This window comes from Aquarana catesbeiana, linkage group LG06, assembly GCF_042186555.1.
Source record: "Aquarana catesbeiana isolate 2022-GZ linkage group LG06, ASM4218655v1, whole genome shotgun sequence".
Lineage (NCBI taxonomy): Eukaryota > Metazoa > Chordata > Amphibia > Anura > Ranidae > Aquarana > Aquarana catesbeiana.
In genome coordinates this window covers 293,334,805-293,572,836 of record NC_133329.1, presented here as the reverse complement: position 1 = coordinate 293,572,836, position 238,032 = coordinate 293,334,805, and the positions used below count along the sequence as shown (strand labels likewise).

General features: G+C 42.8%; 1 protein-coding gene across 7 annotated transcripts; it reads right to left on the bottom strand.

The window, feature by feature from the left end:
• Nucleotides 1-2,613: 2,613 nt before the first annotated feature.
• ARMC8 (armadillo repeat containing 8) lies at nt 2,614-231,787 on the bottom strand. Of its 7 annotated transcripts, none has more exons than XM_073633458.1 (24): nt 231,645-231,773; nt 227,594-227,675; nt 199,345-199,421; nt 188,994-189,065; nt 185,404-185,549; nt 185,212-185,309; nt 184,093-184,185; nt 169,998-170,078; nt 168,254-168,329; nt 162,435-162,525; nt 142,156-142,216; nt 133,873-134,073; nt 129,375-129,524; nt 118,245-118,340; nt 92,013-92,095; nt 90,373-90,454; nt 87,953-88,039; nt 31,088-31,180; nt 30,865-31,014; nt 27,787-27,882; nt 22,516-22,611; nt 16,756-16,828; nt 6,709-6,802; nt 2,614-3,340 (listed from the first exon to the last, which is right to left on the bottom strand). In XM_073633458.1, the coding sequence occupies exons 4-24, from the start codon at nt 189,059-189,061 to the stop codon at nt 3,307-3,309; spliced, it is 2,049 nt and encodes a 682-aa protein (XP_073489559.1). In that variant the 5' UTR covers nt 189,062-189,065; nt 199,345-199,421; nt 227,594-227,675; nt 231,645-231,773; the 3' UTR covers nt 2,614-3,306. The 7 variants fall into 7 exon arrangements, with proteins under 7 accessions (XP_073489559.1, XP_073489557.1, XP_073489556.1 ...); XM_073633456.1 differs by lacking the exon at nt 227,594-227,675 and adding an exon at nt 207,208-207,268 and having other exon boundaries at nt 231,645-231,725; XM_073633455.1 differs by lacking the exon at nt 227,594-227,675 and having other exon boundaries at nt 231,645-231,787.
• Nucleotides 231,788-238,032: the final 6,245 nt, after the last annotated feature.

Here is a 238,032-nt window from a genome sequence, read left to right as displayed (position 1 = left end):
TGATAGAAACAGCATGAACAAATGCCTTGTGTATCCCTGATGCAGATGAATCTTAAAGCGCAACTCCACTTTTGGTGAGAGAAAAAAACAATTCCCCCTCGGCGATCTATGTACATTGCATGGATTTTAACAAACATTGTTGTAGATTCCCATCTTTTGTTATTCTGAAGAAATCCCTGTGTTTGCGCCTGTCCATGTAGGAAAGTGAGTCTAACGGGAGTGGTTTCATAATTATCAATCAGCTGTGCACCTGCAGGGCTCTAATGAGGAAAGCTGCTGGGCCTGCATCCCTTTAGCTGCGATTTCCTATTTGGAGTAGCTATCCAAAAATGACATTTGTTGCAGGGGATGCCTGAAATCTGACTTGTATCTTTGTGCAGACTTCTGGGAAAATCAGTGAGCCAATCACACAAGCAGGAAATTATGTTGGTGGGGGGAGTTCTGTACACATTCTGTGTACAAAACACCTCCAGGTAGCCATATTGCATTGCATTTTCAGAAAATTACAGAGCTGCAGATTGAAAAGGAAAGGTATTTTTAACCACTTCAATACCAGGCACTTTTCGCCCCTTCCTGCCCAGGACAATTTTGAGCTTTCAGTGCTGTCGCACTTTGAATGACAATTGCGCGGTCATAAAACACTGTACCCAAACTAAATTTTTTTATTTTCTTCCCACAAATAGAGCTTTCTTTTGGTGGTATTTGATCATCTCTGCGGTTTTATTTTTTGCTAAACAAACTAAAAAAGACCGACATTTAAAAAAAAAAAAAGTTTTTCTTCGTTTGTTATAAAATTTTGTTTTCTCCTTCACTGACGGGCACTGATGAGGTGGCACCGATGGGCACTGATGAGTTGGCACTGATAAGGTGGCACTGATGAGGAGGCACTGATATGTAGAACTGATGGGCTCTGATAGGCGGCACCGATATGCAGCACTGATGGGCACCGATAGGTGGCACTGATATGCAGCACTGATGGGCACTGACAGGCAGCACTGATGGGCACTGACAGGCGGCAATGATGGGCACTGACAGGCGACACTGACAGGTGGCATTGATGGACACTAATAGATGGTACTGATGGGCAGCACTGATTGGGCAGGTACTGACAGGTGTTAATGCTGGGCACTGATTGGCACTGTGATGGACACCGATTGGCATTGATTTGCACTGTTGTGGGCACTGATTGGCACTTTATTGGGCACTGGCAGGGGGTTATGATGGGGCACTGACTGGGCACGATTGGCAGCTTATGGGTACATTTGAAGGGGGCTGTGCTGATAATCAGTGTGCTGATTATCAGCACAGACCCCCCCCTCTGACAGGGAGAGTTGCCGTTCGGCTCTCCCTGTCAACGTGAATTGAGGAATGCCGTTTAGCAGCACTTCCTGGTTCTCGCGATGATCAATTGTGATTGGTCACAGCTGATCACATGGTAGGAAGCCTCTGTCAGAGGCTTATCACGATCGGAGATGCGGCGTGTTAGACTGACACGCCGCACTCGCGTTCGGCGCGCTGTGTGCCCTCGCGGGCGCTCTCTGGCATGTTATCCTGCTGGACGTCATATGACGCCCAATCAGGATAACAGAACCACTTCCCGGACATCAATCTGTTATAGGCGGGAAGTGGTAAAGAACATTCAATTACAATATGACTTGTGTCGCAATTGTATACACTATATTATTTTTTCTTTATTTGCGATTTTTTTCCCCTCACGAAAGTGGAGTTACTCTTTAAGGCTTGTTCATGCCGTTTCTATGATTTAAACAAAATGATGAACCTCTCATATATGGAGATCCGGGTTTTGTTCCTAGGACTGTATAAGCTGGTGAATGGAGGGGGGAGAAACCTGGAAAAACCTTGTCTTCCAGAAATTCAAAACTCTTACAGGAATTTTCAGTGGTGAGATGAGGGCAGCAGGAGGATTGCCTGCTAGGTATCAAATCTGTTACTTCACCTAGTACTTAAAGTGGAACTTCAGAAATGATAGCCCATTTAAAAATATGCTGGTTTAAAACAGATCAGGTACAACAAGGTGTATGCCACCTCTCTCGTTTACCATTTCCATTTTTGCAAAGTGTTGGAAGTACTGCTGTCGCCATACTCCTGACGCTCTGACAGAGCCACACTGCCTCTCTCTATCCTCCACTGTCCATTCACAGAATACTTTCTATTTTGTGAAAGGGTTAATGTAATACAAAGCCTTCTTTGATTGAGCAAGAGGAAAGGAGGGGCAGAGCTTCTGCACATGATTCTGCAGCTGCAGTTTTGGGGACAGAAAGGTCCGGCATCAAAACGGCAGAAGTATAATAATAGCTATACCCCTGATGCTTAATAAAAATGTACAGTAAATAAAAGATAAGTCAATGAGGTGGATACAACTTGGCGTTAACCCCTAATAAGCCAGCACATTTTTAAAAGTGCTTCATTTTCTGGACATCTTCTTTATTACTAAATGCATATTCAGATGCTTGCAAAAACTGGTACTGTTTTAGCAATGCAACCAAAGCTCATTACAAAAAACCAAAATGCCTTAAAGAGCAGAAGTCAAGATTTTTTTTTGCTGGCATTTCATAGCCACCTTCCCATAAGTAATGTAAATAAAATCTCAAAAAGCGTTACAAAATTTAATGCATTCAGCTTTGATTGCACAGGCAGTCAATCATTATCTGTAGAAAACCAAAAATATATACAAAGACTCACTTCAGAAATTCATATATTTTACTTACAAATATCTGTACGCTCAAAAATTTAACATAAACTTTAGGGGCACTTATTGTCCTGCACTTGTGTGCATGTATATATATTTATATATATTTATATTTATACACTTTTATTAAATAACATTTTACAAACTGTATAGAACTTTTTTTTTTGTACAGCAAATCCTTTGCCCTGGGAAACTGTTGGTGGGGGAGAAAAATGGAAAAAAGTTTTCTTGCATGTTAAGTCTTAGGAGTTGTGCAAGCAGTGGAAAGAAAAACTCAGGAGGTTGAGGTATTTAGCCACGCACACAAAATAGATTGCAGCAACAGCGGTAAAAATCCAAATAGCTCAGAAAATCCCCGAAAATGTCAAAACAAAAGAAATGAATACTAATAATCCATTGGGGGCTGGAAGGTTATATAGAAAGTAGTCCATTCTGCAGCGGCAGCTCAGTTTTGTGTCACAAACTACTTGAAGACGTCCAAGGTGACTGTGTGCACTAAGGAGCAAGACTAGTTTGTTCATCCATAGGTGATGTGAAAAAGAGGTGGTGTAAGAAAAATAAGTGGTGTATGGAAGGCCAACATTTTTTCCCCAAGATCATGCAAGGTATTGCTGTAGTGCGGTTTTTGCCCTAGAGAAAGCACAAAAAGTAAATTTTCTAAGAAATCATTTTTGCACAACATATAAATACAATGGGAACATTTTGTTTTTCTCTCTCCAATTTTTATCTACTTTGTGAATAGGCTTTTTCAAAAGGAGCAAGGAGTTGGGGTAAACAACATGTTTACATGGCAGCCATGTGTGATCTGCAAACCCATTAATAGTTTAAAGCATCACATTGCCTTTGCTGAGTTATAAACCATACCTACTTCATGTGGTCAGAATATAAAGCACTATCGGAGAAACTTGACTGGAGTATTAAGCACAAGTAGGAGTAGTTGAGTAATGTTCCCTAGGAAATGTGATAACCCCCTTTTAACTGGATAAAAGAGTTCTGGGCAAATGTCATTTTACAAGCATGTAAGCATGTCAGAGCGTGCCATGTTACAAGTCTGCCATATAAAAATGGTATTTACCTCTAATGCCCTGTATACACGATAGGATTTTCCGACAACAAAATCCATGTTTTTTTTTTCCGACGGATGTTGGCTCAAACTTGTCTTGCATACACACGGTCACACTAAGTTGGTCGGAAATTCCGAACGTCAAGAACGTGGTGACATACAACGCTTACGACGAGCCGAGAAAAATGAAGTTCAATAGCCAGTGCTGCTCTTCTGCTTGATTCCGAGCATGCATGGAACTTTGTGCGTCGGAATTGTGTACACACGATCGGAATTTCCGACAACGGATTTTGTTGTTGGAAAATTTGAGAACCAGCTCTCAAATTTTGTGTGCTGGAAATTCTGATGGAGCCTACACATGGTCGGAATTTCCAACAACAAGCTCCTATTAAACATTTTCCGTCGGAAAATCCTATCGTGTGTACAGGGCATAAGGCTTTTCTCTTTTGAATGGACCTATTTATACACATCTCAGTAGAAGCATTGCTTTGAGTCGCCCTAACTCTACTTAGCATTTCAATACAGTTTAGACTGAACTAAAATTCAATCCATACCGTTTTTTTTAAATATTATTACTAGGTATTTTTCAGAATTTTTCTTGATTGCCCTTGTTCCATATAGCACACCCAATACTACTAACATACTGATTTTTAGAAGCGTCTAAAGGAAGTAGCAATCAGATTCTTCCGCTCATCCCTCATATGGCACTAAAATATGGCAAAAAAGATCTGAATAACTATTTGCATTAAAAGTACAACTCTTCCCTTCAAACAATTAGACAAAAGTCCCAATGTGGAGAGGTCTACGGACTCAACGCCTATCAATCTATCCAAAGTGAACGTTTCCTTTCCTGAACAGCATGTAGTAACGCATAGATGGCGGTACAGATTTGTGCCCAGTGTCTTCACGACTCTGAGAGCTACTAAATTTGTCTAGAAATTCAAGGGCTGACCTGCCTCTTCACTTCCCACAAATCCCTTCAGCTTGTTTAGTGTTTAATGGGCTTTGTGGGAGGTAGAAGGCCAGCCATATACACTAAACTCTTGCACTAAAGGTACAGTGGATATAAAAAGTCTACACATCCCTGTTAAAATGTCAGGTTTCTGTGATGTAAAAACAATTAGACAAAGATAAATAATTTCAGAACTTTTTCCACCTTTAATCTGACCTATAAACTATACAACTTAGTTGAACAACAAACTGAAATCTTAGTTGGAGGGAAGTAAAAATAACTAAAATAATATGGTTGCATAAGTGTGCACACCCTTAAACTAACAGTTTATTGAAGCATCTTTTGGAGGGAAGTAAAAATAAGAACTAAAATAATATGGTTGCATAAGTGTGCACACCCTTAAACTAATACTTTATTGAAGCATCTTTTGATTTTATTACAGCACTCAGTCGTTTGGGTATGAGTCTATCAGCATGGCACATCATGACTTGGCAATATTTGCCCACTCTTCTTTGCAAAAACACTCCAAATCTGTCAGATTGTGAGAGCATCTCTTGTGCACAGCCCTCTTCATCATCCCACAGATTTTCAATCGGATTCAGGTCTGGGCTCTGGCTGGGCCATTCCAAAACTTTAATCTTCTTCTGGTGAAGTCATTCCTTTGTTGATTTGGATGTATGCTTTGGGTCGTTGTCATGCTGAAAGATGAAGTTCCTCTTTGTGCTCAGCTTTCTAGTAGAAGCCTGAAGGTTGTGTGCCAATATTCACTGATATTTGGAACTGTACATAATTCCCTCTACCTTGACTAAGGCCCCTGTTTCAGCTGAAAAAACAGCCCCAAAGCATGATGCTGCCACCACAATGCTTCACTGTGGGTATGGTGTTCTTTTGGCGATGTGCAGTGTTGTTTTTGTGCCAAACATATCTTTTGGAATTATGGCCAAAAAGTTCAACCTCGGTTTCATCAGACCATAACACATTTTTGCTTTTAGGAGACTTCAGACATATTTTTGCAAAATTTAGCCAAGCTTGGATGTTTTTCCTTCATAAGAAAAGGCTTCTGTCTTGCCACTCAATCCCTTAACCCAGACATATGAAGAATACGGGGGATTGTTGTCACATGTACCACACAGCCAGTACTTGCCAGATATTCCTGCAGCTCCTTTAATGTTGCTGTAGGCCTCTTGGCAGCCTCTATTTTTTTCTCGTCTTTTCATCAATTTTGGAGGGACGTCCAGTTCTTGGTAATGTCACTGTTGTGCCACATTTTCTCCACTTGATGATGACTGTTTTCACTGTGTTCCATGGTATATCTAATGCCTTGGAAATTCTTTTGTACCCTTCTCCTGATTGATACCTTTTAACAATGAGATCCTCTGATGTTTTGGCAGCTCTCTGCGGACCATGGCTTTTGCTGTAGAATGCGACTAAGAAAATGTCAGGAAAGACCTACTAGAACAGCTGAACTTTATTTGGGGTTAATCAGAGGCACTTTAAATGATGGCAGGTGTGTACTGACTCCTATTTAACATGAGTTTGAATGTGATTGCTTAATTTTAAACACAGCTACATCCCCAGTTATAAGAGGGTGTGCACACTTATGCAACCACATTATTTTATTTTTACTTCTCCCTAAAAAGATTTCAGTTTGTTTTTTAATTGAGTTGTACAGTTTATATCACATTAAAGGTGGAAAAATTTCTGAAATTATTATCTGTCTCATTTTTTTTACATCACAGAAAGCTGACATTTTAACATGGGTGTGTAGACTTTTTATATCCACTTACTTGGCAAAGATACTTCCAGGCAGCTATATATATAAAATTTAGGCTGCCGTTTCATATAATTTTAGGAAAGAATTGGTTTCCTTCAACTCCAGTTTCTGTTTCTACAATGCAGTGAATACTGTGTGTTGGGACTGCCATGGATTTTCCAGGGGCTTCAAGAAAATATGCATTCACTGCGTGCTTCAAGCATACTTACTTGTCACAGAGGTTTGGATCTGTCGATTGACTCAGTTTGTGCAGAATGTCAACAATCCCAATTTCTCGCAGCTTATCCTGACGCTCTTGTGAGCCTGTGGAGCGAAGATACTACATTGGCAAACTTGGAGGGATGTGTATAAGTGGTTACAGAATCATGAGCTCTAATCTTCTCACTTCCCCTGTAGGTGCACTTCAGGGTTAGGCCCTAGACCAGTGTTTCTCAACTCCAGTCCTCAAGGCGCCCCAACAGGTCATGTTTTCAGGATTCCCCTCAGATGAAACGGCTGTAGTAATTACTAAGGCAGTGAAAGTGATCAAATCACCGGTGCAAAATAATGTAGAGCATGAAAAAAAAGGCCTGTTGGGGCGCCTTGGGGACTGGAGTTGAGAAACACTGTTCTAGACTGCATATTAGCAGTTTGTCATTTGCAAGGAAAAAGGGTAAAAGTATTGTGAAGCTATAATTAGTCATTTAAATAGCTCCTGGTTTTAAACACAATATTTAGATTTTTAATTTAGCAGGATTCCTGCTTTATTCATCATTATACTTATTAAAATATCGTAAATGCTCAATTTTTTTTCTGTTAATAAACATTGTATACTTACCTACTCTGTACAATGGTTTTGCACAGAGCAGCCCCGATCCTGCTATTCCTTCCGGGGACCTCCGCCACTACTCCTCGGTGTACCAGCATAGGAAGCCATTTCTTATTGCAGGCTCATTAACGAGCACTTTGTGTAAACACATGGTGTGGCTCAGCCCCCCCCCCCCCCCCGCTCACAGGATTTGACTGACAGCAGCTGGAGCCAATGGCTCAGGTAAATAGAGCTTGGGGGAGGGAAATAGTTAGTAGGGAGTTTTTTTACCTTCATGCAAGAAACGCATTAAAGTAAACAACACCAAAGCTTTTGAACCACTTTAATCTAAAAGTTTAATTTATAAATCACTAAACAATCCACATCGTAGTGGTGCGTGGTATAATGTTACCACTTGGATCTGAGAAACTCCTTGGTCTTCATAGTGTATGTGTACTGCATAGTGTAATCGGTTTTAAAACATCTAGTTATGGACATACAGCTATGAATTTAAATTGTGCATGATACATCTGGCTTACAGTGACTACTGCATAAAGGACTTTTTGACCTCTGTACTCTGGTACACTCCCAGAAAACAGTCAGGAGTGTGCAACATACAGCACAGAACACAAAGTTCAGAGGTCAGCAATGACTCCTGACCGCCATACTTTGTATTCTGCGCTGTATGGTACATACCCTTATTGTCGTAGGTTACTTATAATTACTGCACTGTAAGGTGGCTGTACAATACATACAACTGACCCCTCCATTATATACAATATGTTATATACAGATACTATTATATACAAATATTCCCATTTGAAAATTTACCCTCAGTCCCTGTTCTGGTGATATCTGTAAAATTGTGGGTTTGTCATAATTTTCTGTCTTTTTGACAATGGCCACCAGAACACAGAGATGGTGAATCAACCAATGGAAAAAAATTAGGATTTTTTTCTACAGCTTGCCTGTAAAATCCTTTTCTTGGAGTACATCACGGGACACAGAACAGCCATAATAACTAACTGGGTTATACACCACCTACTGGTGAATGGACACTGGTAAATCAATCAAACAAGAAGTCCTCCCCTATACAACCTCTCCTACACAGGAAGTACCTCAGTTTTGTAGCAAGCATCTGTGCCCCGTTATGTACTCCAAGAAAAGGATTTTACAGGTAAGCTGTAGAAAAAAATCATAATTTCTTTATCGTACATCACAGGACACAGAGTAGCCATAATAACTAACTGAGATGTCCCCAAGCAATGCTTTTGAGGGGAGGGAACCCATTATGACCAAAGAAAAACCATTAGAACAACAGGATCTATATTGCTGCCTACAGTACACTGCGTCTAAATGCAACATCCTCCTGAGTCCTAACATTCACTTGATAAAACCTAGTGAATGTATGCACTGAAGACCAAGTAGCAGCCTTGCAAATCTGAGCCATCGATGCTTGATGATGAACTGCCCATGATGCACTTACTCTTCTGGTAGAGTGTGCCCTTACTGGAAAAGGCAGGGTTTTTCCCCCCTTAATACATATGCTTTAACAATCATTTGGCGGATGCATTGAGAAATAGTCGACTTAGATGCTGCCTGTCCCTTCTTGGGACCTTCTGGCAATACAAACAGAACATCAGTCTTCCGCATCTGAGCCGACATCTTCGGACTGCCCCATTACTGTTTGTAATACGCTGAGACCAAAGGCAGTCTCCTGCATGTTCTTGATATCCACCTGGTAAAAACCCTGTGGATGTATAAAACTTAAAGAGGAGTTCCCATTTAAAAAAAAATAAAAAAATTAAAAGTCAGCAGCTACAAATACTGCAGCTGCTGACTTTTAATTGGACACTTACCTGTCCCAGGGTCCAGCGATGCGGGGGATCGTAGTCCAGCGATGCGGGGGATCGAAGCCCCGCTCCTCTCCCCCTCCATTCGGCGGCGCTGGCATTGCAACTGTGGGCGCCGGGCTGTGACTTCACAGCCGGGCACCCACTGCGCATGCGCGAGCGGCGCCGCGCGCCGTGATTGGCCACTCAGTTATCTGGGACCTGTAATCCCAGATGATTGACAAGAGGGAGGGAGCAGAGCGGAGCCCTTCCTGTGCGGAGGGGAAGTGATGTCACCAGCCCAGGCACTGAAAGAGGCAGACTACGAGGGACCCCCTAGCAACAGGCATTTAGAGGTAAGTTAAAAAAAAAAAAAAATTCCAAATTTTTTTAAATTCTTTTTTAGGCACATTCATTCATTTTTTTTTTTTAGGGTGGAACACCACTTTAAAGACCAAATAGCGGTCTTGCACACCTGGACCACTGACAGCGGATGGCCCAAGATACTCCCACACACCTGGTAGAGAATCTAGAAAAAAATTGGATTTTTCTTATTAAAATCATAGGTATCATTGATAAACTGGCAGATCCACTGCTAAACATTCGACCTGGATGCTGTCTGCCGTTCCTGGGCTCTTCTGGCTGCACAAATCAGTCAATCAATCCTTCCTGACCTGTGCCGACAACTCAAGTAGACCCTGAGTCTGAACTACCTCTAGAGTATGTAGCGATCTTTCTCCTGCCAACTGTGGATTAGGAGAAAAAAATAAAAGGAAGGCACTGTCCTGATTCAAGTGAAAACCAAAAACCACTCTAGGCAATAGAGATGTGCAACCAAGAACGGCTCCTTGCATGAAAGGGCCGCCAGCTCTGACACGCCACTTAGTGAAGTGATAGCAACCAAAGAAGCCATCCTCCGAGATAAGGGACTAACAGTCTCCCAACCGGTTCAATAAACGGCCTCTGCAAAGACAGCCAAGAGCGAATCCCAGTCCCAAGGACACAAGAGTGGCCTGACATGTCGGACTATCTATGTTACACGCTGTATGAAGTATGAATCCAGGAGTGAGAAACAATGGCCTCTGGAAAAAATGGATAGGGATGAACTCGAACCCTTAATGGTACTTAAGGCCAATCTCCTTTACCCTACTGATTGGAGAAAGAAAAAAAAATATTTCCAAGTCCTGTAATCGAGGTTCCCTGAAGCCAGCTTCCAGGGCTCAACAGTGTGGAGATACAGGACTCAAGACCATTAGGTCCCGCTGGACCGGGAGTGTTCAAGGAGTGACCTCCGCAAGACTCGCTATGTCAGTGTACCAAGCCCTCCTGGGCTAATTCGGCTAACACTATTATCAGTGTTACCACCTCCTGGATTCTTTCCAAAAGATGTGGGAGAAGTCGAAACAGAGGGAAAGCATCAAATAATGGAGAACTGGTCCCTAAGGTGTTACCAGTGCATCTGCCCCTGTTGTCGGTGGGACTTTTGTCCCAGACACAACCTGTTCCCACTTGTTGTAGAACTTGGAATCTAGTAGATTCACCTGCAGAGTTCCCCCTGCCATTATACTATACCTGCAGTATGTGCTAGTGATAGAGACAGCGCTTGTTGTACTGTCTCAGACAGAATGTTGTTCACCTTCCTGAGCCGAATGACTCCTGGTGGTTGATATATATGCCTGCAGAGGCATTAGCAGATTACACCTACGACTGGTTTGTCCCAACATCCAGAGCAAGGCGTACTGGCCAACAGTCCAAGATATCGATGGGCAATACTTTCTCCTGTGGAGACCAAGTCCACTGAATTATAGCCGCCTAAACCAACTGGAGAAGCTGGCATCAGTGGTTATCCTGCCCATCCCTTCTCCAGATCTCGAACCATCAAGCAACAATCTTAGCTCTGTAATACCCCAGGAACAGAGCCCTCTGGCAATCCAATGCCCGAAACTTCATGTTCCAGACTGAGAGAATGATCCTCTACCAAAGACCTGGAGTAGGACTGTACGTAGGCAATGTGCCTTGACCTAGATACAACTTCCTACTGCAGAGATGTATCAAAGGAAAATCTGGAACAGACTGCTTCTTGAACAAAGATTGAGGTAAACTGAGATTGGCACACCTGTGTTTTCAGCAAGTCCAGTACTGGGCTGGGAGCTTTGTGAACCCTTGGGCTGTGGCCAACCCGAAGAGCAGAGTCACAAAAATAAAAAAAAGATGACTTTGCACTGCTGGTTTTGGGACCACTTACGGTTGAGGTTTTTTTTAAAAAAAAAAATAATGAGCCCATACCTTCTGTTTCAAGAGCCAAATGCAAGGCAAAAAACTGACCACTCTGTGGCAGACCCCAAAGGCCAAAAGAGACATACCTATCCTAGCAAGCTTTTTCTGGCTAAAGATGGAGCAAAACACATATGTATACCGTTTAAACTAAGCATATATGTATGCAGTATAAATGAAAACCTGCCAGCGCGCGTTAAGCAATATGTATTTATGGAGGCATGCGTTTATGGAAGCATGTAGGTATGTGTTTAAGCAAATATGCATTTAGGCAAAACAGGAAAGTGCGTGTCCATGCAAACATGCACTTACCCAATACGTGCCCATGGAGACATGCATTTATGGAATTAGCAAGCATGCGTTTATGAAATTTGTTTATGCAACATACATTATGCCACACACATCTATGCACTTATAAAAACCTGCGTTTTTGCAACATGCGTCCATGCAGACACGCCGTCACGGCCAACCTTTGGGGGCTGCATTCTTGGCGCCACCTGCTTGTTGGGCACGGGGGCCATGGGGCGGGGCCCTTTGCGAACATGTGCCTATGCAAGCTTGTGTTCTATGCAAGTATGCAAGCATGTATACTATGCTGCACATGCTCAACCGCACCTGGGCCCATACTAGTTATAGTCAGGTGTACAAGTACACTATGCTGCTTCAACAGTCTAAGGCCTCTTCCATACCTGTGCGACCCGTCCTGCGACCTGGGACTGCAAGGTTGCCTGACAAGTCACACCCCATGATTTCCAATGCATATCCTTCTCACCCATGCGTCTTCAAGTCCCAGCAACCTCAAAGCAGCCCCTGCACCACTCCAGTCCGACCTTGGCATGACTTGAGGTCCATAGACCTCAAGATTACACAGGCACTGCTTCACATCACTGAAAAATCACATTAAAGTTGCGGCCAAAATGCGCAACTTTCAAATCGCACAAGTGTGAAAAGGAAGCCAAAAACTAGACTAAGCTACTGAAGACCAATGCATGCTATTCTGGAGACACAACTCCTTCAAGTGCCCCGATGCCCATGTTCTTCCAAACATGTGTTTATGTCACATGTATGTATGTATGTATGCAAAACATGTGTTTATTCAAGCATGCGTTTAGGCAACAAGCTTGCAAGCATGTATACTATGCTGCACTTGGCCCCATACTATTTTTTACTAGTTTAGCACCTGTTCAACTGCACCAGGCCCCATACTATCTCTGTGCCAAATGCACAGTATTCTGGAGACCCCACACTTTAACCGCTTGCCGACAAGCCGCTGCAGTTTTACTGCGGCAGAATGGCATGGCTGGGCGAAACAACGTTACTTTACATTGCTTCGACTTTTGGCCACTAGGGGCACCCGCAGCGTATGCACGGACCTGATGCGAGTGCCTGGCAAGCGCAATGACTTCCGGGCTCCCGCGATCGCTCGTGACAGAGCAAGAACCGGGATCTGTGTGTGTAAACACACAGATCCTGGTTCTCTCAGGGGAGTAGAGACAGATCGTGTGTTCATACTATGAACACCAATCTCTCTCTCCTCCTAGACAGTCCCATCCCCCCTTCAGTTAGACTACACCCGGGGAACACAGTTAACCCCTTGATTGCCCCCTAGTGTTAACCCCTTCCCTGCCAGTGACATTTATACAGTAATCAGCGCATTTTTATAGCACTGATCACTGAATAATTGTCAATGGTCCCAAAATGTGTCAAAAGTGTCCGATGTGTCAGCCACAACATTGCAGTCCCGATAAAAATCGCAGATTGCCGCCATTACTAGTAAGAAAAAAAAAATAAGAAAAATGCCATAAATCTATCCCCTATATTGTAGACGCTATAACTTTTGCGCAAATCAATCAATATATGCTTATTGCAATTTTTTTACCAAAAATATGTAGAAGAATACATATCGGCCTAAACTGAGGAAAAAAATAGTGTTTTTGATAAAAAATGTGGGATATTTATTATAGCAATAAGTAAAAGATAGTGTTTTTTTCAAAATTGTCGCTCTTCTTTTGTTTATAGCGCAAAAAATAAAAACCCGCAGAGCCGATCAGATACCACCAAAAGAAAGCTCTATTTGTGGGGAAAAAAAGGACGTCAATTTTGTATGGGTACAGCGTCGCATGACCGCATAATTGTCAGTTAAAGAGACGCAGTGCCGTATCGCAAAAAATGGCCTGGTCATGGAGCAGCCAAATCCTCCGGGGCTGAAGTGGTTAAAGTGCACTCCTAGGGGTGTATCGATTTTCAGTTGTACAGCCCTCCTGGATTAAGCAGTAAGTAAACAGTATATGATCATAATTTGTCTGGCCACACATTTCCCCATAGCAACTACTCACACTTCACTAGTATACATAGACTGGTGTTATGTCTCCAGAGGCCCCACCTGGTATTCCCGGGACCACATGGCTTTTTGAACATGGCCGCCCTTCCACTTCCTGCTTATATAAAAATAGGCCATACTGAGTGACCTGCGCCCTCTAGTGGCTGGAGGAGAAACAGCAGCCCACACGACTAAGAAGCAAACAGCATGATTAAACAGCACACTGCCCCCAGTGGCCACTGGGAGAACAGACAGTCAGAATTTTTTTTTTTTTTTTTTTTTTAAGAGAAACTGCAAAAATGCAGACTTGCCATTCCTGTTGCAGGACTCCGAACATAACAGGATTCCAATCTTCACCCATCACCACGAGCTGTCATAAAAGACCTTCAGAGACTGGGTCCCCCTTAATCTGGGGTCCACTCCCCTGGACCTGTATAGCACCCTGCAGGAAAGCACCTTGGTCAGAAGAAACACTGCACAGGGTTCCATTACGCTAGGTTCAGCACCATAAGGCTGCATTACAGGCAAAACCTCGAGGAATATTCTTTCCAATGAGGCTTGGGTACCATCCATTTAGGCTGATAACTTTTTTTCGAATGGATCCGATTGAAGTCGTTGATTCTTAATAGAACCATCCAGACCTCCAAGTATGCTCCAAGAGCACATGTATCACATCAATGACCACCACCTTACAGACACTGGCGAAAAAATGGAGGTACTTCCGGTGTAGGAGGGGTAGGTGGCGTATAATCCAGTTATTTATTAAGGCTGCTCTGTGTCCAGTGATGTACAATAAAGAAAATACAGCAATAAAAGTATAATAGGGATTTTAACCCTTCCATGTTCTATCTAAAAAATAGGATTTTTTAAAACAGCTTACCTGTAAAATCCTTTTCTTTCGAAGGACATCATGGGACACAGAGCCACAGTAATTACTGATGGGTTATATAGGGTATCACTGGTGATTGGACACTGGCACACCCTATCAGGAAGTTCAACCCCCTATATAATCCCTCCCCTTGCAGGGATACCTCAGTTTTGTAGCCAAGCAATATAGTGTATTAAAAGAGGGGCGGGACCTCTGTGTCCCGTGATGTCCTTCGAAAGAAAAGGATTTTACAGGTAAGCTGTTTTAAAAAATCCTATTTTCTTTCTCGAACATCACGGGACACAGAGCCACAGTAATTACTGATGGGATGTCCCAGAATAATGCTACCTGAGGGGGGGGAAACCACGACCAAGTAGGGTGAAATCAGACCTGAGGACCCTGTACCGCTGTTTGCAGCACACTACGCCCAAAGGCGATATCCTCATGCCTTCTCATATCCACCTGATAGAATCTGGTGAATGTATGGACTGAAGACCAGGTTGCGGCCTTGCAGATTTGAGCCATAGAGGCCCGGTGATGCACTGCCCAAGAAGCACCAATAGCCCTTGTGGAATGTGCCCTGATCTGAAACGGAGGAATCTTCTATTTCAAACCGTAAGCTTGAATGATCAATTGTCGAATCCATTTAGAAATGGTAGCTTTTGATGCTGCCTGTCCTCTACTGGGACCCTCTGGCAGCACAAACAAAACATCCGTCTTGCGGATCTGAGCAGTTGCCCCGAGATAGGCCTTAACTGCTCTTACTACATCCAATGAATGTAGAGATCTCTCTTCCGGAGAACAGGGATCTGGAAAAAAGGAAGGCAGAACAATGTCTTGGTTTAAATGAAAATCAGAAACCACCTTCGGTAAAAACTAGGATGAGGGCGCAGTACCACTCTATCCTTACAGGAAAGGGCTGCTAATTCTGAAACTCTTCTAGCAGAAGAGATGGCCACCAGAAAAATTAACTTCCTTGTTAACAAGACCAAAGGAATCTGACTTATTGGTTCAAAAGACACTGGCGTAAAAACTGAGGTATCCCTGCAAGGGGAGGGATTATATAGGGGGTTGAACTTCCTGATAGGGTGTGCCAGTGTCCAATCACCAGTGATACCCTATATAACCCATCAGTAATTACTGTGGCTATGTGTCCCGTGATGTTCGAGAAAGAAAAATGTTTTTTTACCCTTTTGGATATACATTAAATTTAAACACTTTTTATGGATATAAGGACTGCATCATATGTGTGCTGTGCATATCGCAAGTAGGCTCAGGTTCTATTTAACCATGCATCTTTAAGCCACTTCCACTACCAACGTAGTGTGGCAACAACTATCATTCGCCGTAAATAGTTGCTGCATCATTTCTCTTCTTACAGTGCCCAGGTCTTCCACAATCCTAGCAATGATTTAAACGCACTAAAGATAAAGCAAAACTAAAAATATATAATGGTATAGTAATAATCATTGCTTGTGCTTTTTTAAACGGCTAACATTTCTGCAAATTAGTTTACAAAAATATATCTCTATATATGTGAAAATGCAAGCTGCAATGAAAACAAGGAAGGAAAAAAGGCTTAGCTGCAATAGCTCATAAAGCTTTGAGGCCGATTTACTAAAGGAGCTGAGAATATTCACACAATTTGTTTAAATATTGGATTATCCAACCATTTGAAAAGCAAATTTCAGTTTACTTAAGTCATCTGCACATTATTTAATGATCAAAGTAAATTCTCACACAATTAATTGTGTGAAGATGCACAACTTTCTTAGTAAATAAGCCTGATTGTGTCTGCAATGCCAGCATGAACACTGTCTTGTCATGCAGGCACATACAAATCTGGTTCTTACAATAATAAAGGTAGCTCTACCTAAAACAGTTATTTCCTTTATTAGGTCAAGAGATTCCCATCACTCATTTGAGATATAAAGGTAGGATAGAGTAATTTTCCCCATCAGGGTCACCAAGAGTGGCTTTAAAGGGCTCATCTACTAGACTTCAGCATTAAAAGCATGGACCAACCACTAATGATGTGTGCATAAACATGCAGACTTCCAACAATCCTAAATGACTGGCAATCAAAATGACTCAGGTGGGGGTGCTTGCACAGATATGAAATTTGCCTGACCAGTACTCCTCTAAGACAGCAGTGATGCAAATATACTTTCTTACCTTCCTCTTCATTCCACGTGAGATTTGCTATGCAGAACATTGCGGCCAGCTGGAGTTTCAGATTGGAATGGCCCTGTGATAGGGAAGACAGAATACAAAGGCATAATTTGTTTATTCAAAAGTAATTTATTGTCCAAAGCTTCGAGAGCTTTGAGAACACGACAATGACAAATGAACAGGTGCCTAAAATATAAAGAAAATGGTGATAAACCAAACAATAAACACACATAACAAAAGACTGCGCCTGTTATATATATATATAAAAATAGGAACAAACACATTTTCCTTATAAATATATAAAGACTGCACAAAGTGGGAAACGAACCCCGACTTGGGCCAAAGTTAAAGTTGTTGTAAACCTAAGGCATCAAATATGAACAAAGCATATCCCTTTATAGTTTGCTATTTGTCTTTTGGCTTTGTTCCTCTGCTATCAGCATTAATCACTTCTGACAAGTTTTCCTGACACCAAGAGAAAAATGGTGACAGGAGAGGGACCTCCAGCTGATTGACAGCCTCAGCTCTGTTCCTGTGAGCTGTGTGGAGGGAGGGGTGTGTCCATCTATTCCATCCAATTAGCTGTCAGAGCTCTTCTCACTGAGCTCTGTAGAGTGCAACTTCCGCTCTCCACCAACCTTTTTTCTAAACGCTCAAACTTTAAAATTCAGCACTTTGAATGGATGTAGAGACGAGAAGAGTGCAGATAGACAGATACAACCTATGTAGGAGGATTTGTTTCATCTCTGTGCGTCATATGAGGCCAGTCACTGGGCATACATAAGGGTTTACAACCACTTTGAAGGGTTTCACTATTGTTGTACTTCAAAGGAAGCCTGTCATAAGAGACATATGAGAACTTCTATTGCTGTCCTGAAAATGCAAAGATTGTTGCTTTTGGGTTGACAATTTGGCATAACTGCTAAGATACTGACCTGCAGCAAGTATACAAATCAGAAGTTTTGAATTCACTTGCTGCATATTGTTTTAAGTCAGTGAGCCAAAGTAATGAACTTGGAGACAGGCATCTAGCAGTTTTATAAGAAAGCCAGCACTTGCAGTCTGTAGTTAAAGGGGATAGCTTTTCAAATTATTATTTAAAATATATACTATGAGAAAGGGTGTTGGAAAAGGCCAACAAATGCTACATGTTTCATGGACTTGAGAAGTACAAAAAGTCAGGAACTGAAGGAGAGACTTTGCGTCCTTCAGCTCTCTGGTCTAGCTCTGCATGCACAGTGTTATGTCCATGTTCCTGCCATTAAAACCAGACAGTCAACCTCTGGCAATTACTACACATGTTTATCAAAGCAATAGCAGAGGTTACCTTGAATGAAAACCAGCATTTGAGCCTGCTGGGGATATATACAGTGGGGACGGAAAGTATTCAGACCCCCTAAATTTTTCACTCTTTGTTATATTGCAGCCATTTGCTAAAATCATTTAAGTTCATTTTTTTCCTCATTAATATACACACAGCACCCCATATTGACAGAAAAACACAGAATTATTGACATTTTTGCAGATTCATTAAAAAAGAAAAAAAACTGAAATATCACATGGTCCTAAGTATTCAGACCCTTTGCTCAGTATTTAGTAGAAGCACCCTTTTGATCTAATACAGCCATGAGTCTTTTTGGGAAAGATGCAACAAGTTTTTCACACCTGGATTTGGGGATCCTCTGCCATTCCTCCTTGCAGATCCTCTCCAGTTCTGTCAGGTTGGATGGTAAACGTTGGTGGACAGCCATTTTTAGGTCTCTCTAGAGATGATCAATTGGGTTTAAGTCAGAGTTGTGGGCTCTGCCAGTGACATTTTTACAGTAATCAATGCATTTTTATAGCACTGATCGCTGTATAAATGCCTGATAAAAATCGCAGATCGTCGCCATTACTTCGCTTATTGCAATTTTTTTTACCAAAAATATGTAGAAGAATACATACAAACTGAGGAAAAAAAAATTATATATTTTGGGGGGATATTTTTTATAGCAAAAAGTAAAAAATATTGCGTTTTTTTCAAAATCGTTGCTCTTTTTTGTTTATAGCGCAAAAAATAAAAACCGCAGAGGTGATCAAATACCACCAAAAGAAAGCTCTATTTGTGGGGAAAAAAGCACAACAATTTTGTTTGGGTGCAACGTCGCACGACCGTGCAATTGTCAGTTAAATCGACGCAGTGCCGAATTGCAAAAAGTGCTCTGGTCAGGAGGGGGTAAAATCTTCCAGGGCTGAAGCGATTAAAATGCAAATTAATTTATACATTTTTTGAAATGCATTTTTCTGAATGTTTTTGTTGGTATTCTGTATCTCACTGTTAAAATAAACCTACCATTAAAATTATAGACTGATCATTTCTTTGTCAGTGGGCAAACATACAAAATCAGCATGGAATCAAATACTTTCTCCCTCATTGTATGTACTTATGTGGCAGAACACAAGATATGCATATGATTGTTTCAGGTCAGTGAAGAATTGCCATAAAAAAAGTAATAAATAATGTCAAAAAAAAAAAGTCAACAGTGACAGCTCTTATATCTCTTTGTTGATGCTCCCTCCTAATAGAGATGTTGAGGGGGTGGTAGGAGGTCACAGCCAAGCAATACTTATACAGGAAAAGCGAGATTTTTTTCACTTCAGCTGCCGAGATCTCTGAAACGGCTGATCTTCATGACAGGAGCTTCACCCCAAAGATAAAAAGTCTGCTTTTAAAACTTTTTCATCACATATTTAGTCCAAGTTGTCAGGTTTAGTGGTAAAGATTAATTTAAAATGTATCTAAACCCAAACATGTTCTATACTGCAGCTTACCAATCCTTAGCTGGTTGGTGACTGCATTAGTTTTATTTTTTGGCTTCTTTTGCTGATTTTCACCTGGTGATCCTGCCAGTAACACTTTGTGTCCAAGGGTGACAATGCTCGCTCACCATACTGTATCGATGGGAGAGCAATGTTGTCACCCTAGGACTTCCACTCTCCTCGCCTCCATAACATAGGGTGGAGGTGTTCTGTAACACAGTCAGAACTAAAACTGATAAGTGCAGCACAAGCAGAGTTTACGGGAAGTTATCAGCTCACAAGATTTCTGGCAGGATCAACGGGTATTTTTTGCAGTAATCGAACAGATATAACAAAACACTCACTTTCAATGGTATATATTTAACAGACCAGATGTAACAGATAAAATACGATTAGTTCATTGAAGGTTTACATATACTCTAAGGGTATGTTCACATTACAATGCAGTGCAGTTGCACTGATATCAGCACATCGCACTGTTCACTTTTTTTTAAAACAGAATTAATTGAAATGTCACACAGATATCGCAAAGTTAAATTGGTCGCCACATGGTGCAAGGCAGTGGATTGGCTTGCATCGTGCTGTGCTAAGAATAAGTACTTCACAAGAATAAGAATAAGTATATATAATATAGTAATATAAGTACTTTTATTCAGCACACACCGCCTGCACACTACCGCAACACAGAGGTGTGAACTGAGCAGATAAGGAGGCAAAGCATTTTGCCTTGTCATGTGGTGGGACTGTGCTGGAATAGCTGCCCAACGCAGCCCCACCCCATCTGGTGTAAATGTACCCCAAGTTAGGGGTTGGGTTCAGTCATGACTTCCTACTCATGTTTGTTGTTTTCATGGACGCCATATTAAGTTGATGTTTTAGATGGAAGGGTATTGGTTATTGGTGATAGCTTTACTATTAGCAGATATCATCCTTCTGCACCATCCAGATTTTTATTGCTGTTAGGTTGCAAGAATGCAGATGAGCACCTTGAAATATAAAGTCATAGTATTACCTTCCAAAGAACCAAGTACTTTCTTCAACTGCATTAGCAAAATCTCATTTTTGCAAAGGAGTTTTAGCTCCTTAGGATCCAGGTCATAAGTGATGTAAAGTGGCTGCTGTTTAGTGGGCTCTAAAAGTGCAGCAACACCTGCACCCAACACTGATTACATGTGAGAACCCCAGCAGGGATTCCCAGCGGTTAGCTGCGGGAGCAACCCTGTTTAAAGCAATGGGAGGCTGCTGTCTCCTGCAGCTAATCGTGGTAACTTGCATGTAAATCGCTGGGAAATGCCTCTGGTGTTCTCCATGTAATCTCTGTTGGGTACATTTGCAGATGTGAATACACCCTAAACTGGTCTGTGGCAGTAAGCAGGAGTGAATTTATTTATTTTTTTTAGTTTCCGGATCATTCTAAATTATTACACATACCCGTGATCTTAAACTGTAGATACTGCACACAAGAACAAGGTTGTGGGTGCAAGCAGTAAAAATTAGGTTTTTCTGATGGACTTGCTGTTAATCACATGATGAGGAATACAACATTGCCACAGCAACTCAGCATAAAACAACTTGTCTTTTACACCGAGAGGTACAGGTTAAAGTTGTTAGGAAATGTTATATGAACGAACTCTTAAGCATAGTACACACTAGTAGTTTTTCTTAGTTCAATCCAGCAGGACTGTACTAACTAAGTGATGTTAGTAAAGCGATCCCCCCTGTGGTTCTATTGTGTTTTGACAGAGGGGCGACCCCTCTGCCAGAACACTCCGGCCAGCACTCTCAGCCATTGGTCAATTGGCAGACCTTTTTCCGTCATGCCCCTTTGACAGAAGCCAACCGAAATGCCAACATTCGGCCCGTGTGTGCTAGCCTTTACAGGCAGGGTACTTCAACAGGGAAGAGGACCTGGGCCACACCATGAACACACAAGCAAGATTAAAACTTCTGCCTGGTCTTGGAACACCCTGGAATCTGAAGTTCAGAGTAAGTCAATGCAAAAACTAGATACGCCGAACTGATCAGCCTTATTCCTCTGCAACCCCTATGGGATTAAAAAGATACTATCATGAAAGATGGAGACTGCAATTACTGAATTCATCTTTGAGAATGCTAGCTTTCTGGCTTTCATTCTAATACTTTTGCTTCACTTATTGCCATTAAAAGGGGTGTATTTCATATAGGGAAATTCAGACTCCTGCTGTTACCCAGAATTCATTAAAGCATGTGCAGCTATACTTGGATTATCAGCACCATTATATAGCTCATGCTATACATATGTGTAGCTGTTAGGAAATTGAACAATGATTTTATCTTGCAAATTAAATACCTATAACTCACACAGTGCTTGCCTTGGAAGTGGACAGAAAAGAAATTGTGAGCATGCAATGGTAGAACTGTAACAAAGACACAACAAATATGGCTTAAAGCGTATCTAAATCCGTGAAAAATATTTTTATATATTGCAGCTTGCCAGTGGTGGTTGCAATTGTTATCTTTTTCACCTGGTGGTCCTGCCAGGAACTCTTTCTGTCCTAGAGTGAAAACCCACTCCAACCATACTGTATTTACAGAGAAGGACCATCTTTACTCTAGAACAGGACTACAGAACATCTGTCCCTCAACTCTCCTCCATAACATAGGGTGAAGGTGTTCTACAATCCACAGAGGGAGCAGGGAACAATAACAACTGATAAAAGATAGCAGAAGCAGAAAGCATAGTAAGTTATCAGTTCACATGATTTCTGGCAGGGGCAACAGGTTTTTTGCACTAATCAAATATACAGTAAATATAACAAAATTAGTTCAATGGTACAATTAACAAGGCAAAAGGGAGCAAATAAAAGTTTAGTGTTGGGGTTTACATACACTTTAAATATTTGTTTACCCCGTTCTTAAATCAACTTTAAAGAAATGACAGATAACATTGCCAAAATGGTGCCAAGAAACAGGTTTGTGACTTACCACATAATACTTGATCTTCTGTAAAATATCATCATTCGTCATGATAAGGTCTTTTGCTGAAGTACCATCTGCTATGTTAGCGAGTATACAAAGTGTCTAGAAGACATATAAAACTTAACCTATTACACATCTGTCACCAAATTGTTGCCTTTTGGCATTTAAAGATTTGAGATAGTAGATATACAACCTAGCAGAGAGACGGTAGCTTAACCACCTATATTATGGGCTCCTACACAGGCAAAGCAGTGCTGACAGCTGGTAGGCCACATTCTGATACAGAATGGTCCATTTTAAAGTAAGTAGTTGTAAAGAAAAAAATTAACAAGAAAGCTAGGAGAGCATATGGAGGGTGATCTTAATTATAACTTTGATTCTAAGTTTGCAAAACCAAAAGCACAGACACCTAGAACTAAACACAGACTTTAGGAAGTAACGTCTCCTAACCTCAACTCACCAATGGTTTATTACCTTGATGGGTGGCCTTACTGAACAATAAAATGTAGGAAATGGGAGAGGTGGACCCAAACTCAACATCTATGTTTCTGTATTTAACTGCAAATTTTGATTTGATATTTTAAGGCCTCCACAGATTTGCTTATAATAACAATCATAATTATAGGTATATATTCGGCTGATTACATTCATATACATTTGTGCTCATAAGTTTACATACCCTGGTAGAATTTACGATTCCTTGGCCATTTTTCAGAGAATATGAATGATAAAACAAAAACTTTTCTTTCAATCATGGTTAGTGTTTGGCTGAAGACATTTATTATCAATCAACTGTGTTTACACTTTTAAAATCATAATCACAACAGAAACTACCCAAATGACTCTGATCCAAAGTTTACATACCCCAGTTCTTAATACCATGTATTGCCCCCTTTTAACATCAATGACAGCTTGAAGTCTTTTTTGGTATTTGTGGATGAGGCTCTTTATCTTCTCAGATGGTAAAGCTGCCAATTCCTCTTGGCAAAAAGCCTCCAGTTTCTGTAAATTCTTGGGCTGTCTTGCATGAACTGCATGTTTGAGATCTCCCCAGAGTGGCTCAATGATAGTGAGGTCAGGAGACTGAGATGGCCACTTCAGAACCTTCACTTTATTCTGCCGTAGCCAATGACAGGTCGACTTGGCCTTGTGTTTTGGATCATTGTCATGTTGGAATGTCCAAGTACGTCCCATGCGCCGCTTCCTGGCTGATGAATGGAAATGTTCCTCCAGTATTTTTTCATAACATACTGCATTCATCCTGCCATCAATTTTGACCACATTTCCTGTGCCTTTGTAGCTCACCCATGCCCAAAACATCAGCAATCCACCTTCGTGTTTCACAGTAGGAATGGTGTAACTTTCATCATAGGCTTTGTTGACTCCTCTCCAAATGTAGTGTTTATGGTTGTGGCCAACAAGCTAAATTTTGGTCTCATCACTCCAAATAACTTTGTGCCAGAAAGTTTGAGGCTTGTCTCTGTGCTGTTTGGTGTATTGTAAGCGGGATACTTTGTTGCATTTGCGTAGTAATTGCTTTCTTCTGGCGACTCAACCATGTAGCCCAAATTTCTTCAAGTGCTTCCTTATTGTGCATCTTGAAACAGCCACACCACATGTTTTCAGAGAGTCCTGTATTTCACCTGAAGTTATTTGTGGGTTTTTCTTTGCATCCCAAACCTTTAGTTGGTCTACCTGACCGTGGTTTGGTTTCAACAGAACCCCTCATTTTCCACTTCTTGATTAGAGTTTGAACACTGCTTATTGGTATCCTCAATTCCTTGGATATTTTTTAATATCCCTTTCCTGTTTTATACAGTTCAACTACCTTTTCCCGCAGATCCTTTGACAATTATTTTACTTTCCCCATGACTCAGTATCCAGAAACATCAGTGCAGCACTAGATGAAAGATACAAGGGATCTGTCAGAAATCCAGAAACTCATTGACCTTTTATGCACACCCACTAATTCCACGCAAACAGATCACAGGTGAGGATGGTTACCTTTAATAGCCATTCAAACCCCTTTGTGTAAACTCGTGTGCATGTTATCAGGCCAAAATCATCAGGGTATGTAAACTTTTGATCAGGGTCATTTGGGTAGTTTCTGTTGTGATTATGATTTAAAAAGAGTAAACACAGTTGACTGATAATAAATGGCTTCAGCCAAACACTTACCATGAGTGAAAAAAATGTTTTTGTGTTATCATTCATATTTTCTGAAAAATGCCCAAGAAGTCATAAATTCTGCAAGGGTATGTAAACTTATGAGCACAACTGTATTCTATTTGAACAGAGATATTTGCTCCATACACAGCTCTTGAGTTGTAACCCAGGCTCTATGATATACCTGCTAGATTTTCAGGCTGTAAACTTGTATGGGCAGGAGTCTGCTCTTTTAACTAAAGTATATGTGTTATGTGTATATGTGTTCGATATTAGACTGCACTGTATTTGTCAAAAGGAAACATTTTGTGTGTTACTCTCTCATGTGTATCAGAAGCATGAAATGATGGCATTATATAACTCAGTGATTCCCAAATCTGCCCTGAAGTCCCACCAATCGTTCTCATTTTAAGGATATCCACAGAGGTAGCGTGAACTATGTAATGGCTGCTTTCACACTGGGTATATCAATGCATGCCCCATATGAGAGCCGTGTTTACCTGCACAGGGATGCATGGGTGTTCCAAGCATCCCCATGTAGGCAGTACCTTTGAGGTCAATTGGGATGCAGCAGCTGCACAGTTGTGGTTTCCAATCTGACATCAATCCAGGTGCATGGCTTCAAACGCAACTACATGAATGTCAGATTGGAAGCAGCGTCTGTATCCATGCAGCTTCTGAAAACCAATTGACATGACCGGGACTGCCTGCATGGGGATATATGGAACACCTATGCATCTCCATGCGAGTAAACACGGCCCTCACATGGGGCCTACATTGATACACCCTGTGTGAATGAGGCCTATGGATCATATCACAATAGCAACGTTGCAGCAGCCACAAAAATCTCTGCTTACTTTCTCATGCGATTTGTATCTAGCTATAGGGTTGCTGTTGTAAAAGGCTATAGTGCTTCTCTATGCAGCTACAAATTGCTGGTGTGCCCTGATCATTACCAACAGCATTGGATAACACGAGTAGTTACTGAAACGGGTGATTCTGTCACTAGCTCCAAACGTTATAGAAAGTCAATTGCTCAGCAGCTTCACATTGCTTGGAATTTCAGCAATACAGACCTTTAGCAAGTCACATGGTTGATGATTAAAACAGGCACATCTAAGTATGCAGGCACCTGGGGTAAAGCTGTCTACATAAACCGCCCCCCACACTACTATCAACGTCATCCCTTCCACGCTGCGCGCCTTGCTTTCAAAACGCTCTACTGCAGGGTAGTCTTCCTGGTCAAGATTGCAGACTGACAGCGGTAAGAGCCGGTGGTGCGGAGGACGGTCCATACAGCTTTTCCACGGATGCCTGCATACTTAGATGTGCCTCTTTTAATCAACAACCGTTTGAGTTGCTAAATGTTGTACCCTCATTAAATGTAACCATACTGCTACACTTAGAGGCGCCTCTCTTCTCTTTTATACACTGTAGCTCCTGCTGGATTTTGCTTCTAATCCCCTTATGGAGGCTGCCATTTGTGGATGGACATTTTATGGTTACACAACCTATCCTATTGCTTTTTATATGGACAAAAAACTGAAGGACTTATGAATAAATGGTTGTGGAATGAATTGTCTGAGTTTACATTATTTCTTATGGGGAAATTTGCATTGATATATAAGTGCTTTGGATTACAAGCATGTTTCCGGAACTAATTATGCTCGCCATCCAAGGTTTTACTGCATCTTGTTTTAACGGGTGTTAAGCAGCCAAGCTAAGGAATTGTGGAAAGTAAATCGACCTTGTCTACAGTGGCTAATCTACTATGGCAAATAAGATTAAGTTTTCTTGTTGCCAAGATAAAAAAAATAAACCAGCATCACCCTGTAAAAGAAGCATCTTAATACTTGCCTTACTGGCAGACCCTCTTGAAGAGATCTGGTGGCAAATAATATCCAACACTTTTAGGTGCACGCTGACACAACAAGAAGCATTGAAAAAGTAGTGGTGTCTAGAGCCCCTTAAGAAAGTAAATATTAATAGACAACACATCAGAAAGGTAAATATTAAACTGCTTCTTTTACACAGTGATGCTGATTTTTTTTTTTTAACTCACTAAACACAAACTAAACTTAAACCTTAAACTTTAAACTAGGGATCTCCAAACTACAGCCCTCCAGCTGTTGCGGAACTACGCATCCCATGAGACATTGCAAAACGCCTGACATTCACAGACATGACTAGGCATGATGGGAAGTTCCTGAACAACTGGAGGGCCATAGTTTGGAGACCCCTGCTTTAAGCCTTCCATTGTTAATAAACAGAAAAAAGGAAAAGAGGAAAATGTGTGGAAAGATGGTGCAGATAGCAAATTCCAACATTGGTGGGCGTATTCCTGCATTTAGTGATGAGCTCAGACACGTTCAGAGTCTGAACTCGCCTGAGCTATCCTGTAGGGAGGTTTGTCAAATCTGTCAGCCAATCAAAGGTGGTGGAGGCATTCCTCGAGCTGCAGCCTAATGTATACATGCCCCTTTGATATGTGTAGTTGCAGGGCAGAAATTGCCTCCACCATCGATGGTTGGCTGTTGGCTTTGACAGCTTCCCGGCAGAATAGCTCAGATGGGTTCTGACTTGTATCTGAACACCCCTGAGCTCATCACTAATTACTACAAACTACCTGTGAACTTATAATACTAGTTGTGCACTTTTAGACAATATCAATTTTGCATGTTAGAGGTTCAATTATTATGTAACCAGTAATAGTACAAAGTAATCAGCTGACAAACCAGCACATGAAGCCATTACTGGAAATAAAAAGCCTGTATCCCAATGAGAGTTTTAGGCTAATATACATGAACATGTGCTAGGAAAGTGCATTTACAATACAGCATACTGGAGCCAAAGAATAGCTGATGTAATACATTTATTGTAAAGGACTGGGCTCTACAGAAAATCGATAAGAATAAAATGTGTTATGCATATCTTGCTTGTGCTAGTAAAATATTCATTCCCTACAGTACTGCTAAGCTGTTAACCCATGTCAGGGAGATTAAGCAGAAAATCACTCATTACAGTGTACCATGTTTCACGCTTCTAAAAAAACCCCAAAAAACGGTTGAGTGCAGCACAGGTATTGCTGGCGCTGAACCAGTAATATCATACCTGTTCCTTGACCTCTATGTTATGTTCCCCTTCAAGGATGAAGGTCACTGCTTGCATGATCTGCTTCCCATGTGTGCTCATTATCTGGTCTATGTGCTAACGTGCACATAGAGGACAAAGAAGAGAGGAATAATGTTACCAACAGCCTGTAGGCAGGAAACACGGGTTGCGCTAGGTGAAATAAAGAATAAATTCTAGGATAATTAGAACACACATATTGTAAAAAAACCACTTGGCAATACAGCAATTCTTGATCAAACGCTGACATTTAATTATGTAGTCAGGTAACTATACATACAATAGATGTTATACAAACTAGCAGTTAATATTTAAAACATGTTGATTATATCAATTATATCAATGAGTTGAGAGACCTCTAGGCTCTAGAATTTGATCATTAGGATGCTATGAAAACAGAAGTGGTAATGTAATATCACAAAGAAAAAATTAGACCTTTAGTTATTGTTTGAATGAGTAACACTGTAGCTAGAACAGTTCCCTCAATATGATTGGGAACTGCCTACTAATATCGGCTCTAAATTAGCTCAATATCTACAGATTAAGGCTACATTCACAAAGGCCATTTAGGCCAGTGGGAATTGTAGCGACAGGATTCCTGCTGTGGCTCTGAGCAGCCGCAGCTATTCGTGGATTTCTGCACAGCCAGCAAATAACTACAGTGATCGCTGGCTATGAGGACAGCAGCGAATAGCTGCAGTTGCTGGCAACCTGTCATTATAGTGAAATGGGCCAACGGACGCACCTAGCCTCTCAAAATTGCAGCAGGAATCTCATTCCTGCTGCTACAATTTGCACTGGCCTAAATTTGCCGGTGTGGATGTCACCTTAATAATGCTAATTTCCGTGGAAAGTAGACTCACTAATCATGAACACCATTAACAGCTGAGGACACCTGCCACATTTGTTCTCATATATCAAAATAATTTCAAATGACAAGATGACTGACTGTCTAGTACAATTCAGACACTACTGATAATGGAAGGACTTTGGTGGGAAAGCATCTGTGTAGTGGACTGTGGGCTTGTGCTAGCTTTAAGACAGCCATAGATGGTTCGAATCTAGCAGGGACCGGCCAAAATTTGCACTACCAATGGGAAGGCTGATTGTTCCCAAGTCGATCCACCGATCGGCTTGGGTACAACCAGCATATTGGATTTTTAAATGTAATATCACTGTGTTCTCATGGGAGGGACAGCTCCCCACAACCCACCCACTGGGACATCACAATAGCTCCATGGGAGGGATTCCCCCATCAACACTCACTGTTGATGGGGAATAGAGCAATTTTCTTTCCTGAAACCAAAATCGCATCATCTATTGCCTGCCTTAGAAAATTGTCTCAAATCACCATATCTGTTGTAATGTGCAAATAAATTTTAATATTTTCTACTAGAGTTAATTTTCCAGTTGTCATGAGTGACTGCATCTACTCCATGGGAGTCTGTCTGTAGCACTGCCAGATAAGGCAGAGTTGGCTGACGAAAAGCTCAGCAAAGTATCAGCAATGAAGCAATTCACACAGGTATGCATGTTCCTTAGCCCTTCTTTATTTTAAACAAATAGTAAAAAAATTCTGTTTTGATAAAAAAAAGAAAACATACTTATCTTGCTAAACCATTATACACTTGTGGCACTGTTTTTCACATCAATAATTTGATAGGAATATAAATAAAACCAAAACTTTTGGATAGTGTTAACAAGGGCTTTTTTTTCGGGAACACAACCACGAGCCACTCCCCCCCCCCCCACACACACCTTCCAAACTGCATCAAATAGTGGGTGTGGTCAAATTTCACTAACAGTGGGAGGGTCTTAAAAGAGGATTAAATACCAGGAGTGCATTTATGTGCAGAGTTGGGGGGGTTGTAACAGAGCGCAGAGTTCAAGGTTGTGCTGCATACAGAATGTAGAGTACAGGGGTGCGGCGCACACACACACACACACACACACACACACACACACTGCAGGACTCATCCTTCTTCCACAGCTGCTAACTTCTGCATTCCCCATCCACATCTCACTTTCACCCCTCTTCAGCTCTGACCTCTGCATGCAACCTCCTCTACTGCCTCCATATTCTCCCCCTTCCTTAAAAGCTCCACCATCTTCCACCTTACTTTTGTTGCTGTGTTAAGTTGAAGCACTCAGCCGGCTCTAGTACCTCCCCACACACTGTAGGTGGCTCCACTTCTCTCGCTTGCAGGGAGATCATCTATTGGGGGTGTCTGCATCCTCATTGCACCCCGGGCACCTACATCTCCCTTGTCCCCATCCTGTACTCAGTGAGAGCCATTCAGAAGATCAGATCTATGGGAGCCATTGAGAATCAAGCTGTCACTTGTAAACACAGAAGCTGGACTTCTGTGTTTACAAGTGGTAGTGGTGAGCAGGCAGCAGAGGGCCTGAGCCAGAGATGGTGGAAATGAGTTCCACCAAGTTCCAGCTGATAAAAAGCCCTCTTGTTAACACCCCTGTCACAATTGTATTGCTTGGGAAGTAGAAGAAAAGCATGGGGCACTGGATTCTATAAAGCAGTACTCAGGCAGCTCTCCCAGGTATGGCGGTTAATGTTCTTTACTCAAGCAGAGACTGAGTGTGCAAGGAGCAAAGCGCCAGAAGCTGAAGATATACATTCCAAAAGCAGAAGGATTGGATTCCATGTCAAAAGCAGAATATATAAATTAGTATGACTGCATCTGGTACAGATACGTATACATACATACATATGATGTATGCATCTGGAGTGATCATACAAATGAACTTTTACAATCCCTCCAATTATTTCATCCAGTACACCCTTTGTGCAGTACCAAGCCCTGATAAAGGGAGATTCTTTGACCCCCCCCCCCCTTAGCTTTTTTGTCTAAATAAAATATGTTCTTCTTTTGGTGCTTTCCTCCTTGTACACCTAGTCACATTTTATTGCTATCTGTCTCCCTGCTGGAAAAATTTGTCCCAGTGACTTTTGTCACCTGGAAATATTAAATTGCATATGGGAAGGTTTTGATCATGTTTTTTTTTTTGTTGGGGATCAGCAATTGTTCATACATTACTTACTGGCCTTGTAGACAACAAGTTTCTGAGAAGTCCCAGTGTTTTCATCAATACATTCACATCAGAATCAGACAATAGTCGAAACAACTGCTCTGTGCTTAGACCTCTTAAAATGTCGGATTTTATCTTCTGGTCAGCTTGAAATGCCATGTTCTGTAAAATGGAAAAAAGTGTTATGAAGATGTTATCAATTAATAGATTATCATATTAGCAGAAAAATACTTACCATTAAAGCCCAGATGCCATTGACACGCAGGGCAGGATTCTCACTTAAAGTCAAACTACACAGTAGCTCTACAGCTCCAGATTCTAGAATAGGCTGAAAAAAATATTACTGGTGAGAAATCATTATAGAAAGCAATATGTGAATTATATCTATTTCAACAAACAAAACATATGAGTATTTTTAAAACACAAATTCCAAAGACAGCCCTATTGTATAAGCCAGAAAGTTGTTCCACAAACAGATCTGGTATACTAAAGACATATAGAAATATGAGGTTTCTACCTTTTTTGTGTTAAGATTTCATATTACTGAAACATTATACAGTTTTTTTTCAGAGTATTGCAGGTAACAATACCACTAGGGGTGCATGACATGTTCAGAAACTCTGCTTTGGAAAGAATTTTAAAATAACCATCTATTAGTGTAATAAAAAGATATAAACATAAAACCATAGACAACAACTTGATTCCTCTGTGTATTGATTTCAAGAGGAAAAAGCAGATTGTTCTAAGACAGGGGTACACCACTGAAGGCAAAAGGTTTGTGTAGACTGAACAGGTTTTTTTGGGCCAGCCACAATACGTATTCACGGTGATCTAGTGAGGGTGCTAAGCTCAAGACTTTGCTCAGATAAAACGTGTTTATATAGTCATATTATTCTGATCATCATATAAAATAAGCCTTTCATGAACTGGGGCGCTGATAATGCTGTACTTAAAAGGGATTGTATATTAAAAAAAAAACAACATAGTACACTTACCTGCTCTGTGCAATGGATTTGAATAGAGCAGCCCAGATCCTGGTCTTCTCTGGTCCCCTGCAGGCACTCCTGGCTTCTCCCCCCAGCCGAGTGCCCTTACAGCAAGTCACTTGTGTGTGCTCGCTCCCGAGCTGGATCTGTGTGTCCATAAAGACACAGAGAGTGTGGCTCGGTCCTGCCCCCAGCTCCCTCCTCACTGGCTGTGATTGCCAAAGGCTCCCACTGCTCTGTCTGAGCCAATGAAAATAGAGAGAGAGAGCCTCCAATTATGTGCACATTGCTGGATCGAGATTGGGCTTAGGTGAGTCTTTAGGGGGTGCTGGAGGGGGAAGCTGCTTGCAGAAGGTTTTTTACCTTAATGCATAGAATGTATTACGGTAAAAAACTCTTTCTGCCTTGAGAACCACTTTATTGATCATGTGCCTACTGTATTTGTCTGATGCTGTACTTAAAGTATTACTAAAGTCTCCTTTTTGTCTTTCTCTTTAAAGATAATAAATATTTCATACTTACCTGCTCTGTGCAGTGGTTTTGCACAGAGCAGCCACAATCCTCCTCTTCTCGGGTCCCTCAAAGCCCATCCCTCCTGTCGAGTGCCCCCACACCAAGCAGCTTGCTATGGGGGCACCTGAGCAGAGCAGCAGCTATGTGTGTCCATTCAGATACGGAGCTGTGGTTCGACCCCGCCCCTCTCTCTCCTGATTGGCTGACAGCAGTGGGAGCCAATGGTGCCACTGCTGTGTCATAGCCAATCAGGAGGGAGAGTCCCGGACGGTCGAGGCACTCATGCACATCGCTGGATAAAGATGGCGCTCTGGTATTAGGGGGGCTGGTACACACAGAAGGTTTTTTTTACACCTTCTGACTTTACAACCACTTTTAATGTTCTGGAGTGCATTGATGATATACTTCTATGTCTATTACTGCTTTATGTGCATTTTTTTAGTCCTTTATTTTAACAGCACATACTGAAGATACAACAAGCTTTACAGTGATGAAAACATACAATTTAATAACCCAACTGCAATTCAGATTTACAGAAACATCTACAAGGAAACATACAAGAAAAAGACTAAATGTAGGTTCTTTGCAAAAATGCAAATTTAATAAAGAAATATAGCATGATCCTGTGGGTATTGACTCTTTTCATAAGTCATGTTGTACAATTGTACAATTGTACAGCACAAAGTGAGGCAATAATTTTTATTGTTAAACATTTGGAGGAAGAACTAGGAAAGGTAGATGTCAGGGCAGAAGGAGGGGGGCGAGGGAGAGAAGATAAAGAGTTGAAGGAAAGAAAGATTAAGGAATTAATAAGGAGGGGAGAGAAGAAAAGAAAAAAATATATAATAATGGGAGTGGAGGTGTGTGGAAGAATAAGAATAAAGGAATCTAGTCAGTAGAGCCTCACCCAAACCACATTCTGATATAAAATATCTGTAGTCAGGAGTGAATTAGAACCCAATGTTAGTAACACCAGGTTTTCCTGGACCTTTCCTACTGATATTTTAAGGAGGATGTGAGGTTTGCTACTCTCATCATCGTGTTATTGGGAGATAAGCCATTGGCTGACAGAAGGAGGGTAACAGTTTTCTATCAACCAGGAGGCATACACAGAAGTGTTGCAATGTGGACCAAAGTTCCTCTATCACAATTCAATTATACCTCCAGCCTTTCGAAGATATATATATCTAATACATACATTTATTCTAGGTCATTTTTACAATGAACGTTCCACAGTCCTGTCTATCAGTGGGTTCTTATAATTATATATATATATATATATATATATATATATATATATATATATATTTTTTTTTTTTTTTCTCATTCATTTAGGACCATTTCTACCAAACATTTAAATTTTATTTTTTAGCCTTAGTTTTTCATCTTTATTGTATTGTGTGTGTGTGTGTGTGTATATATATATATATATATATATATATATATATATATATATATATATATACACATTTTTTTTAACACATATGTTTGCAATATGTCCTGATACATAAAACCTGTGATATCTAATTCACTGTTCATGATTTTTTTTTCTTTTTTCAATTTATTCTTTAATCCGTTTTCTTTTTTATTATTCTTTGGACTCGGTTTTTGATTGATTCTTAAACTAAAGCCTCCTTTCTAACATTACATATTGTGTCTAACCAAATCGCTAGTTCCCCCTACACATCTGGGTACATTGAGGTTAAATTGCGGTTCTCATTTAAACCCGGAGAATAGCTTAAACAAGCAGGATGATGGAGGCGTGGCCCTGCCTCCAAAGAACATTTCAACTGGCCAGCTCACCTCCAGACCAGACAGTGTTCTGACAGCTCCTGTCACCGAGAGGTTCTCTTGGTATCTTCGCGAATCTTTGCATCTCCACCCACGGAGGATACTGCTTCACGTCGGCCGCAGCACAGACCTGGATAACTTGAGCTGACACTAAGCACATCTTACATGGCTGTCTTTCTGGACACTCTGTGAGTGCGTTACTTATGTTTTTATTATTGTTCATACTAGAGCTGCACTGTGAAGGAGTCACTTTGGGAGGGGGCCCGTGGAGCCCAGAATCCCTTGGGATGGTTGGGAAAACCTTGTTTCAGCTCCCCATGCACCTCCTATGTCTAAGTCACCCTGTGTCTCTAATAGGGGCACAGGGTGACTGAGAAATCCAGTCTGATCTGTACTAATCAGACTCACTGTACAGCCACACTGGAATGCTGTGTGTGATATATAAATATTTGTATGTTATCTCATTTTGTTGTGTACTCTTTGCTGGGTCGTTTGGGGTGTGGTTGTATTCCAATGTTCTATTGTGTCCGTCTGCCTTGGATATTATGGGATGCGTATGTAGATTAGCTGTGAGATTGGTGGCAAGCAGTTGGATGCTTCCTGCAGTCTCAGACATCCAAACCTGCACCTGGATCCAAGGTCCGGCTAGCAGGAGAGGAGGAGAGGCACAGATACCAGCCACCATGGAAGAGGAATTCAGAAGGAGGTTGCGAGAGATACAGCACAGAGGACCAGTGTCAGAGCAGGTCCGGCTGGGATGGTATGATTCTATCCACTGTGAACTCTGGAAGGAAACACTAGTCCGTGAGTAGCACCACCAGGGAAAAGTTCTCCCCTCCATCCAGGAAAGGTACTGGTTGCAGTATAGATTGCAGGTACTGTTTTTGGGAGAAAAACTGCACAAGAAGCAGACAGCAGAATTAAGCAGGCTGGTCTGGCCAGAGATGCGGCTGGATGAGAGCTACAGAGCCCTCCGGTGGCATGTATACCAAGCATGCCCTTGGATAGCAGATGACAGCCCAACAGAAGGCTTTGGCTATGGCGGCCTGGGACTGTTATATGTGAAGCTGACCGGGGACCCTAACTTTGGGAGTGATTTGGAGTGGTGGTTGGACAAAATCATGGATTTCAGAGAAGAGCTACTGAACGTCTCAGAAGTGCACTGGGTACTGGATTTGGAGTTTCTGGCCGTTCAGGAATGGGAGCTGTAGATTGCCTACAGACGGCTGCTAGACTCTGCTTAGCGCCAGGGCTGGGCTCCCTTTGACTGGGACTATCAGGAAATACCAGCAGACAGCTCTTAAATCCTGGCTGAAGATTCGGCAAGGTGGCATAGTAACAGTGTGCTTTGACCACCGGCCCCCGCAGCTATGGACACGGAGGTCTTATGGCGAATGCAGCAAGACCTGACTAACCTTGATGAACCTGTTTCTGCACAAGACGAGGTTGGATGGAGGAGTGTGCCAGTCCAGCAGCATGCCAGAGAATCGGCAGTGGAAAATCTGGAGATTGCCATCCCCAAAGCTGAAGTGCTGACAACAGGGCAGAGCTCTGCTAACCTCTGCCCAGCACCGATAGCATCTTCTGAGTTCCACGTACAGGAGATGGCGAACCTCCATCCCCAGACACCAGTTATAGAGATTGGTAATTTGATAGACTTTTCTGCTGAGGAAGAACAACCTGGTAAGCCTCTAGCAGAAGAGCTGGTATCAGGGCCAAACTCCACTGAGCTTTGCCCAGCACCAACAGCAGTATCTGTGGAGTTACAAGAGACTCCTCCAGCTGAAGTGCTGGCCACCGGACAGAAGGTCCAAGACCTCTACCCCACACCTACGGCAGTTCTAGGGACCCATGGTGAGAAGGTGGCGGTCACTCCCCAACAGTTAGCTGGAGTGGATGATGTCCTCAGCTGAAATGTTAACAGGGCAGAATGCTACTGGCCTCTGCACACTACTGCAGCTTGAGCTGATATCGGTGGTCTCCACTGACACCCATGCAGCAGAAGAGCTGGCAACAGAGCAGAGTGCTGCTGGCCTCTGTCCTCAACTAACAGAAGAGGGAGTTCCTGTGGTAGTGGATGGGACTTCAGTCTCCACTGAAGAAAATGGTGCGGCACTGAAACAGGAGGATGTCAGCCATGCTTTGCAAGCACTGGGGGATTTTCACCTACCAAAAGTGGATGAGACTTCAGTCTCCACTTGTATACCCCAGGGATGCTGGGCAGTCGGCCCAGATCCCCAACAGCATGACGGAGTGAGCCCAGCCACCCTGTCTTCTCTCCAGTGGCTGAAAGTACTCCAGGGAGAAGGGCCAGTCCAGGCCTCTCCCCACCGGCAAATATGTTCTTTGAGAGAGGCAGAGGTTGGCTGCGTGAGTAATGCTATATTTGGGACAATTTATTTGGGGTACTGTGTGGGTACAGGCATAGGGGCATAGGGGACATAGGCATAGGGGACTGGAACTACTGACTAACTTCGGAGTCAACCCGTCTGGGGTCTCCTCCTGTGTTAGTCTGCTGCCGAAAGGGGAGAGATTTACTTACTAGAGCCGCACTGTGACAGAGTCACTTTGGGAGGGGGCCCGTGGAACCCAGAATCCCTTGGGATGGTTGGGAAAACCTTGTTTCAGCTCCCCATGCACCTCCTATGTCTAAGTCACCCTGTGTCTCTAATAGGGGCACAGGGTGACTGAGAAATCCAGTCTGATCTGTACTAATCGGACTCACTGTACAGCCACACTGGAATGTTGTGTGCAACATATATATATTTGTATATTATCTCATTTTGTTGTGTACTATTTGCTGGGTCGTTTGGGGTGTGGCTGTGTTCCAATGTTCTATTGTATCTGTCTGCCTTGGATATTATGGGATGTGTATGTAGATTAGCTGTGCGCAGACAGAGGGGCCGGTGTCATGTCGTGAGACGTCAGACGGGAAGGGAGGAGCTGGAGGTGTGTTGGCTAGCGGGCGTCCTGGCGGTCTCTCTCGTACGGCAAAGCTAGTGGATGGGGCGGTTCGGGAGAGGAAGAGAGGAAAGCCGTGCTGCGCGACAATCGCTGTGGTTAAACACCCCGGAGCCCGATGAGAACCGGGCTTAGCACGGGGGTCTCAGCAAGACAAACGGTGTAATGGCCTCGGCCCCCCCTCCGGTGTCCCCTGCGCCTCCCCTCCCTCTGGGCTCAGGCAGCGGGACAGTGAAGACCTGATCGGGAACGCCTCGTCCCCCAGAGCCATACAACGGAGCCTGCAATACACGAGGATTGGAGGCCGCCCGAAGCGGAGACCTGACAGATATATCAGATGGCAAAAGGTGCTACAGTGGAGGGTCAGTGGTAAGAGTCGCTCTCTGCTTTAAGTTGTAAAGGTAAGAGAGAAACAGGGACCCTCTTGCAAAAGGGAATACTGTCGGTGGAAGGTATGAGTGATATTGTGGAAACTGTGGGATGAGACGCTGGGCATTAATGTTATATGGCTACCACACTATTGTAAATTGCTGTTACCACTGTTTTTGCCTTGCTATTGCTACACCTGGAATATTTGCACCATCTGTTGTAACACCACTTTACTGGCAACAAATTATGGTGGGAATTGTGGAGCACTAAACTTTTATAAAAAGGTAAGGTGGTGAAGCTGGGAGTGACAACGAGAGCCTTTCCTCTATACAACAGAGTATGGAAATTGGACATATATCTTGCCCCCTACCAGAAATATAGGTCAGAATCAGTACACGGTGGTAAGATATGAAAGCTGGTTGGAATAAGGGGGAATAGATTAGGTGCAATAGATTCTGGAATTAAGACACCCGTAAAGCAGTAGGGGAAAAAGGTACCTTAAAGTGGATAGCCCTGAGAACATTAAATAGATTAAACATACGAACCTTTAAAAAAACCTACAGACCCCCCTAAGCCTCAGCGATAAAGATCTACCATTCCCAGGACATGGAAAACACTATGAGTAGAACTGCGTCCAAAACCGGGAAAGGGGGGGCACCCAAGACACCTAAGGATAACACTTTTGGAAGCACCGCTGGGAGTACAATTAAGCAATACCTGGCCCGGGGAGCACCTATCCGGAGGCCCAAACGTCAACCATGGCAGATAAAAAGAAGAAGGGACCGAATGGGAAGGGAGACCAGACCACGACCACTCAAGAGTTGATCTATCATCTGAGAATGTTCTCGAAACAACTAGATTGGAAGAACATAGGCAGGAGATACAACTCCCCTCGAAAAATGAAATCGCAGAATTGTTCAAATCACTTGAAACCTCAATTAAATCGGAGATTAGCATGTTGAGGACAGACCTAGGCAATTTATTGGCTAGAGTTGAGAGAACAGAAGACATAATGGAGAAACGGAGCGGGAACTCTCTGAATTAAAAGAAAAATTAAAATTACCCAACAAAACCAGATAAAAATATGTTATAGGTTAGAAGACCAAGAAAATAGAAACCGCAGACAAAATCTGAGAATCCGAGGGGTCCCGGAAACGAGGGGAGAAGATTTGAGGAAGATCATAGCGGCAATCTTCAGCCCCCTCTTGGAACTGGGAGGTGAAGATTTCCCAAAAATCGAGCGGGTACACCGGATAGGAAGATTTGACACTAGACGAACAGAAAGAAGTCGAGACATAATAGTGAGGTTTAGATTTTATGAGGATAAGGAAAACATATGGGTAAAATTAAGAAGGAAAACCCCGCTTCATTATGAGGAAGCAAGGATCCAAGTATTTGCTGACTTAGCCAAAGACACATTGGTGAGAAAACGTCACCTTAAGCCCCTCTTGGAACAAATGATAAAACAAAATGTAAAATATACAGGGGGATTCCCAGCCTGCCTGTTAGGAAGCAAAGATGGTATAACGGCCAGGCTGAGATTCCCGGGAGAGTTGGAGGAATTCTGTGGGAAACTAGGCTTGCAGGTTCCTTCGCTGCTGGCCTGGTCCAATGAACAATGGGTAGAACTAGGAGTGGGGGTGGTGTAAAATGACATGGGGGCGAGGAGGGTCCCGGGTTGGGGGAGGGGGGTTGGGGGAGGGGGGTTGGGGGAGGGGGGGTGGGGGGGGGAGAGACAATATTACGAGAAGAAAACCGTAGGGATGGAAGTTCTATCAGGAGACGGCTAGCCCACCTGGTTACCGGGACAGCGGTGACTGGGGGGAAGACACATCAAGAGCTCCACCTTTGGAGATGGAGACCAATAGAGGGCCACCATGTACGAGACCCTCATAGGTCTAAGGGTCCACACGAATCTAGACTAAGATTGTTTTCAAATGAATATCCGATTTGGTACCAAGGAGATACCATTTCAAATAGAGCCCGGGGTGTAGCCATTGGTTTTGCAAAGAGAACAAGGTTTGTGCTGGAGGATAGATTGGTAGACCCCGAAGGTAGATACCTATTTCTTAGAGGCAGACTGAATGAAGGGGAATATACACTGGCTAATATCTACGCACCTAACAAAAATCCGATGAAATATTTTGTGAATATCTTGGGGAAATTAATAGAGTTTAGGAAAGGACATTTGATATTGATGGGAGATCTTAACTTCTGTATGGACCCGGGATTAGACAGTACGGCCCGAGCCCAGGGGAAGAACAACGCACAACTGAAGGAGGTAAAGCAAAAACTATCCACCTGTCAGTTGGTTGATATATGGAGAGTTCAACACCCAGGGAAAAGGGACTACACGTTTTATTCCCCTGTGCACGGGTCATACTCCCAGATTGATTACGGTTTGTGGAACACAGGGAGATTGATGAGGTCTTAGACTCTAAGATAGGAGATTTTACCTTTTCAGACCATGCACTCTTGACTATGGAAATGATAATAGGTGGAGGACCGGGCTACTTAGGACAGTGGCATTTAAATGAGGAACTGATTCGGGAGGATGAGGGGTACAAGAGAATCAGAAAGGAACTGGAGAATTACTTCTCAGTAAACGATACTGGGGATGTGTCGGGGTCCACCTTGTGGGAAGCTCATAAAACCTACATAAGAGGGGTCCTAATAGAGATGGGGGCGAGGAAGAAAAGAGATAGACGTGAGAAAATTCAAAAACTAACGGTAGATTTAGCTAGGCTAGAACAAAAGCATAAAAAACAACTGGGCCACCCTTCTCGGGAGATATATCAACAGGTGGTAATTAAAGGGCAGAGTTGAAAACGGCAATGGAGCAGGAATCAAGAGTAACATTCAGTAAGATAGTAAGGGAACGATATCGATGGGGTAACAAATCAAGTAAACACCTGGCGAGAATGGTACAAAAGAAGAAAGCTAGGAATTTTATAGAGAAAATCCAGACTAAGGACGGCCACATGGAATACTCATCCAGAAAGGTAGTGGATATCTTTAAGAACTACTACCAGGAGTTATATTCAGTTTCCAAACAAGACACCCAGTTAAACAACAGGAGGGAGAGAAATAATAACTATCTAAAGAAGGCGATGCTTCCTAAGATTACAGATGCGGTCAGGGAACTCTTGGAAATGCCAATTTCTGAAGAGGAAATAAGAAAAGCACTAGCAGGAGCAGCCCCTGGGAAGAGTCCTGGCCCGGATTGCTTCACACTGTTTTATTATAAAAAATTTAAAGAGATATTAGTCCCTAGGTTGTGTCACTACATGAATGGGCTGGCAGATAGTTATGGGATGAGCAGAGAAGCTTTGAAGGCCTCCATTACAATCATATTGAAGGAGGGCAAGGAGAAAACGCTATGTTCAAGTTACCGCCCTATCTCTCTGCTCAACACCGATACAAAATTATATGCAAAGGTCTTGGCAGAGAGGTTAAACGAGTTAATGAACTCCCTGGTTAACCCAGACCAGGTGGGGTTCGTCCCTAAAAGAGAAGGGAGAGACAACGGGGTCAGGACGCTACTCCTGTTGCAAAAGATAAAGGAGAGTGGACCCCCAGGGCTACTTCTGTCAATCGATGCCGAAAAGGCTTTTGACAGAGTAGACTGGGGGTTCATGATACAGACTCTGGAGACTATGGGACTAGGACCTAAAATGATCCAACGGATTAAAACCCTGTATCACCATCCTACCGCCGTAATAAGAGTGAACGGTTTAACGTCCCAACCATTTGAGATGAAAAACGGCACAAGACAGGGGTGCCCCTTGTCCCCGTTGCTCTTTGTCCTGACTATGGAACCTCTCTTGGCAACAATACGCAGAGACCCCGACATAAGAGGTATTATGGTGGGAGAGGATGAACATAAAATCGCAGCATTCGCAGATGATGTGCTGTTCTATATAAACGGACCCAGCGACATCTATGCCCAAGCTAGTAAAAGCCCTAAGGAAATATGGAGAGGTATCTAATTTTCAAATAGATTTGGTAAAATCGTAAATATTAAATATTAACTTAAGCATGGCAGAAGTAAAGAACTTGAAAAAAGAGTTTAGCTTTGGGTGGACCAAGGAATTAAGGTACTTGGGAATCAAACTAGCTAACTCAATTAAGAAGATATATACCATAAATTATCTACCTCTACTTGACGTAGTTAGACTTGATTGTAAAAGATTCGCCAGTAAGCCCCTCTCATGGATAGGCCACATTAATGTCATCAAAATGGTCCTACTCCCTAAAATTATGTATCAATTCCAGATGACTCCAATACCACTCCCCCTATATTACTTAAGAAAGCTAAAAAAGATAATAATGAATTTTATATGGAAAAATAGAAGACCGAGAGTCTCCTTCCAGATTCTAAAACAAAGAAAAACAAATGGCGGCCTGGCTGTGCCAGATGTCCAGAACTACTATAAAGCCGTAGTTTTGTCAAGATTGGTTGAATGGGCAAAGAGAGAAAATTTAAAAAGATGGGTAAAAATAGAGAAATTTTTTAGTAAAGCACAATTGGGAAGCATTATTTGGAATCCTCCGCTTTTTAGAATTCTAGACAACAGCACACACGTAATTACACAAAATGTTTTTAAAATTTGGGATGGGGTCTATAAGAAAGTAAACGGGAAATACAATTCACCTTTACTTGCACTAAAAGAAAATAACTTTTTCGCACCGGGAACGGAAACTGTAGGAGGAAAGGAAGCATTCTGGGGGATTACACAATTAAGAGAAATTATTAAAGATGGTAAAATGATGACACTTCAACAACTTAGACACGAGAGGGTGGCACGGCTGATGGATGAGTGGCGGTATCTACAATTGAACCACTTCGTGAGCAAATTACCACATCCTATTAGGTCTGGGGAAGAATTGACAGACATAGAAAGGTTGTGTGACATGGAAGTCCCGAGAAATATAGTTTCCAAATTATATAAAATTTTGATGATGACAGAAAAAGTGGAGATACCGCCATTCATGGGTAAATGGGAGAGGGAATTTGGCACAAAGAAAGATATAAACACATTTAGAAAAATTTTGAAAATGATTTTTAACTCAGCGATAGACGTACGAACGGCAGAAATGAACTATAAATGCATAAGTAGAAGTTATATAACACCAGAGATAATAAGCAAATATCAGAAGAATGGTTCGGCACTCTGCTGGCAGGGCTGCCAAGAAGTAGGAACAATGGGCCACCTTTGGTGGAACTGCCCTAAAAAAAAAAGTTTCTGGAAGAAGATTCTTGCTCTAATTAAGAAAATTACGGAAATAGAGGTGATAAAAGACCCTTGGGTGGTCTTGTTTCATGGGGGAGAAGGAGATATAAATAAATATAAGCGGTCACTGGTCCCACACCTCTTAACCACTTGCCGACCGCCTAACGTAGATATACGTCGGCAGAGTGGCACGGGCAGGCAGAATCACGTATATATACGTGATCTGCCTCCCGCGGGCGGGGGGTCCGATCGGACCCCCCCCCGGTGCCAGCGGCGGTCGGCATCTGACTGGGAGCGTCGGGAGGCGAGGGGGAGACCATCCGATCGTGGCCCCCCCCTCGCGATCGCTCCCAGCCAATGGGAATCCTCCTCTGCCTGTGTGTAGTTTCACACAGGCAGAGGATGTGATGTCATCTCTCCTCGGTCTGGCAGTTTCCGTCCAGCGCCGAGGAGAGAAGACATGTAAGTGCACACAACACAAACACACACAGTAGAACATGCCAGGCATACCTTACACCCCCGATCCCCCCCCGATCCCCCCCAATCACCCCCCCCCCCTGTCACAAACTGACATTAGCAGTATTTTTTTTTTTTTTTTCTGATTACTGCATAGTGTCAGTTTGTGACAGTTACAGTGTTAGGGCAGTGAGTGTTAGGCCCCCTTTAGGTCTAGGATACCCCCCTAACCCCCCCTAATAAAGTTTTAACCCCTTGATCACCCCCTGTCACCAGTGTCACTAAGCGATCATTTTTCTGATCGCTGTATTAGTGTCGCTGGTGACGCTAGTTAGTGAGGTAAATATTTAGGTTTGCCGTCAGCGTTTTATAGCGACAGGGACCCCCATATACTACCTAATAAATGTTTTAACCCCTTGATTGCCCCCTAGTTAACCCTTTCACCACTGATCACCGTATAACTGTTACGGGTGACGCTGGTTAGTTCGTTTATTTTTTATAGTGTCAGGGCACCCGCCGTTTATTACCGAATAAAAGTTTAGCCCCCTGATCGCCCGGCGGTGATATGCGTCGCCCCAGGCAGCGTCAGATTAGCGCCAGTACCGCTAACACCCACGCACGCAGCATACGCCTTCCTTAGTGGTATAGTATCTGTACGGATCAATATCTGATCCGATCAGATCTATACTAGCGTCCCCAGCAGTTTAGGGTTCCCAAAAACGCAGTGTTAGCGGGATCAGCCCAGATACCCGCTAGCACCTGCGTTTTTCCCCTCTGCCCGGCCCACCCAAGTGCAGTATCGATCGATCACTGTCACTTACAAAACACTAAATGCATAACTGCAGCGTTCGCAGAGTCAGGCCTGATCCCTGCGATCGCTAACAGTTTTTTTGGTAGCGTTTTGGTGAACTGGCAAGCACCAGCCCCAAGCAGTGTCAGGTTAGCGCCAGTACCGCTAACACCCACGCACGCAGCATACGCCTCCCTTAGTGGTATAGTATCTGATTGGATCAATATCTGATCCGATCAGATCTATACTAGCGTCCCCAGCAGTTTAGGGTTCCCACAAACGCAGTGTTAGCGGGATCAGCCCAGATACCTGCTAGCACCTGCGTTTTGCCCCTCCGCCCGGCCCAGCCCAGCCCACCCAAGTGCAGTATCGATCGATCACTGACACTTACAAAACACTAAATGCATAACTGCAGCGTTCGCAGAGTCAGGCCTGATCCTTGCGATCGCTAACAGTTTTTTTGGTAGCGTTTTGGTGAACTGGCAAGCACCAGCGGCCTAGTACACCCCGGTCGTAGTCAAACCAGCACTGCAGTAACACTTGGTGACGTGGCGAGTCCCATAAGTGCAGTTCAAGCTGGTGAGGTGGCAAGCACAAGTAGTGTCCCGCTGCCACCAAGAAGACAAACACAGGCCCGTCGTGCCCATAGTGCCCTTCCTGCTGCATTCGCCAATCCTAATTGGGAACCCACCGCTTCTGCAGCGCCCGTACTTCCCCCATTCACATCCCCAACCAAATGCAGTCGGCTGCATGAGAGGCATTTTCTTTATGTCCTCCCGAGTACCCCTACCCAACGAACCCCCAAAAAAGATGTCGTGTCTGCAGCAAGCGCGGATATAGGCGTGACACCCACTATTATTGTCCCTCCTGTCCTGACAATCCTGGTCTTTGCATTGGTGAATGTTTTGAACGCTACCATTCACTAGTTGAGTATTAGCGTAGGGTACAGCATTGCACAGACTAGGCACACTTTCACAGGGTCTCCCAAGATGCCATCGCATTTTGAGAGACCCGAACCTGGAACCGGTTACAGTTATAAAAGTTAGTTACAAAAAAAAGTGTAAAAAAAAAAAAAAAAAAAAAAAAACACATACAAAAATATAAAATAAAAAAAAATAGTTGTCGTTTTATTGTTCTCTCTCTCTCTATTCTCTCTCTATTGTTCTGCTCTTTTTTACTGTATTCTATTCTGCAATGTTTTATTGTTATTATGTTTTATCATGTTTGCTTTTCAGGTATGCAATTTTTTATACCTTACCGTTTACTGTGCTTTATTGTTAACCATTTTTTTGTCTTCAGGTACGCCATTCACGACTTTGAGTGGTTATACCAGAATGATGCCTGCAGGTTTAGGTATCATCTTGGTATCATTCTTTTCAGCCAGCGGTCGGCTTTCATGTAAAAGCAATCCTAGCGGCTAATTAGCCTCTAGACTGCTTTTACAAGCAGTGGGAGGGAATGCCCCTCCCCCCCAACGTCTTCCGTGTTTTTCTCTGGCTCTCCTGTCTCAACAGGGAACCTGAAAATGCAGCCGGTGATTCAGCCAGCTGACCATAGAGCTGATCAGAGACCAGAGTGGCTCCAAACATCTCTATGGCCTAAGAAACCGGAAGCTACGAGCATTTTATGACTTAGATTTCGCCGGATGTAAACAGCGCCATTGGGAAATTGGGAAAGCATTTTATCACACCGAGCTTTGAGGGCAGAGGAGAAATCTAGGGTCTAATAGACCCCAATTTTTGCAAAAAAGAGTACCTGTCACTACCTATTGCTATGATAGGGGATATTTACATTCCCTGAGATAACAATAAAAATGATTAAAAAAAAAAAAATGAAAGGAACAGTTTAAAAATAAGATAAAAAAATAATAATAATAAAGAGAAAAAAAAAAAAAAAAAAAAAAAAAAAGCACCCCTGTCCCCCCTGCTCTCGCGCTAAGGCGAACGCAAGCGTCGGTCTGGCGTCAAATGTAAACAGCAATTGCACCATGCATGTGAGGTATCGCCGCGAAGGTCAGATCGAGGGCAGTAAGTTTAGCAGTAGACCTCCTCTGTAAATCTAAAGTGGTAACCTGTAAAGGCTTTTAAAGGCTTTTAAAAATGTATTTAGTTTGTCGCCACTGCACGTTTGTGCGCAATTTTAAAGCATGTCATGTTTGGTATCCATGTACTCGGCCTAAGATCATCTTTTTTATTTCATCAAACATTTGGGCAATATAGTGTGTTTTAGTGCATTAAAATGTAAAAAAGTGTGTTTTTTCCCCAAAAAATGCGTTTGAAAAATCGCTGCGCAAATACTGTGTGAAAAAAAAAAATGAAACACCCACCATTTTAATCTGTAGGGCATTTGCTTTAAAAAAAATATATAATGTTTGGGGGTTCAAAGTAATTTTCTTGCAAATAAAAATAATTTTTTTATGTAAACAATAAGTGTCAGAAAGGGCTTTGTCTTCAAGTGGTTAGAAGTGTGGGTGATGTGTGACATAAGCTTCTAGATGTTGTGCATAAAATGCCAGGACAGTTCAAAACCCCCCCAAATGACCCCATTTTGGAAAGTAGACACCCCAAGCTATTTGCTGAGAGTCATGTTGAGTCCATGGAATAATTTATATTGTGACACAAGTTGCGGGAAAGAGACAATTTTTTATTTTTTTTATTTTTTTTTGCGCAAAGTTGTCACTAAATGATATATTGCTCAAACATGCCATGGGAATATGTGAAATTACACCCCAAAATACATTCTGCTGCTTCTCCTGAGTATGGGGATACCACATGTGTGAGACTTTTTGGGAGCCTAGCCGCGTACGGGACCCCGAAAACCAAGCACCGCCTTCAGGCTTTCTAAGGCCGTAAATTTTTGATTTCACTCTTCACTGCCTATCACAGTTTCGGAGGCCATGGAATGCCCAGGTGGCAAAAAAACCCCCCAAATGACCCCATTTTGGAAAGTAGACACCCCAAGCTATTTGATGAGAGGTATAGTGAGTATTTTGCAGACCTCACTTTTTGTCACAAAGTTTTGAAAATTGAAAAAAGAAAAAAAAAAATTTTTTTTCTCGTCTTTCTTTATTTTCAAAAACAAATGAGAGCTGCAAAATACTCACCATGCCTCTCAGCAAATAGCTTGGGGTGTCTACTTTCCAAAATGGGGTCATTTGGGGGGGGGTTTGTGCCACCTGGGCATTCCATGGCCTCCGAAACTGTGATAGGCAGTGAGGAGTAAAATCAAAAATGTACGCCCTTAGAAATCCTGAAGGCAGTGCTTGGTTTTCGGGGCCCCGTACGCGGCTAGGCTCCCAAAAAGTCCCACACATGTGGTATCCCCATACTCAGGAGAAGCAGCTAAATGTATTTTGGGGTGCAATTCCACATATGCCCATGGCCTGTGTGAGCAATATATCATTTAGTGACAACTTTGTGCAAAAAAAAAAAAAAAAAAAAAAAAAATTTGTCACTTTCCCGCAACTTGTGTCAAAATATAAAACATTCCATGGACTCAACATGCCTCAAAGCAAATAGCTTGGGGTGTCTACTTTCCAAAATGGGGTCATTTGGGGGGGTTTTATGTCATCTGGGCATTTTATGGCCTTCAAAACTGTGATAGGTAGTGAGGAGTAAAATCAAAAATGTACGCCCTTAGAAATCCTGAAGGCAGTGATTGGTTTTCGGGGCCCCGTACGCGGCTAGGCTCCCAAAAAGTCCCACACATGTGGTATCCCCATACTCAGGAGAAGCAGCTAAATGTATTTTGGGGTGCAATTCCACATATGCCCATGGCCTGTGTGAGCAATATATCATTTAGTGACAACTTTTTGTAATTTTTTTTTTTTTTTTTGTCATTGTTCAATCACTTGGGACAAAAAAAATGAATATTCAATGGGCTCAACATGCCTCTCAGCAAATTCCTTGGGATGTCTACTTTCCAAAATGGGGTCATTTGTGGGGGTTTTGTACTGCCCTGCCATTTTAGCACCTCAAGAAACGACATAGGCAGTCATAAATTAAAGGCTGTGTAAATTCCAGAAAATGTACCCTAGTTTGTAGACGCTATAACTTTTGCGCAAACCAATAAATATACACTTATTGACATTTTTTTTACCAAAGACATGTGGCCGAATACATTTTGGCCTAAATGTATGACTAAAATTGAGTTTATTGGATTTTTTTTAGAACAAAAAGTAGAAAATATCATTTTTTTTCAAAATTTTCGGTCTTTTTCCGTGTATAGCGCAAAAAATAAAAACGGCAGAGGTGATCAAATACTATCAAAAGAAAGCTCTATTTGTGGGAAGAAAAGGACGCAAATTTCGTTTGGGTACAGCATTGCATGACCGCGCAATTAGCAGTTAAAGCGACGCAGTGCCGAATTGTAAAAAGTGCTCTGGTCAGGAAGGGGGTAAAACCTTCCGGGGCTGAAGTGGTTAAACGCAGCAAAGAGATTGATACCGAAGAGTTGGCAGAGGAGGGGGAGCCCAGAGACTTGGGAGTGGATCGATGCTGTAGAGGAAACATATAACATGGAGACCCTGGCGAACACCGTAGACGAAACAAGTAGTGGGAACTTAGATGTGTGGGAGTGTTGGAAAAAATTAAAAAAAAACCTGGAGTTATGCTAAAGAACTGAAAGCCTTAGATTAGAGAAGGAGAGTAGAAGAGGGAAGGACCTTGGAGAGGAGGGGAAAGGGATGGGAAGGGATGGGAAGGGGTTGGGAGGGGTGGGGAGGGTGGGTGAGGGCAGGAAGAGAAAACAAGATGAGGAGTTTCGATATGTTATCAGGCCTGTGTAATACTCTTGGGGAGGTGTTATGTAATAAATAAATTATTCTTTTTGATATGGCAATATGCTACGATGATGTGACACCGAGAGGGAGATTAAGATTAAAGAACAATGAACTGCAAAGTTGATTTAAGCCCCTCGAAAAGGTCGACTGAAGTGGCAAAAAAAAAAGATTAGCTGTGCGGTTGGTGGGGGCGAATACCTCCAACAACTCTCACTGCTGATTGGACAGTCTACCCCGCCCGGAATGCAAAGGTGGGGGGATTGTCCAGAGTATTACCTGTGCACATGTGTTTTCAATAAACAGTCCATGTTCAGCAACCAAACGAGTATTGCCTTGTTTTGTTGGTTGTTAGCAGTGGTTGGAATATCCAATATCTATATTCAGACTGGGAGGAAGCGGTATATGACGAAAGCACTCAAGCGGAGTGTGGGACATTTCGTCCCATGCACGATTAATCGTAAAAAATTTGGAATCGCGATTCGACCCCCTCACGATCTTAATACAGCATTTCCAAGATTCATGTTAAATTCATGTTAGAGACAGTCTCTGCTCAGAACTGTCAAAAAAAAAATACTCAGCCGGCAAAAGTTTATCAACAGCGATAAAGAGAAACAATGGGGTTATTTACTAAAGGCAAATCCACTTTGCACTGAAAGTGCACTTGGAAATGCAGTCGCTGTAGATCTGAGGGGGACATGCAAGGAAAATAATTTAAAATTTTAGCTTGCACAAGATTAGATGATACAATCAGCAGAGCTTCCCCTCATTTCAGATCTTCCCCTCAGATCTACAGCGAATGCACTTCCAAGTGTACTTGTAGTGCAAAGTGGATTTACCTTTAGTAAATAACCCCAATGTATCTCTCGTTTCTTTTAGATCAAAGGAATGGACTTCCTTCTGTAAATTAGGTCAGTTTAACCACTAAAATCTATATTTTTTGCTAAAAAATTACTTAGAGAAATAAATTATTAGTCAATGAATTACATCAATAAAAATAAATTATTTTTAGCAGAGACCCTAGAGAATAAAATATTTTATGTCACACTGTATTTGCGCAACGGTCTTTCAAAAGCAATTTTTTTAGGAAAAAAATATACCTCAATGAATAAAAAAAAAGAAATAAACAGTAAAGTTAGCCCAATTTTTTTTTATAATGTGAAAGATGTTACATCTAGAATCATGAGGGAATTGTTATCTTTATTCTAAGCAAAAAAAAAAAATGATTCTCATTTTATCCAGAATTGTGCAGCTCTAGTTCTTACTCAAACGTTACTGTACTATTGGCGGTTTTGGTGCCTCTCTGTCCACTTTCCCTTCTGGACAAGAAATGGATGAGTCTGTGTCATAAAAAACCCCAACCAAAACATTTTTGAAGGATGGGAAAGGAAGGGAAAGAAGAAATATGATGTTGGCAATTCATGTCCGAGACAGCTAAATTAAAAAAAAAAAAATCTCAAAACTGCATGAGGTCCCCCTACTTTCAAGTCTCAGAAAAGTCCAAGCTTTTTGTTAGCTATTTTTTCTTTAACCAACATTTTTTTTCAGTAAAAATGTCTTTACAAGCAGCACTAGCTTTTAAAGCTGTACATAGACCCTTTGGGGCTGGACGATTGCACTGTGCACCCCTGAAAGGGCCTGACATGAACAGCCTGGAATTTTGCCTCCTGCTTGAGTCTTTGACATACTCAGAGTCTTCGTTAGCTTTACCAGGCATAGCCCCCCACCTTGGATCTATCCAGGGAGGATTTCTTCACAGTCACGTGACTTTGATCATAAAGGCCACAAACGTTCTTTCATGCCTTCCCCAGAGGAATCCTTAGATGTCTGGGACATTAGCAACCTACTTTTAGCAGGCAAGACTCTTAGATGCTGGGTCTCTTAATAGAAAATGCATATTCAAGAAGTCGCAGGCTGCTGCCAGTACTCCCACACTGTTGCAAATCTTTGAAATGACAAATTAACAAAGCATCTCATTAAAAGCGTACTTGCCTCAACCAATAGTGCCTAGTGTGGATCCTGGCTGCTCTGTCTTTCCTCTGCAATCTGCATATATCACTTCTGAAAATTTTACCCAACACGAGGGACCCCCTCCAGCCCACACTCCACCAATAGCAGACATCAGGATATTGACATGCTTAGATGTGCATGTTTTCTAGTGAGGTTGTGTAGGGATGTGCCCATTCCCTCCACTCAGGTCTCAGATTACAATCAGCTCTGTGCTGTGGAGTGTATGACATCAGGTCCCACTGCCTCCTGTTAACTGAGAAATACCATCTGATCTGTGTATTTTGCAAGGCTGTGGAGGAAAGAGGTCTGGAGGTAAATAGGTACAGCTTATATAGATTTGCTTCAGCATTGTGCATCAGCGGAGGCATGTCATTTCAGTGAACTTATGTGATGGGCTGGACTGGTTCTTAAGGTCTGAACCACTTCACATTTCTAGGATCAGCCTGCTGCTTCTACCAGTGCTGTCCCCAGCCGGTCTTTTTTTTAATTAAGACTTTTTTAAATGTTCCTAAGACCACCAAGGCCTGATGCAACCATGGTTTCTCATGGTCTTTCACCCACAGTGGATCCAGCAGTATCCAGTTAAAAAAAACAATTATTGGAGGAAGTGCCCCCCCCCCCCCCAATTCTTCCAATTTTTCAAAGAAAATACAGAATCAGGACAACATCTCTAAGCACACAGCCAAGATAACAAAGGAGTGGCTATGGGACAACTCTGCGAATGTCCTTGAGTGGCCCAGACTTGAACCTAGGAGAACATCTCTGGAGAGATCTGAAAATGGCTGTGCACAGACGCTCTCCATCCAACCTGATAGAGCTTGAGAGGTCCTGCAAAGAAGAATGGGAGAAACTGCCCAAAAATAGGTGTGCCAAGCTTATAGTATCATACTCAAATACTCTAGGCTGTAATTGGTGCCAAATGTGTTTGAACAAAGTATTGAGCAAAGGCTGTGAATACTTATTTACATGTGTTTTTTTTATTTTAATAAATTTGCAAAGATTTCAAACAAACTTCTTTCACACTGTCATTATGGGGTATTGTTTGTAGAATTTTGAGGAAAATAATGATTTTAATCCATTATATATATATATATGTATGTGTATATATTACACTCTTTTTAAATCATAATGAAAACAGAAACTACCCAAATGACCCTGATAAAAGTTTACATACCCTGCTGATTTTGGCCTAAAAACATGCACACAAATGGGTTTGAATGGCTATTAAAAAGGTAACCATCCTCACCTGTGATCTGCTTGCTTGTAATGTGTGTGTGTGTGTGTGTGTGTGTGTGTGTGTGTGTGTGTGTGTGTGTGTGTGTGTGTGTGTGTGTGTGTGTGTGTGTGTGTGTGTGTGTGTGTGTGTGTGTGTGTGTGTGTGTGTGTGTGTGTGTGTGTGTGTATAAAAGGTCAATGAGTTTCTGGACTCCTGACAGACCCTTGCATCATCAATCCAGTGCTGCATTGACGTTTCCGGATTCTGAGTCATGAGGAAAGTAAAAGAATTGTCAAAGGATCTGTGGGAAAAGGTAGTTGAACTGCATAAAACAGGAAAGGGGAGAGCGCATGCGCAGAGCTCCGTGGATAGCTGCCTGAGCCGAGAGCTCCTTTCCAGCCTAATGTAGCGGCGCCTGTAGCAGACACACCGACAGTCACACAGCCTGAAAATTCTACAGGCTGACTAACTACTTAAAGGGGAACACCCTCCTATATTCTTATTTTCTTTAGGAGGGACTCCGGACCCTAATTTGAGTCTTTAAATTGTGAGGGGAAAAATCCAAAATGGCCACCGATATGCAGAATACAGAACACAGCGCATTCTGCCTCACAGAAAAAAACGCCAGTTTTCACCCCTGAGACACTGAAATCTACCTCAGGGCTTCAGACAGGCACTCCTCAGGTATTTATACCTCAATTGTCATACTCTGAACCCCTTGCTGGCCACTCAATACCTGACCATTCCATAGTCTCCTCTGGACTAAATTTTTCCTCTCAGATTACCTCAGTCCCCTCAGAGGCTCTTTCAGGGGAGCAGGCATTCATTTTGACGGACCCATTTCAAAGGTTTTCAGAACTCCTTGATAGAGGACTAGCAAACACAGCGGCTAAAATTACTGGAGACCTGAAAGCCGACTTTCAAAATATTGGAACAAGAATTGACACTATAGAGCACAAATTGGAGGAAACAGTGGCTGCATCAAACCAAAATTCGAAACAGTTATACACTGTCCAAGAACAATTAGATTTTGCCATTTCCAGAATCGATGAACTTGAAAACAGATCTCGCAGGTATAATATTAGGATCAGAGGGCTGCCTGAATCTGTTTCGGACATACCATCAGCAGTCCAGGAAATGATCAGAACCATACTTCCTAATATCCCCCAACACTGTCTAGAGCTGGATAGAGCCCACAGAGCCCTAGGACCTCCTAGAAAGGATGGAAAACCCAGAGACATTATCGCCAAGCCCCATTTTTATGTTGTAAAAGAAGTGGTCATGAAACAAGCCAGATCTGCCCCGCAAACACTCTGCCATGGCCACCCAATTCAGCTTTTTGCAGATCTATCCCCCTCCACGCTGCAAAGAAGGAGGGCATTGAAGCCACTTTTACTGGTTCTCACTCAGAAAGAGATAAAATACAGATGGGCCTTTCCACTAGCAGTCAAGTTTATTGACAAAGGGAGATCCTACTCCTTTTCCAGCTTCCAGGAAGGGGAGAGATTGCTATTACAACTCAAACTCATCTCGCAAGAAACAAAAATGGATACCGCCATTGCCTGTCCCAGCCCGACCAAAAGACCCAACCCGACGAGCTCACAAGGCCCACTTTGGAACAAGGGAAGGGCTAAGAAAAGCAAGGACGACGGACCCTCCTGAATAATGACTCCTACACCATTCTTGTTACTTGTCTCTTAAACGGATATAGAGACTGCTCACAGACCTTTCTGTGACACTTCTTAGGGGCTTTTACCCTCATTTGCTATTCTAGTCCCCTTGCCAGTTTTATAGTTATCCACAATGCTACAGACTTTTTTTTCCTTTTAGCCTATAGGTTCCATCTATACGCTTATAGGCTTTAACAGTATATATCAGTCATTGATGTCTAGCTCTTCATGAAAAATCTTAATTTTTAGAGGACTGTGACAATGCATAATTGTATAAGTCAATCTTATAGTGCTACTTTTATTAATAATTTTTTCCTGCTGCGGGCGCCCTGTATGGGGCTGGTCCACATGTGCTTTCACCTATTCCTTAGAAACCAGTAGGTCTCTGGGGACTAGGTTGTCTGTACCCTTTGGGTTAGACCGCTATTGTTTTCTCTTCCAGGCTTCGGGGGGTGTCTCCTCCCCCGAACCCTGATTCTGTATGACAGGAGACTTTTCTTTCTCTTTTTTTCCTTTTTCTTCTTTTCTCTCCCTATTCTCTTCCCCCTTTAATTGATACGTGTCTAACCTGTCTTTACGTTACAGAAATCCACATTCTCAGATTAACAACGCATATAATCCTCCAATCTTATCCAGTAAATGAGGTCATTATCATGCTTTTGGTCAGCAGACTTCCTAGGGTGAGTGAGGATTTAATTCAAGAGTACATTCTAATTGACTTTCATGGCTGACAACAAACAGACCTTCCTTAAAATAGCTACTCGCAATATTCTCGGGCTTAACTCCCCAATTAAAAGAAGAAAAATTCTGGATTACCATAAATCCCTTAACATAGATATTCTCCTACTTCAAGAGACGCATTTTCCTATACAGTACAGTCCCAAATTTATACACCCACACTTCCCCCAATTTCACCTATCTAGCGCTGAAAATAAAACTAAAGGGGTAGCTATCATTTTTTCAAAATCGTGTAAGTTTGAAAAGAATATAGAGTATACTGATCCTGAAGGGAGAATCCTTTTGGTACAGGGTACAATAGAAGGACACCTATACACTATAATATCTTATTATGCTCCCAATAGAGGACAGGCTGTCTTTTTTAAGACTATGATGGACACATTAAACCCTATGCTTGTGGGCACAGTCATTTTTGGGGGAGGTTCGAATGTAGCATTCGACCAGACTTTGGATAAATCTAAACTCTTAAAGGATCAACAATCTCGCCCAACCAAAGAAAGTCATAAAATTGCAAGAATATTTTCTACTCATGGATTAGCTGATGCCTGGAGGGAACTAAACCCCACTAAATGTGATTTTACACATTATTCACACCCTCACAATGTTTATGCTAGAATAGACCATATTTTGACCCTCACATACCTAATACCATCAATTCGCAGCGCCCACATTAAAGACACGGCCCTATCTGACCATTCAGTGGTTGTCATAACTTTATGTTCTAGTATACTAAGTAGAAAGCGAGGTCATTGGAAATTAAATGAGTCATATCTATCTAACCCACATAATGTAGAGATAATTGATAAAGCATTATTTTTCTTTTAATGACACGGGGGACATTTCATCTGAAACTCTTTGGGCTGCCCATAAGGCCTTCAAAATTATTCAAATCTCTACCCAAACCAAAAGAGAACAAAGAGCTGAAATAGAGCGTCTAGAAACTGAATTTACTACCCTCAGAGCTAGCCACAAACAAGATCCATCCTTGGTCTCTATTTCCCTATTAGATAAAGCTAGACTGGATCTCAACCTAGCCCCCACTACGCAAGCAGAAAAAGCGATAAGATGGAGTAGTAATACATTTTATTTACATACAAACAAGATAAGGTTAATACTAGCGACAAAACTCTCCCCCCGAATCAAAATTCATACAACACCCAAGAACAGCAGGTCAACCCCCCCACAGCTAATCCAGTCAAAATCTTGGACGCATTCCAAAATTTCTACTCCAACCTTTACAGCTCATCTCCCCATTCAGACAAAGATTCAATTTTTAAATATCTAGATGAACTCCCTATCCCAAATCTAACTCCCTCACATAAAAATTTACTAGAAGCTCCCTTCAAGGTAGATGAAGTTCAGGAGGTTATTAAAGACCTCAAAAGAGGGTCAGCCCCAGGACCTGACGGTTTATCCATTCCCTATTACAAAGCCTTCTCAAGAACTTTAGCTCCACATCTGACCAACTTCTTTAATTCTAAAACACAGGGTGTTTTTAGATACTCACCTCAACTCTGCATACATCACAATCATCCCCAAACCTGATAAAAACCCTGAAGAAGTCAACAATTAATCGCCCAATCTCTCTCATTAAGAATGATATCAAGATAATGACAAAAATATTGGCCAACCGTTTATCATCCTTTATTAATTCCTATATACATAAAGATCAAGTGGGCTTTATTCTGGGCAGACAAGGCCCAGACCAAACAAGACGAGCAATTAATTTGATCTCCATTCTACAATCTGGCTGGGGGGAGGAGTGAGACAAGAGGGGCTCCTTTTATCTCCTGACCTGCAAAAGGCCTTTGATACAATTTCTTGGCCATACATTTTCTCCCTTTTAGAGCGTTTGGGTAGGCACTTCATAGGCCTAAAAAATATAAATCAAAAGTGCTGCGCTGGTCCAGTAAAATGTAACTATGTGATAGTGTGCGGTAAGACAAAATATGAAGAAAAAATGTAAAGAAAAAATTGGAGGGGTGTACGGGTAGTATGTCTGTCTGCACAGTATCCTGTGAAAAAAATCAAGCGATGTAAAAGGGTGAATATCTATCCTGTATCGGTGCAGTGTGTGCAGGGAACCAATAGGTATAATCCTCTTGCACACCTAGTGCTAATAAAGCTTGTGCAGATGAACCTTAAAGTGCTATAGTGTCACTGTGCAACCCGTATCACTAAAATGTAATCGTAAAACATGTGCAACAAATAATAAATATCACAGAAATAACATATGCAAAAAATAAAAATAAAATATATGGATAAAAAGAGTGCAAATTCTGCAAGGTGAATATAAATGGACACAAAGTGAAAAACTATACAGAATAAATATTGTGCAAAAAACTGTGCAAAAAACGCATCAGTGCAACATAGGTGTGTGGCATCACTCTATATGACCCAAGTAGAAAATGCCACTAGAAATAAAGCTGCGTGAAGTCCAGACCAAATTATTTTGCAAGTACAATGAAGCATATGTGCCAGTGCAGACTCAAAGGAGATATTCAGTGATCCTTTTAAAATCCAAATGTGCAACAAATAATCGGTGGGGTGCCGAAAGAGAGAGGGTGTTTATCCTCTTCGTGCTCAAACACACGCAGATAGGTAGTGGCCCCTTACCAATGGGACAACCGCATAGAGTGTAAATGGAGGAGATGGTCTCTCTTTGGGGTCCCCGGGGCCAGAGCCGATGGTCCCTGCGCTTTAATCCCTCAGTACCAGCATCAACAATAGCAGAGTCAGCATACTGAGGAACAAAAAAAGGGGGTGCCAGATAGTGTAGTATTTTGAGCAAGATGATACTTTTATTCAAGTCAACAGCATGTACTCACATGGAGCAGATGTACATCACATGTATATCCTACGAGCGGCGAGCTCGTCAAACCCGATCTGTGTCAGTGCCTATCCCGTCCCTACGCATGGCTACAGAGTATCAGCAGTGTGTCACTGGTGTCTATGGTACGAAAAATTTACTAGAAGCTCCCTTCAAGGTAGATGAAGTTCAGGAGGTTATTAAAGACCTCAAAAGAGGGTCAGCACCAGGACCTGACGGTTTATCCATTCCCTATTACAAAGCCTTCTCAAGAACTTTAGCTCCACATCTGACCAACTTCTTTAATTCTAAAACACAGGGTGTTTTTAGATACTCACCTCAACTCTGCATACATCACAATCATCCCCAAACCTGATAAAAACCCTGAAGACGTCAACAATTAATCGCCCAATCTCTCTCATTAAGAATGATATCAAGATAATGACAAAAATATTGGCCAACCGTTTATCATCCTTTATTAATTCCTATATACATAAAGATCAAGTGGGCTTTATTCTGGGCAGACAAGGCCCAGACCAAACAAGACGAGCAATTAATTTGATCTCCATTCTACAATCTGGCTGGGGGGAGGAGTGAGACAAGAGGGGCTCCTTTTATCTCCTGACCTGCAAAAGGCCTTTGATACAATTTCTTGGCCATACATTTTCTCCCTTTTAGAGCGTTTGGGTTTTGGTAGGCACTTCATAGGCCTGCTTCAATCCCTATATTCGCGCTAATTCGTCTACAAAGACATTATTCGAAACCAATAACGATAGCCAGGGGAACGAGACAGGGATGTCCGCTTCCCCCTATATTATTTGCTATTGTTATAGAGACTTTGGCAATAGATATTCGCCACAATCCAAACATTAAGGGGGTTTCATGCGGAGATCAAACCCACAAATGTGGGCTCTTCGCGGATGATCTTCTCTTATTCGTGACCTCTCCATTGACCTCTCTTCCAAACATATGTCAGACCCTTAATAAATTTTCTAAAATAACAGGCCTGAAGGTAAACTATACAAAATCCCAAGCCCTTAATGTTTCGCTCCCCCCACCAACTGTATCTCAGTTAAAACAGTCATTCAAATTCGATTGGAATGACAGCTCCATCAAATACCTGGGTATTACACTTACTGCCCGCTTCGAAAATCTCTACACATACAACTATCCCCCTTTATATAAGAAATTAGAAAATTACCTTAAAACCTGGTCCAAACATGAACTCTCCTGGTTAGGTAGGATCAATTCGATTAAAATGACCTTACTCCCAAGAATTTTATATTTTTTCAGATCTCTTCCCATTCCAGTTAATAAATCTCATCTAAAAAAACTCCAGAGCAAGATTCTCAAATTCACATGGCGTGCCTGTGGCTATCGAATACCCCAACACACCTTATTTCACCATAAAAGTAAGGGAGGAATAGGTCTTCCTGATCTTCACAAATATTATATAGCCGCTAGACTGGCTCAACTATCCATAATTTACTCAAAACCTGAAAAACCAGACTGGATCACTATAGAGCAACAGGCAGTACCCCACTTATCCCTAGATTATTTATTATGGTGTCCACCTAAAAAAAGACCTCCCATAATGGCCCCAACTATGTCCCAATCTTGCGCTCTTTGGAACAGCCTCAGAACTCACCCGTCTGTCATTTCCATGGGACGTCCCCTATCACACTTATTCAATAATCCGGACTTCCCTCCAGGCTTAGATAGAAAAACATTCCAATGGTGGGTGGACAAGGGACTGTATCGTATAGGACATTTCTTTAGATCTGGAAGGCCCATAACCGTTTCCTATTGCGTCAATACGCTGAAACTCCCAGATTCTGAAAGACTCCGTTTCGATCTCATTTCTAAATTCTTACACCAAATTTGGAAGGATAAACCCCTTCCACTCCAATTCACAAAATTTGAGATCTGGTGTGAACAAGCTATGGAACAAAAAGGAGGAATTTCTGTGATTTACTCGTGCTTCACTCACCCTACAGCTAAATCCTCCTATATGGAGGCCTGGGAAAATGATCTTCAATTCAGTTGGAACTTAGAAACCTGGCATTCCGCCTACTCAAAATCTTTCAGGGGAATTCTTAATGTTTCCCTGATGGAAGCTAACATTAAGGTTATAACCAGGTGGTAATTAACCCCCACCAAGCTTGCAACCATATATCCAACCGCAGACCCAACTTGTTTCAGAGGTTGTCAACTATTGGGAATGATGGTTCATACTTGGTGGGGATGTCCTAGGATCCGACCTTTTTGGAACAAGGTTTTTAATATGATATTTAAGGTGACTGGTCATCAGATTCCTAGGTCCATTCTTGTAGCCATTCTTAATGCCCACATACCTCTCATTCCCAAGCACACACAAAACCTAATTCACTTCATACTCACAGGAACCAAACTTATAGCGAAAGCTTGGAAGAAACCTAAGCCCTTCTTGTCAGAGGTCAGAAGAAAAGTTTCCTGGATAATGACCCAAGCCGACAAGATCCCACAGTTTAAAAAAATCTGTGATCCTTGGATTAAATATATAGGGACTTATATTTAGCATGGTGTTATATCGGCTCTCTCTACTCCCAAACATTAGGATAGACCCGTATCCCCTCTCTTTCTCCTTTTCCTTTTCTTCTTTGTCTTTTTATTTATATGTTTTGAGGACTCCTGGAAATGACATTTGAGGATTCTCACCTCCAATTTTAAATTATTATATCAACATTCATAGATAAGTTTATTTCATTTTTCTTTTTGTTGGACTGGATATTCCTGTCAAATCTTTTCTTGACCGGGGGGTGGAGGGTTCGCTCCTTCGGCACAGTATGATCCCGTTAGGGATGCCGGGGGTTGGGAATACCTCTATTTCCTTAATGCTCTCCACCAGACCAGGTTTCCTAATAAGTTGACCCCACAGGATTAGAATATCCATTTTTATTTATTTATATCCAATTTTATTTTATCCCCATTTATCAAAAGCATACGTTTGTGAAATCGTCATTTTACAGGATTTAATGTTATGCAATGTTAATGAACATTTAAAACAATTAAATTAATTGTATTGTATTCTATGTTATTTTAAAAATACAATATTTTGAAAGTAAAAAAAAAACAGGAAAGGGATATAAAAAGATATCCAAGGAAAGGAATTGAGAATGCCAATCAGCAGTGTTCAAACTCTAATCAAGAAGGGGAAAAATAGGATTTTTATAACAGCTTACCTGTAAAATCCTTTTCTTTGGAGCCGATCACGGGACACAGGGCCATAGTAGTTACTATGTGGGTTATAGGCCACCTTCAGGTAATGGACACTGGCATGCCCTAAATTAAAAAGTGCACACCCTATATAACCCCTCCCACTGGTGGGAGTACCTCAGTTTTGTAGCAAAGCAATACACGTGTATACCAAGAAGGGAGGGACCTCTGTGTCCCATGATGTACTTCAAAGAAAAGGATTTTACAGGTAAGCTGTTATAAAAATCCTATTTTCTTATCGTACATCACGAGACACAGAGCCATAGTAGTTACTATGTGGGATGTCCCATAGCAATGCCAACTGAAGGGAGGGAGACACAACAAAGTAGGGCACCAAGAGACTAGAGGACTCCCGTGACTCCCGTGATGTACGATAAGAAAATAGGATTTTTATAACAGCTTACCTGTAAAATCCTTTTCTTTGGAGCACATCACGGGACACAGAGCCATAGTAGTTACTATGTGGGTTATAGGCCACCTTCAGGTGATGGACACTGGCACGCCCTAAATTAAAAAGTGCACACCCTATATAACCCCTCCCACTGGTGGAAGTACCTCAGTTTTGTAGCAAAGCAATACACGTGTATACCAAGAAGGGAGGGACCTCTGTGTCCCATGATGTACTTCAAAGAAAAGGATTTTACAGGTAAGCTGTTATAAAGATACTATTTTCTTATCGTACATCACGGGACACAGAGCCATAGTAGTTACTATGTGGGATGTCCCATAGCAATGCCAACTGAAGGGAGGGAGACACAACAAAGTAGGGCACCAAGAGACTAGAGGACTCATACTGCAGCCCACTGCACCCAAAGGCAATATCCTCATGCCTTTTACATCTACTTGATAGAATCTGGTCAATGTATGGACTGAAGACCAAGTTGCGGCCTTGCAGATCTGAGTCATGGAGGCTTGGTGATGCACTGCCCAAGAAGCACTAACAGCCCTAGTGGAGTGTGCTTTAATATGAAAAGGAGGAATTTTCCTCTTTAAACCATAAGCTTGAACAATCACTTGACGAATCCATTTAGAAATAGCAGATTTCGAAGCTGCCTGTCCTGTTTTAGGACCGTCTGGCAACACAAACAAAACATCTGTTTTACGAATCTGAGCGGTCACTTTCAATAGACCTTGACCACTCTCACCACATCAAGAGAATGTAATGACCTTTCTTCCACAGAAAACAAGGTTCTGGAAAAAAAATGAAGACAGAACAATATCCTGGTTTAAATGAAAACCTGATACTACCTTCGGTAGGAATTCAGGATGAGGCCGCAATACAACCTCATCCTTATGAACAACCAATATGGCTCTTTACAAGAAAGAACAGCCAACTCTGATACTCGTCTTGCAGAAGATATGGCAACCAAGAAAATTATTTTTCCTCAAGAGGACCAAGGGAATATCTCATATTGGCTCAAAAGGCTGCTTCTGTAAGCCGACAGGACTAAAATTAAGTCCCCAGGGTTATGGGTGACCAAACTGGAGGTTTTAATCTGCGTTACCCCCTGAATAAGGTTACGAACCAGAGAGTGAGAAGCAAGCGGTCGTTAAAAAGAAAGACCAATAAGGCTGACATCTGGCCTTTGATATTACTCAAGGCCAGCTTAATTTCTAATCCTACCTGTAGGAATTCAAGGATCCTACCAATGACATATTTCCTGGGGTGCCAACCCCTGGATTCACACCAGGAGACATATGCCTTCCAGATACTATAGTATATGACTCTGGAGGCCGGCCTCCTAGCATTAACCAAAGTAGAAACTACTGAAGCTAACAGCCCACAATCTTTCAGAATTTGGGTCTCAATAGCCAAACCGCTAAATTTAGCGTTTGTAAGGTAGGATGGAATACCGAACCTTGCGAGAGAAGGTCTGGCCATAGTGGTAGGGTCCAAGGGTCCCCTACCGCCATCTTTACGATCTCGGCAAACCAAAATCTCCTGGGCTACACTGGGGCCACAAGAATCACCTCCTTCCCTTCTTGCTTGATCCTGCGAGAGGACGTGGAAGCAGCAGAACAGGAGAGAATTCATAGATCAGTGAAAAACTGATCCCACGGAAAAAACCAAGGCATCTGTTCCGTATGCCATCGGATCCCTTGTCCTTGACACAAAGTTGTTGATCTTGTTGTTGAAACTGGACGCAAACAGATCCACATCCATAACTCCCCATCTTTGGCGTATTGACAGAAAGATGTCGGGGTGAAGGGACCATTCTCCCGGGAACAATTGTTGGCGACTCAAGTAGTCCGCCTGGCAATTCTCTATCCCTGGAATGAAAATTGCTGATAGGCAAGAAATGTTTTCTGCCCAAGATAGAATATGATTCACCTCTTTCTGGGCCACACGACTTCTCGTGCCCCCTTGGTGAATGATATAGGCCACAGCTGTGGCACTGTTGGATTGGATCCTGATAGGACAATTCCAAAGTTTGAGCGTCCAGGCCTCAAGGTGTACTGACCGAATTCTCTAGAATATTGATGGGCATAGTCATCTCTGATTTGGACCATTTCCTTTGGACAGATGCTTCTCACAGGACTGCTCCTCAGCCCAGAAGGCTGGCATCTGTTGTTACCACCTTCCAGGTAACTGGTAGAAAGGATTTTCCTTTTTGAAGATTCTTGGATATCAACCACTAATTGAGGCTCTGACGCACTTTGGGGGATAAACGCATTGGGAAGTCCAGAGCTTGGACCTTCTTGTTCCAAGTTGACAGGATACTTTTTTGCAGCAGTCTTGAATGAAACTGCGCATAAGGAACGGCCTTGAAGAAGCCACCATCTTTCCCAAGCAAAGTCGAATAGAAGGATTCTTGTTTGTTTTAATCAACTGAATCAGTTCCCTCGTGGAACTGATCCTTTGCTGGGGAAAAAAAACACCCTCTTCGGAGCTGTATCTATGATCAGACCCAAGTACTGCAATCTCCTTGATAGTTTTAAGGAGGATTTCTCTAGGTTGAGAATCAAACCTAGGTATTCCAGGTAGCTGACTGCGGTGACCAAAGTTTGGATTAAGCGGGTTACTGATTGATCTATCAAGAGAAGATCATTTAAGTAGGTTAGTATTGTTATACCTTGAGCCCTTAACCTGGCTAAAGGAAGAGCCAGGACCTTTGTAAACACTCAAGGTGCAGTAGCTAGACCTAAAGGCAGTGTTACAAACTGGAAATTAAGATTTTTGATCTCGAATCGTAGAAATTTCTGGTGAGCAGGGAAAATCAGCATCCTTGATGTCGATTGACGCCAGAAGTTCTCCCCCTTGTAGGATGGAGATTACTGATCGGATTGACTCCATGTGAAAAGAACGGATATCCAAAAACTGGTTTAGATGTTTGAGATCTAAAATGGGTCTGTCATCCCTGTTTGGTTTTGGAACCGTGAATAGGTTTGAATAAAACCCTAAACCTTGTTTTTCCAAGGGGACCACCGATATCACTCTTTCAGACAAGAGATGTCCAAAGCTAGACAGAGAGACTTCTTTTTCACTGGATATCTGGAAACGTTTCATCTGAGAAAACGAGAAGACGGGAACTCTCGGAACTCTAGTTTATAACCTAGAGAAATTGAGGAAGCCAATAATCTGTCTTGACATTGTTCCTGCCAGACCCTTGAAACTGTAGAAGCCTTCCCCCCACTCAAGCGAGCAGGGGCACCCCTTCATAAGGAGGCTTTAGTGTTTTGTTTTCTGGGTTTCCTCCCCCAGGTCCTCTTTGACCCTGGGACTGACCCTGAGGTTTACCTCTTGAACCTGACGGTGCAGGCTGTCGTGACTTCCTGGAGGCTGATGCCCCTGGCATTGGAGAAGAAGCACGTTTAAAAGAAAAATGCTTAAACTTCTTCTTAACCGGTAAAAGGGAACTTTCCCCATTAGAAATTCTTTGGATATACTTATCCAGATCGTCTCCAAATAACCGTTCATCATGAAAAGGGAAACTGGTCAAGAGCTTTTTGCATGGCGCTTCGGCTGACCAATTTTTCAACCATAGGATTGTACGCACATGTACCAGCCCTAGCATGAGCCGTGAGGCCTGGAGAACAAAATCTTTCATAGCGTCTACTGTAGAACACGCTTCTGATATCCCGGCCAAATCCTGGGCCTGCTGATCAGGTATAATATACATATATATATATATATATATATATATATATATATATATATATATATATATATATATTATATATATATACACACACACCTCTATAAACAGGTCCTACAAGGACTGAGATACTCCGATCGCTGCCAGCGCCGGTTGAAGGACTGAACCCGCGAGCGAAAAAAAAAAAGGAACTCCAACTTTTTATCTGTTGGATCCTTAGCAAATGAGCATTGTCTGCTGGACAAGTCAGGTTTTTGATTACAGAGGATATATCGGCGTTAATTGCTGGAATTCCCCATTTCTTATAAAACTTTTCCTCCATAGGATAAAGTATTGAAAACTTTTTTCGGAGGAAAAAAACTGTTTATCTGGGTGCTCCCACTCAGAATAAGCTTTTTTAGCCATGAATGGATAGGAAAAGCATGAACAGATCGGGGAGGCTTTTTGGTGACCCCAAACCAGAAGTGGGCTCATCGACTGACTGCATTACTGGCAGAAAAAATGTGGTGCGGACCAATTCAGTGAGAGACTGTACCAACAATCTTTTCTGCAAACCAGACATTTCCGTATCAGGTTGTTTGGAAGAGGAGACGTCAGCCTCTGCCTGGTCCTTTGAGAAATTCGTCATCTCTCGCCCCTTGTTCCTCAGCATGAGGGTCCTGAGCAATGGACGGGAACCTGCTACACTTAGTCCCACTCTGGGATACAATTAAAGCATCAATTTTTGCTTCAAGCTAAAATGGTTGAAGAAAAAAACCCTCCTTAGTAATAGAGACAGGGGCTGCAGTGTTAAGAGCAGCTGCAACATTTGCCCCTTCTGATGGCTCACTCATATTACTCTCAGGGGAGGATGCCATCTTTACTGAGATGGTTCTAGGCTTCCATGTGACTGTAAATTCTTTCTAGAGCCCTTTTTGAGGTGTTTTCCACCCCCCTTCTGCCATAGCACAAGGCAGAGCTACTATCAGAAGGAATGCATCCACTGCTTGAGCAATAGTCCAGCCGTGTCACTGCTATTAAAGCTCAGCCTGACGCAGTAGTAAATGTGTCAAAGGAATGCCTGTGTCACCAAACTCTTATATGCAAACAAAACATCTGCTTTACCTTTGCTCGTGTCCCTCTGCAGCTTGCAACAGCGCAATGGTACCTTTTAAAAAACATATCTTCCCTCGCTGGGCGTTGGAGGATGCCAACACTGCGCTAAGCCTCTCCCCCCCAGTCGTCTACGGCCCTTCCCCTCTTTTTTTAAAAAAGAGCTTTTTCACGCACGGGCGCGGGCTCCTGATCCTATGTATGGGATCCAAGGGAGGGAAGCAGAAATGGCGAGGGGGGGGGGTCTGGAAGCCGCTGAGCGTCGTGCCATTCACGTCTTTTTTTTAAAAACTTGCAGCGCTTTTTCCCCCCAAGAAGAGGGGAAGAAAACCAGCACAGGGGGGTGTCTGGTGGGGAGAGGAAACCCCCCAGACTTGCCGGAGGAAGAAAAATCTGCAGCTTCCAAGACACAGCGCGGGCTCTCTGAGAAGCATGAGACGGTAAGTGCTCAATACAGCCCCCAGTGGTGACACATAGGCATGACAACATTTACTAACTTAAAGGAGACATTCATAAGAAAATTTTAAAAATTTCTTAGAAAACTCCACTTACCTTTCCCGCCGCAGGGTTTTCTGTGGTAAACCAACAGACCCAATCTTGACCCTTCACGGTGGGTTCCGTTAAACCTTTAGGAGCTGGGGATCCTCGAGGAAACCCACAATCCTGGACCTGTAATAGCACCATCGCCAGTAAAAACTTTATGGTCTTAATACCAAAAAGTACTGGCTCCCGGGTCCAGCTCTCTAAAGAGAAGCGTTACAGGCAAGACCTCGTTTCTTTGGATACGAGGCCTGGGTACCATTCAATTCGGCCAAAAAGACACTTTGAATGGATCCGGCTGCATGGCTAGCCCCAGCAAGGATTGCTCCAGTGGAGCTCAGCACAGCACATCTTTACTCGTGACCAACACCTTAAACATTGGCAAAAAAACTGAGGTACTCCCACCAGTGGGAGGGGTTATATAGGGAGTGCACTTTTTAATTTAGGGTGTGCCAGTGTCCATCACCTGAAGGTGGCCTATAACCCACATAGTAACTACTATGGCTCTGTGTCCTGTCATGTATGATAAGAAATGAGGGGTTCTGTTGAAACCAAACAAGCGTCAGGTAGACCAACTAAAATTTCAACCACAACTGCCAGGAAAATTGTTCGGGATGCAAAGAAAATCCCACAAATAACTTCAGGTGAAATACAGGACTTTCTGAAAAAATGTGGTGTGGCTGTTTCAAGATGCACAATAAGGGGGCACTTGAAGAAAGGTGGGCTGCATGGTTGAGTCGCCAGAAGAAAGCCATAACTACGCAAATGCCACAAAGTATCCCGCTTACAATACGCCAAACAGCACAGAGACAAGCCTCAAACCTTCTGGCACAAAGTCATTTGGATAAGACTGAGCTTTTTGGCCACAACCATAAACACTATATTTGGAGGAGTCAACAAGGCCTATGATGAAAGGTACACCATTCCTACTGTGAAACACAGAGCTTTTGGGGATGTGTGAGCTACAAAGGCACAGGAAATTTGGTCAAAACTGATGGCAAGATGAATGCAGTATGTTATCAAAAAATACTGGAGGAACATATGCATTCATCAGCCAGGAAGCTGCGCATGGGACATACTTGGACATTCCAACATAACAATGATCCAAAACACAAGGCCAGGTCGACCTGTCATTGGCTACAGCAGAATAAAGTGAAGGTTCTGGAGTGGCCATCTCAGTCTCCTGACCTCAATATCATTGAGCCACTCTGGGGAGATCTCAAACGCGCAGTTCATGCAAAACAGCCCAAGAATTTACAAGAACTGGAGGCTTTTTGCCAAGAGGAATGGGCAGCTTTACCATCTGAGAAGATAAAGAGCCTCATCCACAAATACCACAAAAGACTTAAAGCGGTCATTGATGTTAAAGGGGGCAATATACGGTATTAAGACCTAGGGTATGTAAACTTTTGATCTGGGTCATTTGGGTAGTTTCTGTTATCATTACGATTTAAAAAGAGTAAACACAGTTGACTGATAATAAATGGCTCAGCCAAACACTAACCATGAGTGAAATAAATATTTTGGGTTATCATTCATATTCTCTGAAAAATGGCCAAAAAATCTAATTCTGCCAGGGTATGTAAACTTATGAGAACAACTGTATATAAAATTTATTTTTTACATATTGCCACCAGAGCAGAAAGTGTATTGTCACTACGATTACATTGTACTGCTGCAGTGGTCATCACGTACAATAGCTGGCTGCTGTGATATCACAGTATGTAATTGCCACCAGCCATTATCTCTGATGACCGCCAATGCAGTACAATGTCACCAGACCAGTGCCAGTGTCCATGATCACCGCCACAAATGTGCCAGTATCCATGATCACCGCCACACCTGTGCCAGTGTCCATGATCACCACCACACCAGTATTATTGTCCATAATCACCGCTACACCAGTTAGTGTTCCTGATCACCGCCAAACAAGTCATATTGTCCCTGATCACCCCCACACCAGATACAGTGTCCCTTGATCACCTCCACACCAGTTGCAGTGTCAATACATCAGTGTAAGCCAGCAACGGTGTCCCTAACTATCACCACACCAATCCCAGTATCAGTAGTCCAATGTAAGTCAGCAGCAGTATTTCTGATTGCTGACACACTAGTCCCCAGTGCCACTAGACCAGTGCAGCCAGCAACAATGATCCTGACCACCGCCACACCAGTGCAGTGCTGCCTCCTGCCTGTATTGGCCCTGCCTGTTTATTGACCACGTTTCTGCCTGTTGTCTAGACCGATCCTTTGCCTGTTTGCTGACCATGTCTCTGCCTGCAGCCCAAATTGGCTCATTGACTATGTTACTACGAGACACCAGTCTCAGCCATCCCCTGTGGACAACTGCACTCCAGGAACCACATGAACTCTTTTGTTCTTCTTTCTTCAGCCTCCTGTACTTCCTGGCTAGTGAATATGGCATTCCTGGAGGTAGCCATGTACCATAGGTCTAGGCTTGCTTGGCTTATAGCAATGAGGAGTGCTATAGGTGAAGCTACACTAAGCTATATTTCCTGATTACTTATATAGAATTGACCATTACAGTACATTCGTTTATTTTTGTGATATGCAAGATACAATGTCTGGTACATAACCAGTATAAAACAGAGAAATAGTCTCACACATGTGGTACACTCAGGAAGAGTAGCAGAATGTGTTTTGGGATGCAATTCTAAGTATGCCCAGTAGGTGTGTTCAATTTGGTGTTAACGCTCTCACTCTCCCATACTGGTCACTGGCAGTTCAACATGACGCCTCATAGCAAAGAACTTTGAGGATCTGAAAAAAAGAATTGTTGCTCTACATCAGTAGTTCTCAGCTCCTGTCCTCAGGAACTCTAACAGGCCAGGCTTGCAAGATAACTGAAATACATCACAGGTAATCTCATTTGCTGCTCAGCGATTGCAGTATTCTAGTCTGCATCTCCCCAAGGTACTACTTAAAATCTAGCCTGTTAGTGGGTCCTGAGGACAGGACTTGAGAACCACTGCTCTACATAAAGATGGCCTAGGCTATAAGAAGATTGCCAAGACCCTGAAACTGAGCTGCAGTACAGTGGCCAAAACAGCACTTTAACAGGACAGGTTCTACTCAGAGGAGGCCTCGCCATGGTTGACCAAAGAAGTTGCATGCACGTGCTCAGCGTCATATCCAGAGCTGGTCTTTGAGAAATAGACGTATGAGTGCTGCCAGCATTGCTGCAGAGGTTGAAGGGGTACATAGGTCAGCCTGTCAGTGCGCAGACCATATGCCGCACTCCATCAAATTGGCCTGCATGGCTGTCATCCCCTTTTAAAGATGATGCACAAGAAAGCCCGCAAACAATTTGCTGAAGACAAGCTGACTAAGGACATGGATTAACCATGTCCTGTGGTCTGATGAGACCAATATAAACTTATTTGGTTCAGATGGTGTCAAGCGATGTGTGGCGGCAACCAGGTGAGGAGTACAAAGACAAGTGTGTCTTGCCTACAGTCAAGCATGGTGGTGGGAGTGTCATGGTCTGGGGCTGCATAAGTGCTGCCGGCGCTGGGAAGCTACAGTTCATTGAGGTAACCATGAATGCCAACATGTACTGTGACATACTGAAGCAGAGCATGGTCCCCTCCCTTTGGAGACTGGGCGGCAGGGCAGTATTCCAACATAATGACCCCAAACACACCTCCAAGATACCACCAAATGAAAGCTCTATCTAAAAAAAAAAAAAAAAAAACATTTCTTTTGGGTACAGTGTTACATGACTGAGTAATTGTCATCCAAAGGGTTAGTGAAAATTGGCCTGGGCTGGAAGGGGGTGAAAGTGGTTAAAAAGAGAGCAAGATGCAAAGATAAACAAATTTGGGATATAAAGAAACATTGCAGGCATTATTAAAAAGCAGAACTTAATTTTTTTAATCAACACTGACTATTTTTAATCCTTATGCTACCATGAATGCTTTTTTGGCTTGTTTGGAGTTCAACTTTAACATAAAAAGACGAGATATAAAAAAAGGACATTCCAGTTGGGGAAGGCTGTTTTTTATGTTGTACATTATTTTTATAGATTGTGTTTTATTTCACATCAGCTACAAAAGACTAAACGGTTATGGATGGCTAGTGTACTATAGAGAAAAGGGGGTTAAAAAAAGTTGAAATGGTTGTTCAAGCATTGTTTCTTCCATTAACTTCTATAATGCTCCCACTCTCTTACATAATTAGATTTCAGATAAAAATACAGGATGTTTTAGGATTAATACTACAAATAACAACAGAACACAAGATGGGTGAAGCTCCTTGGGGAGTCATTAGATGGCTTTACAGACGTCATTTCTGTTGTGCATTCTTAAAAGTAAAGGGACTTGTGGTTCTGCATTTGTCATAAATCATTTATAAATGACATCCATTTCCTTTCTGGTGCATTTACAAAATTGAAAATGAACTTTCCTTTTAAACCATTTAGAAAATACACTAGTTTGTCTTGGTCTGCAAATGGGATACACCATTCAAAATATTCACTTCAAGTGGAGAAATATATTAAAGATCTGCATTTAAATGAAATGTATAGTCTAATTATTGTATATAATAACCCTAACACAGATCACTATTCTCCCCCTGACAATGCCTTTTTATGCTTTTCTTTCTACAGGGGCAGTGATACATTTGTTCATGCATTCTCTAGAGCAGGGAGCAGTAACCCAAGGCAAGTGTGGCAGAATGGGTATGCAAAGCCATTTCCACTGACATCTGAAAGATCGGTATTCACATGGCTACAAAATGATTTGGTATTTCTCATTAGACCATAACTGTAGCAAAGTTTGTTAAATATTATCTAGTCTAAACCTAACTAGTCCTAAAAATGTCTTCTGCTCACTCCTAACTCTATGCTGATTAACCTGTGTTAAAAAGATGTATACGCTTACCTATTTTCAGCCCGCTCCAGTCCAGTTACGTGATCTCCTGTCACAGCTAGCGACGGCTGCAGGGGAAAGGAGGAAGCATTTAACAGCTGGGAAATTCGGGAATGGTGATGTTACCCATACTGTAGGCTTCCATGTCGCAGCTGTTGTCTGCGCTCCTTCTGTATCCCTACGGCTGCTGCTGGCTGACACAGGGGAGCCTGATCACGTGACTATACAAGTTAGTCAGCATAATTGTTAGGAGGGGTGAGGGAACATTTTTAGTACTAGTCAGGTTTAGGCTGAACTTCTACTTCAAGTCTATGTTGAAGCTGATTATTGAACACATAATAATTCAGAACTTAACCCTTAGGTGGTACAGTGGAAACACAGTTGACTACAGTAGTGATCTCCAAACTGCGGTCCACGCACTGGATGCGGCCCTGTGCTTGCCTTTATCTGGCACCTGGGGCACTATTCCTTCTACTGACATCAAAGAAGAAGCATTGTTTTTAACACTAACACCAACATGGGACACTATTCCTCCCACTGATAACAATGAAAGGACACTATTCCTTTAAAGATCCACCAAGCCTGAGACTACCACTGATGCTGGGGCATTTTTACTCCCACTGACCACATTCCAGCCCCCTTGAAGTCTGAAGGACAGTAAACTGGCCCTTTGTTTAGAAAGTTTAGAGAACCCTGGACTAAAGGATAGCATCAGATCATGGATGTAAATAGGGTTCATTTGGAAAAGAGACCAGTTATTGGTAGTGCACCACAAGGCTCTATACTGGGTCCTGTTCTATTTAATCTATTTTTGGTGATATAACTAAAGGCTTGATGGGTAATGTAGGTCTTCTTGCTAATGACATAAAAGGTGTGCTTTAGGGTCGATATTGCTGAAGATGCTAACCATAGGACAGGATTGGCATTGCTGGAAGATTGGTCAAAGCACATGATGCTGCAGTAGAACGTTTCCAAATGTAATAATATTGCACTTAGAAAAAGAATACCTTCATAATATTCAATATTGGGGGGTACAAAGTTGGCCAGATCTACGGAGGATTTTTTTGTACTTGTTTCAGATTATTATAAAATGAGCAAACAGTGTGGCCAGGCCTTGGAAAAGAGGTGTCTGATCAATAAGAGGGGATACGGAAATAATGGGATTTTTGACTTACCGTAAAATCCACTTCTCTGAGTTCATTGACAGATACAGCGCTCTATTATTCAGAACCATAGGGTTATATTGCCCCCTACAGGAGCAAGGCACTAGGTAGAAAAAAGACTTGGCTAAGCCTATGGGCAGTCCTAGGTGATATACACCCCCCTCTCTGCAATAGGCCTTCAGTTAGTAACAAGCAGTGTCAGAAGCATCAAAACTCCTTAGAGGGGTGGGTGCTGTGTCTGTCAATTTATTCAAAGAAATGAATTTTACGGTAAGTCAAAAATCCCATTTCCTCTTTTGTTCATTGACAGACACAGCGCTCCATTATTCAGAACCATAGGGACGTCCCAAAGCAGTGCCAAACATGAGGGGTGGGACAACAAAAAATCACAAGGCTAACACAAGAGCAAACCAGGTAACAGGAGCACAGCACAGAACAACCTGAACAATACACCCACAAGAGAGATTAGACCCCCTAAACAGCAGCCCACAACACCTTGCGGCCAAAAGAAGCATCCTCGGATGCCAGCACATCCACGTTATAGAATTTTGCTTAAGTGTACACCGAGGACCAAGTGGCCACCTTGCAAACCAGCGCAGCTGACGCCTGATGATGGAAGGCTCAAGAAGCAGTAAGCAGCCAAGTAGAATGCGCCGTAACAGGGAAAGGAGGAACCCAAACCCTGATTGAATAGGCCAGAGTCATCATCTGTCTGATCCATCTAGAAAGGTTGCAGAAGAAGCAGACAGCCCCTTTTTTGGCCTGTCTGTGATCACAGCGAGTCTGATCTCCGAAAAGACCCAGTGACTGCCAAATACACCCAAATCGCCTAAACGCATCCAGGGCATGTAAGGTAAATCCCTTAGAACATTTTGACCTGGGACACAAGAAAGGAAATACAAAGTCCTTAATCAAAAGGAATCAGAGGAGGGAACTACGGACAAGGGTGAAGAACCACTTCATCTTTGAGGATCACCAGGTAAGAAGTATGACATGGTAACGCCTACAGTTCTGACACTGCGAGCAGAGGTGGTAGCAGCCAAAAAAGCCACCTTCTGGGACAGAGCAAGCAGAGGAACCTCCTGAATATTTTCAAAGGGAGGCTCCTGTAGAACCAAATGCACCAAGAGTAGATCGCACGGTGGTAGAAGAGACCGCACCGGTGGAGGCAGATGTCAAACCCCTTGATTAAGAGTATTCACCAGGGACTGGGAGACCAAGGGACGCTGAAGAAAACTGCCAAGGCCGACACCTGGCCCTTGATGGAACTTAAGGCCAAGTTCTGCTCAACCCCCCCAGTGAAGGTGGAAATCCGAGCCACCGAGAAAGAACGGGGGTAAATGCCAAGCATCTCACACCAGGATATGTATGTTATCCACGTCCGGTGGTAAATCTTCCTAGAGAAAGGCTTCCTAGCCTTCAGCAGAGTCGTAACTTCAGCACCTGGCTCATAACCACCAGGCCTTCAAAACCAGCGACTGAAGCTGGATAGAAGATTGGCCCTTGGGACAGTAGAACCTCCCTGAGAGGCAGTCACCAAGGGACGTCAGCGACCAAGCGCACCAGGTCGGTGTACCAAGACTGACAAGGCCATCCATGCCCACTAGAATGACTGGAATCCCTTCGGGCTCAAACCTGCGCAAAAGTCGCGGCAGAAGCTTAAGAGGAGAGGCGTAGATCCGACTAAATCGGCCCCGTGAGGCCACCAGAGCGTCTGAAGTGTCCAGAGGATCCTGTGACTTTGCCAGAAACCTCAGTGCCGTTCTATTAAGACGGGACCCCAACAGATCTACTTTGGGAGTGCCCCATCGGAGACATATCCAATGAAACACGTCCTGGTGAAGGGACCACCCCGTGGACCAACACTAGCCGACTGAGGCAACCGGCCTGCCAGTTTTCCACTCCTAGAATGCATATGGCGGAGAGGGATGGAAAAAGCTGTTCTGCCCAATGGAGGATGCTGGCTACTGTCAGGGCTGCCAACACACTCTTCGTTCCGCCCTGGTGATTGACATCTGACTGGATCTATACCAGGAGCCCCCAAAGTCGTCCTCCATTATCCATAGTCTGAGCACTCAAAGCCCCAGGATATCGATCGGCAGTCGGGATACCTCCAGCGTTCAACGACCCTGAGCAGAACCTAGTCTCAGGACACCTCCCCACCCGGACACACTGGCATTGGTGGTGACCACTGTCCAATACAAGGGGTGAAAGGATGTGCTCTGCTGAAATCCCGGAGAGAGCGAAGCCACCAGACCAGGAACCCCCGGTTTTCTGTCTCAGCCGAATCTGATAGCCCAGAGACCTTGGGCACTTTACGCCAGGATCTCACTTGAAGGGAGCTTGTATGGAACTGCGCAAATGGAACTGCAAATGGAACTGCCTAGAAGGTAGATACCATCAGGCCCAACAACCACATGCAGGACCGCAGGGAGGCCCACCTGCGAGACAACAGTAGTTGAAGTGCAGCATGCAACTTCTGGAGTTTGTCCAGAGGAAAAAACACTCCGGCCAGAGATGAAACCAAAGTCAGGTCCAGATAATCCAATTTTCTGGAAGGAGCCGGAGCAGACTTCATGTATATAGAAGCCAACTAAAAACTGTAGAGCGAGCCATGTCACCCCTCAGGGTAGCCCAGGACTCTGCTCGCAGAAGAAGGTCGTCCAGGCAGCCCAGGTCCACAATCGCCCGCTGACGTAACCACGGCAGAACTGGGGCCAACACCTTTGTGAATACGCGAGGAGTGGAGGCGAAACCAAAGGACAACACCACAAGCTGATAATGCTCTTCTACCACAGTAAAATGGAGAATGTGTTAGTGTTGGGCACATATTGGAGTGCGTAAATATACATCCGTGATGTTGACAGAAGCCAAAAAATCCCCATGATGAAGGGACACCACCACCATGCAGATGGACTCTATTCTGACCTTCTGTACCCACTGGAACCAGGACAAGCACACCCTGAAGCAACAATGCTTGCGCAGCCCCAAGGAGAACTACCAACAGTTCAGGACAGACGCCTATTAGAAGGAAAAACCCTTTTCGGGGTTCAAGACCGGAACAATAGGACATCGGGGAGGGCGCGCCGTCATGCTGAAGGGGCCTTGTCCGTGGGTCTAGGGAGCCCCCCTCTCAGCTCGCCAGATCAGGTCCATTGCACGCCGAGAAGGACCGCATCCGCTACACGGCCCTTTTCCCCATTTTAGACTGTGGAAGAGATGTACACTTCCCTCCTGTGAGACTCGTAATGATATCATCCAGGGTAGCCCCAAACAGACAATTGCCTTGAAATGGTAACCCAGTCAGAGCTTTTTTAGAAGCCCAGTCTGCAGACCAACACTTAAGCCACAATACATGTCTAAGCACCACTGCAGAAACAGAGCTTAGCAACCAGGGGAACTGCGTCCAAGAGGCATTGCATACAAACGGCAGCCCCCAGACCAACTGGTCCGCCAATTCAGCGAAGAGGGAATCTGCTCCCCCTACAGGTATGTCAGCCGGATCCTTAAAAGCCGGAGACTCCTCTACCAGAATCATGGTTGCCTTGTGCAACCTAGAGACAGGGGGATCCACTACTGGTGGAACAGTCCACTCTAAGGAAGGGAACCCATAAAGAGGTACCTAACAGCGAAGTGTCTTTGGAACCACAAAGGGGCACTTTGGACACTCCAAGCCTTCACAAACAAATATTCCAAAATAGGAGGGAGAAGGGAACGCGTTTGCCGTGCGAGACAGTTTATGGGTGCCAAGGGGACCGGCACCTCTGCCGCAGCCACAGCTGCATCCTTCATCTTTTTTCCTGCAGAGATGTAATAAGGGTGACAACCAGCACCTTTTTGTGCACCACTGCAGTTGTGGAGGAACAACCTCACTAACTGACAGAACAGGGAGTGTGGCCACCAACCCCGTAAGGTGGGCCTCATCCACGATGGCAGAGCCAGGCATAGGATCAATCTAGACCGATGAGGCAACGGAGGATGGGGCGCCATTTATTAGCCCATATGCCTAAGCGCCACCTGTGAAAGCACAAAGAACTCAGAGGGGTTGCTGACTGAGACCTCCGCTGCCTTAGGCCCCACACAGGGGCGTCACCGAGGTCCCACACAGGGGACGTCGACCGAGGCTCGCATGGGGTGCTGACCAGGGCTCCTCACAAGGGGCATCAGCCGAGACCCCGCACCAGGGTTGCCTACTGATATCCCACACAGGAGGCACCACTGGACCCCTAACAGGGGCACTGGCTGAGACCCCGCACAGGGGGCGCATACGGACACCACGCACAGGGGGCGCCACTGGAACCCTAACAGGGAACACTGGCCAAGACCCCGCACAAGGGGAGCCTACGGAACCCTGCACAGGGGGCACAACTGAACCCCTCACAGGGGGCACCTACGGCTATCCCGCACAGGGGGCACCACTGAACCCTTCACAGGGGGCACTGGCCGAGGCCCCTCACAGGGGGACTCTACTAAGTCGCCCTCAGAGCCCCCACAGCACTATCCCTCTGGAAGAAGGCGTCCGGCGTGGCCACGTGGACTAGCAGGGGGGAGACCAGACCAAGCAGAGCCGAGGAAGGAGGGCAGATGCCCGCAACGGAAAGCGAGGACCAGATATCCCAGCAGGGAACTAGGTCCTTACTCCTAACTAGGCAGAAAAAAAAAAATGAAGGCCTATGGCAGAGAGGGGGGGGGGGGGTGGATTGTCCCATAGGCGTAGCCAAGTCTTTTTTCTGCCTCGTGTCCTACTCCTGTAGGGGGTGATATAAACCTATGGTTCGGAATAATGGAGGGCTGTAGCTGTCAATGAACGAAAGAGAAAATGCTTTTTAGTCTGGCTGTTACACATTCACAACAATATCTCAGCCTAAGCCAGGTCATTGGAGCTAGTGGACTACATTTTAATAGGAGCTCTTATACACACTCATAAGTTACACAACATAGGTATACAAAGAGTAAAATACAGTTCTAGTTGTGCTCAGGATCAACAACTGCAGAGTATTTTTGCTCACAGCAATGAATTATGAAAATGCACGTAACCTGCACACATACGGGTGTAATTTTCAAAATTTAAAATTGTAGGTTTTGAAAAATACACCCATAAGCCTGCATGAATAAACACCAGCACTGGCGGTTATGGGCATGTAGGTGTGCGCAGCGTTTTCTGCATTGCATTCCTATATGCAAAAAATTATCTGCAGCTGTGGCTCCAGGGTTCCACAACTACAGCCGTATTTTACTCTGTGCACCCAGAATTAAATTACAGCTATATATATTACACGCACATACATATATACACACACACACACACACACACACACACTGTATATATGTACAGTTACTTAACCACTTCCGGACCGCCCGCCGTTGTTATATGTCAGCTATTTGAAGGGGGATATCGTTGTTATGGCAGCCGGCAGCAGCGTCAGAGGCGATCACGTCTTTCTCCCTGTTAGGTATGAAGATGAGTGAGGGGAAAGATGGCCTCCACCCGTCTCCATATTATTGCAGGGCGGAAGTGACATCAAAATGTCACTTCCGCCCATAGCTCTTTTTTTTTTTCTTCAAATGACATTTAATTTTTTTTTTTATTGCATTTAGTGTAAAATATGAGATCTGAGGTCTTTCTGACCCCAGATCTCATATTTAAGAGGTCCTGTCATGCTTTTTTTCTATTACAAGGGATGTTTACATTCCTTGTAATAGGAATAAAAGTGACAATTTTTTTTTTTTTAAAGAACAGGCGCAGTGTAAAAAAAAAAAAAAAATTTAAACACGCCCCATCCCACCGAGCTCGCGTGGAGAAGTGAACGCATACGTGAGTAGCGCCCGCATATGGAAACGGTGTTCAAATCACACATGTGAGAGGTATCGCCGCGATTAAACATTGTATATGGAGATTTTTAAAAAATTTAAAAAATTAGGGCTAACTTTACTACTGTCTTTTTTTTAAAATTCAAAATAGTGAACTTTTTTCCAAAAAAGTGCGCTTGTAAGACCGCTGCGCAAATATGGTGTGACAAAAAGTATTGCAACGACTGCCATTTTATTCTCTAGGGTGTTAGAAAAAAAAAAAAAAAATATATATATATATATATATATATATATATATATATATATATATATATATATATATATATATATATATATATATATATATATATATATAAATGTTTGGGTTTTCCAAGTAATTTGCTAGCAAAAAAACCTAATTTTAACTTGTAAACAAGTTTGAAAAATAGGCCCGGTCCTTAAGAATATACCAAAGATTTTCTTAAAATTATATACATTTTATTTTTTTCACCCAATTACAAAATAATGCATATGGATATTTCATATTCATATACTGTATTAAAACAGCAGGTGGCGCTCCTGACTCCTTTTCATATGTTTAGTAGGCTAATTTCAGCTACTTTGGTTGCAAATGTAACTTTGTCAAAACCACTTTGTATGACCACTTCTCACAATGTAACAATCTGACAATTTCAAATACCTTACAACCAACTCTGGCTGTTCAAGAAGATTTTACAACTATTTCTTGCTAAGTGAAGCTGCAATATCTGAGACACAATCAGAAGTTTAGCTAAATAATATGGCAGTGATGACTAGAGGGCTCTGAAAAAAAGATGGTCATTACTACATGGGTAGGGTGGCCCCTGCCATCGGCCAGAGAGCTAGGTCTTAGACAGCGTGAAATGAGACAAACTGGTCTCCCTTATTGCTACTTGTATCACAAAGCTGAACTCCAGTATAAGCAAATACAGGATCTCACAAAAGTGAGTACACCCCTCACATTTTTGTAAATATTTGATTATATCTTTTCATGTGACAACACTGAAGAAATTACACTTTGCTACAATATAAAGTAGTGAGTGTACAGCTTGTATAACAGTGTAACTTTGCTGTCCCGTCAAAATAACTCAACACACAGCCATTAACCACTTCCCGACCGGCGCCGATGTACGTTGGCAGAATGGCATGGCTGGGCAAATGGGCGTACAGGTACGTCCCTTTGAATTTGCCGTCGTGCCATCGCGTGCACGCCGCCGCGCGCACCGGGAGCTCCGTGAGTCGGGTCATGGGTCCCGCGGACTCGATCGCCACGGGGACACCCACGATCGCCTCACGGAGAGATGCTGATGTAAACAGCATCTTCCCGTTCTGCCTAGTGACAGTGTCACTGATCTCTGCTCCCTGTCATCAGGGGAGAAGAGATCAGTGACGTGTCAAAGCTAGCCCATCCCCCTACAGTTAGAAACACTTCCTAGTACTGACTTAACCCCTCTCCGCCCCCTAGTGGTTAACCCCTTCACCCAGTGTCATTTACACAGGAATCAGTGCATTTTTATAGATATAAATGACAATGGTCCCAAAAATGTGTCAAAAATGTCCGATGTGTCCACCATAATGTCGCAGTCACAATAAAAATTGCTGATCGCCGCCATTACTAGTAAAAAAAAAAAAAATTAATAAAAATGCCATAAAACTATCCCCTGTTTTGTGAACGCTATAACTTTTGCGCAAACCAATCAAACGCTTGTTGCGATTTTTTTTTACCAAAAATATGTAGAAGAATACGGATCAGCCTAAAAACAAAAAAGTTATGCATTTTTTCCAAAATTGTCGCTTTTTGTTTATTTATAAAAAAAAAAAAAAAAAATCGCAGAGGTGATCAAATACCACCAAAAGAATACTCTATTTGTGGGGAAAAAAGGACGTCAATTTTGTTTGGGAGCAACGTCGCATGACCGCGCAATTGTCAGTTAAAGGGACGCAGTGCCGAATCGCAAAAAGCGCTCTGGTCAGGAAGGGAGTAAAATCTTCCGGGGCTTAAGCGGTTAATGTCTAAACCGCTGGCAACAAAAGTGAGTACACTCCTAAGTGAAAATGTCCAAATTGGGCCCAAAGTGTCAATACTTTTTGTGGCCACCATTATTTTCCAGCACTGCCTTAACCCTCGTGGGCATGGAGTTCACACGAGATTCACAGGTTGCCACTGGAGTCCTCTTCCACTCCTCCATGATGACATCACTGAGCTGGTGGATGTTAGAGACCTTGCGCACCTCTACCTTCCGTTTGAGGATGCCCCACAGGTGCTCAATAGGATTTAGGTATGGAGAAATGCTTGGCCAGTCTATCACCTTTTATCCTCAGCTTCTTTAGTAAAGCAGTGGTAGTCTTGGAGGTGTGTTTGGGGTTATGTTGGAATACTGTCCTGTGGCCCAGTCTCCAAAGGGAGGGGATCATGCTCTGCTTCAGTATGTCACAGTACATGTTGGCATTCATGGTTCTCTCCATGAACTGTAGCTCCCCAGTGCCAGTAGCACTCATGCAGCCCCAGACCATGACACTCCATGCTTGACTGTAGGCAAGACACACTTGTCTTTGTACTCCTCACTTGATTGCCGCCACACACGCTTGACACCATCTGAACCAAATAAGTTAATCTTGGTCTCATCAGACCACAGGACATGTCCTTAGCCTGCTTATCTTCAGCAAACTGTGTGCGGGCTCTCTTGTGCATTATCTTTAGAAGAGGCTTCCTTCTGGGAAGACAGCCATGCAGACCAATTTGATGCAGTGTGCCGCGTATGGTCTGAGCACTGACAGGCTGACCCCCACCCCTTCAACCTCTGCAGCAATGCTGGCAGCACTTATATGTCTATTTCCCAAAGACAACCTCTGGATATGATTCTAAGCACGTGCACTCAACTTCTTAGGTCGACCATAGCGAGGCCTGTTCTGAGTGGAATCTGTCCTGTTAAACCGCTGTATGGTCTTGACAGCGTGCTGCAACTCAGTTTGAGGGTCCTGGCAATCTTCTTATAGCCTAGGCCAGTGATGGCACCCCACATGTTTTGGAACTACATTTCCCATGATTCTCATGCACTCAAAATATCTGAGGAGCCAAGGTTCACCATCACTGGCCTAGGCCATCTCTATGTAGAGCAATAATTCTTTTTTTCAGATCCTAAAAGAGTTCTTTGCCATGAGGTTCCATGTTGAACTTCCAGTGACTAGTATGAGCGAGTGAGCGCGATAACACCAAATTTAAACATACCTGCTCCCCATTCACACCTGAGACCATGTTAAACTAACGAGTCACATGACACTGGGGAGGGAAAATGGCTAATTGTGCCTAATTTGGACATTTTCATTTAGGGGTGTACTCACTTTTACTGCCAGTGGTTTAGAAATTAATTGCTGTGTGTTGAGTTATTTTGAGGGGACAGCAAATTTACACTGTTATACAAGCTGTACAATCACTAATTTACATTGTAGTAAAATGTCATTTCTTCAGAGTTGTCACATGAAAAGATATAATAAAATATTTACAAAAATGTGAGGGGTGTACTCCTTTTTGTGAGATATTGTATTTACTAAAATTAATCAAAGTATTTTTTTCAGAAAAGTTGTGTAAATATCATGTGATATAAAAAATTGCAAGAACCACCTTTTCTTTTCCCAGGGCCTTTGCTTTCAGAAAATTGTGTGGCCTAATATGAAGGCTTGGAAGTTGTGCTGACCAGTGTTCTTGACTAAGCTGCACTGCTGCTTTTGATGACTTAGACCTGGCTATACTCTTCCTAACTGGAGGGCCTTGATCTTAAAACTAGCTGCACAAGATTTCAAATCGTTGGGCAGTTAACGACAGATGTCAAATAGTGCAACTTTGTATTTAGCTGCTTGCCTTAAGTTCCGCTTTAAAGTGTTACTAAACCCACAACAGTAAAATCAGTCTATATATGCAGTAAAGCATGCTTGTTATACTCACTGTGGAACCTAAAGGGTTAATCCTCAGCATTGTGTAAAAAGGATGTTTGATCCTGGCTTCTCTGATCCTCCCCTCCTTCCACTGACTCCTAATAATTACCTGATAACACAGAGTAAATGGAGTCAGGCTGCACATGCTCAGTTTGGTGTGTATTGCTAGAGTTTATTTTTTTCTTGGGAGAATGCATGTGATCAGCACAGGGTCAATCAGCACTGTCCAGACAGAGGGTCAGGGGTCTTGCAGTCTCATAGGTCAGTCAAAAACTCCAACTACAAGCTTTAACCAGTGCTTGGCTGGACACTGATAGATTTCACAAGACTGCTATATACTGCTGATGAGAAAATGTATTTAACAGTTTATTTTTGCTAAAATAATTGCAATATCCATGTTCTGTGTACTGTGGAAGACCAGATATAGTGAATGCAGGGTCCTAGGTTTAGTAACACTTTAACAAATCTTAAAACTCATTATTTAACCCCGTATTATATACAGTCACAAGACAGCATAATTATGTTTCTTAAAGAGGAGCTCAAGCCGCTCCCAAAAAAATTAAAAGTCAGCAGCTACAACTATTGTAGTGAGGGTTTTTTTCCAGGTGCAAAGGTTAATCCCTTAAAAGACAAATTGCTGCAATAGAAATAAAAGTCCAAAATGGTCTATCACTAGGGAAAGCTGATCCGGAAGTAGAAGCAGACTCTAAGGCACATAGGAGATAAGAACAAAGGAAAAGCACCTCCAAGTGTAGTAAGTGTATTTAATTAATAACCCAAATATGGGCCACTTCCATAGTTAAAAGCAAGCACATCATGGAGGTCAGGGAAGACACCAATGTTCCGCTGATCGTGCACCGTAGAAGGGAGCCGGTGGTCCGTGCCTACCTGGTGGCCCATGGAATGCAGCACAGGGTAGGAGGAGTGATGTCACCGTGGACCAAGATGCAATGTGACGTGTTTCGGAGCATGCGCAGTGTCGTGATGGGGCATGCACGCTCCTTTCGCAAACATTTTGAGAAAACATCTTACTACATTTAGAGGCACTTTTCCTCTGTTTTTATTACAAATACTGTAGCTTCTGACTTTTAATATAAGGAAACTTACTTGTCCAGGGATCCAAGCGATGTCCACACTGGAGCCAATTATTCAATCAGCTTCGGGTCTAGGCATCTGCATCTTAAAATGGTTGTAAAGTCAGGATGATAAAACACTACCGTCCCCTCTGTTATCAAGATCTACAGTACTAGGTGTTCATTTTAAAAAAATCTAATAGTAAATACCTCATCTCACAACAATGATTTGCAGTCATGTGACATTCCTCAGCTCTCTTCCCCGATGTAAGGAATGTGGAGGGAGGGGCTGATAAAACCCTCTGACATCAGCCGGCCAGCAGAGGAATGTCACATGATTGCTGTGAGAGAAGATATTTACATTTAGGGTTAAAAAAAAAAATGGACACCTAGTAAGATCTTGATAAAACAGAGGGGATGCAAGTTACTTTTAAAGGGTATTTTAAGTGACATGGAAGAGCAGTAGGAGGGGAGGGGCGGGTAGGAGATCGCTCTCAATCACACACAGGCATCGGAACTGACAGGGAAGGAGGGAGGGAGGGGAGAGAGAGACACAGAGAGCAGACAGCGTGAGGACAGAGGAACGTCAACAGACCATGGTATCATGGATCAGCAGCCATGACAAACGTGGTCAGTTTACAGAGGAGAGGGGCAGCGGCAGACACGATCAGCCAGGTATTTTAGATGATAGAGGGACAAATTACACAGCACAAGCACGATTTTAACATCATTTCAAAATTTCAAATGGAGAATTTCAGTGCCAAACTTCACAGCTACAAAATGGCACACAAAACTTTTTTGGAAAGACAGCTCCCAAGTCATCTCTCAGGTTTATAGATTTTTTTTTTTTATTCCAAAATGTATAATTTAAAGTGGAAATAAGATTTAAATACAAATTATAATCAACATTAGGTAGATCTCATCTGTAAAGGAATAAACACCATCTGAACAAAATTTTAAAAACACATTTAATCATGTTATTTTTGTCATATGTTATATTCATATTGGAATAAGATCAACATTTTTTGTTAGCAATCAAAATCCTGAAGTTCCAGACAAACAGGTTCCTCAAAATATTGTATTAATAAGTTTTAACTGCCTTATTTGGAGAGGGAGGAATTGTTATCTTTAACACTTTCATGCCCAGGAGTCAGTAACCACTAATTTACCACCATTTGTTCATGATAGGCAGAGAGGGACGCTTATTTTTGCAATGTCGTTTATAAACGACACTGCAAAAATCACTCTTGTGTGGCCAGTGCGCCTGTTAATGGCTGTAAACAGAGCCAAGAATTAGATGGCTTAGTTCACAGATCGGATCTGTACCTTGCAATTGCAGTGATAACCAACCAAATGAATCATTTGTTCAATAATTTTAGATCAGCAACAGCAGATATTCAAGTTTGTAACTCTTTCATCCCCACCTTTCTTTTAGATCTCAGATCCATCCCATATCTGCAGTGACCTGTATAACAATCACTTCATCTCCCTTAACCCGCACATCTGTACAATAACCCCCTAATTCCCATCCTCCCACTGTATGTGACCTGTACATTAGCTGCTTCACCCAGTAATGGATGTAGACATTGGGGGTCCAGGGCACATAAAGTCCTTGGCCCCTCATCATAGAAACAAAATTATATGACAAATAAAAAAGAGTGAACGATAAATCGCATTTTGTTCTTTAAAAAAAAAAAACACAAAAAAACAAAAAAAGAGTATTATATTATATGATAATATATATATATATATATATATATATATATATATATATATATATATATATATATAGGTCCTGAAAAACATACTGATTTTTTTTTTTCTAAATGTAATTGACTAACACGAGTAATTGGAACAGGCAAGTCATATATCGCAGTTATGCATCAAACACATTACTACAATATTTACAAAAAAGTCTCTGCCTGCTCTGAGCATCTGCAAAATCTTTAATTAACTCATCAAACTGTATCATCAAGAGGACAATGCTCTCGACAGCTAGCAGACACAGAGCACTTAGTCTTTCATGGGTCATCATGGTTCTCAGATAATTCTTTATGAGTGCCAATATGCTAAACGACCTTTCTCCTGAACAACTAGTCACCATCATGCTCAAATATATTCTAAGAGCTACATTAACACCTGAAACTGTATCAGCAAGCCCTTCATTATGTAATAAAACTGCCTATTGAGATGGAGTGAGACATGCCCAAAGCTTGGCAAAGGCTGCAAACCAGACAATTTCCTCAACTAGCACACAACTGAAATCTTGACGGAATATAATTATATAAGCCCTCTCTCGCTCTCTCTATATCCATTTTTTTTTCACTATATCATGGTGGTTTTCTTTTGATATAAAACTATATGGACTCATATTATTGTTTCAGAATGTGTATATGTCACATTAATGTCTAAGTTTTAGGTTGCGCACTTATTTTTTACAAATGTTATGAGCTGAGTATTTGGGCCATGGTAAGTAGCAGCACCTTCACACATATATCTATTTTAGGGTAAGCGCAAACTATATATTTTTTATACAAAACAATTTGACTGCATTTGATTATTTTAACTGCTTGCCGACCAGCGCACGCCGATGTACTTCGGCAGAATGGCACTGGCAGGCAAAAGGGTGTACAGGTACTTCCCCTTTAAGAAGCGGTGATGCGAGCATGCCGACCGCAGTCTCCGTGACCACGGGTCCCGCGGACTCGATGTCCACTGGGTGCCTGTCACGGAGAGGAAGAACGGGGAGATGCTTTTTTAAACAAAGCATTTCCCCGTTCTGCCTAGTAACAGGACAGTGATCACAGCTCTCTGTCATCGAGAGCAGTGATCACTGTCCTGTGTGTTGAAGTTCAGCCCCCTCAGAGTTAGAATCACTCCCTAGGACACACTTAACCCCTTCACTGCCCCCTAAATGCCAGTGTCATTTACACAGTAATCAATGCATTTTTATAGCACTGACTGCTGTATAAATGACAATGGTCCCAAAATAGTGTAAAAAATGTCCGATGTGTCCACCATAATGTCGCAGTCCCAATAAAAATCGCAGATCGCCGCCATTACTAATAAAAAACAAAATTAATAATAAAAATTGCATAAAACTATCCCCTATTTTGTAGACGCTATAAATTTTGCGCAAACCAATCAATATACTTATTGCGATTTTTTTAACCAAAAATATGTAGAAGAATACATATCGACCTAAACTGAGGAAAAAAATTGCTTTTTTTATATATTTTTGGGGGATATTTATTATAGCAAAAAGTAAAAAATATTGCTTTTTTTTTTTTCCAAAATTGTCGCTTTTTTTGTGGGAAAAAAAGGACATCAATTTTGTTTGGGTACAACGTCGCACGACCGCGCAATTGTCAGTTAAAGCGACGCAGTGCCGAATCGCAAAAAGTGCTCTGGTCAGGAAGGGGGTAAATTCTTCCGGGGCTGAAGTGGTTAAAGGCACTCATATGCTGACCTATTGGTAAATCTTCTGTATTATGCAGCAATAATAAGTGCAAACAAACTTAAAGTCAGAGATGAAACAAATCTCCCTACATAAATTTTACTTGTATATCTTCTGTCTTCATCTGTATATATCCTTTAGAAAGTACTCTTCCTGCTAAAGTTTTTGTCTTCCTGGTTACCACTGGGAGTAGACCATTGGAATACAGCCAAGACAGCTGATTGGAGGAAAGACACACACCCCCTCTCCTCATGGGCAAAGGAAGAAAGCAATGTGCAGAGCTCTGATCTTAGACGGCAGGCTGTGTGCTAATCTATTTATAGCAACCGCCCCCGACACACACTTCTATCTCCCTTCTTGTAGAACGTGTGTATGGATCAAGAGACAGCTACGGGACTCAGTTCTTTTTTTAGAGAGCTAAGAAAACACTGCAGATAGATGTGCCCAGTTCAAATTTCATGAATCGGGTTTACATTGAGTCTTAGAGCAAAATAAAGTTTTGTATCTGCATGCTACGTAGAGCTGTCTGATGCATGAAAATTTTAGACATAGAAGAGAGTATTTTAAGCACATGCATCTCATTTTGACAAATATGTACCTATATCGATGTGACTAACACCAGCAGATGAGATATGGTATTTTCCAAGCATGTGCAATATATTTCAGGGGTAGGCAATCTTGCAGAGAAGGAGAACTACCTGACCAACATGGAAGAGATCAAAGAGTGCAGGTCTTTTTTTCTCTTTTTGAAGGTAGTAAACTCCGCTTTTGAACTTGCACCTATGTGTAAAGCCTATAATAAGGCTTACCTTTAAGTGCAGTGAATATCTCCTTAACTTGTGGTGTTTAGCCGCTATTCACACTGGAATAGGTGACGTCACTGGAACATGCGCTCTGAAGGGATGGCATTCTCATGCCGTCCCTTCAGAGCTCTGTGCCATAAACCGTGACACCCGTGCGCATATCAGTCACAGGACCAGAGCCAGCGAACCCGGAAGGAAGAACGGGAAAAGATGGAAGCCCTGTCAGCGGTGCTGGTGCACCACTGGAGGGCTTCATTCTAAGGCGGGGTTTGCATTCTGCCCAAGTTGTGGCCCGGCTGCCCACCTGGGCGGACCGAGTTGTGGCACGGCTTCCCATCTAGGAAGACTGAGTTGCGGTCCGGTGCTTCCCATCTTACAGTGGGAGAGGGAAGCAGTGGCAAGATATAGCTACCTGTTCTTGCGTACTGCTCCCGGCTGCTTGAGATGGACGCGAGAGGAGGATCTAGGGAAACAACACAGTCAAACAGGTAGCAATTCTTGCCACAGCTTCCCTGTACTACTCTGCACATAAGGGGAAGCACTTCTGATGAAGTGTCAGCAAAACGGGGACACAATCTACCCTTTGCATAGCAGCAATTGATGGGTTGCCGACCCCTGCTATATTGTACTGGGCCTTAGTTACACTTACCTCTTTACTAGGCGAAAACTCGAGGAGAAGATTGCATAAGGTTGATGAAGCTACCACCAAGATGTCATCTGGGGCATTCTGTAAAACCTGTAAGGAAAAAAAATAAAAATAAAAACAAGTTTATGGTTCATGTATGAAACAGGCCCTAAAGACATTAAAATGCAACTACATACAGTTGTGCTCATAAGTTTACATACCCTGGCAGAATTTATGATTTCTTGGCCATTTTTCAGACAATATGAATGATAACACAAAAAGATTTTTCACTCATGGTTAGTGTTTGGCTGAAACCATTTTTTATCAATCAACTGTGTTTACTCTTTTTAAATCATAACGGCAACAGAAACTACCCAAATGACCCTGATCAAAAATGTACATACCCTGGTGATTTTAGCCTGATAACATGCACACAAGTTGACACAAAGGGGTTTGAATGGCTATTAAAAAGGTAACCATCCTCACCTGTGATCAATTTGCTTGTAATTAGCGCATGTGTGTATAAAAGGTCAATGAGTTTCTGGACTCCTGACAGACCCTTGCATCTTTCATCCATTGCTACACTGACGTTTCTGGATTCTGAGTCATGGTGAAAGCAAAAGAATTGTCAAAGGATATGTGGGAAAGGTAGCTGAATTGTATAAAACAGAAAAAGGATATAAAAAGATATCCAAGGAATTGAGAATGGCAATCAGCAGTGTTCAAACTCTAATCAAGAAGTGGAAAATGGGGGGGTTCTGGTGAAACCAAACCACGGTCAGGTAGACCAACTAAAATTTCAGCCACAACTGCTGGAAAAATTGTTCAGGATGCAAAGAAAAACCCACAAATAAGGTGAAATACAGGACTCTCTGTAAACATGTGGTGTGGCTGTTTCAAGGTGCACAATAAGGAGGCACTTGAAGAAAGATGGACTGCATGGTCAAGTTGCCAGAAGAAAGCCATTACTACTCAAATGCCACAAAATATCCTGCTTACAATTACGCCAAACAGCACAGAGTCAAGCCCCAAACCTTCTGGTACAAAGTCATTTGGAGTGATGAGACCAAAATTGAGCTTTTTGTTTTGGGGATGTGTGAGCTACAAATTCACAGGAAATTTGGTCAAAATTGTTGGCAAGATGAATGCAGTATGTTATCAAAAAATACTGGAGGAACATTTGCATTCATCAGCCAGGAAGGTGCGCATGTGACGTACTTGGACATTCCAAAATGACAATGATCCAAAACACAAGGCCAAGTCGACCTGTCATTGGCTACAGCAGAATAAAGTGAAGGTTCTAGAGTGGCCATCTCAGTCTCCTGACCTCAATATCATTAAGCCACTCTGGGGAGATCTCAAACGTGCAGTTCATGGAAGACAGCCCAAGAATTTACAGGAACTGGAGGCTTTTTGCCAAGAGGAATGGGCGAGCTTTACCATCTGAGAAGATAAAGAGCCTCATCCACAAATACCACAAAAGACTTCAAGCTGTCATTGATGTTAAAAGGGGGCAATAAACGGTATTAAGAACTGGGGTATGTAAACTTTTGATCAGGGTCATTTGGGTAGTTTCTGATGCCATTATGATTTAAAAAGAGTAAACACAGTTGATTGATAATAAATGGCTTCAGCCAAACACTAACCATGAGCGCAATTAAAGTTTTTGTTTTATTCATATTCTCTAATCAAATGGCCAAGAAATCGTAAATTCTGCCGGGGTATGTAAACTTATGAGCACAACTGTATTTCAACCTATGATTTTCAAAGACTATATTTTTAAAAGATGTAAATGTCTCTTATAACCATGGTAATAATGAGGGTTGCATCAGGTATTTCCAGGTAGAACACCCACAGAAATTACAGGAAATAGAGGGTAAAATGAATGAATGAATTTGTAAACCTAAAAGATTCCTCATAGAATTTGTGTTTTCAGGAAGGGAAAGTCCAGCCTGCTTGGTGCAACTCCTCAGCATAAATCTGTAAATATTTCATTAATTTGGGTCAAAGTGTCACTAGCAGTAATCCGTTACATTCAATTAGACTTGTTTGGTAAAGTTTATATTGTTTCACCAATCCCCGCTCATTTGAATGCCTTCACCACTTTGATGATTTGCTATATGTCTTTGGCAAGAACAGGCAACTCCAAGCCACTCAAGTGACTGGTGAAATGTCTAACATTAGTGAAAGGTCCAGCTAAACCACTACAATCTTTCAGAGATTACAGTGCAGAAATAGCTACACATATGACTTACCACAGGACATACAACACATAAAAAAACTAAAAGTTAATTTTCACGTTTGCTTTTTACATGAAAAATATGCATGCACAGAACATGCCAGTACTAACGTCTAACAAGAAAACTAAATTGTTCATAGTCCCTGTAGGTTTTAGATTTTGAAGAAGCGGTTTTCTATGAAAGATAAGTACAGAAATTAATTACTTTCATTAAGGGTTTCCACACGGCATGGTCCTGAAAACTGGTCCTGAGTTGTTGGACTGATCTGGACAAACTGTGTAAACATCTAAGGAGAAAAAGGTAATTAGATACCAGCAATGTGCAAATCAGTAGAGTGAATGTCAAATTTCTTTATAACAGAGATCCCACATTTTATAAAATGAACATTATGATTCCCTTGCACCCAGATGGGTGAAGTAGCCATTAAATCAAAATGTTTGGTGCCAATTTGCACACATACCATGAAATATTTGTATGTCTTTTACATATTAGGAGAGAAGGCTCTACTCAATCCCTACATGATCAATGATACAATCCTGATAGGTAAAAGGCCACTTACGAATCAATGGTTATACAACATTTCTTTCATCAGTCATCATCAGTACAGGGAAATAAGCAACGTAGCTCACAAAACAACAAAGGGTAAAGAAAAGTTCTAAAACCTAAGCTTTTTACCACCTCTCATCCTCCACCTAATCCTAATAAATTACACCATGTATTTAAAATAGTTGGTTGAAGAAAAACCCAAAAAAAAAAAAAGAAGAAGATTCCTTCACAAAGGGCTTCTTTGAGACAAGGAAAATCATAATTCGCACACTAAATGCACCTACTAAGCAACAATAACAGAACAATTAGAACAATGCTTTAGGTTGACTACATAGTGCTTGCAACTTAGACCCATATATCTCCTAATCAGTATGTTGCCACTGAATTGATGCTCTTCCAATAAGTGCAAAATTGGGATTGGCATGCCACTGTCGTGTCCACTATGCTCTGTTCAGACACAGGGCACTACTGGATTTATTGTGAGTAATTTTAATGTTATACTTCTTTTTTCATTGTTTGTGACTAAATGCTTCATTATCTAGTTGTCAGGGTTTTTTCTTATATACATCTACCAATCTACCGTACATATTCTGCAATTGTTCAATGTGTCCAAATTACCAATGTGGTATCTCCATGGGTCCTTTCACACACATGCGGACCATTTAGGTCCGCCTGTCAGTTTTTCAGGCGGATTGATCGGACGCTCAATGAACCTCTATGGAGCGACGGATATAAGCCGTGACCTGTCCGCTGACATCCGATCCGCTCAATCCAGATGAATAGAAACACTTTTTTCCATCCATCTGGCAGATCGGATAAAAACGGACAGGCGGATCCATTTTCATCTGATCCCCCATAGAGGAGGGCGGAGCTCCGACAGGTCCATCTCTGCACAGTGAGCAGAGACGGACTTGTCATCCGCCTACTTAGCGGGGATCAACGTAGCGATCCCTGCTGAGCAAGCGGAGTCCGTGAAAACAGACAAGCATGTGTGAAAGAGCCCTTTTTCTTTAAATTACAATTACTGGGTACTAAGTAAAAGATGTTAAAAAATACATTTATCTGGCAATCACAGAATTTGCCTATTATACTAAAAAGGCAACAGCATCAATACACAGTGAAAATTCTGATTTGTGTCCATCTCCCCAACCTTTTTGTATACGGATTAGATGAATCATCAAATAATGGAATATATTGGTTTACTGGAAAACCTCTGCAGAGAAGGACAGGTGTGCTTTAAACTGGATGCAGAAAGGTAGGCAGTATAAAAAGGAAATCAATGGACTAGAATGTCGTACCTGACAGCAGCTAACCGCACCTTGACACTAGTCTCAGATAAGCCATTCACAATCCGGTCCATCATATGTTCAGCCTCTATGATCTGGAGAGAGATGTTAATGCAGCATAAATAACATCAAGGACACCATGCCTGCCTCCCTTATTCTTATTAACAATACTAAACATGAGAGCACATTCACACTGGTACTTTTTATTTGTATTTTCAAACATTTTAACAAGTCCAAGAGAAACATCTATGCAAAATAATGGAGTATATTTATTTGGCTTCTGCTGCCGTCTATAGCAGTAGACTTTACCAGTGCACATCTACATCTTTATTCCGTAATCATGTTTTTCCATTCAAACATTTAGCCTGGGCAGATAAACAATTAAGAACATAAATATAACCAAAAAAATAAAAAAATAAAAAATGAAGCCCAGAAGTTGTATTTTTAAATTATGTAGGATGGAAAGACACATTTCCAAGAAATGTTAGCATTGTCTTAGTAGATACACTGCTATGCTGGACACTGCTCTAGCCAGAATTATTAAGTATTTCTACATATCACTATGGATGGTTCAGGGTTAGCGGTTAATTTAAAACAGAATTCCACGTAAAGTACAAAAATATATAATGTTGTTACAGAAGTGAGGGTTGTAGTCTCAGATGTCTTGCCATTTACATTAAAGCTAAGCCATTTTAAACATGTAAATGTCTTGCCTAAGAGGAGGCACCATAGGGTACCTCTATAATACTGGTTTCATTGTGTTACTAGGCACTTGCCTTTCCTGGCTATATCCTGTGCACTTACCATATCCCTGTCTTTAGGAGCACCAACAGTGGCCAGTAAGGGCGCCCTTATAGGACATCAGTATATAAGGTGGGTGATATTGGGCACTGAAATCATAGAAGGGGGGCTAGCTGGATAATAAAAAGGTAATAACATAGGTTCTTGCTATTAGATAAAAATAGCTGACAGGTTCACTTTAACTGAAACTAATGAATGGCAAGAATCACAATGGGAAGACGAGTATATAGTACCAAAGTATATCACATTTAAGGCAGAGAGTTCCATATTCATACAGTGGTAAACCCTGGAATGACAAACATCATGACATTTACTTAAGGAAAAGCACTGGAGTCACCTTATTGTGAATGAGCACTGGAATCACTTTACACATTTATAATTGTCACACTGCGAAGTGTCATCTTTAGAGGACTTTCGATTTGTTTTTTTCACTCTGTGGACTTCCTTGATATATTTTTTTCGCTTTGTGGATTTTTGGATCATTATGACATCATATATGATCACGATATTGCTATGTGCACAATATGTAATAATAGATGTTTATTTTTCCTTTATATGTCTATATTTGTCATATGATTGCTACATATTGTAGCGCTGTGCTTTTTTTGTGTTCTATTGTTGTTCACTAGGCTGGTCACCTTTTGTGCTAGCTGCTCCATCTTCTAAGCGCTCACTGATCCTGTACTATTATATTTACTGAAAATATAAAATATCCAAGGTAACTTGAATGGAGAAAAGACAAGGGATACACCATAGTCCTGCAAGCAGCATATTTAGGGCGTTGAATATACCGCTCCCAAACCTCCCTTGCCATTGAAATCAATGGACAGCGATGTCGAAGCACCTGTAAAGAGCTTTGGCAGTGGTACTTTTTGGACGTTTTTAACCCTTTCTTTGGGGTTAAAAGCGCCCCTCTTGTGCCTGCACTTTACCGCTAACGCAGGGCTATCTTTAGTGTGAAAGGTTTCTAACTAAACTGACATTTGTAGTAGACCAGCAAAGGCAGTTTATGCATTTCTCTCAATTCAAGGGTCTTCAGAAATCTGCATAAGTAGGAAATGTTTTTAATACTGCATCTCAATCAGCTTTAGAATGTTGTCCTGAAATGCTGAACACCAGATTATAGGTTATAGCAATTAAGCAAAATGCTAACCTTTGAAAAAAATTAAAATAAATATGGTGTTCAAAACTAGCATACGTAACATGAAATTTTAAACCCTTGAATTGAATAGGAGTATATATGCTTGAGGTGATTGTAGCCGTAATAATAGTAGATCGTAAAACATCAAGACACTGCCAACTGCCAAACAAAGCTATCCAAATTTTTTAGGGCAAGTCTTTGTCATGTGGGTGTCACTTCAAATTCCTATTTTGAAATCTGAAGTTGCAAAACAAACTATAGAACTAAGAGCCCATTTATAATAGAAACATGATATCGCTATCCACTATACACTGCACGGTTAGTTCACACTGCAGCATGTCATTTTTGTCCCCATGCATTATGTGCAGGCCGCAATGTGGAGCCTACGGTGGGTCAATGAGTTTTCTCTGAGTAATCCAGCAAGGAGCGGCCAACTTTGACAGGTTAAGTGACCAGATTTTCCTGCTGGCTTCTAACTTTATCCATTTTAATACTGCTCTTAAGTCAGACGAGTGGCATGCACATTTGTAAAAGCACATCCCTGTCCTTTATAAATGTGCGATTTTTTTTTTGTTTGTTTAAAACAGTGGTATTACCATTTTAGAGGTCATACTACTACTTTATACATTGACCCTTAAGATAATTTAATAATGATGTATAAAGCAATAACGCGACAACAACAAGGTTTCTCTAAAGCTGGGTTCACATATATGCAGGAACGTTTCTGTGCAGAGTCCGGTGTGGTTCCCATTCAGCGGTTCAGTTGCGAATTTGACACTTAAATCACACCTGAACTGGACTGAAAAACACAAAGTACACCTTTTTAATTACCACCGCAACCAGCCCACATACAGTGGGGCAAAAAAGTATTTAGTCAGCCACCAATTGTGCAAGTTCTCCCACTTAAAAAGATGAGAGAGGCCTGTAATTGTCATCATAGGTATACCCCAACTATGAGAGACAAAATGTGGAAACAAATTCAGGCAATCACATTGTCTGATTTTTGAAAGAATTTATTTGCAAATTATGGTGGAAAATAAGTATTTTGTCAATATCAAAAGTTCATCTCAATACTTTGTTATATATCCTTTGTTGGCAATGACAGAGGTCAAACGTTTTCTGTAAGTCTTCACGAGGTTGTCACACACTGTTGCTGGTATGTTGGCCCATTTCTCCATGCAGATCTTCTCTAGAGCAGTGATGTTTTGGGGCTGTCGCTGGGCAACACGGACTTTCAACTCCCTCCAAAGGTTTTCTATGGGGTTGAGATCTGGAGACTGGCTAGGCCACTCCAAGACCTTGAAATGCTTCTTACGAAGCCACTCCTTCATTGCCCGGGTGGTATGTTTGTGATCATTGTCATGCTGAAAGACCCAGCCATGTTTCATTTTCAATGCCCTTGCTGAAGGGAGGAGGTTTGCACTCAAAATCTCACGATACATGGCCCCATTCATTCTTTCATGTACACGGATCAGTTGTCCTGTTCCCTTTGCAGAGAAACAGACCCAAAGCATGATGTTGCCACCCCAATGCTTCACAGTAGGTATAGTGTTCTTTGGTTGCAACTCAGTATTCTCTCATCTCCAAACACGACTAGTTGTGTTCCTACCAAACATGTTCGACTTTGGTTTCATCTGACCATATGACATTCTCCCAATCCTCTTCTGGATCATCCAAATGCTCTCTAAAAAACCTCAGACGGGCCCAGACATGTACTGGCACTGCAGGATCTGAGTCCCTGGCAGCGTAGTGTGTTACTGATGGTAGCCTTTGTTACGTTGGTCCCAGCTCTCTACAGGTCATTCACTAGGTCCCCCCCATGTGGTTCTGGGATTTTTGCTCACCGTTCTTGTGATCATTTTGACCCCATGGGGTGAGATCTTGCGTGGAGCCCCAGATTGAGGGAGATTATCAGTGGTCTTGTATGTCTTCCATTTTCTAATTATTGCTCCCACAGTTGATTTTTTCACACCAAGCTGCTTGCCTATCGCAGATTCAGTCTTCCCAGCCTGGTGCAGGTCTATAATTTTGTTTTTTTTGTCCTTTGACAGCTCTTTGGTCTTCCCCATAGTGGAGTTTGGAGTGTGACTATTTGAGGTTCTGAACAGGTGTCTTTTATACTGAAAACAAGTTCAAACAGGTGCCATTAATACAGGTAATGAGTGGAGGACAGAGGAGCCTCTTAAAGAAGAAGATACAGGTCTGTGAGAGCCAGAAATCTTGCTTGTTTGTAGGTGACCGAATACTTATTTTCTACCATAATTTGCAAATTCTTTCAAAAATCAGACAATGTGATTGTTTGGATTTGTTTCCACATTTTGTCTCTCTTAGTTGAGGTATACCTATGATGACAATTACAGGCCTCTCATCTTTTTAAGTGGGAGAACTTGCACAATTGGTGGATGACTAAATACTTTTTTGCCCCACTGTATATGTGAACCAGCTCCATTGAAAGCCGGTCTGGTTAACGTTATGCAAATTGAATGCGGTTCAAAAGGTTTCAGGTTCGCATATATAGGCAGCCTTTTATCAACCTTTCTAAAAACAGGAATCCTTGAAAAGACTTTCAAGTCTCAAATCGTTAATAGGAGGAATGCTTCTTACATTTTTGGTCATTGGGAAGAGTCCCCAGATAGCTAAAAAAAAATTATTAGTGTCACTAGTTACTCATTTGAGAGGCAGAAGTTGCTCATTGCTTAAGAAACCTCTAGAGGAACTCTGGTTAAAAAAGGCTGGCCTAAGGGAACCGGCAATAAATGTTGACCCATTCATTTCTTTTGACAACATACACCACATGGACCATAGTTTGCCTTGCTGGTAATATATTGCAAACCCTGAACAGCAGCAATCTGGTGTGCTAATCCTATTATGAATTGCTGAAGCTTGGTGATACATTGCCAAATGTAGTAAAGAAAAGTGGATGTGTTGGCTACAACAATTTTCTTTTGCTATGGGCATTATCTTGCTATACAACTCAACACTTTTCCTTATCCGTTTTATTAGGAGACTGTTATTTCCAGGGTTGGATTTTTTTGATAAATAAGAAGCATGTTTAGCCTGATGTCTTTGTGACACTGCAGTAGAAAAAGGGTTGTAAATAACAAACCAAACAAACAATTTATCTACGCTTACACTAGAAATGATCTCAGATCTTTAAAAAAAAAAAAAAAAAAATTCAATGGAATCACCTATTTTATTTACTCTGCATTGTTCATTATGTACTTTATTCAAAAAGAAAAAGTTTTAGAACGTTTATTTTACATCAGTACAAGCGTGTTAGTATTAGAAAAGCACCGAGTTTTAGGCTTAGCATGAAGTTTAGTCAATTCCAAATTTGGTAGCACTAACAGATACATCATGAAAATTTAAATCTAAGGTTCCAGGTACCTTTGTTCCTTCTAATATTAAAAATAAGGTGACATCATTGTTCTCATGTCCAAATACAATTGTCAAAATCTGGTTAAGATTTCACAAAACCTTCAGTTAAAAAAAAAAAAAATATGCATTGTAACTTAAAAAATGTTTTTTTTATCCTGTGAACATATGCTGAGAAATAAAAAACAGGTGACAATACCATACTATCTCTTATTTATATATATTTTAATAACTGCCCTGTTTAAATTTCGAGAAACAACATAGAAAAACACAAAAGCATTCAATATTATTTTTTAAGGTGCGATTGGTCTTTATTAAAAACTTCCTTGGACATACAGCAGACAGATTTATCCAACAAAGTTCTCTTTACAGGTTTCGAAAAATAAATCTTTAAAAGCAGTTGCAATTTACACAATAAAATTATGCAGGTAAACTCTTACCATACCTTATTATATGGAGAACCTGGTAACATACAAAGCTCTCAGTACAATCATCATTTAATTTTGAAAATATGTCAACCATCAAAACTTGAAATCAGTATAGGTCAAGATACTTTGACAGAAATTTTATTGGCTTACCAAGTTTGTAAACAATAGCATAATAACAGAAGCACAGGCATATTTATATGTTAAAACAGGCAATTCAATAACTATTTTCAAGCACAAAATGATTAAAAAAAAAAAAAAAAAAAAAGTATGTTGTTTCTCCCAACAGGTTGGTTTAACACCAGCAAGCCAACAAAGGAAATCTAAGAAAACAAAAGCAGTTTCCACAGTGTTTTCCACTGGTATATACAAGAAGGCATCTCGAAGAGGCATCCAAAGGAAACCTGGGAATGCATTATGGGGGCGTCCACTGTCTTTATACATAAGGAGATGACTATCAGAAAGTAGTATTAAAATGCTACTACTAAAATTGTATTCGATTTGATTGTAGCCGTATTAGTGCAATTGTGACAGAGAAAATTGAGTACTGTCCGTGATACTTTTTTTATTTGCACTAACTAAATTGTAAGTTAGTGCAAATAAAAAAAGTATCACGGACAGTACTCAAAATTGTATTCAAAATTAAAGGACCTCTGAGCATCCCGTATAGCTCTTCAATGAGAGCACCAAAAGGGAAATGTGAACATATGTATTTGAAAACAAAATTATAATCTCAAAGTGTATGTCTGGGCAAACAAAACAAAAAAATTGTAAATTTCCTCAACAAATGTGCACTTTCCTATGTTTTGTCTCCTTAAAAAAAGTTTGCAATTAGACAAAAAATACAATAGGGGACCTGCTGATCCTGCTAGAAATCAAGAATGCTCTTAACCCCATCTGTGGACATTGCTGCACTGAAATTACAAGCAATGTTATTCAAAATCCCAAGTTACCCTGTTCTACTACAGAACAACCGCCTAATGTTATGGGGATGAAACCATGGAGGTATTCTGTAATCCAGCATAAGAAAACTGGGCAGGGTTGGAAATACTACTTGGGATTTTAGTGCAGCAGAACCAATGTGTTCCCAGGACAAAACAAGAAATTAGGAGCACAGTGGATTTCTGACAGATCAGATGTTTTCTGTACAGACTTTAAAGCCGCTTCAATACCGGGCCTATTCTGGCACTTCTCTCCTTCATGTAAAAATCATAATTTTTTTGCTAGAAAATTACTCAGAACCCCCAAACATTATATATATGTTTTTTTTTTTTTTAGCTGACACCCTAGGGAATAAAATGGCGGTCATTGCAACTTTTTATCTTACACGGTATTTGCGCAATAATTTTCCAACGCTTTTTTTTTGGAAAAAAAAACAGTTTCATGAATTAAAAAAAAACAAAACAGTAAAGTTAGTCCAATTTTTTTGTATAATGTGAAAGATGATGTTACACCGAGTAAATAGATACCTAACATGTCACACTTTAAAATTGCACACAATTATGGAATGGCGCCAAACTTCATTACATAAAAATCTCCATAGGTGACGCTTTAAAATTTTTTACAGGTTACCAGTTTAGAGTTACAGAGGAGGTCTAGTGCTAGAATTGTTGCACACGCTCTAACGCACGCAGCGATACCTCACGTGTGGTTTGAGCGGCGTTTACATATGTGTGCATTCACTTCTGCGTGCGAGCTACCGGGGACAGGGGCGTTTAAATTTTTTTTTTTTTTTTACCTAATTTTTTTTATTTTTACACTTTTTTTAACATTTTTTTTTTTTTTATTACTTTTATTCCTATTACAAGGAATGTAAACATCACTTGTAATAGAAATATATGTGACAGGTCCTCTTTATGGAGAGATGTGGGGTCAATAAGACCCCACATCTCCCCTCCGGGCTGGAAAGCATGAGATCGGGAAAAAAAAAAAAATCACTGATCTCATGCTGACAGCCGCGATCGCAGCTTCATTTTTTTCCGGGTACCCGGGCGTGACGTCATAACGTCGCGCCCGGGCCTCCGACATAGAGATGACTGGTGACCATCTGGTTTCTATCGTCAACATCCGGCGCTAGCCGATTCTTTCTCCGGGCACCCGATGGCAGGGGAGAGCCCGGAGAAGCACCGGATGGCGGGCGGGAGGGGGGGACTTCCCATCCCGTCGCCTATAAGAACGATCAAGCGGTAGAACTGCCGCTATGATCGTTCTTATCGTGCACAGAATCGCCGGCTGCAAAGAATGATATCAGAATGATGCATCTAGCTGCAGGCAATATTCAGATATCACCCCACAAAGTAGAGGACGTCATTTGACTATAGCCGGGTATTGAAGTGGTTAAAAAAAAAAAGATAAATGTGCACGCATTGCTGAGATATACTAAATATTTTTATTTTTTATTTTGCCTTGACATGCACTGAAAGTAACACTAAACAAAATCCTTATTCTCCAAAATGATCCATACACATCCACTTTTTAATGGCCCTCTATTTTTTTGACAGTTTCCTCCATTTGTTTGGAATGAGCAGTGTGCATTAGTTGTGGACATGTGCACTGCTCTCTGCACACAACAAATCCCATAGTCCATCTCAGGAGTTAGCAGGATAGGATGGCTATGCTCTACATACAGTGGGACCATGGAGAAAGAACAAAGTATCTACCCACTAAAAGAATGTTGGACAACAGCAAAGAAAAAAAAATTGTAGGAGGCGGCTGAGAGCAATAGAAGGTAAGAATACATTTTGTAGATTTAGGATCTTCCCCGTAAGTCCCCCAGTTGAAAAGGGAGTTACTTGACACGTTTTAGAAGCAGCTGAGATAAATCACTTATAGGGACTAGTAAACTAGAGGTTGTTATTTGGGGCCAGTAAGGAAAACCCATGGTCTGCTACTAAATTAGTACCGTAGCATCTCCATCAAACATTAGCAACGTCCTCCAATATGTGCAAAATAAATAAGTACACAATATAGCATTCATTCAATACCTTAAGACAGAATGGATTTATTTATTTACGTATGATTTTCGTTTCATCTCACATGAGTTCGAGCCATTGAACTTGGAGCACTATATGAGAAGAAGCCACTTGTCTATCAACCATCTAGCACCAACATATTTATCAAACTACATATTTTGGGACTTCCTTTAGGATAAATTGGAAAAAATTCAATTTAACATTTAACACTAACATTCGGAAAAGTTACGGTTATGCAAAAAATATTGGAGATAAGGAGATTTTTTATAAATAGTCAATTTTTCCATTTATGAAAAAATATACCAAACCATCAAAATTTGGCCAATTTGTAAATTAGATCTAAGGAAGACAGACTTGGGACCTTGTTTCACATCTAAAAACAGGACAGAGAGCAATACTGGATAAGGCGAACCATTTTCTACTGCTGGCCAAAATGGAACCAAGGTTTAGAAATAGGTTTTTCATGATGCAGTCCAATAGTATCAATTTTAGAGTTCACTTATAGCTCCATTCTACTGTACACAGGTGTGTAAAAGTGGCGCCCACACCCCACTGAAAAAAAAAAAAAAAAAAGCTTAAAGCTGAGTTCCACCCAAAAGTGGAACTTCCACTCATTGTACTCCTTCCCCCCTCCGGTGCCACATTTGGCACCTTTCGGGGGGGAGGTAGGATACCTGTCTTTCACAGGTATGCTGTCCCCACTTAAGGGAGCCTCAGCCACGGGTATTGACATCACCATGGGGCTCCCTCCTCCTACCCCAGCCACCGGGCCAGCAGGAGAGAGGAGCGGCGCCTCGCACATGCGCAGCAAGGTCCCTGGCATGAAGCCACAAGGCTACACTGCCAGATTCCCTTACTCGCAATGGAGGCAGCAGCACCTGACAGCCGATGGAAACATCAGCTGCGGTGCCGACATCGCTGGACTCCAGGACAGGCAAGTGTCCGATTATTAAAAGTCAGCAGCTGCAGTATGTGTAGCTGCTGGCTTAGAATTTTTGCAGCGGTAGGCGGACCTCTGCTTTAACCACTTGCCCACTGGGCACTTAAACCCCCTTCCTAACCAGACAGATTTTCAGCTTTTGGTGCTCTCACACTTTGAATGACAATTACTCAGTCATGCAACACTGTACCCATATGACATTTTTGTCCCTTTTTCACACAAATGGAGCTTTCTTTTGGTGGTATTTAATCGCTGCTGGGTTTTTAATTTTTTGCGATATAAAAGAAAAACGACCGAAAATTCTGTAAAAAAAATGAATTTTTCTTCATTATAAAATTTTGCAAATTAGTAATTTTTCTTCATAACTTTTGGCCATAATTTATACTGCTACATATCTTTGGTAAAAATAACCCAAATCGCTGTATATTATTCGGGGTGTGTGAAAGTTAGAGTCCACAAGCTATGGTGCCAATCTTTGAAAACTGATCACACCTGAAAAGCTGACTGCCTATCTCATTTCTTGAGACCATAACAAGCCAGGAAAGTACAAATACCCCTCAAATTACCCCCTTTTGGAAAGTAGACATGCCAAGGTATTTAGTAAGAGGCATGGTGAGTTTTTTGAATTTTTTTCCCACAATTCTTTGCAAAATCAAGATTTTTTTTTCACAAAACTGTCATATTAGCAGGTTATTTCTCACACACAGCATATGCAAACCACAAATTACACCCCAAAACATTCTACTACTTCTCCTGAGTATGGCGATACCACATGTGAGACTTTTACACAGCCTGGCCACATACAGAGGCCCAACATGCAGGGAGCACCTCTAGGCGTTTTAGGAGCATAAATTACACATATAATTTCTTGACTACCTCTTATACTTTTGAAGGCCCTGGAGCACCAGGACAATAGAAACGTCCCAAAAAATTACCCCATTTTGGAAAGAAAGTACCCCAATGTATAATCTATGAGGCATAATGAGTCTTTTGAACGTTTTTGCTATAAGTTTTTGGAAAATGAGAAAACGCGTATTTTTTTTTTTTTTTTTTTTACACAAAGTTGTCCATTTATACAATAATTCTAACACATAGCATGTACATACCAAAAATTACACACCAAAATAGATTCTCTTACTCCTCCTGAGTACGGCGATACCACATGTGGGAGACTTTTCCACAACATGGCCACATACAGAGGCCCAACATACAGGGAGCACCATTAGGTGTTCTAGGGGCATAAATGTCAAATCTAATTTGACTACCTATTACACTTTTGTGAGACACTGATGGGCACTGTAGTGGCATGGATGAGCATGAATGGGGATGGCTAGGTATGGTTGGGTATGGCCGAGTGTGTGAGTGTGGCTGAGTTTTGCTACGCATGACTGAGCATGGCTGGACATGGCTGAGCATAGCTGGGTATGGCTGAGTATGGAAGAGGGTGGATGGGATGGCTGAGTATAGATGGCATGGCTGAGCATGGATGGCTGTAAAAGTAAAAGAACCAAGTGCCAATGGATATGAAATGTAATAAGCACAATACCAGTCCAGCTGCAGTAAAAAAAAAAAAATTGTCAAAATGGCAATAGTAAATATAGAAAACAGTTCACTGCGTTAGGTCCAGTAAAAATGATATACACAAATATAGAACAGTCCCAGTAATATAGTGATATAAAATGCTCATGCTCAAAGTTGATATATCTGTGCTTCAATGTGCTCAGACTTGGGTGCCCCACAAAGGCGTAAACTAAACCCCTGGCGTTGACCAACTATCGCTAGCATGGTCCTTTACGCATGTGGGGAGACCCCTGTAGAGATCCACTGCTGGCATATCATGTAGTGCAGTTCCTCATATAGATAAACAAACCAAAAGAATCCTCATTGCGCAAAATATTGTTCCAAAACGTTTATTAAAAGCATTTAAAAGTAAAACGCATCACTCATATGGTAGCCTCTCTGGCGGTTTTCCCGAGTGTGGCTCGGGGTTAAATTTCAGCACCATTAGCGGTAACCCCGAGCTACACTCGGGATTACATCTCAGGATCCTGGTGCGGTATACTTACCTTGTCCCCAGGATCCTGCAATGTCCCCCCGCTGTGTCCGCAGGCTCTGTCCTCCGCCCCGATGTCCTGTGTGCAAGGCTCAGTTCCCTGTGAGCGTCATGACACATACAGTACACTGTAATCTTACAGATTACAGTACTGTATGAAATCACTTCACATGCCTTTTGTCCCTAGTGCTTTGTCCAATGCCCTGCATGCAGTTTTATATGATATGTATTGTTCTTTCTGCCTGGAAACTGGAGATGTCCATAGCAACCAAAAAGTGTCCCTTTACGTCAAAAGTGGTTTTAGACCAGCTAGAAAACAGCGATAGTAAACTAGAACACTTGCAGAATTGAGCGATAGTGAATCGTGGTGAAATTTATCTTATTATTATTATTATATTATTATTTTTTATAATTATTTATATTTATTTATTATATTATAATTTATGATTTTGTGTTTCAAACTTCATCATACCCGGGATATCTACTAGACTCTTGGTGGAAAGATTTAGGTGTGTTATTGCTAAGAATTACAGGCCTACAATATAAAACGCCAAATTTCTACGCAAAATACTTGTACCGCTTTAAGATGCAAAAATCTGAAATAATCATACCGCCAGGGAGGTTAAAGTGCCTGAATATCCTGGCACCCGGCGTGTGTAACAGGTGATTTTTTTTTTTTGGGAAAATCGGCCTGCAACGGTGGTAGTTACCACTAACGTGGGGCTGCTGGATTCCCTGTGTTTTTGTGTCGTGGTGACGCGGTAATACCTCGATGCGTTTCAGCCAATCAGCAGGTCATCATCAGGAAGCTCATGGGTGGATGGCTGAGCATGGATGGATGAATGAGTATGGATGGATGGCTGAGTATGAGAGGGGTGGCTGAGCATGGATGGATGGATGAATGAATGAGGCTGCAATGGGCACAGAGCAGCGCTGTGGGCATACTGATCGGTACAGAGGGGAGAGAGGAACCGGACATGACGCCGGTTTGTTTACAAGTGATCGCTCCGTCATTTGACGGTGCGATCATGTGGTAAACGGACGATGTCAGTGGCCCTTTATCATGATCCTTCGGGTCCGCTCACAGATAATCCCGTGTGCGCGCCCCAGGGGGCACACAGGAGCGTGATTCTGGGAGGACGTCGTAATACGCCCTCCCAGAGTTATCGAGCCGCGCTGTAGCCGTCATTTGACTATAGCGCGGTTAAGTGGTTAAAGCATGTCTATGGTGAAAAATGTAAAATCATATATTAATTTCTACATTGTATTTTAAATAATTATAGCCTATTCCTATTAAGCTGAATGCTCATGAAGTCTGTAAACAAACTGTGTAGATCCCCACACATTTACTTCTTTGCATTCTGTGACATGTATTCATTATGCCCTGTGAGTAGACAATGTGTCAGAGTCTACAAAGCCAGCCTTCTGAACTACGGAGGTACAGAAATGAGGGGTTTAAAGAGGCGGAGTCAGTACAGGAATCACTGCTTGCAGGCAGTAAGGTACCATGGGATGTTTAGTCCTTAGAAATGGAGCGGTAAACAGCAGAGGAGGAGCTAAAAAGCATGCAGGGAATCCAGGAAGATGTGGAAAGAGATGGCCAGTAGACATGAAGCACTCAACATGAAAGGAGATTTTTCTACCAAGCTTATATTGGATTGTCAAAAATAAACTAGTTTGTATCAGTATTACAATATTGATGTTATAAAATGAAAGTGTATGCTGTTAACAGAACTACCTAAAGAGAAAAAAAAATAGCTCAATTTGGCAATACAGTGAATATTAACCTTTCTGAAGCGAATGCAAGTTTGGTTACCCAATTATTAAATTTAACACATACATAACTTTTTTACAGGAGATGCTCTAGGTTAGGAATATGAGAGCTGCCATTAGTGGCATGTATTTGAAGGTGCATCTCTGAGAAGGTCATCCTCATCCCTTCTTCCCCAACATCTTGTATGCAAATGCTTGTCCCAGGTTAGAGACTCAACTAGTTAAAAAAAAAAAAAAAAAAAAAAAGGATGGTAGCCCCAGAATATGCATATTTTAACACTAGCAGCAATGATAGTTTACAAAGTTTCCCGATAGGTTCCTTTTGAAGTGACTGTCATATGGGATGCATGGGGGTTGCCATTTCTGGCCTCCTGAAGAAAATCCTAGATCCCTTACTGTATCTGGCAGCAATACATTTAAGTCACAGACCTAGACAAATCATTCTGTAAATTAGCACAAAAAGATGTCAGAATTCCTTATCTCTAGATTTGTTTTGGGTCAGCGACACCAAAGCCAAAGCATTAGCGTGAAAGCCAGAAAACCAGCATTCTCAAAAAGGTGGGATTCACAATGGTGTTCTCCATTACCATCTGATGTCAGATTCCATGTAATGATTTCAACACATCTATGCATGTTGCTTTTGAGCTTTTCTGCAGTGTTTTTTGTGGTGCTTGCCGCGTTTTTGCATTTTTTTTTTTTAGTTTTTTTTTTAATACTGTATACAGTGTAAAAAAAAAAAAAACGCAAAAAAACGCAAAACGCGTCAAAAACGCTGTACTTGCGTTTTTGATGCTGGTCCACTGAATTCTATTACATGCAAAACGCTGCATTTTGCATGAAACAAAGTCCCTGACCCTTTCCAAAGACGCAGAGGCACAAAAATGCATTGATGTGAACATGTTCCATAGGAACCCAGGTTAAAAAATTCCCATGCATTTCTGCAAAATGCGAAATGCATTAAAAAATGCATTAGTGTGAATGGAGCCTAAGGGCTGCAAATATAACCAACCACTATGCCCCCAGTCACCAGATCTGTTTTACTAAATATTTTGCACCAACGTTTAACTCTAGTCTTCTCTGCTTGTGCTATGTGTTACATGGAGGTCTTTGAGAACAATTCAATTCAAAAAGGCACAGGGTTAAAAAAAAAATTACATTTAGAACATGGGAGGACAAAAAGGTTCTTATTTGTTCTACTGCATCTGTTCATTAGCTCATCCCAAAATGCTTGGGTGGAGTTTTCTACAATAAGCAACAGAACTGGGGAATCTGTGCCAAAAAAGGTAAGCAGAGGCCAAAGGATTAGCCACCAGTATTGCTGGTGATCTTCCTGCAGTTTACCTTTTCCCTTTTACTGGCTTACCATGCCTTGTTTCTGCACAGTTTCTATGTGTGGAGACAGCCATCATGGTAAAGACTTTGGTTCTGTATGTCAGAGCCTACAGTAAGGAAAACAGTGCTCAATAGAGCACTGACACCAATCTCACTCCAAATTTGCCTAAAGTGGGGTACACACTACAACTACGGTCAGAGCTGCTGTACTAAAAAATGCAAGGCTAGTTCAGCGATCTCCCCCCCCGCTGAGCTGTTGTGTTCTGACAGCCGTGGGAGGGAGACAGGGAGAGGCAGCTGTCAGAAAAGCTATACAGGGGGATCGGTGCTTGTAACTGCCCCCCACACTGATCACCTGTGAGGCTGCCGGGCCCCCCTGCTACACTGAGGATGCCTGGCCCGATACAACAGGAATGGGATTAAGCATCGGAGCATTTGCCATTAGTACCGATTCTGATGCAAATGCTTGGGATTGGCACCAATACTTGTATCTGCACAACCCCAGTTACACTATGTTTCAGGAGGACTTCCAGACCAAAAAAAAAAATTACATTTTTCTGGGTACCTCTTAGGCACAAATAACACTTCCAGATGTTCCCCATAACATAATAAAATTTTCACTTTTGGAATTTAGTTCCACTTTAAAAAACAAAAAAAACATAAAAAAAATAAAATAAAAAAGCTATATTTCTGTAGACCGTCTTACACTTAAGCACTGCACTGTCAGTCAAATCCCAATTTTGTGTCTGGGTACATGTACAACAGAATTTTTTGGTCACTTGCAGGACCAACAGCTGTCAGTGAGCCCTTAAATGAACCATCTTCCTTCTTGATAGGATTTAATGAGATTCACTGCAAATGTTTTACCAAGGGCTCATAGGATTTGTTATGACAAATGTGAGGGAGCAGAACAGATTTGCGGGACATTTTCTGAAATAAAGCAGTCAAATTGTTAGATCTTATTGGAGCCATGTTTCTGAATATCTCTGACATCACTCTTCCTTTCCATATCATCTTATTTATTTCAGATTTCAATATTAATCCTCTTTGGTGTATGATTAGTACTTGCTTTATTATTTTGCCCATCTGTTGTGTATAAACACATGTATTATCAAAAATGCTTATCAAAAGCAGCGCAGTTAACCTCAAAATGACTGCTCCAAGAATTTGAAGGAGAGATCAGTCTATATCAAAACCCCCCATAAGGCCCAATTCACACCTATGCATTTTTAGTGTTTTTTTTGCAGATTTGCACTACAGTCCATTGAACAGTTTCCTATGGAACACGTTTGGCACTGCAAATCTGCAAAATGCAAAAGCACTAAAAATGCATAGGTGTGAATCAGGCCTAAAGGTTTGAATCCTAGGAATGATTATTTTGAAATGGTGCCTATACATTTTGTTAAGAGCTGCGCAAACTGTTGGCGCTATATAAATCCTGTATAACAATAATAATAATAATAATAAATAATAAAAATAACCTAAATCAGAGAGGAGATGCTTCCAAAAATATACCATACACAAACACCACAAAGGAAACTGCACCTACAAATTCAAAGAATAATTATACGTTTAGTGGACATTTATATATCAAACAATATATACAGTATCTCACAAAAGTGAGTACACCCCTTACATTTTTGTATATATTTTATTATATCTTTTCATGCGACAACAGTAAAGAAACTACGCTTTGCTACAATGTAAAGTAATGAGTGTACAGCTTATACAACAGTGTAAATTTGCTGTCCCCTCAAAATAACTCAACACACAGCCATTAATGTTTAAACCGCTGGCAACAAAAGCGAGTACACCCCTACGTGAAAATATCTAAATTGGGCCCAAAGTGTCAAAATTGTGTAGCCACCATTAATTTTCCAGCACTGCCTTAACCCTCTTGGGCATGGAGTTCACCAGAGTTTCATAGGTTGCCACTGGAGTCCTCTTTCCACTCCTCCATGACTACATCATGGAGCTGGTGGATGTTCGAGACCTTGCGCTCCTCCACCTTCCATTCAAGAATGCCCTATACATGCTCAATACAGTTTGGTCTGGGGACATGCTTTACCCTCAGCTTCTTTAGCAAGGGAGTGGTCATCTTGGAGGTGTGTTTGGGGTCGTTATCGTGCTGGAATACTACCCTGCAGCCCAGTCTCCAAAGGGAGGGGACCATGCTCTGCTTCAGTATGTCACAGTACATGTTGGAATTCATGGTTCCCTCAAAGAACTGTAGCTCCCCAGTGCCAGCAGCACTCATGCAGCAGACCATGACACTCCCACCACCATGCTTGACTGTAGGAAAGACACTTGTCTTTGTACTCCTCACCTGGTTGCTGCCACACACGCTTGACACCATCTGAACAAAATAAGCCTAATCTTGGTCTCATCAGACCACAGCACATGGTTCCAGTAATCCTAATAATGTCCTTAGGCTGCTTGTCTTCAGCAAACTGTTTGTGGGCTTTCTTGTGCATCATCTTTAGAAGAGGCTTCCTTCTGGGACAACAGCCATGCAGACCAATTTGATGCAGTGTGTGGCGTATGGTCTGAGCACTGACAGGCTGACCCCCCACCCCTTCAACCTCTGCAGCACTCATACCTCTATTTCCCAAAGACAAGCTCTGGATATGATGCTGAGCACGTGCACTCAATTTCTTTGGTCGACCATGGCGAGGCCTGTTCTTAGTGGAACCTGTCCTGTTAAACCACTGTATGGTCTTGGCCACCGCGCTGCAGCTCAGTTTCAGGGTCTTGGCAATCTTCTTATAGCTTAGGCCATCTTTATGTAGAGCAACAGTTCTTTTTTCAAATTCTCAGAGAGTTCTTTGCCATGAGGTGCCATGTTAAACTTCCAGTGACCAGTATGAGAGAGAGCGTGAGAACACCAAATTTAACACATAGTTGCTCCCCATTCACACCTGAAAACTTGTAATACGAGTCACATGACACTGGGGAGGGAAAATGGCTCATTGGGTACAATTTGACATTTTCACTTAGGGGCGTACTCCCTTTTGTTGCCAGCGGTTTAGACATTAATGGCTGCGTGTTGAGTTATCTTGAGGGGACAGCAAAAGTACACTGTTATACAAGCTGTACACTCACTACTTTACATTGTAGCAAAGTGTAATTTCTTCAGTGTTGTCAAATGAAAAGATATAATAAAATATTTACAAAAATGTGAGGGGTGTACTCACTTCTGTGAGATACTGTATGTGGCAAAGGCAAAAAAAAAAAAAACGCCACCCACCCAGGGGAAGTATCCCCACCACCGTCCAGGCCATCCCAGGGCCCCCCTTCCTCCCCCCCAATAGTACCCTCCTACCTCCATCCCAGCTAAAAACCTAGCTCCCCTCCCGATGGAAATATGGTCCATACACACACACACATACACACACACACACACACACACACACACACAGTTGTGCTCATAAATTTACATACCCTGGCAAAATTTATGATTTCTTGCCCATTTTTCAGACAATATGAATGATAACACAAAAACTTTTTTCACTCATGGTTAGTGTTTGGGTGAAGCCATTTATTATCAATCAACTGTGTTTACACTTTTTAAAAATCATAATGGCAACAGAAACTACCCAAATGACCCCGATCAAAAGTTTACATACCTTGGCCTGATAACATGCACACAAGTTGACACAAAGGGGTTTGAATGGCTATTAAAAAGGTAACCATCCTCACCTGTGATCTGTTTGCTTATAATGTGTGTGTGTGTGTGTGTATAAAAGTTCAATGAGTTTCTAGACTCCTGACAGACTCTTGCATCTTTCATCCAGTGCTACATGGACGCTTCTGGATTCTGAGTCATGGGGAAAGCAAAAGAATAGTCAAAGATCCTGGCGAAAAGGTAGTTGAACTGTATAAAACAGGAAAGGGATAGAAAAAGATATCCAAGGAATTGAGAATACCAATCAGCAGTATTTAAACTCTAATCAAGAAGTGGAAAATGGGGGGTTCTGTTGAAACCAAACCACAGTCAGGTAGAAGAACTAAAATTTCAGCCACAACTGCCAGGAAAATTGTTCGGGATTCAAAGAAAAACCCACAAATAACTTCAGGTGAAATACATGACTCTCTGAAAACATATGGTGTAGCTGTTTCAAGATGCACAATAAGGAGGCACTTGAATAAAGATGGGCTGCATGGTCGAGTCGCCAGAAGAAAGCCATTACTACGCAAATCCCACAAAGTATCCCACGTACAATACACCAAACAGCACAGAGACAAGCCTCAAACCTTCTGGCACAAAGTCATTGGGAGTGAGAAGACCAAAATTTAACTTTTTGGCCACAACCATAAATGCTACATTTGGAGAGGAGTCAACAAGGCCTATGATGAAAGGTATGGAGGTGGATCGCTAATGTTTTGGGGATGTGTGAGCTACAAAGGCACAGGAAATTTGGTCAAAATTGTTGGCAAGATGAATGCAGTATGTTATCAAAAAATACTGGAGGAACATTTGCCAACATCAGCCAGGAAGGTGCGCATGGGACGTACTTGGACATTCCAACATGGCAATGATCCAGAACACAAGGCCAAGTCGACCTGTTATTGGCTACTGCAGAATAAACTGAAGGTTCTGGAGTGGCCATCTCAGTCTCCTGACCTCAATATCATTGAGTCACTCTGGGGAGATCTCAAACATGCAGTTCATGCAAGACAGCCCAAGAATTTACAGGCACTGGAGGCTTTTTGCCAAGAGGAATGGGCGAGCTTTACCATCTGAGAAGATAAAGAGCCTCATCCACAAAAGACTATAAGCGGTCATTGATGTTAAAGGGGGCGATACACAGTATACAGTATTAAGAACTGGGGTATGTAAACTTTTGATCTGGGTCATTTGGGTAGTTTCTGTTGCCATCATGATTAAAAAATGGTAAACACAGTTGATTGATATTAAATGGCTTCAGCCAAACACTAACCATGAGTAAAAGAAACGTTTTTGTTTTAACATTCATATTCTCTGAAAAATGGCCAAGAAATCATAAATTCTGCCAGGCTGGGTAAACTTAGGCACAAGTGTGTGTGTGTGTGTATATTATAATATATGTGTGGCCTATGCTCAAAATGCCATTGTGGACCGGTGCCCTGTACCGAGAGTGTGGCTGCTCGATCATCTGATAAAAAACACCTGCTAAGCCTCTGTGTCCAGCCCACCAACCCAGTGTACTACACATAGATATAGAGAGCAGCTATTGGACTACAACAACAAGCAGTGACGTTTTCCAGAGTGATCCATGCAGTGTTTATGACTATATATGTGTGGTGAGTGTCTTCACTTGTATCTCGGAGTGAGCATGCTTAGCGGTTCATTATGCACACAAATGAGGGAATATCCCCAGAGTATGTCCTCTCACGACAGTGGACCTAACATACCATACCATACCAGCCAATGGGACTTAGAACTTTATATCTCTTACTCAGCTCCTACTCAACCCTATTGGGTCCAGCCTGCCATGCAGCTGTAGCTTGTACCAATATAGCACTTAGCAGATGATTGACCTCAAATAGGTGGTGGTGCTTGGAAGAGATCTGGAGTCGGCCAGCTATCTGTATGTGTATGTCCTCCCTGGGGTTGTCTATCGCTGTGTTGTGCTGCATGTACTGCTCCTGGTTGCAATATATCCTGAGTGGAAAGTGCTGCTATGCTAACCAAGTCCAGGCCTTTTGTCATAGAGGGTGAAAGTGATACGTCATTTTCCTCTCTCTTCCACATAGGGGAGGCCGACAGCAGGAATTAGAACAGTCTCCACTTCGTACTCAGCAGTACAATTCTCCACATGTATATTGCGCTGGCCCCAAAGTGAAGGTTCGCTCTTATCAGGTAATAGCAATAATGATATGCATTATAAAGTTGTCGTCAGCAATCCGCTCACCACTCCCGTTGGTACGTAATAGCTTCTGGTAGGTAGTCAATTATTGTTAAATCATCCGTTCCAAAAAGCTATGAGCTGTAGGCCGAGCTGATGATCCTCCAAAGCGTCTGCTATGCTATGTGCTGCAGGTTGTAAATCCTGGAGTCCTCTAGGTCTCAGGCATGGATAAGCACCCTCATAGGGCTCCCGATACTGGCAGCACCGGACCACAAGGGGGGGCGTGTACCTCTCTGTCTACACATCCCCCCCCCCCCTCCCCACGGACTGGGGCTTCGTTCGGGGGGTGCTGGGTTGGGATCATATCCACGTGGATAGCCTCATCCCCTGCAATCTTCTCACTGTAGTGTAAGCAGGAAAAGCCTACATAAGTGCTGTACTGTTCCAAAATTCAGAACAGTGTTCACAGTTCTGTCATCCCATCACAAGAAAGGATCAAGAGCTATCTGGGAGACATTGCAGATGAAGAGAGAATTTCAAGGGCTTGTTTGCACATGCAGCCAGGGGGCAGTAAAAGCAGGTGGTTGAGCTGCCAACGTAAACAAAGACATGTAGCTGCTTAGAGCTGTACACTCTGCTGCAAAAATGAAAGCCCTGTCACAGTTGGCGGGCAGTACCCGACCTGAACACGACTCATTAAAGTTAATGGGGGCAGGGTGCAACCACCTGGCAACCATGTCCAATGCATGTGGTTGCTATGTGGTGATCCAGCTTTTTTTAGGATTAAAACAGGCTGTGAGGAGGCAACATATCAACCGATTTATATAGGTGTGGCAAGGGCTGCCGCACATAAGAATGAGCCCTAAATGCAAGTGCAATTACAAGTGCAGCACATGTGCAGCTGCTGGTGAAAAGAATCCAGTTACTTACTAAATATTCTATTTCTGTACATAAGGGTTATAGTGGAACAGAACCACTTGCAGATGGCCAGCTCAGTAGGCCTTATGGCAACTACATTCTCTTCAGCTACAAGCTCATGGTTGCTTCACCTTATAACAAAAAGGGTCCCCTTGATTCACCAAAAAATAGCTGTGATCAGTGGGCAAAAAAAAATTGATTGCAGCCATTCAGAACAATGTAAACGCCTAAGCCGCTGCTCCACAATGTGCCCTGCCAGTCACTGATCCTTCCCATTGGCTGTCTGCAATTAGCTCCCCTCCACAACCCGCTGTTTCCCGTTTCCCCCCCACAATCTTTGCTGCTCTCTCCACCTGCACAAGCAGGGGCAGTCAAGTGGAGAAGGCTAGATTCTTTAATGATGGCGTTGATCAGTGAACATGCATCTCATATTTACTGATCCCTTCACTTTCCTGTGCTCAATACTAAGCACTCTGGGGTTCATTCATAACAGAAAGGATAGTATACCTCAATGAAGACTTTACCATCTCTTTTCCGTTTGTAAATAAATAGTCAGTGTTCACTAGTTATTGCCAGGCGGAAGCGGAAAAGAAGACTGAAAGACTGAAAACGGTGTCCTCAATCTTTTTCTTCATCTTAAAAGTAAAACATCGGGTGTCTCTTTAGCCCCGTGTTATTTTACTAAAGTGACAGTATTGTTAAAAATATATATAATAAAGAAATAAAAAAAAAAAAAAAAAGAAAAAAAAGAAAACACAGAAACACACTGGGAAGCAGATGTCCTAGTGCACATAATGTGCACACTGGTGTGCATTCCTGCATGTGCGTTGTGTTAAAAATGCATCACGGTGCTAATTTTTTTTTTTATATAGTTTTTAAAATTACATCCATTCAACTCTATGTGCTGCATTGCAATAAAATGCATGTCTGCAATTTCTCACAATGTGAATAAACATAGTGCACACAGCTATCACGGGGTATACAAAATCAAAAGCACCCTCTTTCTAATTATGTGCTTTTAGATGTATGTAATGTAAGGTTTGGGGGGGGGGGGGGGGGATCCTACAAACTTCCATAGCTGTAAGTAAAAACACAATAAAAAATTAAAGATAGCAGAAATGGTCCAGCCACTTAAAGTTGAAGGTGTAGAAGAGGGCCCTGCAGCGAACTGATAGACAGCTTTAAGCAGCTGTTACTGGAAACATTAAGGGTCTTTTCACACTGGGGCGGTTTGCAGGCGCTATTGCGCTAATAGCGCCTGCAAACTGACCCGAAAGTGCCGCTGCTTTCATTCCAGTGTGAAAGCCCCGAGGGGCTGTCCCGATCTGTCTGCCGCAATGTCGCAGTCCTGATAAAAAGTATAGAGTATTTTGTTTTAGGAAATCTGTGTGCAAAGGTGACTTCAAACCCAAATCATTCTGAACAAAAGTCTAGACCTAAAAGCTCCAAGTCTCAGAGAAGGAGATGGGACTAGGTGCTATCTACAGAGCGTGTCCAGGTGTGGGAGCTCCATGAACATGGTAAAAAATTTTACCCACTCTTGGTACCCATTCCTTTTTTTTCCCCATCTGATCTTATTGGGTGTTAGGTTAGGATAAATGAGGAATAAAGGAATAAAGTCTAATTCAGTAGCCCACGCCAGAAGGGTAGGTGGCTGAGATGGATGCCAGTGTGTGGGATCACAGAGCAGAGTGAGGAAATGTCACAAGGATACCTCATTTAGCATGTTAGAAAGTAGAACAATGTGGGGAAGACTGTTTACCAAGAAGAGTTGATGCATTAAAAATAAAGGCTTTTTCTGAATTCTTTGAGGACAGAGAAACACCTAGTTCATTCGACCACTGATTGGTGTAACAGGGGACAGCGGAATGAGTGCAAAAGAGGAGAATGACAAAGCTGGAAATCTGCAAGCTCTCAAATGAGGTTGATAGAGAGGAAATGTTCTGTTTATCTGAGAGCGAGGATAGAAAAGTATTAAGCTGTTGTTAAACTAGCCACTGTAGAGTTGATGGGATAGTGTGTGGCAGGAGAGTCTCTATAGAGACGGAAGGGATCACCACTGTGTGATTTGGCAGAGGTGATGGAGGGATTAGAAAATGTGATTGAGTTAAAACAGAGGGGAATGCTGGATTCCCAAAGAAAACAAGCAATCTTAGGTCCTATGATCTAAAAAACATAGTTTAGGGATCACTTGGTCCCAAAGAGTGAGGAAGTGACATGTGAGAATAGGAAGGGAGGATAGTCTATTCCTATGGTTTCTGGCCAATCCAGAAAAAGGGCTTGGAGATTGCTGGGAGGGAGAACTTGTTCTACTTGGATACACTGTTTGAAGTTTGCTTTTAAAACCAGTCGTGTAAAAACAGCTGCAGTGTGATGTAAGGAGGCTCTACATTTGTTTCTAAGTGCCATGCTAGTTTCACGTTAAAGGCATTGCATTAGGAATCATGACTCTAATGGAAGCATTTATCACCTGTCAGTTACTAGTTCTGCATCAGGCATGCTAAACCTACACTCTTTAGGTTACTTCACCGAAAGTAAATGGCATGCAGAATTTAGGTAATGGCTGCTTTCATCTGACCCCAATACCAAAGACATCTCCCTGTTAAAATCTACTATATTGAGTGTGATCAGTCAATCCACATAAAACAAATATAGAAAAATAGGTTTGCAGCAGGACTCTGATCTGTCTCAGTTTGCAAGAATGGGGAAGTGTCCAACACAGTCCAGTACTCGGTCTGTTTCAAAGAAGCACAACATTTACGAAGGCAATCACACTGCAATAACCATCAAAAATAATTGGTCTGTGCAAGGCATTTGCTTAAAGTGATAAGGTATCAATACAATAGACAGACAAAAAAGACTTGTAGGAATCTCTTACCAACAACTTTTTTTTAAAGTATATCAAGTCAGTACTGATACACAGCGCATTTGTGAAAATCATGCTAGGAAAATCTAAAATTCGATTAATATTTTGTTTATATCTATACATATGAAACTCCAACCTAGTTTGCATAAATTGACAACATACTTTGGCTTTTATCTAATACAGCAACAAAAACATACCCCGTTGCATGCTCCATTAGCACCCTAATGTGAACGGGCTGTGTATATGCTAAAAGATAATGGAAGCTGATGAAATTTGGGAGCAATCTATGACTGAGAATAGGAGGCAAAGGAAAACTAGAGATTAGGTTTAACCTTATAAAGGAATATTAGAGGATCAATGGCAAGAAATGAAGATGTATGCCTTCATGCTATATAGAGATAAAAGGTCCATTAGATGTAAATGCAAAATCTTGCACCACCTTTCTTTTTACGGATAAACATGCAGACTAGTTTTACAGTCTCAATGGATTATCTTAATAAAAGGAGAAATAACTATAGTCTAGGCACTACTACAGGGTAAACACCACTACCCTGGAGATTTAAACTGTTTTTGCATACCTCTGCAAAATTTGCAATGGCCCAAGAGGTTTCACATAATGATATGATTTCAAAATGTGCACCCCTAAAATGCACGGGCAAAACAAAAATTTCACTTCAATTCAGACCTCCACAGGTGCATATACTTACCTTCCTTACATGAGCAACAAGACACCAGAGTTGTAGCTGATACAGGGTTATGGACTCCCCTGTGACAACACTGATTGGCTCAGAGCTGTTACATGCTCTTCCATACCCGGAAGTATCAGGTATTTCCTTCGGCTTTTTCCTTGGAAGGGAGTAGTCAGAGGGTGAGCAAAAGTGTAAGCATATGCTGCTGAGGGTGGGGTGAAAGCTTTGCCCTAAATATCAGCGTGTGATACTGTACTTTTTCCATGCTCTACAGCATTGGGTAACACTGCAAAACGAACCCCAACAAGGTCTTATTCTCACTTGATCACCACAAGCTGTTCAAATTGTTTACAAAGATTAGAATATGCACTGCCACCATAAGTGGCTAGGTGTCTTGTAATTACCCTTAAAGATCAAAACTATAAAAAAAATGAAATTATGTGACCACTTGTTTACATGGAGTAAAAGGTTAGACTCACCCATGCTTTGAACATAATCCAGGAAAATATATCCTAAAATATTGCAACATTCGGGGTTCCTCCTTGACCAGAGGGAGAAAGAATCTTAACCATTTTTTTTTTAATTCTGTTGCTGTATGCAAAATACATTTTGTCAAATAACTTGTACCTACTGCACACAATCTACCTCTCAAAGTTGAACGAAAAGTAGATGACAAAAAAAAAAAAAAAAAAAGAAGATAATGCAACACACAGGTCTGCAGGCCCAGCTGCTAATGAAAAGGTGTTTTATTTGCAAAAGCAGCTTTGGACATTTATGACACTGTTGGTAGTTCTTGAAGAACACTAGACACCTGACCATCTACAGACTAAATTTGAACTCATGCATACGTAATGCGCAAGGTTAAAAGCTGAAGACTGTAATGGAATGCAATGTGTTGGTCATCCTCGGACAGTCACGCTAGGCTACGTTTCTAAAGGCAAAAAAAATAAAGCCAAAAAGGCACAGCCTCATTCATTCATTGCTCCATTAACCCTCACAGTCTCTGCTTCTGGCGTTTAAACAAGACAGTCATTGTTAAAGTCTCTTCCTTGTGACTCTTTTTCAGGTGGGCATCACACCCTGTCTGCTGGCGGACAGGACCGCTGGTCGCCCCTCTCCCAGACTCACCTTCTTCCGGATGTCTTCGTCATTGGCTCCCAGTGAGGCGTAGAGCTTGAAGGCTGCCTGTCGCAACTCATGGGCGTGTTTCAAATCATGATCAAGCTAAAGTAAAAAAGAAGGAAGTTACATCAAGCAAACCACGTGGTCATATCAATCTATATGACACTTCAAGAAACAAAGCTCCCACAAACAACTGTAACAGCTAAAAAACATCACTGACATAAAACCAGCAAGGCTGACATTCTGTTTAGAAAATAGAGCTGCCTGCTGGTGGGGACTGTGTGTTATTGAAATGTGCTTTATATATATGTTGCAAGAATGAATTGTAATAGATGACACTTTTAAGCTCACATTTATCAAAGCTAAATATTCTCTAAAAATAATAAAATTGCTGTGCCTAACTTAGTAAGACAAAACCTTTGATTAGAGCTGAAGACATGCAAAGCCACCTCTCAAGCAATGTTATCACAAGTGAGCAAATTAACTGGAGAAGCCACTGTAGCACACCTAAGATTGTATGTAAACTCTTTGCTCAATTTTAAATAAATATATTTTAAAAATTGTGCTAATCTTGTAAAAGAATAAATCATCTGCCCTGCATCCTTTTTTACAGGTCCTATGTTCAGAGATTTAGCCCTCCCAGTTCTTACCTTAGGACTACAAGTCAATTAGTGCCTATGGATTTGGGGATTCAGTAGTTTAGCAAAAAACACACACACCAACACACACCAACACACACACACACACACCAAAAAACTTGGCAGGGTCGACGCCACTCCACAAAAATGCTGTGTGTTGTCTGCCCACAATAGGATATTAAGAAATTAGTGCATTCCTGACATAATAGGTAACAATAAAAAAAAAAAAACACATAGGGACATGTGTATGCATTGCAAATATGTACTGCGTATGTTTTGTTTTTTTTTTGAAGAAGAAGTTTGAAGAATGAGGGTCTATGTAACTAGCTACATTGAGTGGCTTAAAAGCCTCTGTCATGGGAAAAAAAAGCTACAGGTATGAGATGCTTGCAAACAAAGAATTGGCACTTCTTGACAAAGCTTGCCTACCCTTTCATGCCTCCTGACCAGTACAAATACCCATCACAGAGATGGACAAATATAAATGTTTGGGGTTGGAGCTGTGCAGCAAGAGCCAACACTACCAAGACATATCACAGCTTTGCTTGTCAGAACAACCCAGAATTTGGCCATCACAAATATTTGTGAGATTGTTGCAGATGTGTGTAGACACTCCTCACTTTGCCCATGACGGAGCTTCTTTAAACACCTGCTGCCCTTAGGACGTACCAGTACCCCCTCATTGGGTTTAAGTTGTTATACGGGGTCATGGCTGCAGCTGCATTTTTTTTTAAAGCAGTCGATGCTCTTTAATGTAAAACTAATACGAGCAGCTATACAGCAGCTGGATCAATTTTAAATGTGACAGAATGTGCCCACCCCCGGTGCCTTCCTGGGTTCTCTCATTCCATCAGGAAGCCCGTGACTGAAACAAGCGGTTCGGCTGACTGACCATAGAGAGGGAGGAACAGAAGTTCCCCAATCACCTCTATAATCATCTCTATGGTCTATGAAACTAGAAGCAACGAGGATTTAGTCACTTCTGATTTCTGTTTGTTGTAAACAAGTCATTACCAGCTTGTGAAAGCATCTGATCAAACCTATTTCAGTTTAAACAAATGCTTTAGAGGCCACACGAGGGATCCGGATCTGAACAGACCCCAGGCCTCTCCATAAGGAGGATCTGTCATGGCCCATTCTATCACAAGAGATGTTGTTCATCCCTTCTAGCACCAGACCTGGGGGTGGGGGGTTGCTGATTTTGGTTGTGCCCCCCAGGTCAGTCTTTTCATGGATGCTGTGCCTAGCCGCTAAGTGCCTTCTCCCCCATCCCCGCACTTACGGCTGGAACAAGGGGAGAGCACCCTGGAGCAGTGAAGCCCGCAGAGCAGAAATGACAGAGGAGAGAGCCGGGAGCATGGGCTGTGCTCTCCCCCTCCTGTCAGCAGAGCGATCCTCCATAAAGAATATGACACTCTTACTCTCAATCAGCATATTCAGTGTTTGATTCATTCCCTGCTGCTGGGAGATGAGTGGTCATTGGAGGAGATAGGGGGCGGGATAATCAAACTGTGTACAGCCCGACCCTGTGTCATCTACTGTATGGAAGAATGCTCCACTGGACAGCAGTAATAGAGCACAGCTTGCACCTCTACCTGGTTTTCCACCTAAGGGTTGGGGTGAGCGGAGCTTACAGGCCAGGGGAACTATACACAATGAAAGTGGGGTAACAATAATTGGTGCTGAGATGAGAGGTTTTTGCAGGAGGGGTGACGGGGGCTCCTAGATTATAGGAGGGAGGTGGTGTGTGTGTGTGTGTGGGGGGGGGGGATTAGCTAGGAGCAAAGGCAAGGCAACATAGTGTCACCCCTGCACAACGTTTCACTGCACCAGGTCACACCAAGCCTAGTGACGCCACTGTTTTCAGAAGGAGGAGGAAATTGTTGAAGCAAGCCAACAGATACAGTTTTGCTCATAAGTTTACATACCCTGGCAGAATGTATGGTTTCTTGGCCATTTTCCAGAGAATATGAATAATAACACAAAAACTTATTTCACTCATGGTTAGTGTTTGGCTGAAGCCATTTATTATCAATCAACTGTGTTCACTCTTTTTAAATCATAATCACAACAGAAACTTCCCAAGTGACCCTGATCAAAAGTTTACATACCCCAGTTCTTAATACCGTGTATTGCCTCCTTTAACATCAATGACAGCTTGAAGTCTTTTGTGGTATTTGTGGATGAGGCTCTTTATCTGCTCAGATGGTAAAGCTGCCCATTCCTCTTGGCAAAAAGCCTCCAGTTCCTGTAAATTCTTGGGCTGTCTTGCAGGTTTGAGATCTCCCCAGAGTGGCACAATGATATTGAGGTCAGGAGACTGAGGTGGCCACTCCAGAACCTTGACTTTATTCTGCTGTAGCCAATGACAGGTCGACTCTGCCTTGTGTTTTGGTTTATTGTCATGTTGAAATGTCCAAGAACGTCCCATGCGCACCTTCCTGGCTAATGAATGCAAATGTTCCTCCGGTATTTTTTATAACATACTGCATTCATCTTGCCAACAATTTTGAGCAAATTTCCTGTGCCTTTGTAGCTCACACATCCAAAACATCAGTGATCCACCTCTGTGTTTAACAATAGGAATGGTGTACCTTTCATCATAGGCCTTGTTGACTCCTCTCCAAATTTAGTGTTTATGGTTGTGGCCAAAAAGCTAAATTTTGGTCTCATCACTCCAAATTAACTTTGTGCCAGAAAATTTGAGGCTTGTGTAAGAGTCCAGGGCTTACTACGCATGCACCAATGGCGTGTTGCCGCAAGAGGAAATCCGTGCCAACTGAGCATGCGCCAAAGACGCCTCAGGGCACCAACCTGCACCTGCACAGAAGGCTTAATGGAAGAGGGCAGGAAAATGCCCAGGAGGCGCACAGGAAGTGACATCAACCTGATGGAAAAAGGCGGGAAAACCCCCAGGAGGTGCACCGGAAGTGACCTCAAACTTCCCTATATAAGCCCAGCCCAGACACTGCCAAATTGCTGGATTATCTTCAGTCCCCCCTTCCTGTGCTAGTGTGTGATCTGTCTGAACCTGTTGTGACCTGGGAACCTGTTTGACTACTCTTAATTGCTGCTTGCCTTTGACCTCGGACTTGTACCTTAACCATTCTACTTCTCTGCCCCTTTTGTACTCGGCTGCCAGATTGGAACCGACCCCGGATTGGATCTCGACCATTCTTCTGATTAACCCTTTTATGCTTCGTTGCCCAACTGGACTTGGCCTCGGCTCAGATCCCGGACTAAGGCTTGCACCGTGCTCCACACCCTTGGCACACCTGCCCTCGTGTGTCCCCACCAAGTCTCTGTCTCCATCTACAGAGGCTTTAAGGACCCGAGGTGCAAGGGAGGCCTCCCCACTACTTTGGTCTCACATCAGGTACGTCGCCCTCGTGACAGAGCCTCGTTCTGGGCTTTAAGGAACGCCTGTCGGCTATACTTTACCTTACAGCCTAGGACCTTCTCTTCAAAAGGATACACAGGTCAGGTTCGTAGTAGCCTTACTTACAGAAGAACCTCAAGCATGGGCTCATCAGCTATTGGAAAGGGAGAGTCCTATACTGCACTCATTGCCTTCTTTCTTCGATGCCATGGCAATCCTCCATGATGACCCACAATGAATCATCACGGCTGAAACAGTGCTGACCTCTCTACAACAGGGGAAACGCCCTGTTGAGGACTACGTAATGGAATTCTGCAAGTGGGCTGCAGACACTGCGTGGAACGACGCTGCCTTGCACCATCAGTTTAGCTTGGGCCTGGCCAAGCCCCTCAAAGACAAATTAGCAAGAGCGGGGCTCCCTGATACTTTGGAACCTACAATTCAGTTGGCTATCCAACTTGATTGCAGACTCCGAGAACGTCGAAGGGAATGATCCGGTATGGCCCATCCCACATGGATGCTCCCACGAGTACCTATTGCTCCACACCTGAGAACCCTTGAGACTCACGCATCAACCCCAATTCATGACGCAGAACTGATGCAACTCAGCTTAGTTCGTGCACCCCTCACACCCTAAGATCAACAACGCCGTCGCTTGAACAATCTATGCCTGTATTGTGGTGGAGCGGGTCACTTTCTTCAGGGATGTCCCATTAGGCTGAGTAAGTGGATCAAACCCCCATCTGTTTCACCGTACGTAGTTAGATCTTCACATCTCACGCTCTGCCTCTTTGCAGATACCGGGAAGGATAATCCGAGTAGCAGCCATTATTGACTCTGGGGCTTGCAGCTGCTTTTTTGACATCCACTTCTCAAAAAAGTATGGAATCCCACTATGCAAGAAGCCCCAGCCATTTACCGTTCATCTGGCAGATGTCTCCACACCAACCTCGGGTCCCAAAACCCATGAGACAACCCTCATATTGGCCACCCCCGAAGAAGACCATTGGGAATATCTTCGGCTGGATGTGATTTCTTCCCCCATTTTTCCGGTTATTTTGGAGTTACCGTGGCTTTCACAGCACCAGCCACAGATTGATTGTTCCACTGAAGTTGTGTCTTCGGCTCACCCTATTGCTTACACCACTGTTTCCCACAACGAGCCTGTTTGATGGCTCAACCCCTTTCCACAGATGACAACACTCTTCTCCCCCAGGTTTACAGAGACTTCCCAGACGTCTTCGACTCACCGGCAATATGATTGCCCCATTGAGCTTCTTCCTGGTTCTGCAATACCATTTAGGAGGATCTTCCCACTCTCTGAGCCTGAATTAGAAGTCCTCCGAAAATACATTGATGACAATCTTAGGAAAGGGTTCAACTGGCCGTCTACCTCTTCTGCTGGCGCTGGACTCTTTGTGGAAAACAAGGACCATTCTTTAAAACCATATATCGACTACAGAGAATTGTACAGTATCACAATCAAGAATCGATACCCGTTGCCTCTATGGCGATGAATGGAAAACAGCCTTTCGTACTAGGTTTGGCCATTTTGAGTATTAGGTCAAGCCATTTGGGCTGTGTAACGCCCCAGCAACTTTCCAACACTTGGTGAACAACATCTTTCGGGATTTTCTTGACCTCTTTATGATAGTGTATTTAGATTACCTTGTTTTTTCACCTTCCCTCGAGGCACATCACATCCACATGCGAAAAGTCTTTTCGCCTCCAAACCCATAAACTCTACGCCAAGCTTGAAAAATTGAGTTTGAGAAAGATACCATACAATTCTTTTGCCTCATTATTTGTTCTTCTGGCATCTCCATGGACCCAAAGAAGGTAAATGCAGTTCTTGAATGGCCAGTACCTTCAGACCGTAAGAGTGTCCAGAGGTTCGTGAGATTCGCCAATTTTTATAGAAGATTCATTAAAGGCTTCTCCTCAATAAATTTCACCTATCACACATCTCACCAAGCAAAACTTCAGTTTTCTGTGGTCCCTCTCAGCACAAACAGCTTTCGACAAACTCAAGAAGCAATTCACCTCTGCCCCGGTCCTTCGTCATCACGACCCAGCCCTGCCTTACTTTTTGGAGGTCGATGCTTCAGAGATTGCGGTTGGGGCAGTCCTTTCTCAGCACCAGGGAACCACAGCCATCATGCATGTTGCCTTCTTTTCCAGGAAGTTGTCCCCTGCCGAAAGGAACTATGATGTAGGGGACTGGGAACTCCTTGCCATTAAACTGGCCCTGGAAGAATGGCGATATCTATTGGAAGGAGCCTTGCACCCTATACTTGTCTACACTGATCATAGAAATTTGGAATACATCCATACAGCTAAACGTCTCAGGCTTAGACAAGCCAGATGGGCTCTCTTAATCACCCGATTTCAAATGCATATCAAGTACCGTCCGGGATCCAAGAATTGTAAACCTGATGCTCTATCCTGCATGTATCCCACATCAGATGACTCGCCAACAACGGACGCGATACTTCCTGCCTATAATTTCTTCCTACTTACGGATGACCTCTTGTGCAGGATAAAGCTGGCCTCCTCTCTAGACCAACTGCCCTCAGGAGAACATCTGCAAGAAAAGGACGGACTTTTCTTCCACGACCATGCTGTGTTTTTGCCCCTTCAACTGAGAGTTCCTGTGCTCAAACTCTGCCATGACAACAAGTTAGCAGGGCATTTCGGGGTGACCAAAACCACCGATCTGCTTTTGCAAACCTTTTGATGGCCTACCCTCAAGGCAGACTGCCACACTTACGTCAATTACTGCCCGGCATGCAATCACAACAAAACGGAAAATAAATCATGAGGTCTCCTACACCCGCTGCCCGTTCCCTCCAGACCCTGGGAACAGATCTGCATGGATTACATAGTGGAGCTACCATCCTCTGATGGGTTTACATCTATATTTGTTGTTGTGGACCACCTTACAAAAATGGCTCATTTTTTTCCTATGATTGGCACTCCTTCCGCTCCAGAAACAGCTCAGGCTTTGATCAAGGAGATCATACGCCTCCATGGGGTCCCCAGCAATATCGTATCAGATCGTAGGGTCCAATTCATTCACCTCTAAATTCTGGAAGCAGCTCTGTCTTGCTCTAGACATCGAGAACCACTACACTTCGGCCTACCACCCTCAGACCAATGAACAAACGGAACGCACAAACAAAACTCTTGAACAGTACCTTCGTTGCTTCCCCACCTTTGTCCAGGACAATTGGGCGTCCCTGCTTCCTTGCGCAGAATTTTTGTACAACAACACAATACATTCTACCACTAAGCAATCACCGTTCTACGCCAACCTGGGGTACCACCCTTCTTTTTCTCCTGTCCTACCAGCTTCCGCTTCGGTCCCGGCTGTCTGGAACAGAGTGGAGTTTCTACACAAAACTTAGAGCTTATAAAGGATACCATGGCCAAGGCACAGCTGGATTACAAGACCATCTATGATCGAAGGCGGCAGGGGGACCTGGGTCTTCAACCGAAGACAAGGTTTGGCCGTCTACCAGGCATTTAAAGTTGGCCTGTCCCTCCAAGAAATTGGGCCCTTCCTTGTCCTGTTCCGACTCAACCCCGTTGCCTACAAACTCAAACTACCCTCAACTTACCGGATCCACCCCGTCTTCCATGCCTCCCTCCTGAAGCCTGTGGCCTCGAACCCCTTTGTGGAATGTGGGGCCCATCCTCCGCCTCCCTCTAGGATTAAAGGGATTGAGGAGTATGAGGTGGAGGCCATCCTGGACTACCGTAGAAGGGGCCGTGGATGCCAATTTCTAGTACAGTGGAGGAGTTATGAGTTGCATATCCATGCTTCAGATCTTCTCCGGCAGTTCTTTCAGCAAGCTTTATCCCGGACGGCGTCCAGGGGCCGCCCCTTCGGGGGGGGGGGGCTCTGTAAGAGTCCAGGGCTTACTACGCATGCACCAATGGCGCGTTGCCGCAAGAGGAAATCCGTGTCAACTGAGCATGTGCCAAAGATGTCTCAGGGCGCCAACCCGCACCTGCACAGAAGACTTGATGGAAAAGGGCAGGAAAATGCCCAGGACGCGCACAGGAAGTAACCTCAACCCGATAGAAAAAGGTGGGAAAATACCCAGGAGGCGCACAGGAAGTGACATCAACCTGATGGAAAAAGGCGGGAAAATCCCCAGGAGGCGCACAGGAAGTGACCTCAAACTTCCCTATATAAACCCAGCCCAGACACTGCCAAATTGCTGGATTATCTTCAGTCCCCCTTGTTCCTGTGCTAGTGTGTGATCTGTCTGAACCTGTTGTGACCTGGAAACCTGTTTGACTACTCTTGTTTGCTGCTTGCCTTTGACCTCGGATTTGTACCTTAACCATTCTACTTCTTTGCCCCTTTTGTACTCAGCTGCCAGATTGGAACCAACCCCGGCTTGGATCTCAACCATTCTTCTTTTGATTAACCCTTTTATGCTCCGTTGCCCAACTGGACTTGACCTCAGCTCGGATCCCAGACTAAGGCTTGCATGGTGCTCCACACCCTTGGCACCCCTGCCACTTGGTGTCCCCACCAAGTCTGTCTCCATCTCCAGAGGCTTTAAGGACCCAAGGTGCAAGGGAGGCCCCCCCACTACTTCGGTATCACAACAGGTACGTGGCCTTCATGACAGCTTGTCTCTGTGCTGTTTGGCGTATTGTAAGCGGGATACTTTGTGGCATTTGCCTATTAATGGCTTTCTGGCGAAACGACCATGCAGCCCATCTTTCTTTAAGTGCCTCCTTATTGTGCATCTTGAAACAGCCACACCACATATTTTCAGAGAGTCCTGTATTTCACCTGAAGTTATTTGTGGGTTTTTCTTTGCATCCTGAACAATATTCCTGGCAGTTGTGGCTGAAATTGTAGTTGGTCTACCTGACCATGGTTTGGTTTCAACAGAACCCCTCATTTTCCACTTCTTGATTAGAGTTTGAACACTGCTGATTGGCATTCTCGGTTCCTTGGATATCTTTTTATATCCCTTTCCTGTTTTATACAGTTCAACTACCTTTTCCCGCAGATCCTTTGACAATTCTTTTGCTTTCCCCAGGACTCAGAATCCAGAAACATCAGTGCAGCACTGGATGAAAGATGCAAGGGTCTGTCAGGAGTCCAGAAAGTCACTGACCTTTTATACACACACAAACTAATTACAAGCAAACAGATCACAGGTAAGGATGGTTACCTTTAATGGCCATTTAAACCTCTTTGTGTCAACTTGTGTGTATGTTATCAGGCCAAAATCACAACGGTATGTTAACTTTTGATCGGGGTCATTTGGATAGTTTCTGTTGTCATTATGATTTAAAAAGAGTAAACACAGTTGATTGATAATAAATGGCTTCAGCCAAACACTAACCATGAGTGAAAGAAATGTTATGTAAACTTATGAGCACAACTGTATATCTAAATGGCACCTAGTTAAATAAAACATATGCATAGATAGGAAAATGCACAACCAACAAAAAAACAAAAACAAAAACTGAAAGCGAAATGAACACTACAGATGAAAAATGTGTGTTCATTTGTTGGAACATGTGCATCATAAACAAGTTTTCACAGATTTAACTTTTTGCAACCTTCAGCTAATTCAGTCAGGAAGCACACATACACTAAACATAAACTTTGCTACTCTGGGCTTTGCAATAGGTCCAAAACTGTTAGTGTGAGCTGTCAGCGTATTCAAATCAGAAAATAGGAAACAGCATTTTAAACCAGATCAGATAAAGTATGCAATTTTTTCTTTGTAAATGGTCATGAACCCCAGGAGAACTGAGATTTAGACGATGATTAAAAAGCAATTTCAGGCAACAAATGAAAGCAAAGTGCTATGAATGCTATCCATAAAATGCAAAAGTTGCTTAAAGTAGAAATTTCGTTAAATTTACTTAAAGCAGAGTTCCAGTCTGAATGTAAAAAAAAAGTCAGCAGCTACAAATATTGTAGCTGCTAACTTTTAATATAAGGACACTTACCTGTCCAGGGTTCTGACGATGTGGGCACCGCAAGCAGATTCGTCCATCGGCTTTGGGTGCAGGTGCTGGCATTGCAAGAGAAACCCTTTAGGCTTCACAGCCGGTTTCCTATTGCGCATTCGTGAGTCGCACTGCACTTTCTGAATGGGTTGCAGGAAAGAAATCCACTAGAATATACCCACCAACATAGGCAGTATTGATTCAGGAATCCCTCCTACCGGGCCATTGTCTTTTCCCAGCGGGGGAGAGTGAGGGAAGCTATCCTTGCTGGGAGAAGACAGTGATTATGGCTATAGACTATAGCAGCCGCTAGCTATAATCGCAAGAGAATCCGGCAGGCTGCTTGTACCCAAGTTGATTGATCAAATTGGCACATTCAGCCTGGCCATTAACGGTTCGAATCTCAGCCGGTACAGCAGGAAGATTCAAATCGTGTATGACTGGCCTAAGTTCCTCCTCTCAGCACCTTGGTCTTTCAGAAAACGGGCTCTGTGAAATGTGTGACAAAGTAGTGCATATTCACAGGGCACAGTGAATACCTCCAACAGAGTTTAAGTAAATGTGTGGAATCCTTCACAAAGTAAGTTTACAAACTTCAAGATTGTTCAGATTAAAAGGGGTAAGCTAGAAATAATTGAAAATCAATGTGGAAATGAATATAGGATTTCAAATTTTAACCCATTTCTAACGGTCTCAATGTGACACAACCATCAAAACAAAAGGATCAAACAACATGTACTACACAAAGATAGAGAAAAGCTTGGTCCAATGGAATGTCAAAATAACTTACAGTATAGTCCAAAACGTAGTACAGGTACACCAGCAAGAACTCTATTTCCTTTATCATTTTTTTCAAAATTGTTAGTTGATTGTGAATAAAAACTGATGAACTTGTTTAATAGTTACTACTATCAGTGTAAAGGATTATCTTGAGTTTGAGAATAAACATGCTTTCATATACCTAGTAGTTTTGGACCCTACTGTAATGTATATGCACCAGACCTCTTTGATAAGTTTTTTTCAGTGCTCTTTTTCCCCCCTTACAGCAGTAAGCAAAATGCCACATTTCTATGCTCAAGCAAAAAAAAAATACACACTAGAACCTACCAATAAATAGTATATACTCACTTTGGACTCTGGAGATGGGGGTGAGACAAGCTGTGATTGCGGAGTCATTTGTGACAATGGAAAGGTAAGAAAGTCTGCAGTGCAGTAGGATTCGTCTATAGCTCCTCCCGAGTCTGTCTCCTCGGTGCAAAGTTGCCCTGTTTCTTGCTGCTGTAGTGTACAACAAGAGGGGAAAGAGGACAGGTTTGCTCTAACCAAGGAGCAGAAACATGGGAGTTCAAGAGAAACCTACATGCAGTGCAACACAACTGATAAAACCAATGAAAAAAAAAGAAGAGATTTCCATTCTTTAGGAAATACAAACTCACACACATAATTTATAGCAAGGAAACAATTCAAATGTAAGTGCAGAGGAACTGCTTATATTTATATTTCACTTTCATGAGAATATGCTTAAAATATATTATTATCCAAAACAGCTATTTAGGTTGTAAGCAGGCAGGAGTAGGCTGAATTTCCAGCTGGCTTCAGGAGCAAACTCTGCCCAAAACAACTCCATTTCTGCCAAAAATATAATAAAGTGATAATGAAGTCTTTTTTTTTTGTGTGTGTGTGTTAAAAATAACAAACATGTCATACTTACCTGCTCTGTGCAGAGGTTTTGCACAGAGTAGCCCAGATCCTTCTCTTCTTGGGTCCCCCTTTGGCGCTCTTGGCCCCTCCCTCTTATTGAATGCCCCCACAGCAAGTAGCTTGCTATGGGGGCAGCTGCGTGTATCCATTCAGATGTGGAGCCACGTCCCGGCCCCGCCCCCCCTCTCTCCTCATTGGCAGCACCGGGAGCCAATAGCGCTTTGCTGCTGTCTCTACCAATGAGGGAGAGTCTCGAACAGCCGAGTCTCTCAGGCAACATAGCTGGATCAAGAGGGGCTCAGGTAGGTTTTACGGGGGGCTGCTGCACACAGAATACCTTTTATCTTAAAACATAGAATGTAATAAGATAAAAAACCTTCTGCCTTTACAACAACTTTAATGAGACTCCCTTATAGTGGTGACAGGTTGGTGGACCAATGTATGCTCCAAAATCTCAGTGTCCAAAAGAAGCCTGTGGACAATTCAGCTGTCCTGCACTCAGGTGAAACTGAAATAACGGTGGACTGACCCTTAAAGTGATACTACAGCTTTTTTTTTTTGTTTAACTAAAATTAATACTTGCCTGCTCTCTGCAATAATATTGCAGAGAGCAGTCCCTTCCCCATTATTTAGCAGTCCCACATTGGCACCGTCCGCATCTCCTTCCTCTAGGTGCCCCCACAGCAAGCCGTGTGTTTTGGGGACATGGGTTGGCACACTCTGTTTGTCATAAACATAACAAAACGACTTAGCTTGCCCCCTCCCCCCACCCTTCCTCACAGGATTTGACTGACATCAGAAGCCTATGGCTCCCGCTGCTGTCAGAGTCTCCTGTGAAACTAGGAAGTGAAGGGGGAAGAACTGTAGCTAGGACAGCGCTGGATCGATCAGAGGAGACGGGTAAGTGTTTACTGGTAGGGGGAGGTAGAAATAGTAGCTAATTTTTTTTTTTACCTTAAAGTGGTTGTAAAGTCAGGATAATAAATAACTACCATCCTCTCTGTTTTATGAAGATCTAAAGTACCGTGATGTGCAGTCACGTGACATTCCTCTGCTCTCCTTCCCCGATCTAAGGAATGAGGAGGGAGGGCCTGAGATAACCCTCTAACGTCAGCCAGATCTCAGGCCAGCAGTGGGTGGTCACGTGACTGCACATCGGTGTTGGAAGAAGGTATTTAGGATTAGAATTTTTTTTGTAAACGGACACACAGCACTTTAGATGATGATAAAAACAGAAGCAATGGCAGTCATTTATAAATGGTGTTTTCAAGCCACAGGGAAGAGCAGCAAAAGGGGAGGGGAGTGGGCAGGGAGGAGATCGCTCTCACACAGAGGCTTCGGAACTGACAGGCAGGGAGGGAGGGAGAGAGGGGGAGACTCGGAGCAGAGAGCAGACAGTGAGATGACGGAGACACGTAAACTGATCATGGATCAGCAGCCATGATTACTGTGGTCAGCACACACAGGGGGACACAGGAACAGGCAAGATCAACCAGGTATTTTACATCATACAATGGGACAAATTACACAGCACAAGCACTGTGCTGTTTTAACATGCTTTAAAGCAGGGATATGCAATCAGTGGACCTCCAGCTGTTGCAAAACTACAAGTCCCATCATGCCTCTGTCCTTGGGTGTCATGCTTGCAGCCGTCAGTCTTGCTATGCCTCATGGGACTTGTAGTTCTGCAACAGCTGGAGGCCCACTAATTGCAAACCCCTGCTTTAAAGGAACAGGATTTTTTTTTTTTTTTTAGAGTTTTTTTAGAGTATCCTTTTTAAAAACAGTAAAAACATGATAGAGGGCCAAAAAAGTGCCTTTACACATGTTTTTATAAAAAATGCACACACAGTACAAACCATTAAATATTTAAAGTGATTGGTATCCCCAAGAAAAGAGGAAAAAAAAATGCTCCTGTCCCTTTAAAAAAGGAAAAAGCTGTAGCATAATGCTTTTTCAATAGCCTCTTTGTATCTTCTACAGTACCTGGTCGATCCTGCCTGGTCCTGATGTCCCCTCTGACAGCTGATCAAGTTTATCATGGCTGCTGAGCCCTTGATACCATGGTCAGTTTATTGTCCTCCATCATCCCACAGTCTCTCCCTCTCCCCCTCCCTGCCTGTCAGCCATCTCCTCTCCACCCCTTCCCTCTCACTGCTATAGCATTATTATTACTCATGTAAAAACATGTAATCCCCTCTCTTACATCAAGGTTTAATGTGCAGTATCTTTAGTTTTTTAAAATGACGCCACAAAATATGGTACCTTCTTTACAGCACTGCTGGGCGCTCACGTAACCTTCCGCCGCTCCCCTCCTCTCTTCCCAGGCTGACGTCAGTGGGGAAACACAGCCCCTCCCACTGTATAGCTCGGATCGAGGAGGGAGAGCGCCGGCAAGTCACGTGAGCGCCCAGGAGTGCTGTAAAATAAAGTATTTTGCAGAACCATTTTTAAAAACTACAGATGTTGCACATTAAACCTTGATGTAAGAAAAGGGATTACATGTTTTTACATGAGTGACTTTACAACCACTTTAAGCATTAACTATTAAGCAGTTCCTATGGGCCCAATAGGGGCAGACTTTAAAATGTAACCAAAATTTTCCCACTTGTAAAACCTGTATGATTCTAGCGGTAACTGATGCAGTCATACAATGACCACAACATGAATTTTACAAACCGGTTATCAGTTCATAGGGGAAATAGAAAAGAAATCATCTAAAATGTACCTTCCTGTGTGATACTATTCTGATCAATAAAGTTGCAAATCTTCCAGGGATCTAAATATACAATTATTAAATACTAAAATATAGTTTTTTTTTTAGCTGTAATATTGTGTATTTTATTATCTGCAGGCAGCGGCTTCTGGTAAAAACCTTCCTTGCTGTGCCTTCTTCATAGCCAACAGATACTGTCTTGAGTAGCTCTGTTCTGCTGCTGTGAAGGTTAACCTCTTGCCACTCACATAATGCATGTATGTTGAGGCAAATAGGATGGACACTCAGTGCATGCTCCCAACAAAGTTACTGAGCTACTGAAGACCGCTAGTAATGATTGAGAGCCAGTGGGACCAGCTCTTGTTCATGTGAACACTGACAGCCAATCACAGCGGTTACATGCTCAAACAAACCTTACTGCCGCCTAGTCATAATAGCCCAAATAAAGGGACACCAAAGCATCATCATCAGCAGCTGCTGCTACTGAGAGAAGTTGCTTTGCTGGCTCACCCCTTCTGTCTTTTCTGCCATTCACAGAACACCTACTCTGTCTCCCACAGTGCATCCTGTTCTGTGAATGGGCAGTGGAGATCCTGTCATTCAACTGCTCCATCTCCATTGAAAGAATGTGATGCACTGTGGGTTATAGTAGGAATGCTGTGTCCAGCAGCTCAGCCTAGTATTATAACAGTTTTCCTGTATAGGGTTTATTATATATCTCTGCTATGAACAAGCTAGATGTGCAAAGCATGGAACCCATTTCATGCAACCTTTAGTGGTCTGACTGTGGCCCATCACTGTTCATCACTACTGCTCTCGTTAATGCTTTTTTAAAACAAAACTCAGAGCATGGTCTGCCTACTGCTGTATCTAGGCAGCTTGAAAATGCAAGTAATTATCAGCATATGCTACTTATATAAAATGTACTGCTTCAGATAATTTGATGCCTCTAAAATAATAAAACAAAACTATGATTCTATGTAGCTAAAAACAACCAACCACTGGCCAGACATATGTTACTAGGTAATATACACTAAAACAGATGGGCCCCTTCATATAATCCAAAGCAAAACATCTCTTATGTAGATACTGGACACATTTAATTTCTATATAGAGGCATCTTATTAACTATATTAAAGAAATCTTGTGTGCGAGTTCCATGTAACAGCAAAATTGATTTGAACTAAATAGGCAATCATATATACACACCCTCTTAATGTCTGTGATGGCACTGACTGAGCTGGGGTATTTAAAGTAGTCAGCAAGCATAGAGATGAGATGATCTGTAATGCTGGCAATCCTCTGCAGCTCCACATCAGGCTCTATTAGATAGGCTAAGGTTTCTGCACCTTCTACTCTTTCCTCTAGAAGGCGCTCTTTGTTACACATTCTAACCAAGCAGGGGAGTGTCTGAAACAGAAGAATACAGCACATGTAAACCTAATGATGGAATAACATTTACAAATATTTTACAGCAACATTTTAAACATCTATTTTGTTTACCATTTCAAGACCAAACAGTTTCGCCCCCTTCCTGCCTAGGCTATTTTTCAGATTTCAGCATAATCAGTACAAATACCCCCAAAATGACCTATTTTTGGAAAGCAGACAGTCCAAGGTATTTAGTAAGAGGAATTGTGAGTTTTTGAAGTAGTAATCTTTTCGTCTCAATTTTTTGGAAAATGAAATTACATTTTTTTTTTTTTATTTACAAAGTTGTCATTTTAACCAGTCATTTCTTAAACACAACATAAGCATGCTTACATTCTGCTACATCTCCCGAATATGAGGATACTACGTGTGAGACTTTCACAACCTAGATGTACAGAGGGGCCCAAAATCCAAAGAGCACCCAAACTTTCCAGGAAGATAGGTTATACTACATCTAATTTCCTGACTACCTACTATTACATTTTTGGAGGCGCTGGAGCACCAGGACAGTGGAAACCCCACAAAATGACCCAATTTTGGAAATCAAACACTCCCAAGGTATTTTCTGAAAGGCATAGTGAGTCTTTAGAAAATGTCAGTTTTTGCGACTCGATTTTTGAAAATGCAGGAAAGAAAATGGATATAATTTTTTTTCACACAAAGTTGTTAAGTTGTTAATTATTTAGGTATTTCTAACACACATCATAGGCATACTCAGAATTATACCTCAAAACCGATTCTGCTACTCTTCGAGTATGGCGATATATCGGTGAGACTTTTTCACAGCCTAGTCACAGACTAGCCCAAACTCCAAGGAACACCTTCAGGTGTTCTAAGGGCATAAATTACGCATCTAATTTCCTGACTACCCATCATAGTTTGAGGCCCCAGAGAACTAGGATAATGGAAACACCCACAAAATGACTTAATTTTACACATATCAACCAACTGTGTCAAAACCAATGCAATGTACAGTAATGGTTGCTTCTACAGTTCCTATAGGCCAAGCAAGTCTTGCCTACTGGTACGTAGCTGCCCCCATGAATGTCATGTTCCCTGGCAAGGAAGTACAGGAGGCTGAAGAAAAGAGTTCCTGTGGTTCCAGGAGTGCAGCTGTCGGCAGGGGATGGCTGGGACTGGTGTCTCACAGGAAAGAAGTCTGTGGGACGCGCAGATAGGCCAATTAAGGTGAATAGCAGACACATGGTCAGCAAACAAGCCCAGTATAGGTCTAGGCAGCAGGCAGAAACATGGTCCATAAAACAGGCCAGGGTTAGTATAGGCAGCAGGCAGAGGCAATGCTACTCTGGTATGGTATGGTGGTGATGAAGTCCACTGTTGTTAGATTACACTGGTCTAATAACACTAGGACAGGTGTGGCGACAATCGGGACATTGTTGCTGCTTACACTGTTGCAGTGACACTGAAACTGGTGTGGCCGCGATAAGGAACACTGTTTTTGGCATACACTGGTCTGGTGGCACCTGGACCGATGTAGCAGTGATCAAGAAAACTGTTGCTTGCTGCATTGGTCTGGTATGGTGGCAAACACTGATTCTAGCTACACTGTTTGGTGTGGTAGTAATCAGAGAACTGTGATTGGCTGCACTATTAGAGCTTGTTTACATGTGAGGTTGGGGAGCAGGGAGACCTTGTGGATTAGCAGCAATGGGAATGCCTATGCGGGGTCCAAGGGGTTAAAGCAGGAGGTGATGCAATGCCTTCTCACTGCCTGTCAAATGCTCTCAAAAGTAATCCAAACACAGATGGCTCTTCAGAGAGCATTGCACATGTGAACAAGTCCTTATGGTGACACTATGACTGGTTTGGCGGTGATAAGGGACAATATGACTGGTGTGGTGGGGATTAGGGAAACTGACTGGCGGTACTAGTTTGGTGACAATGTACTGCATGGCGGTGATCAGAGACAATGGCTGGCAGCACAGACAGAGTGATATCAAAACCCCCGCCACAGCAGTACAATGTCATCATAGTGACACTGAACTTGCTCTGGATACAATATGTAAAAAAAAAAAAAAAATCTAATTTGTTTTTTACATACTGTCACCAGAGCAGTGCAGTGTCACTATAGTAACACTTTACTATTCTGAAGGGGTGATTGGCATTTTGTTTTTTACACCGAGTTTGCTTATTCAGGCATGATGGTTGTATAAGCAATCATTTTTTACCCTGTTCGGCTACATTCATGCAGCCATTAAGTACTACTGTGATAGGCCCTGTGCCATGTGATCACGGTGGCCAATCACAGTAGTTAACAATGGCGTCATGAATGACAGTCATAATTTACTACTGGTAATGTGATCACTGTGCCCAATCAAGGCTCCCTGTACCCCGATCTGTGATCACAGATCACCCTGTGCGTGCCCGAGGGTGTGCAAAGGGTGCACTTCTGGGAGGATATACAATGCTTGCCCTGCATTTAGCTGTTTAATACCCCCCTTTCCATGCAGGTCCATACTTACCTTCCTTGATGGCTGCATTCTTCTGCATTGTTTGCAGTCCGGCCAGTAAATAGCTAGTGCCAGGCTGTGCTCCTCTGTGCACAAACAAACATTCTATAAAAACTTAAACAGGATACTGCTCCTGCATTACAGGTACATTCTATTCAAGCACATAAGACATTCATGTGCAGGTGTGGGCAGCCCAGCATTATGTTTTTACCAACCAGATTGCAACAGAATGAAAGAGAAAATCTCTCCAAAAAGTGAGATAAATCCCCTCTGAGACAAATGCCAACAAAACAAGTGTCCCCAAGTAAAGGTTTCCCCTCTATCTATTCCGAATGTGTATTTTTTCTCATATTCAGTTCCAGTAACAGTGGTCACAAGGTCAAACAGGGAGGGTTATGACAGTATGAGGAACCCACCAGATTTACCCCTCATCACTCTAGCCAAAAAAGGTAAAAACAAAAAGATTTTGCCTTTGGATGCGTTTCAACTTGTGTTCTGGTTAAAATCTGTTGCAATTGATAGTTATAAAACTTGCTTAGAGGAAAACTTTCCTACGTGAACCACGGAGGGTGCCATGCTATTGAGCGCAAATTGACAAATCCCCCTGTCGGGCTATTGTATTCTGACTTTCTGGAGGTGGCTGAGAATATACTCAAACAGTTGCTGCATCCAATTGGATAAAGCCACAGTCTGCTGGCTACTTCGATTTTACAGTAAAAGGGAGTCAGGTGGGAGGGTGCCAACGAGACCACCCACTTAATGAATTTCAGCTGGTTCATCAGGAACCAGACAAAATTCAGGCTGTGTATAGCCAGCTTTACAGGCAGAGGTTTAAGCATGGATGTATCTGTCTGCATACAGAAACAATCTTCTGCCCCAAACCGCAGGTGACCACTGCATATGTATTTACCTATGGAAATATTCGTCTGCTGTCAGCTTGTCATTCATTCACATGGCAGAACGACTGCAGAAATGTAAACACCCATAATTCCGGCTGCAAAAAGCCATAATTGGCAGACCAACACTAATCCCTTTAGTACTCACAAATCTATTCCTGTCTTCTTAATAAACCAAGTCAAGCTAGCCTAGTAAAAACCCATGAGACACTCGGGGAATAGAGGCCGTGTGCTAGTTTGTCAATATTTGCATACAGATCCACACATTATTTTCCCTGTGTATACAACACCTTTTGTGGAACATGCCATTTGTAATCTATCCTACTTCAGTTGGCAAATAACTAAAAAGCATGGCTTAACCACTTCCATATACCGGGCCTATTCTGGCACTCCTCTCCTACATGTAAAAATCATAATTTTTTTGCTAGAAAATTACTCGGAACCCCCAAACATAAATATAATATATATATATATATATATATATATATATATATATATATATATATATATATATATATATATATATATATATACACATATACATACACACCCTAGGGAATATAATGGTGGTCGTTGCACGGTATTTGCGCAACAATTTTTCAAACCCTTTTTTTTTTTTTGAAAAAAAAAAAAAAGTTTCATGATTTAAAAAATAACAAAAGAGTAAAGTTAGCCCAATTTTTTTGTATAATGTGAAAGATTGTTACGCCGAGTAAATAGATACCCGACAAGTCACGCTTTAAAATTGCGCACACTCATGGAATGACGCCAAACTTCGGTATTTAAAAATCTCCATAGGCGACGTTTTAAATTTTTTTTATAGGTTACATGTTTACAGTTAGAGAGGAGGTCTAGTGCTAGAATTGTTGCTCGTGCTTTAACGCACGCGGCAATACCACACATGTGTGGTTTGAACAGCGTTTACATATGTGGGCGGCACTTACCACAATCTCATGCTTACTAGCTGCGATCGCGGATTTGTTTACATCCGCGGCCCAGACGTGACGTCACAACGTCGTGCCCGGGCCTCTGACGTCATAGAAATGACTGGTGAGCACCTGGTCACCGGAAATCTCTATTGTCGTCATCCGGCAGCGGCTGATTCTTTCTCTGGGTCCCCGATGGCACTGGGGAGCCCGGAGGAGCACCAGATGGTGGCGGGAGGGGGGTTGTCCCCTCCTGTCACCTGTAAGAATGATCAAGCAGTGGAACTGCCGCTATGATTGTCCTTATGGTGCAAAGAATCGCCGGCTGAAAACAAGGTAGTTGCAGGCATAATTCAGATATTCCCACTGAAAGTCAAAGATGTCGTATAACGTCCTTGGACAGGAAGTGGCTAAGTGACTTTGTGACAAGATTATAAACTTTCTCCTGCCCAGTTCCAGCATTCTGTTTAACCAGGTTATTACACCCGGGGGGGGGGGGGGGGGGCAGGAAGGAATGCTCTCTAATTTTGATTAGCTCTCACAGGGGTCACATGATCAGGCGCTAGTCCCGCTGCCTCCCAATCATTACTTGAGATTGGGAGCAGTCTTTCGCAGTTAGGTCACTGTGCTGGAAATGCACCGCAAGTTGCTCTTAGCATAGAAACCTTTCCTGCCCATGGACGCATATGTGTGGCTGTGGGCACTAAAGCCCACAGGTGAATTTCTGTATTTCTTCTGTACACAATCTAGGTTTTACATAAACATTACAGGACAAGAGACTCCCAAAGCATGGTTAGTAAACACAACATCACAGACACTGTTTGCCAAGAGATGGGTTCAGCTTCAGCTACTGAACTCTGTAAATCAACAGGCTTGAAAGTGACAGCCTGAAAAATGTGAAAAGTATCCTCTACCTAAAAAGAGAATGCTAAATATTAAAATGTAATATTTCAAGTTCACCTGGCTAAATAAAAAAAAAAAGAAAACATGTACTTTAAATTCTTTATTATGGCTAGAACAGAGACAGTAAAATATGTACAAAACACTGTACATTGTTAAAAAGCTATCAAGATATGATGTGAATAATTTCACTGCCATAGAACCAGAATGCACCCCATAAGTCTTTGAACAGTAACTTATACCTGAAAGCATAGCAATAGCCACCATATTTTTTTTAAACGGGTCAAAACCGTTTACATTTTTTTTTTTGCCACCTGTGTCTCATTACGAACATTTTCCTTGACTTCCTGTCTTGTAGACTAAACAGGAAGTGAGAGGATATCTTTCCAATAAGAGGAATATTCCCTCTTAGACAATTATTACCGAGTGTCTCCATTGGAAGAGGATCCTTCTATTCCTGTTCTAGTGGCAGCACAACATTTTGGACTTACCCTCACTTTCACTCCTGGGGACACTGGTAATCAGGGCTGTTAGAGAGTGAATCTCGCTAACAGGGACAAAGACCGCTGACAGTGGTTCAAACCCCTCACCCAGGGGTGTTGCTAGGTGGGAAAAAGACCAGGGGCTTTAGTCCGAAGGTAAATTTGATCCCACGACGCCCCTTCCAACATCAGAAGGGGGTGTGAAGACACAGCCCCCACACCTCTGGACCCCTTTTGCATTGCACAGCCCTCCACCCCTCGCAGCTCTGCCCCTTTCTGCCTTATTTGGCATGCAGAGGGGGAGACACAGGGGAGCAGAGCAGGGCAGAACTGGAGAGAGAAACACCAGTGCTGAATAGACAGCGGGAGCTGCCAGAGTTAAAAAGGAGAAGTCCAGCCTGAGCTTTTTAGGCTGGGCTTCTCTCCTCTGGGTCACAGGAGCGCAATTCGTTTTGCACTCCCGTGACCTGTTTTTAGCGGACGTCACTGCCATCAGTCCAGGCACCTAGTCATCGTGACTTCCCAAGTCTGGATCTGCCAGCTGCCTTGATGGATAGCAGTCTCAGGGAGCTGCTGAGACGGCCTCTACCCGACCCTCCGCAGCTCAGTGCTCCAATAAGCGTGGAGAAGCAGAGAGGAGAGACACTGACAGTCAGCAGCTCTGCTCTCGGGGATCTGTGAGAACCGAGCCATCGGCTGTGTTCGGTGGCTCGGTTCTCAGTGCAGAGATGCCAGGGGACAGCTGCAGCATCGGTCTGATGCTGCATCCACCTAGGCAAGTATAAAAAAAAAAAAAAAGCCATACTTCTCTTTTAACTTTCCAAGTTACCAGCAGGTAATTGGTTGCTAGGTGGTCCTATAGACCCATACCTCCCCACTTTTGAACTGCGTAGCAAAATGGGTGCTGCCAAATGCTTAAGAGTGGGAGGGGCTGAAGGAGACACAAACCCCCACTACATAAAAAAAAAAAAGGAATAAAAAGCTTCCATTACAAATGTTTTGCACAAACTGTGGAAGAGTGCGTTATGCTAAGTGTGGAAGGATTTAGGAGTGTTACGTACAGAGTGCAAGGTTCAGGAGTGCGTTACGTACAGAGAGCAAGGTTCAGAAGTTAAACTGCAAAGACACTAATTAAACGTAGCACACTTATCTTAAAAACCTGATTAGCAACATACAGCAGCCGAGGCAAGAATGGAGGCATCAGATGGATAACAAATGAGTGCAGTCTAGCAGGACATGCAGCAGTGTAAACATCCATCCAGTACAGCCAGGGATTGGTGGGCAAGCCGGGGCATACAACCGCAATGAGTGTGAGGGTGCAGCTGTGAATTCGAAGCTCTGATGTCAGGGATGTCCCCTGCACAGACCAAACAGCCAGTGTTTGGACAAAATGTCGAACCTTCCTGTAATGTGGTATCAGCTGTTCTGCAAATCTGCGCACACGCAGCACGTCATCGATTACTTCAACGCCGACGTCAGTGCACTCAGGAATTTGCATGTCAAATTCCTCTACCGACGCTACAGTGCATGCTCACGTAAATAGAATAGCATCTATGGGAACGCTTGGTCACCTTGACATGGAACTGCTCCCAGTTTTTAACACTGAAGTCTATAGAAAATCTTGGTCAGCTTGACATGGCATTGCTCCCGAACTATATAGGACAGGGACACCAAACTTGGGGAGCACCGAGCGGGGACCCAGGACTAAATCATATCTGATTTTGGGGTCGGCTAGCTTGCCTAGGTAATCTACGATTACCTAGTCCTGGGTCCCCTTAACATGCTCCCCAAATTTGGTGTCCCTGTCACTTATGCTTCGGGAGCAGTGCCATGTCAAGCTAACCAAGATTTCCCATAGACGCTAGTGTATTTACATGCACATGTGCTGTGTCGTCGGGACGGGGAGGAAGGTGGCAGGACCAATTGTAACTACTGGATGTGCACCCTAAGCTGTGTATAATAAACCTGAATTATACACTGCTGTGGATGCATATACAGTAGTAGGGCTAATAATTCTGAATGGCCAATACGAGACTCGGGGCTTTTTGGGGGCCCACTCAAGACTATAGCCCCGGTCAGCCCCAACCCCCCCTCCCGACGCCACTCCCCCCACCCCCATATCCAAATCTACAATTAAAAAAAAAATAAAAATTTCCTTTAGTTATATTTAAAGCTTCTCACAGAAGATGTTTTGCTCTCAACGATTTGTTTAAAAAGCCCTATATTCTCACATTGATTTTCACGCCTACACTAGACACGGGAAAAAGCAAACCAATTCCTACGGACAGCAAACACTACTTTTTTTTTTCTGACAATATTGCAGGCAATAAAAAAACAAAAAAGTAAAAAAATATATATTTTGAAGGCAATCTGTGTAGCTACTTACTTTCAGGACAATGCAGTTATCATCTGTTCGAATAGCCCCTGATCGACACATATACGTTAAGCTGCAAAAAAAAAAAAAAATTAATAAAAAGGGGGATCGCAATGATTCTGTCTTAAGTTTGTACCAACATGACATAGAAAAAAAAGACAATACATAAGTAATCTGCATACAGTCAGGTCCATAAATATTGGGACATCGACACAATTCTAATCTTTTTGGCTCTATACACCACCACAATGGATTTGAAATGAAACGAACAAGATGTGCTTTAACTGCAAGATTTCAGCTTTAATTTGAGGGTATTTACATCCAAATCAGATGAGCGGTGTAGGAATTACAACAGTTTGTATATGTGCCTCCCACTTTTTAAGGGACCAAAAGTAATGGGACAGATTAACAATCATCCATCAAACTTTCACTTTTTATTACTTGGTTGCAAATCCTTTGCAGTCAACTACAACCTGAAGTCTGGAACACAGACATCACCAGACGCTGGGTTTTCAGTTCCTGCTTGTTCTTGGGGCATTTTCCCTTCAGTTTTGTCTTCAGCAAGTGAAATGCATGCTCAATCGGATTCAGGTCAGGTGATTGACTTGACCATTGCAAAACATTCCACTTCTTTCCCTTAAAAAAACTTTGGTTGCTTTCAGAGTATGCTTCGGGTCACTGTCCATCTGCACTGTTAAGCGCTGTCCAATGAGTTCTGATGCATTTTGCTGAATATGAGCAGATAATATTGCCCGAAACACTTCAGAATTCATCCTGCTGCTTTTGTCAGCAGTCACATCATCAATAAATACAAGAGAACCAGTTCCATTGGCAGCCATACATGCCCACGCCATGACACTACCACCACCATGCTTCACTGATGGTGGTATGCTTTGGATCATGAGCAGTTCCTTTCCTTCTCCATACTCTTCTCTTCCCATCACTCTGGTACAAGTTGATCTTGGTCTCAGCTGTCCATAGGATGTTGTTCCAGAACTGTGAAGGCTTTTTTACATGTTGTTTGGCAAACTCTAATCTGGCCTTCCTGTTTTTGTTTCAATAGTTTTTACTGATTTTTGCATTAAATTTACAAAAATACAATGTGTACATTGTACAGTGATAAACATTAAATCATATATATAAGTACAGATATAAAGTAAGAATATCTGGTTGTCCAGATAACAGAAAACTCGGAACTGTCTTGATTGTAACCGGAGATACTAAGTTAGTCAGTATTTGAGTGTCCCTCCCCCAGGAACCCTATTGGGAACTCTTTTGTTACCCAGGGTGCAACACCCCATGTGGACATTATCCAACATAGAGAGGATGAAGATCAGAAAGCATTAATAATAGAAAGTATTAGCATTATAAAGTATTGCTATCAACTTGTTGCTTGTCAAGAAAAATTATCAGGTTAGTGAGTATTAAAGAAATGCCGCAGCCCCAGACCACAGCTCCCATTTTTTTCGTTCTTTGTTGAGGAGGCCTGCACTGGAGGCCATCATTATTTCAAAACTGTAGTGGAGATTCACCGTGTCAAGAGTGTGTTCTACGGATGGAGGTTTGTCAGTTTTCCACAACCTCGCTATGCACAGTCTCGCGGCCAGCAAAATGTGGGTCAGCACGTGTCTATACGCCAGGAGAACCAAGTCAATATTGAGGTTTAGGATCGCTAGATCAGGTGCTGGAGGCAAGTCTTGGTGTAATACGTCTGATACTATGTGAAAAATTGTGATCCAGTATTTCTGTAAGCGTGGGCAGGACCAAAAGATGTGGAATAAGTCCCCCTTGGCTGAGTTGCATCACCAGCATTGGTCGCATGTGGAGGAGTTAAATTTAGTAAGCTTTGAGGGGGTTAGGTACCACCTAAGGGACAATTTTTGGGTGGTTTCCCATAACGTAGAGCATTTTGTGGCTTTGTATATCGAATGAAGTGCCCTTTGCCATTGGTGTTCTGTGTAGGTCTGACCCAAGTCGTGTTCCCAGTGAATATGGGGGGGGGGGGGGTTTAGTAAATTGCAGCTTGTGGTGTAGGATATTATAGAATAAAGATATTCCTTTCGCTTTGGGGGAAGAGGTCGTTAGATGAGCCCATGCTTTGGGATGCAATGTGTATAGATGGAGGTGTACACCCTTAAGGCAGTGCGTGACGTGCATGTAAGTGAAGAGGTCTGTGTGGGGTAGGTCGAATTCACGTTGGAGGGAGAAGGGTTTAGGTCTATCTTTTTGGAGAACATCTTGGATGGTATGGATACCTTTTTTTGACCACTGGCCCAAATATAAGTCAGGTGAGAGCCTTCCTGTTTTTGAGGCTCACCAATGGTTTACATCTTGTGGTGAACCCTCTGTATTCACTCTGGTGAAGTCTTCTCTTGATTGTTGACTTTGACACACATACACCTACCTCCAGGAGCGTGTTCTTGATCTGACCAACTGTTTCTTCACCAGGGAAAGAATTCTTCGGTCATCCACCACAGTTGTTTTGCGTGGTCTTCTGGGTCTTTTAGTGTTTCTGAGCTCACCGGTGCGTTCTCTCTTTTTAAGGATGTTCCAAACAGTTGATTTGGCCACACCTAATTTTTTGGTATCTCTCGGATGGGTTTGTTTTGTTTTTTCAGCCAAATGATGGCTTGCTTCACTGATAGTGACAGCTCTTTGGATCTCATATTGAGAGTTGACAGCAACAGATTCCAAATGCAAATAGCACACTTGAAATGAACTCTGGACCTTTTATCTGCTCCTTGTAAATGGGATAATGAGGGAATAACACACACCTGGCCACGGAACAGCTGAGCAGCCAATTGTCCCATGACTTTTGGTCCCTTAAAAAGTGGGAGGCACATATTCAAACTGTTGTAATTCCTACACCGTTCACCTGGTTTGGATGTAAATACCCTCAAATTAAAGCTGAATGTCTGCAGTTAAAGCACATCTTGTCCGTTTCATTTCAAATCCATTGTGGTGGTGTATAGAGCCAAAAAGATTAGAATTGTGTCGATGTCCCAATATTTATGGACCTGACTGTAGCTGTAAAGTTTGATAAATGGGTAATCATTATATCAGTATATGATAGGCAGTCATGATTATAAATCACTTGAAGGAACAGTGAATCACACTGGGCTTGCAAAGATCATTAGGACATTTAAGCGAAGTACAATCCCAATTCCCAAAAAGTTGGAACGCTGTGTAAAATCTACATAAAAAACAGAATGCAGTGATTTGCAAATCTCATAAACCTATATTATATTCACAATAGGAATTAGAAAATATATCAAATGTTTAAATGGAGAAGATGTACTATTTTAAGAACAAAATAAGGTAATTTTGAAATGGATGGCAGCAACAAGTTAAAAAAAATAAAAATAAATAAAAGTTGAGAGGGCTAGGTTTACTACGGTGTAGCATCCCCTCTTCTTTTAACACTATAAATGTCTGGGAACTGCGGAGACCAAATAACTGAGTTTTGGGAGAGGAATGTTGTTCCATTCTTGCCTGATATAGTGTTAGAAACCATGAATCAGACTGAGACAGGAGTACAGTTAAATCACACTTATTTAATAACGAAAGTAAATAGAACAAACGTGGTCAATACATAGCCAAAGTTCGGTAACCTGGAACGGATAGTCAGACAAGCCAGAAAGTCAGGAAGCCAGGAAGCCAGGAATCAGTGTAGTGGAACAGCAAGCAGGATCCGGAGCTAGAAGGAATGTCAGCCAAGCAAGTCTTTAACAGGAGCGCATGAGAAAGTCACTGTGATGTTGACCAAGGCGAAGGCAGACATCATCTGGGCTGGACAGCTTAAGTAAGCAAAACTGACGAGCAGGATATCATCAACAGGTGAGTCACCGTGGAGAGATAGGAGCTGGCAGTTAGCCGACAGCTGAGCGGCCAGCTCAGAGAAGGAAGGGCTGAGATCAGCCCTGACATATAGGATTCTCACTGATCAGCAGTCCTGGGTCGTGTGTCGTATTTTTCATTTCAAGATGCACCAAAAATGTTTAATTGTTGAAAGATCTAGACTGCAGACAGGCCAATTAAGCACCTGCACTCTTCTACTACAAAGCCATGTTGCGGTCAAGGATGCAGTATGCAGTTTAGCATTGTCCTGCTAAAATATGCAATGACTTCCCTGAAAAAAGAGGTTGTCTGGATGGGAGCATATGCTGCTCTAAAACCTGGATATCTATTTCAGCATTGATAATGCCTTTCCAGATGTGTAATTTGCCAATTTCAGATGCAGCCTTTTGAACTAAGCACTGATAACAAGCCAGAAGGTCCCTTTCCAGTTTAATCTGGAGAACATGACACCCATGGCTGCAAAAAAGAATGTCAAATTTCAATTTGTCTGACCACAGAACAGTTTCTGACTTTGGGCCAAAGCTCATTTAAAATGGTCTATTACAGAGATCACTGCTGTGTTTTTGGATCATGTTCAGATATGGCTCCTTCTTTGCATGATAGAGCTTTAACCTGCATTTTTGATTGGTACGACAAACTGTGTTCACAGACAGTGATTTTTGGAAGTATTCCTGAGCCCTTGCAGTGATTTCAATCACAAAATCATGCCTGCTTTTAATTGCAGTCCTGAGAGCCCAAAGTTCATAGACATCCAATATTGCATTCCAGCCTGGTCCCTTGCGCACATAGATTTCCCCAGATTCTTTTAATCTTTTGATGAAATGATGTACTGTAGATGATGATATAACGCAATTTTATGTTGAACATTATTCTGAAATTGTTCAACAATTTTTAGCTGCAGTTTTTCACAGATTGGTGAAGCTCTGCCCATCTTTATACTTGAAACACTCTGGGGTTGATTACTAAAAAACTGGAGCAGCTCTTCATCGAAACCAATCAGCTTCCAGGTTTTATTGTCAAAGCTTAATTAAACAAGCTGAAGATAGAAGCTGATTGGCTACCATGCTCAAGTTTTAGTAAATCTCCCCTTCTGACTCTTGAAGATGCTTTTTTTTTTTATAACCAAACATTTTATTGATCTGTTGCCAATTAACAAAATTAGTTGCAAAATGTTGTTCCAGCTCCTCCCTATTAGTTCCACTTACTTTGCCAGCTTCTTGTTGCCCTGTCCCAACTTTTCTTTTTTTTTTTTTAGACGTAGTGCTGCCATCAATTTCAAAATGACTTTATTTTTTCTTAAAATGATACATTTTCTCAGTATAAAAATTTGATATGTTTTCTATTTTCTGTTGTGAAAAAATTCCATTTTTTGACTTACCGTAAAATCCATTTCTCTGATTTCATTGACAAACACAGTGCTCCATTATTCAGAACCACATGGTTATACTGCCCCCTACAGGAGTAGGACACTAGGCAGAAAAGAAGGACTTGGCTTTGCCTATGGGCAGTCCTAGGTGGTATACACCCCCTTCTGCTATAGGCCTTCAGTTTAGTAACAAGCAGTATCAGAAGTATTAAAACTCCTTAGAGGGGTGGGTGCTGTGTCTGTCAACGAACTCAGAGAAATGGATTTTACAGTAAGTCAAAAATCCCATTTTCTCTTTATTTCATTGACAGACACAGCGCTCCATTATTCAGAACCATAGGGACGTCCCAAAGTAGTGCCAGACATGAGGGGTGGGACAACGAAAAATCCCAAGGCTAACACAAGAGCCAACCAGGTAACAGGAGCTCAACACAGAACAAGCTGGAGCCCAACCTGAACAATACCCTCTAAACAGCAGCCTGCAAAATCTTGCGGCCAAAAGAGGCATGCGCAGATACCAAAACATCCACTTCGTAGAACATTGTGAAAGTGTACACAGACGACCAAGTGGCCGTCTTGCAAACTTGCGCAACGGACCCCTGATGACAGAAGGCCCAAGAAGCACTAAGCACCCGAAAAGAATGCGCCATAACAGGGAAAGGAGGATCCCAGAATAGGCCAGAGTCATCATTTGTCCGATCCATCCAGAAATGGTCGCAGAAGAAGCAGACAGCCCCTTTCTTTCCTGTCCGTGATCACAGCGAGTCTGAAAAAAAGACTCAGTGGCTGCCAAATACATCTAAATCCCCCAAACGACATCCAGAGCAGATAAGGCAAATTCCTTAGGATGTGTTGACCAGGGACACAAGGAAGGCAACACAATGTCCTTATTCAAATGGAAATCCGAGGAAGAAACCATGGAAAGGGGCGAAGAACCACCTTAACCTTGTGTAACCCTGCAAAAACGCAAAGTGGCCCTCCACTGCCCGCCCCATTCAGCGCCTGGTAGGCCCCGGCCTAAATTACGGGAGGGCCACCGCAGGCTGTCCCCCGATCATGGACGTCTGGTCACCCGCCTCCTAGGCCCAACTACTGCAGCAGGTGGACCCAACGGATACCCCCCCCCAGTAGCCACCCAGAGGGTATGGGAGGGGGCAAGCTGAGGTTAGAAGGCGATTGGCTACCCTGCACAGCTGCACCATATCCTGAGTGCTCCAGCATTAGTAAATATATCCCTTTATGGCCAAAAGTATGTAGACACCACTCCAATGAGTTCAGGTGTTTCCAGTAAAGAATGCTGTTAATTTTACAGCAAAGCCTTTTTAGACAATTGTTGGAAAAGCATTTCTTTTCCTGCAAGATTGTGGGAATGTGGGTTTCAATAGCCAAGCCGTTAAATTTAGAGATCATAAGGTAGGATGGAATATCGGCCCCTGTGAAAGTAGGTCTGGCCGTAGTGGAAGGGACCATGGATGCTTCACTGCCATCTTTACGATTCCTGCATACCATGACCTTCTGGGCCATGCTGGTGCTACCAGAATTACCGGCTTTCTTTCCAGCTTGATCCTGCAAAGAAGTCGAGGCAGCAACTGAATAAGGGGAAATGCATAGATCAGTGAGAACTGATCCCACGGGGTCACCAACGCATCTGTTCCGCATGCGAGAGAATCCCTTGTTCTGGACACAAAGTTGACTAACTTCATGTTGAATCTGGACGCTAGAAGATCTACGTCCGGAGTACCCCATCTTTGGCAAATAGCCTAAAAAATGTCGGGGTGAAGAGACCATTCCCCCTGGAATAACTGCTGACGACTCAAGTAGTCCGCCTGCCAATTCTCTACTCCCAGAATGAAGACTGCCGATAGGCACAGACCATTTCTTTCTGCCCAAGTTAGAATATGGTTCACCTCTCTCTGCGCTGAGAGACTCTTGGTGCCCCCTTGATGATTGATATAGGCTACAGCTGTGGCATTGTCGGATTGGATCCTGACAGGACAATCCCGTAACCTGGAAGTCCAGGCCTTCAGAGCCAGACGCGCTGACCGAATCTCTAGGATATTGATGGGCAAGGTTCTTTCGGCTCTTGACCACTGTCCCTGGACAGTTGTCTTTTCTAGTACTGCTTCCCAGCCTGAAAGGTTGGCATCTGTCGTTACCACTTTCCAGATAACAGGTCTGGAGAATTTTCCTTTCAGCAGATTCTGGGTTAGTAACCACCAACTGAGGCTTTGGGACACCCTTGGGGACAGTCGCATTGGCAAGTCTAAAGCTTGAATTGTTTTGTTCCAAACAGACAGGATACTGTTTTGTAAGTCTTGAATGGAACTGGGCATAGGGAACCGCTTCGAATGAAGCCACCATCTTTCCTAGCAACCTCATGCAAATGCGAATGGAAGGATCGCCTTTTGACCTGACCATCCGCACCAGCTCTCTTATGGAGCTGATTTTTGCCTGAGGCAAGAACACCTTTTTCTGGGCTGTGTCTATGATCAGACCCAGGTACTCCAGCCTTTTTATCGGTTTTAAGGAAGATTTCTCTAGGTTGAGAATCCAACCCAAACTTCAGGTAACTGACTGTAATACGCACGCTTTGCTCCAAATGAGCCACCGAGACTGGTCTATTAGCAATAGGTCATCAAAGTACGCCAAGACTGTTATGCCCTGTGCCCTTAACCTGGCTAGAGTGGGGCCAGGACTTTTGTAAACACCCGGGGTGCTGTAGCTAGCCCGAAGGGCAAGGCTACAAACTGGAAATGCTGCTGTTCTACCTCGAACCGCAGAAACCTTTGGTGAGTAGGAAATATAGGAACATGCAGATATGCATCCCCGATGTTGATAGACGTCAGAAGTTCTCTTACTAGTAGGATAGAAACTACTGACCTGATCGTCTCCATGCAAAAGGAGCGGATCTTCAGGAATCGATTTAGATTCTTTAGGTCTAGAATGGGTCTGACATCTCCATTTGGTTTTGGCACTATGAAGAGGTTTGAATAAAACCCCAAACCTTGCTTGTCTGTGGGGATTTGCATGATCACCCCCTGAGCCATTAATCGGTCTAGTGCCCGAAACGGAGATGGTCTTTTCCCTGCATCTTTGGGAACGTTTGACCTCAGGAAACAAGACGGTGGAAAGTCCCGAAATTCCAGCTTGTACCCCAGAGTTACCGTGGAGATGACCCATCTGTCCTGAATTTCCTCTTGCCAGACTTCTGAAAACTGCAGAAGTCTTCCCCCCACCCGGGCGAGGGGGGGGCGCCTCTTCATGATGAGGCTTTAGGATTCTGCTTTGCAGGTTTCCTGCCCCAGGACTTCTTTTGAGCCTGGGCCTGACCCTGAGGTTTTCCTCTAGAGTGCAATGGTGGAGGCCATCTCCACTGCCTAGAGGCGGAAGCCCCTGACGCAGGAGAAAGAGCCTGTTTAAATGAAGGGTGTTTATACTTTCTTTTGACTGGTAGTACTTTTCCCACTAGAAATTGTTTGTCCAAATCATCCCCAAATAGCCGATCCCCATGAAAAGGAATCCCAGGCAGGAGCTTTTTACATGGTGCTTCGGCTGACCAATTTTTTAACCACAGGATTCTACGCATATGTACTAGCATAAGCATAAGGCGGAACGCCTAGTGAATAGAATCTTTAATGGCATCTATAGCAAAGCATAATGCTTTTGGTAGTTCAGCCAATTCCCGGGCTTGTTGTACAGGAACCTCTTTAACCACTTGACAACTGGGCACTTAAACCCCCTTCCTAACCAGACCAATTTTCAGCTTTTGGTGCTCTCACATTTTGAATGACAATTACTCAGTCATGCAACACTGTATCTATATGAAATTTTTGTCCTTTTTTTCACACAAATAGAGCTTTCTTTTGGTGGTATTTAATCACCACCTGGGTTCTTTATTTTTTGCGCCGTAAAAGAAAAAAGATAATATTTTGCAAATTAGTCATTTTTCTTCATATATTTTGGCCAAAATTTATACCGCTACATATCTTTGGTAAAAATAACCCAAATCGGTGGATATTATTTGGTCTTTTTGAAAGTTATAGAGTCCAAAAGCTATGGTGCAAATATCTGAAAATTGATCACACCTGAGTACTGACGGCCTATCTCATTTCTTGAGACCCTAACATGCCAGAAAAGTACAAATACCCCCCAAATGACCCCTTTTTGGAAAAGAAGACATTCCAAGGTATTTAGAAAGATGCATGGTGAGTTTTTTGAAGTTGTCATTTTTTCCCACAATTCTTTGCAAAATCAAGGTTTTTTTTTACTTTTTTTTTTTTACCACAAAATTGTCATATTAGCAGGGTATTTCTCACAGACCGCATATGCATACCACAAATTACACCCCAAAACACATTCTGCTATTACTCCCGAGTACGGCAATACCACATGTGTGAGACTTTTACAGAGCGTGGCCACATACAGAGGCCCAACATGCAGGGGAGCACCTTCAGGCGTTCTGGAGCACCCAGGCCAATTCTGACATTTCTCTCCTACATGTAAAAATCATCATTTATTAGCTAGAAAATTACATAGAACCCCAAAACATTATATATGTTTTTTTTAGCAAAGACCCTAGAGAATACAATGGCGGTCGTTGCAACTTTTTATCTAGCATGGTATTTGCGCAGCAATTTTTTTAACGTGTTTTTTTTTTGGAAAAAAAAATGTTTTGTGCTTTACAAAAACCAAAACAGTAAAGTTAGCGCAATGTTTTTGCATAATGTGAAAGATGAAGTTACGCCGAGTAAATAGATACCCAACATGTCACCCTTCAAAATTGCATGCGCTTGTGGAATGGCGCCAAACTTTGCTACTCAAAAATCCCCATAGGCGACGCTTTAAAATTTTTTACTGGTTACATGTTTTGAGTTACAGAGGAGGTCTACCGATCGCAGCGATACCTCACATGTGTGGTTTGAACACCGTTTTCATATGTGGGCGGGACTTACGTATGCGGTCGCTTCTGCATGCGAGCACACAGGGACAGGGGCGCTTTAAAATTTTTTTTTTTTTTTAATTGTTCATTTTACTTTATTTTATTTTACTTTATTTTAGTTTGATGCTTTTTTCCAAAAAAAAAAAAAAATTTGACCACTTTTATTCCTATTACAATTAATGTAAACATCCTTGTAATAGGAATATGGCATGACAGGTCCTCTTTACAGTGAGATATGGGGTCAATAAGACCCCACATCTCACCTCTAGGCTGGGAAGCCTGAAATTAAAAAAAAAAAAAAAAAAACGATCCTGGCTTCGATCGTAGCTGTGAGTCGGTAGAAGCGCGGGAGGGGGGGACATCCCCTCTCGCCTCCCGTAAGAACGATCAAGCAGTGGAACAGCCGCTATGATCATTCTTATGGTGTAGGGAATCGCCGGCTGAAAAAGCTGATATCTGAATGATGCCTGTAGCTGCAGGCATCATTCAGATATCCCCGCACAAAGTCAAGGACGTTGTATGACGGCCGGCGGGCGGGAAGTGGTTAAAAATGACACCCCAAAATAGATTCTCCTACTCCTCCTGAGTACGGCGTTACCACATGTGTGAGACTTCCACAGCCTGGCCACATACAGAGGCCGAGTACAGCCGAGCATGGCTCAGCATGGCAGGGTATGGCTGGGTATGGCGGGGTATTGTGGAGTATGGCGGGGTATTGTGGAGTATGGCGGGGTATGGCGGAGTATGGCGGGGTATGGCGGAGTATGGCGGGGTATGGCAGGGCTTTGCAGAATATTGTGGGGGTATTGCAGAGTATTGTAGGGATATTGCAGAGTAATGTGGGGTATTGCAGAGTATTGTGGGGGTATTGCAGAGTAATGTGGGCTTTGCAGAGTATTATGGGGGTATTGCAGAGTATTATGGGGGTATTGCAGAGTATTATGGGGGTATTGCAGAGTAATGTGGGCTTTGCAGAGTATTATGGGGGTATTGCAGAGTAATGTGGGCTTTGCAGAGTATTATTGGGGTATTGCAGAGTATTATGGCCTTTGAAGAGTATTATGGGGGTATTGCAGAGTAATGTGGGCTTTGCAGAGTATTGCACAGCAGAAGGGATGGCTGAGTATGGATGGATGGATGGCTGGATGTCTCTGTGCAGCGCTGTGGGCACTACACATCCAGCCCACAGCGCTGCAGCCATCCATCCATCCATCTCCCTCTCCTCCACAGTGTACCGATCGGTACACAGGAGGGGAGGAGAGGAACCGGCGTCAGATGATACCGGTCTGTTTACATGTGATTGCGCCGTCATTTGACGGCGCGATCACATGGTAAATGGCCGCGATCAGCGGCCATTTACCGGGATCCGTGATGCGCCGGGTCCTCTGGACCCGGCGGTCACAGATGTGCTCGGGTGCGCGCCCCAGGGGGCGAGCGAGAGGGGAATTCCGGGAGGACGTCATAGTACGTCCTCCCAGAGTTAAGCAACCGCCCTGCAGCCGTCATTCGGCTATGGGCCGGTTGTTAAGTGGTTAAGGGCCTGTCTAAATTGGTCCTTTGGGATTGACAGACGCCTATTGCAGCGACTGCAGGCTGAGTAATGGCACCTGCCAAGGAAAAAGCGGATTGTAACAGGAATTCCAACCTTTTATCTGTTGGATTCTTAAGCATTGGTGCATTGTCTACTGGACAAGTTAGACTTTTATTAACACTGGAAATCACAGCGTCAACTACTGGTACCTTCCATTTTTTGGTGAATTTCTCCTCCATGGGATAGAGAACTGAAAATCTCTTTGGAGGAAGAAAATGCTTATCTGGGTGATCCCATTCAGCATAAATAAGCTGTTCTAGCAATGCATGGACAGGAAACGCATGCAAAGGCTCTGATAGGTTTTAAAGGAACCCAAGGAAGAAACCGAGCTTTCAGCAAACTCCGTTAGGGGTAGCATGAAAGTAGAACGAACCATCTCTGTAAGAGATTGTATCAGTAATTTCTCAGATTGCAAGGCTGAAAAAGGTTCATCTACCCTTGTTTCCTCCGCAGAGGAATCATCGGTTTATCTTTCCTCCTGATCGCCTGAGGGTAACACCTCATCCTGTACCCACTGTTCCCCTTGCAAAGGGTCTAAAGTGGGGGAGGGGGATCTAGTACGCTTCCTATCCATCTGAATGAAGGATGCGATTAAAGCCGCTAATCTTCCTTCCAGGCCCTGCAGGGTGGAGGAAAAGACATCTTCAGTCACGTATACAGGGCTTAGATGTGAGAAGCAGCTGCACCATCAATTTGTTCCAATGGCTCACCCTGGCTTGCCATAATTGGTATTTCAGGTGAGGATGACAGTGTGGAGACACGACTAGAGCTCCTAACGCCTGGGGGTGAATTTTGTTTTTTTGTGGTGTCTTTTTTGGTATGCATAGTCCTAAGCACAAAAGCAGAGGCTCTATGAATTTGCACTACTTGCTGAACATAGTCATGACAGAATGATGCCGCTATTAAGTTCAGCCTAGTGCTGGGAAAAAAATGTCCTTCCTGTATCAGGAATGCCCCTTGCGTGCCCCACCGCTCCTGTGTCCCGTGTGCAGCCTGCTTGCTCCTACTCGCTATCAGCTGAGGAGAGACTGCTCCAGCTGATTCTTAAGTGTGCTGTTTTTCCGTGCGTCCTCGTGGGCGTTACACGGAGCAGCTCATAGGTCCCGCCCCCGCGCTCGCACGAGGGCGTCTTTCGGGTCCGCAGGTCCAACACGGACGTAACCGGGTGACCCCGCCCCCTCTGACGCTACGGGGAAGCCATAGGGATGTCCCTGTGCATCAGAGGGGGGCGGGGTCACCCAGGGACATCACCATGTGGCCCCGCCCTCAGTTATCAAAGAACTGTCACCTGCGAGGACGCGTCATACAGCAGGTGCCTCCCATGGAGGTGGGTCGGTGCAGGTTTTTTTTTTTTTTGGTCCGTCGGCAGAGCAAGAGAAGAAGAATAAGAAGAAGAATGGACTACGTGGGACATTTATTTTTTAATAAAGGACTTGTCCCAAGCCGTGTCTTGTCATTTTTACTATCTTGACACTTATTTTGTGAAATGGTAGGGGTACATTTGTACCCAGTTACCATTTCACACAGAGGCCGGGGATCCCCTTGTTAAAGGGGGCTTCCAGATTCCGACAAGCCCCCCCCGCCCGCAGACCCCTACAACCACCGGGCAAGGGTTGTGGGGATGAGGCCCTTGTCCCCATCAACATGGGGACAAGGTGCTTTGGGGGGGCTACCCCAAAGCACCCTTCCCCATGTTGAGGGCATATGGCCCGGTACGGTTCAGGGGGGGGGGCTCCTGGTATGGAATTTAGGGGGACCCCCACGCAATTTTTTTCTAATTTTGGTTTGGGGTTTCCTTTAAATATTCATACCAGACCCAAAGGTCCCATGCCATTTTTTTCAATGACTTTTATCTGTACTGCCGAGACCCGACAATTCATTATAGCCGCAAGTAGTTTTAAATGACTTTTTCCTTTAGAAATGTCATTTTGTGCAGGGACTTGATTAAAATCACTGCTCCCGAAAAAACGTCTGTTTTTTAAAACTTTTTTTGCATTGATACATGTCCCCTGGGGCAGGACCCAGGTCCCCAAACACTTTATGACAATAACTTGTATATTAACCTTTAAAATTAGCACTTTTGATTTCTCCCATAGACTTTTAAAGGGTGTTCTGCAGCTTTCGAATTTGCTGCGAACACTTCAAATTGTTCGCTATTCGGCGAACGGGCGAACAGCCAATGTTTGAGTCAAACATAAAGCTCATCCCTAGTGCTGTGATTCTGCAATATCGCGACAATTCCTTTGAAGTGCCTTCATTGCAAAAAAAAGTTCTTCAAAAAGTGCAATCCTTGCAGAAAAATATGGCAAAGGTGATGAAAGTGCTGTGTGCTTTGCTCCCCTTCCTCATGTGCCCTCACTCACCAGCTATGTAAAGATCACCTGTACTTGTGAAATAAATCTTTCATAGAGGTGTCTTTATCGTCTTCCACACATCCCCAATAGGATAAGAAATAGAGCATAGGTGGCGTGATATTGTTTAAAAAGGTTTTATTATAAAATAATATCCACTCACATGTTAGTCTTTCATGACAAGCATATAAAATGCTGTGCAATCCACGGTTTGCGTTCCAAATTCCGAGAAATTGCGTCACCAGAAGTCTCTGTACCTCCAATAACACCAACTGATTCACAGCACGAGATGTACGCTTTCCATTCCGTAAATCTTTCTAGGAGGTAGACTTCCTAGCCTTCAACATAGTGGGAATCACTGACCCAGGCAAACCTCTATCCTTCAGCACCTGGCTTTAGACAGCCTGGCCGTCAAAGCCAGTGCTTGTAAAGCAGGATGGAAGATCGGCACTTGGGACAGCAGGTCCTCATTGAGAGACAGCTTCCATAGAACATCGGCGACCAAGCACAGTAGGTCAGTGACCAAGACCGGCGAGGCCAGTCTGGGGCCACCAGAATGACCGTAATCCCCCTGGCCTCGATCCTGCGCAGAAGCCACGGAAGCTTGAGAGAAGGGAAAGCATAAATCAGACGATACTGCCCCCATGGGGCCACCAGAGCGTCATTGGCGCCCGCCAGAGGATCCCGAGACCTTGCCACAAACCTCAGAACCTGCCTGTTGAACCGAGACGCCAGCAGGTCCACCTCGAGGGAGCCCCAGGACACCTCCCCATCCGGACATATTGGCATCCATTGTGACCACTGTCCAATACCAGGGGAGGAAAAACCTGCCCTGCTGAATAGTTGGAGAGCGAAGCCACCAGACCAGCAAACCCCCTGGTTTCCCGGCTCAGTCAAAACAGATCGTCGAGGGACTTTGGACCCTGGTCCCATTTCACTAAAATCTCCCTCTGGAGGGACCATCCCTGAAGAAGTCACGTGACTGTGACGTCACGCGTAGGGACGGGACAGGCACTCTATGACTGTTTTTGCATTACGAGCTCGCCGCTCGTCGGATCTCCACCCGATATTAGTGTTTGTAATGTGAGTACATACGTTTTTTAATAAAGAGTTATACGCTTGCCATACAATATTACACCATTGTGGGCTTCCTTCTTTTGATTTATCTGGGTGACCCCGGGACACTACTTGAAGGAATAGATGCCCGCATAGGAGATAGATCAGGATAGGACTATATTTCCACCAACCCCCTACAGCTGGTTGATTCCACCGCCTCCACAACGAAAGGTTGCTATGCCCTAAAGTGGCTTAATGCGAGTACCCCATTACCTTCAGGTAAGGGACCACTGCCCACCAGTGTGTGCTGTGCTGCATGAAGAGTCACCACTACTGTCACACATACTTAGCACCAAGTGGACCACTCATATTCTGTGGACTTTGAATTATCGATCATTTTCTAAGAGGAGCACTGTTTGTTGCATGTGTTACTTGCATGCATACGAATGAACTTTATATCACTCAGCCATATCAAGACTGTCACTCTATGTTATGCACTTTAAGCACGATTCACTTTGTATATATACACCAGGGAGTGTGTTGAGTCACAGATGTATGTCAGTCCAGTCAGAGACTGATTACGTATAAAGTTAGTTTGTTTTATCATTTTTTTATATATTCTGTGTGTATTAGAATTATTCAGAAGCACTAGTCACTTTTTCACCAATTTTGTGTGTTTTCATTGTTAGAACTAGTAGAATTTCTGTATAATAGGTCTATTGTTATATGCTGCTAGAAGACATACCACCACTCTATGCTTTTATTACAGTGTCACATTTGGGTATTAGTTTACTGTTATATATTTTATTTTTTATGCTTGGAGATACCCACCATCACTGAGGTATTACACATAGAACAAGTGTTCATATAAAGGATTAGCGCAGCACCACATCTTTACTCATCCCAAGACCTTGCCACAAACCTCAGAACCTGCCTGTTGAACCGAGACGCCAACAGGTCCACCTCGAGGGAGCCCCAGGACACCTCCCCATTCGGACATACTGGCATCCATTGTGACCACTGTCCAATACCAGGGGAGGAAGAACTTGCCCTGCCGAATAGTTGGAGAGCGAAGCCACCAGACCAGGAAACCCCCTGGTTTCCCGGCTCAGTCAAAACAGATCGTCGAGGGACTTTGGACCCTGGTCCCATTTCACTAAAATCTCCCTCTGGAGGGACTATGTATGGAACAGTGCAAATGGGACCGCCTCGAAGGTAGACTCCATCAGGCCTAGTACTCCCATGCAAGTCTGGAGGGAGGAATGGCTGCGGGACAGCAATAGAATAAATGCAGCATGCGATTTCTGGAGTTTGTCCAGAAGAACCACTCTGGCTAGAGCTGAATCCAGTGTCAGACCCAGATAAATCCAATGTCCTGGATGGGATCAGAGCAGATATCTGGTAGAAGCCAACTGAACTCCTTCAAGGTCTGGAGAGTGATCTCCACATTTTCCCTCAATGCAGATAAGGACTCCGCTCACAAGAGTAGGTCGCCCAAGTAGCCCAGCACAGCAATCCCCCGCTGACGTAGCAACACCAGAACCAGGGCTAACACCTTCGTGAAGACCTAAGGAGCAGAGGCAAAATCCAAGGGTAATGCCACAAACTGATAATGCTATTACCCCCTGGATGTAGGGATACCACCACCCTGCGAATGGACTCAATTCTTAATTTCTGTAACCGCACAAAACCATTCAAGGCCTTAAAGTCCAGAATTGTATGAACCTTGCCCTCCTTCTTTAGGACCATAAACAGGTTTGAATAGAAACCGTGAAAACATTCCGACACCGGAACGTGGACAATCACTCCTTGAAGCAACAGTTCCCGCACCGCCCTGAAGAGAGCTTCCAGCAGGTCCAGGGACAAACACACGTTGGAAGGAAAGAATCTTTCCTGGAGGACAAGAAGAAAACCTTATCTTGTAACTGGACAGAAGCACTTTGTGGACCCATTTGTTTACCCAGGAAGTCCACAGCCTCGGAAACCAACAAAGATGCCCACCCACCCCAGGAATGGGTGAGGGCGCACCTTAATGTGGAAGGGGACTTGTCAGCGTGTTTAGAGAACCCCGTTCTCGGCTAACCAGACCAGGGCCGCTAGGAACCTCCCGAGGAGGGCTTGAAAGGTTCTGAACCCTTGTCAGTGGACCCCGAGGGACAAAAACACGAGGCTCTTTCCCCATCCCAGACTGCAAAAAGTGCTCTCCCCTCCCCCACTTGAGACTCTTAGTAATGTCATCCAGGGTAGCCCCAAACAGGCGATAGCCTTGAAAGGGCAAAACAATTAGAGCTTTTTATTAGAGGTTTGGTCTGCAGACCAAACACATGCCTACGCACCACTGTCGCAACAGAGAGCTTAAAAATCAAGGGGCCACATTCAGAGAGGAATCGCAGACAACCTGCAGCCCCTGGAATAAACTGGTTCATCAACTTAACAAAAAGATAGGGGGGAGGTTGTTTACCCCACAGCTCATGGCACAAAAAAAAGTTTGGCCCACTCAGTTAAGAGTTTGCGAAACCAGGGCAATGGTCAGAACCGGCCGTAGCACCGAACCAGCAATAGTAAACATATTTCGGGCCGCAGACTCTGCCATTCTGTCAGCGGGATCTTTAAAGGCCGGGGATTCCACTACCAGAATCATGGCTGCCTTGTTTAACCTGGAGACAGGAGGCTCCACCATCGGTGGGACAGTCCACTTTTTCAGAAGCGACTATTCAAAAAGGGGTACCCCACCGCAAAGCGTTTAGGAACCACAAAGGGGCGCTTTGGACGCGTTCAGTCTTTGTAGACAAACTTGTCAAAATAGGAGAGGTAAGTGAACACCTTTGCTGTGAGAGACAACTTGTGAGCTGCAAAAGGACCGGGCACCTCCGCAGCTGCATCCAGGGCCTTCTCGTGTGCCCCTACAGTTGTGGAGGAATCTTTCTCACTACCTGATAGGACAGGGAGCATGGCCACAACCCCCACAGGGTGGGCCACATTTGCGGCAGCAGAGCCAGATACAGGATCTGGCTGAGACAGATGAGGCAGGGGAGGGCGGGGGGCACCATTTACCAATCTTATGCCCAAGCGCCACTGCCACCCGGAAAACACAAAAAAAACCTCAGAGGGGCAAAACGGCCCTGTACAGGGGGCGCCTACTGAGGGCCCACGAAGGGGACCACAGAATGAACCAGGCAAGGGGGTCGCCCACTGACGCCCCTCCAAGAAGGCCCGCATAGGAGGCTGCAAAAAAAAAAAAAAAAAAAGAGTCCCGGAGGGACCGACCACCCCAGGGAGCACCAACACCCCGCACTACGTCCAGGGAAGGAGAGGAGGAGGCCCCTTACTTACTAATCCAGCAAAAGCACGCTTCCAAGACAGAACCTCTCTGCCACCTAAGTGGGGGGGGCTGTTGGCCAAGGCAACACTGACACGGACTAACGGGGCACGGTCATATGTGTCCCCGCGAGACATTCAACTCGCTGGCCGCCCCGGTCCAGAATGGACTAGCGCTTAGCTAAGGGCCTTTGCGTGCTTGCTGGCCAGACTAGGGTGACCTCCTGGATCTAGATTATCCAGTCCGTCGCCAAGCCCAAGAGCTGATTGTAGATCTCACAGGAAAAAGAAAAACAAACAAAACAAAAACACAGGAGAAAAAAAGCCATTTACAAAGAAAAAAAAAGGAAACATTTTCCAGGACCAAAGATCCCGGCAGGGAGCTAGATCCTTACTCCTGACTAGGCAGAAAAAAAACAAAAAACAAACAAACAAAAAAACGGAAGGCCTATAGCAGAGAGGGGGATGTATACCACCTAGAACTGTCCATAGGCATAGCCAGGTCTTTCTGCCTAGTGTCCTACTCCTGTAGGGGGCAATATAACCCTATGGTTTTGAATATGGAACGCTGTGTCCATCAATGAACGAAAGAGAAAGTTCAATTTTGGACTGATCAGGGCAACTTCTTCCACGTGTTTGCTGTGTCCCCCACATGGCTTCTCGCAATCTGCAAACGGGACTTCTTATGGCTTTCTTCTTGCCACTCTTTCATAAAGGCAAGATTTGTGGAGTGCTGGACTAATAGTTGTCCAGTGGACAGATTCTCCCACCTGAGCTGTCAATCTCTGCAGCTTCTTCAGAGTTACCATGGGCCTCTTGGCTGCTTCTCTAATTAATGCTCTCTTTCCCCGGCCTATCGGTTTAGGTGGATGGCCATGTTTTGGTAGGTTTGCAGTTGTGCCATAATCTTTCCATTTTCGGATCATGGATTGAACAGTGTTCCTTGAGATGTTCAAAGCTTGGAATATTTTTTTTTTATAACCTAACCCTGCTTTAAAGTTCTCTACAACTTTATCTCTGACCTGTTTGGTGTTTTCCTTGGCCTTCATGATACGCTGTTTGTTCACTAAGGTTCTCTAACAAACCTCTTAGGGCTTTACAGAACAATTATATTTATACTGAGATTAAATTACACACAGGTAGACTCTTTTTACTAATTAGGTGGATTCTGAAGCAAATTGATTTTACTAGATTTTAGTTAGGGGTATCAGAGTAAAAGGGGGCTGAATACAAATGCATGCCACACAGATGATATTTGTAGACATTTTGGAAAGCCATTTATCATCTTCCTTCCACTTCACAATTATGTGCCACATTGTGTTGGTCCATCACATAAAATCCCAATAAAATACATTTATGTTTTCAGTAACAGTTTTCAGTTTTCCAGTAACATGACAAAATGTCAAAAATTTTCAAGGAGTATGATACTTTTTCAAGGCACTGTATGTACCAGCTCAGGAGAAATGACCATGCATACTTGATGTTTGCATAGCAATAAGGAATCAGCAAGCATAGCAATACAGTCTTTAGTTTGTAGAAATCATACTGTCTGGAAAACAGGCAATTTTCCACATCCTAAAATATGTATTTATAGCACAGAATTTCATGTTTTTCCCATTTTGTAAAGCTATTATTAAAGCTGCATATTTTTGGTAAACTGTAGCAACCCATCCTATATTGGGAACAACTGCAAATAATTTAAACAAGTTGCTCATGCTGAAAAAAATGATTACTTATTTAACATGATGGATATGGAGAAAAGAAGAACTAGAACAAAAGTCATCTGTTGATAATTGCTGACAAAACATTTACCATTTAGCTGCTGTTAGCTGCATTTCAATAGGCTTGTCTCGCTGTAACATCTTTACAAAGATCTGTGGCAATAATTCCCCATCAACCAGCACTGTAAAAGAAACACAAGAGGTTGTTAAAATTCAGCATCTTCAGTATCTTTATCTCTAGAATCAGTTTTGCAAAATCTCACTCACCATTTCAATTATATTATTGAAAAACTTAGAGGGTGCTGTATGTTCAAGCATTACCCAATGTAACCACAAAGGTCCCTCTCCCCCTCTAGATCATGTTCCTGCTGGCTGTTCACAGAGTGCTTGGAAATTATTGGAATGTTGAGTGGAAGGAAAAAGTGTGGTAGAAAAAGGTGCATAAGCAACAGGGATAACCACAGGCTTGATAGGATTGTGAAGCAAAGGCAATTCAAGAATTTTGGGGAGATTCAGGAGTAGACTATGCCTGGTGTCAGTGCTTCAAGAGCCACCACACACAGACGTACAGGACATGGGCTACAATGGTCTCATTCCTTGTGTCAAGCCACTCCTGAACCAGAGACAGAGACAATGTCAGAAGCATCTTACCTGGGCTAAGGAGAAAAAGGACTGGACTGTTGCTCAGTGGTCCAAAGTCCTCTTTCCGGATAAAAGTAAATTTTGCATTTTTTTTTTTTATTTGGAAATTAAGGTCCCAGAGTCTGGAGGAAAAGTGGGGAGGCACAGAATCCAAGTTGCATGAGGTCCAGTGTGAAGGTTTTCAGTCAGTGATGATTTGGGGACCCTTGTCATCTGCTGGTGTTAGTCCACTGTGTTTTATTAAGTCCAAAGTCATCGCAGCCCTCTACCAGGAAATTCTAGAGCACTTCATGCTTTTGCTGACAAGCTTTATGGAGATGCAGATTTCATTTTCCAGCAGGACTTGGCACCTGCCCACATTGCCAAAAGTACCAATACTGTACTTGGTTTAATGATCATGGTATCACTGTGCTTGATTAGCAAGCAAACTCGCCTGACCTAAAACCCCATAGAGAATCTGTGGGGTATTGTCAAGAGAAAGAGGAGACACCAGACCCAACAATGCAGATCAGCTGAAGGCTGCTATTAAAGCAACCTGGGCTTTCATAACACCTCAGCAATGCCACAGGCTGATCACCTCCATGCAACGCCACATTCATGCAAAAGGAGCCCTGACCAAGTATTGAGTGCATACTATACTGTACATGGATATACTTTTCAGTAAGCCAACATTTCTGTATTAAAAATCTTTTTTTTTTTGGTCTTATGTAAAATTCTAATTTTCTGAGATAGTGAATTTCGGGTTTTCACTAGCTGTAAGCCATAATCATCAAAATTAAAATAAATGCTTGAAATATATATCACTCAGTGTGTAATGAATCTATATAATATACGAGTTTCCCTTTTTGAATTGAATTACTGAAATAAATTAACTTTTTGATTATGTCAAATTTGTTTTGCACCTTTACATACCCCAATAACTCTGCAACATTGTTTTGCTTGGAAAGAAATCAATGTATGCATGTGTAGAGGGACATAGAAGTGTGGAGGATAAGCAGAGTTCTGGAGTCCAGGAAGATGGGCTGACTACAATGGTTGGTATATCAGAGCAGAAAAGGCACTGTGCTGTCAGCCCAAACAGAAAATAGCACAACGGCTCTCTAGCAGAAGAGGTAATTCTGTACTTGAAGTGTTTAAAAAAATTAAAAATAAAAAAAAAGTTATAGAAACAATAGGAAAAAAAAAAAGTGTACAATTATTGCAAAAATGCACTGCATACTTTAGATGTTATTTATTTTGCCCTGACAAGCAACTGAACGCATATTTTCTAGGTACTGTATATGAAAAACTGAGAATTTAATGTGTGCACATGCAATGCTTGTAAACCAGCCTTGAAGGGCTGGTTCACACTACATACGCTACATGAAGTCCAGCAAGTTTTTTTCTGCAGCAAAAAAAGCATGGACAGCATATTGCTACCTTATTTGTTGCACATACTTGGTTAACTGCAGACCATCTTCATACTTTATTTGTTTTACCAGACCACTCATATTGTGTTCTACTAGGTCAGTTGGCTTGCGAATCTAGTTGAGAGATTTTCATTGTTAATGCTATATGTTGACTATGCTCTGTTTTTGCATTTCTCTGACTGCAACACTTGGAAAATAAAAGGAATTACAGAAAAAAAAAAAAAAAAAAAAAAAAACAAAACACACACACACACACACCAAGTGTCCAAGGCCACACCCAGGTTGATTTTGTCTTTTTGCCATTTTGGGGAGCAAGTAAAAAGATGCACTGTATTTCAAATTGATACCAGCCCATCTGCTTATTGTATGGTAAAGGTGACACTAAGAGACTGGTACAAGCATTGTACCTCCACAAATTAATTCAAAGCAAGCAATCAAAAGGGTTTCTTGAGTATGGTTTGGGACGGAGCTCAGTTCACCCATAACCATAAAACAGTGTATTTAACAAATCTTTTTTCATACATAGTAAACAAATATTCGGCTACAGTAACCGAAAGCAATTTTTTTTACCCAGTAACAATTACATTTTAATCTTTAATCCTGGAATCGGCTATTCCTTCTGAAAACTATTACCGTATATACTCGAGTATAAGTCAAATTTTTCAGCCACTTTTTTGGGGCTGAAAGTGCCCCCCTCGACTTATACTCGAGTCACCGCCGTCTGTCTACATGATCAGCATGTCATGCAGGCAGACGGCAGTCAGCGTGTGCTACATAGCACTCGGCAGCCTCTCACTGTTCAAAAGCAGAGCCTCCTTGTCTGTGATAGGCAGTCAGTGTACAGCCTATCACGGACATTCTCTCATCCTCGTCCGTGGTATGAGGATGAGAGCATGTCCGTGATAGGCTGACCGCTGAGAAATTGAGTTTTCTGCCAATCATGGACGAGGGGGAGGCGCGGCTTTTGAACAGTGAATGGCCGCCGCACACGCTGATCGGTGCAGAACGGCACACGGAGGATGCACAGGACACAGGTAGGATGCACACAGGTACAAATACACATGACACATGCACACATACACAGGACACAGGTACATGACACATGCACATATACACAGGTACATGACACATGCACATATACACAGGTACATATACAGATGACACATGCACATATACACAGGACACAGGTACATGACACATGCACATATACATAGGACACATGACACATGCACATATACACAGGACACATGCACATATACACAGGACACATGACACATGCACAGGACACATGACACATGCACAGGACACAGGGAGGTATACAGCTGCAGAAGGGCATTGTTGACCCTCTTTTTCCACTTACAGTAGCTGCTGCATTTCTCACCCTCGGCTTATACTCGGGTCAATACATTTTTCCCATTTTTTTGTGGTAAATTAGGGCCTCGACTTATACTCGGATCGACTTATACTCAAGTATATACGGTATGTCCAAAAAAGTAGAGCTAGTTGAAAATGTGATATAAACAATTCAATAACCATTATTTCCAACGGTGAAGTACCGTAATTATTGTGATAAAAATATTAAAGAGTGGAAAGTCCATGTGAAGAAAAAATAGTGAAAAAGATCCCCAAGGGGCGAGGCTGCGTGCTGAAATCACTGCGTCCCCACTGACCCCAGGAAGCGCGGGTGGACTGTTCCTGTTTTAAAGATTTTACAAGGCGATTTTTAAACATGAATCATGTAAGTGCAATCTATATATTTTAATAAAGTTTATACCTTTATCTCCTTATATACCCTGATCTGTGGCACATGTTACGGCTGGCCTACAGATAAAGTGACAGGTGTCTGAGACCATAGGAGGGCATATCTGTTTACAGCTTCCCACCGAGGGTTACTACCAAAGCTTGGTTGATCTTTCTAGCAATAGAAGGTCCATATGATCCGGTAAGCGCCCCTCTTAACTGACGAGGTGGGTGTCACTGAAGGAGCTCCCATTTATGTTGGTGTCGGAACTTTAAAGATCATTTTTGCTGTGGATCTTTTTCACTATTTTTCTTTACGTGGACTTTCTACACTTTAATATTTTTACCACAATAATTACTTTGCCGTTGTATTACAGGTTATTAAATTGTTTATATTAAATTTTCAACTAGAACAGCTTTTTTGGGCATAATGGTGTTTGAACTGCGGATACATGACATGGTTTAGCCGCTGCGGTCACTTTTATATTGAAGTCACTACAGAAACTAGCGTAGTTTTAAAACTAATTTTACTTGAACACTAACCCAATTTGTTTAGAAGGTCAATAATGCTGAACAAAAACTATTATATTAAAAAAACAAAGCACTTTACTATTACACAGCAATTTAGGTTCTGTTCACATCAGTGCAACTTCAGATGTGACTTGAGAATTGCATGACAATGGAAATCACATATACATTAATGCAACTCAGCATGGCACGGTTTTGGAAAAGGTTCCAGTACTACTTTAGTGCGATTCCAGTTCAATCTTGGCCCTATAGAATATTCAAACCACTTCTCAGTAACATCCAATTTGCACCACAAAATTGCACTGAAAGTCGGATCAAAATTAGATCGCAGTAGTGTGAACCTAGCCTTAAAGCGATAAGTTGACCCTTAAAAGAAAAAATTTACACATAATAGATATAGATATAGATATATATATATATATATATATATATATATATATATATATATATATATATATATATATATATATATATCTCTATCTATCTATCTCTCTCACTATTTTTTCCCAGGAAAAAAAAAAGTAAATTTTTTTTTTTGTCTTAGGAGCCCATAAAATACTCAGCAGATCTCAGGTGGAATGTCAGGCTCCTGCAGACTGTCACTGTAGCTGCCTGCCCGTACTTCATATGAATAACAGGAAGCACAATTGACTACAAGAGCGCCCACCAGCGAAGGAGGAGGCCTTAAAACGGCACTTCCGTTTTTGGGTGGATCTCCGCTTTAAATTTCTTTCAGGTACTTCTATAGCACTGTCAATGCAGCACTTTACATTTATATTGTACATTCACATCAGTCCCTTCCCTCAGACAGCTTAAAATCTAAGGTTTTTTAATTCACATTAATACATACACATATTAGGGCCAATTTAGACAGGAGCCATTCAGCCTACATGTCTTTGGAGTGTGTGTGGAAACCAGGAGTACTCGCACAGGCATAGGGAGAACATACAAACTCCAGGCAGGTAGTGTTGTGGTTGGGATTTGAACCAATGACCTTAGTGCTGCCAGCTAGAAGCGCTAACCACTTAGCCACTGGGCTGCACAAAATGCCTTGATAACATAAAATTCATACTTTTTGTACAATAAATAATTTAGCACTTATGCTGGACAGACTTAATGATCCCAAAACAATGACTTTGTGTGCCAATGTGTTGTTTGTAAATCTTATCATATTTACCAATATTATCCTTCACATTAGAAAATAACGCACATTCCTATTTTAGGTCACAAAATACCACAATGTGAAATGACCATTTCAAGCGGTGTATCCAATTAAATGAGCGTCCAGCAGAGTGATGGGGCTTTATGAAGACTCAGGAGAAGAACACTTCCTCATAACCACAGACCAGCTTTAAAGAATGCTGAAGAAAAATAAAGGGAATGATACTTCTGAATTCTTTCAGTGGTGGTAGACGCTTGCTGTGGCTACCCAGAAGTATGCACCACAAAAGATCCAACGCAGTCCAATCTCCCTGATCCACTGTGCTCAATGGGTGGCATGTAGCAATATTCTACTTCTGTTTCTATAAAATTCTTCTATACTATATTAGAACAATACAACAACATTATGTATAAGATAATGCTTGCTTACCATTTACAAGGGTCATTGATACCTGGGGATTGTCAAACGCTAAAACTGAAAAGCACTTTAATGCTTGCATGCGTACCTGCCATGAAGAAAAAAAAAAAATTGACATATGTAAATCTTATACATAAATGACAAAGTCGTTCTAAAGTCTAAGCATTTTTTACCTTAATGCGCTATAAACAAAAAGAGAAAATCGACAATTTTGAAAATAAATACATTTTTACTTTCGGCTATAAAACATATCCAATAAAAAAAAAAAAAAAAAAAAGAAGTATTGAAAAAAAAAAAAATCCAATTTCTTCATAAATTTAGCTGAGCATTTCCCCTCTATCACATATGAGCAGCCCATGTGCCTATAGAGTCACACATGTGGGTGTACACACAGTGGTAAATGACAGCCCACTCCATCCCCCCTCCTCCATGCCCAATAAGCTGAACACAATGGGGGTGGGATATTACATCTTACAATAACAGGGAGGTGAAGCCTCCATCAATTAAGGGGCACGACACAGCCAGTGACTGGCAGAAATCGCCCAGGATTTCAATTTTTTTTTTTTTTTTAAATATGTGATCAGCAGCAGAGGACTAGAAGCTCCTCCTGCTTACGATTCCCTGCAGACAGGCTGGGGGAAAAAGCTGAGTCATGTGAGAGCCGTACATTGATTTAGGAAAAAAGGTAGTTTGATGGCACTATAATTATTTTAATAAAAAAAAAAAAAAAAAAAAAAAAAAAAAACACAACATCTTCCACATACAGAACGAGATGGGGTAATGTAAATGAAACAATGTGTTTAGTATCACCCCACAAGGAGGTAATACTTTCCTTTAACAAACTCAAACACTGTTTCAATCCACAGGTGCAGCACTCAAAAGTTCCTGTGCTAGTTTCAATTTTAACAAACCAAAGCTTGGCCAAAGCTATGAAAAAGTCTCCCTTTACATTCAATTTTAATGCACCAAGCACTGCACTGCAGAAAACAGGAGAAGTAATATATGAACCCCCCCCCCCCCAGTCCCCTGTACCCATATGCTTTAGAAATTTTAAATAAACTTCTCGTATAAGCTGTGAAGCAAACCTGTCATTTAACCTAGTTTACACATATTGGCTTTCTGGGCACGCTTCATGATCTCTCCATAGATCTGTAATGTCCCCTTATTTGTGTCAATCATTAAGGAATGGAATGGGAATCCAACCCCACATAATAATGGGGAAATGTAAGTCTGCCAATGTTATGTTCTACCATTTTTACACAATTAGAGAACACTCTCCCTCTCTATGTACAATCAGTTTATCCTGGCACACTGACACCTGTGTTCCTGAAATTAGTTTTCCATGGACATAGTAAAAAGACATAGGACAGTGGTCCCAAAAAGTTAAAGCGTTAAGTCAGGAAGACTACAAAAGCTATCCCTACAATGACCATTGTTTTGCCACCCAAATTGAGGGACAAATCAGACATGTATGGATAATCCAGAAAGGTGCCAACTGCCCATGTCCTTTAGCGGATAACTGAAGTGTTTGTACATGTCACTTACATAAATTCATGCAATTCTCCCACGTCCAGGTCATTTCACTTTAAGCAGGTGCCAAAGTTTTAGGCAGTCCATGCATAGAACTAAGAAGACCTTTTCTTTATACAAGTTGCTTATGTATGAAAACTGACCCCCAAAGCATATACACAATACAGGAACTATTATCCATGCTCATTCTGTCCAATTCCCACAATGAAAAGTAATAATAACTTACTTTATATGACACAGATGTTAGCAAATGGGCAATATTTTGTACAACACCATGATTGAATAAAATTGTCTGATGATCAGGAGCCTTCAAAAAAATTAAAAAAAAAGTAAATGTACAGCTTCCAAATGTTTCCTGCTTCTGACAGCAAAAAGAAAGGGGCATACATTTTCATACATGCTATTAGTCTTATGACCTTTCCTAAAAGGTTCCCCAGTACAGATAGTAGAGTGATTCCTATCTATCTCCAGCCACTGGCGTTACAGCCCCATTTCCGGATCTGGACATGTACAACACCAGTCTCCACTTACCCGAAGGTGGTGCTGTATCACAAGTGACTGGAGACAGGAGTCACTCTACTAACATTTATAGGTTTTACTGAGTTGTGTTTTCCACATTTCATCATGTTTGGTTTTAATAAATTATCTTGACAGTTTTATACTATGTGGCTGCATCTCCTTACTGCTGACCATGGGTCCCTGAGAAGGGAAGCCAACCTGATGTGATTCTTTTAGACTCAAAGAATTACTGTACAAGGGTGTCTGGCCTAGCCAATATTTGCTTGTTTAGTATACACAGCACTTAAAAGGTACTCAAATCTTATGCAATTGCCTAAACTGCATGCATTTAAACTATTATCATTCACAATGTTCTCATTAAGTGCTACAATAATATATAAAGTGCAATACTGTACAACTTTGTGCAAATCAAACTGTAAAATCATTAGGACTGTGCAAAATGGAAAAATTGTGCAAACGCACTGAAAATACAATTTAGAAAGTTACCTGTGTAAAATGACAAACACCAAAATAATAAATTGCAGAACACAGTATGTGCAAACAGCTTCAATTAAAAAAGTGTCCAGTGCATATGACCATTCCTACTCAAGCCATCATCCAGCACAGATCGTCCGCTCGCATCCAGCAAGACAGGCTTGTGGAGCCAGCATCTCATCTCATGCTCAATGCCAGGACTAGCACCACCAAATGTGAGCTGTATGTATTACTTATTTTAATGAGGAAAAATAGATAAATAACTGCGCATCAAAATTAAATAATGTTAACCATCTAAGCTGCAGAGTCCTATATGTGACACAAACACACAGAAATCAAGTGAGAAAAATATTGACTCGCGCTCAAAGCAAAAAACTAACATCTGTATGACTGGAAAAAGAGTACTCAGCCGATAATAAGTAAATATTGTGAAAACATATGATAAATGTGACAAGCTTGATATTAGATTGAAAAATTGATCCCACTTCCCCTAAAAGGAATATATTCAATAGCAAATCAAATTCGTACATAAACCATAAGGGATAGCGGTGTATATAAAGGGTAATGTCTTAATTTGAAGAATAATATGAAAAAAAAGGGGGAGGGGAAAGTCCATATACAAAAAACACCCTGCAAGTGCTGTGGTAATGCAAAAAAAAAAAAAAGGGTCCAATTAAAATGAAATCCCAGACGTGTGGGTCCACCACCGTAAATGAAGTGACTGGCCGCTTACCGGAACCCCATGACCCCCCGTTACAGAGGGTCTAAATGGGCATTGTAGTCATGCTGCTTGCATAACTCTGTAACTGGAATGATGACCGGATTGGAACCTCTCAAACTGTATTGGGGCTGTATAGCGAATGGATCTGTCTCCATGTGTTCATCTCTGGACTTTCCCCTCCCCCTTTTTTTTTCATATTATTCTTCAAATTAAAACATTACCCTTTATATACACCGCTATCCCTTATGGTTTATGTACGAATTTGATTTGCTATTGAATATATTCCTTTTAGGGGAAGTGGGATCAATTTTTCAATCTAATATCAAGCTTGTCACATTTATCATATGTTTTCACAATATTTACTTATTATCGGCTGAGTACTCTTTTTCCAGTCATACAGATGTTAGTTTTTTGCTTTGAGCGCGAGTCAATATTTTTCTTACTTATTTTAATGAGAGCTTTTAATAAACAAATTTACCCTACAGATACTTGGTCTTCCTTTATGCCCATGCATATGTTTGGAGTTAATAAACACATGAAAAATTAATGAATAATGAATGTCCATAAAGCCAACACCAGTATCTTCAAAGTGAAAAATTGTGAAGAATTCTTAATTGCTGTGTAAAGTAAGTGCCGTCTTCCACTGGTATTAGGCAAACATCCTACTCACCAGACCGACATTACATCCATTACAGGTAGTCAGACAAGCATAGATATCAATAGGGATATATCCTCCGGTATAATATGACTCCCAACACGGTATTCACCAACGATGAGCAACATAAATCAAAGAGAAAAGAAAGGACCCCTCATGGTGTAGTATAAGATTTTAATCCATAAGAAAGTAGCACTTACGGTTTAAAAAACCTCAATCAACCCAATAAAACAAACAGGTCCGCCGATTGCATCCCACCTGCGCTCCAGGATGATGGCGGAAGTGACGTATCACACACTAACTGACCGGACGCATTTCATTAGCAACATCTGCGTCATCAGGGGTCATGTCTGATTAGATCAGACCTTGCTGATGAAACACGTCAGTTTGGTTAGTGCGCGATATGTCACTTCCGCCATCATCCTGGAGCGCAGGGGGAACAAAATCAGCATGCCCATTTGTTTTATTGGGCTAATCAAGGTTTTTTAAACTGTAAGTCTTATGTTCTTTTGGATTAAAATCTCTTATACTACACCATGAGGGGTGTTTAGTCATTGCAAGATATGTTGTTTGAGCGCGGTATGAAATGTATTTAAATTCCTTTCACATTTAGACTTTGGTCTCACTACAAGCTGCTCTACATATATTTATTTACTAAAGTTATTAGCTTATTGTTGGTTCAGGGTGCGCGGCTTATAGGCTTACAACCTATATTTCTTTATCGTACATCACAGGACACAGAGCACCATAGTAATTACTACGTGGGTTATAGACCACCTTCAGGTGATGGACACTGGCACATCCTAAACAGGAAGTTGCCTTCCTATATAACTCCTCCCATACAGGGAGCACCTCAGTTTTTGTAGCAAAGCAATATACATATACCCCAGAAAAAGAGGGGAGGGACCTCTGTGTCCCGTGATGTACTCCAAGAAAAGGATTTTAGAGGTAAGCGGTTATAAAAATCTTATTTTCTTTATCGTACATCATACCGGGAGCACCTCAGTTTTTTGGCCAGTGTCTAAGGTGTTGGTCACGAGTGAAGATGTGCTCTGAGGAGCTCTAGGAGGGATCCTTGCTGGATTAGCCTCCACAGAGCTGATCCATCCAAAGTGCCACTGAGGCCAAGGTGGATGGTACCCGGGACGCGCCGTGATTGGCCGCTCAGTCACCTGGGACCTGTAATGGGTCCCAGATGATTGACAGGAGGGAGCAGAGCTGAGCCCTTCCTGTGCCGAAGGGGAAGTGATGTCACCAGCCCAGGCACTGGAAGAGGCAGACTACGAGGGACCACCTAGCAACAGGCATTTAGAGGCAAGTAAAAAAAAAAAAAAAAAAAAAAAAATCCAATTTTTTTTTTGTATTTTTTTTTTTAATTTTTCATGTAGATTTTTTTTTTTGGGTGGAACCCCACTTTAAGGAGGTTCCTGTACAGCAAGCCCAGCATTTGACTGAACTGCCAAGGGCATTATGTTTTGCCATAGACGCCATTAAAGATTCTATTCACCAGGCATCCCGCCTTGCGCTTGTGCTAGTACACATGCATAGGATCCTGTGGTTAAAAAATTGGTCAGCCCATAGCACCATGCAAAAGGCTCCTGACTGGTTTTCCTTTTCACGGGGATTGGCTATTTGGGGATGATTTGGACAAATACATCCAAAAGATTTCAAGTGGCAAAAGTACTCTTTTGCCATTTAAGAGAAGGAGTAAACGCCCTTTATTTAAGCGGACACTTTCTCCTGCACCCGCCTCTAGGTAGTGACGATAGCCTCCGCCGTCAGAGTCTGAGGAAAGCCTCAGGGTCAGGCCCAGGCACAAAAAAAGTCCTAGGGGCCAGAAACCTGCAAAACAGAATTCTAAAGCCTCATTATGAAGGGGCGCCCCCCTCACCAGGGTGGGGGGGGGAGACTTCTGCAGTTTTCAGAAGTCTGACAAGAGGAAATTCAGGACAGATGGGTCATCTCCATGGTAACTCTAGGGTACAAACTGGAATTTAGGGAGTTTCCACCGTCTCGTTTTCTGAGGTCAAACGTTCCCAAAGATCCAGGGAAAAGGCAATATCTGTCTCTGCACTAGACCGATTACTGGCTCAGTGGGTGATCATACAAATCCCCACAGAAGAGCAAGGTTTGGGGTTTTATTCAAACCTCTTTATGGTACCAAAACCGAATGGAGATGTCAGACCCATCCTAGATCTAAAGAATCAAAATCAGTTCCTGAAGATCCTCTCTTTTCGCATGGAGTCGATCACGTCGGTGGTTTCTATCCTACAAGGAGGAGAACTTCTATCGACATTAGTGATGCATATCTACATGTCTCTATATTTCCCACTCACCAAAGGTTTCTGCGGTTCGAGGTAGAACAGCAGCATTTTCAGTTTGTAGCTTTGCCCTTCGGGCTAGCCACAGCATCCCAGGTGTTTACAAAAGTTCTGGATCCACCGCTAGCCAGGCTAAGGGCAGACGGCATAACAATTTTTTGCGTACCTAGACGATCTATTGCTAATAGACCAGTCAGGGGCCCGTTTGGAGCAAAGTGTGCGTATTACAACCAAATACCTGGAAAATCTGGGTTGGATTCTCAAACTAGAGAAGTCTTCCTTAAAACCGCTAAAAAGGCTGGAGTATTTGGGTCTGATCAGACACAGCCCAGAAAAAGGTGTTCTTGCCTCAGGCAAAGAGCAACACCATAAGAGAGCTGGTGTAGATGGTCAGGTCAAAAAGATCCCTCCATTCGCCTTAGCAAGAGGTTGTTAGGAAAGATGGTGGCTTCATGCGAAGCAGTTCCCTATGCCCAGTTCCATTCAAGACTGTTGCAAAACAGTATCCTGTCTGCTCGGAACAAGACGGTTCAAGCTCTAGATTTGCCAATGCGGCTGTCCCCAAAAGGTGTCCCAGAGCCTCAGTTGGTGCTCGGTATCCGGGAATCTGCAGAGGGAAAAAATCCTTCATACCAGTTACCTGGAAAATGGTAACGACAGATGCCAACCTTTCATGTTGGGGAGCAGTACTGGAAAAGACAACTGTCCAGGGACCGAAAGAGCCTTGCCCATCAACATCCTAGAGATTTGGGCAGCGCATTCGGCTCTGAAGCCCTGAACATTCAGGTTATGGGATTGTCCTGTCAGGATCCAATCCGACAATGCCACAGCTGTGGCCTATATCAATAGCCAAGGGGGCACTAAGGGTCACGCAGCTCAGAAAGTGGTGGACCATATTCTGGGCGGAAAAGGATGTCCCTTGCCTATCGGCAGTCTTCATTCCAGGAATATAGAATTGGCAGGCGGACTACTTGAGTCACCAGCAGTTGTTCCCGGGGAGGTGGGCCCTTCACCCCAACAATTTCTGGCTATATGCCAAAGATGGGGGATCCCGGAAGTAGATATTTTGGCGTCCAGGTTCAACATGTAGTTGGTCAACATTATGTCAAGGACAAGGTATCCACTCGCATGCGAGACAGATGCGTGGTGACCCCATGGGGACAGTTTTCACCGATTTAGGCTTTTTTCCCTATTCAGTTGCTGCCACAGCTTCTTTGCAGGATAAATCTGGAAAGAAAGCCGGTAATTCTTGTAGCTCTAGCATGGCCCAGAAGGTCCTGGTATGCAGATATCGGAAAGATGGCGGTCGGGGACCCATGGAACCTTCCACTGTGTCCAGACCTACACTTGCGGGGGCCGATATTCCATCCTACCTTACAAACTCTAAGTTTGACGGCTGGGCTATTGAATCCCACATTCTGAAGAGATGTAGTCTCTCCGGGTCAGTGATTTCTACCCTCATTAACCACTTACCAACCGGCCCATAGCCAAATGACGGCTGCAGGGCGGTTGGATAACTCTGGGAGGGCGTACTATGACGTCCTCCCAGAATTCCCCTCTCGCGCGCCCCCTGGGGCGCGCACCCGAACGCATCACGGATCCCGGTAAATGGCCGCTGATCGCGGCCGTTTACCATGTGATCGCGCCGTCAAATGACGGCGCGATCACATGTAAACAGACCGGCGTCATCTGATGACGCCGGTTCCTCTCCTCCCCTCCTGTGTACCGATCAGTACACTGTGAGCGGAGAGGGGGATGGATGGATGGCTGCAGCGCTGTGGGCTGGATGTGTAGTGCCCACAGCGCTGCACAGAGACATCCAGCCATCCATCCATCCATGCTCATCCATCCCTACTACTCTGCAAAGCCCCCACATTACTCTGCAAAGCCCCCACATTACTCTGCAAAGCCCCCACATTACTCTGCAAAGCCCCCACATACCCCGTCATACACCGCCATACCCTGCCATGCTGAGCCATGCTCGGCTGTACTCGGCCTCTGTATGTGGCCAGGCTGTGGAAGTCTCACACATGTGGTATCGCCGTACTCAGGGGGAGCAGGAGAATCTATTTTGGGGTGTCATTTTTGGAATGTACATGCTATGTGGTAGAAATATTGTATAAATGGACAACTTTGTGTTAAAAAAAAAAAAAATGCGTTTTAACCACTTCCCGCCCGCCGTCATACAACGCCCTTGACTTTGTGCGGGGATATCTGAATGATGCCTGCAGCTACAGGCATCATTTAGATATCAGCTTTTTCAGCCAGCGATTCCCTACACCATAAGAACGATCATAGCGGCTGTTCCACTGCTTGATCGTTCTTACGGGAGGCAAGAGGGGATGTCTCCCCCTCCCGCGCTTCTACCGACTCACCGCTACGATCGAAGCCAGGATCGTTTTTTTTTTTTTTTTTTTTTTATTTCAGGCTTCCCAGCCTAGAGGTGAGATGTGGGGTCTTATTGACCCCATATCTCACTGTAAAGAGGACCTGTCATGCCATATTCCTATTACAAGGATGTTTACATTCCTTGTAATAGGAATAAAAGTGGTCAAAAATTTTTTTTTTCGGAAAAAAGCATCAAACTAAAATAAAGTAAAATGAACAATAAAAAAAAAAAAAAAATTTTTTAAAGCGCCCCTGTCCCTGTGTGCTCGCATGCAGAAGCGAACGCATACGTAAGTCCCGCCCACATATGAAAACGCTGTTCAAACCACACATGTGAGGTATCGCTGCAATCGGTAGAGCGAGAGCAATAATTTTGGCCCTAGACCTCCTCTGTAACTCAAAACATGTAACCAGTAAAAAATTTTAAAGCGTCGCCTATGGGGATTTTTGAGTAGCAAAGTTTGGCGCCATTTCACAAGCGCGTGAAATTTTGAAAGGTGACATGTTGGGTATCTATTTACTCGGCGTAACTTCATCTTTCACATTATGCAAAAACATTGGGCTAACTTTACTGTTTTGGTTTTTGTAAAGCACAAAACTGTTTTTTTCCAAAAAAAACACGTTAAAAAAATTGCTGCGCAAATACCGTGCGAGATAAAAAGTTGCAACAACCGCCATTGTATTCTCTAGGGTCTTTGCTAAAAAAACATTTATAATGTTTTGGGGTTCTATGTAATTTTCTAGCTAATAAATGATGATTTTTACATGTAGGAGAGAAATGTCAGAATTGGCCTGGGTGCTCCTAGAATGCCTGATGGTGCTCCCTGCATGTTGGGCCTCTGTATGTGGCCACGCTGTGTAAAAGTCTCACACATGTGGTATCGCCATACTCGGGAGTAATAGCAGAATGTGTTTTGGGGTGTAATTTGTGGTATGCATATGTGGTGTGTGAGAAATAACCTGCTAATATGACAATTTTGTGGGAAAAAAATAAAAAAGTAAAAAAAAAAAACCTTGATTTTGCAAAGAATTGTGGGAAAAAATGACAACTTCAAAAAACTCACCATGCATCTTTCTAAATACCTTGGAATGTCTTCTTTCCAAAAAGGGGTCATTTGGGGGGTATTTGTACTTTTCTGGCATGTTAGGGTCTCAATTTTCAGATATTCGCACCATAGCTTTTGGACTCTATAACTTTCAAAAAGACCAAATAATATCCACCGATTTGGGTTATTTTTACCAAAGATATGTAGCGGTATAAATTTTGGCCAAAATACATGAAGAAAAATTACTAATTTGCAAAATATTATAACAGAAATGAAGAAAAATGTATTTTTTTACAGATTTTTCGGTCTTTTTTCTTTTACGGCGCAAAAAATAAAGAACCCAGCGGTGATTAAATACCACCAAAAAAAAGCTCCATTTGTGTGAAAAAAAGGACAAAAATTTCATATAGATACAGTGTTGCATGACTGAGTAATTGTCATTCAAAATGTGAGAGCACCAAAAGCTGAAAATTGGTCTGGTTAGGAAGGGGGTTTAAGTGCCCAGTCGTCAAGTGGTTAATGAAGCCGGCTTCCAGAGTCATATAGTAACCCTTTCATGACTAAGCCTATTTTTGAAATTTGGTGTTTACAAGTTAAAATCCATATTTTTTGCTAGAAAATTAATTAGAGTACCCAAACATTATATATTTTTTTTAGCAGAGAATCTAGAGAATAAAATGGCGATTGTTGCAATATTTTTTATCACACGGTATTTGTGCAGCGGTGTTTTAAACGCAAATTTTTGGAAAAGGGACACTTTCATGAATTTTAAAAAATCCAAACAGTAAAGTTACCCCAATTTTTTTGTATAATGTGAAAGATGATGTTACGCCGAGTAAATAGATACCAAACATGTCACCCTTTATAATTGCACGCACTCGTGGAATGGCGACAAACTACGGTACCTATGAATTTCCATAGGCGACGTTTTAAAATTTTTTTACGGTTACCAGGTTTGAGTTACAGAGGAGGTCTAGGGCTAGAATTATTGCTCTCGCTCTGACGATCGCGGCGATACCTCACATGTGTGATTTGAACACCGTTTACATATGCGTGCACAACTTCCGTATGCGTTTTCTTCGCTGCGCGAGCTCGCGGGGACAGGGGCACTTTAAAAATTTTTTTTTTTTTTTTTTATTTATTTTTTTACTTTATAAATTGTGTTTTAAAAACATTTTTTTTTTTTTTTACTTTTATTGCTGTCACAAGGAATGTAAACATCCCTTGTGACAGTAATAGGTGGTGACAGGTACTCTTTATGGAGGGATGGGGGGTCTAAAAGACCCCCCATCCCTCCTTTACACTTCAAAGTATTCAGATCGCCGAAAACGGCGATTCTGAATACTGTGTACTTTTTTAAATTCGGCGCCATTGTCAGCCGAGTAAACGGGAAGTGACGTCATGACGTCGCTTCCGCATTTACAACGAGAAGGCTGGAACGAAGCCGCTCACAGCTTCGTTCCAGCCCGCCCCCAGCCGCCGAAGGTACCCAATTGGACACCGGGCCTCCCGATCGCACGGGAGGCCCGGTAACAGCGGCGGGAGGGGGGGGGATGTCCCCTCCCGCTCCTCCGGTATAACAACCGAGCGGCTTTTAGCCGCATCGGTTGTTATACTCGGGTAGCCGATCGCCCGCTGGAAACAACGGTACCGGGATGATGCCTGCAGCTGCGGGCATCATCCCGGTATAACCCCCGGAAAGCCGAGTACGCATATCTGCGTACGGTCGGCGGGAAGGGGTTTTAAAGAGTCTGGAGGGCTTATGTTTTCTGGTCTGAATCCAAGGGTTGGCACCCTCAGAAATATAGCATAGGTAGAATTCTTGTTTTTTCTACAAGTACAAATGAGGCTGGCCTGGAGTACTATTGAAGGCCAAGTCTCAGCTTTATTGGTCTTATTTTAAAGACCGCTTGCTTCGCATTCTTGGTCTGAGGTTTTTATACAAGGGGTAATGCGGTTTATTCCGCCAGTTAGAACACCCTTGGGACTTGAACTTAGTTTTTTGTCGGTATTGCAAAAACAGCCCTTTGAACCATTACAGCATACTCCCTTGGTCCTTCTGACAAGGAAATTAGTGTTTCGGGTTGCTATATCCTCTGCGAAAAGGGGTATCGGAGTTAGCTGCTCTTTCCTGTAAAGAAGCCATATTTAATTATTCACGAGGACAAGTTCGTGTTGGGTCTTCATCCAAGTTTTCTGCCTAAGGTGGTTTCAGGTTTTCACCTAAACAAAGATATTGTCCTACCACTGTTTTGTTCAAAACCATGTTCTAGGGTAGAGAACTCACTACATTGTCTTGATGTAGTGAGAGCGGTCAAGGTCTATTTAAAGACGACTGCTCAGGTCCGAAAGACTGATGTCTTATTGTGCTACCAGAAGGTCCTAGGAAGGGACAGGCAGCGTCAAAATCCACTACTGCCAAGTGGATTCGGCAAGTTATAATTCAGGCCCAAATGGTTAAAAGGTAAGATTTCATCTTTTCATGTCAAAGTGCACTCTACTAGAGCAGTTAGTGCTTCTGGGACAGTGCATCACCAAGCCTCCATGGCTCAGATCTGCAAGGCCACAACTTTGTCTGCAGTCCATACATTCACCAGATTTTATCAAGTGGATGTAAAAAAGGGCATGAGGATATCGCCTTTGGGCGGAGTGTGCTGCAGGCAGCAGTATAGGTCCTCAAGTCCGTTGGGTCTATTGCTTGTTGTGTCCCCCCCCCCCTCAAAATGCATTGCTTTGGGACATCCCACATAGTAATTACTATGGTGCTCTGTGTCCCGTGATGTTCGATAAAGAAAATACGATTTTTATAACAGCTTACCTTTAAAATCCTTTTCTTGCAGTACATCACGGGACACAGAGGTCCCTCCCCTCTTTTTCTGGGGTGTATGTATATTGCTTTGCTACAAAAACTGAGGTGCTCCCGGTATGGGAGGGGTTATATAGGAAGGCAACTTCCTGTTTAGGGTGTGCCAGTGTCCATCACCTGAAAGTGGTCTATAACCCACATAGTAATTACTATGGTGCTCTGTGTCCCGTGATGTACTCCAAGAAAAGGATTTTACAGGTAAGCGGTTATAAAAATCCTCATATTTTTTCACATATGTTTGGAGTTGTATAAGAAAAAGCACAAATGACCCATTTGAAAAGGGTACGATTTTCTAGTGAGTGTTTTGATTACCTTGGTGAAGGAATCCCAGAGTGCAGTGCAATTTACACAAAGTGCAAAGTGGATATTAGACGCCATCATATCACATGGTCTTTTATCCCACAGTTTGCGAGAAGACAAAAGCTTAAAAGTGTGACTTATTTAATGGTTGTCTTGAGTAGGATCGGTTATATGCGCTGAACACTTTAAATTGCAGTTGTTTGCACATTATGTGTTTTCCTTTGAAAAAGTCCATTTGGACGCAATGCGTCAGGTGGGCCATGGCTATCTGATGTCATCACACCAAGCAGTAGAGGAACAGTAGGACACAGCCAGGTGGCTTGCAGAGTTGTGATGCTATGATACCTGGAGGCATGCGAGTACATTTTAATGCTTTACGAAGAAAGATGCACACTAGTTTTTCCCTGCTTTATTAGTTTATCTTTTGAGATGATGTATGCTGAAGTCTGAAGGGGATTGTAGGAGCGGAAACATTCTGCGTTGAGTGGAATTGTCAGCAATAAATCAAGCCTAATTTGACCTTACTTGAAAAAGAAGGCTCACCAAAAGAGGAGAGGTTACACCTTAAAGGGCCACAGAGGGGGTGGAGCAGTAGTTACTCTGGAGGACGATTGATTTTACTTGGTTGCTTTTATGTAGAAGATCTGCATGTGTATGCACACAAGGATTTAACAGCATAGTGGGATCTTTAATTGACGAGATGGATTTGCACAGAACACTTTTTTTTATAGTAGAGAGCAAGTTGGGATGAATATCTAGCAGATTTTTTTTATCCATTGTAACGCAGTACTGCACTGTTTTTTGCTGCTTGCACATGTTTAAATTGTACTGGATCACTGTGCATATTTAATATTATGTCAATAGTTGTTACATATTTTGTGTTTAAGAGTGCTACACTATTTTTTTATTAAAGGATATGTATGGTTTTGTTTTTTTCCTGATTAATACTTACCTAGGTGGATGCAGCATTGGTCCCCCGGCACCTCTAACACTGTTGACCTGAGCGATCGAACACCACCGATCACTCGGTTCCCAAGCCTGGACCGACTGACGTCAGTGACCGGAATTCAGACCACTCTCTGCTGAAAATGAGTCGCAGGAGTGCAAAACGAACTGCACTCCTGTGATCTTTAGAAGTACGGTCAAACAAGCTTTAGCTGTACTTCCTTAATATTGTGTTTTTGCACTTTATTATATTGTTGTTTTTCATTTTATTTTGCACAGGTCACTTTCTGAATCGTTTTCAGCAGGTTTGCACGTTTGCATTTTGTACATTCATATGGATTTTAATGTGCACAAAACTGAACAGTATTGCACTTTATAAATAATTGTAGCACCTAGTGAGAGCCTCCTATGCATGCCCATACGAAACTAGTTTTGCTTTGAAAGGAAGAGCTTGCATTCTCTGATTTTAGGACTATACCCCACCTATCTTCAATTTCATGGTCTAATGAGAGTGTCTTGTGGCCAATAAAGATGCACTTACTTTTTACAGGAAGGTGGGACCTTAGGGTCATGTATGCATGTTACAACCTTTGTACAATTAATTTGAGATTTTATAGAGATATATCTATCTATCTATCTAGATAGATATATTTATTTATTAGACCTACCTAATCTATCCACTCAAATCGTATCTAATCAGGTAATCCCTTACACTACCCAATTGTTGTTAGAGCTAAAGGATATTGTATAAATAGATTGTAAGGTTTATGGTGAGCATTAGCCACAAAGTGAAACAAGTCTCAAAGAGGTTTTTTACATAGGTAATAGGGCTCTTATGGTGTCTTTACTATATACAATTATATATTTAAAACATTTAAAAAGTGTGACTAAAGGCAATTTTTTTTTTTTTTTTTTTTTTTTTTTTTTAGAACATCTGTCAGTTTTCATTGCAGTCTGTGTCCCCATTAGGGAGAATAACCCCCTCTATTTGTCCCGTTTACCGCCATCATTGAAAGTAAAAGAAAATCCCACATTTTGGGCTGACATCAGAACAGTATTAGGCTAGGTTCACACTGCTGCGAATTTTATTGCGAATTTGAGCCGCTGCGATCGCTCAAATTCGCAAGTCATTGTTTTCCATGAGTGCTGTTCACATCAATGCGTTGCGAATTTAACCTGCGTAAAAAAAGGGTCCTGTCCGAGTTTGATCCGTGTGCAATGCAAATTCAGCTCCATAGATTGCAAAATTTGCAGTAGAATCGCAAGAACGCACAAAGAATTCGCAATGCAAATTTGCAACGCAATCGGATCAAAATCGCGCTAAATTCGCACTGCAGCAGTGTGAACCTAGCCTTAGAGAGAAAATCCTCCATTGGGGACAATAAAGGATGATTTACTAAAACTGGAGAGTGCAAAATCTGCTGCAGCTGTGCATGGTAACCAGTTTCTAACTTCAGCTTGTTTTGACAGAAAAAAAAAAAACCCTGGAAGCAGATTGGTTTCTATGCAGAACTGCACCAGATTTTTTACTCTCCAGCTTTAGTAAATTAACTCCTAAGTGGTGACACACCGGGATTCTCTCACATTGGAGGAATTGCCTCTCGCCAGTTTCCTTTAGGCTTTTACGGTTTCCTCTTTCTTATTTTTACTTTTATTCAAAGTGCATGCATATGCAAAAACAAAAAAATGTCCATGTCACAGATCACTCGCACAATGATTATAATATTCAGTGATTTGTATGTGTGAGCACTCTGTATAGGTAAACATTCAGGCTGATCCTGTATAGGGAGATTCCACTGACATGGTAAAAATGAAATGGCAATCAATTGTTCCACCCCAGAATCTCCTATTCAAGATTGCAAGCTCCAGGGAGCCTCAGTCTTTGCTGGACTGCTTCTGGGACTGGAGAAAAGGGAATGGAGAGTGGAGAAATGTGTTGCACTACTTTATTACTTCACTTAGTAAATTTGATTTAAGGTTTTAGATCACTTTTTACATATTTACTGTTATATATTTTAGATCTAAAATATTATTGAAATAAAAACAAACACGCTATATGAAGTCATATACTGTTAGAAAGAATTACTTTGCAGCAGTGGGCGAAGATCTGGCAGATGTACTCCTGACAGTAGAGAGATCTGCTGAGCAACATCATAAGGTGTGGGATTACAGTAGCATCCTGCAAAAAGACAGGAACGTTCTAGTCAGTGACAGGAATATTTCCAACACTTGCCTTTTGAAACAAGTAGTTAAATCAAGATTAAGTATTGTGAGCTATAAATACTTGAAGGGGTTTGCTTACATAATACTTATCATGCATGCACATAACAAAGAAAAAAAAAAACACATTGCTGATCCATGTCCACTTTAAATTAGGGCCCTTTCACACTGCTCTGTAGCAAATTTGTGGTTAAAACGCATATTCGTTCTTAACATGATTTTGCTGTGTTTCAGATGCATATTCTGTGCGTTTCTGGGTTGCCTGCACCTGTTAAAAATGGACATGTGACTCAAAAACGCAAAATGCTGTGAGTTTTTACCACGATTTTACCACATTTTGATGGGGAGCCGCATTTTTGGTGCAGTTTTCAAAAAACATATCAGTGTTAAAGAGCCCTTAGCCTGCAATGAAGTCCTACAGACAACTGCATATATTATGTGTAGCAGTAACAATGAAGCAAATTTAAAAACCCAGGGGCAATAAAAATGTAAGGTGTTTATCAAATCATAAAACTTTTTGACCCTCAAAAAATAAAGGACTGAAATAAAATAAAAAAAAAAAAATTGATACAAAATGTGGATTGCTTTTATAATTCACTTTTTCTATCATTTTTTCCTTTAGATATTACTATACAAGTAAGCATTTCATATCTGAAATGCATCAATGGTTTTATTGTTGGTGACTACCAAGCTGTGTTTGTATCCAAAGTTCATTAATAAATTATTCATATTATGACCTATAAATCCATTTATTTTATTAGTAATAGAATTTTAAGTTGTCAGACCACCTTTATTAATGTATGCATACATTACCGGATTTTGACATAAATTTAGTATCATTTCTTTTATGTATTGGAATACATTACATTGGGCATATGAGTCAGGAACTTATATGTCTATACTCTGAAAAGAAATAAGTAGATTTTGGTGTATGCCTAGAATACCACACAATACAGATTTGCATTGAAAAGAAGGAGGTTCTTACTGTATACAAGAGCTCCACTGGAGTTACTGGACTTGTAAAAATTGTGCGGAGACATCGCAAACAAGCTTCAATGAAGCGGATATCTGCTGACAGCAAGCCTGAAAGTGCAGAGCAACGAGGTGTCAGAAATAGAAAAGCATGGCAGGTCAGTACAGTATGTGAGGTCTTTGTGCTATATAGTAAGGTCACAACTACCTTGCAGCAGAGCTGGGATTATGTGACAGTCTAGCAGGGATTTCACATTGTTTTCTGTACCCATAGACAAGCTGCCAAGGACCACAGCACATTCTGTCTTCAGTTCTGTGCTCGAAGTCTCTTGCTGAAGCAAGTATAATAATCTGTCAAAGGAGATGGAGCAGTTAGAAGGGGAAAGATCTCCTTGGTGATAATTCTGACCTATACAAATCCTAGACTGAAGTCAATATGGCAGGTTTATGATGCTACAGTGGGTAAGGCACTTGATTACCATAAAATTATAGCAAAGTAAGTCCCAGTTGCCTTTTAAATTGGCACTAAGACTATTTAGCACTAAGACCATTTGTCCTCATGCCTTTTTCAAACAGCATTGGAACTCAATGGTCCCAGTCGGCTTTAGCACGGGAACCACTGGCTATCAAGTGACAGATATGGTCCAGCTTTAAGCCCAGATGCTGCATCGATCAGCTCCTGGGCTTACAATCATGCTATAAAAAGCACTTAATAGGATTTATTGCACTTTATCAATACAGAGGGTAGGGTAAAGGTGATAAAGTCCCGTTTCTCCCTGCATGAACAGATCACCGCTTTAGTCATCTGTTGCGTATTGCTATTCTTACTTCAGAGCTGCATGGGATGGACTTGATCAGGTCTTGACTGACTTAAATCAATGTCCCCATGAAAAAATTAAAATGTTAAAAATAAAATACAGTGTTAAAAGTGGCACAAAGTTCTTCTAAAGTAAAACACAAAAATGTAAACCTTAAGCTTTACCATTCCGCTACAGTAGATAAAAATTTTACTTTTGCGATATGCTTTAATCAAAAGACTTTGTCAGTTTTATTTTTTGGTAAATATCTAGGAAAAAAAAAAAAAACATTTTTTTTTTGACTCATTTTTATTCTGTGGATTGGGAAGGGAGGAAAGGTCTCCTCCAACATTACCATCTTAGGTTAAGACGACATTATATTCTGGACCTCTGTAGGGCTTTAGTCCCACAGAGAACTATAACCCAGTTGTCATTTTTCTAAGGTGTTGCCTTAGATTGCTATAACCATATGATGCCATAAAACTAATTGTGGCCACTATACTGAGATCAGTAGAATTGCATGGATCTTTTAGCCCTTTCACTGTTAGACCTGACTAAGTGGAGCCATCTACAAAAATGGCTTGACTTCAACCTGTTATCTGTGTACCTGTTACCTGCAAAACTAACACTCAGTATAATGCAAATGGATGAGTAATCTTTGCAGTGTGTCAAAAAAAAATAGAATTTTGTATTGTGCATCATATGTGATTCTTTTAAACTTTTATATGTTGCAATTATTAGAACTTGCCTTTTGAAACTGTACCAAGCAGAAGACCACAGATCTATCTGGTGTTTGGTTATCTAAGTATATATGAGCACAGTCAAAATTCCTGAACCCTGTTGACTTTTTTTCTGCTGTAAACCAATTTTATACTTAAAAACTTTGGACTCTTGGATTTGTTTGGTGCTCTCATTGGACTGTATGGCACCAATTTATGTTTGCTATACTGGCAGAGACCAAAATAAAAGCCTACCTGCAGTCTATTTTTTTCTTTTAGTTCTGGGTATAGGTTTCTACTTCTGTCTTCGATGTTAGAAGAGTTTCTCTAAAGCCGGCCATAGACGGTTTTAAACAGTTCATCAGGGACCGGCCGAGATGCGAGCCATGTATGGGCTGGTTGAATGTACCCAAGTTGATCGATTGATCAACTTGAGTACAACCAGGCTATCAGATTTCTCATGCGATTATTGTCAGTGGCTACAGCTGCTAGCAACAACCACTGTGTTCTCCCGGCCAGGATGGCTCCCCCCACACCACCTGCCAGGAGAACACAACAGCTTTGGGGGAAAGAGTCACACAGTGCTGATGGGGGAATCGATCGACTTTCTTTCCTGCAACCATAGGTTGTTGGGAGAAAATCGCTCCATTTACGGCTGGCTTAACTTGCTGTTCCTGAAACAACCATAGTAAAAATAAAAGGATGTTGTTGTAGCCTGGAATGAACTGCAGAGAAACAAATACATTGTCATATGGGTAAAAAAAAAATGTGTTTGTCTGTTTTTTCCATTGAAGAAATTTCTACTCACTTTCTGTCCAAACAGCGATTGATGCGGAGTTCACCCCAAAAGGGAAAAAGGATAAATAAATACAAAGTTTTTGCTGAAGCTATCTGCGACAATGTACAAGGCCACCATTGGAGTGATGCCCATCCATGCAGAAAGGCTCACAGTGGCTTACAAACATTGGCTTAGGAGACACATGTGGCTTTAAACTACATTTCATGTGCTTTCTGCAATCTCATAGTAGATGCTTGCAACCTAGCTAAACACCTGCTGCATAATACACTTCCACAGGCATAAAAGTAAACCCAATTCTTAGTACAGTATCATCAAAAGTATGGCATATTATTAAAAGAGAAGGCCAAAGCTCTTTTGGCCCTACTTCTGTGGGTCATAGGAGTGCAGATAGTTCTGCACTCCTGTGATCCGTATTCAGCCGTCAGCAGGCTAAAAAGTCCACTGTTGGCTGACGTCCCTCAACAGGTCCAGACTCTGTAGTGATCCTGACTTTAATGTCGGGATCCACCCAGATCCCTGAACCGGAAACTGGCTCAGCCTCTCAGCACGCCTCTGAGAGTCTGAGCCAGTCACTCCTGCCCCCTCCACAGCCTGTCGCTCCATTGAGCGCTGAAGGTGCAGAGCGGAGAGCTGGTGACTGACAGTAACCGGCTTTCTGCTAACTGAAGACCGAGGACTAAGCTATCTGTGGTCATTGATTGCTCAGTTCTCAGTCCAAGAGGCAGCGAGGGACAGATGCAGCATTGGACTGAAGTGGCTATGTTTTTTTTTTTGTTTTGTTTAATCCCTATGCTTCTCTTGCCTTCTTTTGAAAGCTACATTCTTCATATGCCACTTATGGCCTCATGTACACTGCCGTATAAATGTATGCTCCAAAATTTTTATTTTTTTTCTGTCTCTAATGTTGTGTATGTATGTGCGTTTATGTGCATATGGCATTGACAGAAAATGCATCTTACTGGCCAGAATATTAATTTATTCTGGCCATTGGAATACATTTATGCTCATACACACATGTCTATGCTCATGTACGCACATAAATTATGCTCATAAGCTCCTCTCTGAACGCAGCTTTGGTGTGTTTATTTTTTATGCCTCTAAACTAAGCTGTTCATATACTGATCTAAATGCCTGAAGGGCATGGCCACATAGCCGAACATGGAACTGCGTTTGGAGACATAATAAATAAATATATATATTTTTTTTTTCTGTATGCCTGTAAAAGCAGTGTTTTTTATGCCATGTGCACAAGGCCTATATGTGAATGGGGCTTACAGGCTGGCAAAGGCAGAAGACCTCTTTTCAGTGACTGTTGATAGACTATAGCTACTGTGTAGTTTCTAAAATAAACCAAAATGTTTTTTTTTTTAGAACCATTTTTAGATTTTTCACAGAGAACACTGAACACCAGCTCCCATAGTAAACTCGGAATTCACAAGCAGGCTGCCAGACAGCGGCTGCTGACAGTCACAGTATGTACCTTGGCACTGCTCCCAAAACTATGAGGTTGGCTTTCTGTTTGTTGTTTCCAATCACTGCATTTTTCATATCTCTGTTGAATTGAAAATAAAAAAAGAAATATAAAAACAGGGCCAGAATGATTTATCAAAATTATAATACAAACAGTTTTTAATCACTTTCACAGAGACAATTTAAAAAACAAACACACAAAAGCACGCAGTGCACATTTGTATGCTCAAGGTAGACAGTATGTGGACTTTGTGGTTAGACTTGGCAGAGAGATGTGGCCATGGCGTGAAGCAGAAAGGTTCTCAAAAACACTGCAGCCCAAAAAAAGTTTGGGATGGAAAGAAAAAGAAAAAGAAAAAGAAAAAGAAAAAAGAAAAAAAAGAAAAAGAAAAAAAAGATAAAAGAAAAAAAAGAAAAAATTGTATTCTTTGTGTTGCTGTTTTTAGCATTCCCCTCGCTTCCGGTCTGGTAAAAGATTGTCAGCAGAATAGGAAGTGAGGTGAGATCTGCAATGGAGTCCCAGATAGCAAGAAAATTTTCGTAATTCATAATGCAATCCTTTTCCATATTATCAAAAACTAAGCATATATTTTGACTTGACATGCATTTTTTTTTTTTTTAAATTGACAATTTTTATTAAATTTTCCATAAATGAACACAAATAGTAGATTGAAGTACACGGTGATACATAATAAAGTGCAGTAATTATTTCCAGAAAAGAGCCCAGCTCTGATAACAATCATAACATGAAGCTAGCGTCTCTGTATATGTCTGCCTGAGTGAATGAAAAATAAGAAATAATTATACTAGGTGGACAAACTTTAGTTTTATACCACTGGTTGTATACCTTGTACAACATAACAACAAAAAAAAAGAAAAGAGGTTGATAGGAGAAAGTATAAGATTAGGAGATATAGAGAAGAATTGAGAAGAAGGGGGGTTAGCAGAAAGTCCAGGATGGGATGAGTAGAATTGGGTAGGGAAGAAGAAGAATGAATTTTCATAACATTACTTGCTTTGTGTCCTCACCTTTTTAAAATGCATGTCAAGTCCTGCACACCTTCAACCGCTGGACACAAATCGAAAAGCTATGGTTAGCCCCTGTACATCCGAATTCACTGTTATGGAGTTCTGATGTAACTTCCGAAAATTTGCAGTTACTAGGGCCAATGTCCCTCCTACATGAGCTATGGAGGCGTGCAAGATTGACATACCCACTCACCACCTCTTCATCACCGGTCACCGGTCGGGATTGCGCTCCGCCCCAGGAGCCCAGCCCCCCCCCCCCACCAAAGAAAAACACCATTCCTCCCGAGACCGTCTTGTGACGGTTTAGGTTATGGGATTTTCAAAAAGGACCCATAGTTCCCATACTTGATTATGTTTCTCAAGATTGCCAGCTAAGGAGGCCGTGAGATACTCCATCCTCTTGACCTCCCTGATCCTGGAGTGCAGCTCCGACACCGAAGGTGGTTCCCTCTGTTTCCATTTTAATGCCACCAAACAGCGTGCGGCAGTGAGTATATGTGATAGAAGTTTCTTGGATCTTTTAGGGAGGGAGATTGGTGGGAGACCCAGCACAAAAACCTTCGGATCGAAGGGCACCTCCGCACCAAGGATGGCCCCCAGGAGGGAGTGAACCATTTCCCAATACGGCACAATCAGGGGGCATGTCCAGTAAATATGGTATAGCGTCCCCTTGTCCTTATGGCACCGCCAGCAGCGAGAGTCAGACAGTGGACACATGGAGTGGAGCAAGTCAGGGGTCTGATACCAATGGAACAAAATCTTGTACTGGTTCTCTTTATATAGCATACACATAGAGCTTTTAGTGGCTTGAGACCAGATAAGCTGCCATATGTGGAGAGGTAGATCTACACCCAGAGCTCGCTCCCACTTGCCCATGTATACATGCCGGGGACCTTCTGGTGAAAAATCATGCGTTAGGAGCTGGTAGGTTTGTGAAATCATGCCTTTAGGGGATGAGCTCTCTAAGCACAACTTTTCGAACTCAGTTAGCGGGGAGAAACGAAGGTCAGGGACTAAGGATTGTGCATAATGTCGTATTTGTAAGTAGCTAAAGAAGGCCTGTTTGGGGATATCAAATTCTCTTTGCAGATCTTGAAATGACCTTAAAATGCGGGTCCTGGGGTCTATCAATTGGCCATAGCGGAATAGGTTCTTTTCCATCCAGAAATGGGACATCTGAGAGGTCAAGCTGTCCGGGATGTTGGGAGTAAATAAGAAGGACGTGACCGGTGATGAAGAGGTGGTGAGTGGGTATGTCAATCTTGCACGCCTCCATAGCTCATGTAGGAGGGACATTGGCCCTAGTAACTGCAAATTTTCGGAAGTTACATCAGAACTCCATAACAGTGAATTCGGATGTACAGGGGCTAACCATAGCTTTTCGATTTGTGTCCAGCGGTTGAAGGTGTGCAGGACTTGACATGCATTTTAAAAAGGTGAGGACACAAAGCAAGTAATGTTATGAAAATTAGGCAATGTGAGAAAAATGAATCTTGCATACATTTAAAGTGGTATTAAACCCAAAAGCAAACATTATATTGCAGCTTTCAAATGCTTAGATGTGATGGCTGTATTTGTTTTATTTTCGTCTGGTGATCCGGCCAGTAAGCAGTTTTTTCAACAGAACAAGCTGTCCTGCAAATGTAGCAGTTAGAAGGTTGAGACAAATTTACCATTGACAGGGGTGCTTATAATGGTCAGTTTTTATTTATGTAAAGCCTACCTTAGGGCGGGACAAAAGCTTGTAGGACCTTCTTACCAAACACCAGATCCTGAGGGGACAGTAACTCCACTCTATAATGCCTCAGAAAGGTGTTCTGGCTTGTCCATGTAGCGGCTTTACATATCTGCTCCACCGAAGTTCCAGCCCTTTCTGCCCAAGAGGTCGCCAGAGATTGAGTGGAATGTGCCTTAAGGTCCCTCGGGACTGCTGTACCAGAATGCTCATAGGCTAAGGAAATAGCATGTTTAATCCATCTTGCTATGGATGCTTTAGATGCTTGGTGGCCTTTCTTTTGGCCGGAAAAGTTAACTAATAGATGGCTGGACCTTCTAAACTCTAACTTTTTCTAAACAAATTAACAGAGGTCTGACATCTAGACAATGAAATTAAATTTCCCTCTCATTTTGGGGATTGTTATAAAAAAAAACTTTTTGAGTTCTATGGAACTTGGATGCTACCTTGGGGAGGTACAGGGGGTCCTGCCTAAGTATTACCCTGTCCTCCAGCAAACGAAAAAATGGTTCTTTAATTGAAGAGGCCTGAATGTCGCTTATCCTCCTGGCTGATGTGATTGCCAGTAGAAAAGCCAACTTAAAGGTGAGAATTTTGAGGGGAATTTGATCTAATGGCTCAAATGGAGCTATTGGTTGGTTAACCCCTCTAAAACCAAGGCAAGGTCCCATGGCGGAAATCTAGACAAGTGAACAGGGGAAAACCTATCTCTGACCGATAAGAGCCTCTTGATCAGGGGGTCTAGCGCCAAGCGTTTGTCCAAAAAACAGAACAAGGCTGCAACCTGTACCTTAAGCGTCTTGGTTGCCAGCCCCTGATCTGCGCCATCCTGGAGAAAATCCAGGATGGCAGGAATTTCTTGCTGGGAAGTCCTTCTTGCCTGATACCTGCGAGGGAAAACCCCCCAGGTCTTAGCCTAAATACGCCTTGTGACTGGCTTCCTACTTAGCAGAAGAGTATCCACTACTCTGTCAGATAGGCAGACTGGACCCTAAAAGGAGAAGGTCCTGCCGAACAGGCAGATGCTGAGGCGGGGATTTGGACCAACTCTGTAAGGTTGGAAACCAAGCCCTCTTGGGCCACCATGGGGCGATTAGGATCAAACTGCCTTCTGAAACAACTTCTGAAGAACTCTCGGAATCAGCCCGTGGGGTGGGGGGGGGGGGGGGCGGGGGCATAGGCCAACTGGAAGTTCCAAACCTGGGCCAATGCATCTATCCTCCCCGAGCCTTCTTTAAGGGAGAGAGAAAAGAATCTATTTACCCTTCTGTTCCTTCTGCAGGCAATGTGATTGATCTCTGGATCGCCAAAATGCCAGCATACCAGGGAGAACACATCGGGATTCAACTCCCATTCCCCCTGGAGAATCGGCTGATGACTGAGATAGTCTGCTTCGATGTTTAAAGTTCCCTTTATATGCACTGCAGAAATGGAGAGAATCCGAAGCTCTGCCCAGCCAAAGATCTCTAGTGCCAAGGTCAGAAGAGCGCAAGATCTGGTGCCTCCCTGGTAATTTAGGAATGCCACAGCCGTGGCATTGTCTGAAAGAATCTGGACCTCTCTGTCCTTGATCCTTCCTTTAATGATTCCCTGACGGCCAAAAGCTCTTGAAAATTGGAGGAGGCCCTTCTCTGATTCGGGCCCCAGGAACACCGGGCTCGTAGTTCCTCCAGGTGGGCCCCCCAACCCCAGGAACTCGCATCGGTAGCTATCCTGAGAGGCTGAAGCTGGTTCCAAAGGAGACCCCCCTGAAGCCACTGAGGATAAAGTCACCAGCAAAGGAAATTTTATTGCGACTGGAATGGCAACTTTAATATCCAGAGTCCTTCTTTCCCTGTCCCAAGAGGACAGAAGGAAGTGCTGGAGGGTCCTGGGGTGTAGCTGAGCCCACGGAACTGCTGGGATACACAAAGTCATTAGACCCAGAACCCTCATAAAGCCTCTGTAGGAGATCATCTTTGCCTCTAGCAGGGACGTAACCACTGAAATTAGGCCCTCTACCTTGCCCTGAGGTAGAACGAGTTTTTGTTCCGAGGAATCCACGAGGAATCCCAGGTATACTTTTGTCTGGGCAAGGATCAGCGAGGCTTTCTCCTTGCTGATGATCCACCCCAGAGATTCCAAGGTTTTCACTACTTTGGCTAGGTCGGAGAGCAGATAATCTCAATTCTGATTGTAAATCAGAATGTCTAAATAAGGGATCCACGCCACTCCCTGGAGATGCAGGGAGATTCTGCCAGGACCTTCGTAAATACCCTTGGACTGGACGCCAGTCCGAAAGGGAGGGCCGCATACTGCCAGTGCTGATTTCCTTGTGGGGAGGCAATTGCGAATCTTAGGAAGACCTGACGATCTTGAAGAATAGGGACGTGGAGATAGGCATCTTTCAAATCTATAGTTACCATAAACACGTCCTTGAGGAGATGCTTTCTGAGAGAATAAATACTCTGCATGCGGAACTTCTTGTACCGCAGGAAAGCATTGAGGCTCCTCAAATTAATAATGAGGCGATACCTTCCTGAGGGCTTTGGTACCACAAAGATGTGGGAGTAAAAGCCCTGACCCCGCTGACCCTCTGGGACTGGCACTATGACAGCTTGATTGGCAAGTTCCCCGACATTCTGCAGAATTCCCGCTGCCTTGAGGGGGTCCCTGGGTAGGTGGGTTAAGAGAAACTTCGGGGGTGGAGGGGAGGAAACTCCAGACTGTATCCCACTCTTATGATCTGGAGAATAGGGGGGCTCTGAGTGATCCCTTCCCACTGAGAGATGAAGTGGGAAAGCATTCCCCCTACTGGAATGTCATTTAGGGGTCTTGTCCGCCGACTTCTGGATGGAAAAGAGAATACAGTGGGGAGGGAAAGTATTCAGGCCCCCTTAAATTTTTCACTCTTTGTTATATTGCAGCCATTTGCTAAAATAATTTAAGTTAATTTTTTTCCATTTTTTCATTAATGTACACACAGCACCCCATATTGACGGAAAAACGCATTGTTGACATTTTCGCAGATTTATTAAAAAAGAAAAACTGAAATATCACATGGTCCTAAGTATTCAGACCCTTTGCTCAGTATTTAGTAGAAGCACCCTTTTGATCTAATACAGCCATGAGTCTTTTTGGGAAAGATGCAACAAGTTTTTCACACCTGGATTTGGGGATCCTCTGCCATTCCTCCTTGTAGATCCTCTCCAGTTCTGTCAGGTTGGATGGTAAATTTTGGTGGGCAGCCATTTTTAGGTCTCTCCAGAGATGCTCAATTGGGTTTAAGTCTGGGCTCTGGCTGGGCCATTCAAGAGCAGTCACGGAGTTGTTGTGAAGCCACTCCTTCGTTATTTTAGCTGTGTGCTTAGGGTCATTGTCTTGTTGGAAGGTAAACCTTCGGCCCAGTCTGAGGTCCTGCGCACTCTGAAGAAGGTTTTCGTCCAGGATATCCCTGTACTTGGCCGCATTCATCTTTTCCTCGATTGCAACCAGTCGCCCTGTCCCTGCAGCTGAAAAACACCTCCCCCAGCATGATGCTGCCACCACCATGCTTCACTGTTGGGACTGTATTGGACAGGTGATGAACAGTACCTGGTTTTCTCCACACATACCGCTTAGAACTTTTTGGCCTTAATTCTATCTTGGTCTCATCAGACCAGAGAATCTTATTTCTCACCATCTTGGAGTCCTTCAGGTGTTTTTTAGCAAACTCCATGCAGGCTTTCGTGTGTCTTGCACTGAGGAGAGGCTTCCATCAGGCCACTCGCCATAAAGCCCCGACTGGTGGAGGGCTGCAGTGATGGTTGACTTTCTACAACTGTCTCCCATCTCCTGACTGCATCTCTGGATCTCAGCCACAGTGATCTTTGGGTTCTTATTTACCGCTCTCACCAAGGCTCTTCTCCCCCAATAGCTCAGTTTGGCCGAACGGCCAGCTCTAGGAAGGGTTCTTCAGCTTCCATTTAAGGATTATGGAGGCCACTGTGCTCTTAGCAACCTTAGGTGCAGCAGAATTTTTTTTGTAACCTTGGCCAGATCTGTGCCTTGCCGCAATTCTGTCTCTGACCTCTTCAGGCAGTTCCTTTGACCTCATGATTCTCATTTGCTCTGACATGCACTGTGAGCTGTAAGGTCTTATATAGACAGGTGTGTGGCTTTCCTAATCAAGTCCAATCAGTATAATCAAACACAGCTGGACTCAAATGAAGGTGTAGAACCATCTTAAGGACGATCAGAAGAAATGGACAGCACTTGAGTTAAATATATGAGTGTCACAGCAAAGGGTCTGAATACTTAGGACCATGTGATATTTCAGTTTTTCTTTTTTAATAAATCTGCAAAAATGTCAACAATTCTGTGTTTTTCTGTCAATATGGGGTGCTGTGTGTAGATTGATGAGGAAAAAAATGAACTTAAATGATTTTAGCAAATGGCTGCAGTATAACAAAGAGTGAAAAATTTAAGGGGGTCTGAATACTTTCCGTCCCCACTGTACCTCCTTTTGTTTGTCTCTTCCAGCCGCCCAACGTCTATTAAGAGAGACCTTTTTATCTGGGAAACGGTTCTTTGCCTGGGGGCCTCGAAAAAAAATTCTTTTTATCCTTCCTAGGCTTAGTAGGGAATGTCTTCCCCTTTTCGGCAGCTCTAGCAAGGGCTTGGTCTAAACTGGTACCGAAAAGAAGGGAACCATCGAAAAGGGAGGCCACAGACGGGTTTTAGATGAATTATCTCCGTCCCAAGTTTTTACCCAGAGGGCTCTCCTTGCTGCGTTAAATAAGGCACCGGATTTGGCAGTTGTGTCTCAACCGCTGCATCTGCTAAATAGGCAACAGCACTACCTATCACATCCAACGAATCTAAGACCTCCTTTGACTTGGAGGTCCGGGATACGTGATCTATTAATTTGGAGATCCACATGTCGGCGTTTCTCGCTACGCAAGCTGAGGCCAATGCGGGGCTCATAGCCGCAGCATTGGCCTCCCAGGCCCTGCGCAAAATAGTCTCGGCTCGCCGATCCATCTGATCTTTGATGTTATCAGCATCTTCAAAGGAAAGATCGGACTGTTTGGAGACTTGTGCCAAGGAGGCGTCTAATCTAGGAGTTTTGAAAAACTTTTCCTCATCCTCTTTTTTTAAAAGGGGCATCTAGGCTTCCAAGTTTTGTATTTCAAGAGCTTCCTCTCAGGTTCCTTCCACTCCCTTAGGATAATATCCTTAAGGGCGGAATGTACTGGAAGAACTCTGGCTTGGGGCTTAACTAAGCCTCTATACATTTTGTCTTGAGCAGAGACTTGAGTCGTGGGCTTCTGTATCTCCTCAGACACGTAGATAGCTCTAAAAAGGCCCTCCATGTCGTTGGCTGAAAAAACATGCCTACTAGATCTGGAGTCTTCCCCTTCTTCCTCATCTTGGCTGTCCACTAAACCCTCATCCGAAAACCCCTGATCAGGGGCTTCGGATTCATCCTCCTCCACCGAATCCTGAGAAAGGAGAGATTTCAGAGTTTCTGCCCATCTTCTAGACCCCCTGGATGAAGCGGAACTCTCTTGAGAGGAGGCACCTTCCTTACTGGTCCGAGGTTCTGGGTCCCTAGACTTGAGGGAGGTCTGAAAGGCCTTAAGTGTAAACAGCATCTCAGTTTGGACTGTGAGGAAGTCTCTCATAATCTGAGATGTTTCTTTCCCTGTCAGCTTTTGTATGCATTTAAAGCAAAAGGGTTTGGAATGGTCCAGGGGTAATTTATCATTACAATTCCCGCATCTTTTAGAACGGGTAGAGGATTTAACAGGACAGCTGGCAACCCTAAGGGCAGTGGCGTCCTCCCCTGAAATAAAGGATACACAGGCATAACATTAAAACAGCACTGTGACACACAGAGGAAAAGAGTTGGGGTACCATCCCCCCATCTAAACCTCTGGCGCCCGGTCTGACTCACCCCGTGGTGTCCTCCATGGCCGTGGACCCATGGGTCTCTCCTTGCGCTCCATGAGGCTAGCGTTTAGTAGATAGCCTCTGCCAGTCACCGTGTCTCACACATGTGGGATCGGATGGCAGCTGGCGTACTTAGGAGTAGTGGGCGCCTGCTCCTCTTGGCCTGTGTCCTCTTATGTGTGGGGAAAACAGCATCCTCCCTCCTTCTCCTTGCGTGTTCTTGCCGCTGCCATTTTGCAGGAGACCGGAACCGGAAATGACGCGGGCGCGCTGAGGTCACTTCCGGTGCTGGGGAGGAAACGATGTCATATCTCCCCAGACGCTGGGAAGATGGCGCCAAGCGTCCCCTGGGCTCCAGCACAGACTCCAAGGCTAGTGAAAACGGCGCAATCCGCAGACAGGCCATGCGAGTCCCAGTGAGCGTGGCTGAGACAGATGGGAAACTCACAGCCGCCCCCATGTCCTACAGCCACAATTCTGGAGGGGAAGGAGAACTACACAGCATTTTGCCTCAGGAAAGGACATTGCTGATTAAAAACAGGAAATCCAGTACTCCTTTTTTGCACGGCAACCACACAGGTAAGGAGGGGAGCAGGAAAGTGGCCCCTGAAGTTCTGGGTACACCACTGTACCCAGGGTTCTTCAGTCCTTAGGGGGGCTCTTTCAGATGCTGCCCCCCCCCCTCAAGGAAGATGAATGGGGAAAGCCCCCAGGAAGGACAGAAGAATCCTACCGGACCCGGAGGCTTCCCAAGCTTGTGGTCTGGCTCCCAGGGGGAGACCACTAGCCCCAGGCTTCAGGGCTTTAAGAAAAAAAAACTAATGGTTTTGCTGTGGGGAAACACAATCAAAAACTGAGGAGCACAGGGAGGGGCGGGGGTTTTAACCTCTTTGATTGTGTTTCCTGTCAGGTGGACCAGTCATCTCTCAGGGTGCCGTCCTGGAAGACGACTTGAGAAAAAGGGTTTGCTGGAGTTTTACTTCAACTTGTTAGTGTATCTAAATCTGCTAGTAAATGTAAAAAACTGTCCTCCCTCCAGACTGACAATGCTGCTTTCTAAAGGGTGTCTGTTGCTAATCCATCCAGGGTGGGAAACTCTAATAAAGGAGGTGTGTTACTGCCCAGATCATTAGATGAAAACAGAGGGGGGGGGGGGTTTTAATAATGCAGCCACCACATCTAATAGCTGGTTTAATACCACTTGGAGGCTCAGTACACATATGCGGTGCAGCACATGGCATGTTATTCGCACAGGAATTGCACCACTTTCCTGTGCAAATCATATGCAATGCCTGTGCGGTGCGATTTCAGCCATTCATTTGTACAGCTCAAATCACATCCGTGAAAAAAAAAAAAAAAAGCGCAGGACCCTTTTTTCCCCCCTGCACTGGAAACAGATCCCATGGGTGTTCACATCCATGCGATCTAACTCTGTCAATCGCACTGCGTTTTGCAAACCGTTTCGGGGCGTCATTGACTTAACATTGACACCTGCTGCGGTTCGCATGAAAGCCGTGCGATTTCAATGCGGGAAATGCACAGGATGTGAAACGTTTCCTGCACTGCATATATGTAAAATCGAGCCTGAAGCTTCATAACATAGCATGAACATTTTCCCCGCTCTAAAATGTGGACATGTCCTCTGAATGTGTACACTTTATGGATCACGAATGATGGTACTTACACAACTCCACGCAAAACTTTCTGTGGATCAGGATCAAAGAGTCTGTCTACATAGTGACGGCTGCTTGCTGTGACCTCCTAAAAACATAAAAAAAAAATATGTATTACTTATTTCAGAACGGTTTATACTAAACATATTTAACATTCTATAATTCAATTTTCTAACAAAAAAGCTGACCCACATATCAAAACACGGAGAAATGATTATCATCTCTGCTGGACTGCAGCGTTCAGAATAAAGAACTTATGTGTCCCTATTCAAACCATACCAGGTAAGCTATAAACCGCAGAGGTTAGAGTGTGATAGAAAGTCTGAAGATGGAGTCTGAAACTAATGTGGGCTACTTGTGACCTTGGACAAGTTACTTTGACTTTTGTCTGCCTGTAACTTGGCATCAAAAATAGACCGTGAGCTCCACTCTGCAGCAAAGCATTTCCTGACAAATACTGTGACATTAAAGTGTACATACTTTAAAAGTGCAAAAAAAAAAAAAAAAAAAAAAAACACACACCACTGTAAAAAATATAAATTTACAAAATAGCAATCATTTTTTTCCTTGCATTTGAATTTTTAAAATAATGGATAAAAAACAAACAAAACTTTGCATAACAATTAGTGGGCTTTCCTTTTTCACTAATCATCATCGCCACTATAATTCTTCATTGTCACCACCCCACACTATACTGGAAGATAATCTGGTTGGTTTTATTCTGGTTTCCGACATATAACATGATGGGTAAGGCCCCTTTCACACGGGTAGCCCGAGCGGGTCCGCCGCTCAGTTTTTTTAGGCGGACCCGATCAGACCATCCATTGCCCTTTATGGAGGGCAGGCGTCAACGGACATTTTGTTGTTTGTTTTTTTTATGGTCAAGAGCAAGGTTAGATTTTGACATCACATTTCGATTTAGTTTTAGTCTTTTGAATAAAATGGCATTTTAGTTTTAGTCATCTGAGTTGTTTTAGTTGTATTTTAGTCGACTAAAATCTCCAGTACATTTCAGTCGACTAAAAACGAATGAGTTTAGTTAAATTTTAATGCACTATTTCTTTAGAACTGCCAAACATATGCTCCTGGAGTGAAGATCGAACATGTTAATTATTTATGGTATTAAGGTTTGAACATGCACTACAGACACAGATTTAGTTGTTGTGATATAAATTCAATTTCGTGTTAGTCATCTGAATTGTTTTAGTCGTATTTTAGTTGACTAAAATAGTATTAATTTAGTCGACGAAAATATTTTAGTCAACTAAATTAACACTGGTCAAGAGTATATAAAAAAAAAAATTTAAATATATATTTTTGTCTGAAATGCTGTATATGAATATTACGTACTATTATGTGCTCTAATATGAAGCCACCAGATGAGTATTTAGGGTGCTTTATACGTTTCAAGATTCTCCTCACCTTCTGTTGAAAAGTAAACTACAGAGCTCAAAGTTCCTCTAACTTACACACATGTTCAAGTGAGAGCAATGACTTAAGCATGCCCACCTTCTTTGAGGCTTTCAGATAATAAATGTCCCAGTTGTTGAACACCTTCTGAAAAGGCTAGTTGCCTGGCTGTCATAGTGATCTTCTAGCTTGCAAACAAGTTTGTAGATTGGGTGTTCTGGCTTTAAAGTGTTACTAACATGCTTGTTATACTCAGTGTGGAACTTAAGGGGTTAATCCTCCGCATAGTGTAAAAAGGCAGTTTTATCCTGTATGCACAGATCCTCCCCTCCTGCACTGTATCTGGGCAACACAGGCAGGGTAGTCGACTTGCACATCATCAGTTGTGTCTTTTATGCTGGAGAAAACAGTTACTTGTTCTGAGAGATAGCCAGGTCACATGATATTGACATCACACATGTGGGCGTGTATACAGGCTGAACTGGAAATCTCCTCCTTCCTGAACTCCCAGCACTGGAGAAACCCTGCAGTTTATAATGTAACCCTGGTATACAGACAATCCAAAAAGGTATATAGTGGCAGTATTTTAATGTAAAAAGATTTATAAGCTGTGGGCACTGTGAGGGGGATTTTCATGTTACTGAGTTTAGTAACACTTTAAGCATACTTGTAGCTTAAAGTACTAAGGACTAGTATGACTGCCATAAAACTATTTTCAAACAGTGGTCGGAAACAACAACCCGTGTATGTCTTGAGCACCTAGTTCCATTAAGAGGATGTTCCTGCACTGGGTTAGTCCCTCGCTACTGATCGACTTCTGGAAAGGGGTTAGACTAGCTGGAAGGTGCAAGCCAGCCTTCCTCCGCTGCATAGAGCTTCAGACAGTCTTCATTGTAGTTCAAGTGTTTGTTTCCCCTCCTTTACCCCCACTTTGTTTCTTATATGGTTGTTTTTTTTTCTTCCTTTTGAGTCAAAACTGGTGGTAATTGAAACCATGGACTGTTCATGAAAAGCTCAGCAGTTGCGAGTACCACCAAAGTGACATACAGGTCTTTACTGATATCCCTCAATTTTGATACTACTGTATGCCTTTACCGTTCTTGGTAGCGTCAACAATGTAAAAACAAACATTTACTAAATTGCATTAACTTTATTTCGTAAAACTAATAACAACGGAAAAAAAAAAAGAAAGAAAGAAATTCCTGGACAGATAATAGTTGTACTGAAAACATTTGATCCAAAATGGAAATCTGATTAGCTGCCTCCATTTTGTTCAAATTCTCAGGCAATCTAATATGAAGTAAACCCCCAGGACATTACATTGAAATCAAGAAAAGACAAAACTATCCTATCGCTTTGCATGCAGTAGGGAAGGGTAAGAACTTCTGTGCATTTTATTTGTCCCCATTAAGGACATTTTCCCTCACTTCACATAAGGACAAGTAGTAAAAGAAAATCTCCAGAACGTACACAGGAAATAAAAAGAATAAAAAAAAAATACCCTTTATTACTAAAGAAAGGTTAGACTCAAAATGAGCTTTGTTTCACGGGTTGTTTGCCTTTTGAAGATGTTCCTCTACTTTTTTGTCCCGGTGAAATCACAAAAATCTCAACGGGCCTTCAGACATCAATAAAACCTGAGGAATAGATCTTAACGTGGAAGAAAAGGCTTGCATTTGAATGGTCCCCCCCGCAATCATTAATTTAAATTGACATGTTTGTACCTTTTCTTGCTTATCCTTGTCATGTTTGTGACCAAAATGATCTTTCTGCTCATAGTGTATGGGAGGCCGGTGGGTGTGTATTTGGGCCTAGGGACTTCACTTTTAGAAGTGACGTACCTTCTGCTCTGTAGCCAGAGGCTAGGGGGATGGGAGGAGCCAGTATAAATTCCTGTCAGAGCTCTCTTGAATGAGCATGCTAGTATGTCCCCATTCAAGAGAAAATGTGACATCATGGATGGGCGTGGCTAGGCAGGCCTTGCTGCTTGAAGAGACATGGACAACAGTACCAGGAAGTGCCTGTGAGCAGCCCCATTGGACTGCACAGACAAACCATGGTCATCGAAGGAGGGGAAGATGAATGTCTAAATTAGATGTTTGGATTCGAATTAGACATTTAACAACTCCAATAATGTAGAACCGTTTATTATACATATAAGTAAAACAGGATTTTCTGTTACTCACCGTAAAATCCCTTTCTTTGAGTTCATTGACGGACACAGCCTCTCTTCTTAATCCATGACCAAACAGGGTTTTATAGCCCCACCTACAGGAGGACACTAGGCAGAAAAAAAAAAAGGGGGGAGGACTCGGCACCTCTTATGGGCAGTCCTCTCTAAGCCTAAAACCCCCTCTGTGCTATAGGCCTCTAGTCTGTCACAAGCAGGGTCAAAGAGGAAGTCCCATAAAAGGGGTGGGTGCTGTGTTCCTCAATGAACTCAGAGAAGGGGATTTTACAGTAAGCAACAAAAAAATCCAGTTTTCCCTTACATTTGACGGACACGGCCTCTCTTAATTCATGACCAAACGGGATGTCCCCAAGCAGTGCCACAACGAGGGGTGGGCAAACGAATAGAGAAAAAAACCCAGGGCAACATGCCAACAAACCGAACCACCCCAAAGGATGCCTGTGAGTCCTAAACAGCCATCTGCAAAACCTTGCAGCCAAACTAGCATCCAAGGATGCCAAAACAAAGCCAGAATTCAAGCAGAAACAACAAGTCCATACTCCTGAAGACACCAAGCAGAAATGACTGGAGGGCTATAGCAGAGAGGGGGTTTTATGTCCAGATAGCACCTCCTAAGGGCAGTCCTGAGTCTTTTTTTTTTGCCTAGGGTCCTACTCCTGTAGGTGGGGCTATAAAACCCTATTGGTCATGGATTAAGAAGAGAGGCAATGAATGCAAGAGAAAGGGCAGTTTATTTTTACTTTTAATAATTGGAATTCCACTTTCTCTTTTTCTGCTCCATCCAATATGGAAAAAGTTTGAGCTGCAATTCCACTTTAAGATGGGTGTGGAGGATTCAGATCCTCCCTAATGGCGCACACAAAGGCTAAATTTTAAAGCTGAATCTACAGTGCTGAAAAAGTTTTTCCAGATTTTTAAGTTTTTTTTTGCATATTTGTCACACTTAAATGATTCAGACCAAACAAACAAAAAAAACCAAAAAATTATAATATTACACAAAGATAACCCTCGTAAATACAAATGCAGTTTTTAAATGATTTAATTAATTTAGGGGGAAAAAAAAAATAAAACAACTGTCCAAACCTGCCTGGCCCTATGTAAAAAAGTAATTGCTCCCTAAAACATAATAGCTGGTTGTGCCCCCCTGGACAGCAACAACTGCTATCAATCATCTTTCAAATCGCTGTGGAGGAATTTTGGCCCACTTTTCTTTGCAGAATTGTTTCAATTCAACCACATTGGAGGGTTTTCCAGCATGAACAGCCCGTTTAAGATCATGCCACAGCATCTCAATCGGATTTAAGTCTGGCCTTTGACTAGGCCACTCCAAAACCTTAATTTGGGGGGTTTTTTTAGCCATTCAGAAGTGAACTTGCTGGTGTGTTTCAGATCATTGTCCTGCTACATAACCCACGTGCACTTGAGCTTGAGGTCAAGAATTGATGGCCGGACATTCTCCTTCAATTATGGCAAGTCATCCAGGTCCTGAAGCTGCAAAGCAGCCCAAGACCATCACTCTACCATCACCACGTTTGACTGTTGGTATGTTCTTTTTATGAAATGCTGTGTTCATTTTATACCAGATATAACAGGACGAACACCTTCCAAAAAGTTAAACTTTTGCCTTATAAGTCCACAGAATATTTACCCAAAAGTCTTCAGGATAATCAAGATTTTTTTTATAGCAAATGCGAGGCGAGCCTTTGTGTTCTTTGGTCAGCAGCGGTTTTCGTCTTGGAACTCTCCCATGGATACCATTTTTGCCCAGTCGCTTTCTTATTGCCCAATCATGAACACTGACCTTAACTAAGGCAAGTTAGGCCTGCAGTTCTTTAGATGTTGTTCTGGGTTCTTTTAGGACCTTCTAGAGTAATCGTTTTTTCAGTTTGTGGATAATTGCTCTCCCTGTGGTTTGCTGGAGTCCCAAAGCCTTAGATATGGCTTTGTAACCAGTTTCCAGACGAATACATGCCAATTACTTTGTTTCTCATCTGTTCTTGTATTTCTTGAGATCAGGGGATGTGTTGCTTTTTTGAGATCTTTTATGCTTCACTTTTTCAGACAGCTTCTATTTAAGTGCTTTATTGATTCAACAGGTCTGGCATTTAGGAAGGGGGGAGGGCTAGCAATTACTTTTTCCCATAGGGCCCGGAAGGTTTGGACAGCTCTTTTCCCTTAATAAAATGAAATTACCGTTTAAAAACTGCATTTGGTATTTCCTCAGGTTATATTTGTGTAATATTAACATTTGTTTGATGATCTGAATAATTTACGTATGACAAATATGCAAAAATTATAATAGAAATAGAAAGATAGATAGATAGATAGATAGATAGATAGATAGATAGATAGATAGATAGATAGATAGATAGATAGATAGATAGATAGATAGATAGATAGATAGATAGATAGATAGATCTCAGGAAGGGGGGTACTTTTTCAGCACTGTAAAGTATTTTTCAGAGAATATGAATGATAAACACAAACATTTCTTTTACTCATGGTTAGTGTTTGGCTGAAGCCATTTATTATCAACTGTGTTTACACTTTTTAAATCATAATCACAACAGAAACTACCCAAATGACCCTGATCAAAAGTTTACATACCCTGGTGATTGTGGCCTGATACACAACACAAGTTGACACAAAGGGGTTTGAATGTCTATTAAAGATAACCATCCTCACCTAGTGATCTGTTTGCTTGTAATTAGTGTGTGTGCGTATAAAAGGTCAATGAATTTCTGGACTCCTGACAGACCCTTGCATCTTTCAGCCAGTGCTGCACTGACGTTTCTGGATTCTGAGTCATGGGGAAAGCAAAAGTATTGTCAAAGGATCTGTGGGAAAAGGTAGTTGAACTATATAATATAGGAAAAAAAGGGATATAAAAAGATATCCAAGGAATTGAGAATGCCAATCAGCAGTGTTCAAACTCTAATCAAGAAGTGGAAAATGGGGGGGTTCTGTTGAAACCAAACCAAGGTCAGGTAGACCAACTAAAAATTTCAGCCACAACTGCCAGGAAAATTGTTTGTGATGCAAAGAAAAACCCACAAATAACTTCAGGTAAAATACAGGACTCTCTGAAAACATGTGGTGTGGCTGTTTCAAGATGCACAATAAAGAAGGCACTTGAAGAAAGATGGGCTGCATGCTCGAGTCGCCAGAAGAAAGCCATTACTACGCAAATGCCACAAAGTATCACACTTACAATACGCCAAACAGTACAGAGACAAGCCTCAAACCTTCTGGCACAAAGTCATTTGGAGTGATGAGACCAAAATGTAGCTTTTTGGCCACAACCATAAACGCTTCATTTAGAGAGGAGTCAACAAGGCCTATGATGAATGGTACACCATTCCTACTGTGAAACACGGAGGTGGGTCGCTGATGTTTTGGGGATGTGTGAGCTGCAATGGCACAGGAAATTTGGTCAAAATACTGGAAGAACATTTGCATTCATCAGCCAGGAAGCTGCGCATGGGATGTACTTTCCAACATGACAATGATCCAAAACACAAGGCCAAGTCGACCTGTCATTGGCTACAGCAGAAAAAAGTGAAGGTTCTGGAGTGGCCATCTCAGTCCCCTGACCTCAATATCATTGAGCCACTCTGGGGAGATCTCAAACATGCAGTTCATGCAAGACATCCCAAGAATGTACAGGAACTGGAGGCTTTTTGCCAAGAGGAATGGGCAGCTTTACCATCTGAGAAGGGCCTCATTCACAAATACCACAAAAGACTTCAAGCTGTCATTGATGTTAAAGGGGGCAATACACAGTATTAGAACTGGGGAATGTAAACTTTTGATCAGGGTCACTTGGGAAGTTTCTGTTGCCATTAGGATTTAAAAAGAGTAAACACAGTTGATTGATAAATAAAAGGCTTCAGCCAAACACTAACCATAAGTGAAAGAAAAGTTTGTGTTCTCATTTATATTCTCTAAAAAATGGCCAATAAATCATGAATTCTGCCAGGGCGTGTAAACACACACACATATAGACAATATATATATATATATATATATATATATATATATATATATATATATATATATATATATATTTGTAGACAAAACACCAGCCTCAACAAATCAAATTTAAGATTTGTCTAATGGAACAGAAGAGATAACATTGTAACTTTATAGGGCTCATCTTTAAATAATGTACCCATTTCCTCTTCCTGTAATGAGGATTAATACATAATTGTGTTAGTCTATGTAAGATATAAATTTAAGACTGTCCCAAACAAGCAATTTCTTAGAACCTTACTTTATCTTCTAGCTCCATTCCCACGAGAGCTCCATAATCCAATGCAGCCGACCGCTGGAACCTAGAAAAGGTTGCATTATATCTAATAGATCAGACGCAAAATACTGCATTAAGTCAGTTTAATCTGGGTGGAGGGAGGCTATTTTAAAGGAGCCAGCGGACAAGCATAGAATGTTCTGTCGATTGTTGTATTTCTTGTTTTGGCTAGAGCGGATGGTTAAAAAACCCATCACATTTTTACTGCTATGCAAGGGCTTCCCCTCACTTCCTGTCCTGCGGACAGTTGTTATACATGATAGGATATGAAGTAAAAAAAAAAAAATCACACAAATGGCAATGGAAATCAGACAGAGGTTCTAGTCTTCCCCTCGGTTACTCAACAAATGCATTTTTTTTTTGTCTGCGTTGCCGTGTTTTCTTCACTTCCTATCTAATAGAGCGCTGTCATCAGGACAGGAAGTGAGGGTAAATATCTCTAACAGAGCCATGGATTGGAGTAAACAATCCAATATTCAATATTCAACACTAATTATGGGGAGCTTGATGATCCAGAATAAAGTCTTGTGCATATAGTCTCTTCCAGCAGCTGACAACAAATCCTCACACCTGCGGTTTTCCTAATCGCTCAAAACACACAAATATGTGCGTTTTGCCACACGTTTATGAAAAACACACTGCAATCGTGGGTCATGCTTGTGGTGTTGTAAATGGCACTCCAAGTGCAGGTGGCAGATGCACCTTTTGCTGCGCATTTGTCACATGACAAAACACGCTACAAATGCACCAAAACACGCACTGAAAAAAAGCTTGCTGTTCTACGACTGAAAAGGGACTTGGAGCTACTCGGCAAATGGCCAATAAAACACCAATTTCCGACCTGGCAGACAAGCTTACATAGCCGGAACCCACGGTCCACTTCAAAAAGGGTCTTAAACAACACGTGCCAAGGTAGGGTGTAGCACGCTCAACAACAATGCTGTTATAATTTGGTCCACACAGTACAGACTAAGGAGGTGGATCACAATAATAGTACATAAACAAAAGTCCAAAATATTATTAAAATCAATAAAAACGCAATGTGTTAAAGAACATCCATTGCTCCCTCTTCAGGTGTTGATACATATTAAAACATGAGATCGCCATAAATATAAAAAATAAAACTACTAAACATCTAAAACATTAATAGGGAAATAAATTGTAATCTCAGGGAGCTAATTAAAACATCCAGTTGCTATTATATCACCAGTTAATATACTGTATAAATTCTGATAGAATATGTGGGGGGAGGGGTGACATAACATGTTGGTGAAGGTGAACCTATCCTTTAAGGTAGCGGTCCCCAACCTTCTTGGCACCAGGGACTGGTTTTGTGGCAGCCAACAGAGGGTGGGAGCTGCCCAACTTTTCATGTTAACAAGAGGGAGACTACCCACTTGTTAATATGAAAAGACTCCTACTCTCTGTCCAGATCTGCAGCTCCTACCGCCCCCTGCCCATAGCATGACATCGTAGGTGGATAGACCTGGGAGAGAACACACAAGCTAAGTGGAATGGCCATACAGCAGGAGGTAAGCAGCGACTGCGGTTGGTGATATCTTGTCCGGACCACGGTCACCACTCACCACCTGCTCTGTGGCCCAACTATCATCAGGCCAAGGACCGGTACTGGTCCATGGCCCAGGAGTTAGGGACACCTGCTTTAAGGCACAGGCATGCCCTGTAAAACTAGAGAGGAAGTGGGGTTGAGGTGATTGATCATCCAGAGCACCATTAGCCAACAGGGTGTCCAGTCTCTTCCACAAGAAATGCTGCTTCAAGCACATGTAGCAGGCAAATGTACATACAAACCAGAGAAGACCGATCAACTTATGTTCAACCATCCTGTCAGATAACAAAAAAGTTTTTGGAATCATATAGAGCAATTAAATAAGGGTATTCAAAAGGTACCATAATCCAAATATTATTGAAAAGATTGGATCTGGGATTGAATCCTTGACTGAATGTTGTGGGTTTGCCTTCCTATATACACGAGACACCACAGATCTCCTCAACCACTTAATAACCGGCCCATAGCCAAATGACGGCTACAGGGCAGTTTGTTAACTCTGGGAGGGCGTACAGTGACGTCCTCTCAGAGAATTGTTCCCGCGCGCCCGCTGGGGCGCGCTCACGGGAACATCCATCCTTGCCGGGTTCACTACATGGATCGCGATAAAGGGCCAATGACAGCGGCCCGTTACCACGTGATCATTCCGTCCAATGACGGATCAATCACAAATGTCAACAAAGACTGTCAAACGGGGTCATCACAAGTTCATTGCTCTCCTCTCCTCACACCGATGCAGCGTGAGAGGAGAGGAGAGCAAATCGTGTGCCAAACTGAGTTTTACTATTCTAGCAGTGGCCAGCAGTGTCACAACAGTGCCATCTGTGCTGTCATCTGTACTACCTCTGTGCCACACCAGTGCCCATCAGTGCTCATCTGCGCCACATCAGTGCCATCAGAGCCACACCAGTGTCACGTCAGTGCCATCTGTGCCCACTAGTGCTGCCTGTACCCACCAGTGCCGCTTGTACCCACCAGTGCCGCCACAGTGCTCTGCAGTGCAGCCCCATCAGCCACCAGTATGGCAAAAAAATATTTTACTAGCGAGGAGGCCTACCAGCGTCTAAGCATGACCGTTGAGAGCAGCGGGGAGCTCTGAGTCTCTGTCCGATTCGGCCTATGAACCCGTTCTAAGCAGCGTTTCTGATACAGAATTGGAAGAGGAATGTGTGCCCGTGAAAAGAAGGCATTCTGGCGTGGAGCAGCAGCCCACTACCAGCAGCGCAGGGCCGTCCACCTCGAGAGCAGAGCCACTACAACAAAGGCCAGGCACCAGTAGGGTGTCATCTCAGCCCCAAAGGGATAGGGGCCATGCCAGCCTTCCCTATGTCCTTCAAAACCCCCTGTGACTTCCCCCTAATTCCGGAGCAGCAAATATCCCCCCTTTCACCACCCAGCCAGGTGTCCAGATGAACACCGATGATTTTGCCATGCTTGATTTTTTTTCATTTGATTTTCACTGAAGACTTACTATCGTCCATTGTGGCCCAGTGCAACCTCTACGCACAGCAGCACATAGTAAGCAACCCTGGCTCTAGTTACGCCCATCCCTATGAGTGGGGAGAACTAACCGTAGAGGGATTCAATATTTTCTTAGGCCTAACTTTTACTATGTGACTCACAAAAAAAAAAAAAACAATTGTACTCCTATTGGTCTACCAAACCCATCCACCACATGCCACTCTTCTCATCCCTTATGCCAAGATCAAGATACCTTATGATTATGCGGTTCCTCCACTACAATGACAACACCAAGTACCCTCCCCGAAATGACCCAGTTTTTGACAAATTATATAAAATTCGGTCACTCCTAAATTATTTCTCTAAAAAATTTCCCCAGTTATATACCCCCGAACAGAATATTTCCGTGGATGAGTCCCTTGTAAAATTTTCAGGCAGGCTGGGCATCAAACAATTTATCCCCAGCAAAAGGGCCCGATATGGGGTAAAAATGTACAAACTTTGCGACCGAGCCACGGGGTACATCTACGCCTTCCTGGTGTACAAAGGGAAGGACTCCCAACTGCATCCCCCTGAATGCCCAGAGTGCATTGGAGCCAGCAGAAGAGTGGTCTGGGAGCTTATCTATCCACTCCTTGGAAAGGGATACCATCTTTATGTGGATAATTTTTATACTAGCTTGCCCCTCTTCCGCAACCTTCACTGGAGAGACACCCCAGCATGTGGTACAGTAAGAGCTAATAGAAAGGGCTTCCCGCAAAAACTTGTCAATGAAAGACTACGACAAGGGGAGACGGCATCTTTGCGGAACCAGGAGCTATTGGCTGTCAAGTGGAGGGACAGACGAAACGTCCACATGCTGACAATTCATAATGACACCTACGTAGAAGTCCCCAGAAGAAACGGCCCAGTCCAGAAACCAGCTTGTGTTTACGATTATAATTTGTTTATGGGAGGAGTGGACTTCAACGATCAGATGATTGAACCCTACCTTCCCACAAGAAAATCCCGCCACTGGTATAAAAAATTGTCCATTTATTTTTTCAGTTTGGCCATGTATAACACTTATGTTATTTACCAAAAATCTACAGAGAACCCCAAATCCTATCTGCACTACCAAGAAGAAGTTATTTCCGCCCTTTTGTACTCTGAAAGCCCACCAGAAACTATCTGCTCTGATTCTGTGAGCAGACTCCACGAGCACCACTTTCCTGACAAAATCCCCCCCCCCCCCCGTGAAACAGGCCACAGACGTCAAAAGAAATGCCGGGTATGCTCCAGTGAAGAGACACCACGTATTATTGTCCCGATTGTCCTTCCCAACCAGGCCTCTGTATAGGTGAATGTTTCCGCCGTTACCATACTTCTCTACATTATTAGGGAAGTATGGTAAACGTAATTCTCATTTCCTGTCATTTTCCTCCACACCCCTTATGCCACTGCACTGAAATGTACATCTGTACATACCTCTGCCTTCTCCGGGAACCGACCCTGGCCTGTTATACGACCAAGCTTCTGCCTAACGCTAAACATACCTCTGCCTTCTCCGGAACTGACCCTGGCCTGTTATACGACCACGCTTCTGCCTAACGCTAAACTGTACCTACCTCTGCCTGCTCTGGAACTGACCCTGGATTGTTTGACCATATTTTTTGCCTGCCTCTTGGATTGATCTTTTACCCTGCTATGCTAGTGGGAACACAGGGGTCTCACATATGTGTGAGGGGCTCCAGAATTGTTTTTCTGGATGATGAAAACTAATTTTTTAGTTTTCTCATTTCCGGATTAGGGTCTGGAGACTCGTAGGCTTCAAAGAGATATGGGTGGGAGAAGCCTCTACACCTGTCCCCATTCTTTCCTGCCCTGCTACTTGGACCGCGTTCCTGATTACTACCAGGACCAATATTTTGGCACTGCTGGCAACGTCTCTACTTGCACTGACCCTGGACTGTATATGGACACTATCCCTGCCTGTACTGACTATGGACAATATTCCTGCCTGCTTCCTGGACAATTCCATTCACTGTCGCTGACCACGTCCCTGCCTGCTGCCTGGATCAGGGCTCTCCTCCTGTGGACAATTGCACTACTAAAACCACAGGTAATCTTTTGTTTACCCTTTACTCAGCAGAATGTATTTTAGGGTGTAATTCTTGGTATGTACATGCTGTGTTAGAAATATGAAGGGCCTTCAAAAATGTGATAGATTGTAAGGTAATTGGATGCGTAATTTATGTCCCTAGAACACCTGATGGTGCTTCTTGGATGTTGGGCCTCTATGTGGCCAGGCTGTGTAAAAGTCTCACACATGTGGTATCGCCATACTCAGGAGGAACATCAGAATATATTTTGGGGTGTCATTTTTTCTATGTACATGCTATGTGTTGGAAATATCTTATAAATGGACAACTTTGTGTAAAAAAAAAAAAAAAAAAAATGCATTTTCATTTTTTTTTCCACATTTTCCAAAAACTTCTGGAATAAAATGAACCATTCAAAAGACTCATCATGCCGCATAGACTATACGTTGGGGTGTTTGCTTTCCAAAATTGGGTCACTTTGTGAGCATTTCCATTGTCCTGGTGCTCCAGGGCCTTCAAAAGTGTAATAGGTGGTTGAGAGATTAGATGTCTAATTTAGGCTCCTAGAACGCCTGAAGTTGCTACTTCAATGTTGGGACTCTGTATATGGCATCGCCATACTCAGGAGGAGCAGCAGAATACATTTTGGGGTGTCAATTTTGCTATGTACATGCTATGTGTTGGAAATATCTTATAAATGGACAACTTTGTGTAAAAAGAGATAAAATGAAAATGGGGGTGTGTGGCGCTTACCCATACGTTGCAGGGAAAAGGGACTATATTACAGGTGTGCTGAGGATTAGCCCTACGTGTACATTAACCAACAACCTAAAATCATGTACCCAATATCTATTGTGAAGAACAGAAATAGTAGAAAGACACCAAACCTGGAAGGTCAAGTGAATAGTACGAGTAAAGATTGTGTTAATTTATCCTAAATGCAAAACCAAGGGTCTGCCCTAAAAGTGCATGTGCTAAGTGCATCCAAATACATAAAGAAATATATAAAGTATCACAAAGGTGCCCTTACAAATATGATATGCAAAGTGCATGTACTGCACAAATATCACAAAAAAAATGTAAAAGACCTAAAGTCCCAACATATTAAAAAGGAAAGTGCATAAATTTTGCTCTTGCACACTGAGAGATATATATGTGTCCACATGTGTTAATACAAAAAATAATAATAATAAAAAAAAAAAATAAAAAAAAATAAAAAAAAAAACAACACAACTTATATAAAAAGAAACAAAAACCCAAAAATAATAAAAATATAGATAACAATAAAAATAAAAATACAAGGTTAATTAGTGTCCAAAATCCAATAACACCATGTATACGCGGGATATAGTGAAGGTATATAGAAAAAAAACAGTCCAAATGTGATTTTTGGTCAGATAGTGTGGTGGAGATGGCAGAAATCATCATAGGTGACTTGAGTGCTTTTCAATGCGTTTTCATTTTTTTTCCACATTTTCCAAAAACTTCAGGAATAAAATGAACCATTTAATAGACTCATTATGTCTCATAGATTATACGTTGGAGTGTTTGCTTTCCAAAATGGGGTCACTTTGTGGGCGTTTCCATTGTCCTGGTGCTCCAGGGCCTTCAAAAGTGTAATAGGTGGTTGAGAAATGAGATGTGTAGTTTATGCTCCTAGAACGCCTGAAGGGGCTACTTCAATGTTGGGCCTCTGTATGTGGCCAGGCTGTGTAAAAGTCTCACACATGTGGTATCGCCATACTCAGGAGGAGCAGCAGAATATATTTTGGGGTTTCATTTGTGGACTGTACATGCCATGTGAGAGAAATAACCTGTTATAATGGCAATTTGGTGTGAAAAAAAAAAAAAAATTCTTTATTTTGTAAAGAATTGTGGGAAAAAATGACAACTTTAAAAAACTAACTGTGCCTTGTACTAACTACCTTGGAATGTGAGGGGTATTTGTACTTTACTGGCTTGTTAGGGTCTCAAGAAATGAGATAGGCTGTCAGTACGTCAGGTGTGATCAAAATGATACATTTTCAGTGATTGGCACCATAGCTTGTAGACCCTATAACTTTCACACAGAATAATATCCACTAATTTGGGTTATTTTTTACCAAAGATATGTAGCAGTATACATTTTTGGCCAAATTTATGAAGAAAATGTACTTATTTGCAAAAAATTTTAATAGAAATGGAGAAAAATGCATTTTTTTTTTACAAAATTTTCGGTCTTTTTTCATTCATTTTTTCATTTATAGCACAAAAAATAAAAAAACTCAGGAGGTGATCAAATACCACCAAAAGAAAGCTCTATTTGCGTGAAAAAAGGACAAAAATTTCATATGGATAGAGTGTTGCATGACTGAGTAATTGTCATTCAAACTGTGAGAGCACTGAAAGCTGAAAACTGGTCTGGTTATTAAGGGGGTTTAAGTGCCCAGTGGTCAAGTGGTTAAACACATTGAGAGGATTCAGATCCCTCCAGACTTCCTGTTCATGGCTATTGATATTGATGCTCTTTACTTGAGTATCCCCCACGAGCAGGGAGTACGGATGGTGAAATCCTTCCTGATGGAGCAGTATCACACTATTTGGTCAATTAACGACTTCATCCTTAGACTGTTGTATTTCATTTTGACTAGATTATCGGCGTATAACACGCACCACAATTTAAGAGGGAAGTTTCACGAATTTTTTTTTTTTTTCAAATAAACCACTTTGAAGCAAAATAATGGTCAGTGAGCATCAATGCAGCCCGATTAGTGCCCATCTGCAGCCTCAATGCAGCCTAATCTGTGCCCATCTGCAGCTTCAGTGCAGCCTGATCTGTGCCCATCTGCAGCCTGATCTGTGCCCATCTCCCCCAACAATGCAGCTCACCATCTCTCCTAGCAGGAATCCACAGAGTTGTCATCTGTTTACTTGGCTCTCAGTTGGCAGTCACATACACAGTCCCGCTTCTGCCATCAGCATTGGACCAGCTCCTGTGATAGACAGAACACTGGTCCAATGCCAGTGGCGGAGACGGGACTGTGTGTGTGACGTGCGAGCAGAGTTAGAGCCGAGCGTAGAGCCAAGTGGAGAGGAGATGGCGGCTCGTGATTTCCGGCGGCACTCGTCCCCCTCCGAGGTGTGCTGTCGGCATAGAATACACACCCGCGATTTTCCCCTTATTTTCAGGGGAAAAAAAAGTAATGTTATACACCAATAAATAAGGTACTTTGTATTCAGTGATTAATATTTTTTACAAACCCAAAACATAGCAATGGGAACCTCGTGTGTGCCATCCTACGCGAATCTTTACCTTGGGGGTTGGGAGAGACAGGTGTTCTCTAATGATAGAGTTACCATCTATCTTAACCATGTTCTGTTTTGGTACAGATTCATTGATGACCTGTTCCTTGTATGGGCAGGTCCACCACAACTACAAAGAGAATTCGTTCAACAGCTAAATACTAACAGTATCAACCTACATCTTACATTCAACTTTGATGACACACAGATCCCTTTTTAGATCTTATGATCAAGTACCCGGATGGGACGGTAGGCACTAATTTGTATCGCAAGCCCACAGCTGGCAACGCACTGTTGTACGCCTCTAGTGCACACCCAAAATCTCTTGTCCACAGCATCCCCTATGCACAGTACCTCCGTTTACGCAGGAACTGTGCTAAAGAGGAGGACTTCCGCATACAGGCTGACCTGTTGTGTGAACGTCTCCTCCTCTGTAGATACTCACGTACCAACTTGGGGAAGGCCTTTAATCGAGCATTAGCCCGTACTAGAATCTCTCTGCTCTATGCCCCGCCCCCCCCGAAACAACCAGACTGTTAAAATCATCACCAACCCTGGACTATTTTATCAAATCACTGACACCTCTTAAATGATCACCATATTCTCAATAAATACATTAAGACTTCCTCAGAGTTGGTATTTCGTAGGGCCACCTCACTCAAGGATCGATTGACCAGTAGCCACTAGCATACCATCACAGACTTTCCATCTGCCCTTGGGGCACCTTCCGATGTGGCCAATGCCCACGCTGTCCCTGGATACTTAAGGGTACCACATTTAGATTACCCAACGGCAAACTCTTTTCTCCTCGGACCCCTGCCAATTATGGCACCAATGGAGTCATAGATTTGATGATATGTGTATGTAAGGCCTTCTATGTGGGGAAAACAATCAGTGAGTTTCGTCAATGTATCGCGGACCATTTGTACTATTCTATCAATGGTGAACTTACCACCATGGGCCGCCACATCGGATTGTGCCACAGATTTGACTCTCAAGTAGTCAAGTTTATGGTCCTGGATGTAATCCCTCAGGGTGGGAGATGATTGGGACAGGGCTATATTGGCGTGAGACCCTGTGGATAGAGAGGCTTATTGCCACCATTCCACTGGGACTCAACGAAGTAATATCATACAAACCCTTTCTTTAACCACTTCCTGCCCAAGGTACGTCATATGACGTCCTGGACTTTGAGTGGGGGTAATTGAGTGGGGGTATATATTACACACACATTTCTTCCTCAGTTTAGGCCAATATGTATTTTGCTACATATTTTTGAAAAAAAAAAAATAAATCGCAATAAGCGTATATTGATTGGTTCGTGCAAAAAAGTTATAGCGTCTACAAACTATGGGATATATTTATGGCATTTTTATTATTATTATTTTTTTTTTTTTTAATAGTAATGGTGGTGATCTGCGATTTTTAGCGGGACTGTGACATTGCGGCGGACAAATCGGACACTTTTGAAACATTTTTGGGACCATGGACATTTATACAGCAAACAGAGCTAAAATAGCCACTGATTACTGTATATATGTCACTGACAGGGAAGGGGTTAACACTAGGGGGCAATCAAGGGTTTAAGTGTTCTCCCTGGGAGGTGTTAACTGTATGAGGGCTGACTGGAGGAGGAGACAGATCATTGTTCCTAAGCACTAGGAACAGATGATATGTCTCTCCTCCCCTGACAGAATGGGGATCTGTTTGTTCACACTGACGGATACCCCTTCTGCCTGTCTCTGGAGCGATCACGGGTGGCCTGTGGACATCGAGTTCAGGTTTTATACTTAAGAGGCCACGTGGAACCCATTCTGAGAGGAGAATACATTGTGTGGGCATATTTCAACCATTGCCACACAGGAAGTATTAGCTACTATACCCTCCAGGGGAACCACGCTCATCTCCTATAATGTTATTGTGTTTGTGCGATGTTGTGAATTTTTTAAATGTAGACTATAAAAATATATTACTTTTATACATGCCTTCAAAGTCCATTATTTTGATTCCTCATCAATTTAGACTATTTGGGATGTGGTACATTGCCATTACGGGTGTTTGATTGCCACCTAAAGGGCATTGCAATCTAATCAAGTACTCCATATCTCCCCTTAAACACTTTAATACCGGACACTTTCACCCCCTCCCTGCTCAGGCCAATTTTCAGATTTCAGCACCATCACACTTTGAATGACAATTATTCATTAAAATAACATTTTTATAATTTTTTTTGACAAGTAGAGCTTTTGGTGGTATTTATTCACCACTAGATTTTCTTTATTGTTTGCTAATGAAATGGAAAAAAAAAAAAAAAAAACCACACACACACACACACACACAGCTCTCTTTCCCTCACACACGGTCTCCGTGTGAGGGAAGGAGAGCAGTTACCAGGCAAGGAACACAGCGATCACTTGGTAAAGGTCTGCTGTGATTGGCCCTTTACCCCAATCTGTGATGCATGGTGTCCAAGGCACACAGCGGTCACAGAGAGTTCCCGATGCACGCCCCAGGGGACACGCAAGAAGCGCGCACATGGGAGGACATCCAGGGATGCCCTCCCAGAACTAGAGAAAGTATGTATATTGAATATAGCGCTGGCAAGCAATGTTTAAGCATCTCTTCTCCAGGAACAATAAGTTTAAGGTTTATAGTAATTCCTCATAACGGAGGTCCTTCAGCCCCCTTATTAGATTTGTTGCACTTCTCTGGATTCTCTCCAGTTCAAGAACATCCTTCCTGAAGATGGGTGACCAGAACTGGATGGCATACTCAAGATGCAACCAGACCAGAGTTTTGTAAGGTGGTAGAATTATAGTCTTATCTCTTGAGTAGATCCCCTTTTTAATGCATGCTAATAGTCTGCAAGACTTGCTTGCTGCAGCTTAGCTATTGCCGAGTCTGTCATCTATTAGGACCCCCAGATCCTTTTCCATCCTTGATTCCTCCAAAAGGTTTTCCCTCCAGCAAGAAATTGAATGCATAATTTTTTAGCTCTCAAGTTCATTACTTTACATTTTCAATATTAAACTTCATCTGTCATATAGCTGACCAAGCTTCTATTTTAGGTCTTTAAAAATTGCTATATCTTGGTGAAAAAGTTATTGCTCTGCTTATCCTTGTGTCATCAGCAAACACGGAACTAGTTATTCCAATTGCCAAATTTACACTTTAATCCCCAGATTACTGTAAATAGCAATGCCTTCAAAATCCAACTTTTGGTTACTCTAGTAGTAAACTCCCCATTTCTCCCTGAATTTACGGATGTGGCAATTCAAGTGTTTCCCCCTTTTTCTGCAGGGAAGAGGAGGAAGCGCCAACAATGGACGGGCCTTAGGAGCCTATGGCTGACATCAAATCTTCCATACATGCCAGCCTTTGCTGAGCATGCTCTCCTCTCCCCTGCAGCCACAGGGGAGCAAGTGACTGGATCAGAGCAGCCTGAATATAGGTAAATATATACATCTTTCTTACATGGATTAAGATGGCCATATATTTTTCAATTTCTCTATTTCCTTTAGATTTACCTTCAACTATGTAGTGAAAGCGCCTGCCTAATTGCATATAAATTGAAAGTGTTTAGGCCTGACCTCATATTAAATGGTTTTGGTAAACATAAATTAAAATTGTATAAGAAAATTGGATAATGTATGACCAGCCTAGAGTCAGCATAGGGCTGGTAGCTTGGAATTCCACTAATTCCAATTTAGCCACTTACCTACTGGGCACTTTTACCCCCTTCCTGTCCTGGCCAGTTTTCAGCTTTCAGTGCTGTTGCACTTTGAATGACAATTCCATGCAACACTGTACTCATGAATTTATTTTTACACACAGAGCTTTCCTTTTGGTGGAAGTTAATCATCACTGGGTTTATTTTAGTTTTTGCTAAACAGATGAAAAAAAAAAAACCACACCAAAAAAAAACCCCACGCAAACACATTTTCCATAGTTTTGGTTAAAAAATTTTGCAAACAGATAATTTTTCTCCTTCTCCGATGAGGCTGCACTGATGGGCACTGTTGGGGCTGCACTGATAATCAGGACACTGATAAGTAGTGTAAATGTCCCCTATCACACAAGCCGGTTACCAGTGTGTGTTTTCATCATGATCAGCTGTGACTGGACACAGCTGACCACGTGTTAAAAAGGTGGCTGTGATTGATCCTTTACCCCAATCTGATCAGCTGTGGATGAAGAGCATGCCGGTTGTGTGGGGGGTGTGGTTCTGGGAGGACCTCAATAGATGCTCTCCCAGAACAGGATGACCAGGCTGTAGCACTCATTCGACTATAGCATGGTCGGCAAGTGGTTAAACATACCACTTAAAATTGTTTTATTAGATCAGTTCAAATCAGTGAAAGTATACCTACTGACCTTACCAAATTCCAGTGAGCTTACTCTGTAGTACTAACACAATAACTGTCCTAGAGTGACAATGCTGCTTCTCCATAGATAAAGTACAGAGAGTGATAAGCTGTGAACATGTTGCCTCTAAAATTTAGGGGTTGAAAGCAGAAATAAAATGGGCAAGCGTAAGGATTTTTTGTGACTTTGAGAAGGGCCAAATTTTAATGGTTAGACAACTGGGTCAGAGCATCTCCAAAACTGCAGCTCTTGTGGACCTACCAAAAGCGGTCCAAGGAATTAAAACGGGTGAACCGGTGACAGGCTCATGGACAGAAAAGGGGAGTGAAGAGACGAGTCTCTGTAGTCTGATCCAATTGAAGAGTTACTGTGATTTAAAATTGCTGAACAATTCAATGCTGGTTCTGATAGGAAGAGGTCAGGAGACACAGTGCATTGCAGTTTGGGGCTGTGTAGCCACAGACCAGTCAGGGTGTCAATGATGACCCACGTCCACAGCTAAAACTGCCTACAAATGGGCACATGAGCATCAAAACTGGACAACAGAGCGATGGAAGAAGGTGCCTGGTCTGATAAGCTCAAGAATGGTTTGATAAACACAAGTTTGAGGTGTTGACTCAGCCTCTCAATTCTGTAGATCTCAATCCAATTGAGCATCTATGGAATATGCTGGAAAAACCAAGTCTGATCCATGGGAGGCCCCACCTTGCAACTTACAGGACTTGGATAATCTGCTAATTTGCTTAGTATCAGCTACCACAGCATACCTTCAGAAGTGTAGTGGAGTCCATGCCTCAATAGGTTAAGGTGGGTGGTCATAATGTTATGGCTGATCAGTGTATGAATCTGATGTATATCCAGTCGTTCCCCTTTAGAATGCTGCAAATACCCCTAAACACCTGTAGATCTTGCCAATTACTTTTATCTTATTTTTATTCTGACCACGCCAAGCATGGAAGCAGATCCATGCTGACGTGGTCAGTTTGCATAGACTTGCATGTGTAATCAGATAAAGGAAAACCTAAAAGAAGCTCAATAGTACTGGTGAACTGGCTTTCCATACAAGGCTTCCCTTGTTAGGCAGCAGTGGTACTTCAAACCGTGAATATACAGAAAGAAGGGACAAACAGTATTTCCTGTGGCCAGATTAGCGCCACTCCGCCACCCCCAATGGTTATATTTTTAAAAAAGTATTGTCATTAAGATATACAAATAATAACAATGTGCCTTGCTTGATGTGCGTTCACATATACTTCAACTAAAAAAGTCAGCTGCCAGGTTGGACAAGTCTCTATTGTGAGTATAGAGATGAACTACTACTGGGGTCACAGTCTGTGGGGTATTGCCCTGAACAGTTTACATGTATGCCAAGATGGTCTGCAAACAAAACAAAAAAAAACAAAACAAAACCAAAAACAAAAAAAACACACAACTATTCATTAGAAGGTAAATTGATCTTTTTACAAAATGACAGAAGACAAAATTTGGCTTGTTAATGTTATTAAGAATATCTAGTCTCCAGCTCGACATGCTGCTATTATTGGCTCATTGCTTTCCTCATATTTCTGCATTGAGCCGGAGGTGAAATTTCAACCTTCTCTGTTCTTTAGTTGACCACATACAGTACATTTTCTTTTTTAGCCTGTGGGCTAAAGTATAACATTATTATACAGGATTAATAAATTGCGCAGCACTTTGCAATACAAAAGGGAGACAGTGTTGTTACAATAAGATGCAAGAGGGTTTAGGTCCCTGTTCATAAGAGCTTACAATCTAATATACAGTGCTGTGAAAAAGTATTTGCCCTCTTCCTGAATTTATTTTTTTGCATATTTGTCACACCTAAATGATTCAGATCAGCAAACAAATTTTAAAATTACACAAAGATAACCCGAATAAATACAAAATAAAAAAGTTGCAGTTTTTAAATGAGGATGTAATTTATACAGGGAAAAAAAAGAGTCCAAACCCGCCTGGCCCTATGTGAAAAAGTAACCACCCCCTAAACCGAATAACTGGTTGTGCCACCCTTGGAGCAACAACTGCAATCAAGCTTTTGTGATAACTGGCAATACAGTGGGGCAAAAAAGTATTTAGCCAGCCACCAATTGTGCAAGTTCTCCTGCTTAACCTCCCTGGCAGTATGATTATTTCAGATTTTAGGTGCTGAAAGCGGTACAATTATTTTGCACAGAAATTTGGCATTTTATATTATAGGCCTGTAATTCTTAGGAATAATTCACTTAAATCTGTCCAAACAAGAGTCTAGTAGACATCCCGGGTATGATAAAGTTTGAAAAAGGAAATTAAAAATTATAATATAATAAATAACTATAAATAATTATACCAAATAATAATATAATAAAAATTATAAAATAATGTAATCAAATAAACACTGAAATTTGCTCAGTCGCAGAATTGTCGCTTTCGTTACTTTTAGTGTTTGATGACGGATTTCCCCACAAATCACTATCGCTCAATTCTGCAAGTGATTCTAATTTATTATCGCTGTTTTCTAGCTGGTCTAAAGCCACTTTTGATGTAAAGGGACAGTTTTGGTTGCTATGGACAATCTCCAGTTTCCAGGCAAAAAGAAGTTTTTATAATATAAAACTGCATGCAGGACACTGGGCAGACCACTAGGGACAAAGGGGATGTGTAATTATTTGATACAGTACTGTAATCTATAAGATTACAATATACTGTATCTGTACTGTGTGTTTCAATTTTTGAATTTGGAGCTGAACTCCGTCCCCATGCGTCGAAACGCTCGCAGGGGACGGAGCTCGGCACTGTGAATCGAGCGAGACACGGCGGCTCGCAGATCACAGCGGGGAGACATCGCAGGATCCAGGGGACAAGGTAAGTATCCTCTACATGGATCCTGCGATGCGATCACGAGAAAAGATGAGAGAGACCTGTAATTGTCATAATAGGTATACCTCAACTATGAGAGACAAAATGTGGAAACAAATCCAGACAGACAGACAATCACATTGTCTGATTTTTGAAAGAATTTATTTGCAAATTATGGTGGAAAATAAGTATTTTGTCAATATCAAAAGTTCATCTCAATACTTTGTTATATATCCTTTGTTGGCAATGACAGAGGTCAAAACGTTTTCTGCAAGTCTTCACAAGGTTGTCACACACTATTGCTGGTATGTTGGCCCATTCCTCCATGCAGATCTCCTCTAGAGCAGTTATGTTTTGGGGCTGTCGCTGGGCAACACGGACTTTCAACTCCCTCCAAAGGTTTCCTATGGGGTTGAGATCTGGAGACTGGCTAGGCCACTCCAGGACCTTGAAATGCTTTTTACGAAGCCACTCCTTCGTTGCCCGGGCGGTGTGTTTGGGATCATTGTCATGCTGAAAGACACAGCCACGTTTCATCTTCAATGCCCTTGCTAATGGGAGGTTTGCACTCAAAATCTCACAATACATGGCCTCATTCATTCTTTCTTGTACACGGATCAGTCATCCTGTTCCCTTTGCAGAGAAACAGCCCCAAAGCATGATGTTGCCACCCCCATGCTTCACAGTAGGTATGGTGTTCTTTGGTTGCAACTCAGCATTCTCTCTCCTCCAAACACGACAAGTTGTGTTTCTACCATACAGTTCTACTTTGGTTTCCTCTGACCATATGACATTCACCCAATCCTCTTCTGGATCATCCAAATGCTCTCTAGAAAACCTCAGACGGGCCCGGACATGTACTGGCTTAAGCAGGGGGACGCGTCTGGCACTGCAGGATCTGAGTCCCTGGCGGTGTAGTGTGTTACTGATGGTTTTGTTACGTTGGTCCCAGCTCTCTGCAGGTCATTCACTAGGTCCCCTGTGTGGTTCTGGGATTTTTGCTCATCGTTCTTGTGATCATTTTGACCCCACGGGGTGAGATCTTGCGTGGAGCCCCAGATCAAGGGAGATTATCAGTGGTATTGTATGTCTTCCATTTTCTAATTATTGCTCCCACAGTTGATTTCGTCACACCAAGCTGCTTGCCTATTGCAGATTCAGTCCTCTCTGCCTGGTGCAGGTCTACAATTTTGTTTCTGGTGTCCTTCGACAGGTCTTTGGTTTTCACCATAGTGGAGTTTGGAGTGTGACCGTTTGAGGTTGTGGACAGGTGTCTTTTATACTGATAACAAGTTCAAACAGGTGCCTGTTTAACCACTCCCCCCCCAGGCCTATAGCAGATTGACGACCGGGCGGTGGTTCAGTTATCCTGTCGCCCAGTCAGGAGAACATGCCGCGGCGCGCATCGCGGTGATCGGTGGAGCGGTGTGTCAGTCTGACACACCACTCCACCGATCTTGGTAAAGAGCCTCCGGCGGGGTTCTGCGCTGATTGTTTATGAGCGCAGCCCCCCCTCAGATGACCACACTGGACCACCAGGGGTCGCCACTAGGACAACCAGGGAAGGGGGCAACATGTGGATGGCCAGGTATGTACCCCATGGCCATCCACATGTGCCCAATCAGTGCCCAATCTGTGCCAATCAGTGCCCACAAATGGGCACTGATTGGCACCATTATATTGCAGTGATGCCTAGCAATGCCACCCTTAGGGGCATCAGTGACACCAATCAGTATCAGTGCCACCTGTCAGTGTCCATCAGTGCCACCCATAAGTACCCATCAATGCCACCTACCAGTGCCCATCAGTGCCACCTCATTGGTGCCGTATCAGTGCCCGTCAGTGCAGCCATATCAGTGCCCGTCATTGAAGAAGAAAACGTACTTATTTACAAAAAATTTTAACAGAAACTAAAGAAAAACATGTTTTTTTTCAAAATTTTCGGTCTTTTTTTATTTGTTGCGAAAAAATAAAAACCGCAGAGGTGATCAAATACCACCAAAAGAAAACTCTATTTGTGGGAACAAAATGATAAAAAAATTGTTTGAGTACAGTTTAGCATGACCGCGCAATTGTCATTCAAATTGCAACAGTGCTGAAAGCTGAAAATTGGCCTGGGCGGGAAGGTGTCTAAGTGCCTGGTATTGAAGTGGTTAATCACTTAAGGACTGAGCCTCTTTCTGAGATTTGTTGTTTACAAGTTAAAACCAGTTTTTTTTGCTAAAAATTACTTAGAAAAAAAATATATAATGTTTGGGGATTCTAACACCCTAGAGAATAAAATTAAGCGCAGCAGTCTTACAAGCGCACTTTTTTGAAAAAATATTTTTCTCAATTAAAAAAATAAGACAACAGTAAAGTCAGCCCAATTTTTTTAAAAATATTGCGAAAGTTAATGTTACACCACATAAATTGATACCAAACATGTCACGCTTCAAAATTGTGCCCGCTCATGGAATGGCGACAAACTTTTACCCTTAAAAATCTCCATAGGCAACATTTAAAAAATTCTACAGGTTGCATGTTTTAGGTTACAGAGGAGGCCTATGGCTAGAATTATTGCTCTCACTCTACCGATCCGGGCGATATCTGACATGTGTGGTTTGAACACAGTTTTCATATGCGGGCGCTGCTCACGTATGCATTCGCTTCTGCACGCGAGCGCGGCATGACGGGCACGTTTAAAAATTTTTTTTTTTTTCTTATTTATTTTACCTTTTATTTTTACACTGTTCTTTTAAAAAAAATTGTGTCACTTTTATTCCTATTACAAGGAATGTAAACATCCCTTGTAACAGAAAAAAAGCATGACAGGACCTCTTAAATATGAGATCTGGGGTCAAAAGACCTCAGATCTCATATTTACACTAAAATGCAATAAAAAAAAAATAATAATAATTAAATGTTATTTAAAAAAATAAATAAATAAATAAAAAGGTTGCTTTAAGAGCTATGGGCGGAACTGACGTTTTGACGTCACTTCCGTCCTGCAATGGTATGGAGACGGGTGGGGGCCATCTTCCCCTCACTCGTCTCTATACCAAGCCAGGGAGAGGACCCAATCGCCTAAGCGGCGGGGCACCGGAGAGCGGCGGGACGGGGGGGGGCCCTCTCCCCTGCGATAAAAGTGATCTTGAGGCGAAACCGCCGCAGAGACCACTTTTATCTGAAAGCGGATCACTTGCTGAAGAGGATACCGGGGTTATGGTAGCTAGCTGCTGCCATAACAACGATATCCCTCTCAATGTGCCGATGTAAATCGGCGCGAGCAGGTCCGGAAGTGGTTAAGGTCATGCCACAGCGTCTCAATTGGATTTAAAGAAGAATTATAGGCAAAACTTTTTTTTTTTTTTTTTTCCATTTTGAATAGAGCAAGGGAGGGTTATAACCCCTGTCAGATTTTTTTTTTCGACATCTGGGTCCCATTGTGGAGATTTCCCATAATTTCCTGTCCCATAGCCAAACATCCCAAAATGGTGGGATTGTATTATACTTTCAATGACAATGGTAAAACAGGACAAATAGAGAGGATGAATCTCCTAAACGGGCACATACAGCAAAACTGACAATCCTTAATTCCTCACTCCTCTATCCAAAAATATAAAAAAAAAAAAAAAAAAGTTTTGTCTTCAGTTATACTTTAAGTCCGGACTTTGACTAGGGCACTCCAAAACCTTAAAGTGGTTCTAAAGACAGAATTTTCTTTTTATCTTAAAGCATTCTATACATTAAGATAAAAAACCTGTGTGCAGCTGCCCCCCCTTTCTCGATCAAGCGATGTTGCACGAGTGCCTTGGCTGTCGGGACTCTCCCTTCTGATTGGCTGAGACACAGAGAGAGGGGGGCAGGGCCGAGCCACGGCTCAGTGTCCAAATGGACACACAGTGCAGCAGTTCAGCTCAGGTGCCCCCATAGAAAGCGGCTTGCTGTGGTGGTACTCAGTGGGGGGCCAAGAGTGTGCTAGCGAGGGACCCGAGGAGGATCTGGGCTGCTCTGTGCAAAACCAACTGTACAGAGCAGGTATAACATTTTATTTTTACACAAAAGAAAACAAAACTTTAATATCAATTTAATTTTGTTTGTTTCTTAGCCATGCAGATTTGAACTTGCTGGTGTGTTTCAGATTATTGTCTAGCTGCATAACCCAAGTACGCTTGAGGTCACGAACTGATAGTTAGGGTGGGGTGGGGGAAGGTCGTTGGGCGCACTTACTTTTTCCCATAGTGCCAGGCAGGTTTGGACAGTTTTTTTCCCCTTAAAGGGGTTGTAAAGGTTCCGATTTTTTAAAATAAAAATAACAAACACAGTATACTTACCTGCTCTGTGCAAGGGTTTTGCACAGAGCAGCCCCAAACCTCCTCTTCTGCGGTGCCCTGACAGTGCTCCTTTCCTTCATCGGGTGCCCCCATGGAAAGCCGCTCTCCATGGGGGCACCCATGCAGGCTTGCTCCCGAGTCCCGCTGCTGTGTCCATTGACACAGGCAGCGGGACTAGGCCCCCGCCCTTGTGTCACTGGATTTGATTAACAGCAGTGGGAGCCAATTGCTCCTGCTTCTATCAATCTACCCAATGAGGACAGAAACAGCCGCTAGAGCCGCTGGGCTCGTGCACATCGCTGGAACAGATGTACTCAGGTAAGAAAAAAGGGGGGGGGAATAGAAAAAAAGAGGGCGCATCGACCTTGTGCATTATCATTTAATGAATTTTATTAAAAGAAAAAAAAAAAAATACTCACAAACACATGGAAGAAAACCGCAATAAAAAGAGCCTTCAGATGATGGGCATCAGTCTCACGATGTCAGACTCACAAAGATAACCTGAGAATACAAAATGCAGTTTAAAATGATTTAACTTAAAGTGGTTGTAAAGACAGAAGGTTTTTTTTATCTTAACGCATTCTATGCATTAGGATAAAAAGCCTTCTGTGTGCAGCAGCCTCCCCAGCCCCCCTAATACTCACCTGAGCCCCACCCCTATCCAGCGATGTCCACAAGTTTCTCAGCCGTCCGGGACTCTTCTCCTGATTGGCTGAGACACAGCAGCGGTGCCATTGGCTCCCGCTGCTGTCAGTCAAGGTCAGCTAGCCAATCCGGAGAGAGGGGGTGGGGCCAAAACGGGGCTCTGTGTCTGAATGGACACGGGAAGCTGTGACTTTGCTCGCTTGCCCCCTTCAAAAGCTGCTTGCTGTAGGATCACTCGGTGGGAGAGATGTGCCAGGAGAGCCGGCGAGGGACCCGAGAAGAGGAGGATCTGGGCTGCTCTGTGCAAAACCACTGCACAGAACAGGTAAGGATAACATGTAATTTTTATGGTCTCACGATAACAGACTCCAGATGGTAATAGAGAAGTTTATAAGGGTCCATGCCCTCTGACGTGTTTCAAAGGAATACCTGAGGGCTCTGAGGAAGAAGGTATTGCTTCGAAACGCGTTAGCCGGCAGTGGCAGTTATCTTCTCCATTACCATCTGGAGTCTGTTATCGTGAGACCATAAAAATTACATGTTATCCTTACCTGTTCTGTGCAGTGGTTTTGCACAGAGCAGCCCAGATCCTCCTCTTCTCGGGTCCCTCGCCGGCTCTCCTGGCACATCTCTCCCACCGAGTGATCCTACAGCAAGCAGCTTGCTAAGGGGGCAAGCGAGCAGAGTCACAGCTTCCCGTGTCCATTCAGACACAGAGCCCCGTTTTGGCCCCACCCCCTCTTTATCCTGATTGGCTAGCTGACCTTGACTGACAGCAGCGGGAGCCAATGGCACCGCTGCTGTTTCTCAGCCAATCAGGAGAAGAGTCCCGGACGGCTGATGAACTTGTGGACATCGCTGGATAGGGGTGGGGCTCAGGTGAGTATTGGGGGGGAGGCTGCTGCACACAGAAGGTTTTTTATCCTAATGCATAGAATGCGTTAAGATAAAAAAACCTTCTGTCTTTACAACCACTTTAAGTGAAATCATTTTAAAAAACTGCATTTTGTATTCTCAGGTTATCTTTGTGTAATATTAAAATTTACTTGATGATCTGAACTATTTAAATGTAAATATATATATAAAAAAATCAGGAAGGGGGCAAATCCTTTTATACCGCACTGTCATCTAAATTCCTCCATCCATGCAATACAGTGCAGATGGACAGATCTTCCACAGAGATTATTGTATTTTGACAGCTGGCCCCACTGGCTGAAAAAGTGTCTGATCAAGGCTTCATTGCAAGGGTTAGCTGCTAGTTTATGTCCAGAGGGACCAGGTACAGCAGTTTTAGTGGTTCGGGGATCTGAAATCCTCGCTCTTCATTCTGATGAGCTTCCAGGATGGATCAGGGCCATGCTCTGTGTAGGTGTTGACCAATCAGAGTCGATCTGATCTGCCCTGGAAGCACTGTAGAATGAAGGGGGGAGAAACGCAGGGATTCCTAATCCCTGGACCACTGCATGAGCTCTGACAGCTCATCACCAATGGAGGCAAGTACAACGGAGACTGGGGGTGGGGAATAAAGGTAAGTACTTCTCCCTAGACATAATGAGCAATTACCCACGAGGCCCCACAACAAGGATATTCTGGAGTATGCTTTAAATGAGTCTGACACGAGGATGTTGCCTGTACTGATGAGGAGGAGCGGAGGCAGATTATCATGAGGATGCTGCCTGTACTTAGGGGGAGGAGCGGAGGCAGATCATCATGAGGATGCTGCCTGTACTGATGAGGAGGAGCGGAGGCAGATCATGAAGATGCTGCCTGTACTGATGAGCAGGAGCGGAGGCAGATCATGAGGATGCTGCCTGTACTGATGAGGAAGAGCGGAGGCAGATCATGAAGATGCTGCCTGTACTGATGAGGAGGAGCGGAGGCAGATCATGAAGATGCTGCCTGTACTGATGAGGAGGAGCGGAGGCAGATCATCACGAGGATGCCGCCTGTACTGATGAGGAGGAGCGGAGGCAGATCATCACGAGGATGCCGCCTGTACTGATGAGGAGGAGCGGAGGCAGATCATCACGAGGATGCCGCCTGTACTGATGAGGAGGAGCGGAGGCAGATCATCACGAGGATGCCGCCTGTACTGATGAGGAGGAGCGGAGGCAGATCATCACGAGGATGCCGCCTGTACTGATGAGGAGGAGCGGAGGCAGATCATCACGAGGATGCCGCCTGTACTGATGAGGAGGAGCGGAGGCAGATCATCACGAGGATGCCGCCTGTACTGATGAGGAGGAGCGGAGGCAGATCATCACGAGGATGCCGCCTGTACTGATGAGGAGGAGCGGAGGCAGATCATCACGAGGATGCCGCCTGTACTGATGAGGAGGAGCGGAGGCAGATCATCACGAGGATGCCGCCTGTACTGATGAGGAGGAGCGGAGGCAGATCATCACGAGGATGCCGCCTGTACTGATGAGGAGGAGCGGAGGCAGATCATCACGAGGATGCCGCCTGTACTGATGAGGAGGAGCGGAGGCAGATCATCACGAGGATGCCGCCTGTACTGATGAGGAGGAGCGGAGGCAGATCATCACGAGGATGCCGCCTGTACTGATGAGGAGGAGCGGAGGCAGATCATCACGAGGATGCCGCCTGTACTGATGAGGAGGAGCGGAGGCAGATCATCACGAGGATGCCGCCTGTACTGATGAGGAGGAGCGGAGGCAGATCATCACGAGGATGCCGCCTGTACTGATGAGGAGGAGCGGAGGCAGATCATCACGAGGATGCCGCCTGTACTGATGAGGAGGAGCGGAGGCAGATCATCACGAGGATGCCGCCTGTACTGATGAGGAGGAGCGGAGGCAGATCATCACGAGGATGCCGCCTGTACTGATGAGGAGGAGCGGAGGCAGATCATCACGAGGATGCCGCCTGTACTGATGAGGAGGAGCGGAGGCAGATCATCACGAGGATGCCGCCTGTACTGATGAGGAGGAGCGGAGGCAGATCATCACGAGGATGCCGCCTGTACTGATGAGGAGGAGCGGAGGCAGAGCATCACGAGGATGCCGCCTGTACTGATGAGGAGGAGCGGAGGCAGAGCATCACGAGGATGCCGCCTGTACTGATGAGGAGGAGCGGAGGCAGAGCATCATGAGGATGCCGCCTGTACTGATGAGGAGCGGAGGCAGAGCATCACGAGGATGCCGCCTGTACTGATGAGGAGAGGAGGTAGATCATCACGAGGATGCCGCCTGTACTGATGAGGAGGAGCGGAGGCAGATCATCACGAGGATGCTGCCTGTACTGATGAGGAGGAGCGGAGGCAGATCATCATGAGGAGCTGCCTGTGATGGTCCAGGCAATTTCCTCACATCAGCATGCAGTCCTAGTCCTAGGAGCTTGCACTCTACAGGACCGTGTAAAGGAAAGGTGCACAGAAACATGCAGTTCTGTGCGGTGCAATAAAAAAAAAAAAACACGAGGTTCAGAGACTTTTTTCCCGTGTTTCTCATGACATGCGAACACATAAGTATAAAGCTAGTTTTGGAACTGTAGATCAGGTGGTACAATCAGATTGTAAGCTGTATGGTCACCTAAAGGTACACATGGCTGGACTTCTTTAGTGTACACAGAGCAGCCAATCACAGAACTGCTGTCAGACTTGTTGCTATGGGCAACCCCATGTGCGGAGAGCAGTCCCCAGGCAGTGGTGTTGTACCCATCACCGGGTGATAACCCTCCAGGAGAACCGCCCCGGCCCGTACCCTCCCCTCCCACCTTCCTGCCCCCCCATGGACGGGTGCACAGCGCTCCCTCTCCCCCCCTCCCGGCCGGGCAGGGTGCGGCCTCTCCGGCTCCTATACTCACAGACAGCACGCTCATCCGGAGCGGAGGCTCCAGCACACACGCCATCTTGGTCATCCCGCCTACATCAGCACTTTCCGCACCACTTTTTATATAGACCTCAAATCACCGCAGGCCGCCGGAGGAGCCAACTGACAATACATGATTAGAAATAATCCTCCGAATTTTTTTCTCCGGATAAAGTAATAAGTGAAGCGCTGGGAAAGACTCAGGCTGTGTGGAAAGTGCAGAGGCGGCTGTGGAATAGATTTGCACGGAGTGACAGCTGGTATTAGAGGGAGTAGTGCACGGCTGCTGGACGGGGCATGTGTTTATTTACATGTCACATGGGTAGGGGGTGACACCGAGCAACACTACTGTCAGGACGGTGACACATGATCAGTTATTACCTAATAACTGTGCGAGGGGACACAGTGATGCCTTTTAGCTCCAATTATGTAGACAAAGTACAGAACCTCACCACAGCTCAAGTATGAATGAACACAATTATTACAAAGAGTGCTAATAAAGTACCTAAACTACCCTCGATACAGAGACCCCCTCCAAATCAACCCTTCTTAAACACTTCGGGACCGGGCACTTTTAACCCTTTCCTGCCCAGGACAATTTTCAGCTTTCAGCTCTGTCGCACTTTGAATGGCAATTGCACAGTCATGCAACACCGTACCCAAACTTATGCTGGCCATACACTATATGAAAAATCGGCCAAAATTCGGTCATTTAGACAGTATGTTCATTTTTCAGCCAGTTAATGGGCACAAAATCAATAATCGTTGGGACATTTTTGAGCCGAAAAAAACAAACGACAAGTTTGGAAATTTTCTGCCGAACGAACGATAAATTGAAAGGTTAATGTGTTTCCCATCCGAACTGTCTGCACTAGGTATATGTAAAAAAAGAAAGAAAAAATGCATTCATTTATGTCCACTGAACGATTTATCGGTCATTACGTGATGGCACTATCGTTTGCGCTCACAGCCGAATGTTCATTTTTCGGTTCTGGGCTCGACTGATTTTTCATATAGGATATGTCCAGCATTTTTATCTTTTTTTTTTTTTTTTTTTTTTACACAGATAGAGCTTTGCTACACAAACGAAAAAAAGAGCAAAAATTAAAAAAAAAGTTTCTTAGTTTCCGTTATAAAATTGTATAAATAAGTAATTTTTCTTCACTGATGTGCGCTGATGAGGCTGCACGGGTGGGCACTGATAGGCTGAACCGATAGGTGGCACTGATTGGAAGCACTTGTGGGCAGTGGCGGCTGGTCTTTTTTTTTGGGGGGGGGGCAGCAAACAACCACCGCCATCGGGCGGTCATCCAATGAGGTTGCAGCGGGTTGCGGGCCCCTGCAGGCAGCGGCTCCTGTGTCCTTTTCTCCTCTTCTGCATCACCGTGCCTTTCCTCCCTCCTCCTAGGCATCCAATAGGATCGGCGGCGGCTCCATTTTCCTGATGACGTGCGCTAAAGCACGGAATGCATCAAAATTGAGGCTTGACACGCATGATACAGGAGCTCTTCACTTCCACTTTCGGCTGAGATGCACGCCGGGCTTCCTGCATCACATACCGAGTGACGGATTGGCCCCTGCCTCATCCCCCAGCTGTGCTGCTATCCGCTGTATCTTACATATGCATGTAAGTGCTTTTTAATTAAAGACAGTACTACACTATTATTGCCTCTCTGTGGCTCGTTTATGGGGGAGCCAAATTTCACAGATTTAATGAAAAGGAGCTGTGGGTAGGCACTTCAGAGTGTAACAGTTTGAGGAGTTTATGATTTACCATGAACTGAAGTCCGATTAATTTTTGGAAACCTTTGATTGGAGCTACATGTGGCTTGGAAGGTCCTAGCTAAAGGTGGAAGGATCCTCTCTATTATATGCCTGATGGTCACTCTGTGGCCAAAGATATCTGGTGAGCACATTTTATATGTCACTTTGGGTGAAGCACTTCGGTCCCTTCAAGATTTAGGAACACTGCACTTTAAGAGGCACGGTGTTGGAGAAATAATATATACAGAAGATTCGAATCACTATATTGTTTTTATTCATATGCATATTTGTGCTGGACTTTTTTTGACACTAAATTTATGGTGCATATGTTGTCACAATATATCTGATTCACGCTACATTGGTTGATTTATATATATTGTGCGCCCAAATTTTTCACTAATCCAATAGGATCGCCTGTCCTTTGAGCCAATCGGGTGAAGGGTCTCAGGACCCGCTTCTTGATTGGCCAGGCGGAGGATGAGTGTGGCAATAGTGAATATTCATTTGCTATTGTCACATAACTGGGTGGGCTCGGAGCGCAGTGCTCTGCGCCTGGGTCCACCCTTTTCTGAACCCAACTAGAGCCTCTGGTTCTAATCACGTGCTTCAACACCCCCCCCCCCATTGAAATCCATGGTTCAGCGCCCTGTATGTAGATCAGGGGGCCGGACGCATGGAAAGAGGGGGTGGGCCGCCGCTGCTTATGGGCACTCTTGGAGCTGCACTGATCATCAGGACACTGATTATCAGTGTACATGTCCCATGTGTGGATTTGACGGTTATCGGCTCTCTTTTCCTGGCGCTCTCAGCATGAGGATAGGACTGCCAATAGCCGGCAATTACTGTTTACACCATGATCAGCTGTAATTGGACACAGTTGGTCACATGGTAAAGAGCCACTGTAATTGGCTCTTTACCCCAGATCTGTGATCAGCTGTGTCCAAATGATACAGCGATTACAGATCAGTGCCGATGCATGCCGCGGGGGGCGCACGGGAAGACATCCACAGATGCCCTCCCGGCAATGTGAGCCCACGCTGCTACTGGTCACATGTTCAAAATAAAAAAAACAGCCTTTGGAATACAGAACAAAAATGAATCATTAATATCAATGAACTGTTTTAAATGTCATACAAATACTGTATATATTCAAATCTTTATTATTTTTGGCAATAAAATGCTGTGGGCAGATTTCTGCCAGTCACAGGCTTTGTCATGCCCCTCCAGCCTGTGTTTTAGAATAACAGGAGGTGAAGCCTCCATCCAGGGGCGGATCCAGAGTCTAGTCTCGGGAGGGCCACTGCCAGAAAATAAGGTGTTGCTTCACCTTCTCCTTCATTACTGTCCTCCTCCCCACTTGTGTCATCTTCTTCATTACTGTCCTCCACTTGTGTCCCTTTCTCCTCCATTACTGTCCCCCTCCCCCATTTGTGTCACCTTCTTCATTACTGTCCCCCACTTGTGTCACCTTCTCCTCCATTACTGTCCCCCTCCCCCACTTATGTCACTTTTTTCTTCATTACTGCCCCCCTCCCCCCACTTGTGTCACTCACCTTCTCCTTCATTGCTGTATACTACTATTCCATCCAATTCTCACCTTATCCCCTCTCTGGACTCTGGTGAGTGGTCCACTCTGGTCTCTCAGTCGCTTGGGCGGGCCGTGGTCGGGAGGAGGAGAACTCGGGCAGCCATGGATCTGAGTCAGCCCAGCCAGCATTGCAGCAGCAAAACACAGACAAAAAAGGTCAGGCCATAAGCTGCAAATCACTCTCTCTGCATGCAATGCCGCCGAGCAGTGATGGGCCGTGGGCACTGAAGATGGAGCGGTGGAGACACTGGCATGAAGAAGATCACACACCAACCAGTCCCTCCCTACTGCCAAGTCACTCCCTCTCATGCTGCTGCGTGCCGGAGAAGGAGGAGGTGGGTGGAGCCAGCTGTGCTGTGCACCACTAGGCGCAGGTCTCTCTCTGCACGGCCTCACTCTGAGTGAGACTGTGATGTCACTGGTTGCTAGATGCCAGGCCCTAGCAACCAGTTCCGGCAATCTAGTTTAGAAGGGTGGCCGTGTTTCGGAATCAGTAATATTTTCTCGGGGGGGGCGCAATTGCCCCGTTGGCCACCCCCCCGATCTGCCCCTGCCTTCATCAATCTACATGTAATATCCCACCCTATTGTGTTTAGCTGGTTTACCACTGTGTATATGCCTACATGTGTGACCCTATAGTCACATGGGCTGCACAGATGTGATAGGGAGGAAATGCTCAGCATAGAAACTCACTGGAAACTGAGCATGTGCAGAGCTGCCCACACTACTCTGTAAAATCTCTAGCTGCATTGGGGACTTGGCAGAAGGGGGAGATAGAGAACAGCAGGATCAACCAGGTTTTTTTGCAGAATACAGAATATGAATATCATAGTGACAGAGTGCGTATGAACAGCATGTAATACAACATTTATTGATAGGTTTTTATGATGTGGGTTTAGTGACACAAAAGGAGGATAGGCAAACACCACACATATGCAGCTGAGGTTGCACTCACTGCATGCTCCCATTACAGTGTCACAGCCAGCTCTTGGTGTCTAGTTATGATTGGGAGCCGGTGGGACAAAACAGGAGGAAATTCTCCAATGAAGACATCTATTCCGGGAAACTGTAATGCCCCGTACAAACGATCGGACTTTCCGACAACAAATGTTGGATGTGAGCTTGTTGTCGGAAAGTCCGACCTTGTGTATGCTCCATAGAACATTTGCTGTCGAACTTTCCGCCAACAAATGTTTGAGAGCAGGTTCTTGTTGTCGGAAATTCCCAGCGTCTGTACATAAGTCCGACGCTATTGAACTTAATTTTTCTTGGCTCTGCATGTTTGCACCCTCACCCCTCCGCTGCCACATTTGCCACTTTTTTGAGGGGGGGGGGGGTTTGACAGGTACCTGCTCCCACTTCCGTGTCAAATCGCTGCAGCGATCTACAAGAAAGTTTGGCCCCCTCCTTCCCCCTGCAGCCTTCTGGGGCACACAGGTTTCAGAAGACTGCTGGACCATTCACAAAGCGCATCGTGACTCGTGCATGCGCAGTAGGAAGCCGGCTATGAAGCCGGAAGGCTTCACTGCCTGTTTCCCTTACCTAAGATGCCTGGCGACTGCACCCAAAGCCGATTGAAGGCTCCTGAACATTTTTACATACTAGTCACTCATCCCATCACCCTGGCACTGTGTCGTGAACATGCTCAGCTCAGTGTACATTCTTTATTGTTTTAGGGCACCTTCACATCAGATACAGTTGGATGCATTTTTGACAGCATAGACAGTCCAAAATCCAGGTCATCCTATGGGCATAGTTCACACCATTACAGTGCAGTGAAAAAGTACAGTTTGCTGCATTTTCATGCACCAGAGATGCTCAAAAAACGCACACAAATGCACCGCAACACATTGCAGTGCACATAAAAGCCAGAAGAAAGATGGAAAATACGTGTCAATTGCATGTAAACGCACATAAAAACAGGCATCAAATGCATGCAAATGTGCATGAAAAAAAACATGTCTCTGCTGCTATAAAAAACTGCCTGCTCACAATTTAAATTCTGCTTTAGGACTCAGTTGAAGGGACACGGCGGGTTGGAAGGGGTTAACCTTTTTTCCATGGTGGAACCCTTGAAACAATTTACCAGGTCTCGGGGTAACCCCTGCTAAAATTGATACATGTGCATGATCAGTAAGTTGTAGAAAGTTTTAGATAAAAGAATAAAGAATGGGGTGTACCTAGAGTATTCAGCACCCAGGGCAAGTCATTTTTTAAACACCACCTTACTGCATGCAACAAATTTTTTTTGTAATTATTCTGAAACCATGAAAAGAAATGCAGAAAGTGTCCGCTGCCATTACTAGTCAGTTTAGAAATAACCCCTTATGCCGCGTACACACGACCGGACTTTCCGGCAGAAAAGGTCAGTTGGAATCATTCCATCGGACATTCCGATCGTGTGTGGGTTTCATCGGACTTCTCCTTTTAAAAATTCTGATGGACCTAGAAAAAGAACATGTTTCAAATCGGAATCAGTTCCTATCGGGAAAACCGCTCGTCTGTATGTTGTTCCAACGGACCAAAAACGATGCAAGGGCAGCTATTGGCTACTGGCTATTGAACTTTCTTTTTCTAGTCCCGTCGTACGTCATCGCATTCTAAATGATCGGACTTTGGTGTGATCGTGTGTAGGCAAGTCCGTTTCAGTGGAACTCCGTCGGAACCCCGTCGAAAAAACCATCAGAGTTTATTCTGACGGAAAAAACGGTCGTGTGTACGCGGCCTTAGGCTGAGATCACACTAGCCCATTCTCTAAGAAGCTATCTGGGGTGGATCACGTTTCAGATTGCCACTAAGCAGCAGCTGTCCGGCATTCAGTAGGCAATCCTAGCCACCAGGGCAGTTTTTAATTAATTAATTAATTTGTTCATTTATTTGGCAAAAGACAATTCATGGCTACAGTGCAACCACATTGCTTCAGTGGCTGAGTTTGACAGGCAGTGCCACCTGTCAGCTTGACACGCCGTGTTTAATTTGCTGTGGCCACAAATAATCATGGACACAGCATGTGAACACCTCCCCCCCCCGG

Excerpts from the sequence above, each read along its gene's own strand:
- ARMC8 (XM_073633455.1), bottom strand. The coding sequence starts at position 231,698 with ATGACCAAGATGGCGTGTGTGCTGGAGCCTCCGCTCCGGATGAGCGTG. Across the intron at positions 185,550-188,993 it reads GTTTTGGGAGCAGTGCCAAG|ATTATTATACTTGCTTCAGC; the intron begins GTACATACTGTG and ends CTCCTTTGACAG. Across the intron at positions 129,525-133,872 it reads CCATCACAGACATTAAGAGG|CAGCAAGAAACAGGGCAACT; the intron begins GTGTGTATATAT and ends TGTACACTACAG.